This window comes from Narcine bancroftii, chromosome 4 (genome assembly GCF_036971445.1).
Source record: "Narcine bancroftii isolate sNarBan1 chromosome 4, sNarBan1.hap1, whole genome shotgun sequence".
In the NCBI taxonomy this organism is placed as follows: Eukaryota; Metazoa; Chordata; class Chondrichthyes; order Torpediniformes; family Narcinidae; genus Narcine; species Narcine bancroftii.
The window spans coordinates 71,723,583-71,931,989 of record NC_091472.1 but is presented as its reverse complement, the minus strand read 5'-3'; the positions used below and the strand labels follow the sequence as shown (position 1 = coordinate 71,931,989).

General features: G+C 40.4%; 1 protein-coding gene across 1 annotated transcript; it reads left to right on the top strand.

The window, feature by feature from the left end:
- Positions 1–12,311: 12,311 nt before the first annotated feature.
- On the top strand, positions 12,312–173,588 carry rps6ka2 (ribosomal protein S6 kinase, polypeptide 2). The gene is made up of 21 exons (XM_069931597.1): positions 12,312–12,898; positions 45,674–45,790; positions 60,488–60,569; positions 74,033–74,113; positions 82,008–82,087; positions 86,241–86,347; positions 90,381–90,418; positions 90,540–90,682; positions 113,668–113,738; positions 115,432–115,520; positions 116,525–116,589; positions 126,827–126,929; positions 139,046–139,176; positions 143,189–143,314; positions 145,153–145,242; positions 147,862–148,020; positions 150,379–150,540; positions 153,950–154,026; positions 156,504–156,621; positions 171,791–171,928; positions 173,174–173,588. The coding sequence occupies exons 1-21, from the start codon at positions 12,800–12,802 to the stop codon at positions 173,297–173,299; spliced, it is 2,202 nt and encodes a 733-aa protein (XP_069787698.1). The 5' UTR covers positions 12,312–12,799; the 3' UTR covers positions 173,300–173,588.
- Positions 173,589–208,407: the final 34,819 nt, after the last annotated feature.

The window sequence follows — 208,407 nt, the reverse complement described above, 5'->3', positions numbered from 1 at the left end:
ATGACCCCTGGTGACCTAGTGGTGTAATTACATATCACCACAATTGTATTTAGAGGGCTCACAAAATTAGTGAGGACCCTTACAACCTTGCAAACACCATCTTGCAGCTACTCCCTTCAGGAAAGAGAATCAGGAGTGACAGAGCCAGAACCACCAGGCTTGGAAGCAGCTTCTTCCCATAAGCAGAGAGACTGCTGAATGACTGATGAACTGCACATATAAACCTCCATGACTCAATTATTTATTTAACAATATCTATTTAATGTTTATCTATATGTGTGTTATCACTGTTTGCAGTGTGTTTCACTGAGGATTAGAGAATGTTGTTTTGTCTGATTGTCCTTGCACAATCGGATGATAAATAAACATGAATTTGAACTTCATCTTTATATACACAAAATCCACTGGTCTACCTTCATCAATCTTCTTTGTTGCATCCTCAAAGAATTCAATCAAGCTTCCCTTGATGAAGCTACAATGACTAACCCAAATCAGATTATACATCTTTAAATGCTTGTAAATCCTGTCTCTCAGGATCTGCTGCAACAGCTTGCCCTCCACTGAATTAAGACTCACTGGTCTATAATCAACAAGGAAGCTTTGAGAATATTCCTAAAGTATTTACTCTATTTTAGAAATTATGTGTGAAGGAGCATAGAAAAGGGTACTTATTTCGGGAGTCCTGAGTTAAGCATGTAAACATGTGGTTCATTACCAGAGCTGGTTGAGTGGTGAAAGCTTAATGTCAGGGCCATTGCCCTGGAAGAAGACATTGTTGTTGATCACTTATTCTGTAAATAGATGTAGATGATTTTCCAGAGATATCATCAGTGGTACCTCATCAGTACTTTGAGGAGCCTGGTGCTGCTTTCCTATGTCTCAGAAACATACAGGAGGTGGGAATTCTGCTGGTTGGTGGACAATAAACACCATGGGTGGGATTTCGTGTAGCCATCCTGAGCATGCTTTTCAAGGCAATGGTTGTATTCCCAAAACTAAGAAAATTAAGAATATACATAGTTTGTTAAGTAGTATCTGTAAAGAAGGAACATGTTTGTATGTGACTAACTCAGCTTGTTGACTAATACATGGGACTATGGTCGGCATCAGAACAAGTCTTAATGCGGGGCATTAGGGTAACAGCGGAAGGGTCACAATCTGACTCGTTTGGGGTGGTGGTGCCTACCTGCCTATCATGAACCTCCTCCGTGTACCGCCACCATCACACTTATGACACCAGTGATGCTAGTACTGCAGGTGGAGGGTCACGATACCTCATTTTGGGGGGGGGGGGTGGGGGAATGCCTGTGAATGCCCCCTGCCTTGGGGCTGGGACTTGACTAAACTATGGGATTTTCCTCATAATATCTCACTCTCTCAAATGAGTAATTTAAACTTCTTAGTTGCTTTATCGGGACTTGAAGTTGTCTCTCTGTAATGTTAGCAAGGACCTTGGATTATTAGTCCAGGCACAATAATCTCTGAAATGAGAAACTGTGAAGAAAGAAATTAAACAAAAGAGTAATCCACTAAGTTTGTCCTGAATCATCAAAGTTTTAGATCAGAAATCCTTATTTATAATGCTCAAACATTTTGACCATCTTTAAATTTGTGGGTGTGTGCAACAAAATTAAAGATGAACGCACAAAGTGACCACAAAATCTGAAAGTAATCCTTGACTGTTATTTAGGTCAGGGAATAAAATAAATATTCAAAAAGATGAAAGTTGCTACAGACTGCAAAGGTGTGGAAAAGACAAAGGGAAACACACATGACAATAATAATAAGTAACTTGAAAAATAGTTTTTAAAAAAACTGGTCAGCCACAAACGAGCCTGCAGCTGACGTGGACTTTTTACCCCCTCCATAAATCTTCGTCCGCGAAGCCAAGCCAAAGAAGATCTTGTAGTTTCTATAGCAAAGAGATGGATGCCAAATCTTGGAGATGCAGTGTATTTTGAGATGGAGAGAAACTGGTCGATATTTTGAAGGTGAATGCCTTTCTCTCTCAAATGGGAAACCAACTTTCATTCACCCTGAATGATATTCATATTCAAAATCCCCTTAAGATATGTAGACAAGGAGGCAAAAAGATTGATTGATGTCACACCCTTCAGAACTGCCAGTGTACTTTATTGGCAACAAAGTATGTTTAAGTCATTCTTGAAATGTGTGCAGCAAGTTTCCATAAATAATAACATGATAATTTCTTTAAAGATATTTATTGTGATTGGAATGTTATTGGAAATTGGCAAGATAAAGTGACAAGACACAGAGTGATAAAAATGGAATTGTCATGGGGGAGGAATGAGGTGGTATAATTGTGATGGAATAAAGTGACAAGCCAAATATGGGCCAGAATGTTCATTTGGGAAGCAGTGATGCAGGGAAAAATAACCCAGGATTGTGGGCTTGGGTTAATGTAGTCATGTATGAAGATATCAGTGCTGGTTGGAAATGGGAGTAAATGTAATGTAATCAGATTTAAAGGATGGATGAATGAATGTTAGAGGTCAGAACCACAGCAAATGCTTTTACAATATTGAATTTTGAGCTGCAGTAGGCTACATACAGCTGTGAGCAGATATAATTGGAATTAGTACACAAATAATTTAAAATTTAAAATTATTTGCCTTCTGTTACACTCATTTAGTATGCTCCATCTAGGACATCTTGTCAAGTAGATTGAATCTTGTGCTTAATTATTTAATGCTTCTCTCTGCAAAGGTATGGTGTTATAATCAATCTGTTAACATTTCACACTCCTGCAATTTTTTTTTCATATGCGGTTAGTGTTAAAACTGAAATCCATTTTCCTTTTGGGCCTTTTGCAGTATTGAAAATTTACCTGTTGTTGAACAAGTTAAGACCAGTGACTGTTAGTTTTAAAATTTAGTTTAAATTGTCTTTATACAATTTAATAAGTAGCAACAAAATTATGAGGTGACACACAGCAAAGATGGAGTCATATATCGAGTGGACAAAACATAAGAGAGAGTCTCATGGAGAATGAAAAACATTGAAAGAGAAAATTGCACTGATGATAAACCAGACTAAAAGGAGGAATTATACGGAGAATTAAACACACTGAGAATGAAATTATATTGAATGCCAAACCCACTAAGCAGATGCAGAATAATTTCCACTGGAAGAAGGAATCACAAAAGCAATAATGTATACTGTAAAGACATTTGCATTGAAAATAGTAAATAAATATAATCGATATTAACTGTCAATAATATGCTCAAAGTTTATTCCCTGAAGCTAGTGCAGTCCTGTCCCAGATTACAGACCAAGAACATTGAAAAGGAACTGAAATGAATAGTTATATAAGAAATGTGAGGATATTAATTTAGAAGGATGACATGCTCACCATTGTTTAGAAAGAAATCAGAGTATATCACAACTGATTGTGAAATCCATCCCCACGTACCTGTACTAGGTGAATCGGTACAATTTCAAAATATCAACCTCGTGCCTAAATTTATTAAAGTTGATTTAACTTGTGACATTATTTTGAAAATATCTAAAAAGCTAAGATCATTAAGAGGATCAGTTTCACTTACAAATACAAACAGTACCCAACTATTTATTAATTTATTATATTGTAATGTTGCTAGTTTGACTTGGCATCTGGCTCCCTGGGTGCTGATTTTCACATACACACTAGGACCCCAATTCCTACATTCACTTAAAAATAAACTTGTTTTTTTTTTAAATCTCATTCTCTTTCCTTTTTATGTAGACAGAGCAAAAACTATCTGGGAAAAGTTGCAAAGAAAGATTGCCTGAGATGAACACTTGAGAAATCTCTATTCAGTGAAACATTGTTACATCCAGAAAGTTTCAAGATGATAATTAAATAATCAAATAGAAATCAGGCATTAAATTGGGAACATTGAAGAAGCAACTTGAAGGAATTAGTTAGTGGTCATGTTTTTTGGCTGAGTAAGGTCTGAAAAGCAGGCATACAAGACTTTCCTTGCAAAGATCCATGAAACTTTACATTTTTTATGGAGCTGTAATGATCTGGAATTAGAACTGGTTAATTTAAGTTATTTCAAGGAATAGAGAAACAAATAAGATTGAGGCTTGCAACTAGAAGACTATTTTGTACCTAAACGTAGCTAACTCTCTTGACTCAATGAACATGTTGAACATTATTAGTTTTGTGACAGAGTTTATGTAGTGATAAAAGCAACAATGTGCTACGTGTATTGGAGAATAAGAAAGCATGATAACAGGAGATTATTTTATAAGCCACATCAAACCCCCACTAATGATATCTGGCTTCCAAAAATATTCCATAAATACTATGGCACAACTAGTAAGGCTGCTGCTTCACTGGGCCAGTGACCTGGGTTCATTCCTAATCATTTGAAGTTTGCACACTGACTAAGCAGGTTTCCTCCCAATTCCCAAAGGCATGCAATGACCAACCTGTCTAAATTGTCTCTTGTGCATAAGTAAATGTTAGGGGGATATGGTTGGAATGTGAAGGGTCGATTAAGGGAATGGGATTGCATTGTGAACCAGCGCAGACTTGATGGGTTATATGAATCTCCTATGGTGTAGGAAATGTAGAGATATAACCATATATCCATTTACGGAGTGAAAAGATACTTGAACATTTACCAGAAAATCAAATCAGTGGCTTCTGCTTGAACTTAGAGAAGCAAAAGTTACATAAACCATAGAAATACACTATTCAATCTATGTTGTCTATGCCAGCCTTTAAGTACCTGCCCATAGCAATCCTATTTTCCATCTCTGATACCATGACACTTCAGGACCTCATCCATGCATTTCTTCAATGTTGAGATGGTATCTGTCTCCTCAACCCCCTTAGAATGTGTATTCCACAATCCAGATTTAAGCAATCCTCTGGGCAAAAAAAGTCTTCCTCAAGGCCATTCAAAATCTTCTATGATTCACCTTAAACCAAGGCTCTCTGACTATAGACATCTGCTAAAGGGAAAGGTTTCTCACTATTTCCCCAATTTATGCACTTCATTCAGGTTCATTGTTCCCTGAAGGTAGAACCTCATGTGGATAGGGTGGTGAAGAAGGCTTTTAGTATGCTGGCCTTTATAAATTAAAGCATAGAATACAGGAGTTGGGAGGTGATGTTGAGACTGTTCAAGGAAAATTTGGAATACTGTGTGCAGTTCTGGTTACCAAATTATAGAAAGGATATCAACAAGGTAGAGAGAGTGCAGAGAAGATTTATGAAAATGTTACCTAGGTTTCAGAATCTAGATTACAAAGAAAGATCGAGCAAATTAGGTCTTTATTCCTTGGAGCGTGGAAGGTTGAGGGTGGATTTGATAGAGGTATTTAAGATTATGAGAGGGATAGACAGAGTTGATGTGGATAGGCTTTTTCCCTTCAGAGTAGGAGAGATTGAAACAAGAGGTCATGAGTTAATAGTTAAGAGGCAAAAGTTTAGAAGTAATATGAGGGGGAACTTATTCACTCAGAGAGTGGTGCCTGTATGGAATGAGTTTCCGGGAGAAGTAGTGGCAGCAGGGTCCATTTTGTCATTTAAGGAAAAATTGGATAGGTATATGGATGGGAGGGGAATGGAAGGCTATGGGCAAGGTGCAGGTAGATGGGACTAGAGGAGAGTACTTGGTTCGGTGCTGACTAGAAGGGCTAAGATGGCCTGTTTTCATGCTGTAATTGTTATATGGTTCCTTTGAGCATTCTCTGATCTAGAGTAAATAATCAAATTGTATCCTATCTCTAATTAAGGCTGAAATACTCTATCCTAGGCAATGTCTTTAATCAATCTCCTTTCATCCTCATAATTACACTCAAACCCTTCCCACTCTGTAGCAATTAGAAATGTGCACTGTGTCCTGACTAATTTTCTACAGAGTTGTACTGTAACGTCCTTGATCCTACATTCTATTGAAAGACTAATGAAGGCAAGTATCCTGCAGGTGCTGCTTTACTACTTTTATCTTTCAGTGCTACTGCCACAGGAATCCTTAGATATGTACACCAAGTTCCCTCTGTCCCTCAGTACTTTATTTTAACCATTCATTGTGCATGTCTCGTTGGTTCTCCCAAAATGCAGTTCCTCACATTTTTCAGGATTGAATTTCATTTGCAATTCTTTGCCTATCTTACTAACCCATCACAAATGATGGGTCCAATTACAAATCATTGACCATTACCTTCTGCCTCCAATCACCAAGCAATTTGCCGAATTGCCCTGGAGCTTGTGGGCTTTTACTATTTGTAATAATCTTGCTTGTGGCATCTTGCTGACTGCAGTCCTCACAGACTGCAGTGACCGTATCTCTCTCTCATTGACATGTTTCTTTAAAAAGTCAATCAAACTAATCAGGCAGAATTTTCCTTCAACAAAACCATGTTAATTATTTTTGATTAATTTCTGCCTCTTCAATGCAGAAAAATGATCTCCTGTGGCAGTGTGAGCAGTGGAAGAAACACAGCCACCACGTTGACGGTCGTTAACAACGGTTTTTGTTCAAATTCAGCGCGGCCCTTTAAGGGCAGCATGAGCTCAGTCACCTGGTGCATTGTGACATCATAATCGCTGCCCAGGGTGCGAGCTGGAAGGGACGCTGGAGTCAGAGAGAAACCTCTGACGACACCATTTCCCCGTGGCTGCCCCGCCACATGGCGATACAAGAGGGGCCGGTTCGCCATGAGGATGTGCGCCGCCACACTCCCTCAAATAAACCAATAATTTCCCGTCAATTGACAATAGACTTATTGATGGTGATGAAGATTTTCATCTCAAGACATTGATCATTAATTTTTTCCCTCACTGATGCTGCTTGCCCCACTGAGTTCCTCCAGCAGGTGGTGTTTGGATTCATGTTCCAGCATCTGCTCTCTTCTATGTGCCTCCAGTTAGACTTGCTGGCCTGTAATTACCTGGTATATTCTTTGAATAAAGATATATATTTGCTTCACATTCGTATCTTTGCTGTGGCCACAATATCATTTTCTCACGTGTTCACCAGAACTCTCACTTGTTGGACTCCTTGCCTTGAAATAGATGCAACACTGCTTTGCATTCCTCCCTTACTCCTTATGAAATGTATGCCAATGTCTATTTGGTTGTACCTACTCTGGATCCCACTTGATTGCCAAATTAGTTTAAACTCTCCCCAGACCATCCCAAAGGATGTTCAGGTGTGATCTGTCTGGCTAAAAACTGATTCTGCCTTCCTGAAGAATGTGCTTCAGAAATTAGAACCCTCCTTCTGTTCCATCTCTTCAGCCAACTATTTTTCTGATCGTTGCTTCTACTTCTATACTCCCTAGCACAAGGCATTGGAAGTGTCCATCTAGTTTCTGAAATTCAAGTTTCAGAACTTCATCACTGATTTCTCTAGTATGGTTAGTACCAACATGAACCATGCTTTCTATAGTTCCCAACCGCCCCCCCCCCCCACCCCCAAGAATTCCCTGCAACTGTTCTATTACATCAATGGCCCTGGTACCATGGAGGTAATACTCTATCCTGGATATGCACCTAAAGCTGCAAAAATGCCTGTCTATTGTCCTCGCTGTGAGCTTTCCACCATTAATGCCCTCAGATACTTGCTCCTTCAGTCTTGGGCAGATGAGCCACCCAACAAGCCGTGATCTTGGCCATGGTTACAAAGCACAGAGGAACCTTCTCTTTCACTGCTTTTCAACATGAATAAACCATTTTGGAGCGACTTGCATGCTGAGGCTTCCCTGACTACATATCTGCCTTCTGTCACCTTGGTCTTTTGTTCACCCATGGCTTTCTCACTGCATTTCCTTATGCTGTGGGGTAACTATCTTCAAGATCATGGTATCCATATATTTCCCAGCACAGATATTCCATAATGTCTTTCAAGCTGTAAGACCTGGTGCTCAGGCTAGTCATTTTGTGAGCTTGTTCTACATAAGACTAGGAACTTTCTCATAATATCGTCCACACAAGACAAACCCCTGCATATTTTCAATTGGAAAGAGAGCTCCTTTACTTAAAATGTTATTCAGGCTTCCACCTATCACTCACCTGCCTCCCAACTGTGCTCCTTGCCCTTCTCACCTGACTCTATCTGTCATCCTTCACTCCTTGGTTCATCTATCACCAACTGGCCCCTGTCCCAGCACTCTCTCTATCCTCTTTTATATTGGCTATGTTCTCTCTCCACTTTCAGTCCTAATGCATGATCTCAACCCAAAAGTGTCAATAATTCATTACCACAGGTACTGTTTAACCATCTAACAGTTGGATTTTTGTTCCAGATTGCAGAACCTGCAGTCCATTGTGTCCTCTGAGCCAAGGAAAGGTGGTTGGTGAAGACTTAAGATCCATGATACAGCAGGTTGCGTCTCATAGAAAATGTGTGTGTGTGTAATTAGGTGTTTGCAATGACACCTTTATTAATCTCTCAATTACAAAGTTGACCTACAGGGACAAGTGACCCTAATCCACGTTACACTGAGATAAAGTGAGGAACTGATAAAACAATGAATGCAGCAAGTCTTTTTTCAAATGTTAGGTGACTTTACCAGTTTCAATGAGTTCTGTTCAGCACTATTCTGCAATTCCCTATGATAAATCTCAAATGGGAAGAATTTGTTTGCTAGCAATCTGCTTGGCTTTCAATTTCTTGAGCTACCTTCCTGAAAAATAATTGTAAAATGTCAACAAAATGCAAGATTAAATACTTGAAAAATTGGAATGACCATTTATAGGTTTCTTCAGTATTAAAAGAAAGAACAAAAAAGTAGATTAAGTGAAAATTTCCATTGAGCAGAAGCTGAAGACACAGGAACTTTGCTGGGAGACATTTTTAAATATTAATTACAAAATTATATTACTGACATAATTTATTTCTTCTATAGAGGTGGAACCATACCAGGTCTAAAGATAACATCTCCAGGACAGAAATATTTAAATTGCTGTGTAAAAAGAACTGATTAAGTCCTCCAATTAATAATGATATATTGGCTGTAAATGTGGATTATTAATATGTTCACTAGTTATTTAATGTCAATTGTTGAGCACCTTCTATCTAATGGTAAGAAAGAAAAAAAAGGCTTGGTTTATAAGTATATTCCCTCATATTCACCAACTGGCCCCCATCCCAGCACTCTCCTTTCACATTCATATGTCATATTAATACCCAATTCAAATGTCATATGAACACCCCATTTATAATTAAAGCATTCACTGCCATTACCTGCATACAGCAGGTGCAGAGCCTACAGCAACTTTATCAAGGCTACTTTTTGCAAACGTTTGATCTCACTCATTAAAAATTACAACAGCAACTGTTGCATAGGAATGTTCAAATTTCATTTCAAGTTACAGACCCTCCTTTATCTGGACATTAATAGTATTGGTATCACCCCTAACTCAGCAATAAAGTGCATGTCCAAATCTATTCAGACAATTGCTTTCCTATCAACCTCCCTGTCTTGGGTAAACTTGTACCTCTCATTTTGTTTGTTTTAGATTGGTCACAGTGTTTGAGCTACCGAAAGAAAATAGACACACACACCGAGAGCAGTTCAGATTATACAAATGTTTATTACAAATTCAAAAGCTGATTTCACACTACAATATGCAAGCCCTTCCCAACTATACTTATCAATGCTTGGACTGGTCCCAACTGCCGAAGCGAGGCAACAACTGCACACTTGTAGTAGGTTGTCAGCTTCTCCACCTCCCCCGACCGGGACGTTGGCTGGACTCTAGAAGTTCTTCTTCTTGCTGAGAGATGTTGCCACCTCTCAGAGAGTCTCAAACTTCAGCAGCGGGACCATGGCTTATATTACCCAAAAACTGCTTACCCAAGCACCTATTCCCAGCACAGCAAGAAAGATAAGTGAGCAAGCTAGCATGTTAAGCTGAAAATTATGTTATTCGTTAGAAGCCTATCATTTTGAATATAATGGTTTATTTTGCATCTGTCAGTCTGTGACCAAAACAAGCAGGAAGATTAAATGTTCTTGGTACACAGATGTCCTTTTGTCAGATAACTGCATCTCTGGCCCCTCGGTGGAATTTAGCTTATATCTGCTGATTCTAAAAACAAGCAGGTTCTCAGCCTTGCAGAAGCAAGAGCTGCAAAAGTAAGAAACACAGTTAGAATCTTCCATTACACTCCCCTCGTTCATCAAGACTGTAATAGAAATAATTATTTATACTGTTATCAAGGACTGTTTATTCATCAATCACTCACAAATTAGTGTTTAGTTTGGGCTCTGCAAGGACCACTCAGTCTACACCATTTCACAGACTTGGTCCCAACATGAAAATATGAATCCTAAAAATGAGGTGACAATGACAGTAGTTAACAGCAAAAGTGGTTTGACTGATATAGGATCAAGTAGCCCTGGTGATGTTGATCAAAGGGGATCAAAAGAACCTATCACTGTCTAGATCAGGGGTGTCAAACTCAAATTCACAGAGGGCCAAAATTAAAAACTTGGACTAAGTTGTGGGCCAAACTAAATATTTATTGAAAATTTTCAACAACACCTGCATATTTTCTCTTCTTTCAACATATGTAATGTTAAACTTTTTCTTATTAAAGTAAATGTTTAATAATAGTTTTGGTTAAACTCTTTCCAGAAGAAGCATTAACAAATGAGAAATAAAATATTCAATAAATAATATTTCTCTATAGCCTTTAAGCTCTTTTTAAATGTATTTTTTTCACAAGCCAACAAGTAAAAAAAAACAACTTGCTCCAATCTTTCAACTATGAACAGTCCAAAGTTAACCAAAGAAAATATTAATCCAAGCTTAGCTTGCTACACTGTGATTTACTCTGATGCACCTGGATCTAAACCAGATACTTGGCATCTCTTCTTAGATGCAAGTTCATCAAACTCTAGGGTCAGAGTTTGCCTCCCACCTGTCTTGAAAGGTCCTGTTTTCTGTCTTTGGTTTGGCCATTTTTCGTAAGGGGTTTATTACATGTGAGTTAAGCGACAGGTCACAGATGGTAATGAAAGTAGAGGAGGTTGGGGCGATTAGCGGGCTGACGGGCCGGCGCCAATGCATTTGCAAAGCATTCTGGGATTTGTAGTATTAGCTGTGCATGCGCTATACTGGCGCGGCGGCCAGCAGGCCAGCTCTAATACATATTTGATATGATCTTGCGGGCCAAATATAATTATATCACGGGCCAAATTTGGCCCGCGGGCCTGAGTTTGACATGTGTGGTCTAGATGAACACTGAGCATAAATAGTGTTGATTGGAAGTTTTTCATCCCCAGGTAATCATTGTAGAGATTCCTTGGGGCAGTATCTTTCCTCTGCTCAGCTATTTTCAGCAGATTCATTATAAACCTACCCCCATTAGGTCAGAAATAGGATGTTCAATGCTGATCAAACAACCTTCATATTCAATTCCTTCTCATCCTGGTATGAGTGGAACCTAGGATCCTGGAACCACTCTCTCACACATACATAAATATATATATATATAAACATTGTGTCAAAATCCATGAGGAAAACATTTGGCTGCAGTGGGCCATTGCATGAATTAGCTAAAGGCAGATAGGTGCTGTGAGAGATGTTATTCAGATGAAATATTAAAATGAGACCTTGCCAGTTATCTCAAGTAAGTACAAAATCTTTCAAAGAGCAAAGGAGTTCTCCCTGATACCCAATAGTTATCCACCATTACAACAAGTTATTTAAGTAAAATACAATGCTGGAGAAACTCAGCAGGTCAAACAGTGCACTTTATTTAGCAAAGGTAAGAATACACAACCAATGGACTCAAGCCTGAAACGTTGGTTATTATCTTTGTTAAATAATGTACACTTATCTGCTAAGTTTCTCCAGCATTGTGCTTTATTGGGGGTTATCTTTGAGTTCATCTTGAAGTTGTCTATCATCACCCCTAATACCACTGTGGGTACATCCATACCTCAGGATTGCAGTGTTGGAGAAATAGCTCGACACCACCTTCTCAAAAGCAATTGGGGATTGGCAATTAAATGCTGGCTCAGCCTGTGAAGCTCACATCCCTCAAATGAATTGGAACATGTTTTGTTTTTGACACAGCAAATAGTACATTAAGCATTTTGTTTAGAGACCCATCTTTGATGGGTTCCAATTACCTGACTCTTTCGATGTATAATTGAATAGTGCATCTGTTTTGTGTGAGTTTAAATAGTCTTTTGTTATAGGGGAGGGAGTGAAATTACCGAAGGGTTGGCAGTGACAAAGTGAAGCGTGGTTTGATACCAGCAAGGGTGTAACAGTCGCCCCTTCAGCAGTCCTGCAAGGGCCGTTAGCTGTGCAGATGATGACACCCTCCCTCCGCCCGCTCGCCTCCTTCTCATCGAACATTGTCCACTTGGCCATGACTGAGGCTGGTGCACCCGGGGCTGGCGAAGGGTGTGTTTCTTTTTCTCGCTGCGTCTGAAGTTGAGGAATGTGGAGGGCAGCAGACCTCGACCACATCAACCGGGTGCCGGCTGGCGACCAGTTGGCGTCTGCTGTCCTTGAGGCGTTCGCTGAGGGGCTGAACGGGGGGAGCCGCGGACGAGAGGCAAGGGAAGGAGCGGCGGAGTGAAGCGACCGAGTTCAGCTGTGGCGGAGCGAGCCTGGTGCTGAAGACAACAGCTCCACTCAGCACGAACGTCTAGCAGTGGAGAGATGTGATGCTCTGCTGTTTCCATCCCCCGACGAGACATCCTTCCCCTCCCGGGGCGCATTGGTGACCGGATCTTTCTCGTTTCGACCTGTGTGGACGGTCCAAGCCGGACACTGACGGAGTTCGGGCCGCTTGTGACCCGAAAGGAGGCGATGGACATGAACGTGAAGAAATTCACGGTGCGGCGTTTCTTCTCCGTCTACCTCCGCAAGAAATCCCGATGCAAGACCTCCAGCTTAACCAAATACGAGGTTAGTGTTCACATTTCTCCTGATTATGAAGCAAATGACTTTGTGCTGAGCTGTTGTTTTTTGGGGGGGTCATTTCTAACAGCAACAAAGTTGGTTTGAATGAACAAAGAGAATGCGGAAAGAAATGATTGGCGTAGATAAAAGTAACAACTGAATGAAATCTACACAATAAGGACAATATGTAATTTATTACAAACATTACACGCAAGTGGGATTGGATTTGCAAAGCTATTGAACCAATAAGTCAATAGCGCAGTTTTCCACCATGTACCACCCTCGGATCTGCCATAGTTTGTCGAAGGCACCTCCTCACTATCGATGGTTCAGGGTTATTCATCTCAGTATGTGGTTGATCAACCAGTTAACAGCAAAGCTCTCAAATTCAAATTAAATTAAAATTTAAAAAGCAGGACGTAAGAGCACTGAAAACTGTTTGATGTATCGCATTTGTCAAGATTTTAACGTGACTTTTAGTCTCACCTCTGGTTCTGGGATGTAAACGACTGCGAAAACTACAGAGTTGGTTCGAACGGGTTATTAGTGCACTTGGGGTTGAGGAGTAAACGCACAATTGTTTCCATCTAGTGTGGTGTGGCAGATGGACAGAGACTGCAGAGTTGGATGCGCGGTGACCAGATTGGGTTGATTCAGAAAGAAACTCTAACAAAGACGAGCAATCCAGGCCAGGCCAATTCATCCCCCTTGTGTCCTTTGTAGATTTGAAATCAAATCTCCAGCAGCCGTCCCTTCTCGTGTTATCTCTTCCTGTGCATGACAACAGCTCGCTCATGCTTAAAATCTAAACAAAAACCTTTGTGTGGAGACAGGAAATATCTTCACCCCTCTTAAGAATTTGCCGGCAATGGCGTGAAATATGATATTCGACAAGCACACAAATCAAAATAATGCAAAAGCAGGTCACCGGTGTAGGTTTCATGTACTGCATGAAAGACCGCACGACTTTAAAATAAAATCCCTTTCAATTTTCCTTCTTTACCAAAAGTACTAGCGGTTTAGTGCCACCGGTACCAGTGCCCTCCCGAGTGAGGACTTCTCTATTCTCGACGTTCAGGTGGTTGTCAACTGGATATTGGACAGCGAGGAACATCTGAACCACACCTGATCCTGTTTCGAAACGACCTTGGAGCATTTCCTGTTTTCAAACGGTTATTGTCTCTGGAAATTATATCTCTGTTCTAATTATTTCTTCTCTCCCTCATCCCAATGACAATGAAGTAGAGACTTTAGTGAAGATACCTTCAAGTTCTTGGGAGTAAACATTTTCAGTGACCTGACCTGGACCAACCAGGTCCGGAAAGTGTTCCAAAGCTCAATCTCCCTAGAAGACTTAGGAAGTTCCACAGGACCCCCATGTCCCTTAACAACTTAACCAGGGCAGCGAGGTTGATGTAGCGGTTAGTGCCACGCTGTTACAGCACCAGCGATCAGGACTGAGGTTCAAATCCCACACTGTCTGTTAGGAGTTGGTACGTTCTCCCCGTGTCAGCTTGGGTTTTCTCTGGGGCTCTGGTTGCCTCCCACCATTACACCTGAGTACTGGGGTTGTACTCCGGAGTAATTGGGTGGCCTCGGCTTGTGGGATGAAATAGCCTGTTACCATGTTATATGTCTAAATCTAAAATCTGAACCTTCTATAGTTGCACCATCAAAAGCATACTTGGTGGAGGCATCATATCATGGTGTATGAGATCAGCTCTGCTCAAGATCGCAAACTGCAGAAAGTGGTGAATGCAGTTCCCTATAGCATGCAAACCTCCCCCTCTCCATTGAAATTATCTGCATCTCCTACTACTCAGGAAAGGCAGCCAATATTCTGAGTGACGTCCTACTCTGGAACAATGTCTTCTCGCTCTTCCTGTTGGGGAGATGGTTCAACATGCTCAAAGACAGTTTCTTCTCACAGCCATCAGGCTCTTGAATGAACCTAGCAACAATGATTCCATGTTCTGTTTGTAATGTACTCATTGATCTTTTCACTGTAACACTATATTCTGTGATTCTGCTCTGCTTCTACTTTGTATGGCTGTATGCACATTCGAGATGACTTGCTGGACTGCTCACAAAAGAAGTGTTCTCACCGTACCTATATAGTATTGATAACACCATCTCAACTGTCATGCAGCTACTTTGCAGTTCACCAGCCAGATTGCAGGATCTAAACGGTCACAGCATCTTGGTTCAGCTAACATTACAAAATGTGTTGAGTATAGAATTTAGAGATACTGGTATAGTTCTCCTTGGAGAGGACAGATCTGATAGAGATGTCACAGATTATAAAAGATTTAGATGGAGTAAATAGGAAAAGTCTCCATTTACAGATGTTTCAAGGACCAGGGGCATGGATTTAAGTGAAGAATGAAAGGTTCACAATGAACATGAAATATTTTTTTAAGTTATTTTGCACAGTAAGTAGTTATAGTCTGGAACTCACAGCCTTTTAGGGTAGTGGAAAAATAAGGAATTTAAAAAGGTAATTAGATGGCATTTGAGAGAAAGTATTTTCAGAGCTCCGGGGAAAGGATTGGTGGTGGTTGGAACTGACGTAGTGTTTTCAACTCTCCACACTATAGCCAAACATGTCTCATTGTTTTTTTCCTGTCAGTAAACTGTCTACATTCTAACCAAGGACAACAATTTGTTTGTGGCTGTTATTATAGTGATGAATTGAAAAAGAAGTGGATTTGCTGGATGGGAGCAAACTTATATTGTGAGCAGGCAATGTAAATAGCCAAATAAGTTAGAAATGTGTGAGAAACATTGAAGTTCTAACATCCAGATCAATTTGTAACAATAAGAATGTCCATGCCTTGTACATTCTCACCAATCAATGAACAATTCAGTATGAATAATTGGCTCTGTCATTAAACTGAAGCTTTAATGGTCTTGGTTCAGAGAATCTTTGGGTATATGATTCCCGTAGATGCATTGGAATTTACTTTCTGCATAATAAGTGCTGGCCCATTGTGATTTAAGATTGAAGGTTTCTGGAACAAATTGCCAGTACTATGAGGATGTTCCAACTGCAGCTTCTGCCAAAAACAAACCCGAAGAAATGCTGGCAAAAGTGCATCAAGCTAGGACAATGCAAGGCAACTAAGTAGGTAAGTCTGGCAGCTCTGTGGAACCCTTTGCTAAGAGAGCTGTTTTCAGGGAAAAACAAAATCCAGCTTCTGCCCATTCACTCTTAAACTATCAAATCCTTGTACTGGTCATGAATCAGAAGAGAACTTCACTTCCATCAGTATTGGACTGGTCTATCCATACTAATGTCATAATATCTTCTGTGGCCTGCAATAGTGGTACAATTCATACATGTACTTTCACAAAGGCACTTCCCTTTTGATATTGGGCTGTGGTAGAGTTAGGTAAAGGTTCTCTCTCCTTAAGTATATTTCTTTAACACCGTGACATCCATAGTCCATTTTATCAAAGTTTTGCTAGAGTTTGCAGTTGTTTAGTGTGCAAGCAGTTTCAGGTGCCTTGTATTTAGATACTCATGATCAACAACACTGCCCTAGAAATGCAATCACCCACTGTAAAAGGTAATGAAGTACATGCCAAATGTACTGAAATCATCATGGTCCCATAACTGATAAGATGTTTTGGTTAGAGTTTTATGGTATTGCATTGTTTAATTAAAAACAATTCACAGACTGATCACTGCAAATTTGGATTGCAAACATTTATTTTAGCTGATGTATTTTGTTATCAAGTTCCTAACTGTAAAGTATAGTTTTCAAACTGCCCCCCGCCCAACTCACATTCCACCGTAAGCAATTCCTATGCCATAAGTGGTCTGTGATTGGTAAGGGATTGCTTACGATGGTATGTGAGTGGGAAGGGAAGGTTGAGAATCACTGCTCTAGACCCAATTGTTGCTGAAATATTTTGCTTGAGAAAAATTGTTACTGGCCCATTTCCTTTGGAGTTATGAAACCTTGCACATAACAAGTCAATTAGGTATGATTAAAGCAGTGGTTTTCAACTTTTTTTCTTCCCACTCACATAACACCTTAAGCAATCCCTTACTAATCACCACTGCATAGCGGTTGCTTAAGGTGGAATGTGAATTTGAAAACCACTGAGGTAAAGGAAAGGGTTGTGTAGATACATGCTAAGGGTTCCTCACCCCTTTTTAGCATTGATTTGATATTTCATACAAGATCTTTGGGTGTGCTATTCAATTCCTTCTAGAATGTGGCACAAATGTAGGGTAGCCTTGGAATAAAGCCAGATAAAGTCTTCATTTTTTTCACAGTGAGTGGGTGACAGTTTTAGAGGTTAGCAGATGCAGACACTGAAGAATTTTTGTTTTCTCTCAGAATGGCAGATCAGTGAGGTAAGATAACAAGGTCTCAAGAGCGAACACTGTCTTTTCAGCTATAAAGCAGGAGAGACCTTCTGGCTGCTGTTTGTAATTATGTCATTTATTTACATTTCTGAAGCAGGACCAACTGTGCTTTATCTCATAATGTGAAAGTTGGAGGTGGGTTCATATAGTCAGAGTCAAAATTATAACAGATAGAGGATCTTTAGCCTCTCAATATGCAGTTATCAATTGACTGATGCACTGCAGGCCATTGACCATTCTTGATAGACCTGTATTGATCAATTACTAAAACATTAAACCTATAGTTTTCCATGTGTAGTTGCAATGTAAGCTTCAGTGAATGTGGAGCAAAGCTCTCTGTTTAAAAAAATTAACGTGGTATAAGACATGAATAGAATTGCTAAAAGTAAATTTAAAAAATTAGAGGCTCTGCTAAAATTGTTTGACTGTGAGATCTGAATTTTTTTTCCCCATTTGGGCAGTTTTTCAGGCCACCTAAATACCCCAATTAACCTTCAACCCCCATGCATTCTGAAGGATGAGAGAAAACTGAAACACCAGGAGGAAACCCATGCAGACATGGGGAGGATATGCATCTTTGAACTCAGATTACTGGTGTTGTAATGGCATTGCTCTAATCGCTACGCTAACCGTGCCATCCATTTAAATGATAGTTATGTGTCTTTAGTGGTGTACATCATTCAAAAAAAGGCAGTTCCCTGCCTTTTGCCTAATCCTTTTCTGAACAGTGGCATGACATTTGTCGACTTCTAATCTGCCAGGACCAGCACAGAGTCAGGAGAACTTTGGTGAATTATCACCAAAGTTACTATAAATTCTACCATTTCTTTTAGTACCCTGGGATGCATCCCAGAGGAGTTATCTATCTTTAGGCCCAGAAGTTTGCTCAGCACTACCTCTTTAGTGATAGCTATTGTAATCCAGGTCCTTGCTTCCTCTCTCATCCATTTCCTCTGTTTTTGACATGTTCGAAGTGTCCACCACCATGAAGACCAACACAAAATGGTAATTCAAAGCCTCAGCCTCATTCCCCAGTATCAATTCCTCCTTCTCATCTTCCAAAGGACCTACATTCATTTTAGCTACCCTTTTCTGCTTTATATAATTTTTAAAACTTTTACTGTCTGTTTTTATATTTTGTGCTAATTTTTTTTTTCATAATCTACCTTCCCATACTCTATTGCTCACTTCAAGGTTCTTTGTTGCTTTTTAAACTTTCCCATATCTTCTAGTTTCCCACTGCTCTTGGCGACTTTGTAGACATGAGCTTTTAGTTTGATTTCCTTTATTTCCCCGGTTATCCAAGCTGGATGTCTCCACCCTTCCCGTCCTTGCATTAAACTGGAATATACTTTTGTTGAGCACTGTGAAAAATCTCTTTGAAAGTCATCTACTGTTCCTCAACCATCTCACCTGCCATCTCACCTGCGCTCCCAGTATACACTGGCCAACTCCTCCCTCATTCCTTTGTAGTTTCCCTTCTTTGGGCATAATATACTGGATTTAGACTAAACTATTTGCATGGTTCATTTATATGAAAAACTCAACCATATTGTGATTAGGCTTTCCAATGTGATCCCTAACTACAAGATCACTAATTTTACCTGTTTCATTGCACAAGACCAGATCCAAGATAACATGTTCCCTTGTAAGTTCAGTCAAGGAACAATTCAAGAAAGCCATCATTGATGCATTCCATGAAGTCCTCCTCAAGGTTGCCTTGGCCAACCTAATTCACCCAGTTTATGTGCATATTAAAATTCCCCATGATAACTGCTGTTCTATCCTTACATGCCTCCGACATTTATTGGTTTATTGCCTGTGATACTGTAATGTTAATACTGGGTGGCTAATAGATGGAATCAACATTTTTCTTCTTGATTCAGTGGTTCTCAACCATTTTATTCCACTCACATACCACCTTAAGTAATCCCTTACTAACCATAGAGCACCTATGGCATCCTATAATAAAAGCCTTACTTCATGTCCCTTGCCTGATATTACCTGATATGTTGAGTTATTTAATTCCCAGTCCTCTCCACCTTTCAACCACATTTCTGTAATGGCCACTAAATTATGCCTCTTTGTACTGATTTGTGCCATGAGTTCGTTGACCTTGTTTTTGAATGCTATGGGCATTCAGATAAAGTGCCCTTATACTCATTGTGTTTTTAAAGTCTGCTAATCTTTGCCTCTATTGCATTTGACTTTTATACCCTCTTACTTTTCTCTTTTTTAACCTTGGCTTTTACTCTATCCACATTCTTTTACGTTATCCATCCTTCTCCAATCTGTGGAACCACCCCCTACAATTTAGTTTAATGGGTTATCCATAGTACCATTTATGCAATTCGCCAAGATTCAGGTCCCATCACAGTTCAAATGGAGCCCATTCCCTTTGAAAAGCTCCTTCCTTCCCCAATACTGGTGCCAATTTCCCTTGAATTGGAACCCACTTCTCCCACACCAATCCTTGAGCCATGCTTTTAAATCGAATCTTCTTGATCCTGAGCCAGTTCGCTCATGGCTCAGGTAGTAATCCAGAGATTTACCATCTTTATGGTTCTGATTTTTAATTTTATCTCTACCTCCTCAAATTCCCTCAGCAGAATTTCTTTCCTGGTTCTACCTACGTCATTGGATCCCAAGTTAAACAGGAACTGGTAAAAGTTAATTAGGAAAGGCTATTGTTAGACAAAAGGTTGTCTGACAAGTGGAAAGCTTTTAAGAGAGAAATTGATTTTTGTGTGTGTGTTTAGAGACAGCATGTGTCTGTCAGAGTGAAAGGCAAGGCTGGATGGATGAGGGAGCCTTGGATGACCAAAGGTATTAAGGGTCTGGTTAAGAAAAAGGAGACATATGTTAGGTGTAGGGAGATGAGTTCAAGTGAATCCTTTGAGTACTGGAATTTAAGAGGGAAGTCAGGAGGGCAAAGAGCAGATGTGGTTTAAGAAAAGAAATATCCACAGATATTTTACGTATATTATGAGGGAAAAGAATAATTAGTCATGAAAAAGGTCCCTTAAAGATGCCTGAGGTTATGTATTTGTGAAGTTGCAAGAAAAGGCTAATATCCTAAACAAGTCTTTCTCATCAATATTTACCATGAATAAAAACGTGGATACTAGGGATCTTGATGAAGCTAATAGTGACGTCTTTAAGAGCAGTCTTTAAGAGGAAATGCTGGTTGTCTTCAACCACATAAAGGTGGATAAATCCTTGGAGCCCAATTGTGTATCCTTGGATATTTTGTATCAGTTTCTATTTCAATTCAACCTTTTCCATACATGGAAATATAACAGTGTTTACTGACACATTGTCACAGTGAAGAACTCATGCTTGACTGCCAGTTAGAATGCTTAAAGTCTCTCCTTCCCTTTGAATTGAAGAATGGGGTCCCATTAGTCGAATCATTGTAGATAAATGTCAGATGTGCAGAGTCAAACAGAAAGACAAATTACAGATTATCTGTGGAGTTAGGGACAGGTTTTGGGAAGAGCATGGGAAGTACCTGAACAGGAGTGGCATGTCTGTTAACAGGTACCCTCTGACCTGCTTTTTGTTGCTGACATGGTTTCAGATTTTTAACATTTGGCTTTTTGAGTTCTGTTTTTTTTTCCTTTGACATTGCATTTGCAATATAACCAATTTTTTTAAATTAATAATTTTACATATCTGGAATGAAGGGAGCAATATCCTTCATTAGGATATTGAAGGATATTAGTTTAGGATATTAGTCTTAAATCTGAATTAATTCCCTATCTTTATTGTCTTTTGCTTCTCTTAGTGGGGTGCTGAACTAGAGGTGTCTCTTTTTGTGCCTTTACAGGCACACAAAACTAAACACATTTGTAGTAAAACATGAACATTTGCAGACACCGTGGTTGAAGTAAAAACACAATGCTGGAGAAACTCAGCAGGTCAAACAGTGTCCTTTATATAGCAAAGGTAAAAAATACCTAACCGACGTTTCAGGCTTGAGCCCTTCAGAGAGCAGCAAGAATTTACTTCGGAGAGCAAAGGAGAAATCCTTCAGGATAGGCATCCCTCAAAGAGATTTTAGAGTTTTGCAGTAAGGGCTCAAGCCCAAAATGTCCATTATGTTTTTTATTTTGCATCTTGCGGTTCAGAAAGCCCGTGTTGCTCAGAGCCCTATGATGGTTCAGGGCAGTAGGGTTTTCTTCAATGTGGATTTAAGTCAGGAGGTTATTCAGAGACGTAAGAAGTTTAATCCGGCTAAGGCAGTTTGGTGGAAGAAGGGGTATAAATTTGCTTTTCGATACCTGGCAGTATTGAAGGTGTTTTATGGGCAATACCAATCTTAATTTTTTGATAAGGCTCAGAATGTATTAACTTTTGCTAATTCTTTACCAGATTACAAGTTGAGTCAAGATTTGTCACTGAAACCTTCGATGAATGTAGTTCAGACCAAGAATGGGAACAGGAATGGAAGAAAAATGTTGGAAACTGTGCAACTGATTGATGTGGAGGAGGATAATCAAGTGCAGACTGGACTATAAGATGATTGAGTGTATTTTTTTTTCCGAGATTCAGTCAGGGGAGGTGGGTGACCCTGCTGTTTCCGAATAATCTTCCAGAGGAAATAGTTGAGGCAGAGTCAATTCTTTCATTTAAGAGGAGGCAGATATATACATGGATAGGAGGGGTTGGAGGGTTATGGGCAGAGAATAGGCGGGGGATCTAGTGGAGTTGTTTGATTGAACCGGCGTGGACTTGAAGGGCCAAGATGGCCTGTTTCCATGCCATAAACAGTATAAAGGAACTGCTTGACTTGCTGAGTTTCTCCAGCTTTGTTTTTAAACTCATTTGTATTTGGGGCAGCACAGGCTTTTGGGTCAGAAGGGTTTCTGTGCTGAATCTCTAAATTTAAATTTAATTTAAAAAAAATTGAAAATTTAAAAATTAATGTACAAGACAATAAGGAGCCTTGTGTTGACCTGAGGAGAACCTCACAACAGCCATATTGTTGCTGTTTTGGTATCCATAGAGTAGCTAGGTAAGAACCAGCGATGGAGGGGGGCAGCAAGTGCAAGGGAGAAGGGTACACATGATCACAGTGTTTGTAACCACCTCCTTGATGGAGATCTATGCCACAAATGTCCCCATGGATTGCAATATGCAGGATGATGAACAGACATCTCAACAAATTGAATATTACAGAAATTTTTTTTTAAATAACATGGTTGGTGAATTTGTGGATATTTTTCATTGAGAAATGGGGCTAGCAGATACTATATGTAATAGAATGGAACCTTATGAGTTAATTCTTGATGGAAATCTCAGTGCATTTATTATACAAGAGTAATGGTCAAATGACTGTTCACCTACCAATGAGGTCCAGTTTTGGGCCCCCAAATCTGTTACATAATCTCATGCTTGTCTGACATTCTTTGTGAGATTTATAGGAGATAAAGCTGTTGCACATTAGAGATTGTTTTTATCTGATGATGATTTTCTGTTGGAATGCTTTCAGCCTCTTAGGTGGAGGAACAACATATTATATTCTGCATTGGCAGTCTCCAGCCAGATGGTATTAACATCGACTTTTCCATTAACTCTCCCTCCCCCCCCACCCCATGTCTCGATTTTTCTCTATCCCTGTGTTTCCTTTCTTCCAGTTCCCCACCCCTTTCCCTTCTAGCTCCCCACCCCTTTCCCTTCTAGCTCCCCACCCCTTTCCCTTCCAGCTCCCCACCCCTTTCTCCTATCAGAAAGCTACCTTTCTTAGCCATCTCCCCTCTTAGAACATAAGAAATAAGAGCCCATCAAGCCTGCTTCGCTATTCAATTAGATAGTTTATCTGATGATAGGTACTTCTCCACTTACCTGACCCTTAATATCCATATCCCTTAATTCCCCCACTATGTCGAAATCTATCCAACTTTGTTTTAAGATTATTTACCGAGGTCACATCCACTACTTTAATGGACCATAAATTCCAGATTCATGCTCTTGGAAAATAAGCTTTTCTCCTATAATTTCTCAGCTATTTTTTTCATCTTCGACTCACCCACCTGTATCCACCTATTATCTCTTAGCTGATAGCCAGTGTTCCACTCCTTCCCCCTTCTCCCTCTTCTCTTCTCCTACCCCTCTCCAGTTTCTTATTCAGGCATCTACCTGTTTTTTTTTTAAATTCCTGAGAAAAGGCTCAGGCCCAAAACCTTGGTTACCATTTAATAGATGCTGCATGACCTGCTGAATAGCTCCAGCACATTTGTGCATTGCACTTGGCCCTAGTATCTGCAGACTTTATTGTTTAATAGCCACTTATCAACCTAAGTATTAATACCAACCATGAGGGGAGCCATTCAGTTAGTGTCAGTATTGTTATCTGTGGAGTTGCAAGAGATATTGATAACTTTTATAATTGAACATTAAATAAGCACTTACCTGTGCGAAGTTTGAGGATTATTATTCGAGCAATGGGAGTTGATGAGTCAACGTGAGATCCCATCCGAGCATGTGCAGCCATTCCTTTACAGTCCGGAGGGGAGAACCACTGAACTTAAGTGAGCTAAACTAGATGAACCAACCATAACACAAACCTGTGACTGAACATTATTTATTACAAACCAAACATCTTTATCCGTAAACAAGAAAAAAGGGAGAGGGAGAGGTGGGCACGTTGACTCACCAACTCCCATTGCTCGAATAATCATCATCAAACTGCACAGTTAAGTGCTCATTTAATATTCCATTATTCATCGTAATGTACATTGGTTTGCCAATGTGACAGTTTGTAGCTCAGTGGCTTATCCTCTTCGGGGAATCTGACAGATCAGTTCAACAGGTCCCCCTCCTGCAGCCTTATTCAATCTGCTGCGTGTTGGATGGAAGCAGTGAAACTCTTCCCCCCCAAATTTAAGTTTGTTGTAGAACCTATGAAAGGTTCTCTCATTACTCCATCCCTCCTGGCAGAGGATATCCCATATAGGAACCTCGGCCCTATTGGCTGCCGAGGTCACTGCTGCTCTCGTTGTATGGGACCCAAACTGAGAAATATCCACTCCAGCCACTCTCATGTCCTCCTGCAGCCATCTGACCAATGTCTGGGAGGTAGCCCACTGATGCGGTTTTTTATAACACATAAAGGGATATTTCTCATTTAGTCTAATTATAATGTTTTATACATACAACATATCTTTTTAAACAATCCAACACACATAATCTTTCAACTTCTCCGTATGCATACAAAGAAAATTCTGTCCCAATTTTTCCTTGCCTGTTACGTTTAAAAATATTTGTAACTTGAATGCTTACGCAGTCCTCCTCACAACGGATATAGTCCATATGAATGCAAGACAAAGTTTGTACCCTCTGGGCCGATATGAATAGCCACCAGCATTATCAGCTTATGGGACAGGCTATGTAAGTCCAAACTGGAAGTTGGTGACGATAGCCTTAAATAGTAAAAAAACAATCTTTACGTCCCAAATTTCATACTATCTGGGTACTGGTGAATGCAAGTGGAACACTCCTTTCATAAATGGTTTGATCAGGGGGTGGTTCATCATCTCATACTCTGCATCTTGGAGCATCAAGAAAGCAGCCAGTGCACTGTCTGCCATATTCACCTCCTGCACATAGAATATATTGGCTAGAAAACTCAGTATGCTTCCGATAGAGGCTGACTGTTCATTCAGTCTGAGTTAGGCACAGTACTTTTTCCATTTCCCCACATAGGAAGCATACTGTTTCTATATAGACTTTCTCCAAGATGCCCGCAGGATGTCCAGAGTTCTAGGCTGCTGAGCATTTATGTTGGGCTTCGGTCTCTGATCCTGCAACCTAACAGACTTAAGTGAGACAATGGATGAGATACCTTTGACACTGGTTGGATTAGCAGACCTTTGTTTTTCGTGAATACCAATGGACTCCCCACTTAAGGAGTACGGGGAACCAACATTGGGAAGGCCAATTTGGCACTACCAGCAATCCCGAGGCACTGTCTTTCTGCATCTTATTCAGGCACTTCGCCACCAAGACGAACGGGGGGAATGCATATAAGTTATATTTTGACCAGTCTAGGGTAAAGGCATCAATGGTCTCTGTCTGCTTGGGGATCCGATAGCCAGAACACGAACCTGGGCATTAAGCCTGGATGCAAACAAATCTATCTCCAGCATGCCAAAGGTCTCTGCTAGTAGTTAAAATATTACTTACCCAGAGTCCACTCAATGCTATCATTGAATTTTCTGGCCATCAGGTCTGTCTGTGTGGTAATGCAACCTGGCAGGTAGTGTTAGGTCTGCTTTGTTCATGAATGAGTGAGTCAGACACCAGACTGAGTCGAAATCAAGGTTCTTTGTTCTTTATTACCGGATTGTAACACTTGCAACTAACAGTGTTAGTTGGAGAAGGCGCATTCTGCCGTTATCAGCAAGTGGTGTTTTTTATATACCTTAGGATACGTACTTAGTAAATTATCATACGATGACATTGTCCAATGAATAAACTGTTGCTATTCTTCTCTGCTAGTTTCCTGCACATCAATTTGTCATCCCCACTCTTATCTTGAGAGTACAAGTCACAACTGCATCTTGTTACGGCCCAGCACTGGGTGACTCCTTCTACATTCCCAGCTCATGATGTTTTTACCTAACAGTAGGCAGCAGTAACCCAAATGTTTCTTTGAATGCATCAATGCCAACTCTCGATGGCTAACTTGTTACAGGAAGGAGATTTGAGACCTCCCATATTATTGAGGTAGGCCACTGCTAGTGTTATCCACCTCAGTAGTATATGAATGTCAGCATCCCTCGCACAGAAAGACTTTAGTGCTAAAAATTCTGCCAGCATTTCCATATAATTGATATCTGATTTTGAGGCCTCCCTGAGCTCTCTGTCCATCCCATCGGCCTCCATCAGGGACCTTTAGATTCGTGGATCCCCAAGCTTTGCCACTGCCATCTGACCTGATCCCAAGGTCCACCTTTCTGAGCTCGATCCTCGCATAAGCCAGCGAGATATAGTCGATCCAGTATTCCAGGTTGGATCTGGCCTCATTTGTTAGCCTCATTGGCCTGTCAAAATGTCCCCTAGCTGCCTTAAGAGTTGATATTTTGTCCCTTTCCAGAAACCTATAATTTAGCAGAACATATTGTACTGCAGAGAGAGCTGCCCCTTGTTTTCCAATCAACCTGGCCATCTTTTTTGTGGAGGGATGATACTCTGTCATGAGCCCTCTGCAGGCTGTCCTAATCTCTGCCACTTTATCCTCTGGCAGGGTAACTTCATGTCTTCTGTATCAATGATGAAGCCGAGGAATTTGAACCTCTTAGTAGGCACCAGCACTGATTTCGCGGGATGTATAAGAAAACCTAACTGGCCTAATAATCTCTAGGTGGCTGCTACTGCCCTTTCTGTTTCCTCGAACGATCTGCCCACGATAAGGGGATCATCTAGGTAACCCATTACCTTGTGCCCCTCTTTCCTGAGTCTTGCAAACACCAGCTTCAGTAACTTGGTAAATGCCTTGGGCACTGAGCTCAGCCAATTCAGCAAAACCTTGTACTGCCGTAGCTTTCCCTTCCAGGAAAATTTCAAGAATTTCCTGTATTGTGGGCAGATTGTGACCAAATAGTATGCATCTTGGAAATCTATCGAGGCCATGTAATAGCCCTTAAGTAACATCAGCATCACAGAATAGATGTTATCCATTTTAAAATGCCTGTACAAGATATATTCCTTTAGATCCAGTATCACTCTATTGCCGCCACTTCTTTTGGGTCACGTGAAGATGTTTGATACAAACTCATGTTTTTCATGGCTACAACGTTCAATAACATTTTTCTGTTTTAATGGCATGATCTCTGTATATATACCCTCCATCAGTTGCGGTCTGCATATATATGTATATAGACCCTTCTTCCTTAACAGAGGGGATTTCTGTGGATCAAATACTATTTTATACCCCTTCACTGACTGCCGAATAGAAGATCAGTGGTAATATTACACCATCTATCATAGAATAACGTTAATCGACCACCATCCGTTAAAGCCTTGTAATTATCAAGTGCACTCAACTGTAAATGCGTGTCGTTCACTTCCTTGACCTGCCTTGTCTGTGGGCTGGTGCATTCTGTGCCCTCCTCCGCAAAGCACTTTGAGCAGGAAAATTCTGCTGTCACTGTCTCCATGGAGGGTGTTGCCCTAAAAAAGACCTGCTGGCTGTCGCTGCTTGGAGCGGGAAACCACCTCAGATAACCCGCTTAAATTCCCCCGCATACCTGCGATAGGGGTGAAACATAACAGGTTCTCTTGCCTGTGCTCTCAGAGCTCTGACCATGCCAGCCACTGACTTCTGCTACTCAGTCAAATTTTTCACCTGTTTGCTGAGATCATCACCAAATAGAAATTTCGTTAGTCTGCACAAATGAGCATATTTTACATTTAGGTCAGGCTTAATCAGCTCCTTCCAGAAGGCATTCAGTTCATAGTTTGCATGGGATAACAGCCCCAGAGCGTCTTGTTGGATCTCCGATATATCGTGTGAGAACGTTTGTGCAAATGCAGTGATACCTTTAGTGACCCCTGTAGTCTTTGCAACTTCATCTTTTGCCCTTGTGGGAACCTTCAAATTGTCCCATATTTTCGGGTTATCTTAGTCGCCTCCAACAGAGGACAGTTAATAGGGCAGGGGTACTTCTGGATTCTTCTAGTCCCGTCTCCTGAAAAGCATTTGATACCATATGTTATTGACCTCACAATATCATCCTTTAAAGGCTGGCCGATATCCTTCAGTTCTGCAAACTTTGCGGCCATAGACAGTATATGGCTCTCATCCTGGCTGGCCTGAGCAGTGTATGGGGATTTGGGTAACTCGGCCTCCATTACCAGCCCTTCATCATCTTCCTAAGCATAATCATAAATGTCCTCCCCCTGCTCTGATGGTGTAGGAAATTTACTCACCATGGCCATCACCAGTTCCTCCAATTTGTCCAGACGACTTACGATTGTGCGGGTACCAGTTGTACAGATACCACGCCCTTCCTCGGTCTTTTCTGGTAATTATTCTCACCTGTCGAGTGGGCGGCTTCACTACGTGATATGTTAGGTCTGAATCAGGTCCTACCCGTTCTTGTGTGGGGTACCCCTTCACTGCCACTCGATGCATAATGGTATCACTGCTTGCTTTTTGAGACCTGACTTCCATGAAGCTAGGTCAGTGCAGCCAGCCTTGGGTCCCACCTTCAACGAAGATAGGCCACTGCCGCCTGATCTAACCCCCAACAGAGGTAGGCCTTGCTGCCTCTCAGCTGGGACACTGCACCCCGGCAGGCCCGCTGGATTTTTGGTGGTAACGAAGTGCTATGGATTTCTTCTTGGAGACCTTCTTCCTCGGACTCTTGCCACCCTGCCTCTGCCCCACCCCCAGCCCCTCACCAGGACCTGGGAACTTCCCGCTGGTTGTTCTGGACCTTTTCCAGTACACCACCACCTCCAGGGGACTACATTGGGGCCTCCCCTCATCAGGACCCGGGAACTTCTCACCAGTAGTCCTGGAACTTTTACCATTCACCTCCTTCTCCTGAGGGCACATTTGGGGGTTTGACTCCATTTTTGTGCATTGGTCTCCTGTGATCTCCCTCGGGGCTCTGCTCCTGCAGGCCTTAACTCTTTTAGAGCTTTTCAGGGGTCATTCTACTATGATTTCCCTCTGATTCAGTGCTTTTTTTACTCCCACGCTAAAATGCGTGCTGCTCCTCGCAAGTCAATGGATGTAATGACTGTGCATGCACGGATGGGATCTCACATTGGCGAACCAATGTACATTGCGAAGAATAATAGTTTAATGTTTCTACTCCTGGCCGTTACTTGGAGCACCTTAAAATGATTGGGTCTGTGACATTGCCGAAGGAAGTCATGGACTAATTGGGCTTGAAAAACCACAAATATCTTTGTTTGTGATAAATGCTACAGCTTATGGAAACACTGCTTTTAATTGATCTTCCACTTAGCTTTTGACATAAAGTCTGTTATTTGACTATGTTTGGATGAGATTGTACTTCTTAATTGAACTTATTTTTTTTAAATTGCACATTAAAAAAATTGTGTACATTACAATTTAAGGTAAGTGAATAAAAGTTTAGGGGAAGTATCTTTTACAGAGAGGTGGGTGCCTGGAATGCATTGCCAGGATGTTTGTGGACACTAGTACAATAAAGCTATAGTTTAGTGATTCTGCAGAATGCAAGTTGAGTATTGGCAAGCAGTTTATGGCAGAATAAATGGTACTTGAATACACATTTGCTTATACCATCTTTTATTTTGCTGATAGTTTTACATTCACTTCAAACCGGGAACCAACGAGGAAGCAGCATCCACATCAACTACTATAGGTGCTTCTGCACACATAGTCACTGCTACTAAAGTCAGGTTGGCCTTTGGCAGGTGAACCCGAGGAAAATGACTGGCCCAGACAGGCTGGAGATGTGTCCTGAGAGCCAGCACAGATCACCTGGCAGATGTATTTACAAATATTTTTAATATGTAGTTCCCACATGCTTCAAGAAGATCACCATCATATTGCCTCCCTCAATAGCCTGGCATTTGAAGACGTCCATTTTAATGCTTCTCTAAAGACCCAGCACAACCTCCTTGATCTCTAACACATTAGCATTGTCCTAACACATTAGCGTTACCCACAACTCACACTTACCTGAATTAAACTCCATTTGCTATTCCTATTAACTCTGTTGATGAAGATGCCATTTTAATCTCAGATATCCTTCCTCGCTGTCCACATACAACTAAGTTTAGTATCATACTAATTATGCCATGACATTTTCATTTATTATTTTAATTATTCTTTCAAAGTTTTGGAAAGTTGAACAAAGTGAGGTTAAGAAAGAGGAAGTGCCGGATCTACTGAAAAATAATTGGATAGCTAAGTTGCCAGGACCAAATGGGATATACCCCAGCCTAGCACATAAAGTGAGGGAAGAGATTGCTGAGGCTTGGCAATGATCTTTGCCTCCTCTCTGGATTACTGGAGGATGGGAGAATAGCAAATGTAGTCCCCTTCTTTAAGAAAGGTTAGAGGGAGAATCCTCTAACCTCTGTAGATTAGTGAGGCTTTTATCAGTGGTAGGGAAACTATTGGAGATGTTTCTTCAGTCTAGAATTTATGAGCATTTAAAGAAGCATAGATTTCTCAGGGTTGGTCAGAATGGCTTTGTGAGGGAAAGATTGTGCCTCATGAGCCGAATTGTGTTTTTTGAGGAGACAGAAGAAATTGATGAAGATAAGATGGTACATAAGGTGCTAATGGATTTCAATAAGTGTTTGACAAGGTCTCCCATGATAGGCTCATTCAGAAAGTCAATAGAGTAGGCCATTCAGCCCATCGAGCCAGCACCACCATTCATTAGATCATGGCTGATCTTCCACTATCAGTACCCTGTCTATACCTTCTCCCCATAACCCTTAATTCTCTTGTCCACAAGAACCTTATCTAATTCTCTCTTGAACTTATCCAGAGAACCTGCCTCTTCCACCCTCTGTGGCAGTGGGTAAAAAAATAATTTCTCATCTCTATCCTAAAGGGCCTTCCCTGTATTCTTAAATTATGGCCTCTAGTCCTAGTCTCCCCCAACATCAGGAACATGTAATCAGTTTCTATCGTGTCCAATCCCTTAATAATCTTGTATAACTCAATTTTATCTCTCCCCATCCTTCTAAATTCCAACATATACAACCCCAGTTTATCCAACCTTCCAGCATATGTCAATCCCAGGAACTAACCTTATGAATCTACACTGCACTCCCTTAATAGCGAGAATGTCCTTCCTCAAATTAGGAGACCAGATCTGAACACAATACTCCAGGTGTGGTTTCACCAGGGCCCTGTACAACTGCAGAAGGACATCTTTACTCCTATACTCTATTCCCCTTTTTATGAAAGCTAACATGCCATTTGCCTTTTTCACAGCTTGTTGAACTTGTATGCTAGCTTTTAGTGACTGATGTACAAGTACACCTAGATCACATTGCACTTCCCCACTCCCTAACTTGACTCCATTGACTAATCTGCCTTCCTGTTCCTGCCACCAAAGTGGATAACCTCTTATTTATCCATATTAAACGGCATCTTCCGTGTATCTTCCCACACACTTAATCTGTCCAAGTCCCCCTGCATCTTCTTAACATCCTCTCCACACATCACACTGCCACCCAGTTTTGTATCATCTGCAAATTTGCTAATATTATTTATAATCCCTTTATCTAAATCATTAATATATATGAAAAAAACAACTGAGGACCCAGCACTGAGCCCTGCGGGATCCCCATTTGTCAAATCCTGCCATCCCAAAAGTGACCTGTTAACCCCAACTCTGTTTCCTGTCTGTCAATCAATTTTCTATCCATGTCAACACCCTACCCTCAATACCAGGCTCTCTGATTTTGCCTACTACTCTCCTATGCAGGACCTTATTAAAAGCCTTCTGAAAGGCCTGTACACCACATCCACTGGTTCTGCCATGCCCACCCTCCTCGTCACATCCTCAAAATTTCAGAGATTAATCAAGTGTGATTTTCCCTTCAGAAATCTGTGCTGACTGGTAATCATACTATTATTTCTATCTAAATGTTCCATTATTTCTTCTTTTATACTATATTCCAATATCTTCCCCACTGACGTCAGGCTAACCGGTCTGTAATTTTCTCCCTCCCTCCCTCCCTTCTTGAAAAGCAGTACAACATTACCCCGGAACTTAACATCCCGGGGTATACGATATTTAGGAGGGATCAGCAAGAAAGAAAAGGGGGTGGGGTAGTATTGATGGTGAGAGAAGGGACTGACACAATTGACAGAAAGGATATCAACTCGGAAGATGCGGAATCTATATGGGTAGAACTGAGGAATAGCAAGGGGCGGAAAACGTTAGTGGGGGTGGTATATAGGCCTCCAAATAGTAGTGTAGAGGTGAGGGAAGGCATTAAAAGAGAAATTAGAAAAGAGTGCAATAAGGGAACAGCTGTCATCAAGTAGAGACTTTTATTTGCATATAGATTGGACTAGCCAAATTAGTTAAAATACTAAGGAGGATTCCTTGAATGTTTACAGGACGGTTATCTAGACCAATATGTCAAGGAACCAACTCGGGAGCAGGCCATTTTAGATTGGGTATTATGCAATGATAAGGAGCTAATCAACAATCTTGTTGTACGAGGCCCTTTGGGTAGGAGCGATCACAATATGATCGAATTCTCACTCGACATGGAGAGAGATGAAATTAAAATCGAGACTAAGGTCCTGAATTTAAATAAAGGGAATTATGATGGTATGAGACGGGAGTTGAGTGAGATTGATTGGGTGGTGTTTATGGGGGAGTTGACTGTGGATAGACAATGGAAAGCATTCACAGATCTAATGGAGAAATTGCAAAAATCGTTTATACCGGTTTGGCATAAAAATAAACCAAAAAAGGTGACTCAACCGTGGATAACAAGGGAAATTAGAGACAGCATTTGGTCCAAAGAGAGAGCATATCAATTGGCAAAAAAAAGTACCACAACCGAAGACTGGGAGCAGTTCAAGATGCACCAAAGGATGACAAAGGGATTAATCAAGAGAGCAAAAATAAATTACGAAAGTAAGCTTGTGGCAAATATAAAAACCGACTGCAAAAGCTTTTATAAATATGTCAAGAGGAAAAGATTGGTGAAATCCAGAGTAGGTCCTTTGCAGTTGGAATGGGGAATAAGGAAATGGCAGACCAATTAAATTCTTACTTTAGTTCTGTTTTTACAAGAGAGGATACAAATAACCTCCCAAGGATGTTGGGAAACATAGAGACTAATGCAAGGGAGGAACTGAAAGAAATCAGTATCTCTAAGGACATGGTCTTGGGGAAATTGATGGGATTGAAGGCAGATAAATCCCAAGGGCCTGATAATCTACATCCTAGGGTACTTAAGAAAGTGGCCATTCAGATAGCAGATGCTTTAAGAATTATTTTCCAGAACTCGATAGACTCAGGATCAGTACCCATGGATTGGAGGGTAGCTAATGTTACCCCACTATTTAAAAAGGGGGGTAGAGAAAAAGCGGGGAATTATAGGCCGGTGAGCCTTACATCAGTAGTGGGCAAAATGATGGAATCCATTATTAAGGATGTAATAGCGGAGCATATGACTAGCAGAGAAGGGATCGGACAGAGTCAACATGGATTTACAAAAGGTAAATCGTGCTTGACATATCTATTGAAATTCTTTGAGATGGTGACAGGTAAAATAGATGGGGGAGAGCCTGTGGATGTGGTGTACCTGGACTTCCAGAAGGCCTTCGATAAGGTCCCGCATAAACGACTGGCTTCCAAAATCAAGGCTCATGGGATTGGGGGAAAAGTATTGATGTGGACTGAGAACTGGCTGGCGGGTAGAAGACAGAGAGTTGGGATAAATGGCTCGTTTTCTGAGTGGCAGGAGGTGACCAGTGGGGTACCACAGGGATCTGTACTGGGACCCCAGCTGTTCACAATTGACATTTTCCAATGTTCTATAGATTCAGGAGAGGTGCCTGTGGATTGGAGGGTGGCTGTAGAAACATAGAAACATAGAATGATCTGGATGAGGGGATTGGATGTAATATCTCCAAATTTGCAGATGACACTAAGCTAGGAGGGGTTGTGTGCACGGAAGAGGGGGTCAGGAAGCTCCAGTGTGATTTGGATAAATTGAGGGACTGGGCAGATACATGGCAAATGCACTACAATGTGGATAAATGTGAGGTTATCCACTTTGGTAATACAAACCGGAGGGCAGATTACTATTTGAATGGCAATAGATTAAGAGATGGGGAAGTGCAGAGAGACCTAGGGGTACTTGTACACCAGTCTCTGAAGGCGAGCATGCAGGTACAGCAGGCGGTTAAAAAGGCAAATGGTATGTTGGCCTTCATATCAAGAGGGTTTGAGTATAGGAACAAGGATACCTTACTGCAGCTGTACAGGGCCTTGGTGAGACCCCACCTGGAGTATTGTGTGCAGTTTTGATCACCTTATCTAAGGAAGGATGTTCTTGCAATGGAGGGAGTGCAGAGGCGATTCACCAGGCTGATACCTGGAATGGCAGGAATGACTTATGAGGAAAGATTGCGCAAATTGGGATTGTACTCGCTGGAGTTTAGAAGTTTGAGAAGGGATCTCATAGAGACATATAAAATTCTGGCAGGACTGGTCAGAATGGATGCAGATGGGATGTTTCCAATGATGGGAAAATCCAGAACCCGGGGCCATGGTTTGAGGATAATAGGCAAACCATTTAGGACCGAGATGAGGAGGAATTTCTTTACCCAGAGAGTGGTGAATCTGTGAAATTAATTGCCACAGAGGGCAGTAGAGGCAGGTTCATTAAATATATTTAAGAGGGAATTAGATATATTTCTTCAGTATAAGGGTATTAAAGGTTACGGAGAGAAGGAGGGGACGGGGTACTGAACTTTAAGATCAGCCATGATCTCGTTGAATGGCGGAGCAGGCTCAAAGGGTTGAATGTCCTACTCCTGCTCTTATCTTCTATGTTTCTATGTTTCTACAGCCACCCTCCAATCCACAGGCACCTCTCCTGAATCTATAGAACATTGGAAAATGTCAACCAATGCATCCACAATTTCAAGAGCAACCTCCTTAAACACCCTAGGATGCAGTATATCAGTCCCTGGAGACTTATCAGCCTTTAGTCTATTCAATTTATTCAAGGCCACATAATTCCAAATCTGCCTTTCCATCAATTCCTCCATTGCCATTGGAATTTCTATCAATTCTTTCGATACCGCAGGACCTCTGCCCCCTATCTGACCTATACGTATATCTTCCCTGGTGAAGACAGATCCAAAGTATATGTTAAACCCGTCAGCCATTGCCTTGCTTCCCATAATAATTTCACCTGTTTCTGTTTTTAAGAGCTCAATTTTGGTCCTAACTAATATTTTCCTCTTTTCTTGTCTCCTTTTATATTATTGGCTAGTTTACTCTCATACCTCATTCTTTTCCCTCCTGTATAGCTTTCTTAGTTATCTTCTCTTGCTCTTTGAAGGTTTCCCAATCCTCTAGCTTCCCATTCCTCTTTGGTATATTATACTTCCTCTCCTTGGTCTTGATACTGTTCTTGACTTCCTTTGTCAGCCGTGGTTGCCCTTTCCTCACCTTTTTTAGGCATGGGATCCATGGATCCTTAGCTGCTTAGATTCTGAATTGGTTTACCTGCAGAAATAAAAGGAAGTAGTAGATAGAATGTATTCTGCCAGGAGATTGATGGCTAGTGGCATTCCACAAGGAACTGTGGTAGGATCCCTGTTCTTTATAATTTTTATAAATGATGGAGAAAGAAATGGAGGAGGAGGACAGTAAATTTGCAGCTGATATAAAGTTTGGAGGTGCTGTGGATACAGCTTTGGTGTCAGAACAAATGTTAGTGGGGGGCATTAGCGTATCAGGGAGTGGGGAGAACAGTGCAACACTCAAAAACTCACTCAGCGGGGTGGGGGGAGGGGGTGCTGCTACAATCTTCTGCCCCTCTGATGAAGTGGCACTTTTATGGCATAAAGTGTCATTTGTCACTTGTGACGCTTGACGCACGCTAGTTATGCAGCCTGGGGCCGGTGGAGAGCCGCTAGCGTGTCAAGCTATGCGCTAGTGAAGCTGGGGGGATTGGTGGGGGCAGGTCTGACAGCAAGCAATGGTCGCAACCATATTGGGGGGAGGACAGCACCTGCTTGGGGGGGAAATGCCCACGGATGCCTCCCCTTGGTCCCAGTCTTGTGTGGATAGTGTAGGTTACAACAGGATATAGAAAGGATGCAGAGTTGTGCAAAAAGTGGCAGAAAGACTTCATTTGGGAAAAGTGTGAAATGCACACTCGAAGGCAGATTTTGAGATCAATGGCAGAAATGTTAATACATGAGGGATTTTGGGGTTCAGGTCCTTTGGTCCCTCAAGGTTGCTCTGCAAGTTGATGGGTAGTTAAGAAGGCCTTATTCATCAGGGGATTGAGTTCAAGACACTGTGCTCTCCCGCAAGGTCCTTCTGGTCAGTCCTGCTATCAATGGCTCTGTACAGGCTTTAAATAGCCTGTTAAAAGAGCTGACGATATTTAGAATCCTGTGACTGCAGACTTTGGACCTAAAATGGTAGCACAGAAGCAGCCACAAAGGGGTTGCAAACTCCTGTTGCAGGGCACCAGTAATGGGGAGAATACCCCTGTTGAGAAGGAGAAGCGGGGAGACGACCCCAAGGATAGTGACCATGGGGCTCTGCGACTGAAGGATACAATCAAGCAGCGAGCTGTTGTCAACATGTGGGTGAGGAACTCACACAGGCTGCGGGTTGCTGGCAACTTGAGATCACTCAAACTAGACTGTGAACTGCTGGAGACTGGCTCATGAGAAACAGGTGGATCTGGGACTTGAGACGGTGCTGAGGGCAAGAAGGGCTCTGGGCACTGAAAGCTTTCTCATCATGTTGAAGATTTGGATTTGGGCTCGGATTTCCAATGATTTAAACTGGAGTCTTGTACGGCAGCAGAAGCTGGGGCAACGCTGGAAGTAAATTCGTGGACACTCAATGACTCTGGGGTGGACTCTTTTCCTTTCTTTCTCTGACTGTAAGGGGTGCTGAGCAATGCTAATGGTGAATCTTTGACTGCCTTATTAATTGATCTGAAGAGCCGTGTGGTAATGTTACCGTTACTTAAAACTCTGGATAGACCACACTTGGAATATTACTTTCAGTTCTGGTTGCTTCATTACAGGAAGGATGCAGATGCTTTAGAGAGTGTGTAGAGTAGATTTACTGGGATATTGGAGAATATATCTTATGAAGCAAGGTTGACAGAGCTTGGGCTTTTCTCTTGGGAGTGATGAAAGATGAGTGATGACTTAATAGAGGGATGTGTGATTATGAGGTGCATAGATAGAGTGAGAGCCAGCACTTTTTTTTCCTGCGGCGACAGTAGCAAACACCAGAGGACATCTGTTTAAGATGAGTAGAGGAAAGTTTAGGGGAGACATCAGAGATTTTTTTTTTAAACACAGAGAGTGGTGTGTGCCTGAAATGCATTGCTGAAGTTTTGATGGAGGCTTTTACAATAGGAATATTCGAAAGACTCTTAGATAGGTATATGGATTTGAGAGTTATGGAAGGTTATGTGTGTGAAGTGGGGAAGAATTACATTATTGTGGAGTAGCACAGCCATAGCCAAAAGATTCCTTGGGTTGGACTGTGCTTTAAAGTTCTATGATCTGTGTTTTGAAACATGACTGATGGAAAAGGGCATATATGCCGATTGAACACTGTGAAGAGAAGTAAAGTGCAAATTAAATTTCTATTAATTTTAGCAACAAAATTCTCCCTCAGTTCTGGAGCATCACAGGGCTGTGTACTTATCTCCCCACTCTACTCATTTTACACCAATGACTTGGTGGGAAATTGAAAACTTGGCTGAATGGTGCATCAACAACCACCTCTCTCTCAATGTCACCAAAACCAAGGAGCTGATTGTGGACCTTGGGCAGGGAAAACAGGTGTATGATCCAGAGATCATTAGGGAAATCAGAGGAGGAGAAAGTGAGAAAATTTAAATTCCTGGGCGTCACTATCTTGTAGGACTTATCCCGGACCCATGAAGAAAGCACGCCAGCTCTTCTACTTCTTCAGGAGTTTGCTGAGGTTTGGTATTACGTCAGAAACCTTGGAAACTTCTACAGATGCTTAGTGGAAAATGTGCTGACTGGCTGCATCTCGGCCTGTTATGGGGACATCAAAACTGAGAAGAAAGTCCTGCAAAAGGTAATGACATAGCCCAGTACATCATAGGCAAAATTCTCCCCGCCATCAAGGAAATCCACACGGAATGCTGCCATAGGAGAGCAGCAGCAATCATCAAGAATCGAGGCCAACTAGAACATGCTCTGTTCTCGCTGCTGCCACAAGATTTGTGGTACCAGGTTCAGGAACAATTGCTACCCCTCCACCATAAACAACAACTCAATCAGACATTCACTTAAGGACTCTTACTTTGTACATTATTTATTACTGAATATTTATAGTTTTTTTTCTGTATTGCACAGTGAGTTTGTTTATCTTTGTTTACATTTCTCTCTTTTGTATATGCATCCTTTTTTGAGTACTTTTTTACCGATTAATTGAAATTCTGCCTGATGGGCAGGAAAAGAATCTCAGGGTTGATTGTGATGACAAGACAATAAATCTGAACTTCAATATAATTCAAATTTTAAAATGCAACACTTTGGAGACATAATTTTCAATTTAAAAATGAAGTATTTTCTCCAGAGAGCAAGGGCTCTTTCCTTTAAAATTAATTGATGGAAACATCTTTTTTTTTTAAGGAGAATTGGAACTTTTCATTCTGTTGGTTAATTAACACCAGGCTGTTCAAACTAATTCTAGGGCTGCTTAACAGTGAATAATTATTAGAAAGCCAATCCACCATTCTTGTTAACACTCAGATATTAAATTTAACCATTATTCCTAAAAAAAAAAGTTTATTCTCAGGAACTGCAGGTACAATTGGTGACCCTGACAGTTTAGATAGTATCTAAACTCAGCGATGAGTGAACAGGCAGCAGTCAACACGGTCGCTCTCAAGCTGCCGACCTGCTGGACGAATCAACCACATATGTGGTTTGACCAGGCTGAGACACAGTTCCAGATCCGGCAGATCACAGCAGAATCCACCCGATGCTACCACGTGGTGAGTGCCCTGGACCAGGACACAGCAGGCCGGGTGGCCAACTTCATCCAGGAGCCCCCATCAGAAAGCACATGCACCACCATCAAGGACTTGTTGATCGAAACCTTCGGGCTCTCATGGCATGAGAGAGGGGCACATTTGCTCCACCTGGTTGGGCTAGGGGACAAGCCCCTGTCAGCATTCATGAACAAGATGCTGGCTCTCCTGGCAAGCACGTGCCCTGCATCATGCTTGAGCAGGCATTCCTGGAGCAACTGCTCCTGGCTAACGCCAATTTCAGTGACCCCTGCCGACCCCTGGACAGTCACAGCATAAGTGGACATTTTGTGAAAGCAGAAGAGAGAGGGCTTGGCATCCGTGGGGGTCATCACTAAACACCGCAGCCAGACCTGTGCAGAGCCACCAAGAGAACAGCAGTGCCCAGAGGGGTGATCTAGACAACCAGTGGTGTTTTTACATCCAGAGATGGGGCGCTAGAGCCCGCCAATGCAAGCCGGCATGCCAGTCTGGGCCAGTCATCAGTGAAATGCCTGGGCCAGTCGTCGCTAGTGGCCTCGATGGCTGGCCAATAAGACAGCCTCCTGTACTTTTGGGACTGCCAGTCTGGACGATGCTTCTTTGTGGACACAGGAGCAGAGGTCAATTTGGACCTACAGTACCCACAAGGTCTAACTGTAATTGGAAGGCAGCCTCTTGTGTGTGTTTGTGCTGGCCGCAGTGGATTAGCCGCTCCTGGGGGCAGACTTTCTGCGTTCCCAAAGCCCGCTAGTGGACCTCAAGGGAAGGAGATTGATCCATGCCAAGACTTTTCAAATCTTACCCCTCAAAGACACTAGGTTCCCAGCACTCCACCTGGACTCCATACAGAGATCTGACAAATACACCAGGCCTTGGGTAAGTTCCCTGCTGTGCTCACCCCCCAATTCACCATTGTGATGCCCTGACATGGAGTACAGCACCACATCCTGACCCAGGGCCAGCCACACCATGCAAGGGCAAGACACCTTCCTCCGGAGAAATTCCAGCTGATGAAGGAAGAATTCAAGAAGCTGGAGGAGCTCGGCATCGTACAGCGGTTGGACAGCCCATGGGCTTCTCCCCTACACATGGTACCCATAGCAACTGGAGGCTGGAGACTATGGGTGACTACCGCCAGCTCAACGAGGCCACAACACCAGATCAGTACCCTGTGCTGCACATCCAGGACTTTGCAGCTAACCTACACGGGCCAAGGATCTTCTCCAAGATGAACCTCGTGTGGGGATATCATCAGATCCCAGTACACCCCGATAATATTCCCAAGTCCACCATTATCACCCTGTTAAGCCTCTTCAAATTCCTCCAAATGCCATTTGAGCTAAAGAACGCTGCACAGATCTTCCAGCAACTCATGGATGCAATGGGCCGAGACCTGGTTGGCACCTTCGTGTACCATGGTGAATCCTGGTGGTGAACAGAAACCAACAACAGGAACATATGGCGCATCTCCATAATCTCTACACCCAACTGAGTGAGTTCGGCCTGGCGATCAACCCAGCCAAATGCTAGTTTGCATTGGAGACCATTGACTTCCTGGGCCACAGCATAACCAGGAATGTGGAGGCCATCTGGAAGTTCCCCAGACCCAACATAACCAAGGGACTACAGGAGTTCATGGGGATGATTAATTTTTATCACCGATTCATCCCTCAGCTGCCTGGATCATGCGGCCCTTGTTCGCCTGAATGACAGGCAAGGTGAAGGACATCATATGGGAAAAGAAGTCAGCCCAAGCCTTCATGAAGGTCAAGGAAGCCCTGGCAGACATTGATCTTCTGGCACATCCAAGGTCAGCTGCTCCAACAGCCCTGACGGTGGATCCCTCAGGATCAGTGGAGTTCTGGAGCAGCAGATTGAAGAAATTTGGCGGCTGGGCTTTCTTCAGGAAACATTTGGCAGCATCCAGAACTAAATTACTGCATTTTCAACAGAAAGCTACTGGCGCTGTACTTAGCCATCTACCACCAGATACTTCTTAGAGGGCAGGTCCTTCGCGGCTTTCACAGATCACAAATCCTTGACTTTTGCCTTGTTAAGATCTTGGACCCCTGGTCAGCCTGCCAGCAACACCTGTCTTACATCTTGGCATACACCATAGATGTAAGGCATGTCTCCGGCAAGGACAATGTGGTGGCCGATGCACTGTCTAGGCAAAGTATCCACGTGCCATCAAGGGGAGTGGACTTCATGGCACTGGCGGAGGGACAGCAGAAAGACGAGGAGATTCCCCAATACAAGACTGCAATATCAGGACTGCAGCTCCAGGACATCCCAGTTGCCATAGGTAACACCACCCTCCTGTGTGACGTGGCCACTGGTCAGGTCAGACCTATTGTCCCGGCGACTTGGAGACAATAGATTTTGGACTCCATCCACAGACTGGCTCACCCATCCATCAGGACCTTGTCCGGCTGGTGGCCAGCAAATACATGTGACATGGATTGTGGAAACAAGTCAGCGAGTGGGCGAAGGTGTGGATTCAGTGCCAAACAACCAAGGTACAGAAGCACACCAAGACCGCACCTCAGCATTTTGAGCCCACAGAACGAAGGTTTGATCACATCCACTTGAAAATAGTAGGACCATTGACAGTATCCCAAGGTTTCCACTATCTGTTCATGATGGTCGACCACTTTGCCAGGTGGCCAGAAGCAGACCTGCCAGCAGACACGTCCACAACCTCGTGAGCAGGGCCCTCATCTCGTCCTGGGTGGCACGGTTCGGATTACTGTCCCAGATTATATCCAACAGAGGGCTCCAGTTCACATCCAGTTTATGGTCTGACCTCGCCAGCCTGTGGGGTACCCAGCTGCATCACACAACAGTTTACCACCCACAGTCTAATGGGTTGGTGGAGCACTTCGACAGGGCACCTCAAAACCATGCTCACGACCAGACTCCAAGGACCCAACTGGGTAGACGAGCTACCATGGGTGGTGTTGGACATCCACACTGCACCCAAAGAGGACCTCAACACTTCTTCGGCCTAACTTGTCTATGGGGCTCCACTGGTGATCCCAGGAGAATTCGTACCATCCCCAGGCGGACACCAAGATGACTCTGCAGCGATCATCAGCAGGCTAAGGGAAAGACTCGGCAACCTGGCCCTGATTCCACCATCCAGGCACGGACACGTGAGGACCAACAAACCTAAAGACCTGCAGGACTGTGAGTTTGTTTTCATATGCAGGGTCCACATTGTCCACTGCTTCTGAGGCCATTCAAGGGTCCGTTCCATGTCATCCACAACAACAGGGCCATGTTCAAACTGGAAGTCGGAGGCAAGACAGAGGTCTTAACCACAACAGGCTGAAGCTGGGACACCTGGACCTGGTGCGCTCGATCGAGACACCAGCACCACACCAAAGAGGCAGGCCACTGAAGGCAGCAGAGACTTTGGCTCCTGGCACCAAAGACAATACTGCCAGTTCTGGGGGGTGGGGTGGGGGGGTGAGAGAGGCTCTGGGCCGTGAGTACAACCAAAGGCCAGCAGCCCATGCAGCAGCACTGGCCCGAACAAGCGAACTGGCAGGTGAACAGCAAGGGCAGCTTAAAGGCCAGTGACCCCATAATGGTGCTGGCCTTGCTGCGCAGCCAACAGACAGGGACAATGCACAGGGAAGAAGGACATTGTTATGCAGGAATGTACCTGTGCGCAGGAAACCCGCTTTTGTTATGCATATTGTGACGTCAGCCAAAGGAGGCCACGGCAGGAACAGTGCAAGTATAAAACTTGAGCCTGATCCCTAATAAAACTCAGAGCTTAACCTGACTACACTACGTGTGTGTGACTTCTTTCGAGTAGCGCACGGCTACACATTTGTCATTTTTTTACATTTCCCCATCTCTTTTTCCTCTGATATTGTATTTTCTCTCTCTGAAATCATTTATTATGGTGAACTCTTTCTGTGAAACAAATCCAGAATGTAACACTTGAATTATTAAATATCTCACACATGCCACAACCTAATTGCAATTATTTTTTTGTAATTAGCCAAAGAGAATAGATTATTGAGAGTTGTGAGGTATGTGTAATATGTCAGTCACAGAAACTAAGTAATATTCCTTTGGGTTCTCAAATCTTTTCCTATCTGTGAAGTAAATAAGGAACCACAGCCAAAAATCATCTCCCGCATTGTTAAAAGACATTGTATTATTAGTGACAACTTCACTTAAAGTAAATGAAGCATATTATATGAAATGACACATTGATCAAACTGTGAAATTCACTGCAAACTACGCATTACATACAATAAATCAATTTGATGCACGTGACTAGATCCTACACTCAACTTTTACCCTCTCCCCTCAACCATATTCCCGCAGTTGCATTTGTCTTATACAGCTCCATGGGAGCTTAGCTTGGGATTCGAGGATTAGCCTGTACAGTGGAATTGTGTATGAACATCAACTAGGACTTGGATGGTAGAGCTTTCAAAAACGCCTGTTAATGAATAATTCCAAGCTTTCAGAGGTGATAAATAAAACAACCTGAACCTGTGACAAATGTCCTATTAAGTCACCTTTATTGATGATAAATGGGTGAGCCAAGAATACAAATAGTCAGAGACATGTAAAAACAGTTCAAATAGTCTGAAATAATTTTTTTAAATGTTGTAGAAATTAAAATTCCTTAAATCATAAGAATGAAAAACATTAAGATTGAGAAAAATAAATAAACTATTCACTTATCTTTTTAATCATGATTAACAATTACTTAGCTACTTATGTCAGCCATGTTTGGCATAGAATATAGAACATTACCACACAATGTTGCGCCGACCCAAATATACCAATTTTTAAAAAAAACCAAAACCCTACCTCATAACCCTCTATTTTTCTTTCACCCATGTGCCTGTCTCTTAAATGCCTCTATTGTTCCAGCCTCAACTACCACCTGTGGCAATTCATTTCAGGCATCCACAATTCTCTGTTTTTTTTAAAATACCCGTGATGTCTTCCATAAACTATGCTTTATGTATAGATGTCCTCTGGTGTTTCCTACTTCTACTCTGGGGAAAAGGTGCTGGCTGTCTATCTTATCTATGCTCACAATCCTGAAGATCTATTATGTCAACTCTCATCCATCTTTTCTCCAAAAAGCAAAACCCTAGCTCTGCTAACCTTGACTCTTAAGACATATTTTTCAATCCAGGCAACATCCTGGTAAATCTCTTCTGCACCCTTTCCATGGCTTCCACATCCTTCCTATAATGAGGTGACCAGAACTGAACACAGTTCAGTGTGGGCTCAACAGAGATTTATAAAGCTGCAACATGACCTCACGACTCCTAAACTCGATTTCCATGACTAATGAAGCCCAGCATCCCATAAGTCTTCTTAACTGTCTGATCAACCTGCATGGCAATCTTAAGAGATCTGTGGATTTGGACCCACAGGTCTCTCTGATCATCCACTGTTAAGTATCATGAAGCCTAGTAGATGGGTGTAAAGTGCTTTTCCCCCTTAGGTCAGCACAATGGTGCTTCACCCCAAAATTAAATGGAAAGTCTAGCAACAGAGTGGGAGATCAAGCATGCTGGTATGATCTCCTGCTCAACTCTGACTTCTACATTCCAATGCACAGGGGAAGAAGTTGGAGATAAGGTGACAGGTGAGGAAGAGATAGCCAGTAGTTCCTAATGGAACCATTGACCTGAAGTAAGTATGATTCAATCCAATTAACTTTTAAAAATGATATAAATTCCTATAAAAGATTAGCAAATTGTGGCTGCACTGTGCAAATACATAAGGGGTCATGTTTATACCCCAAGAATATTGAAAATGGATGATAAATCTGACAGAAAAAAAAGATGGTTCTAATGACCATTTCCTTTCTAGCAGATATTGTGACATATTGTGACATCTCTAAAGTTCTGGTGTGTGGTGGAGAATAGTGCTGCATTAATGTCAAAGATGTTAATTTGAGAGTGTCTTCTTCGGTTGGATATAAAGGACTCCATGAATGTTTTGAAGAGGGGAAGGAAAATGTATTTGTCCAGCATAAATAAAAAAACTTAAATGTTCATCTGCACATTACTGTTTATGGGAGTTTTATTGTGAACCACTGTATTTTTATGGAAACTACTGAGATATGATCAGCTAAGGATGTGCAGGAGTTAAAGATATCTGCAAAACCTTTCAATAAATTTATAAAACTAGACCCCATCCTCCCACCAAAGATTTATTTTTCACTTCACCTCCTATTTATCAACTACATCCCACTCTTTGCTAAACTATTCCTCTTTACTCATTAAATGGACATTTGTCGCATGGTTTAGTCCATAGGTAATGAAAGGCTAGAGTTGCTTATTAGCATGGAAGTGCAAATGGGCAACGTATAATATTTACAAATACATGTAAACTTTTACGAACAAACAATATGGACATATTTAATCATTGCCTTTAAAATGAATGTTTATAACTCAGGACATTTTAAAATCTGGACAAATTTTCAATAGCATTTCAGAGTACAATGACAGAGAATGGTCTTTGTAAGAAGATTGCTCCAGTAGCCAAATGGACTAAAGCGAGTTTTAAAAAATTGTGCAGAATGTATGGTTCATTGCTGCTTTGCAGGGTTTCTGCCTCCTGTAATCTTCCATGTTAACATTTCCCCACAGGATGAAGGTATTGTGAAGGAAATAGACATCAGCACCCATGTGAAGGAAGGTTTTGAAAAAGCAGATCCCTCTCAGTTCGAATTACTCAAAGTCTTGGGGCAGGGATCCTATGGAAAAGTAAGTAAATAACTGGAATTTGTGCTATCAGCTATTTTAAAATTATATGGATCAAATATTTTTCATAACTATCATTTTTAAGCTACTCATTTGGCATTTGATTTAATTTTATCAAATTCCAATACTGCAGTACTAGGTCTTCCCCATGTTAGGTATCCAGCCATATTATCTTTCTTAAACGGGATGGGAGTGGCAGCAAATAGTGACGAAAATTAGCTTAGGGCTATAGAATCTGAATTTGCCGCCTCAGGTGGAGTAAATCATCCATGGAATTGTTTAATTCAATTAAAACCAATGCTAAATTTACAACCCAATTACATCCAATTAACCTACCAACCCAATGCATTTTTGGAGGGTGAAAGGAAACTAGAGCACCTGGAGAAAATCCACACAGGTCACGGGGAGAACGTAAAAACTTCTTGCATTAGTGAAAATGAAACCATTGATTGTTGTACAATGGACAGTCGAAATATAACTCCAGATCTACAACAATATGATTGCCCTTTGAAAAGGCTTAGCGGCCACTTAATTATATTATAATCACCTTGTTAAAATAGGGGAACAATAAAACTGATTTAGAAGTGAGAAAAGTCACTCTCAGTTCAGCTGACTTTGATAACTCCTTTTTACAGATATATTTTCTGGTGTTTGCAGTGAGAGAGCTGTCCCATTGACTAATCATATTGACATCTTGTCTCACTCTTATGACCAGTGCCATATTCAGTGCAAAAATCTGCTGAATGGTATGTGTATCAGAATAGGACACCCACTGCCACCTGTTCAAAACCCACTGACATAAGATGGTGTACCAAACACTTGGGGCAATATTGAGAAGACTACTCAGGAAAATTGTGTCTTCCACCTCGACATCTTGAACCTTACTACCTTTGCCTACAGCTACCTTATGATCAAATCTATACACCTCCAACCCTGGTTATCACAAGGAGCTTGCTCAAGGGAGAACTCTGCTGTACCCTACCCCTGGCTACCATTAAGCCTGGCTGTGGAATTTCCACAGTGGAGCAAATCTTTATTTTTCTGTTCCCCTTTTACAGTATCAGTAAAGCATAGAAAGAACACATCCACCACATTCTGGACTTGGAACAGCTAGCCAATGACACAGCTAATGGGTTCCCAGCCACAGGGGATATGATGAGGCAGCTGTCTGCTGAAATGTTTACCATGAGAACCGTGGCAATTCGGAATTGGTTGTCAGTGGACTTTCTGCTTGCTGACTGTAGGAGTACATGTGCTATTATAGGCCAAGAATATTGTACATATATCCCAGACAGCTCTGAGTATATTACCAGTTTAGCAGAGCACATAAAACTACATTTGGACAATTTAAAGAAAATGCTTGATTATTACACTGGTCTCATTGGGGAATGGTTTGGTACACATTGGTTACACTGGCTTGAAAAAGGATTTATCATTTTATTAGCTATTCTTGCAGTAATACTTCTTTGCTGCTTAGGTAAAGTTGCTTTTTGCCATTTCACTAACATTCAATTGTAAGTTATCATGGATTGATAAAAGGAGGGTGTAAGAATGTGAGTTTTAAAGTAGGAAAAAGTGTAGAAAAGGAGAGAACATTTCATGTGTTGATGATTCAACAAGATTAAAGTTGATTGTGAAGAACAACTACAACATATTTGGCAAAGACAGTGAAAGACCATTAACCATTGGGTAAGGGACAGACCTGGGATAACGGATCCTAATATTTTAAGAAAAATGTACAGTGAAAATCCCCATTTTCTGGCGGATGCTGGAAATATGAATTTTCTGGTTGACTGAGACTTACTTTCACAATTCCTAACTAATAGACCTGCATTAAGAATATTACTTATAACCTGCGAGATAAATATCATATTTTTAGGAAAATATGGAGCCCATATTTACAAAATTTTGGTTTGCGTGTCTGATTGGCTCTCAGAACCCCTCACTTCTTGATAACCTCCAATAGATTTTACTGTATATATGTTTTATTTTCTTGGCTTTTTCTGGTTTTTCTTTTCTTTTATTTCCTCCGGGTTGGTGGGGGGGGGGGTGGAAAGAGGGTGGGTTCGGGGGAATGGTAGGATATATACCACATATAATTTCTTTTGAAATAATTTACAATTGAATGTAATTATATTGTGGTTAAAATTAAATTTAAAAAAAAGATACCATTTAAAAGATAAAAGACTGCAAAATGTAAACTAATTTGCAACAAAAATCAGTCTTTAATTATTTAAAGTTCACTTTAATCAAGCAATTCCTGTAACTTACAAAATTTTAATTTTAGCCCAGTTTCTGGTACTGTAACTGTTGCACTAGCTGCCATGCTAACTGTGTCAGCATCATAATGAACTTCCCTCCCCCAAGTTTTCAGATAAAGCCTAAATTAATACTAACTAAGATATAGAATTTTACTAGGCAGGGGTAGGGAGACACTTTGGGAGAGTCACTCCAGCTGTGAGTGGCATCGACCGGATCTTCATCCTGGTGTCCTGGTAAGACCTTTGGTGCAACGCCACTTGCTTCCACACAAGTGTCCCTGTCAGGCCTTTGGCGTAACCTGACTCACCTTCACACCAGTGTGCTAGTTAAGCTCTCGGCACAACTTGACTCAGCTCCATGACAATGTCCCAGTTGCACCTTCCTTTAAATTCGAACCCCTTTCAAAGCACTATAAGAGAATTGCATTAGCTGTTATGCTAACCATGCTGCCATCATAATTAAAATCCCCTCCCCAGATTTACAGATAAAGCCTTACTAATAAACGTAAAGACTCTTACCAGGCAGGGGTAGGGAGACACTTTTGAAATATTGCCCCAGTGGCAAGCAGCACTGGCCAGCTCTTCATGCTGGGTGGCACCATTTTATTCAAACATCACTTTATTGAAAGTTTACTCAAACAGCTGCTGTGGGTGGGGCATGACCCGAGTGTTCCACTGGCTGAATGTTTACTCCCAAAGGGTTGTGTGTTGCTTCAACATTTAAGTTTACAATTTTGTTTACACTTTTATTTATAACATTATTTATTCTTATTTAGTGTCTGAACATATTTATTTATTTCCTCCTTTTTTTTTACTGTTTGTTTGAGTTTCTTGTTGATTGAATGCCGGATAATGAAGATTTTATTGTACTTGTATGGAGAAGTCTGTTCGAATGTTCTGGAAAATTGAAAATTTGGCTGTATTAATATACAATTTGTGATTTATGTTGCTGAGATTAGCTGCAAGTGGCTGTGCCTCTTGCTGTAACAGAGTTCTCATGCTTTGCAAAGCAACAATAAAGCACTTGGCAACTGTATTTGTGTCCATTTGTCAAGTGTTTGCAGGTCCACTTAAACACATGCAGCGAGGTATGAGGTTAAAAACAGAATCTAAAGATAATAATCTCAAGGTTTCTCTCAAAGCCACTTGCTAATAAGCACAGAATAATGGAAAAAGTGGAAATTAATGAGTAGCTGGAGAGGTGGTTTAGACTTTTGACTCCTGAGGCATTAAAACCACTTTGGGGGTGGGTGGGGCTTTTGCCAATTAGATGGGTTGTACCTCTGCAGGACTTTTGGGATTAGTTGTGAAAGGGTTTAACCTAGCTTGGTGGGGAGATGGGAACGTTCAAGGGAATTCAGGAAAACAAGCATTCAAAACATTCACAAGGTAAATGAACTAATGGCACAAATAGAAATGATCTCGTTGTCATTTTGGAAATGTGGTTGCAGGGTGCCCAAAGCTGGGAACTTGATGTTTAGGAATATTTGGCTTTGAGGAGGAACAGGTATAAAGGAAAACAAGATGGTATATAGTTTTAATAAGGGAGGAGATCTGTGTAGTGCTTACAGGTTATGATGCTCAATATTAATCACTTTAGATTAAACTCTGAAATAGCAGAAAACATTGGTAGGAGTTATTTATAGGCTATCAAATAGTACTGTAATATTAGACATGATATAAATCAGGAAATAGAGGCACATTGAACAGGGATAATGCATACTCTGGGGGGGCTTTTACCCACATACAGACTGGACAAATTTAATTTCCTGTAAAAATGTGAAAGATAAATTCAAGGAGTTAATATAGAAATTTTTTTCTTGAAAAATATATTGAGGAAGCAATTGAGGTATCCGTTATTATGGATCTAATTTTATGTAATAAGAAAGAGATAATAGATAATCTTGTTGGTAAAGAGTCTTTGAAGAAGAGGAACCATCATATGAAAGAATTTGATGTTGCATTTGTAAGTAATGATGTGAAATTTAGATAAAATAAGCATGAGGGAGATTAACTACAGCTCATGGAGAGCAGACATGAAAAAGGATCATGGTGGACTAGCACTGGTTATAAATTCAATGCAAATAAATAAATTTCAAAAAAAGTTCTTGTAGACCCAAGAACCCAAAAGTAAAATGATTTATCCATGAATCAAGGGAAATTAATGACTGAGTTAAATGTTTGGAAGGGATTTATAAAGTTGCCTGATGTAGGAATTGGCCTAAGGACTACAAACACTTTAGAACTTTGCAAAGATGGACCAAGAAATTGATGAAGAGCAGGAGGATAGAATTTGAAAGTAAACATAAAAATGACAGCAAGGGTTTTGTAGGTATGCATAGAAAATAATAAATATGTCTGTCCCTGAAGATGAAGGTGGGGAAATGGATAATGAGGAAAAAAGAAACGACAGAGGAATTAAACAGCTACTTTGTGTCTGCCTTCTTGAAAGATGACACACAAACACTGCCTGAGATATTAAAAATTCAAGGGTCTAATGAGAATGAAGAATTGAAGGAACTGAGTACAAGTCAAAAAATAGTATTGGAGCGACTGATGAGCTTGAAATCTGATAAAGTTGTAAGACTCAATGATCTACATCCCAAAGTTTTGCTGCAGAGATAATGGGTACTCTGATTTATTATCGTTCAAGTTCTGTAGATAATCCTGTGGATTTCAGGGTACCAAATTTGACATTGTTATTGATAAAAGGAGAAATAAAACAAGGAATTGCTGATTTGTTAACCAAATCCCAATGGCAGGGAAAGAGTTGGAATCAATAATAGCAGATATAATAATAGTTTACCTTGGAGGGAAAAATAAGATTGAAGAAAGTCAACATGGATTTATGAAAGGAAAATCATGTTTGATCCATCTGCTAGAATTCTCTGACCATGTGATTCAGTGAACACATTAAAAGGAACCATTAGATATAGTGTACATTAATTTTTAGAAAGCTTTCAGTGAGGAAAAACTTTGAAGGTTGGTCAACAAAGTTAGAGCTGGAATTGAGAATGATGTACTGACAGAACAATGGTTATTGGGCAGAAAGTTATCTCTCCAGTTCAAATCAGAATCATAATTTATTGTTATGAGCAAGTCAAAGTGCAAACATTCAAATAAACCACCTTATAAAAATAAATAAAAATAGTGCACGAAATGAGGCAGTGGGGAAGAAGTTGTCTTTGTGCAGCCGAGTCCTCGTTTTTAGGTTCCTCTACCTTTATCTGATGGTAGCAGAGTGAAGAGGGCATGGCCTATGTGGTGGGGGTCCTTTTGGATGGAGGCTGCTTTCTTAAGACACCATCTTTTGTAGCTGTCCTCGATGGAATTGTCTAGTGCCCATGATGTCATAGACTGAGTTAACAACCCTTTGGAGTTTTTTCTTGTCCTGACTTTTGGCACCTCCATACCAGCCAGCCAGAATGATGCAACCAGCCAGAATGCTCTTCACTGTCTACCTGTAGAAATTTTCAAGCATCTTCAGTGAAATACCAAATCACCTTAAGCACCTCACAAAGTATAGATGCTGGTGAGCTGCCTTCATGATTGCATCAACTTGGAGACTCCAGAACAAATCCTCGGAGATGTTGGCACCCAGTAATTTGAAGTTCTTGACCCTCTCCACTACTAAGCCCTCAATGAGGACTGGGTCATGTTCTCCTGACTTCCTCCTGAAGTCCACAATCATCTTCTTGGTTTTTGCTAATGTTGAGTGCAAGGTTGTTGATGTGACACCACTCAATGAGCTGATCTATCTCCCTCTTGTACATTTCCTCATTGCTGTTAGCAATTCTGCCAAAATCTGTTGTGTCATCAGCATATTTGTAGATAGCATTGGAATTGTGCCTGGCCACACAGTAAAGTGTGTATAGCGAGTAGAGCAGTGGGCTAAGCACACATGTGTGGGGTGCGCCTGTGTTGATAATCATTGAAGAGAAGATGTTGTATCCAGCTCTATCAGTCAGCTACAACTAGTGGAGTGGTGCAGTAATCAGTCCTTGGGTCCTGGCTATTTATGTATCATCTAAATCAATGAGTTGGCTGAGGGACAGAGTGTCATTATGACCATATTTTCTGACAGCACTAAACTAGATAGAACAGAAGGGGATGTAAAGAGGTTTCAAAGCAATTAGGGAGGCTGAGTGAGTGAGCACATTTTAAGTGAAGTATAATGTGGAAAATGTGAATGCATCCCTTTGGAGCACAATGAAATAGAAAAGAGTGTTTGTCAGTAGGGAGAGTTAATGTTGATGTTCTAAGAGGACCTGGGTGTGTTTATACACAAGACACTGAAAGCCAACATGTAGATAAAGGAGGCAATTTGGAATAGAAGTACATTACATTGAATAAACTCAGAGACTATATTCTCTGTTTAGAAGAATGAGAGAACTAGACAGTCTAAATGCGGAGAGGATGTTTCTGGTGGCTGATGAGCCAAAGGCTAGGGATACAGTTTCAGAATAAGCAGAAGACTCTTCAGGATTGAGATGAGGAACAATTTCTTAACCCAGAGAATAATTAACTTTTGGAATTTTCTAGTCCAGTAGGCTGTGGATGATCAGCCATTCTGTTCATGCAAATCACAGAGTGAAAGATTTCTGGACATTAAAGGAATCAAAGGAGCTGGAGGCAGGAAATTGCTTTATAGAATATCATCAATGATCTTGAATGGAAGTACAGGCTTGAAAGACCAGATGATCTACTCCTCCTCGTCTTCCTACATTCCTTTGTTCAGCAAGGCCATTTTACTCAGAAAACAACATGTTTCAAGACCAGAGAAAGGAAAAACTTGAGCAACTTATTTCAGTACAAATAATGTAATATTGTCCAAAAAAATGTATAATTTATATGTGACTCATATTCTGTATTGCATTATATAAAACTATATAATTAGTTAATAGCTATATAATATATATGTGATTTTTCTCTCTATCAAATTAATAAACTATTTTAAAAAAAGAAAGAAAAAATGGAGAGGAGAATAGTTACATGTGCATTCTGCATATAAAGTCAATTTCAACATTTCACAGCCCTGTGGTCACCAAGATTGATTGACAGGGATCTTACTACTGATCTCCACTCTGTTCTTAAATGTAGCTATTTTTATGCAGTCTTTTGTGTTTTGTTGAACAACATGGTTTGAGTCAAAAAAATGTTTGTAAATCTCAGAATAGTACATCATTTCACTATGTAGCATCAAGAAGAGATGAGATTATTCTGAATCATTTATTATTGTTACACAAGTAGTAAGTGTCATAAGGGTGAATCATATTCATTACTGCTGAATTCTGCTTGGGAAATATTACCATGACAATGTGAGATGATCCCGTACCTCTTAATTTCACTCCCACCATCACCCCCACATGAACATTTATTTGCTTAGTAAGAGGCCTGTCTCATAATCTCTTTCATTACTGTATATTTTGGTGTATAAAATTCCACTGGCAGATAAGTCAACCCCCTTTTTCAGCCTCATTTTAAGGGTTTTATCATATGTTGGGCAAATAAGTCTACCCCCCCAAAATTATGATGCCTGAGATGTTGGGTGTTTTTTGGTGTATAAGTCGACCCCCAAAAATCGTGAAGATTGATCTGCTGGGCATTGGCTGGAGGTGATTGTTATTACGAAGGATCCATCAAAACAACAAAAGTATGAACCAAGTTTTAAAGTAAAAGTGATAGAAATGGCCAAGAGAACAAACAACTTGTGCTGCTGCAAGAAAATTTGATGTATATGAGAAGTTGGTAAGAGATTGGAGGTAGAAAGAAGAGACTTTAAGAAAATCACCACCAAAAAGGCAATGTTCAATGAGAAGAGTTGGAAAATTATATTGCAGGATGGGTATGTGAACAGAGATAAGATTGCTACAAAGTCACTCGAAATAAAATAAGAACATTTGCACTGCAGTGGGCACAGTCCCACCCAGACTTCAGTAACGATTTTGAGGCTACCATTTTATGAACAGGAAAAATCTGGTATTATGCCAAAAAACAAAAATTGCAGAGAAACTACCAAAAGGTCTAGATCATAAAATTGTAAGTTTTCACCAGTTTATTATACGGAACCGGCAGAAACACCATTTTAAATTGGCAAATATTGGAAACATGGATGAAACCCCCATGAATTTCAATAAGAAAGGCAATAGAATAGTGGAATGTAAAGGTGTGAAAACTGCAAACCAGAAGTACAGGGCAAGAAAGGACCAGGTTAACGGTAGTGTTATTGTGCATGGCCAACGGGATGAAGTTAAGACCCATGGTAATCTTCAAACACAAAATTAAACCTAAAATAAAAGTCCCAGCAGGTATTTTTGTATATTTTCATGAAAAAGGATGGATGGTTGAAAATGGTGTAAAACTATGTGTGGAACAAATGGCCAGGGGGTTTATGCAAGGAATGTAGTTTGCTGGTTTGGAATGGAGGCTCCAGGACAGATCCTTGGAGATGTTGACACCCAGGAATTGAAGTTCTTGACTCTCTTCATTAATGAGCCCTCAATGAGGACTGGGTCATGTTCCCATGACACCCTCCTGAAGTCCATAATCATCTCTTTGCTTTTGTTAACATTCTTGTCGTTACACTGTTCAACAAGCTGATTTATTTCCCTCCTGTACGCTTCCTCATTGCCATTTGTGATTCTGCCAACAACTGTGGTATCATCAGAAAACTTGTAGATAGCATTGGAATTGTGCCTGGCCACACAGTCATGGGTATATAATGAGTGGAGCAGTGGGCTAAGCATGCATCCTTGGGGTGTGTTTGTGTTGATAATCAGCAAGGAGGAGATGTTGCTTCCAATTCGTACTGACTGTGGACTTCCGATGAGAAAGTCAAGGATCCAGTTGTAGAGTTTGTAACTTCTTGACCAGCACTGAGGGAATAGTGGTATTGAAGGCTGAGCTGTAGTCAATGAAGAATAGCCATATGTATAAATTGTTGTTTTTGAGGTGATCCAGAACTGAGTGGAGAGCCATCTGCTGTGGAGGGAATGTGACAATAGGAAAATTGCAGTGGATCTAGATCTTTGCTTAGGTATATGTTAATTCTGGCCATGACCAACCTCTCAAAGCATTTCATCACAGAAGAAGTTAGTGGTACTGGGCGGTAGTTGTTGAGGCAGCTCACATTGGATAACTGAGAGAAAACTCAGGAGTTCTCCCTGATAACACTTTTTATATTATTAAAACTTCAAAACCTGGGCCTCTGCACTTCCCTCTGCATTTGGATCCTTGGCTTCTTCAATGGAAGGCCACAGTCAATACGAATCGGAAACAACATCACCTCCTCACTATCAACACAGACACATCTCCTGGATGCGTGCTTAACTCACTGCTCAACTTGCTATACATCCAGGACTGTGTGACTAGGGATGATTCAAATGTCATCTACAAATCTGCCAAAGATGCCAAGATCATTTGCAGAATCACAGAAAGCAATGAGGGAGTGTACAGGAGGGAAATAGCAGTGGATCTAGATCTTTGCTTAGGTACATGTTAATTCTGGTTGCATGGTGTCACAATATCAACCTTACACTCAAGGTTAACACATCTAAGGAACTGGTTGTGGACTTGTGTAGGGGGACATCAGGAAAACCCAAACCATGGAGGAGTTAGCAGGGAGAGGGGTTAGCAATAGAAGGGGTTACGAACTTCAAATTAGTGGGTGTCTCCATCTCTGAAGATCTTCTCTGGGATCTCCATGTTGATGCAACCATAAAGAAAGTCACCGGCAGCTATACTTAGTGAGGATTTTGAAGAGATTTGGTATGTCACGAACGACACTTGCAAATTTCTACAGGTGTGCCATGGAGAGCATTCTGATTGGTTGAATCACTGTTTTGTATGAATGTGCCAATTCAAAGAACAGGAAAAGACTTCAGAGTATTGTGAACTCAGCCAGTGCCATCATGAACATCACTCCATTGAGGACATCTACAAGCAGTGGTGTCTCAAGAAAGCAGCCTCTATCCTCAAGGACCTTTACCTTTGAGATCTCTCACTGCTACCATCAGGAAAGAGGTACAGGAGCCTGAAGACGAATACCTTATGATTCAAAAATAGCCCTACTATCAAATTTATGAATGGACAATGAACCACGCCTTCTCATCTATTTGTAGTACAGGTCATTTATTTATTTCAAAAATTAAATTTATAGCAATGCTGCGGCAAAAAAAAATAATTTTCTGTCATACTCATAATAATAAATTCTGATTCTGTTCTATTCACTGGGTGTTTTTCTCCTTTCAGTAGTTCTCAACCTTTTTTTCCACTCTCATACCACTTTAAGTATTCCGTATGCCGTAGGTGCTCTGTGATTAGTAAGGGGTTACTTAAGATGGTATGTGGGTGGAAAGAAAAAGTTTGAAAACTACTGTTTTAATTGTACCTAATTGACTCGTTATGTGCACGGTTTCATTACTCCAAAGGAAATGGGGCAATGATGATTCTTCTCAAGCAAAATATTTCAGTAACAATTGGGTCTAGAGCAGTGATTCTCAACCTTCCCTTCCCACTCAGATGCCACCTTAAGCAATCCCTTACTAATCACAGAGCACCGATGACATAGGGATTACATAGGAAAGAAAAAGGTTGAGAACCACTGTTCTAATCATTGGTATTGATGTCTCCCATTAGCAAGCTAATACTGATGCTGCTTATGGATATAAAATGCTTTTCAAAATAGTTGCATGTTGTTATCAACAGTTACCACAACTATACTTTAATGAACCCCTGTAATTAAACCAAAAAGCGAAATTTGGAGTGGAAAGAAGCTCTTCAGAAGATTTCTTTCTCCATTAGTGTTCTGTCGGATGGAGTGCAAAAGGATCAGGTTTAGTTGAATACTTTAACAAAAATGAACTGTTGTACAGGTTAAAAAAAACATGAAATGTTCTAGTCTGAGATTTTTTGATATCTATAGCTATACAATAGTAGTAATGAGTTCAGCTACAGGCTAGCCACAATCTAGTTTAATCTATGAATAAGGTTGAGGGCTTGTGGTGGAACCACTGAGTAGCTGTTAGCACTGTTTGTATAAATGTGCTCTATGGGCTGGCCTGCCTCTGTACCTGTGACTCTTCCCCTCAGAATCCCCATAAAGGCTGTTGCGCTCAAACCCCTCCCTTAGTTTTGGCTGAGGGGATCATAGAACCCAGCATAAAGCCCTGGAGGACACAGGTGGTAGTGGTGAAGAGTGGAGTGAAACAGACCATAAACCGATTTACATAACTGAATGCTTACCCCGCATCGCCGACATGGTGTAGTACTGAGTCTTCTCAACCATCGACCTCAAGTCGGCATTTCATCAACTCCCAATCTGCCCAGAGGACAGCCAATGCACTGTGTTTGAGGCAGAACGCCACCTCCACCACTTCCTCCAGGTCCCCTTTGGGGTCACCAATGGGGTCTCCATCTTCCAGAGGGAGATGGACCAGATGGTGGACAACTGTGACCTAATGGCTACGTTTCCCTATATGGGACCATCTGTTACCATGACCAGCAGGACCGTGACGCTAATCTACAAAAATTTCTCCAGATGGCCAAAAGTCTCAACGTCGTGTACAACCAGAAGAAATATATGTTCAGCACTTCGTATCTGGCCATCCTCTATTACGCCCAGTGGGTCCCTAACTATGCAGACAAAGATCGACCCCTGGTGAAAACAACCACCTTCCCTCCATCTGCAGAAGCCCAAGCAGCCTTCACATGCATCAAGGACGATATTGCCAGGACAGCACTGCATGCTGTGGATGAATCTATCCCATTTCAGGTGGAGAGTGATACATCTGACTTTGCCTTGACTGCCATGGTCAACTAGGCAGGTCTGTGACTTTTTTTTTAACCATACCCTCCAGGGCCCCAAACTCCGGCACTCAGCCATTGAAAAGGAGGTCCAGGCCATAGTGGAAGCTGAGCGCTACTGGAGGCACTACCTGGCCGGCAAACTGTTCATCCTGTTGACTGACTGATGTGCAGTCGCTTTTATGTTCGATAACAAACAGCGGGGGGAAATTAACAACAAGATCCTGAGGTGGATAATTGAACTATCCACCTAAAACTATGAGATCTTGTACCAGCCTGGGAAGCTCAATGAGCCCCCTGATGCACTGTCCTAGACATGCACCAATGCACAGTTGGACTGCCTGCAAACCCTCCACAGCAGCCTCTGCCACCCACCACCCTGGGTCATTAGGTTCTTCCACTTCGCTAGAGCTTGCAACCTCCTTTACCTTGTCGAGGAATCAAGAAACTGACCCGGAGCTGCGTGGAATGCAAACAAATTCTACCGGCCAGAGAAAGCTACCCGCCCTTTCAAATGTCTGAGTATGGACCTTTTATTTTTGTATACTTTATTTAAAATTTTAAACCATACATTTAGATATGTTCAAGTATGATAATTCATCTACAAGAAAACATGTAGTATATATCTAACCCTCCCTCCCTGCTGACCCCAACCCCAAAGATAGAAGAAGGAAAGAAAGGAGATTCAACCATCAATAACATAACTAAATACCATAAATTAGGGTAACACCATCACAACGGGCCATAGAAAGTTCAAAACTTTAAACCCATATTGTCCAAATAGGGGCTCCATACTTTCCAGTAAAAAAGATAGTTATCATGTAAATTATACGTTATCTTTTCCAATGTAATGCATGATCTCAATTCCATATGCCATAGTTGCAAACTTAAATCAATCTCATTTTCCAAGTAATTGCTATACATTTTATCGCTACAGCCAATGCTAATCTTAAAAAACACTACTTTATACCTAGTTAATCTCAATTTCAAACCCAACATTTTAACATTACCTAATAAAAATAATGTTGGTTCCCTCGACAATTCAATCTCAAAAACTTTCTCTAAAAACTCCTTAAGTCATGTCCAAAATGGTTTAACAGTGTCACATAACCAAGTACAATGTAAAAAAAAGACCTAATTCTTTGACATCTAAAACATAAATCTGAAGAAATTAAATTATATCTCTAATTTTTCAGAGGTTAAATATAACTGGTGTATAAAATTATAATAAACTAATTGATATCTCATATTAACAATCTTAGTCATACTATCTTTACATAAATTTCTCCAATCTTCCTGATCAATTGCTATTCCCAAATCTTTTTCCCACTTTAATCTGGATTTGTGCAAATCTAACTTAGGTATTTTATTCTGTAATAACAAATGAAGTATGGACTTCAAGGGCCCCTCCCCTCCACCAGCTGAAACGTGTACTCACACTTCCCATTCATCATCCCCTGCCCAGACATGACCATGGCCACAGTCAATAAGTCACTGCTAAACCTTTTCACTCTGTTCAAGTAGCGACCAGGGATAATCTTTTATGAGTGAGGAGTTGCGGCAGTATCTGCTGGCCGACAATATAGCCTTGAGCAGGACCATTAGTTATAACACCCAAGGGAACAGACAGGTGGAAAAGGAGAACACCATTGTTTGGAAGGCAATCCTAGCCAAAAGATTGAAAGGCCTGCCCATTTTCCCTTGGCAAGAGGTCCTCTCTGAGACATTCCATGCTACCAGGTCCCTTCTCTGTACTGCTACTAATGCTACCCCACACGAAAGGCCATTTTCCTTCCCCAGGAAGTCGGTATCGGGAACCACACTGCCGTCCTGGCTGATGGCCCTTGGGCCTGTCCTGCTCTGGAGGCATACCAGGAGCCATAAGACATCCCCTGGTTGAGCAGGTCCACGCCCTCCATGCGAACTGCCGGTATACTTACATTGAGCACCAGGATGGGCGGAAAGACAATGTTTCAGTCTGGGACCTGGTGCATGCAGGATAGGGATCGACCAATTAGTACCCCCCCCCCCCCCCCACCATGACAACCAGCAATGCAACTAGGCATCTGGCCCCACTAATTGCACCTGGTGCCCCATCCCTACCACAGACCGAACAACCCACACTGCCCCTAACCCAATTAATCCCTGTCAGCCACCGGAGACCCAGCCTATCATACAAAACACCGCTCAAGAGCCAATAGGTGAATTACAGCTAGCTCTGCAATAGTCATAACAATAGGTGAGACCAACAGACAAGCTGAACTTGTAATGGACTTTGGTCCACTTCACCCCACTGGACTCTGTTTTAAAAAAGAGGTGAATGTGGTTGAACTACTGGATAGCTGTTAGCATTGACTGTATGAGCTGGCTCACCCCTGTACCTGTGACACCGCCCCTCAGAATCCCGAGAAAGGCTGTTACACCCAAATCCCTCTCTCAGTACCTTCTTTGGAATTGGGCGAGCAACATGTGAGATGTGCTGGGCACTTATGGTGATTAAAGCCTATTAATCACTACTTCTAGTCTAATATAGTTAATTGATAGTGGATCAGGGCTCAATATTATTTTTGTATAAGTTGAAAAATTCTCACAAATTGTCTACATTAACATTTTGTTTTTTTTTACTTCCTTTAAGGTATTTCTTGTTAAGAAAATTAAAGGGTCCGATGCAGGACAACTCTATGCTATGAAGGTACTAAAGAAGGCCACTCTGAAGGGTGAGTACTGATCTAGCAGGAAAGTGTTACACATTTCATGGTGTAAAATGTGTTATCATTGCTTTATGAGATAGATTTCCTTTTGTTATACTTATAACTACCACACATTTGATCGTTATTGACCTATTTTAGTGTTCAATGCTCAACCGTGGCAGCTTCAGTAATAATATTTAAATATTATAGCAAATATATATTAGAGAAGAAGATAAAATAAAGAATAAAAGGAAGCCAACTTGTTTCTTCCTTCTGGACACTATTTCCCTTGATGGAGGATGAGATTCAGCAAGGAGATTGTTGCCTGGGTCTCTGTTAGTTACCTTTGAACGGTTGGTGACCAGCAAGTGCACACTGCTCACTGGTGATAAATTATTCAGTGCTATTGACTCATTCTCACAAATGGTTAACTCCTTACTCCGACATTCTCTTGGAGTCCTGCTGACTACTGGCAAAAAAGGTAAAGCATGAGATTAAATTCACCAGTTCCACTCAATAATCAGTGCAATCACCTGAGGAGATAGATCAATTAGAGTGAATGGTAGTACTGAAGCAATTCCAGAGCAATTGAGGCATATAATCCACTGTTCCTTGACTACCTCTCCCAGTCTTCCTTTGCTCTGGTCTGCATCAGTTTAAAAGACATTGTTTATGACTGATTGAGAATACAGATTTGATTCAAGTTCTTTGATGATGTGCCAGATGCTCCTTAGTTGGAAAGTGAATTTAAACTGGAATGCACAAAAGTGCTACAGAAACTGGCATGTACATAGTTGGATAAAGATTTATTTTTTCTCTCTGTGGTATATTTAAGAATATACAGTGCCCTCCATAATGTTTGAGGCAAAGACATTTTTATTTGTCCCTTTGCTCCTCATTTTTCAATTTGTCATCAAATAATTCACATGTAATTAAAATGCACATTCCAGATTTTATTCAAGGTTATTTATATACATTTTTGTTGGACCATGTAGAAATTGCAGCACTTTTTATACATAGTCCCCTCATTTCAGGGCACTAAAATGTATTTGGCTTCACAGGTGTTAGTGACTACTCAGACATGTTTAATTGCTTCATTAGTGCAGGTACAAGAGAGCTAGGCTTGCTTCTAAGCTTTTGATCACCTTTGGAGTCAGTAGTTGTCATTTTTCATCATGAGGACCAGAGCTGTGCCAATGAAAGTTAAAGAAGCCATTTTGAGGCTGAAAAATGCAAGATCCACACCATGGCAAAGGTGGTATGCTCTGGGTCTTGGGCAGTTCCTTTACACCTCCACATTTTGCTCTTGCATCACCCTGATACTGGTTAATTTTGGTCTCATCTCTCCACAAGACTTCCAGAATTCTGCAGGCTCTTTTAAATACTTCTTGGCAAATTGTATTCTTGCCATCCTGATTCTGTAGCTAACTGGTGGTTTGCATCTTGCAGCGTAACTTCTGTATTTCTGTTCACGAAGTCTTCTGTAGACAGTTGTCATTCACGCCTGCCTCTTGGAGAGTGTTTTTGATCTGTCAGTCAGGCTTTTGTGGATTTATCTTCATTATCACGAACATTCTTATGTAATCAGCAGTGGAGATCTTCCTTGGAATACCGGACCCTTTGCGATTACTTAGCTCACCAATACGCTCTTTCTTCTTAATGATGTTCCATACTGTTTACTTTGATAATCCTAAGGTTTGGAAGATATTCATTCCTGTGTTATTCTTGTTTTTCAGCCTCATAATGTTTTTTTAACTTTCATTAGCCACACGGTTGGCATAGCACAGCGCCAGCGATCGGGACTGGAGTTCAAATCCTGTGCTGTCTGTAAGGAGTTTGTACGTTCTCCCCATATCTGCATGGGTTTTCCCCAAGGGTTCCAGTTTCCTCTAACCATTCAAAATGTACTGGGGAGGTACTTTAATTGATGTAAATTGGGCGTCATGGGCTTGAGGGCCAAAATGGCTTGTTACCGTGCTGTATGCCTAAATTTAAATTTTAACTCTGATCCTCGTGTTAAAAATTGGCAACTACAGACTCAAAAGGTGATCAAAAGGTTAGAAGCTCTCTTATACCTGTACTGATGAAACAATTAAAGATACCTGAGTGTTCACAAACACCTGTGAAGCCAAAGGTCCCAAACATTTTGGTGCCCTGGAATGAGGGGACTATGCATAAAAAGTGCTGGTCTACATGGTCCAACAAAAATGTATACAAATAACAGTGAATAAAATCTGGAATGTTCACTTTAATTACATGTGAATTCATTGATATGAATTAATTGATAACAAATTTTAAACTGTGGAATACGTTGGAAAATAAAGGAAAAAAAATGTGTCTTTGTCCCAAACACGATAGAGGGCATTGTATATCATTAGTCTTCAGCACAGGTTTGGAATCAAATCGTGGATCCTCCTGGAATAAATTTCTTCATAGCTCTAGTGATTGCATATTCATTACTTCAGCAAAGGTGTGTCAGCGTACTTGTTCATCGTGATAAACTTATTTTCCACTGTCAGAAAGAATGAAAAATGGGCTTGAATTGGTACATTCTCCCTCATGACCTCAGAACATCTGAAGATGCTTTAAAACTAATTAAATAATTTTGAAATATTGCTGTGGAAGAAATAATGCAAGCAGCTTTGATTCATAGAGTTTTACAGCACGGGAATAAGTTCTTCAGCCCTCCTTGTCTTAGCTGACCAATATGTCCACCGAAGCTAATTCTATTTGCCTGTGTTTGGCCCATATCACTCTCAATCTTTCTTATTCACATACCTGTCTAAATATATTTTAAATGTACCCACCTCTACCACTTCCTCTGGTAACTATTGTAGTTTCACATACCTACCTTGGTCAGTGTGAAAAACGTGTCCATCAGACCTCTTTTAAATCTTTCCCCTCTTGCCTTAAACTTATGCCCTCAAGTTTTAGACTCACCTACCCTGGAAAAGACAGTGACTATTCGCCTTATCTATGCCCCTCATTATTTCATTAATCTCTTAAAAAAAATCACTCCCCACCTCCTATGCTCCAGGAAGAAAAGACCCAGCCTATCAAGCCTTTCATTAGAAATCAAGTCCACCTGTCCTGGTAACATCTTTGTGATATTTTCAGCATTATATCCAACCTAACAACATCATTCCTCTAGCTGGGTGATCATTACTACACACAATATAAGTGTGGTCTCACCAATATCTTGTACAGTTAGTACATGAAGTACCTACTTCTGCACTTAACGCCATGACCAATGAACATAGGTGTGGCAAGTGCCTATTGGGGAGCTATATACTTGTAACCCTAGGTTTCTGTGTTCTATAACATTCTTGAGGGCCCTACCATTTACTGCACAAGTCCTACACAGGCTTAACATACTAAAATGCAATGCCTTGCAATTCCACTGGCCATTTGTTAGCCCACATTCTCAGTTTACTCAGATCCTTTTATAATATTCTTTTCTCTCTAACACCAATTTTGGTATCATCCTCCAACTTGCTAACTACATTGTCATCAAACCATTAATATACTAGATAAAAACAACAACAGTAGACACAGCACCGATCCCTGTGGAACACCACTGGTCACAGGTCCCCAATCTTAATAATAACCCTCCACTATCACCTTCCTCTCACTCCTACCATCAAGCTAATTCTGTACAAACTTGGCTAGATGACCCTGAATTTCATATCATGTGAACATCTGGTCCAGCCTGCCATGGGGACCCCGACAAAGGCCTTGCTAAAGCCAACGTAGACAACCTCCACTCCTCATCAATCCCCTTGGTCATCTGTTCAAAACACTCAGTCAAATTTGTGAGACACCATAATATCCCAGCAAACAACAACACAATCATACACAGATAAGTAACCCACCTTAATCTTGCTGGTTAAGGGATACTTTGCCAAGGAATCCAGAAGTGCTCCCCTGTTCTTAATTAATATGTTGAGACAAGATCATTTATGTCTAATTTAAGTACAAAATCTTGCTGAGATGGTGGAATATCTGACTGTGTAATAACTCAGAGTGAAACACAAAACCTCTACAATGAGTCTGACAGAATCTGCATCAGTGTCCATCCATGACATTCAAAGGGGTAAGTTGAGAAACAGATTTTTAACTCAATTATGTAGAATTCTGCAGGGATTCAGACATGGATTCAAAGTAAGGACCACAAAACTGCTTCATTACCAAATTTACTTCCAAGTATTAAGCTTTTTGATTATTGTTCCAGCATAAGTATCTCCAACCTTATCCCCATTCCTTAACTTAAATCAATTATAGATTTTCTCATAAATTTTTACTCTTTGAGAACACATCTCTTGATTTTGTCTAGTCTCATGAATTTTCATGCCCATCTTTCATTTCCTGAGCTCCAGGGACTACATTCTATTTTCTTCTTTTTAAATATGTATGTCATTTTATTTTATTTTTTTCGAGTAAATTTAAAAGGTTCCGAAATCAAGTCATTCGTCAATACTCTAGCTACCGGTTTACTATATAAATCCTTAATCCAACCATTAAAAAAAGGACCAAACTTAAATTTCTACAGAACTTTAAACAAAAAATTCCACTCAACTCTATCAATTGCTTTTTCTGCATCTAAAGATATCACCATCGGGTGGTCTGAAGATTGTCGAAATCTATTAATCAAGCTAATCATGTGCAAAATATTATCTGAAGCATATCTATTCTTTATAAAAACCTGTTTGATCCATATGAATCAACTTAGGTAAAAATTTAGCCAATCTATTCGCTAATATTTTAGGTATTATTTTATAATCTACATTTAACAACGAAATTGGTGTATATGAAGATATTTCCAAAGGATCTCTATCTTTCTTTGGAATTACTGTAATTAAAGCACTAGAACAAGACTCAGGTAATTCATAATGTTCTCCAACTTGACATAATACATCCCCAACACTGTAGAGAAATCATCATAAAAGATTTTATAAAATTCAACCGAAAATCCATCATCACCAGGCGATTTACCGTTCGGCATTTCCATCATAGCCATTTTAATCATATCAATTACAAAATAAGGAAAAGATGAGGCAATATATGGACCCAAACACCATTGGGGAAAATGATTTAAACATACAAATAAATAATGAAATTTGGAAGGAATTATGTACGGATACCATGACAAATACAATAAATGCTCGGTATTGAATGATACATTATAATTGGTTTCATAGACTATACATCACACCTCAAAAATTACAAGAATGGAACCCGACATCATCTGACAAATGCTTCTGCTGTAAATAAGAAATTGGTACAATAGTACATTCAATTTGGACATGTGCAAAAGTGAAACCCTTTTGGGAGGACTTAAATTCAATATTAAATTAAATTACAAAAAATAAGATATCAAAAGACCAAAAAAATTTTCTGTTAAGCAATATAAAAGATAGAGTTAAAGCTAAATTTAAATAGATTTCAAAAATGATTTATCAAGATTGCAGTAGGAACAGCAAAAAAAATGTATAATGATAACTTGGAAAATGGAAACAGCTCTGAGAATACAACGGTGGCACATAGAAATGAAGAAATGCATTCCATTAGAGAAAATTACATAAATAAAGGGATTATTATGCTGAATATGAATGAATTTGGGAACCATATATAAAGTATATTAGTTACCTCCAACTCTTAACGAGACATGGTATATGTAAGGAAAAAATTAATCACACAATATTTAGATGACACACTCCTTGTTTTATTTTTTCTTTTCTTTCTGTTCTTTCTATTTGGGAGGTGGAAGGGAGGGGGTTGGGGAGAAAATGGAAAATGTCACTGTGTATATATACGTATTGAGTTTGTGTACATATTCTTAGATTTGTAATATTGTGATGTATTAAATTAAAAACATTAAAAAAGAGAGGTGGAGTTGGGTTTTTTGAAAGCATTAAACGGGTCTGATCTCTTGAGCCTGATGGGAAATATCCCTGTTAATTGAAAAAAGCAAGTAAAGAGATTGTAAACTCCAAGACCTGGGACTTGTAGTTGGATCATTGATTTCCTCATCTCCAGACCATAATCAGTGAGGATGGTAAGAACATCTCCTCCTCAATCTCCATCAGTACCAGAGCACCACAGGGCTGCTTTTTTAGCCTCCTGCTCTACTCACTTTACACCTTGGACTGCGTGAATCAGTACGACAATGATGCCATCTACAAATTCAATGATGATACCACAGTAGTGGGTTGTGTGAAGAACCCACTGCAGAAGGGAGAGCGAAAACTTGGCTGAATGGTGCACCAACAACAACCTTGCACCCAATGTTACCAAAGCTAAGGAGCTGATGGTTGACTTGAGGAAGAAAAAAGCCAGAGGTATACAATCCATTGATCAATAGGGGATAAGAAATGGACATGGTGAGCAAATTTAAGTTCTTGGGAGTCACTATCTCAGAAAATCTTTCCTGGAGCCAATACACCAATGGCATTGTGAAGAAAGCACATCAGCGCCTCTACTTCCTGAAGAGTTTGTGGAGGTTTGGTATGTTGCCAGAAATCCTGGCAAATTTCTACAGATATGTGGTGGAAAATGTGCTAACCGGCTACATCGCGGCTTGGATATGGGGGCACCAATACCCCCCAAACATAAAGGCCTGCAAAAGGTAGACGACACAGGGCAGGACATCACAGGCAAAACCCTCCCCACCATCAAGAACATATATGAGAAACACTGCTGTTGGAGAGCAGCAGCAATCATCAAAGATCCACACCACCCAGCACATGCTCTGTTCTCCCTGCTACCATCAGGAAAGAGGTATAGGTGCCACAAGGCTCACACCACTAGGTTCAGGAACAGCTGCTACCCCTCCAGCATCAGACTCCTCGACAACAAACTCAATCAGAGACTCATTTAAGGACTTACTTGTGCACATTATTGATTTATTTTTATTCTCTCTGTATAGCACAGTTTGTTTACATTTGTTATCTTTTAACAGTTCTTCATTTGTTTACATGTATATGCTGCATACAATTTTTTTGGCACTACCAGAATTAGTGGTAATTCTGCACTGCATTTGGGTGCTGCTCCTCTTCTTCACAAGATGTTGTTCATTCATTGCCCCCTTGTTTAATTTTGTCATCTATTTACTGTGAAAGAACTCCTTTAATTATGTCATGCATCTTTAGAAGGCTACCGATATGCACCTTATCCATCCTTCTCAAGCTTTGGGGTTCTGCAAAGTCTGGTCAATATGATTAGTCCAAGTTATTTCTGTTAATGACCCATCTCTACCCATTGTTTCAGCAGTAGGAGTAAAACATAAATCTAAAATGTTTCACATTTCTGATCATATTGTTGAAATAAAGCTCTCTCATCTACAATCTAACCTCAGTGAAATTTAATATGATCATTTGGTAGTTGCTACTCCCACAAAATTACAAAATCAATACAGCTTCAAGTAATCAAGGCAATAACATTCAAACTCTTCTCTCTTGAACCTGTAGCTATTTTACCCTTTGCCTAATGCAATTGTTCTATTCAGTTGTTACTTTAAATGTTATGCACTTCCTGTCACAATCTCCATCAAATGTTCCTCTCTTGATTGGTATCTGTCATAATCACAAAATGTTATTGTAATTCAAACTCTTCCATGGAAACCTATTATGATACATCCTCTTAACAGGAAGTGTTTTTAGGACGATACTGGCACATGAATGGCATTGACAAGATATTGTTTTTTAATGCAGTGTGCAAATATGATTCTTAAAATTGAGGACACTATTAAAGATTCAACTGTAATTTTTACTATCTACACCACTTAAAATAATCAGTCTGGAAGTTTGATTATACGTCACAATGTAATTTCCAGTATCAACTCTGCATTAGTACACTGTTCAACTCTGAAATGTAATAATAATAATGTGGAAAATATGGGAATGGCCATCTATACAATCAATGAAGCCCTCTGGAGAAATTGATTATTCTAACATGAAAGTAGTAAAAGAATTCAGGGAAATAGAGAGAGGTTGGTGGAATAGATAGATATATGGCAGTTAAAATGTAATACCAAGTTCATTGAAATGTTCCATTTTGATTCGAAGGAAAACCAAATCTTACCTTTAATCTTGTCTGTAAGGGGTAGAAGAACCAAGAGATTAGTAAATATATGTGCATAGTACTGTGAAAGTGGCAAAGCAGGTTGAAAATGATTTTATAGTAAGACCATAAGCCCATAAGACATGGGAGCAGAAATAGGCCATTGAGTCTGCTCCACTATTCAATCATGAGCTGATACATTTGCTACTCAGCCCTACTGTCTGGCCTTCTCCCCATAACCTTTCATGCCCTGACTAATGAGGGACTTACCTATCTTTGTCTTAAATATACTCAATTACTTGGCCTCCACAACTGCCTGTGGTAACAAATTACACATAATTTTACAGGATCCTTGGGTTTTCATATACTGCACACATTACAAAAATAAGGAAGTTATTGTGAACCTTGATCAGACATTACCATGGCTCCAGTTAGTCTTTCTTCCACTTCTGGTTACAGCATATTTGAGATATGTAATGGCTTCTAGCATAATACAGAAGCAATTTACGAAAATACTTCAATGGGTGATTGAAATGCCAGTTAATGAAGTAGACAAAGATGACGTAGTCAAACAATAATCATGGCTTTTATTAGCAGAAACTAATGGTACAATAATGAAAGACAATGGGTGCATACACAGTTATTCCCAAGGGGAGTATCTTTAATGGTAGAGATAATAAACGGCCAATGTCAGTAAGGCAAGGCTAGGCGAAAGGGAGACTGACAGCTCAGCAGAGATTCACTACAGACTCCCACCCCCACCCCCCCCACCCCCCCCGGCAGAAGAAGGGTTAAAATCAAAGGGACAACTGCTAGGCAAAATTTAAGCAGGCAATTTAAAGCAACCAATACATTGATATCATAAATGGGATTGAGAACTCACTCACAGCCAAAACATGGCCAGTATCTAGCAGATCAATTGGAATATAATGAGATGTTTATGAATACAGAATCGTTTACAGATATGAGTGGATTTTCTAATTGGAACAGGTGCAGGCTTTGCAACCTTGGGTGCTGGTGGTGGTGATACAATTCCTGGGTCTGTAGTGTGAGAAGGTTGGACTTCTGGACCCACTCCAGAATCGCCAGCGTGAGGCAGTGGGGCATCAGCATGGCCATCTGAATGCTCACTAGGGGTCACAGGTGGGGGGGGTGAGTCCAACCTCTCAGGTCTGAGTAGGGGTGTGAGGAAGGGGCAAACTATGTGGGGCCAGATCTCTTAGGGGTACAGTGTTCGGGCTCCCGTCTGGGAATTTAACATGAGCATAATTGGGGTTAGTGTGCAGTAGCTGAACTGGTTGGACTAGAGGGTCCGTTTTACGCGTCCGAGCATGGGTCTTCAGCAGTACGGTTCGAGGCTCAGGTAAACAGGCTAGCCAGTCCATCACATTTCCTGATTTCCTAGGAAAAGCAAACATATGTTCATGAGGTGTTTGATTTGTTGCAGAACACAATAAAGACCGAATAGAATGTAATGCCTCAGGCAGCACCTCCTGCCACCGGGTAACAGTAACCATGTGTCTTTAACACAAGGTTAACAGTCTTCCAGACTGTTAGCCCTTTCGACCTGCCCATTGCCCTGTGTGTTGTAGCTTGTGGTGTGGCTGGTGGCAATCCCCTTTTGTAGCAGGGCTTGGCGCAGTTCAGCGCTCATGAATGCTGAGCCTCTGTCTGTATGAATGTAACTGGGAAAACCAAAAATACTGAATATTCTGTCAAGTTCCTTCATAACAGACACTGTCGAGATGTCAGGGGAGGGTATCGCAAAGGGAAACCTTGAATATTCGTCGATTACAGTAAGGAAATATACATTTTTGTTGTTGGAAGGTAACAGCCCTTTAAAATCTAAGCGGATCCTCTCAAAAGGTCAGGTTGCCTTGATTAGAGTGGCCTCCAAAGCTTTGAAGTATTGCTGGTTTGCATTCTGTGCAAACAGGACAGCTTTTAGTCAGTTTTCTGACTTCTTTCCAGGGAGTAAGGAAGGTTGTTAGCCCTTATATAGTGGAAGAATCTTGTGACCCCTGGGTGGCACAGCCTGCTGTGGATCTCCTTTAGTTCCTCAAGCTGAGCACCGGCAGCAGCTCATGACAATGTGTCAGGGGGATCATTTAACCTGCTAGGTCAGTACAGGATCTCATAACTGTAAGTTGACAGTTCTACTCGCCAGCGTGCCATCTTATCATTTTTGATTTTACTTTTGTGTTTAGTACTAAACATGTAGACTACAGATATCTGATCAGTGATCAGGGTAAATTTTCTGCCAGCTAGAAAGTGTCTCTAGTAGCGAACAGCTTCAGTGATAGCCTGGGCTTATTTTGGGGATTTGGTGGTAAGCTGCCTTGAGGTCAATAGTTGAGTACATCTTGTATTGTGCTATCTGATTAATCATTTCATTGATGCATGGCAGGGAGTAGTAAAATTGAAGTGCCAATTCATGAAGTAGACAAAGACGACGTAGTCAAACAATAATCATGGCTTTTATTAGCAGAAACTAATGGTACAATAATGAAAGACAGTGGGTGCATACACAGTTATATCCAAGGGGAGTGTCTTTAATGGTAGAGATAATAAACGGCCAATGTCAGTAAGGCAAGGCTAGGCGAAAGGGAGACTGTCAGCTCAGCAGAGATTCACCACAGTGACATGCGCATGATAGTGTGGATTATCAAGAAGGATGATACTTTTCTGAAAGGATGGAAATAAGAAATTATTAGAGAACTTACTTTGGAAGATTTGCAAACTGAAAAAGAAATGTTAATAGTAGGAATACTTTTCCAGCCGCTAATAGCGTAGCAGTTAGCGTAATGCCAATACAACACCAGCAATTGGAACCTGGGTTCGACTCCCACACTACCTGTCACGAATTTTTATGTCCTCCACATGTCTGTGTGGGTTTTCCCTGGGGGCCCTGGTTTCCTCCCACTGTTCAAAACAAAGGTTAATTTGGTGTAAATTGGACAGCACAGACTCGTGGGCTGAAATGGCCTGTTACTGTGCTGTCTCTAGATTAAAATTTATATTCCAGGTTGGAGGGACCTTATTTATGTAAATGAACTGGAGAAGCTGAGGTTGATTCTCTTGAAAAAGGGGAGGTTCTGTAAGTATCTAATAGAATTGTTTTAAATCATGACAAGTACAGACAAAAGGGATTGAGAGAGCCTGCTCACATAGTTGGAAAGGTTGGGAACTCGGGTACATAGAATAAAGGTGAGCCACAAATAAAGTAAAAATGACATTAAGAAGGGAACCTGATAAGTATTTGAAAGAATTTTTAGGGTAGTGAATGGGATTAACTGGAGTCCTTTTGCCTTGAACCAACGTGGGGTTGATGAGCTCTAGAATTTTACCATGCTGCGACCATTTTGTGATTCTTTGTGCTTGGGAAATGATTTAAATACCTTGCACTCAGCATCTGTGAGCGCTGCTGCATGAATAATTCTGAAACAAATTCCACAGACTGTAAACAGGCTTTAATTAGCTTAAACTTGTGCACACCAGGTCTCAGTATACTCCTGGCTCCACGTGTCTGACTGACCCCAAAGGGGCCGGCTCGAGTCTTTATACAGGCCGGTGATTGACAGCAGGCAGGTGCAGCCAGCCTCCCAGGTTGCCTTCCTGCAGGTACAGTGGTTGCCCCCTGCAGTAGACTGGTAGGAGTGTGGCCAGTGTAGTGTTATCAACACAGACACTTATTTTAGAATAAGTTGACATGCGCATGATAGTGTGGATTATCAAGAAGGATGATACTTTTCTGAAAGGATGGAAATAAGAAATTATTAGAGAACTTACTTTGGAAGATTTGCAAACTGAAAAAGAAATGTTAATAGTAGGAATACTTTTCCAGCCGCTAATAGACTGTCCTCCCGTGTTTGTGGGAGGGGGAGAGTATAAAATTGGAACAGAGGGGTCAGCTGGAATGGAAAAGTGAGTGTTCCTGACATCGTTTTGGCAATATGGTGCAGGTAATGCAATGATGTGAAAAGGTTGAGAATACTGTCACAGATGAAGCAGGTTGTATTCAACAGGGCAGATTTGGTATGGGAGATGGTGCATTCTGTCTGTTTTTTACAATGGATTTCCTACTTCCAGTCAAGTGATTTCAAGCTCTTTAGACCTTCCCAGATGAACCAACATAGGTTTCCATGCACTGGTGAAGATGCAACTGCTTTTTCAAGGAAGCTTTGAGAAAATCCACAAGTTTTTCTTCCTGTGTAGTGTAGTGACAGAATCAGTATCTAAAATCTGATAAGCTCATTGTTCACTCTAAGTATCTCAAATGTATCTGTGAAAGACTCTTTGCTAAATTAACACCGAGCTTTAATACACTTTAAGAGATCATTTTAATAGACTGATAAAATTGTTGAATAGGTGAACTGTTGTAGGTCAATATTAAAATTATATTTAAAAACCATGCCAAATTTAAAAATTGTTGTAATTCTTTTCTGAAAATTTTATTTATTATTTGTATCAATACAAAATATATAAATTCAATAACACAATAATTATAATGAGTCATACAAAATGATACAACTCTTTTATTTTTCTACCCAACCCCCCCCCAAGAAAGAAAAAAAGGAAGAAAAAAGAACACCTAGTTCTACATATATAATATTTTTAACATATGTAATATTTGTTGACTATTTCTTATAATTTCTAATTGAGAGGGGTGGATAAGGTGGAAGATGTGGATGAAATTTTATTCATAAAATCCAAATTTTATAAAAGTTTTCATTTTGATTCCTTAAACTATATGTAATTTTTTCTAAAGGTATACAATTTTGCATTTCAATATGCCATCTGTCTAATTTTCCACATTACTGCTATACATTTCTTTGCAGTCATTACTGCTATATTTAAACATTTTCTTGATATTTATCCAATTTCAGTTTCATATTTTTTTCATATATATTCCCAAGTAAAAATATTCTTGGATCTTTTTGTATCTTTATCTTCATAATTCGTTGTTGCAATTCTTGTTGAGAAATGTTACAGCAACCATTCTCAACATATTCCCCTAAGGTCACTGGTCAAAGTTTACGGGCATCCTTCCCTGTTAAGCAGTCTTGGTTTCTTCTGTTCTCTCAAACTGACTACATAAAAAACTTTTTTTTCAAAAATGTGATTTCAATCCATGGTCCTCCTAAATGTGCTGTGGACCCCCATGGATGCAAAACAGCCCCCACTGAGAATGGCTGCAATGAAGTATCTGAAGGAAACTTTGAAATTCTTTAAATGGACCAATGATTTCTCCTATTTGAGAGATTATTGGGCTGTGATGTATCATTTTTCAGAACAATATGACCCAACTTTTAATTTAATGAACTTATTTATAAGACATTTTAATGAGTTCAACCAGAAACGTACCATACAAATAAGAAGCAGAATTAAAACAGGTTTTATTATGTTAACTTTGTTCTCTTTTATCCCTTCAGTGCGTGATCGAGTCAGGTCAAAAATGGAACGAGATATTTTGGCTGAAGTCAATCACCCTTTTATAGTAAAGTTGCACTATGGTAAGCTTTGTGTTTATTGTTCAAACTTTTTATTGGTATTGATTGATATGAATAACACATAAACCATTTTGGATGCAGTTAGAACCATAGAACATTACAGCACAGAAACAGGCCACTTCAGCCTCTCTCGCATGTGCCGAACCACTTTTTTCTTGCTTAGTCCCACTGACCTGCACTCAGTCCATTAGCCCTCCATACCTCTCCCATCCATATACCTGTCAAAATTTTCCTTAAATGTTAGAATTGACTCCACATCTACCATTTCAGCTGGAAGCTTGTTCCACACTCCCACCACTCTTTGTGTGAAGAAGTTCCCCCTAAACTTTACCCCTTCAATTTCAATCCATGTCCTCTTGTTTGAATCTCACCCACCCTGAATGGAAAAAGCCTATCTACATTTATCTGTCTATCCCCCTCATAATCTTAAATACCTCTATTAAATCACCCCTCATTCTTCTACGCTCCAGGGAATAAAGTCCCTATAACTTAGTCCCTGAAGTCCAGGTAACATCCTAGTAAATCTTCTCTGCACTTTCTCTATCTTATTGAGATCCTTCCTGTTGTTCAGGGGAACGATATACTACGGACAAGCCGCGGCATTCAGGTCTCTGATGCAGAGTCTGGACCAGTGGCTTAGAAAAGGAGGGAGGACCAAAGGTGAGCTGTAGTGATAGGGGTTTCCAAAGTGAGGGGAACAGACAAGAGGTTTTGTGGAAGAGATCTAGAATCTGGATGGTATGTTGCTTCCCAGGTGCCAGTGTCCGAGATATCTCAGATAGAGTTCATGACATTCTCAAGAGGGAGGGTGATCAGCAAGATGTTGAGGTTCATGAAGGGTCCAATGACATGAGGACGAAAGGTGATGCGGTCCTGCAAGCAGAGTTCAGGGAGTTAGGTGAACAGGGTGAGTTAAATTCAACCGGGCTCTGACACAAGTGTCAGACTCCGGCCAAGTTTACTCACCCTAATCACTTTCTGGCGGAGTGAAAGCACAACCTGCTCTCACAGTGTCACTGCTGGAGACAGGACCACCCCCCCTTAAAATGCTGGGTTGCTGATTAATCAGGTAAATCATGGTGCAGTGGGAAGTTTCCCAAGTTCAGCCTGGTAAGTTTATCCACTTCCTAGGAGGGTTGGCAGTGTGAGAGGAGCTCTGCGTTTCACACCGCGTGATTACTGCATAAAGACTAGGTAAATTACCTGGTTTAACCGACGTAATCTGCAGTGTGAAAGGGACTAGTGAAGTTGAAGGACAGGATCTCCAGAGTCGTGATCTCAGAATTGCCACATGTTAATGAGGTTAGAAATAGGATAATGCAGCTCAACGTGGCTAAAGAGGGGTTGCCAGAGGGAGAGTTTCAGATTTCTGGATCATTGGGCTCTCTTCCATGGAAGATAAGACTTGTTCTGATGGGATGGTTTGAATCTGAACTGGAGTGGGGACGAATACCCTTGAGGGAAGGCTTGCTAGTGCTGTTCCAGGTGGTTTCAACTAGATTTGCAGGGGATGGGAACCAGAGCAGATAGTGGAGCAGAGGAGAAAAAATATGATAAGAATACATATAAAGCCAGAAATCCAAGGATTGTGTGTGGTGGAAACAATGTTCTCAGGTGCAAGGAGTATTGTATGAAAGGCAGACGAGCTTAAACCATAGATGGGCACATGGAATTATGGAACGTTGTGAAATTTGGTTGCAGGAGGAGCAGGATAGGCAGCTCAATGTCGCAGTTTTCCAATATTTTAGATGTGATAGAGTGGGAGGGATGAAAGGGGGAGGGAGTGGTATTGCTCATCAGGGAAAATATCAGAGCTGTGCTCAGTTAGGACAGACTAGAGGGCTCATCTACTGAGGCTAAGTGGGTGGAGCAGAGGACTGGGAAAGATATGACCATATTAATAGTCAGCGAGAATTGGAGGAGAAAATCCGCAGGGAGATAGCAGACAACTGCAGAAAACATAAAGTTATTATAGTAGTTGATTTTAACTTTCCACACATTGACTAGGACTCCCATACTGTAAAAGGCTGAATGGCTTAGATGCAGTGGTTCTCAACCTTTTTTGGCCTGAGGCCCACCTGGCTTCCAGTTTAACTTGCAATGGCCCACTAGTGACAATGACTGAGCAATATTTTCAAGTCAAAGGCAGCACTTATTTATCTAATTTAAAGTATTTTATTTAACATTTTTAAAGACCCACATGGAAACACATTGGGCCCACTGTTCACGAAACACTAGCTTAAAGTTTGTCAAATGTGTTCAGGATTTTTTTCTAAATCAATATATTGAGGTACCAACTAGAGAGAGTGCAATACAGGATCTCCTATTAGGGATCAAGACAGGACAGAAGACAGAAGTATACACTTTGTGTCCAGTGATCATAAAGACATAAGTTTCAAATTAATTTTGGATAAGGATAGTCTGGTCCTCTGGTTGAGATTCTAACTTGGCCGATTTTGAGAAAATGAGAAAGAATTTAGAAAGTGTGGATTGGGCTAGATTGTTTTTGAGCAAGGATGTGTTCAGTAAGTAGAAGGCCTTCAAAGACAAAATTCTAGAAGTTTGTGCATTCACATTAGAATTAAGTCAATGTTAACAGGCATAAGGAACCTTTGTTTTCAAGGGAAATTAGGGATCTGGTTAAGAAGAGGAGAAGTGAATAGCAGGTAGAAGCAACAGGAGCAAATCAGATACTTGAAGAGTATAAAATTGCAGCAAAATTCTTGAGAAGGAAATCAGGAGGGCTAAAAGATTATATGAGGTTGCTTTGACAGATAAGATGAAGGAAATCTGAAGGGCTTCCAAAGGTATATTAAGAGCAAATGAATAGTAATGGACAAAATTGGTCCTCTTGAAGATCAGAGTGGTTAGCTTTGAATGGAGGCAGAAGGGATGGGAGAAATCTTAGATGGGTTTTTTGCATCTGCATTTACTGAGGAAACTGGCACAGAGTCTGGGGAAGTGAGGCAAACAAGCAGTGAGGTCATGGAATATATACAGATTAAAGAGGAGGAGGTGTTTTCTGTCTTAAAACAAATATAGGTGGATAAATTCCCATGGCCTGACAAGGTATTCCCTCAATCCTTGAGGGAGGCAGGTGAGAAATTGCAGGGGCATTGGCAGATAACTTTAACGTATTCTCAATTGCAGGAGAGGTAGATGCCGGATGATTGAAAGGTAGCTCATATTGTTCCTTTGTTTAAAAAAGGCTCCAAGAATAACCCAGGAAATAATAGGCTGGTGAGCCTGATGTCAGTAGTAGGTAATTTATAGGAAGGTGTTCTAAGAGATCAGATATTCAAGTATTTGGATAATCAGGGACTGATTAGGGATAATCAATGTGGTTTTGTAAATGGTAAGTCATGTTTAACAAATCTAATAGAGGAGGTTACCAGAAAAATTGATGAAGAAAGACTGTGGATATTGTCTACATGGACTTTAGTAAGACCCTTGACAAGATCCCACTTGTGAGGGTAGTCAGAAAGATTCAGTCACTCAGTTTTCATGGTGAGGTAGTGAACTGGATTTGACATAGGATTTTATGGGAGAAACTAGAGAGTGTTAGTCGATTATTGCCTCACTGACTGGAGACCTGTGACTAGTGTGCCTCAGGGATCATTGCTGGGTCCTTTGTTGTTTTATCATTTATATCAATAATCTGGATAATAATGTGGTAAATTGGATCAGCAAATTTGCAGATGACGCAAATATTGGAAGTGTAGTAGACTGCGAGGAAGACTTTTAAAGCTTGCAGAGAGATCTGGACCAGTTGTAAAAATGAGCAGCAAAATGGCAGATGAAATTTCATGCAGACAAGTGTGAGATGTTGCAGTTTGGAAGGACAAAGAAAGGTAGCACAATCACAGTAGAAGGTGGCGTTTTAAGGAGAGCGGTAGAACAGAGGGATGTGGGAATACGGTAACATAATTCCTTGAAAGTGGAATAATAGGTAGATAGGGTCATAAAGAGAACTTCTGGCACATTGGCCTTCATAAATCAGAGAAATGAGTATAGGAGTTGGGATGTTATGGTAAAGTTGTATAAGAAATTGGTGAGGCCAAATTTGGATTATTGTGTGAAGTTTAAGTCATGTAACAATTGGAAAAAAAAAAATCTCAATATTTTTGAAAGAGTGCAGAAAAATTTATTCTTGAGAATAAATTCATCAAACTTGAGGAACAGAGTTACAGGGAAGGATAAAGCAGGTTAGGACTTTATTCCCTGGAGCATAGAAGAATAAGGAGAGATTTGATAGAGGTATACAAAATTATGTTGAGTATAGATAGAGTAAATGCAAGTAGGGTTTATTTCCACTGAAAATGGGTGAGATACAAAGCAGAGGACATGAGTTAAGGGTGAAAAGGCAAAAAATATTAGGGGGAACATTAGATGTAATTTCATCCCACAGAGAGTATGGAATGAACTGCCAGTGTAAGTGGTGAATGTGGACTCAATTTTAAATTTTAAGCAAAATTTGGACAGGTGCCTGGATGGGAGGGATATGGGATGGGTGCCGGTCAGTGGGACAGGCAGAATAATAGTTCGGCACAGACTAGAAGAGCTGAAGGGCCTATTTTCTCTGCTGTAATGTTCTCTGATTCAGTGGTTCTAAATCAACACCATCAATTAAAGGGAAAGGCATGTAAAATAAATGTTATTTTAGACAAAATGGGTTTCCTTTAAGATTTTAAACTCTAAATATTTTACTCTTGGAATACCCACATATGCTGGAGAAACTCATCAGGTCATGCAGAAGAAGTAAAAGGTAACCATTGTTTTGGGCCTGGGCCCTTCATAGGGTGTATGAGTTTTAAAATAGGTTATTTAGATCCAGTTACAATAAAATTGTCAGGTATTCTGGTGTGGTTACTTTCCTTCCTCCAACTTTGACCAGTTGAGAACCTCCAGCTTTGATTACTGCTCCATTACTAGGCCAAACTGCAGCAAAGTTTTGAAGCTTTGAATTTTTTTCCCTAAACTTTTCAATGTGTACTCCTTTAAGGCAAACTAATCAGCATCTGCTTATGTGGGTTGGCATCAAGTTTTGGCAAAAATGCTCTTTAAAAAATGATGAGATGTTTGATAATGTCAGTTGTAGAATACGAACATAATTTGGCCTTGATGAAAATTTAAAACAAAGCGTTACAAAGAAGAGACCATTAAATTTGCTTCATTTTCATCAATGACCTCAACAAGGTTCAAAATTCAAATGTATTGTCAGAGTACATGCATGACATCATATACAACCCTGAGATTCTTTATCCTGTGGGCCAGATGGAATTTCTACTTATTAGTAACTACAAACTGTACTCAAGAAAAAAAGATTCATATACAAAAGAGAGAAATGGAAACCAATTGTGCAATACAGAAAATGTAAATGTTCAGTAAAAATAATGTGAAAATTAAGAGTCTTTAAATGAGTTTCTGAGTTTGTTGTTTAGGAGGGATAGCAGCTGTTTCTGAACCTGATGCTACGAGTTTTGTGGCACCCATACATCCTTTCTGATGGCAGCAGCAACACAGAGCATGTCCTGGTTGGTGTGGATCCTTGGTGATTGCTGCTACTCTCTGACAGCAGCATTCCAAATAGATTTTCTCAATGGTGAGAGAGTTTTGCCTGTTATGCCCTAGATTATGTTCACTACCTTTTGCAGGGCTTTCCACTCAGTGGTATTGGTGCCCCTAAACCAGGCCATGATGCAGCCAGACAGCTCACTTTTCACTACGTTTTCCAAGGTTTCAGATGTTATCTCAAACTCCTGAGGAAGAAGCTTGAGCATGCTTTCTTTACAGACCATCTAATTTTTCAAGGCCTTTATTTCTTAAAATCAATTTTTTATCTGATTTAATTGAGAGTTTATTTCCTCTCTCTGCCATTAACACCTTCACATGTATGGTCACTTTGCAGGGGTTGTAGCAAGTGTTGTGCTTGATCCAAATTGCTGGCCCCTCAGCCATGAGCTGCACTTTCTAGCTCTGAGATCCCGCATTACTCTTGTGTGCAGGTGGACATTCTCGGGGTTATCCCCCAAAAGCATCTGTGGATACTTCCCTGGAACCCTCCTGGAGCTGCCTTCCTTCTCCATCTCCGGGTACTTGCCAATGCTCCCTAATAATTTCCTGATCTGGTAACCTTGGAACAAATCCTGGATCTTCGCCGCAGACTGCGACTGGTCGGCAATTTCTTGCCGACCTTGGTGACCTTTCCAAGCCTCTTGGATGATGGTGGCAGCTCTGGTTCTCTCCTGATGCTGTCAATTGATTCGTTGGCAGCATCGTGTCCAGTGGTCAATATGCTTTGAACAACCATCCCTGCAGGGGTTCTGGAGACTGCTGGCCCGTGCATCGAGATCCCATGGCTGCAGGGTTGCGCAAGGACAGGCGCCTCCTGTTTGTATACTCCTGTAGCAGGTGGAACCTGGTCAATATTACCCATGCTCTCCCCTTGCCTCAGCACTGTGACACCCTTAGGACTGGGTGAAGAGGCATGGAGCTTTTCTGGTGCAGAGGTATTGTAATCCCCCGCCTTGTCCACCGATGTTGCCGTCTTCGGAGGCATGGAACCAGACATCACGGAAAGCTCCGCATCCATCTCTGCCATCCGGTTCCCATGAACTGGCATCGCTACTGCTTGTCGCAGCGCCACTCAATGCAGGATGAATGGGAAAAATGGCTGTCTTCATCTTCCTTACGCATAATCCCCTTGCAGCTGGAACTATTCCAGCTGTGTGGGAATTATGGGTAAGGAAAATGAAGACAGCCATTTTGCCCATTCAACCTGCATTGAGTGAGGTGCTGACCACCGGAGTGGCCCGATGATATACCAGCCCGGAGTGGCATTCCAGGGTGCACAAATGAGCCCTGGCAGCACAGCACTGCACCCCTGGGATAGAGATTATTGGGCTAGGGGCTCTGATATTGGGGGGTAAGGTGAGGACAGAGATGATCCCGTGCAAGTGGTGCCCCTGTTCTCTTCCCCACCTGCCATACCCTAGATAGGCCTATGGCAAGATGTGTGGATTGGAGGACAGTTAGATTTCTGAGCAGATTTGGATAGGCTAGGTTTATTTTCCCTGGAATGAAAGAGACTGAGAAGTGAACTGATGTATGAAATTATAAAGACATCAGGTAGATAGTCAGAATTTTTTCTGATTGTCAGGGTATCAAAAAAAGAGGAGCTGAGATGAAAAAAATTATGGGGGTCTAAAGTTTTTCATGCTTACACTTGTACACTATGGCATGAAGAAATTGGGCCATAGAGTCTGTTTTCATGTCGATGAGACAGTTCAATTGATGTCTGGAACATTCTGTCAGAGGAGGTTGTGTAATTTATAGAATTACTATATTTAAGAGATATTTAAAGGGATGCTTAAATAGTCAAGGCATAGAAGGATACCGACTTAATGTGGGCAGACGTGATGCGTGTAGAGTGTCAAAAGTCAGCAGGGATTTGCAGGGCTTACAGGCTGTTTTTTGAGCTATTGAACCTCTATGACAAACGTGATGTTGTCAGAGATTACATACAGGACCTGGACCGTTTCTGTTTGAATTTTATCATCTCTAGAAACAGACATTTCAACTTCATTCTTCTCCTGCTTTTCTTTTTCAATTATGGTTCATTGAATACTCTCTGATTACTAATTTTATTCTCTTTATTACATCCTATATCTCTCAACCAAAATTAATTTCCAGCCAAAGCCTCTCCTTACTTTCAGCCTTGTTCTGTTTTATTTTGTCCCTTATTAAATCATGATTTTTTTCTGCTTTCTTTGATTCACTCTGGTTTTATCACTTAACTTCCTGTTAACTTCTCTTACAATTCTTTCCGTAATCAAATATTTATGAACCAAATAAGTAAATCAATTATTGTTAGTCTTTCTTTTTGTCTCTTCTGCAGCATTTCAGACTGAAGGAAAATTGTACCTGATTTTAGATTTTCTAAGAGGTGGTGACCTATTTACTCGATTATCCAAAGAGGTAAGTTGGCTGAAATTTAATTGTTCCCTGTTATATTTAAGATGCTCAAAACAAATTGTGCCTTCAGGGTCAGAAGGATCAGTATCTGAGGATGATTTAGAGAGATTTATATCCTACCAAAGACCCAGTATTATTCACAGATATGTTAGCTCAGTGTCTTTGATTACAATTTATCATTTTATTTGGGATGTTTTGTACAATTTCTATGTTAAAATTTGCTGCATATCCTTTGCAATTTATACTTTTATTGCAATCTTATATCCGAGTTTCACAGCTGTTCATGAACAAATAAGGACACAGATGTCTTGCTGACCTTAAGATGAGCTGTTCCTGAATCACACTGCTTCTTCTAGCTTGGTCACAGGTGCAGTTTTCCACCAGAGGTTTCCTTCCAGCTCATCAGCACATTGCAGTGATGATCAGGAATTCTCAGTTTGTACGTAGTGCATTGTGCTTCCCAGACTTCAGGTTCAAGCTGTCATTCAAATTCATTTCCAGCCAGAGCCTATCCTTGCTTGATTCTTTTTTTTTAATTTTTAGACATACAGCATGGTAACAGGCCATTTCAACCCATAAGCCCATTCCACATCTACAGCCACCAGTACATTTCAGACAGTGGGAGGAAACCGGAGCCCCGGAGGAACCCACATGGGCATGGGGGGAGCATACAAACTCTTTACAGACAGCGCGAGATTTGAACCCGGGTCTCGATCACTGACACTGTAACAACGTTACGCTAACCACTACACCAACCTTGCCTTGCACTCAGCCATTCCAAGTGACTGTCAATTATATTTACAACTATTCATATACACCAAGATAATATTAAAACACTGAAATTATTATTATTATTCAAAAATAAACTGCTTAAGATACTCTTGCATGTATTAGTATTAAATTGTTTCTTTCCATTGATTTCAACTGTTGTGATGCCAGTTGCTCAACTGATATAGAGTCGAAAAATATGAAACTGCATTTGTTCAAGATTCAAGATTCCTTTATTATCACATAATAGTCAAAAACATGTAATATTAAGATTCACCTTTAGTATCTTCTGGCACAATTTACAGTATGAGAGAAAGAGCAGAAAAAGAGAATCCCTTCAGAGACACTAGTCATTTTCATGGAGCGACTCCTCATTGAAGCCGGCTCAATTAGGGAAAAAAAAGGTGGACTTCCCTTTTATGGAGAAGGCCTATAAACCTGATCCAGTGTTGATTTTATAGAGAGTGGTGTCGGGAATCCTATTCCGGAGCTGAGGGAGGTGTGGCGAGTGCTGTAGTAATGTCGCCTGACACCATGATGTCAAACATATGCGCTGAGTAATGGCTGTCTTCATTACCCACAATCCCCCATGCAGCTGGAACTGCTCTGCATTTCCCAGAATGATTACAGCTGCACAGGTGATCATGAGTAATGAAGACGGCCATTGATCCCACATTAAAACAAGAAGAGGTTCTCATTATAAAACCTGAGGCTCCTTCTTCCAGCTGCCCAGCACTGCCCCTCCACCATGCCTAGTGCAGCTCTTCGCTCCCCTCACTTGTCTATCAAAGTCTCTAGCTCTGCTTCTCTGTGTCCTCTCCTCAGCATCCATCCTCATTCCTCCCAGACCATGGAGTTCAGCACCTGGGTCCCTTTGCTCTCTGGCCCGGCGGCTTGGCGGGCTCCAAATCTCCTTGTCCCTGCTAGGCCTCCATGCTCTTCAGGCCCTCTACTCTCCTTCAACGTTGCCCTCCTGCTCCTAGGTCTTGGTGAAGGAGCGAGGGGCAGAGGGGGAACGTGAAGAGGACATTTCCGGGTGGCAGGAGGGAACCCTAACCCCAGCACCAACCACCTTGGGAGCCCTGGTGGTAGCTCCTGGGTCGTGGGCTGATGGCATAATTGCAGCATTATCAACCCATCCTGAAGCAGGCACATTCAGCGGCATTGCCTTTATGAAGCGAGGTGGAGCGACTCGCTCTACCTGTGAGACTACTTCCCAGGATGGATCGGAGTCTGCATCCAGCATCCGCCATCAGTATTTCTATAAAGGCTGCCTTTACATTCTTTTTTTTCCACTATAAAAATTCCAAGTGTCCATGGATTCACTTCCAGCTCTCCTGCAGCCTCTGCAGGCCACACAGACTCCTGTTTGATCCATAGGCAATACGAGCTTTAGATCCAAATCTCTGACAGAATCAGAAAGGCTTCAACATCTGAGGGCCTTTGAGAGCCCTTCTTGCCCTCAGTACCTTCTCCAATTCAGATTCTGATACATGGTTCCCATGATCCAGTGTCCAGCAGCCCAATGCCCATGTGGATCCCCTGACCAAAGTCGCCCGCAGCCTTTGTGGATCCTCAGGCTCTAAGCCCCTCATTGGTCTGATGTCATGGTCACCGCTCTGCAGGGTTGTATCCTCTGCTCTTTCTCAATGGTGAAGTTCTTCCCATTTCTGGTGCCCTGCTCCCCAGAGTCTGCAACCCCTCAAAGCCTCCAACGAGCACTGGCGCCACATTCTTGGGCATAGACCTGTGATTGCAGAATTTTAGTTAAAAAAATCGCCGTCAGCTCATTTAACAGGTTGTTTCAAGCCTGTATGAAGCTGCCAGCATTAGGAAGGGGTAGTTCAACCTTCAGAACGGCATCGTGTCTCCCCTCTCCCGGGACCACACCAGCAGCAGTGCTGCTGTTCCAGCAGTTCCAGCAATACTTCCATTTTTTAAATTGCCCCTTAATTTCCTTGAGGAGTCTATTGCCATAATATTCTGCATGAAAAAGCAACAGATTTGAGTCCATTTGCTTATTTTTACCAGCTTAACTGGGTGCAGGCTGAAATCATTCTTTCTGCTTCATCTCTTTATGAAGTCCACCTAGGGGCTGAATACATTCTCGGGTTTCTAACACTTCTCCTGGGAAATCTGTCTGTGGAGTATATTCCACTGTCATCTTACTGCTGGCCCATTGTTTTCAAAAGAAGAAACAGCTGTGAGGAGAACAGCAAGTGCAAGATACTTTCTTATTACAAAGCAAAAACTGCTGATGTTTTATAACTAAAATAAAACAGAAAATGTTAGAAATATCCAGCAGAGCATGTAGTCTGTGGAGGAAGAAAAACAGTTAACATTTCAGGTCAATGACTGCTCATGAGAATTGACAATATTTAGACAACGGAGAAGGGAAAGAGTGGGGAGAACATCGGAGACATCTGTGATAGGGCGGTGTCTGAGGAAATGGATGAAATAGGTGGGTGTCTTCTGAGAACGGATCAGGAAGGCTTATTAATGGCAGCCAAATGGAAAGCATGTAAGTAGAGGGAGAAGAAGGGAGTGAAACAAAAAAAAGATGCTGGAACTGAGATAGATATTACAGCTGTTGCAAGAAAAGTAAAATGAAGGACAAGTCTGGGAAAGCCCAGAAGGTCAATATCAGAATGGAGTTCACTGGAGTTTAAGGTCAACTGTGCCATGACAAGAATCCACTGACTATTTCCAAAATTGTCTGTTTCTACCTCATGTTTCCAAAATCTGCAATTTTCAGACCCCATCCAGTTTTGACAAAACTCAAAGATGAAGGTTTCCCCAATCTTTTTTTTTATTTGATAAATCTGTTAGTATTTTATATGCTTGTAAGCCAATGGAATAAGTAGATGGACACCAGTTTAACATTTTAACTGGAACGTTACAGTGATAGCAAGAAAACAAATAATATTTGTTGTCATGAAATGAATGGAAGCCTTGGGATTTAATGCATACTTGGCTTAATCTGGAATTCTTGATTGCCTTCAGTGATTCATTGCTCCACAGGTGCACACTTTCAGCTATCTCCCACAGAGTCAAGGGAATTATTGTTAACTTGTAATAATTATGGATTAATCTCAGTATGAAATATTTGGAGGATATTAAGTTTTTTTCATGTTGTCCTCATTGTCTAATTACTACTCAACAAGCTTTCTGATCCTAAGAAAACTAATTTTATTATATCCATTTCAATTCCCCGAGAGAAATATTTAAAATTATGATGGTGTTTAAAATAAAAATTTAGTTAGTGGACTGTAAAATTCAGCAATTAATTAAAATGTGTACATTTTTTTTTCCAACTTTGATGAGCGTGTGGCTTGATGACATTACTGCTTAAAAATATTAAATGAATTTGGCAACTTTCTCCCTGCAGGTGATGTTTACAGAAGAAGATGTCAAATTCTATCTAGCTGAACTTGCCTTGGCATTAGATCATCTCCATGGCCTTGGGATAATTTATAGGGACTTAAAGCCAGAAAAGTAAGAGATTTTTTTTTCGCACAATGACAAGATTAAATGCCGTGAGTTGTACAAATTTTTCCTCCACTCCTGCCTTAAATTAACACGTGACGTTCAAATGCATTGTTTTGTTTCAAAGAAAGCCTGTGAAGAACCTTCTTGCTCATGCATAAAAGTAAAAGATCTGAATACACATATTATACACACACACACACACACACACATATACACACTCTCTGCAAATATTATATATAAATTACACTCATCCATGGCACATACAGTAATTGTCACAAAACCACTTGATACCAGTTATTAATTCTCAAGTTCAATTGACTATAGGAGGGCAATTATTTGCAATCACTGATTCTATACCAATGTAAAAGCACTTCTGTGGTTTGCTTCTCAACCTCCTGACGCAGGTTCTAATCAGCCTGTAAAAGTGGGATGCGCTACCTGTTCCATTGCTCTCTAAAAATAAAAGCAAGAGAGCTGAGCGATTTCTCCATCATGAAGCCATTGATATTTCAGATTTCAGATTTATTGTCAGAGTACACACATGGCATCACATATAACCCTGAGATTCTTTTTCATGCAGGCCAGGTAGAATTACTACTGGCAAGGCAAAAAAAAACTGTACATATGTAAGCAAATAAACAAATGTAAACAACTGACTCTTCAATACAGAGAGGAGAAAAAGAAACAACAAAGTACAAAATCAAGAGTCCTTAAATGAGTCCCTGATTGAGTTTATTGTTGAGGAATCTGATGCTGGAGGGGTAGCAGCTGTTCCTGAACCTGGTGATGCCAGTCCTGTCGCAATTATACCTCTTTCCTGATGGCAGCAGCAAGAACAGAGCATGTGCTGGGTGATATGGGTTTTCGATGATTTAACACAAATCTTAAAGAATGAGGAAAATGTTTTTGTGGTGTGGATCCTTGATATTTAACATAAATATTAAAGAATGAGGAATTTTTGTTGGATGGTATTAACTGCTCAAACAGCATGATATTTCATTTTCAAAGACAAATCCGTCCAGTGAACCATTAGTTTACATGAAAGACGTTCCTTTTTAAATTACCCTCCTTTTGTGAAATATGATTTTTCTGTCACATCTCTTGCTGTCGTTTCACCAGCTTCACAACAATGATGAGGTAGTTCAAACTTTCTTTGGCCACGACAATGCAGGTGGAGTTGTCTCTTGTAGAGTCAAATGATGCTACTTTCCAAATATGCTATACCTGATTTTCAGGCAATTGGTCGTATATTTAAGTGCAAACAAAAATGAATAGCTTTTTAAAAGCACAGAAATGCTGGAGGAACTCAGCAAAGTCTTGCAGCATCCATAGGAGGTAAAGGTGTAACCGATGTTTTGAGCCTGAGGGTTTCTTCAAGCCTTGAATAAGGGCTCAGGCCCAAAACGTCGGGTTCTGTATCTTTACATCCTCCAGCATCTCTGTGCTTTTACTATAATCACAGTGTCTGCAGACACTACTCAAGAAAAGCTTTTTATATGTGAATTGCTGTAATGTTAGATTTTGCACACTCTCTGCAAATATTAGATCATTGAAGTATTGAAGCTTTGTCACTGTTATTATGTGATCATCAATAAATGTTGGACACAAACAATAGGTTTTGTGAAGACTCAAGTATACATATCTGAAGTATGTCTCTTTTCAGATGTTGATGGACTTGCCATATTTATACTTCTTACTGTGTACTTTCAATCTTTGTCATATTTATTTCATGCAATTATTTTTGTAAATTTTTCTTCCACTTTTTAAATATGAATTGAAGTAAGTACCTAGTAAAATGGAAAATGGACATATTTCAGAAGTTTTAAGAGCAATTTCTAAAGTCAGTAATTTTTCGGTTGCTTTATCAATAACATTTTTTATATCATATCAGAAGTAAAAATGTTCACTGATGATTATCCAGGATAGCCCAAATTGCAATTCAAATAGAGAAGCAGTCCATTCCTGCACAGAGCATGATCTGGACAACCTTCAGGGTTAGACTATCACCTCATTCCAACCTCCAATGCGTTTGATGTTAAAAGGCATTGTGACTTGCTGAATTTCACGCTATCAACACTCTGGATTGTAAATTGACCAGAAAAGTATAGTGACTATGGTAGGGCATGCATGCTATCATGAAATACCAAGAGCACACAATAGGGCAACACTTTCCTACCAACTGATTATGTTTTATGCTCACTTCAAGCTGGGAGCAAGTGGAGAGATGACATCAACATCAACTACTACAAACACATCTCAGCCATGGTCACTGAGCTGAAATCAGGGTAATCTTCCAGTAGATGAACCCACGTAAAGTGACAGGCCCAGCTGGAGTGCCAGGACATGTCCTTGGAGGCTGCATAAATCAAATGAGGGCGTATTCACAGATGTCTTTAATCTCTCCCTACAACAGACACAGTTCCCACTCACTTAAAGAAGGCCACCATCATATCAGTATTGAAGAAAAGCCAACAGGCTTAAATGAGTCTTGACTGGTGGCTGTGATTTTACCATCATGAAGTGCTTTGAGAGGCTGGTCATCATTCACATCACCTTTAGCATCCCAGCCAGTCTTGACCCACTTCAATTTGCCTACCAGCCAAACAGGGAGAAGGTTCAAGAGTGTAACATCATGCATCAATTGGCTTAAATACAATTTCTTCCCCGCTGCCATCAGGCTCCCGAACAAACCCCAATGCAGTGCTATCATGCTGCTTTTGCTTAGTACTGAGTGATTTGATTTCATTGGATTTCTATACTTTGTAATTGTGCTCTGATTCTACCACTTTATGCAGATGTATGAATATTAAAGTTAACTAGTTCCATCCATTTGTTTCTTTATTTTTGTAATTTTATGTATATGAGATGACGTTGTGTTTCCTTCAAATGTAGTATGCAAGTTTATATATAAAATGCAACAAAATATTTAAAAAAGAAAAGAATATTAGAGTTAACCTGTTAGACCGCTCACAGAAGAATCCTTCTCACTGTGGTATAATATGAGAAATAAACTAATTATTAAATTACCTTAGAGTAGGACAGAAGCTGGGTGTTTCATTTCAATTGATCCTCCTTCAAACTTCTTGAAGCCATCCAATGATCTACAAACTACAAATAAGAAATATAATGGAATACTCCCCACACTCTGGATGAGTGCAGCTCTAACCAACACTCATGGAATTCAACTTTATCCTAAACAAAGCAGCCTGCTCAATTGTCTTTGCACTCTTCCCTAAACTTTGACTAACATTGGTTACAATGTTTACCATCACTTCATTGGTGAATATCACCTCAGCAACTTTCTAAGTCTTTAAAATAACTTCAGCCAATTCATGATGTATTGCTTATTCTTAAAACCCTTATTTCTGGCACCAGAAAAATGATGTCTTTATGTACATGACTTTGCTCAGTCAAAAATCAGACAGTCCCTACCCATCACTCTAAAGAAGTTCCTTGAACACAAAGAATGAATGGCTCAGACATTTGACTGAAGAGCATTTTGGATGGGCTCTAAACATTGGCTTTGTCAGCAAAACCTGGACTCATCTAAGAAAAAATGAAAATAAATTCAACAATCTTTCATGCTTTGGAGGGTTTTGTGAGAATTGGATGAGGCAATGCCAGTTAATCATTCTACACAGTCTAAGTTTATGACCCACAATCTACTTGTTACAACTCAATAGTTAATTACCTCTGATAGCAACATGACTGTTGCTGAAGATACAGTCTCTGAACTGATCAAAAGCTTCAATGCCATCTTGTCCATCATTTGTACCAGAAAAATCAATACGGTATAAGTGCATTTCTCTCTGCTGTCTATTATGGATCCGGCCCGACAAACATTTGCCTTTCACTTAATTAGATAGTTTACAGAAAATCTCAACTGGAAAATAATTAGATTCTGTGCTTCTTAATGAGATATAGTTCCCACGTCTGTTTGCAATGGAAAATGGCTGATACTTCTGAGTTTTATATAGGCTTAAGTACATTTCTTCATGGAACACTATCTCAGGATGTTTTTATGCTGTTTAAATTTCAGTGTACTTCTAGATGAAGATGGCCACATTAAAATAACAGGTGGGTACAGGCTAGATTGGTTAAGCTGAGCGGCACTGAAATTGAACTTTCAGGTTGTATGCATCATTACCGACAGCCTGGCAAGGTTTCAGTTATATTAACAGCTATTCTTACTGCTCAGACTTTGGGCTCAGCAAGGAAGCTGTCGACCATGACAAGAGAGCCTATTCCTTCTGTGGGACAATAGAGTACATGGCTCCTGAGGTAGTCAACCGCCGTGGTCATACGCAAAGTGCAGATTGGTGGTCCTTTGGAGTTTTAATGGTAAGTGAAGTCTACTAGTGATAACGGATTGTGTTTTTTTTTGTCAGCTTTTATTTTACTTTCCAAGAGACCATTCGAAGGTGGAGAGCATTTGATTTTTATTGATGATAGTTAAATTTCTTTTCTGTTGAGAGTAGTTAGATTAGTGAATATTAGGTCGAGAGGAAAAGATGCACACATCACTTACTTGTGAGATTGGAAATAATTTTACAAGCCAGAGGCACTGCAACTTATCATGATATTTGTTAAATTTAATATCAGTATCAAAGCTCATTTTTTCCCTGCTTATCGTATATTTCACCTTCTTCATAAGGTAGGGATTTATTTAACAAGTATTAGAAACTCTTGATTTGTCTGTTTTTTGAAATAATCTGACAGATCCACAAAATGATTAGCGGAATAAATGCATCTGCAAAGGTATATTTGCTTGTCTTCATGATCCCCTGAATACCTATGAAGAAATAATAATGTCAATTATGTCAGTATTTTGACAAGGAATTGCTGATTTGTTAAAGAAATTGAAATAAAAATTGCTACCAGTGCAACAACCATTTCAATTACAGATGTTGTAAGTTATCAAAAATGTGTCATATCCTGGCCATGAATTTCTCATTTGCCATCTCATTTGAAAGACCTCGCAAATAGTCAAAAAGAAAATTGAGAAGAAATCAATCAGGGAATGAGGAAGGCCCAAAGGGTCCATGAAATGTCCTTGGCAAGTAGAATTAAAGAAAATGTCAAGACATTTTGTGCACACGTTAAAAACAAGAAGGTAGCCAAGGAGAGGTTAGGAGCATTCGAGGACAAAAGAGGAAATTTATGGCTGGAGCCAAAGGAAGGACACAAGGTATTAAATGAGTGCTTTGCATTGGTGTTCTCCAAGGAGAAGAGCATAGAGCTGTGTAAGAACACTGTGGATATGTTAATATTCAGTGGGATCATTATATAAAGAGAGAGGAGCTGTTGGGTCTATTGAAGAAATTCAAGGAGTTATGTCCTCAGGGCCAGGTAAGATATATCCCAGATTATTGAGAGAGGCAAGAGAATATAGTACAGTGTTGGGTCTGCAAACGCTGTGATTGTAGTACTATGGGAAGCTTGTGTCCCTGGAGACCACTGCCTCGGTGACCTCCCATGTGGGTCTCTACTCTGGCCCTGGTGATTTACAGGACCAAGCACCTGACATGGGTCTCCACCTTGGCCCTGGTGACCTAAAAGACAGAGCTCCTGATGTGAGTCTCCATCTTGGCCTTGCCAACATACAGAATCGTGCCTCTGACATGAACTTTCACCCTGAGCCCACTGACCCACAGGACGGGGCTTCACACACGGGTCTCTGTCTCAGCCCTGGCAGCCTACAGGATAACGCCTCCAACATGAACCTTCAACCTGACCTACAGAACTGAGCTATGGACGTGGGTTTCCACCTTGGTCCTTGCGACCTACAGGACTGAGCCTCATTTTGAACTCCTACCCTGGTTCTCAGGAATGCACTAGCCTCTGTCCCTCCATCCTCTCACATTCCCAACCCTCCCCACCACCCCTTGGACCCTTCCTACCATCCACCTCCTGATCCACCCCATTCTCCTTCCCTCCTTGACACCCTCCACCCCAATGAACCTCCCCCTAACCTCTGCTTGGTCTTCACCATCCCCTCCGACCTTCCCATCTCAGAGACTGAATGCTCTGTCCTCAGTAGAGGCCTTACCTTCATCCCCCTTTGCCAACACCTCAACAGGTTCTGCACATAGCATGATGTTGAACTCTTCTTATGTTGGCTCTGCCTCCATACCTAGTTCCACAACCACTATTCTCCACCCCTCCACTACAGAGGCCTTCTCCCACTTTAAAATGTCTTCCTTCTCCTTACACCTCATTTCTGTCTTCTGCCTGCTCTGGACTTTTATATTTCCAGCTGCTGCCATGACATCAACTCTACTGACTTCACTACTCCCTTCACTCATTCCAATCACACCCTCTCAGAATGCCTAACCCTCCATTCTCTCTGTACCAATCTGCACATCACCATCAAACCCACACATAAGGGTGGCTCTGATGTGGACTGGCATACTGACCTCTATCTGGCCAAAACCAGATGACAATTCTCAGACACCTTCTCTTACTTACCCTTCCAACAGGACCCCATCAAAACTCATCAAACCACTCTATCATGCACCATCTCTGAACTTATCACTTTCAGTCAGCTCCTGGCACGGCTCCAACCTTATCATTACCTTGTATGGCCCATTTCTACCTTCTACCCAAAATCCACAAACCCAATTGTCCCAGCAGATCCATTGTGTCTGCATGCACCTGCCCCATCGAATTGTTCTCCGCTTACCTTGACTCTGTTTTGTCCCCCTTGGTCTAGTCCCTCCCCACCTACATCTGGGACACTTCACATGCACTCCATCACTTTAACAACTTCCAGTTCACTGAACTCGATCACCTCATGTTTACCATTGATATACAATCCCGGCACCACCTACGGCTCCTAGAACGCTTCCACCAGCGTTGTCTCCGCTCCATCCTCAACATCCATTGGAGCGCTCACACCCCTAACGTCGAGGTACTCGAGATGGCAGAGGTCGACAGCATCGAGTCCACGCTGCTGAAGATCCAGCTGCGCTGGATGGGTCACGTCTCCAGAATGGAGGACCATCGCCTTCCCAAGATCGTATTATATGGCGAGCTCTCCACTGGCCACCGTGACAGAGGTGCACCAAAGAAAAGGTACAAGGACTGCCTAAAGAAATCTCTTGGTGCCTGCCACATTGACCACCGCCAGTGGGCTGATAACGCCTCAAACCGTGCATCTTGGCGCCTCACAGTTTGGCGGGCAGCAGCCTCCTTTGAAGAAGACCGCAGAGCCCACCTCACTGACAAAAGGCAAAGGAGGAAAAACCCAACACCCAACCCCAACCAACCAATTTTCCCTTGCAACCGCTGCAATCGTGTCTGCCTGTCCCGCATCGGACTGGTCAGCCACAAACGAGCCTGCAGCTGACGTGGACTTTTTACCCCCTCCATAAATCTTCGTCCGCGAAGCCAAGCCAAAGAAAAAAAAAAAAAAAACAATCCCTATACAGTTCCATTCCCCATACTGATGGTCTCAAACCCCTTCATTTCTTTCTGGACAATAGAACCAACCCATCCCCCTTCATCACCACCCTCCTCCGGCCGGCAGAACTTGTCCTCACCTTCAATAATTTCTCTTTTGACTCATCGCACTTTCTCTTTTATTTTTGAATATTTTATTTTGAGAATTTTCAATTCAACATGCAGTCAAAATGAAGAATAATCAAAAAGAAAAACATTAATATCCATTAATATTAACAAAATAATACAAATATCGGCCCGCATGTCGATATTAAAGAAAGTGAGAAAAAAGAAGAGTTAACGTGTGATTCAATTATAAAGAAAAATAATTACAATAACACTACAAAGGTGCAAATTCAATGTCCATATTGAACCAAAAGGATAAAAAGATAATAGAGAGATAATAGAGAGAAAGAAGAACAAAATAAGAGGAACCCTCCCACCGCCCCCCCACCCTCCCCCCACCCACCCTCCCCCCTCCACCCTCCCCCCCCCCCGCAAGAAACAAGAAGAAAGAAAAGAGGAAAAAGTAAGAAAAGGAAAGAATAAGAAAAGATTAGCTTCACCTAGGATAAATCCCACTCCTCTCAAGGGACAAATAACCTGACTTATCTTGGGTCTTCGGTGCTGCGAGCACCAGGGAGAAGAGACAGGAGGGGGAAATCATTAAAGATTTACCCTGATATACCTTAGGTTTGAATTCCATATTCGTGAAAGTACATCTTACCTGTTGCTGAGGTTATAGATGATCTTCTCCAAGAGAACACAATTATGCATTTCTATTTTCTAGCAGGCTAAACCTAGTTGGGAATCAGATTTTCAAGTAACTGTTATGCATTTCCTGACCACTGTTAAAGCAAGCTTAACAATTTTATTATCAATCGTTAATGGAATTAACATATTTTGAGCCAGGGGTGTTTTAGGTGAAAGACCCTTAATTTTATTCCATATTGTAATTATATGCTTTAATAGGGGGGGCTTCATTAGGGTCAGGTAATAATTTAGAATTCCACACAGATAAATAGTTTTCTGCTATCCTCTCATCAACCATCGCACTTTCTTCATGTTAAAGTGGGTAGTCATGGGTACTCACATGGGCCCAGCTATGCCTGCCTTTTTGTTGGCTATGTGAAGCAATCCATGCTACAAGCCTACAGAGGCAAGGCCCCTCAACTCTTCCACCGCTTCATCAGTGACTACTTTGGTGCACCCGTAATTAGATTGTTGACATCATCCACTTTGTGCTGCCTACTTCCATCCTGACCTCAAATTCACTTGGAGCATCTGTGGCAACAATCTCCCTTTCCTCAATCTCTCTGACTCCATCTCAGGAGACAAACTCTCAACGGACATCTTCTATAAACCCACCAACTCCCTCGACCACACCTCTTTCCACCCTGTTCACTGTAAGGATTCCATTCCATTCTCAATTCCTCTGTCACTATTGCATCTGCACCAAGGATGAGGACTTCTTCAAACAACATGGTTTTCCCTATACCACCATCAACTCGGCGCTCACCTGCATATTCTCCATTACCTGCACATCTGTCCTGGCCCCCTCTACCCCCATATGCAACAAGAACAGGATTTCTCTTGTCCTCGCCTACCACCACACCAGCTTCCACATCCAACACATCCTCCTCTACCATTTCCTCCACCTACTACGTGATCCCACCTCTATGCACGAACTCCCCTCTCCACCTTCCTCATGGACCACTCCCCCCATGAATCTTTTGTCCACTCCTTCCTCCCCACCAATTATCCCCTTGGCACCTACCCCTCTGACCGCAGGAAATGCTCCATTTGCACCCACATATCCTCTCTCACCAACATTTGGGGCCTCAAAGAGTCATTCCAAGTGAAGCAACATTTCTCTTGTGAATCTCATGTGTTATCTTCTGCATCTGGTGCTCCCGTTGTGGTCTCCTCTACATCAGAGAGACTGGATGCAGACTAGGAGATCACTTTGTTGAGCACCTCAACTCTGTCTGCCCCAATAGCATGGATCTCCCAGTGGCCACCCATTTTAATTCGCTGACCTATTTGTCCATGGTCTCATGCACTAGCAGACTGAGACCACCCATAACTTGGAGGAATAACACCTCATCTTCCATCTGGGCATCCTTCAACCAGATGACATTAATATTGCCTTCTCTGGCTTTCATTTAAACCCCCCTCCTTCCTCCATCTCCTTTCTCTAGCTCTGTCTCTCCATTTGCACAAACATGATAAATTCTTACCTTGTCCCTTATCATATCGAATTAGCACCTTTTGTTGGTCTGGATTCCTCCTCCACAGTTTGAATTCTGAGACATTGTGAAGAAGGGCTCAGGCCCAAAATGTCAGCAATAACTCTTTCTCTCCTATAGATGCTGAAAAGACCGGCTGAGTTCCTCCAGCATCTTGGTATTTTTAATACGTGGTTGGGACCTTAAAAAGAAATATTCAGTGTTCAATATTCCTTGTTTAATAAGATTTTTATATAGAAGAGGACTGGAGAGTTTCCAGTGTTGTTGCTCTGTTTAATAAGGGCAACAGGGATAATTCAGCAAATTATAGATTAGTGAACCTTGCGTCAGTTGTAAAGATAGGATTTCCCGCATTGGGAAATTCTTGGGTTTATAGAGACAGTTGTCATGGCCTTGTGTAGGGCAGGTGTTATGATTGTAAGATTATCAGGTTCAGTGGGTTAACAGAGAGATGTGTCTTGACAAAAGTGTTACAATCAAAGGTAACTTTATTGAACACATGGGAGACAGAAAGGGGAAGACGTCAAACGATACTTAATTAACAACTTAACAACTTTGCAGATACTCCTCTACTTAACAATGGCTTGACTTACGATTTTTTAAAATTATGATGGTATGAAAGTGATACACATTCAAATAAAAATACTGTACCTGTATGTAGTCATTTGGTACTGTAGTTTCACAATTCACCTCATTATGGTATGGTGTGACTGTCATTATTGGTTATCGCACAACAGCTGGGGCTATATTTTATAATTAAAAATTGTTTCTTTCAGTGTGGAATAAAAGGTATTCAACATTTAATTATAAAATAGGCTTTGTTTTAGTTAAATTTGCTCAGCTGTAGGCTATGGTAAATGGTCTGAGCATATTTAAGATAGGCTAGGCTATGATGTTCGGTAGGTGCGGTGGTCTTTTTAGACTTACGATTTTTCCATTTACAATGCGTTTATTGGAACAAAACCCCATCATAAATCGAGGAACACCTGTAGATATTCACATTGAACCAAGTTTGGACTCCGATAACAGTATCTTCTACACTCTCACGCATGTGCACACACTTCACAGACAGGGACCTTTAAACACACACCCAATTCCCTGTGCGGTTCTCTGCAAGCACTGATCTATTGCAGGACTATGGCTCAGCTTAAGTGTAGTGCACACCATCCCCACGACTCCTCCAGCAACGTCCACTGTAGCAATCTAGTGTGGAGTGATGTCCAGGGCTTGGACCATGAGATAGAGAGAGAAAATGTGCTACGTTTTGATATTATAAACAGTTCTGATCTGGGTGCCTAGCCAATATTGACCCTAGGTAATTTAAATGAGCCAACAGCAAGGTCTGCACTAATGGGAGGATGGAGTCCAACCTTGATTGGGAGGTGATGCAACTTCCGAATAAGTTTCAGACAGGGAGGACATGTGACCACCTGCAATATACAATGTTCCAGACAGAGAGGCCATGTGTTCTTCCACAATCCACATATAACAGCAGGCCATGTCTTACCAACTGGATTTTTGAGGAGTTGATGAAGAGAATTGATGAGGATAGGGCTGAAGACGTTGTCTTCATGGATTTTAGTATGACATTTTACAAGGTCCCCCATGGTACGCTGATCCAGAAAATTAAGGCACTTGGAATCTGCAGTGACTTGACAGACTCAAGGCAAAATTGGCTTTGCCATAGAAGACAGAGGGGATTTTTGGAGAGGTTTTTTCTCTGAGGTCTGGGACTTGTGGTGCCCTGCAGGGTGCTGTGCAAGGATCTTTGATATTTGTGATATGTACATATATATGCAGATAGGCTGATTAGTAAATTTCCAGACAGGATGGAAATTAATGGAGATATGGACACTAAAGTGGGTAGAGAAATCACAGATCAAATTTAATCTGGACAAGAGTGAGCTGATGCACTTTGAGTGGGCAAAAGTAAGGATAAAGAATACAATGAATGGCAGGACCTTTAGGAGCACTAATGCACAGCGAATCTTGGGATGCACGTCGACTGCTCCCTGAGAGTAACATAGAGTAAAGAGGGCATGCAGAGTGATTGATCATGGCCTGAGTATAAAAGTCAGGAAGTCATTTTACAACTGAATAAAACATTAGTTAGACTACATCTGGAGTATTGTATGCAGTTGTGGTCACCATTGAAAGAAGGCTGTGAATGTTTTGGAGAGGGTTCGGAAGAGGATCACCAGGATGTTGCCTGGATTGGAGAGTATTACCTGTAAGGAAAGGTTGGACAAATTTAGATGGTTTTCTTTGAGCATCAGAGGCTGTGGGGGGATCTGATAGAATTAAGAGGCATAGATTGTCACAGTCATTTTCACAGGGTAGACATTTCAAATACTGGAAGGCCATAGGTTTTGCTTTTCTTTTGTTTCTCTTTCTCCTATGGTTAGGGGCACTGGGCGATACTCATGGCAACTCTTTGTTTCCCTTGCAGTAGACAAAGTTGAAGTATATCATGTATACAGTATTACATTGTCAATGTATTATTACAGTACATGACAATAAAATAAACCTTTGAAAAGTGAAGGTGAGAGGAGAAAGTTTAAAGGAGATTTGCAAGGTTCCAGGAATGTATTTCTGGGGGTTCTGGTAGAAGCAGGTAGTGACATTTGAGAGTCATTTAGATGGCACATAAACATGTAGGATCATACGCAGGCAAATAGGATTGGTTTAATTTGACATAATGGGCAGAGCAGACCGTTCTTTGTCCCAAATCATAAAAATACAGGAGGACTCAGGCCCAAAACATTAGTAATATATCTTTACCTCCTATGGACAATGCGGGACCAGCTGAGTTCCTCCAGCATTTCTGTTTTTTACTATAATCACAAGGTCCACATTTTCGTGTTTCATTCTATGTCCTATATAGCGTCAACCCATGGAACTTGTTGAACTGATACTGGAACATTACATCCAATCTCCTCCAGCATATGCTTCAACTGCCACTGTCTGCATGAGGATGAGCTTTAATGCACATTTGGAGAGAGTTTAAATTGATCAAAATGTTAAATCTTGAATAAAGATAATATTACCAATATTTCCTGCTTCTAAAAGACTTCCACCTAAAACTAACAACATTATACATTCCTAATTTCGACATAGGCTTTACAAAGTCAGGAAAGGTGAAGATAGGTGAACAGTGGAAGATGGAATAGATGACTGTCCATCTACCTGGCCTAATATTCAAGTGTAGCAAGAAATCACTTCCACTCTCTTCCTGCTTCACTACAGGATTCTGTGATTGGTTCAGGGCAGAGCGTTTTGAAGGACACAGCAACAACTTTAAGAAAATTTGACTTTGCGTAAAATCAAGACGTGAAATTCCTGTATTTAGGTATGAAATTGCTTTTACTTGTAAGTTCCCAGCTAATGCATTTTAGTCCAATGCACAATATTCTCCCACCCTGAATATCCATGCTCAATGCACTAAATCCATCTCCTGTCCTTGATGCCCAGTTTCCCAATACATGAACTCTCATTCTAGCTACAGTCTTCAGGATTCTCTGCTCTGAATTACCACACTATAACACATGCTTACAGCTTTCTGAACCTCATTCACTCAACATCCACAGCTCACCACCCTCCATCCCATTGACTTGATGGATTTTCAACCCTCTATCAGCATCTCCAGTATACTCTAACCTACAGAATCTAATAGCTTTGATCACCTCCCATCACTCCATATAACTTCCAAGAACTTCATCCTTCAACCTCCCCCCACATCCCCCCCACATTCCGTATCGACTCCAAGATCATAATACTTTGATCTCCTAATACACTCCACACTGTCTCCAGGAAACTCCTCCATCAATGTTATTATCAAAGTGTCAACACAAATGCAAGGGCCTAATTGCCTTCTTAATTACTGAAATTGGAGAGAATGGCGGCACTGCTGTAACTGCTGTACCCACAGTGCTGCAGCTGGTGAGGACCCACGAAAAGTGGAGACACAGTACTCCCGCAGGGTCCAACCACCCAGTCCAACTTCCGTCAGTCCCGTAGAGGGTTTAAGCAGCTTGATAAAGGAACCAACAGTGGTATTATTTAAAATCCAAGGAGCATGGGATCTGCACCCAAGATGGTGGCACCTATGATCGACAGCAGCCACGAGGGGTTGCAAACTCTGGGGAAGTGGAGGATTGGTGCAGGGCACCAGAAAAACAGGGAGACCACCATCCCCCACCCCCACCCCTCCCCACCGCCATGGGACACGGTGACCATGGCAGCGGACACTGAGGGGTTCTGCAGCTGAGGAACACACTGACGGCAGCCTATTGATGACTTGAGAAGAGGAACCTACACAGGTTGTGGACTCCTGGAGACTCAGACAAGGGACTCATGCTGCAGACTGCTGGAGACAGGTTCGAGACTGGCTGAAGGGATACCAGGTATCGGATCCAAGGTGTGAGAGGGTGCCAAAGGTGCTGAAGAGTTCCTAATTGTGTCGGAGGTTCAGATCTAAAGCTAGTGTTGCTGATGGTTTGGACTGGACGGTGTGTGGCTGCAGAGGCTGTAGGAATGCTGGAGACAAATCCACAGACACTCGTAGATTCTCTTTTGCTTCTCTTTCTCTGACAGTAAGAGGCGCTTCAGACAATTTCTGTCTGAAGGTGAAGATGATAATATTCTGTGTGAAAGTGGTACCTGGGTGTCCTTTCCCCTTGACATCTTCCACTTCAGCTTCCTGATTCCACTGCCTTCTCAATATTTTCCTAAATGATCTCATGCCACTTGTTTTCCTTTCTACCTCCTCTACCACAACCTTCAGTGACCACTCTCTCCCACCCTGTGCCTTTCTTCACTGTTTCCCACCCAGAGGCACTTCCCACAAAACTGTCATGACATGATCGTTTCCCTTTAAGAAACATTGTTTAGCTTAAATTGAACTTGTGACTCAGAATATTGGTTGCAAGTTGTTTGTTGGTCTGGACCACAACTGCTTAACAGTACTTACCAATTTCTCACTCACCATCTTTTGATTAGAGGGGAATTGGTAAATATTTGTGTGCTAATTGATAAAATCCTGCATATTAACATGCAAACAACTGGGAAGGCCAGAGCAGAAAAGATCTAATCAGGGAGGGGAGGGGGCATTAGGGTAACCATGGTGGGGAGGGACACAAACTGCAGGGTGAGGATGGGGAGCAGGTGCCATACCTGCCATGGACATCTTCCATCCGCCACACCTTGCACTTCCCCCTCCCTCTGGCATTTCAGACAAACGTGCGTGCTTATAGCATGTGGAGATGAAACAATGTGATTTATTTTGGTGACCTGGAGCAGTCCGCAACCCCCTAGTGATGCCTGTGGGTGGGGGGGGGGGGGGGGGGGGTGACACAATAACTCATTGGGATGTTACAAGCCCAGAGGTCCCCAAAACACAGCAGCAATAAAAATTCACCAAGACAAATGGTTGCTTTTAATTTTCGTTAAACATAAAAACAGGATCAAACTTTAATTTATTACTATTAACTTAACCTAATTTACCTCTAATTCTAAGCACATGTGTATGTAATGTGTATATGTTCAGGAAAGTTCTTTGCTTTAATAGACCAATCATTCACTTCTCACTTTTCCAAGTTCACACATACTCTTTTTTTTATTTTTATTTTTTATTTTCCATCAATAAAAAAGAAACAACATCACTCATTTCTTCAATATATACAAATGTCCACCATCTAGTTACAAACATGTGATGTTTCCCCCCTCTCCCACCACCCCTCCCCCATAAAGAAAAATCCCTGAAAGGAAAAGTTTTAACCAACCACAGACCAGACCCTATAGGATCAGACCGGCCACAACATTTAGAAAAAACAACTAAGCGTGGCGTCAGTGCTTACAATGGACATCCGGTGAAGTAGTGGAGCCACTGCCTTATATAATTTCTTTATTAATCCACCTATTGGTATTGATATTTTCATCGGGGTGTGGCTACAATTGTGTTCCCATGTGCGTCATATATGGTTGCCATATTCTAACGAAGGTGCTGTGTCGGTTTCTAAGATTATACGTGATTTGTTTCCTTTGGAAATACAGCTGTACATCTCAATAGTCCACCTATTGATAAGGAAAGGGGAGTCAAAGCAACTAATATAAATTGAATTTGGAATTTAGATAGTTTATAGCTTATGTCCATAAGGTTTCCCAGAAGATAAAGCTTCAGGTCCAGTGGAGAAGGCTATTCCTGTTATCTTGGTTAACATATTAGCTAGATGCTGCCAAAAGAGCCCCACCTTTAAACAGGACCAAGTTGCATGAACAAACATTTCCACCTCCATCCCATACCTAAAGCACATCTCTGACACCTCCAATTTCACTTTCTGGATCTTTTGGAGTGTGAGGTAGAACTGGTGTAAGAGGTTGTATTGAACCAATCTGTATCTAGAATTAATCATTGCTGTCACACTGTTTCTACATCAGTCTGACCAGCATCTCTCACTAAATTTGATGCCCAAGTCTGACTCCCATCTTTCTCTTGATTTGTGTAGCCCCTGCTTGGGACTCTCACCTTGGGTACATTCTTAAAATAAATTTAGGTGCACTTCCCAGTTCCAGCATCCCTTCTGCCTCATTAGGTGTAGGCAGGGTCATTGAGGGACCCCACCTATCCCTTAGGAATGACCTTAATTGGAGATAACAATGAAAAATCCCATAAGACAAATCGTATTCACCTTTTAGCTGCTCGAAGGACATAAGCTGTCTCCTTTCATAGCAATCCTCAATGTATTGGATCCCCTGCCGATGCCAGATCTCCAAGATTTTATTGCCTAAATTCATGGGCATTATTTAATTGGGGTCATTGGCACCTTTGGCGATATTCTCACTTTCTCTCCAACACACTCATTGACCTCATGCCAAGTTTTAATCAAATGCCTTAATATGGGGTTGTCCATATCTTATGCTATTAACTTGGTATCCAATTGTATATAAAATCCTTCACTGTCCTCTTCCCTCATTGTATGCAATCCCATTTGCACTCAAGTGGGTGGTTTCCCCCTCCTCAAAGAAGGATGAGTTGCTAGATAGTACTTTTTAAAATCGGGTAACCTTAAACACCCCCCCAGCCAATGTCAATTTTTCTAAAGATATCCTGGGTACTTGCCTATTATAAATAAATGTCCTTATATGAGTGTTTAGAGTTTTGAAGAAAGACCATATTAATGGAATGGGTAGAGATTGGAAGGGTATTGGAGTCTTGGCATCACCTTCATTTTTATACAGTCAGGGATCTGCCGATCACTATGGTGATGGATAAGTCCCTCCATCTTATTAAATCACCTTCAATCTTTTCCAGCATAGGGAGGTAGTTAAATTTGAATAAATTCTTTAGGTTAATGTCAATCTTGATTCCTAGGTATTTAACAATATCACCTTCCATCTGCAATCTGAATTTACTATTTTTTTTGGTATTCTTTATAGTCAAATTTATTCAGTGTCATGATCTTACTTTTTTCTATACCAACTTTGTAGCTCGATATCATACCATAATCTTCCAGTGTGGTTCATAGTCCTGACAGAGACCCAACTGGATCCATAGATACAGCAACACACCAGCTACCATTAAATTTATTTATGCTCTAGCTGGCCCTCTCTGAAAATCTTTATCTTTGGATCTTTCCTAATGGCTTCTGCTGATGGCTCAATTGCTAGGGTGAAAAGCCCTGGAGACGAAGGACAGCTCTGCCTGCTGAACCTACTAAGGGGAAATATTGATGAAATTTGTCCATTTGCAATAATTTTTGCCCAAGGTGTGTCATAATGTGTTCTTACCTATTAATAAATGTTTGTTCCAGTCTGAATTTTTCCAACACTTTAAACTAAAATGGCCATTATAGCCAATCAAAGGCGTTCTCAACATCCAACAAGACTATTATACTCAGGTCTTGTTTTGATTGTGCCAAATGTATAATATTAAACTGTTTACTCAGGTTGTTAGCAGAGTACTTTTTCTTAATTAAGCCCACTTGATCTGGATTTATCAATTTGGGAATGTACTGACCAAGCCTGTTGGCCAGTGCGTATCCTATTATTTCATAATCTGCATTTAGCAGTGAGATAGGTCTGTATGAAGATGGTTTCAATGGGTCGCTATTCTTTTTTGGTATCACTGTAATAATAGCTGTTGTAAAAGATTCTGGGAGAGTCTGCGACTTTGCCTGTTGGTTCACTACATCCATTATCAAGGCCATTAATAGGTCTTTGAATTCCTTATAGAACTCAGGGGGAAAGGTATCTTCTCCTAGAGACTTATTTATTTGTAACCACCCCAAGGCCTGCTCTATTTCCACACTGGAGAAGGGGCCATCTAATTCCATCCAGTCCTCTTGGACAAACTCCGGCAACTCAATCCCAGAAAGGAATTCATTAACTTTATCCAAGTCCCTTGGTGCTTTAGCTTTATACAGATCCTCATAATCAAGTTTAAAGGTATCATTAATTTCTTTTGGATTATATGATATCAAGTCTGGACTTGATTGAATTGCATTGATCTTCTTTGAGGTTTCCTCTGCTTTCAATTGCTAAACCAAAACGTTATTCATTTTTTCACCTAATTTTTATTATTTTTGCTTGGATTGCAAAATGTTTTTTTTTTCTCCACTCCTAATGTTTGCAGAGTGTTGTATTTAAGTTGTTTTAAATTCTCTAACTCCTGATATTTATCTTTCAATCCCGAGTTTTAATGTTCTTTATCAAATTTTGTGATCTCTCATTCCAGTGTCTCCACCTCAGCCAGGTTTTTTTTAATATACCTTTGGTATTCGAAATTATTTGCCCCCTTAGATAGGCCTTTAGCATGTCACAGATTTAAAAACTATTATTAGTAGAGGGGCAACTTGTTTCACAAAATAAAGCTATTTGGCCCTCAGAAGTCTAAGTTTTTCAACAGCATAGCATTAAAGTGCCATCTATAAGCATTTGCCTGTTTTCCAGGCATTGCAATCAGCAGGGTCAATGGTGAGTGATCTGACAATAGCCTTGCCAGATATTCTGCCTTCCAACTGAGTTGACATCAGAAAGTAATCAATTCTGGTATGGGAGTCGTGGGGCTTCAAATAAAAGGAGTTCTGTCATCTCCATGCTTCTATCAAATTGAGGTCTTTTATAAAGACCAGGGTGGTTTTTACCGCCCTGGACCTTGTCAGCATTTTCATCATCTTATCTAGAACAGGATCCAGACAAAAATTTAGATCTCCTCCAAATAATATATTTTGTTTTCCTTCTCCAGCTTTTAAGAAGGCATTTTGGATAAACCTTTCATAGTTGAAATTTGGAGCATAGAGATTCAGCAGCGACCATGTTTCTGAATATATTTGGCAGTGTGCCATTACAAATCTCATGACTGGGTCTGTAGCTCCACCACTCACTATCACTGGAACATTCTTGTGTATTAAAATGGCTACTGATAGGTTAGAGTAGAGCTTTCTATTTAAAGTATTGGAAAAAATTAGGTTTGGACCAATATTTATTGTATTGAATCTTTATATAAAAATATCATAATTTCTTTTATTAGAAAGATCTACTGGACAATGTTTCCCTTTGTCTCTAGCATTGTTTGCATTAGCTATTGAACCTTTTGGCTCAATTGATAAGACAATTAAAGGTTTTAAAGTGAAATCTGAGGAATTTAAGATTAATTTATTTGCTGATGATGTCTTGATTTTTCTAACAGAACCTCAAAATTCTTTAAAATCATTATATGAAAGGTTTTAACAATATGGAGAAATACCTTATTATAAAATTAATTGGGAGAAAAGTGAGATTATGCCGTTGATTGAAGCTGATTATATTTATTGTAAAGGTATTGTTCAATTTAAATGGTCAAGGAAAATTAAATATTTAGGTATTAGGACAAGAATTTAGATCATTTGTGTAAGTTAAATTATTTACTTTTACTTCATAAAATTAAAAATGACTTAAGTCAATGGAAAGATTTACCTATAAAATTAATACATAGAATTAATTGCATTAAGAAGAATATTTTCCATAGAATACAATATCTTTTTCAATCTATTCCTTGTAAAGTTCCTCAAACTTTTAAAGATTTGAATTTTATAGTTTGGAAATTTTTATGTAAAGACAAAATGGTTAGGGTATCTTTTAAAAAATTAACTTGGAGATATGATTTGGGAGGTCTACAGCTTCCAAATTTTCAAATTTATAAAGTTTATTAATAGAATGCTTGATTTGGAAAATCCATTGGTATGGGCTAACATTGAGTTAACTAAAATTCATGAGAAGAAACTAGAGCAATTTATTTATAAATGGAATTTCAAGTTACTATGTATTCATAATTTACCTATTTTTATACATTTAATTGAACTATGGAATATGATAAATGAAGAAATAGGTAGACAGGGGAAATTTTTAGGTAGGACTCCTTTATATCAGAATAAACTTTTTCCTTTCATATTTAATAACCAATTTTTGAAAATATTGGATCAGAAAGGAATTAAAACTGTACAAGATTGTTATGAATATGGTTATTTTTTTCAAAGATTGAAAGAAAAATACAAAATTCCACAAAATACTCCTTTTTTTGTTATTATCAATTTAAAGCTTTATGACTGGATAATTTTGGAAGTACTTGTACGGTTGCCAAGATGATCTAAATTTGAAATTTTGCTTATGGAAGATGGGAAAAAAAGTTGTGTCTGAAATGTATTTGTTATTACAGAATAAAATGCCTAAGTTAGATTTACATAAGTCTAGATTAAAATGGGAAAAAGATTTGAGGATAGTAATTAACGAGGAAAATTGGAGAAATTTTATGTATAGCATAACCAAATTGTTAATGTGAGATATAGGTTAGTTCATTATGATTTTATACATCAGTTATATTTAACTCCTGAAAAATTAAAGATATATAATTTAATTTCTTCAGATTTCTTTTAGATGTTATAAGGAAGTAGGTTCTTTTTTTTTTACATTCTACTTGCTTATGTGATATTGTTGAACCTTTTCGGGTAAGACTTAAGGAATTCATAGAGAAAGTTTTTAAGATTAAATTCCCGATGGATCCAACAATATTTTTATGAGATAATATTAAAATGCTGAATTTGAAATTGAGATTAACTAGGTACCAAATTGTGTTTTTGAGATTAGTTTTGGCTATAGTGAAAAAATGTGGAAAAATAAAATTGATTTGAGTTTGCAAAGATGGCATATGGAATTGAGATCATGTATTCCATTGGAAAAAAAAATGTATAATTTATGTGATAATTATCTTTTTTATCAAAAAGTCTGGAGCCCTTATTTAAACTATATGGGTTTAATATTTTGAGTTTTCTATCCATGTTGTGGTGGTGTTTCTCTAATCCATGGCATTTAGTTATATTAGTGATGGTTTGTATCTCCTTCTTTCTTCTTTATTTGGGGTTTGGTTTAGTAAGGAAGGTGGGGTGGGGAGGTTTGGGGAGGGATTTTATATATATAAATATATATCTATATAGATATACATATATTTATATATATGTTTTCTTTTAAAAAAATGGCTACCCACTGGCCTTAGAGTTGAAAGAGGAAAAGAACACCTGCCCCACACAATCCCCTTTAGTTTACCGTGCTCCTTTTTCATTAAATGGGTCTCTTGTAAAATCATTATATTTGCTCTCAGTTTTTTTCAGGTTAGCCAAAACTCTCTTCCTCTGTTTAGGCTGTTTAAGCCATTTACATTAAAACTAATAAATGTAATAGTCTTATTCATTTGTATTTCTGTGTCTTATCTTTTTGCCTCCACCGCATCCCTGCTCATTTATCCTGTATAGCGTCTCTTTCATGCTTCTCTGCTATCCATGATCTCTCCATGTCGATGCCACACCAACCAAGAAAAGAAAATCCTCCACATCTCCAGATAAACAAACCTAAAAAGAATAGAATAAGCCATAAAAAAACCCAAATATATCACAATTAACAAACAAAATATTCAAAGCATTCCCGTCCTCTATTTTGGCGCTCCTCTCTCCTCCCATATGATCTTCCATCCAATTTTGAGTCTCCTCATGTGCCATCTTTTCCCACACCCAGTCTGCTTCACAACCTTTCATGGCCCCTTCCACCTCCCATTGTCTTTTTCCTTTATACATATATTTATTTTTAAACAAGAAAAAATAATATAACCCCACCCTCCTTCCAGTTATTATCTAACTGTTTCAATACCCCTAAAACTATATACAACAACAATACCTATAATTTAATTTGCTTCCATAAATTGATATCATAAAACCCGCAGCATCCTCCCTTCCGTTTGGTAACTTCTTAAGTATTCCATCCGTAATTCTTTGCAGTTCAAATCTGCATCCTTGCAGATTTTATGCCTTTCCTGAAAGTTCCCAGGTGCATATCATGGCCTCTCATGGCTCCCCTCCTGGTTGTATAATTCTCAGGGAGGCTGGGTACAGCATTGCATAATCTTTTTTTAAATGTTGTAATATTTTCTTAACCTGCTTGAATTCTTTTTGCTGTTTGAGCAGCATTGTGCTCAATTCAGGGAAGAACATCAATCTTATCCCCTACTTCACCCCCCCCCCCCCCCCCAAATTCCACCAATCCCTCTGTCTCTCTTGTGAGTGCCATTGCTACCCTCAACACTGCCTCCCAATCCCGGATGTTAACAAATCAGTTCAGAACTGGCCTCAGGTGTTGATGCGGGGTGAGGCATGGTCCCAATGTCTATTGGGCCCTCTCTACTGCCAGAGGGGCCCTAAACAGTGCCTACATTCTCATTTTCATGGGGCATTGCTCACAACGGTGAATAGAAAGGGCAACGTTAAAGGATGGCAGAGAGTAGGCAGGAATTTCCTTTATTGTTAATGGTTACTTCCAACAAGAAAGCATCTAGCCATCTAACATCACAACTACTTTTTTTAGTTTAGCTGATGTTAGCGGCTATGGCAGATTGATTATGATAATACTTAATGACGGAAAAGAGAAATCTTTTGATGAAAAGGAGTAAAAAAACAACCCTGGACATGAAAGAATAAATTATCATATGATCAAGGATTTCCTGATCTCTTTGAACACTGCAACAAGTTCAGCAAGATAGCAAATGTTACTCATTGACAATATGGAGTGATACATTCTTTGATAAATCAGGACTTATCTGTCACCATTCATACATTGCGAAAGATTCTCTAAATTTAGATACAACTTCGCCATAAACAATTAAATAGGCGAAGACATAATCACTTGGTCATGCTGATTTTTTAAAAATATTCCCAACAGACCTTGGAAATGTTAATCCAAGAACTAAATATTCCAACATAGTTCCTGAAGCCAGATGGAGATGTGATTCTTTGTGCTCAGCTGGAATAGACACATTTTAGCTATTAATTTAGTATTATAGTTTATTCAGAGTGATTTTAGTACACAGTCAATGTAGACGTTTCCCAAATAATGAATCAAGTAAATGCACACAGAAAATCAGGTTGGAATTGTTTCAAGGGAGCAATTTGAAGTAATGTTTTTGAAATGTAATCTGTGAAACTCAAACAGTAGTTTATTAGATAAAGCTCCAAATTTTATTTCAGGAGATAAAACTTTCCATTGGTGCTTGAAATTAGCAGCCACCCAGTCCCACAAAGGAAAATGATGAACTTAAAAGATGAGAAAGATCACAATTTGGTTGTGGCTGCATGTGCTTTTATACCAATTTTATTGTGTTTTCTCACACAATAGTTAGTAGTTTTGAATGAAGAAAATATGTTCTTTTCAGATTTATTTTGGCACCCATATGATAATTCTACATTAATAAAATCACTCCTTCTCATTATTCCTATATTTAGTTATTGCCTTTACACTTGCCTCTTTCCTTTGCACTTTTTGCCCAGGGTATATGGTGCCTACTTGCAATTTCTGAGAAATTTACTGCAGCCATTAATTTGAAGGCTATCAGCACCATGTCAAGAAATATTTGGCATTTTTCACCTCCTTCACCCAAAGATTGTCCTGGGTCAAACCCAGAATAGATGTTTCTTAAAGTATTCTCCACCAATGTATAAACCCATTTCAGCATATCAAAATAATTTCCAGAGTTAATTTTAATTTGCTCTTCATGTCTGTGGAAAGTAAAATCATACACCAGTTGACCAATGAAATTCTGCTGGCTTAATATTTTCGCCGATCCATTGTCACCTCTGAGCGAGGCTTTGAGTGTATAGTGAATATTATGCAATACCCATTCCTAAGGAGCCAGTCACTAAATGATCTGATGTAACAAGATGATTGGAAGTCCATTAGCTGGCTGTAACATATTCAAAGGCTTGTGACGCTATAGTAAATTGAAGGATTGACACCGATCAAGGATAGCATAGGTTTGTGTGTGGAAAATCATATCTCAGGATTTTGAGTTTTTTGAAGAGGTAACCAAAAAGATTGATTAGACTAAAGTGGTAGACATTGTCTACAGGAACCTTGGCAAGATCTTTGACAAGAATCCACGTAGTAGGCTGGTCTACAAGGTCACATTGCAATGGGATCCACAGTGAGCTGGCCTATTGAAATCAGAATTGGCTTCTTATTAGGACATTGGTGATAGTGGAGTATTGCTACTCAGATTGAAAGTCATTGACTAGTGGCGTGTGTGATAGTACAGACCTATCACCAATGTATATAGTTACAGTATCTAGAGTATGTAATGACGGTGCTTACAGCGATTGGCTGAGAGCTTAGCCACGCCTACTGTCTGGGCCTTAAAGGGTTGTGTCCCTAGCCAGGTCGGATCATTCCGGACTGGTCGGCCACCTGTGAAGAGCTCCTGTCTTTTGCTAATAAAAGCCTTGGTTTGGATCAACAAGTCTTTGGTTCTTTCGATGAGCTCTACAAGCAGCCTCACTTCGTTCAATCAGAGACCGGCCACATAAGCATCCCGGACGAGATCGTTTGTGACCTCGGCAGCAGTTTTGCCACACTGTTACAGTCCTTGCCCAACGCCTTTACTACTTGTAAATATGCCCTGCTGGACTCGCCGGGCTGTGGCTTCCTCGACGCAAGCACGAGCCGGGCATGAACTCTTTTCATTGGTTGATCGTACAGTTCTTTCAATACCTTTATGGCTGCGGTGTAAGTGGTCTCATCCTGGATGTTCTCGTAGACTCTCAAGGACACCATAGACAGCAATGCTGTTAGAGGCTGGTTATCCTCCTCCACCTCAATGAGCCTTAGGAAGTTTTCAAAGTTCAACAGCCAGAACGTAAAGGCTTTGAAGGCTGTAGCTGACTGTGGGTCGATGTCAAGTTTTTCTGGCCGAGTCAGACACTCCATCCCTTTTTAAAAAAATTATTTTTGCTAATAAAATTGTAGAGCTCGTCGAAAGAACCAAAGACTTGTTGATCCAAACCAAGGCTTTTATTAGCAAAAGACAGGAGCTCTTCACAGGTGGCTGACCAGTCCGGAATGATCTGACCTGGCTAGGGACACAACCCTTTAAGGCCCAGACAGTAGGCATGGCTAAGCTCTCAGCCAATCGCTGTAAGCACAGTCATTACACTCTACATACTGTAACTATATACATTGGTGATAGGTCTGGACTATCACAGCGTGATATAATGTTTGGCACTGGGTCCACTGTTGTTTGTCATCAATATTAATGACTTGGATGATGATGTTGTTAGCATGTTTAGTAAGTTTTCGAAAGACACCAAAATTGGTTAATTAGTTGATAGTAAAGAATGTTATCATAGATTACAACAGGATCTAGATGAGCTGAAAGTAGACCAAGGAATGGCAGATGAAATATAATTCAGACAAGCATAAGGTGTTGCATTTTGGTAGTTAAACCAGGACAGAACAGGCACAGTGGGGAGTGCTGTAGAACAAAGAGATTTTGGGGTACAGGGACATTAGTTCCATGAAAATGGTGGCACAGGTAGAGAGGGTGGTGAGGAAGGTGAATTACATGATTGTTTATATTGGTCAAGTCATTGAGTGCAGGAGGAGAGACATCAGGTTACAACTGTGAAAGAAGTTTGTGTGTATGTGTGTGTATTTATATACATATATATATATATATATATATATATATACACACACACTCCTCTCTCTCTCTCACACACACAGTCCTCTCTCTCACACACACACACTTTTATGATTTGGGCAAAGATGTAGATGGATTGCTTAGTACATTTGCAGATGATACAAAAATTGGATGGAGAAGAAAGTTGTCTAAAGATGCAGCAGAATAGAGATCTGGGTGAAGAAATTGCAGTTGGATCTTATTTTGGAAAAGGATGTAGTGTTGCACTTGTGGTGTCAAAGATAAGGAGAAAGTAAATGGGGAACGGCAGATCCATAGAAGCAGTGAAGTGCATAGGGATCTTGGGACCATAGATCCTAAAAAGTGGCACCACAGGTAGAGATAGTGGTAAAGAAGGCATACTGCATGTTTTCCTTCATTGGTCAAAACACTAAGTATAAAACTTTAGTTACACCATAAGTATTGAGTTTTGATTACCGCTTTACAGGAAGAATATGGAGGCTTTGGAAAAGGTGAAGAGGTTCATCAGGAAGTCTTCCAGATTAAGGAGTACTTGCTAGAGGAAGAAGTCAGATTGTTTTCTCTAAAGCACAAAGCTAAAGGGTGACTTGATAGAAGTAATACAATTATCGCAGCTGGAGTTAAACTAAATATTCATGCGTCATTTTCCCAGCGTGGAAATGTAAATAAGAGAGGATATAGTCTTCAGGTGAGAGAAGAAAAGTTTAAAGGTGATCTGTAAGGCAGGTTTTTTCTCCAGGGGGTGGTAGACACTGAGCCTACACTTCCATGGGAGGTGATAGAAGTAGAAACAATAGTGCCATTTAAGAGGCATTTAAACAGGCACAGGAACCTGTGTTATGGATATGGATCATGTGCAGGCAGATGGGATTTATTTGGCTTGACAGCCATCACTGATACTGTGGGTGGAAAATAAACTTTCTGAAAAGAGAAAATGCTGCAAACACTGGGCAGGTCAGGCAGCAACAGTGGAAAGTCCTTAACCTTGAAACATTAATGGACTTTGTTTCTCTTTCCAAAGATACTGCTAACTTGATGAGTGTTTCTAAAATTTCCTATTTTTAATTTCAGAATTCCACCATCTGCCATTTTATTTTGATTTCCTTTGAGCTTGTTACCTGACAAAAAATTAATTGAAAGAAAGGAAATGTGATCAGGAACCTTCCTTTTCTCCCTATTGACATTTAATTTTTAATTCAATTTAGACATAAAGTACAGGCCCTTTCGGCACTCGAGCCCATGCCAACCAATTACATCCAAATGACCTACAACCCAGTTCATTTTGAAGGGTGGGTGGAAACCGGAGTATCTGGAGGAAACCAAGGGTGAACGTACAAACTCTTTACAGGCATTCGATTCAAACCCCAGTCACTGGTTCTGTAACAGTGTTGCGCTAACCGCTAGGCTAACCCTGCCACATGAGACAGGTAGAGGGGATGGGGGTTGGGGGGGGGTAGAGATAGAGAAGAATCGATGTTTATGATAGTACAACAGTTTATGTCTTTGGTAAATTTCTTCCCATTTTCACTGATCATTGATTTGAGTGGCCAAATGAAACACAGTTTATGCTGAAAGATTTTTTTAGAACCTGGTGATGTCTTTAACATATTTATTTTAATTTTATTGCCTAGTTTGAAATGTTGACGGGGTCATTACCTTTCCAAGGCAAGGACAGAAAGGAAACTATGGCACTTATCCTCAAGTAAGTTACTTATCCTCAAATAGTTATTTTTTTTCACTGCTTAGGCTCTTGGCCCCAGTGCATTTTGTGGGAGAAAATCTCCTGATATTTTTAGAGAAAAGAAAAACTTAACTAGTCCACCAATTACATGGGATTATATCTGAACCAATATTATATATTCTCTGTTGAAGCATGCTAAGAAGCCACAGAGCTTTTAACCAAGTAATGCTGTAGATTTGTAGTAATCCAAGTGCTTAATGGGGTTGGGTCACATGATTAGTTTACTCCTGCCTTTGAATATTTTATGTGTGTATGAAAACTTGCTTTTCCAGGTGTCCTCCTTCTCACTGCCAATACCAGTCACAAAGTAAAAAAGGATATGTGCATGGCTAGTGTGGACCTTCTGTTAAGATTACCTCTGATTTTACCTGGTATTCCCTGCAAAAGTTTGATTTTCCTGCACTGGAGTTGGTCGAAATCAGCATGTTTCCCAGCTCAAAGGGTTGGTGTAAGCTCAATGGTCCCTGTTCATGACTGGGATAAATCAGCTGCTTGGAGAAAGATAATTTCTCCACTATTCAAATGAATGAGTTTTGATGCTTTCAATTGACTTTCAGTCTATGAAAGTGTTTCCTTGTATTGTACATGAAAATAAACTTCTTCCAGCTGTTCATTTATGCATGTCAGAAACTTTACTTTCAGTGGCCCTGATAATGATGAAAGCTTTGATAGGTGTGAGCCTGATGCAGCCACCATCAGCCATTGCAGCTGATCTGCGAGTATAACAGTCTGCCTCCTGAACAAGCTGGTACAGACTCCCAGTTGAAAACTGGGTCAGAGACCACACTGGACCAGACAGCATGGCAGAAGTGCAAGGGTCCAGCATTTTCAGAGTCCTGGAAAAGTTATCAAGTTATCAGAAGAATGAATCCCTCAAATTTATGTTGAAAAGAGGCATTAAGTATAGATTCAGCATTAAATTATTTATAAAAATTATTTTAAGAGTTTCCAATTCTCTATTCGTGTCATACAGAGATAAAAGATTATCAAACCATAACTCTTTAATATTTTGATAGTTCGCCTCTTTCTTTAGAATCACATTTAAGCATTCTTGTCTTGTCATGTATTTTGCTGTTTATGTCTTAGATTGTCAGACAAAGTTGTTTGTATAACAAGATTCTCTGAGATGGATGCTTCTAAGGCAAATAAAAATGGTGTATTATGGCATACAAAGTGAATGACAGTAATATTCAGTCTGATTTTGGGTGAATAGCTCAGTTATTTGTGAACACGAACTTGAGTAATGACCTAAATTTGAAACCTTCAGACAGTCAATTTTGGCCTGGGTATAGATATGACAATTCGATTTAACATTCTTTTCCTGAAAAGAAAGTCAGAGCTCCTGGTCCTGTTTACTCATTGGGAACCCCTCCTGAAAAGAGCTTATGCACAAATTAATGGAACAGAATATTGTTCAATTGGATTAGCCACTTTGATTCACAAAATTGTTATCAGTTTCTCTCTTGTCAAATGGTTGTGTTACAGAAGTATAAATAGAGATAATAAATTGAGCAAACTGTTCTCAGAAGAGGAATTAAACAATAAGAAACATAAGGGAAATCAAAGGAGGGAAGAAATGTATATCCCAACACTGCTTTAAAATAATTCTGTTTGCTTTAATAACTGAAAAAATATTTGTTGTGTTTTTCTCTAGAGCCAAACTGGGAATGCCACAATTCTTAAGTCCAGAAGCCCAAAGCCTTTTACGAGCACTTTTCAAGCGGAATCCTTGCAACAGACTAGGTAGATATGGTTTACATCTTCCTTGAAAAGACAAGATATTAAAGAGTACTAAATTACTAAATTACTAAATATACTAAATTTGGCCATCTGTGTGTGTTTCCTCAGGAACTCTGCTAGTTGTTTGAGATAATAAAGGATAATTTGGGACATTTGGAGCCCGTGAAAGGAATCAATTAGTATATTTTGTTAGCTGTGATTCTTAGCTCTTTTCATTTGAAAGGTCTTTTCCTGCTGCCATTGAGAACAAAGAAATCACCAGCATCTGCCACTGTTTTATTCTTCTTTGTAAATGAACATATATTTTGAAGCCTGGTTGATATGTTTCACCTCTCAAGGAAACTTTCTGTACTATTTTATAGTAACTATTTCTTCAGCTTTATCTTCACAATGTTATGCAAAGAAATCAAGGTAGCCATCAGGTAAAGAAAAGGCATTATCGGAACAAAAGTCATACAATACAGCAATCAAAATTAATTTCAAAGAATGGAAAACAATTGAAATTAAAATTTGCCCCTTAAAATCACAAAGATTTGAGGGATAAAACTGTTTTTTAAAACTCTTATTTTAATGTCTTTTAATAATTTTGTACAGCGAAGATATTTGAATTTACAGGGGAGCTTTATGTTCCATTCAAACCATGCTCAAAGAAGTATGCAGGCTTTGACATTGCATAGCACAAACAAAAAATAATTAAGTACTTGATATTAGTTTTCAGTTCCATCACTCCACACACCAGTGGTTGAAATTAATAGAGGCAGTACTTACACAGCATTTTGAGAAGTATTTCAATGAGAGCTTGAAATCCCATGACCTCGAAGTCCATGTGTCACAAACTGGGAAACAGGATTACATAAGTAGGCTCTTGACCATAGGCATGCATATGGACTAGTCCCAAAGATGAAAATTCCAATTTGTGTCATATATAGACCAGAATGCTACACTTTATGAAACAGACATTTTAGAAGCATTGATTCCTTCATATGAATTTTTATATCGGTTTTAAGGTGCCGGACCTGATGGAGTTGAGGAGATCAAACGACACTGTTTCTTTGGAACTGTGGACTGGAATGTAAGTGCATCACTATCATTCTGAACTACAGGTTCGAATTTTTCTACAGTTAATGAAGTTCAATGTGAATGAAGGAGATGTATTATTCCTTATCAGCTTCTTCAACATCAGTATTGTTTAAAATAAAAAAAAATGTTTATGCTGGGCTGACACTCAGTAATCTGAAAGAGCTTTCTTTTTGTTATTTAAATCTTCCTTTTTTTTTACTGTGTGTTTCATCAAATGCTGGAATAATTAGGTTTCTGTAATACAAAATGGTGCGAATATAAAATCTTTTACTTCTGCCATTCCTAGGTGTGAGAATGACTTATTTCCACTTCAGATAATTTGGTGACTGATGGGGCTGATGTGGAAGGCTGCTGCAGGAATGAGTGGTAGTCAAGGCCATATTTTTTGTTTATGCAGCGTTTGCTTTTGCTCCCATTGAATGTATTTTTGATTCTCAATACCACTTTGAATGCTCCTTTTCCATTTGGGCAGACGTTGTCTAGGGATGCCCACCTATCATTGCAAATGTTGCATTTCTTCAAGGAAGCTTCGAGGGCATTTTTTCCTGTTGGTGGAATGGAGTTTACATCGAGTGTCAATTTGGGAATCGTTTGATGGGCATGGAGGGTAATTCAGGACCCAATGATGTGGATTTTGGCCTAGAGAAAGATACTGACGCTAGTTTGCTTCTCCAGCACAGAGTCTTTTCAGTGCTTTGTGTGACCTGCTGTATGTCGACAATCATTCATAAGTGCATAAGAGGGGAGGGATTGTTGTAGCCCAGTTTGCCTTGGGTTTCAACCTTTGATCTTCTTGTATTCTTTTCTTCAGGAGGCTAAAGGTTTTGGAGGCATTGTAGCCTCCAAATGTACACAAAAGCATTATCAATGTGCTGTGGCTTAAATATTGAATTGAAAACTAAAAATGATAGAAGCACACTGGACTGAGAAATAAGGCTACATTTCAGGTCCAAACCCCTTGTCTGCTTTTGACAAGAACAAAGTTGTCTTTGTTCTGAAATGGGAGTAACATGGGTTGAATAGTTTCCCATTTGTCCTGTAAATTAAGTTCACTACTGCAGGAGGCATCCTTGAGGTAAACTGCAGCATTGCTGCAAGAAAAGTGATGACTCAGCCTTGGTTGACACCACTGTGCACTGAAATGGGTTTGTTCTGGGTCCATTGTTTAAACCTGGAGGAGAAATGGCAAAGCCATTCATTTAAATGGAGAGTGGCTCTGAGAGATGGATGATTTTGATTTATCGAGTTAAGTATACTGAATAGTTTTGGATGATCATTTTGCTGCTGAAATGTTTAAATAATTTGAATGTTTAATTATGATTTGATCTCCAATCTATTTCAATGTTAGTGGAAGTAGGAACCATTCACAAAAGTTAAAACTCTTCAACTGATGGGACAGTCGGTTTAGCATGTGGGGAATGTCTTAGCAAGCACTTGAAATGTTTTAGCGGTGATTTATGACCAAAAGTACAATGCAGAAGTTAGAACCATAAAACCATAGAACAATGCAGCTCAGAAAAGGCCCTTCAGCCCTTCTAGTCAATGTCAAATTATTATTCTCCCTAGACCCACTGATCTGCAGCCTGACCATACCCTCCATATCTCTCCAATCCATGTACTTGTCCAAATTCTTCTTAAAAAATAAAATTCAGCCTGCATTCACCACAACAGAACAACATGAGCTACCTGTGGCTAAGAACATTTTAATTATTTCTGCCATGGCCCCTGCAATTTCTACACTAATCTTCCTCAAGATCCAAGGAAATGGCAAAGCCATTCATTTAAATGGAGAGTGGCTCTGAGAGATGGATCCCAAAGGGGATTTATCCACCCTTATTTGTTTTAAGACAGCAAGCACCTCCTCCTCTTTAATCTGTATAGGTTCCATGACCTCACTACTTAGTTTCCTTACTTCCCACAACTCTGAGTCAGTTTCCTTGAATAAATACTGATACGAAAAAACCCATTTTATATCTCCCCCATTTCCTCTGGCTCCATACATAGCCAACCACTCTGATCTTCAAGGGGTCAAATTTTGTCCCTTATTATCCTTTTGCCCTTAATATACCTCTAGAAACCCTTAGGATTTTAATTTACTTTGTCTGCCAAAGCAATCTCCCATCTTCTTTTAACACCCCCCGATTTCCTTCTTAAGTTTTATCTTGCATGCTTTCCTCCACAAGTACCTCATTTGCTCAGTGCTGTCTATATCTTCTAAACATCTTTCTTCTTCCAAACTAGATCCCCAATATCCCTTGAACACCAAGGCTCCCTATGCCTGCTAACCTTGCCTTTAATCCTGACAGGATCATACAAATTCTGTTCTCTCAAAATTTCACTTTTGAAGATTCTCCACTTACCTTGTACATCCTTGCCTGAAAACAACTTATCCAATCCATGCATTCTATGTCCTTTCTAATTTCCTCAAATTTGGCCTTTCTCCAAATTAGAATCTCAACCAGAGGCCCAGACCTATCGTTAACTCCATAATTAACTTGAAACTAATGGTATTATAATCACTGGACCCAAAATGTTCCCCTGCACATACTTCTGTCACTCATTCCCTAATAGGAGATCCAGTATTGCACACTCTCTAGTTGGTTCTTCTATATATTGATTTAGAAAACTTTCCTGAATACATTTGACAAATTCTAAGCCATCCAGCCCTTTTACAGTATGGAAGTTCCAGTCAATATTCAGAAAGTTAAAATCTCCTACTATCACAACTTATGTTTCCTGCATCTGTCTTCTATCTCTCTACAGATTTGTTTCTCCAATTCTCATTGACTATTGGGTGGTCTATAAAACAATCCCATGAGTATGGTCATACATTTCATGCTCCTCAGTTTCACCCATATAACCTCAGTATACGAGCCCTCTGGTTTGTCCTGCCTGAGCATAGCTCTGATATTTTCCCTGATGGGCAATGCCACTCCTCTCCCTTTGATTCTCCCTGTTATATCGCATTTGAAACAATAGATCCCAAGAACATTGAGCTGCCCATCCTGCCCCTCCTGCAATTAAGTTTTATTGATGGCCACAATGTCATAATTCCATTTGCCAATTCATGCTCTAAGCTTGTCTGCCTTTCCTACAACACTTCTTGCATTGAAATAGATGCATCTAAGAAAATTGCCATCATGTACAACCCTTTGACTTCTGACAATACCAGCAATTTTCACTTCATCTTTTCCCCCCTCCACTCTCCTTTCTACTCTAGCACTGTGGTTCCTATTCCCCTGCAAATTTAGTTTAAGCACTCCCGGAGCAGCACTTGCAAACCTTCCTGCAAGGATATTCGACCCCCTCTAGTTCAGTTGCAAATCGGCCCATCAGAGCAGGTCCCATCTTCCCTGTGATCTAGAAGCCTGAAGCCCTCCCTTCTGCACCATTTCTTTATTCATGTGTTAAGTTGCATTATCCTCCTATTTCTAACCTCACTAGCATGTGGCACAGTTAGCAATCCTGAGATCACACCCTGGAGGTCCTGTCCTTCAACCTAGAGCCTAACTCCCTGAACTCTCTTTCCTACCCACATCATTGGTCCCTACATGGACTATGATATCTGGCTGCTCACCCTCCCTCCTGAGAATGCCGTGAACTCTATATGAGATATCTCGCACCCTGGCACTAGGGAGGCAACATTCCATCCAGGATACTCGATCTCTTCCATAGAACTTTTTATCTGTCCCCCTAACTATGGAATCACCTCTCCCTTCAGCTCACCTCTTTTCCTCCCTTCCCTTTTTCACCACAAGGCCAGACTCCATGTCACAGACCTGACCACTGTGATTGTGCCTGGTAGGTCACCACTCACCCCCAACAGTATCTAAAATGCTACACTTGTTATTGAGGGGAATGGCCATAGGGGTGCCCTGCACTGACTGTCAGTTTCCTTTCCCTCTCCTGGCTGTCACCCACCTACCTTCCTCCTGCCTTCTAGGTGTGTTTGCATCCTTATAACTCCTGTCTATCATCCTCTCTGCCAGCCAGATAATCCTGAGTTCATTCAACTCCAGATCCAATTTCCTAACTTATTTTGTAAGGAGCTGCATTTGAATGCTCTTCTTGCAGATGAAGTCATTGGGAATACTGTTGGCTTTCTTAACAATCCACATCCTGCAAGGGTAGCATGTTTCTGCCCTGACTACCACTCCCATTATCTAAGAAAAAGGAAAAAAATGTTAGAAAAACCTTTCCTTACCTTGTGTCAACTCCTGCGCCTTCTCCTCGGCCTCTGTTCACCAAAGCCTCTCGAGCCAAAGCCTCAAAGTCCCGCTCCTACACTGAGCCTCTCACACATTGGTTGCTCCACTTGTGATTCCCCAATTTTTATTGGCTAGAACTAATTGGCCAATGGAGAAATCCAAAAGAACACTTACTGATACTGCTGCCGATTTATCTGCTTGGAACCTGCTTGCTCTGCCTCCTCACTCGAAGCTTGTTCCCACAGACCCATGTCATGTTTCAAAAGTTAATGGGATGAAAGTTGAGAACCCGGAGATAACTTTGCACCAATCCCAATCTCATCATCAAACTTACAAATAAGTGTGTTGGCATTGAGGATTGTGCACTGATCTCTAACTTGTAGGCAGTAGCTCCCAAACACTTCTTGTACCTCCTTTACCATGATCTCACTGTTAAATATCATATCACTATCTCTCCAAATTTTGCAGGTCTTATCGTAACTGGTGACTTTCCCTGTAGTCTCCAAGCCAAAAGAGATTTACCAGGATGCTTCTTGGATTAGAGGGTATGAGCCACAAAGAGAGATTAGACAAACTTGTGTAATTTTGCATGGAGTTTCAGAGGATGAGATGTGCTCTAATAGAAGTTTATACAACTATCAGAAGCAGATAGTATAAACAGTCCGAATCTTATCCCCAGGGTAAAAATATCAAATACGAGAGGACATGCATTTAAGATGAGAGGAGGAAGTTTAGAGGAAATGTGCAGAGCAAGTTTTTCTACACAGAGCACGGAGGGAGCCTGGAACAGGCTACCAAGGATCATGGAAGCGGATACAACAGTTGCATTTAGCTTCTAGAAGGAAATCCAGATGAACATATAAATCAAGTGCAAGCAGCAGAGTTTTAGTTGAATTTGGTATCACGTTCAGTGAAGACATCATGGGCCAAAGCACCTGTTCCTGTGCTATACTGTTCTATGTTCCATCATAATGCTGGAATCATGCACTGCCTGCTGTCTCCTAGCTAATATCCACAAACAGGACTGCCCTAGTAAGTCCTATTGTTTCAGATTACTCTTTCCCTACCAAACTTATCTCTTCATGCTTTGATGTGATCTTATCTTTCTTATGCTGTCCCTTCCACCGATGTCTGGGACACCTCTCATGCCCTCACTACTTTTATAGCATCCAATTCCCTGGACCCATCTGTCTCAAGTTTACATCTCTATACACCTCTATTCACCTCTTTCTCTTCAGGAACACTGACTCAAATAGTTCCCCTCCAACAGCGCACTCATTTGCTTGAATCTGTTCTTTCCCTGAATTCTTCTAGTTCTTCCCACTTTGTATGAGCCATGGACACTCACATGGAACCCAGCAACACCTGTATGTTTGTTGGCTACATGGAACAGGACTTGTTCCAAACCTAATCAGGCACACGATGTAATCTCCTCTACATTGGCAAGACCATGTGTAGGCTAGGCAAATGATTTGTAGCCTGTCTGCCTCTATCTACAACAGCTGTCTTGACCTTAAAGTTTTCAGCTGTCTTCTTATTCCCACACCAACCTATCGGTCATCGGTATTCTCCATTGAATGGTGAGCCAAACAAAAACTAGAAGAATAGCACTTCATATTCTTCTTGGATAGCCCATATTATGAACATTGAGTTTTCCAATTTCAAGTACCTCTCTCCTGCTGTGTTCCTTTCCCACTCCTACCATTCCACTCAGAGTCTTTCTCCCATTGTTCACCATTTCCACCCCTCCACCATTCATTACCTGCACATCAACTTTCCTCACCTGTTTCCATCTGGCCACCACCATTACCTATCCACTTGAGTTTCTTCTCCTTTGGTTCACCTTTTCTATCTTCTGCCCTACTTAGTTTCATCTGCCTATCATTCCTTCTCTACTTGCTGAGGAGATTTGGCATGTCATCACAATCTTTATCAAAGTAAACTGACTAGTTACATCACAACTTGATTTGAGAATTTGAGTGCCTGGGAATGCAAAAGGCTGCTGAAAGCATTAACTATATCCAAGTCCGTCAAGAGCTCCCATCATTAAGGACACTCATGAGAGATGCTGCCTCAAGAAGGCAGCCACTACCTTGCTCACAACCTCTTCTTGCTGCTTCCTTCAGGAAGAAGGTACAGAAGCCTGAAGTCCAGCACCTAATCGGTTCAAGAACAGTTTTTCGTCCAGTGTCTATCAGCCTTTTGAACCTCCACTTACTTCCCTAACCATAAATTGGCACTACAAAAGACCTGTCTACACTATTGTACTATTTCATTCACTGAACTTTTTTTTTGCACTGACTTTAACTGTGAATATTTATTATATCTCTTTTGTATTTATTTTCTCTTTCTGTTCTGGGATCATTTAATGTTATACTATTTGTAGTGTTTATTTTTCCAAAGAATTACTTGTTTGGCTGCAGCAAGTTAGATATTTTTGTGTATAGTTGTACCTATCACTTATCATGTCTGCTTCAATGCTTCCCCCTCCCCTCTTCACCTGACTCCATCTTCTCACCTTCTTTCTCTCATCTGGTTCCACCTCTCACCTTCCAACCTCTGCCTTACCCCTTCCTGTCATTCCATACGCTGGCTATCTTCACTTTGTACTCCTAGTCAAATTTCAAAATTTAAGTTTATTGTCAGAGTACACATGTGACATCGCCTACAACCCTGAGATTCTTTTTCCTGCAGGCCAGGCAGAATTTTGACTTATCAGTAATGTAAACTGTACTCTAGATATACAAAAGAGGGAAATGTAAATGAAGAAAGAAATCTAAATAAATGATGCAAATACAGAAATAATAAATATTGAGTAATAAATAATGTGCATTGGAAGAGTCCTTAAGTGAGTCCCTGATTGAGTTTCTCATTGAGGAGTCTGATGGTGGAGGGATACCAACTGTTCCTGAACCTGGTGGTGCGAGTCTTGTGGCACCTATACCTCTTTCCTGATGGCAGCAGCGAGAACAGAACATGTACTAGGTGCTGTGGATCTTTGATGATTGATGTTGCTCCCCGAAAGCAGCATTCCATGTAGATGTTCTCAATGATGGGGAGAATTTGCTTGTGATGTACTGGGTGATATCCACTACCTTTTGCAGGACTTTCCACTCAGAGGTTTTGTGCCCCCATACCAGGACGTGATGTAGCCAGTCACTACATATTAATAGAAGTTTGCCACAGTATCCAATAATTTACCAAATCTCTGCAAACTCCTGAGGCACTGATATGCTTACTTCACAATGAGATTGGTATGATGGGTTAAGGAAAAGTCCACCGAGATAGTGACTCCCAGGAATTTAAATTTACTCACCCTCTTGATCTCTGGTTCCCCCAGTGATCACTGGATCATGGAGCTCTGGTTTTCCTTTTTCTAAAGTCTACAATCAGCTCCTTGGTCTTGGTGACATTGATTGAGAGGTTGTTGTTGGTGCACCATTCAGCCAGCTTTTCTATCTCCCTCTTGTATGCTGACTCGTCACCCATTTTTATACAGCCCACTACCGTGGTATCGTCAGCAAATTTGTAAATGATCCTGATGCAGGGTCTTAGCCTGAAAAGTTAGGCCTTTGTCTCCACACATGCTTCTAAACTTGCTGAATTCTTCCAATAGTTTTTTTTTTGTTGCTCCAGATTACAACTCTTGCAGTTTTTTGTGACTCCAAGTATTAAGTAGATGCTAGATATGTTCCAACTCAGCAGAAAATTCAGGCTATTTATTTTCACATAAATATTCTGTGGCTTTTCCAGAAAAGTGAAGTACATATTTATATTTCTGCACATTAGTGGATTCATAATGCTCTCAGTTCAGTACAATTATATTTGAGTTAGGGAAGAAATTGATTCACACTCATTCTCAGGATATCAATTTGGAATTTGGACTGATGCCCAGTAGCAAAACAAAAGATTTCCATGGCATTTAGCTTTGTCTTATTGCCTATAGGATCGACAATGAGATAGACAACAGACTCGCCAAGGCAAATAGCGCCTTTGGAAGACTACACAAAAGAGTCTGGAAAAACAACCAACTGAAAAACCTCACAAAGATAAGCGTATACAGAGCCGTTGTCATACCCACACTCCTGTTCGGCTCCGAATCATGGGTCCTCTACCGGCACCACCTACGGCTCCTAGAACGCTTCCACCAGCGTTGTCTCCGCTCCATCCTCAACATCCATTGGAGCGCTCACACCCCTAACGTCGAGGTACTCGAGATGGCAGAGGTCGACAGCATCGAGTCCACGCTGCTGAAGATCCAGCTGCGCTGGATGGGTCACGTCTCCAGAATGGAGGACCATCGCCTTCCCAAGATCGTATTATATGGCAAGCTCTCCACTGGCCACCGTGACAGAGGTGCACCAAAGAAAAGGTACAAGGACTGCCTAAAGAAATCTCTTGGTGCCTGCCACATTGACCACCGCCAGTGGGCTGATAACGCCTCAAACCGTGCATCTTGGCGCCTCACAGTTTGGCGGGCAGCAGCCTCCTTTGAAGAAGACCGCAGAGCCCACCTCACTGACAAAAGGCAAAGGAGGAAAAACCCAACACCCAACCCCAACCAACCAATTTTCCCTTGCAACCGCTGCAATCGTGTCTGCCTGTCCCGCATCGGACTGGTCAGCCACAAACGAGCCTGCAGCTGACGTGGACTTTTTACCCCCTCCATAAATCTTCGTCCGCGAAGCCAAGCCAAAGAAAGAAAGAAAGATTGCCTATATAATTGCTAGTCTAAAAATGAGAGAAAGAGAACTTGCAGTGTTAAAATGGTAAATAGAGAAGGAAATGGCCCACAGGGATTGTCAATATAGATATAGTCTAGCATGTCTTGTATTGTAGCTCAGTGCTGCTAATCTCTCTCCAATTATATCCAAGTTCTTATTAGAGGCCAAATTAAAGGATGAAAGGAAACAGTGTTATATAGGCATGGTGCCAGCAAATGCACAACAACTTCTGGGAAAGGAGCTTAGTTTTGATAATCAGATATATAAGTAAATGCCTTTGTTTTGATCAGGTTCAGAACACCATGTATACTCAGTAATGGTCAAGTTTTGGGGACCAAATTTCAGGTCAAATTTGGGGTGGTGGGACCATGCATGGATGGCCAGGACTTGGTGGTAAGTCCACTTTTGGGGAGTCAGGAGATTGGATGTGTGGGGGGCTGGGGCCTAGGAGAGAGTCTATGGCTGGGGCAAGGGTCCTCAGTCAGTGCATCAGGAGCTCCAGTGAGGTGGGCAGCCGGGCAAGGATCTGCGGTTGGGTCATTGGGAGCTCAGATGGGCAGGTGGCCAGGGTCTAGGAAAGTGATTGTGGCCAGGGTGTCGGGTGCTTTGGCGTTCAGGTGGCCGGGGTGAGGGTCTGTGGCTGGGGCTTCGGGAACTCAGATGGGCAGGTGGCTGAGCTACCGTGGCTGAGGTGAGAGTTCTCAGTCTGGGCATCGAGAGCTCCAGTAGGTGGGTGGCCAGAACCAAGGGGAGGGAGGGACTATTACATAAGTATATACAACATTATCGATTTATTTATCAAGATGCCAGAGTTAATTAAATGCCAACAATCACAAGAACCAACTGTAACCCCCATATTCCTCAGTTCAGCCACTTCCTGATAGCAGGAATTTGACACTTGGAATGTGGCTCAAGAGGAATAAAACAGGCAGAATAAAAACACCCGAAGACTCTTCATTGACTGGCCTTCAACACCTTTCTGGTCTTTCATTTATCTGAAAGTTACAATGTTCCCTTTCAAGTGTTCTTTTGCATATGGAGACAATAGAATGACCACGGTGAAATAGTTGAAATCAAAACAAGAGTTTTGTTGGATTTGGCAATATTTGACTCAAAAGTAAAATTCTTAATCAGCATTCTAGTACTGAACAAAGCATATTTACAGATCATTTACTATGTTACAAAAGCATGTACTGAAAATTAATGAAAAAGAATTAATTATTCAACCCAAGAACATTTGAAACTAAAGTTTATCCTATTTAGTCATTTGTGACCAAAATATATTATTTATCAACAGAAATTATACAGGAAAGAAATTAAACCACCTTTTAAACCAGCTGTAGGAAGACCAGAGGATACATTCCATTTTGATCCTGAATTTACTTCACGGACACCAACAGGTGAGTGTTTTTTTGTAGACCTCTGAATTGCACGGTCAAACTTTACCCATTAAACTCAAGGAAAGTGACTTGATTTGACTCACATGAACTATGACCAAAACCATTATTGTGAACTAGTGAAGAATATTTGTCTTAGATCATAAATAAAATATTAGTTCAACATCAAAGGTGAAACAAATAAAATTGGACATGACTGAAAGCAAAATATTAATTCAACTAAAAGGTAAATTCAAGAAAAAGGATCAGATATAGCCTCAAAAATTGATGAATGCTTTAGTGATAAATATGTAAAAATGTATTTATGGCCTCTTAAGACCTGTAATAATCTATAAATATAAATATTACAGGATCCCAATATATGAGCCAATCCTTTGTGCAATCTAGAAAAACATTATCTTTTTCTTTCTTCTTTATCCTTTAAATTTTTTCATATAACTATTTATTATATGTATTTCTCTTATATGGTGCTTAGTGGGAAGGGGATGTAAGAGGGAGGGAGGGGAGGGTAATCATTGTAATTTTAAATTTAATCAAATTTTGCTCATGCAAAAGTATATATTTGCATGGATGGAAATTTTTTAAATAAAATATTTTTTAAAAATTGATGAATGCATATTCATAAATTGGATGCCCAATTGTCCTGGGTGCAGTTTTTATTTGGCTGACTAAATATTTGAGCAGCACTGAAGGAACTGGACAAATGCTCAATAGAATCAGTGGATAATTCCAATATTATAAACAAACTGGTGAAGGCATCTTGTATCAGCACAAATCTTAACTTGACCATTGAATCAGTGTAGAAAGTTAACCATATGAGCAGACTTCTGTTCCTGTTTCCAAACAAGTATATTGTTTTTACCTTCTTTTAAACAATTAGATAATTTATCTGATGTTATCAGGAACTCTAGTACGTATTTATAGATCTTTATAAAATTAATGATACTGCAAGAAAAGATGACTTTGATCCTTTTGCAAAGTAAATCAGATGTGTTTTGATTCAGTATTATTCAATGTCTGCATTAAATGCAGTCAGAACGCACAGGCTTAATGGCCATAAAATATCTTCATTTACTCATACACTTTCACACCCTATTTTCTGCCCTTTATTTGTTTGCTCATAGCTGTGGCAAAGAGAACATTAATGGTCCACTCACAAGCCTTTAACACCGTCCTGCACAACCATTCAGTGTACATTGGTGACCCTTGTTATATGTTCCACCTGGATGAGGGGTAAACTCCAGTATACTGTAGCAAGTATTATGTATTAATCTTTGTAAGATGATGCATTGAGGAATTTCCGTCAACGCATCAATTCAACAAAATAAAGACAGTTCAATACACAAAAGGCTGGACAAACTCAGCAAGTCACACAGTGTTCCTTGTGTATCAAAGATATATAAAGAATGTTTTGGCCTAAGCCCTTCATTAAGGGTTTCTCCAGTACATTTGTGTATTGAACCACAATTTTAGTTTCTATAGTCTTTCTTGTTTAACACTATAATAAGGATAGAATAAGGATACAGAGAGCTTTTGGATACGTCTAATTTGCACTGTTTGCTGACTTCACGGAGGACATTGACGGAAATGTCACCAAGCAACACTAGTTATTTTCCTCAGTTCGAGAAGAAATTGACTATATGTCGAAGTTGTTAAGGGAACATGATTGTTGGTATACTGCATCTCAAAGTAACCTAGGTTATTTTAATTATATCAAACACTGCACAAAATTAAAAATACTCCTGGATGATTAGAAGGGTGATCTCACTCAAGAGTTTTGTTGTTTCTTTGCATCCTTTCATTGTCAGGAAATGATTTAAAGCAATAAATATTTATATATATATATGTGTGTGTGTGTGTGTATATATATATGTGTGTGTGTGTGTGTATGTTCAATTTAATTATTAACTGACTGAACATATACAACCAGACAAAAGTATTTCTCTGGACCATAGTGTGCACACATACATGCACAATAATTAGCACATAATAATCACATATGTGCATAAATATAATTTAAAATAAATATATATATAAATATTTTGGGATGTTTACTCAGTTAATACTGTTCATTAATCTCACAGCCTGCAGAAATAAACTATTTCCCAGCCTGGCAAACCTAATTTTGATGCTCTTGTACCACTTGATTAATTATGGGTCAAAGAAACTTTGTGCTGGATGGAAAGGGTCATCAATAATTCTTTGAACCCATTTAAGCAACTGGTGCTGGTAAATGTCATCAATAGAGGAAAGGGAGACCCCAGTGATCTTCTCGGCCATTTTGATGATCCTCTGTATTGACTTCTGGTCCAATGCTTTGCAGTTATTGTACGACACAGTGATGCAGTCAGACAGGACATTCTCACATACTCCTGTAAATTGTCAAGAATGCCCCCCTCAACCTCCTGATGTCCTTGATGATTTCCTTTGTCTTGCAAGTCATTGCTTTTAAATCCATGGAACAGAACTAAAAGAAAGCAACAATATTTGCAAGATATGAAAGCAGAAATTTTTCAGTGAAGCACCCCTCTGCATTATTCCTTCTCTTTAGAATGCTGGTCTGTGAAAAACAGTCCAAGCTAAAATAATGATCATTAACAGCTCGATAGATGTGGAAAAAATCTGTCCAGGGACAGCACTGTGCTGTGTGGAACATGATGGGGTTTTAAAAAATATTTTATTTAGATTTTCCATCCATGTAGTTAGTAATTAGTTAATACAACAATAATAAAATTCATGATATTTATAAACTCTCCTCTTCCCTAACTCTCCTGCCCACGACCCCCTCCCCAAAAAGAAAATATTTAAAAGTACAATAATATAGTAATGTAAAATTTTTAAAGAATAAAGGAAAGAAAATCTTCAAGGATTGTACTGAGATGTACAATCAAACACACAGGACATTAACCAAGCTACTAAATAGTCAGTTTAGAGAGGATAAATACAGAACTCAAGGAAAAGGAAGAAGACTATTACATATTTATACCTAAAGTTTGTAAATATGGTCACCAAATTTGCACAAATATACTGTATTTATTTCTCAACTTGTATGCAATTTTCTCTAAAAGTATACAACTCTGAATTTATGTATTCTGTCTTTCCATACCCAAATGTGAGTCTGATTTCCAGGTAATTGTAATACATTTTCTTGCCACTGCTAGTGCAATTTTAACAAATTCCACTTGATATACCGATAATTTTAATTTAGGTCTTGTCCCCTATATATTCCCCAATAGAATACATCTGGATTTTGTGGAAATAGAACCTGCCCTAAAAGTTCCTTAAATCCACCCAAAATTGCCTTAGTTTGGAACATGACCATGTTGAGTGCAAGAAAGTTCCCACCTCTAAACCGCATCTAAAACACTTAAGTTGATAAATATGATAAAATCATTCTATTCAATTTTTGTGGAGTAAAACATGAGTTCTTGAACTCATAAGACAAAGTGAATGTCAACAAGGAATAATTGCAAGTGTGTGTGTGTTTTAATGTCCTAATAGTTGATCTTTACTGTTGAGTTGTTCTGATTTGGATTTGTTCTGTGTAGAAACATGTCATACAGTCCCCAGGTTAGGAAGAAGAAAACTAACTGATCACTATAGATCTTCTTTGAGATCCCTATGGTTGTGAACATTCTGAAGGTAGAATTTAGTTTAATTGTGAAGTCTCCAGTAACATGGTTCAGCACAGTTAGCGCAACTCTGTTATAGTGCCAACAACCCAGTTTTGAATCTGGCTCATTCAGTAATTAGTTTGTATGTTCCCCCTGTGTCTGTGTGGGTTCTTTGGGGTGCTCCAGTTTCCTCCCACCCTTCAAAAATTTTCTGGGGTTGTAGGTCAATTGGGTGTATTTGGGCGGCATGGGCTCGTGAGCTGAAAGGGCCTGTTGCCATGCTGTATGTCTGTATGTCTCCCACTCTTCAGAAGTTTGTCAACATTTCCCATCAAGCTATTCATCGCCATTTAAATTAGATAAAAAGAACAAGTTGCGACCTTCCATCAACCAGCTCCTCATCCTGGGCAATCCCATTGTTGTTTCACACGACTTTATTCAGACAGCTGCTCTCTTGGTGCCTGCCACATTGACCACCGCCAGTGGGCTGATAACGCCTCAAACCGTGCATCTTGGCGCCTCACAGTTTGGCGGGCAGCAACCTCCTTTGAAGAAGACCGCAGAGCCCACCTCACTGACAAAAGGCAAAGGAGGAAAAACCCAACACCCAACCCCAACCAACCAATTTTCCCTTGCAACCGCTGCAATCGTGTCTGCCTGTCCCGCATCGGACTTGTCAGCCACAAACGAGCCTGCAGCTGACGTGGACTTTTTACCCCCTCCATAAATCTTCGTCCGCGAAGCCAAGCCAAAGATTCAGACAGCTGCTACGAGCAAAGCATGACCAAGGCATTCCGCTGGCTGAATATTTGCTCCCATCTTCACTAAGGGTTTATGTGTTTCTTCAGAGAACATTTACTTTTATAATTTTAAACTTGCATATATTTTACCTTTTATTCTATTATTTATTCTCATCTATTTTAATTTTTAAAATTTAATTTGCTCTATGTTTTTGCCAGATACCAGGGGTTTTACAGTACAACCTCATGACAACCAGAAGATAGCAACACTCCAATTTCCATAGAGGAGGTAGGGGATGTAGAAAAAGAGATAGAACATCCCTCAAAGGGATTGGTCAAGTAGATACAAGCTAGTAGGGAGATACCCTACATCAGGGAACTAGGAGAAGAGCCTTTCAGAGGAGACCTCATTTCTCCTCTTCAAGGTTGAAAAACCCCAATCAATGAGAAGAGATATTTCACATCCTCTCAGGAAGCATAATGATGATCTGCATACCACAATGTACACCTGCAAAGTGCCAATCCTCATAAGAAAATGTACTTTATTTAGAGGTCTGAGTCCTTTAGCAAGACTTCACTCATCAGAAAAGAGAGAGAAGAAGCAAGCCACCAAACTAACCAGAGCAGAATATTTTCATTCATTTATTGAATTCATTTTCTCTCAGAATACGAGGGGATTTTGTGCCATTAGGGAGAACCTGGCTGATTATTGGTGTATAATGTAGAGTGAAGGATTGGAGCATGGAGAGCACTCATGAAACTTACTTTATGCTACCAATGTTTGCCTTGCTCGCTCAGCTGGGAGTTGAGCTTTGGGCGCTGAGCAGGAACATGCTCCTTGGAGCCTTCATATAATATAAAAAAATTTTAAAATATCTGGTAGTGTTTGGGAGGCAGTGATTTCAGACTGCCCTTGCTCTTTCTTTTGCTCTGGGTTCACTAAGGGAATGTGAGATCTTTCAGCAGCTCTTAGAACGTGCTTCCTACTTAATATCCACTCCAGCAATCTAAAATATTGACAACTTCTCAAGGTTTATTTATGACATTAGCATGTAATCCCTTTTAAACTAGATATGTACACTCAAGAATGGTTTTGGAGTTCATTTAGACAGTGGCCAAAAGCATGCAGGCAGCTTGATTCACTGTGAATCCCTTTGGCCCAGTGGAGGCAATCCACTGAATTGCATTGCTGTTTATTGCAATAATTCCAATGATTAACCAGTCTTACCTGTTGCTTCCCTAGTTTGTCAGCAGGGATGCAATTATAATAAAGACTAGTATCAGTTCAAGCTAGCCTGAATTGTTCAAAGCTTGTCTGTTAAAGAGGACGTGCATTAGGGCTGCAGTACATGGTGGAAGTATGATGGCTTGGTGGAAGAATGATGGCCAACACACCAATGTATAGAATCTATTGGCTGCACTGGCAAATTGGGGGAAGGAATAAAGAGAATTTCATGCATTGGTACCTCATTCACTAGTCACGAGAGAGCGCAGTGGACTCAGCACTAAAAGGATCAGCTTAGTACAGTGAAACCTCGTTAGAATGCGATTCGTTATCCACAGAATCACTTATAGTGCGGGTGTGTGTGGACCCCAAACATCGATTTTTGGATGCCAGGCTAACAGCCACAAACTCAAAAATGGATTCTTATAACTCATTTACAAGATGTGTATGTTAATATGTGGAGTTTAAAGGTCTTATTATAGGGTTTGAGTCACAGTTTTCTGTTTTCCTGCTCCCTGAATCATGACACATATCCATCTGTTCCTCAACTCGGCTGTAACGCGGGATGAAATCTTGGACCCAAACTACCGTGTTCTAATGAGGTTTTACTGTGTATATGTGTGTGTATGTAGATATATATATAAGAGAGAGAGAGAGAGTCATGCATAATTGGCCGGGTGCCTGTATCATGCATTTGTTGTGATCCTCAGTCCTCTTTGCTGTTCTGTCGGAAACTTCCTGTGAGCTCCTGCCCTGCCTACTGCTTTGTAATACTATCCAGAAACCTGGTTTGGAGTGGCAATGAATGAATTGTGCAGAGGTTGCTTGTTGGGGTGGTGTAGGGCAGGCTGGGGTGAACAGAGTTGAGATTTGTGGCTCAGTGCTGCACTCTGGCTGGCAAAGTAAGAGCAGGCTAATGCTGGAGACAGCCAGATCTACTATAAACCTCACACCCATATTCTGCTGCTCACGAACAGTCTTATGGCATCCACATTTTCCATGCACATGAATAATACTCACTGGCGCACTTCTCTTCCTCATGCTTGACAAGACACAATCAAGTGCCTAAGCAGCTAACCAATTTGTTAGTGAGTTGAGACTGTTGAAGATAATTGTATGTACATCTTGGGATTTGCAGGCTGAAATTTTGTGTAAACATGAAGTTTCTTCCTTTCTTCACTACTGTGCCCACTTGCATATGGAGTCACAGTTTTACATCACAGAAACAAGCACTTCACCTAATCTTGTCCATGTAAATCAACACCTACTGAAACTAGACCCATTTGCCTGCATTTGGCCATAATCCTTCCAAAACATTCTGTGTACAACTTCTTTGGGAGGCTCATTCATTCACATACCTACCAACTTTTGTGTGAAAACATTGCCCCTCAGGTCCCTTTAAAATCTTTCCCTCTCATCTTAAATCTATGCCATCAAGTTTTAGGCTCCTATACAGTAAAGAAGGACTATGACTGTTTACCTTATCCATGTCCCTCATAAACGTATAAGGTCACCATTCAGCCTTCTCCGCACTGGTGGAAACAGTCTGAGCCCATCCAGTTTCTTCTTATAACTCAAGCTGCCCAGTCTCAGTAACATCCTTATACATCTTTTCTGCACTCTTTCAAACTTAATGACATCTTTCCTATACAGGCAATCCCTGGGTTAAAAACAAGTCCCATTACCTAGGTATATCTTTAGCTTGAATTTGTATTTAAGTCGGAACAAGTACACATGTTCCTTATTTAGTGTCAGTCAGTAAAATGTTTATCTTAGTATGTAGTATATATTTTAACTTTCTAGACATGTAAAATGTTTAAGAAACACTTCCAAATACACTACAACATCTTAAACATAATAATACAGTAGATAATTGGATGATATAGGAGAAAATGATGGAGAGATGGGCTACTGTTGGAGAGGATGCACCTGGTGCTGGAGAGTCAGGGTTTCATTCTGCTGCTGGTGGGGGGAGGTTTACTCCTGGAGTCAATTTCTTGAAGTAGGCATCAAGGGAGGTTTGTACAGAGCTTTTCTTTTTCTCATCATAAATGGCTAAATGGCCTTAAATCCCTTGGTAGATTTGGTACAGTACAAATACAGTACCTCCGTACTCTCCTGTGAAAAATGAGCTGTGTTTTCCCTCTGTGTTAGAACACTGACATGTAGCAAATCATTCCATTTATTCCAGAATGATGTGCAGCAGTACAAACCATTGCAGTTATTTACAAGGTCAGAGAGATGCTCCTTCAGCAAGTGAATGAGAAGAGAGGTGAACGTAACCATTCCTTATGACACAGCCAACCCAAATATCCTCACACCAATTGCATTCTCATTAGTCTCGATCTGCTGTTGACATCTGCAAAGAAAGTCAGGTGAAGATCATATAACCTCTCCTGTCTTTCCATTCACTGGCACAGGTGGCATAGCAGTTAGTGCGGCCCCTTTACAGCACCAGTGATCAGAACTGGACCAGGGTTCGAATCCCGCGCTGTCTATAAGGAGTTTATTAGTTTTCCCTGTGTCTTCATGGATTTTCCCCTCCCACCATTCAAAACATACGAGGTGTAGGTTAATGGGGTATAAACTGGGCAGCACAGACTCGTGGCCTGAAATGACTTGTTACTATGCCATATATCTAAATATAAATTAAAACATTATCAAGCAGAAATGAGCAAGATAGGAGGGTGATGAAAGGGATAATATAACATCTATAAAGCTGAAACATAACATTTGAAACCAATTCTCAGCATATTTTACTCATGTATCTGCATTATGAAGTGAAAAATCTTATCAGACTTCCTTCACTTTTGGCCCAGCCATCCCTCTTTCTCTGCATTGCGCGAGAGTATCATACAGCATATTCTCTTGCAATGCTGACTCAACCAAGCACTCTACTTCCGGCCGGCTTGTCGGTTCGTAAGTACGTGTTGTTCGTAAATCGGACGTTTTTAACCCGGGGTGATCAGAATTGCATGCAATCTTCTTTTAGAAATCCAGGAAATGAAAACTGGCCAATTAGAGAAGAATAATTGAAAAGAATAATCCAGAATGTCAAAATCGTACACATGAACACATTGTGAGAGCTGTTATTTATGTTGCATCAAATTGACTTTATTCCATTAGAAAAAATAACATATAGTTTAAGAAATAATATTGAAATATTCGAACAAGTATGGGAGCCTTACATTAAATACAATAGCGAAAACCTACCGGGGACAAACATTACCTAAGTTGATGGAAGGAGAAGGAAAGAAAAGAATGGACTCAGTAGAATTTCTGGTGTATTTTTGTTGAATGACAACATTGTCTGACTGGCTTAATGCAACCTAGATTGTATACCTAAAATGGATGAGGGGGGGGGGTTGGGGGGGTGGCTTGGGAGGAGGGAGGGGGGGGAGAAAAAGTCACTGTATATGTGTGAAAAAGAAAAAGTGTATATCATGGCTAATGTGATTTATGGTGTGAAAAATAAAAAATTAAAGAAAAAAAAAAATTGACTTTAACCAGATTCTATTTCAAACTACAGTTCTCTTTCTACTCAGAACCCAGTCACAATGAAGAAGAAAGTTGAGGAATAGGAAGAGGAGCCATGTCACCATCTGCTAGTGGATGGAGGCTGCAAAAGAGGAACTGGAGAAATGTTCTGTTCGCCAAGATTTTGCTATTCTGAGGATAAAAAGAAAGGCCGGGGAATGATCAGCCACATGTGGCGCAAAAGGCAGGGCAGCTAAAGAAAGAAAAGAGGGAATTTTGTAAGCAGATGATAGACAAAATATGGTTTTAGAAGGTGTGAAGATGCTGGAGTCCAGTACATTCCACAAGAGTGCTAGAAAAATTCAACAGGTCAGGCAGCTTCCAGACCTGGGCTCTTAGTCAGGCTTTTATTTACAGACAAAATACTTTGCCTGTCATGTGAGAGTAGTGAAGAATCTTTTGCCTGTCCATTGTTTGAGTAAGGAATATTATGAAGTGGCTGGACTAGAGGCACTAGCCAAAGTGTGCCAGGAGCACAAGCTGCAGTGTGCCGGGAGGGTTGGCCAGAGAATGGGGGGGAGCGTTAACCGAAGAATGGGGGGGATTGCTAGCTGGAAAGCGGGGGGAGCATCAACCAGAGAATGAGGGGAGCACTGGTTGGAGATTGTGGGGAGCACTAGCTAGAGAGTGGGGTGAGAATTTTCAAAGGTCTAAGTTGGCAGAAATAAAGTTTAATAGTATAGTAATATAAGAAAAGAGTTGGGATTGAAATCCAGATCAATTAAATACAGTGTGAATGTTTGAGGTAGAGCATGTAAAGCTGGATGAACTCAACAGGTCTCGCAACATCCCTGGAAAGTAAATTATAAACAATGTTATATAAGGTTAATGTAGCAGTTAGCGCATGCTGTTACAGCAGCAGCAATCGGGACAGGTGTTCGAATCCCGCTCTGTCTGTAAGGAGATTGTAAATTCTACAACCTATATGTCTGGGTTTTCCCCGGGGGCTCCAGTTTCTCCCACCATTCAAAATGTGCCAGGGGTTGTAGGTTAAATGAATGTAATTGGAAGGCATGGGTTTGTAGGCCGAAAGGGCCTGTTACCGTTCTGTACGTCTAAATAAATAAAACGTTTCAAGGCCTGAGTCCATTGTTAAGGTATGAGCAAAAAAGCAGACAGGCTCCTGAATAAAAAAGCTAAGGGAGGAGGAGCACAGGCCAATAGGCAAAGGGCAATAATCGGACATGGATAGGAGGACAGGAGAGGAAAGGTGAGAATTGATCGGGAGATGGGGTGACTGTGAATCTAGGACTGGAGGAAGGGAGACTGTGAAAGATATAGGGATCGGGAAAGAGAGAGACGGGAGTTGGGGTGTTGGTGAGCTAATGGAAACCAGAGAAGTTGATGTTAATGTCATCAGGTGAGAGGGTGCCAGACAGAATACGAGGTGTTGTTTATCAATTTATAGGTAGTCTCAGTCTGGCAGTGCTTAAGACCATGGACAGAGATGTTGGCATGGGCACAGGAATGAAATGGGTGGCCACTGGGAGATTACCGCTATTGTGGCGAAGGTGCTCTGCATCCAGTCTCACTGATATAGGGACGTCCACAATGGGAGCACAGGATGACCCCTGCAGATTCACAGGAAAAGTGTTGCTTCACTTTGAAGGTCTTTTTGGAGCCCCGAATTATGGCGACGAAGGAGGTGTGGGCATAAGTGTTGCATTTCTTGCAACCACAGGGAAAGATACCAAGGTGGTGATTGGTGGGAATGGAGTAGATGAGGGAGTCACAGAAGGAGAGGTCCCTGCAGAAACTGAGAGGTGAGAGGATAGCTTGTCTGGCAGCGGGACCATGTAGTAGGTGGTGGAAATGGTGGAGGATGATATGTTGCATGTGGAGACTGCTTGGGAGGTGGGCGAGGGCAAAAGGAATCCTGTCCTTGCTGCATGTGTGAGTGGAGGGGGGCAGGTTAATGGAGGATATGGGGGTGAGGGCCGAGTTGATGGCAGTGGAGGAGAAGCCACATTTTTTTTGAAGGACATCTCAATTTTTTTTGCATGGAAGACCTCATCCTGGGACCAGATGAAGATAAAGGAATTGTGGATAGGGTGTGTAGAGGTGTAGTTGAGGTAGCTGTGGGAGTTGGTGGGTTTATAGAAAATGTCTGATGAGGGTTTGTCTCCCAAGATGGAGGCAGAGGGATCGAGAAAGGGCAATATGTTGCTTGAGATGGACCAAGTGAATTTGAGGTCTGGGTGGAAGTTGGCAGCAAAGTGGATAAAGTCAACAAGCTCATCATTGCTGCATGAGGCAGCACCAAATAGACATCAATGAAGAGGAGGAAGAGTTGAGGAGCCTTGCCTGTGTACCCTTGTAGAACACAGGAAATAATAGCACAATAACTGATTTAAAAAATACTATGAGAGTTGCATTAAACAAAGTGAGCAATAGGTTGAGAAGCTGATGACAAGCAATCTCTTGGCTAAATGACAGGTGATTATAAAGATCTGTTGTTCAAATTAGAGTTTGATAAACTAATGTATGTGACACAATACATAGCGCAAGACATTCTTTGAGTTATGCTGTAATGTCCATCACTGAGACCTAGCCACCAACTGGGCTAGACTAGGAGATAAGCATTCACGGTAAATCGTTTGTTGGAAAAGGAAAATATTACATCATTTGAATAAGGGACAAGCAGACAATAGAATCACAATTTTTTTTAGTTTTATATGAATTTAATGGAAATAACGTTGGCCTTGTCTGATATCGATCCACATCAAAAGTATAATTTCAATGATAATATTGCCAGAGGAATTGCTCCAGCCATTTGAATGTGTCTAAAATGGTTATGGTCATTTCACAGGAAACTTGAAAAAGTTGAAAATTTGCATTCAAAACTTTTATAATCAGTCTGCAATATATGTAGACTTTCTTTGTGATTACAACATTAATCAACCATTAGCTCTTTGGGGAACAGTACCTGTGTCCAGATGATCACAGCTATATTTTATATTCTGTATCAACTGCCAATTTGATCTCATGGTTTTCTCTTTACAGACTCACCTGGTGTCCCTCCAAGTGCCAATGCACATCAACTTTTCCGAGGTTTCAGTTTTGTTGCCACCAACCTTGGCCAAGAGCAGCCTCAATCTGATTCTCAGCAGCTGGTTGACCATTCAATGGTGCAGGTCAGACAGTTCTCAATGAAAATCTTAAAGCCACATTCATTCTTTGATGTGAACACAACATTTTTGTCAGAATGTCAGATCAAACAGCAACAGGATAGTACCTGAGGCCCAATGGTTGGGATGATGGATCTTTTACAAAGCTTTGATCCTCTATCTTGTGAATAAATAAAATAAATAAATATACGCAATTATTCCAAAACATTCTTGTCCATATTATGCAGATTGCCATTTTGTTTCCAGATATGTTACCTAGCCTTTTACATGCTGTTATCAGGTTTCTTTTTCTTTGGCTTGGCTTCGTGGATGAAGATTTATGGAGGGGTAATGTCAACGTCAGCTGCAGGCTCGTTTGTGGCTGACAAGTCCGATGCGGGACAGGCAGGCACGATTGCAGCAGTTGCAGGGGAAAATTGGTGGGTTGGGGTTGGGTGTTGGGTTTTTCCTCCTTTGCCTTTTGTCAGTGAGGTGGGCTCTGCGGTCTTCTTCACAGGAGGTTGCTGCCCACCGAACTCTGAGGCGCCAAGATGCACGGTTTGAGGCGAGATCAGCCCACTGGCAGTGGTCAATGTGGCAGGCACCAAGAGATTTCTTTAGGCAATCCTTATACCTCTTCTTTGGTGCACCTCTGTCATGGTGGCCAGTGGAGAGCTCGCCATAGAACATGATCTTGGGAAGGCGATGGTCCTCCATTCTGGAGACGTGACCTACCCAGCCCAGTTGGATCTTCAGCAGCGTGGATTCGATGCTGTCGCCCTCTGCCATCTCGAGTAATTCGATGTTAGGGATGAAGTCGCTCCAATGACTGTTGAGGATGGAGCGGAGACAACGCTGGTGGAAGCGTTCTAGGAGCCGTAGGTGATGCCAGTAGAGGACCCATGATTCGGAGCCGAACAGGAGTGTGGGTATGACAACGGCTCTGTATACGCTAATCTTTGTGAGGTTTTTCAGTTGGTTGTTTTTCTTTGGAAATCTCAGCCAAATATTGGCAGAGGCTATAGATAGGATTTTGTACAAGGGGAGGCAGACAAGTAGGGCCATGTTCTCTTTCCCCATCATAATCATTTAAAAATATATGCTTAATGTGAGTTTATAGTTTGCTTAATAACGTGAATGATGTTAACCCACTTCCAAAAACTGCCAGAGTTCTGATTTCAAGTGGATCTTGATTACAAAATTCACATTTTGAAAACTTCATTACTCATTTTATTAATCCTAAAATTAGTCACAAAACTATCAGAAAAGGAATAAAATTGGTTCTAACATATCAAATGGTGGCATCTTCAACAATAATACTAATTAAACTGTTCACCAGCAAAACCACAGACAAAACATCTTGCGATCATTGCATTCAGTGGTTTTCTAATGATTTAATAATGTTGAATACTTCGTGGTAAGTTTTAAATTGCTTCATACAAATGAAAAACTATAGCAGTGATGTCTTGTTTGCTAAGATTCCCTTTTAATAGAGCTACAGGTTGCATATCAAATATAGTCCGGCCAGTTCTGACTGTTTGATACTCTGGCTAGAAAGCAAAGATAACTCAGTTATCTTAAGCTATGGCCTTATCTTCAAATCACTATATTTAGTATTCATCCTTCAAAATTCAGATGCAGAGGTCCTCTAATTCAAAGCATTGGCTATATATTTCCTTTGTTCAGATTTAGAAACAGACTTGAAATTGGCAATATCTTTTCCCCTAAAAAAAATCTTCTGTCATTAAACCGAAAGCATAACTTTAATTTTAAATCATAACCATTCATACACATAATCACCAAAACTCCATAATGTTAAATTATGTTTCTCATATATAAAAATGTCTTTGTAAAGAGACAAAGGGATCAGATCAGTTTGGAGAGTACAGAAGTCAAAACCCTGTGACACTGTTTGAAATGTTGTGAAAGACAAGGTTGAGTTACAGTAACCAGAATTGGTGCTATTGTGTGTTACTCTTGGGGAAAGGGGAACATAGAATCAGTGGTTTTTGAAATAAAGATGACTACTTCACTGTCTCTTTGGAAAAGAGGACAGATCTCTACTGGGTCTATTTTTGTATGGCCACTTGTCTGGTTTGTGACTTCATCATGGAAGAGGATAGCCACTTTGTTTAACCCTTGTCTAGGTCTGTGAATTCATTGTGAAAGAAAATAGCCACATTGTGAGTAGAGGCCTGAAGATATAATGTTTAATAGCACTTTATAATTATTTGTGAACTGAGAGTTTAAGACCTTCAAGCAAGACTAAAATGATGCTGATATTTTAAAGATTAACTCTTCAGAGTGGGATTTTAATTATATACACACACACAAGCATTTATACATGTGCATAGTGGGGTTAAGTTTAGAGTTAAGTAATTTTAGAGATAAGTAAGAAATGTTATGTTGTTAATAGTTTAATTAAAAATCTATTATTTTGAATTTTCCATTGTCTGGTGAATTTTCCATTGCTGTTCCTGTGTAAGGTTAACAAAGTCCTTTAGTCCAAAACATAATTAAAAGGATTATTCGTTCATAACTCTATCAATTAATGTTTTGATCTTTACTGCAATTTTTCAATAATTTTACTATGGGGTGGAATTGGGAAATTATATAATAGCAAAATGTTATCATATTCAAGTACACTCATCCAACTCATCCAAGTATCACCCAACGATATGTGATGTGTACTTTGATTACTGGGGCTTGAAAGTCGAAGGAGAATGAATGGTGTTCTTCAATTCTATTTGATAAATATTTTTCCTATTGTACCTGTTATTACAACAACATATGTCCTCTGTGTGTATCCCAAACTATTATCAGACAATTCAGGAATAAAATATATTTTTTTTAACAAAGAGAAAATGCTGCAAGCAGTCAGCTATTTGACCAATATCAAGAAGAGAAAAACAAAGTTGGTCCTTCAGGTGGATAATCTTTTAATGGGAAGTATGAAAATCCATTGAAAAGTTGTATATTCCAAATTAGATGAGAAGTGAAGTCAGTGACCAGAAACCACTGAGTGAACTTAACATTCAGTTGCATTAAGTCCACAACGCAATGGTGACTGTTCTTTCTGCTCCACTTCCAAAATTTGTGCCAAATTAAACCAGTTTGGATACATTGTAAAATTCCAAGAAACTGTCATACTCTCTGGGATGGATTTCTGTGATTCTGTCTCCTGAATAACTGAGCATTTTCTCTTCTAATTTTATTGTCTTAATTCTGTGGAATGACTCTTTTTATTCATGTGTGGTTGCATTTATATCTATTTATTTATGTTTTTTCAGGAATAACATTCAAATCATCCAAAACATTACTTTCTTAACATTATACCTTTTTTTATATACAGTTCTTTATTTCAATCCACGTTTGGACTCCCTTCCACGTCTCTGAGTAAACTAATCATTGCAACAGTAAACAATAATACTAAATTAACAAATTGAAGATTGCCCAAGGCCAGTCTTGTCTGATGGTTTTGTGTTTGCCCCTCTCTTGAGTGGATCTGCCTTGGGTCACATGCTCACATGAGTTAAAATTTAGGTCTGGACCAGATGAATGAACTTCTAGATGGAATAGTCAACAGGAAAACTTCCCAATGGATGTTGCAGTACTGAGACTTGTGCTTTTCTAAGATGGATCACCCAGCTGTGCATTGCACATTGAAAGTGATCTTGGTGATGGTGACTCTTCGGTGCCAATGTTGAAGGTTGCAAATGGGATTAATTAATTCATAGGGAAGCTCTGAGCATCTGCAACCCAAGGCACTCAATTAACAATGATTCTCTCATGCCCTTTGGTATAAGATTGGTGAATACTCAGAAGAATGTATCAGGAGTCACTCATCACCAAGTAGCTTTACTGCATTTATATAAACAGTACACAATGCACATCAATATAGAAATAATGTTATTGTATCTACTATTTGAAATATATTCATTTATATTAAAGGCTTGGATGAATTATGAACTTTTAAATACATCATTATTATTATCATTCTATAACTACTTCCCATTTTTCACATACAATTCTGTTCCAGCAGTTACACGGGAATAATATTCACTTCACTGATGGTTATGAGTTGAAAGAAGATATTGGTGTTGGATCATATTCAGTGTGCAAGCGATGTGTCCACAAAATCACATCTGTGGAATACGCTGTGAAGGTAAGCATTCACCTGATAACAGGGTTTTATCCCTTTTGAGTGTTCCCCTGCTGTTAAGAACATCCTGGCATTTACATTTGGAAATGTTTGCACAATACTGGCTGCCCACAGTAGGGCTGCAAAGCTCACTTTATTTGTGCATGAGCCTGATGAATATTGGCCAATAACTGGCACTCATCTAACGCCATCATTAGTCAGAGGTTTTAAAAAGGCATCCACTTTCAGTCCGCATTTCAGAAGAAGAGACATTATTACATACTTTGGTTGATTGTATTCTCACATAATTTAGTGATGCTATTATAGCTCCTGCTTTGAATTTAGCCGCGTTGCACTAATCCACCATGGAAATTATGTTGTTCTGCTTCATTTTGTTTTAATTCTAGCCACTCCCTGTCCGTGTTCCTTTCTGGCCAATCCGTCGTAGTATCTTGGCCAGCTTTCGTGAGAGATGTTATTTTCCATAGATAGGGATGAATTTCACTGTAATCATGTAATTTTTTTTTTCTTTCATTTTGGTGCTCCTTTTGTAGTGATGTCAAGGAAACGTGTTTTGATCGGCCCAACGCTTTTTTTTTAAAAAAAGGTGATTTAGAATGCATGCACAGATTGCTGTCACTGGGGAGGGAGGGAGAGAGATTGAAGAGGGAGAGAGAGCGACGGCTATCTGTGCATGCATTTCAAATCACAATGTAGGATGTAAGGTGACGCCACTGCCCCTAGTTACCCGTTGCCACTTCAGGCTCCTGGCAGGAGTGGGGACGTCAGCCTCCAGGCAGGGACAAGGGAGAATACTACCTGTAAACTATTTAAAAAATTTCAGTCATATGTACGGATGGACGTAAGTCGCATAGGTCGTAGGTCGGGGAGTACCTGTATACTGAAATGTAATGAGAGAACCTTTCTATCCAAAGGACACTTTTGAGGATTTGTCCAGCTGGTCACCAGAAACTTTCCAGCAGATGTGGTGCCTGTTGCCTTTTACAGATCCTTGCAAAAATCCTGACAAGTCATAGGAAACCTTCTAATTGATGAGAATGCCATCATCTGCTGCAGATGGTGCTTTCTGTATCTAATTAATGCAAATCTATTGAAAGAAGAAAAGTGCTTAGATTTGCTAAGTTGTATCTACAGTTCCCAGTCCATTTTGTGGCTTCTTTTATACAAATAATTTTCCAGGTGATCTAATGCGATTATATAGCAGGATTGTCATTTTAAGGATTCATTATGGGTGGATCCTCCCTGAGAAAGTGATGGTGTAGGGCATAACTGGTACATAACACAAGTGTAGGACTGGAATGTGTCGTAAATATTTAATATTGTTGAACATATTTTCCTTTAATTTCAGTGGAATTGATGCAATGCACATCCAAAAAGAATTTCAGGGTTTATTTCGATCACATTTGCCTTTGATCACTTTCAGTTCATTTAATTTTTTTTTTCAAAACTGAGATCTGAGCCAAAGTAGGTTGTGTAAAATTTCCAATGTGTATATTTTCTGGATTAAACTGAGTCGATTGGAATTAAGAAGAATTTTTTGGGCCATTATTAAACTTCCACGCCTCCAGTTTCTGAAGAAGTGACGGTGGGGACTCAGCAGGTTTTCTTTATTCTCATTCAAGGAAATGCAGGAATCTTATTGCCATGGATACCAGGTGGATTTGCTACAAAGCTTGCACTGAAGCCTTTTCTCAATGCCACTGGTCTCCAGGGTACCACAGTATAAGGAGATCAACATTAGAAATGAAAGAATCCCAAGAGCATATTGCTCATATCCAATATTTTTCTCAATTTTTAAGTGAATACAATTAATAATGCTGCTTTCACTGTGTTACTTCTAGATTATTGATAAAGGGCAAAGAAATCCATCAGAGGAAATTGAAATTTTGCTCCGATATGGACAGCATCCAAATATTATCACCTTGAAGGATGTGAGTAGATTAGTCACTTTGATTCTTCACAGCCTAACACTTTCTTCGAAATGACAGACTGATGTAGGCATTTGTTACATTTTAAGCAAGAGGTGAGACCAAGTATATTTTTCTCTTGGATCCTTCCTCATAAGGATTCATAAAAATACCTAGAAAAGGATCTGACAGAGGATTTTGGTCAGTTCTTGGACACCTCTTTAGACATGTCCATCTACAAACTCATATGTTTTGAGGATGCTTGCTGACAACCTCAATCTCTTCCAAGCACCCAGATGATGACCCCTCGAAATACTGAAATCCCTGTCAGACCCATTGCAGCCTGCTCAATATTGGTTATTAATTGCTGAAGAGCAAAAACTGTGGATGTGGGAAAGGATCTCAACAAAGTGTGTTGTTCTGATGAAACGTTCTCGACCTGAAAGGTTAACTCTGTTTCTCCCACCAAAGATGGTCCTTATACATTTTTTTTTTTACCTTTTATTTCATTTACTCCTGGCCTTGTCAACAGTTACAATATTTCAGGTGTCAACATCTGAGCTCCATATAACTGCATGAGACAATAAAGAGAAATGCAGTACATAATTCTTATTCCACTGTATTTACCATATTTCCTCATAATAGGAGGTAGTTTCAATCCAATTAGTCTATGCCAACTCACCAAGCAATCCCATTATCCACTAATTTTCTGTCAGAGTTTTCATGTTTTGACTGTTCCTGCAGCATTTGCTTGATCACCATTCACGAACATAAGATCAACATGTTATCATACCCAAGCATATTTATGTGTCCACTCAAGGACAGAGCAAGATTATTAATCACCCACTCCTGCCTTTGCCTGTCCCTTACCAGACAGACGGTGACAAGTTATGTGTAACAGGATGACTGTGTAGTTAAGCTGGATGAGTGGGAAAAGGTCTGGCAGATGGAGTACAATGTTAGTAAGTGTGAGGTTATCCACTTTGGCAAGAAAAATAAAAGAGCTGAATATTATTTAAAGGGTGAAAAACTACAGCATGCTGTTGTGCAGAGGGACTTGGGAGTGCTTGTGTATGAATCGCAAAAAGTTAGGTTGCAGGTGCAGCAGGTTATTAAGAAGGCAAATGGAATGTTGGCCTTCATCGCTAGAGGAATTGAATTCAGGAGTAGGGAGGTAATGTTGCAGTTGTAGAAGGTACTGGTGAGACGGCACCTGGAGTACTGTGTCCAGTTCTGGTCTCCATATTTGAGGAAGGATATACTGGCTTTGGAGACGGTCCAGGGGAGGTTTACTAGGTTGATCCCTGGGATGAAGGGGTTGACTTATGATGAAAGATTAAATCGTCTAGGATTGTATTTGCTCAAATTCAGAAGAATGAGAGGAGATCTTAAAGAAACATATAGGATTATGAAGGGTATGGATAGAATAGATGTAGAAAGGTTTTTTGAGCTGGCCGGGGAAACTAAAACGAGAGGAGACAGTCTCAAGATTTGGGGGAGTAAATTTAGGACAGAGATGAGGAAAAATAGTTTTTCCCAGAGAGTAGTGAATGTTTGGAATTCTCTAACCAGGGAAGTGGCTGAGGCTCCTTCATTAAACATATTTAAAATGCGGTTAGATAATTTTTTACATGATAGAGGAATTAGGGGATATGGGGAGAAGGCAGTTAGGTGGAGTTAAGTCATAAATTAAATCAGTCATGATCGTATTGAATGGCGGAGCAGGCTCGATGGGCCATTTTTGGCCTACTCCTGTTCCTACTTCCTATGTTCCTATGATAAGGAAAGATTCCTAGGATGGTAGTTGGAGTTTCTTCCATGAAAAGAGATTAAGCAGAAAGTTAAAAAAAATAAGAGATGATCTCATGGAAGCATCCGGGTGTCATACAGTTTGACAGGGTAAGTGGAAGGATAGTGTTTTCCCTGGTTGAGGTGTCTATAACTGGAGTATCAATATAAGGAACATAGGTTAGAGGAAATTCCTTGACATAAAGGGTAGTGATCCTTCAGAATTCTCTATCCAGATGGTTGTGGAGACTCAGTTACTGAATACACTCAAGTCAGAATGAGATTGTTTGATATTAAAGGAATCAAGAAATATACATTCAGGATTGAAGAGAATCCACTTAGAACAGAATTGCAAAGACAATTCTTTAGCCAGAGGACAGTAAATCTGTGGAATTTCTGCCACAGATCTTTATGGAGGCCAGGTCATTGGGTTTATTTAAGGCAGAGATTAGTAGCTTCTGGATTAGCCAGGACATCAAAGGTTTTAGGGGGAATGCAGGGCAGTGGGGCTGAGTGGAAAAATGGATCAGCTCGCAATTAAGTGGTGGGGCTGACTTGATGGACTGAATAGCCTATTTCTGATCCTGGTCTTATTGTGGGAAAGGACACTGTGGTAAAATATAATTCATGAACTTTTGGAAGAGTGAACCAGGTATGAGTGTTTGAATGACCTACTCCTGCTACCACTTTTCATATTGTTTTTCTAGTGCAGTGGTTCTCAACCTTTTTTCACTACTCATATGCCACCTTAAATAATCCCGGACTAATCACAGAGCATAGGATGTCCCAGTGCATTTCCTTTTTTTAGCAAATGCATTTTTCCTGGTTTTGATTTTGTTTGTTTTGATTTTTCAGGTTTATGAAGATGGGAAATATTTGTACCTTGTTATGGAACTAATGAGAGGAGGGGAGCTACTTGATCGGATTCTACGGCAAAAATTTTTCTCAGAAAGGGAGGCCAGTGCAGTACTCTACACTATCACCAAGACTGTGGAATACTTGCATTCCCAAGGAGTAAGTGCTTTGTTTTTCTGGGAGATTTTAATTCCATAGCAGTTCAGTAACTATTGTGAGAGACACTTACATAAGCCCCTTTCACACTCGCCAGTGATCCCAGGAATCGAACACCAATCGACCTTTAAAGTGGCAAGTGTGAAAGCAAAATTTGCTCAATGCCGGCATCAGATGACATCACCTCATGCCGGAGATTGCCGGCCTTGACCCCTAGTACAATCAACGGCATCTGCAGACGTCGGCATTGAGATCAGGCAAGTGTGAAATGGGCAATTGCATTGTAGGTACTTCCTATTAAAGGTCGAACAGACAAATGCCGGGGATAAAACCTTGCAAGTGTGAAAGTGTTCAGTGTCCCAGTTAGGAGTGGTCTAGTGTGAAACACCAAACCCCCATTCCTATCCTGGGACACAGGAGTGTGAAAGGGGCTATAAACGCACGAACAAATAGATGAGTGAGAGATGGAGTTGTTTCCCTGCTTTAACATTGTTCTGACTTTGTGACACCCACATTTTCAAGGCACATTATCAGATAATTGTGTGATTCTCCCACAAATGTCCAACAAACATGAAGCTGAACATTCGTGTCTGCTGTTGCTACTGCCAGACAGGTTGAGTTGGAGCACCTGAAGAAGAGGTTATGGTTATAATGTGGGGTAGCGGCTATAAGCATTTTGTCACCCAATTGTTAAGAAGCTACAGTAAATAGACCAACCCAGACCTTTTTACATGCTTGCCCTATTCTAATTGAAGACACAGATTGACCTCATCCCTTTGGGTTCTTTAAATATCCAAGGTGCATGAAAACTTATGCATATTCCCATTTAATTTTCATGCTTTTTCTCAAGGACTGTATTTTATAAAGCTTTCAAGGTCCTGAATAAACCCCATAACAGTGCTATCGTGCTGCCCTTGCTTGGTGCTAATTGATCTTCCTTTCATTATACTCTGTAAATTATGCTCTTTATACAGTTGTATGAATGTTGGAGGCAATGTTCCCTCTAATTTTAAGAAAGGCACTTTCAAGCAGGGAAAACACCTGTCTGTAAAGGCGGAGGTTCTTCGCCCTACGCCTAAAGATGTACCTCTCTGAATGCGCCATGGCCAACTCTGATGTGTCGATTCCAACCCTTCTCGGGGGAGGACTTCTGCTGCCTGACCTGAATGTACAGCCCACTCACCCCTCTTCCTGCATGACCCCCTCAAGGCAGGGGCAGTGGGCAGGAGCTGTCAGGCAGTGGGGGTAGCAGGAGCTGTCAGGGCAGTAAGTGCTGGCAGGGGCCATCAGGGGGTGGTCGGTGTGGGCTGTGACAGCCTCACTAGGCTGCTCTCTGCGGCTCAAAATGCAGCAGAGCAATGGCTGTCTTTCCTACCCTTAATCCCCCATACAGCTGGAACTATTCTGGGAAACACAGAGCACCAGTTGTTCCAGAGGGCACTACAAGGTGCTTCCCGATATGAATGCAACACTGGAGCAGCCTTTCAGGGCTTTGACTGAAAGGTACGTTTTAAGTTTTCGATCCGCTCTTGAGGGCGGCCTCCAAGTGGAGGCCTGACATGAAATGGCCTGTAGTCAGTGTGTGCAAAAATCTCATTTTTCTTTCCTGTTACAGAAGTATGTGTGCACTGAAGGCTCATGCAAATGTAAACTTAAAATTGTTTCAAGATAATTTTGGCGCAGCCTATTTCTCATGGCTAATAAAACTGTATTGGCATGTTTTAATATAATACAAGTATGATTGGATTCTACAAAATAACATATTTCGTAAGGATTTTATTTTGGGTAACTAACTGTTTCTGTGCACATTAATTTCCTTTGTGTGCTGGTTGCAAAACGTGTGTGTGTGTGTACCCAAGCACACAGTTTAGAGGGAACAGTGGTTAGAGGTAACCTGTTAGTCTGCTTGCAGAAGAAACTTTCTCATGGCATTACACATTTTTTGGCAAAAAAACAAATTTTTTGAACATTAGCACTAATATGTTTTGTGTAACTTTCACCATTCATTGTCTGGACTGCTAACTGAGTAATTTCTATTGGTGGAGGTAGGAGTCAGTGGCAGTGAGGGAAGTGGGTGGATCAGGCAGTCTGCCCTGGCAAATTGCTGTTCAGATAGCTAACAAGACTGACCAGCACTAGAAAGTTCTATTTTAGAGGAAACATTGAGATGTGGGTCAGACAGCTTCGGTGGGTAGAAATGGTTCAGGGTCAGGTCTCTTTATTGAGACTGCATATGCAGTTTTTGTAGTACTCCCATTTTAGAGCAAGACTTTCAGAGAACACACATTGGAAAATCACCGTGTGAAGTTTGAACCTCTGTAATTTATAGTTTGTGATTCACTGTGTTCTCATTTGTGTTAGGTTGTTCATCGAGACCTGAAACCAAGTAACATTCTGTATGTGGATGAGTCAGGAAACCCAGAATCCATTAGAATCTGTGACTTTGGTTTTGCAAAGCAGCTCCGAGCTGAAAATGGTCTCCTCATGACTCCATGCTACACTGCTAATTTTGTCGCCCCTGAGGTAAAGAGCTTCACATTTTTGTATGTTGATCTTTCGGCAAGTGTGACAGGAACCCATTTATACTGTACATTGATGCATACAGTATTTGCAATGTCAGTTTGTCTAATCCTGTTCAATCCAGAATTATCTTTTGTGATTTTAAAAAAAGAATTCATAGAGTTGACTGAAATGCATCCAAATAAAAATAATGTTTTTTATTGAAATCCTTTTAAAAAAAAGTATACTTTCAGATGCCTTTACTAGAATACACTGCTCATTATTCTGTTGAAGCTGGCTGACTAAATGATCAAGATAATGGGTCTGATTTATAACATTTCTATTGTAACAAAAATGGATATCTTGTGGGCTTTAGTGAAAAATAGAAATGATTACTGTACTTTTCAAATATTGTGCTCTGGAAAAAGAGGGGACTTTCAAACAATCTTTTATGAAGCAATTTGGATAGGAGCATTATCAACATCAGACTTAATTCAAAATGGGTTACAATCCATCCATGATTTTCACTCACATGATAGAATGAAAGGAACAAATAGGGGTGGTATGTTGATATACAACAAAAAATATTCAGTATAAGGATCTGGAATCTAAGTGTTTTCATCATCTCACTTTCGTTGCTTCTTGTGGGTACTTATAATTAAGAACCTAGCCTGTAATTAGATAGGGGGACAATACCTACAGTGACATTTTTACAATGATGAAACCCACAGTTATCATCTTTCCATCAGATTATGAGGTGTGATGGAAAATCACAGAAGTTGCATCCTGATGTCACTTCCTGCAAATGAATGCCACTGTCCATGTCGGGCAACCTCCATATGTTAGCAGACTGAACACACATTTATGTTTTAGCCTTTGCATGATTTTACTGTTCTGAAGAACATCTCAGTGTAGAGTGCGTCGAAAGAACCAAAGGCTTGTTGATCCAAACCAAGGCTTTTTTTTAACTAAAAGACTGGAGCATATCGACAAGTAGGTCGACCAGTCCGGAATGACCTGGTCTGGCTAGGAGCAATCCTTTAAGACCTGCCAGTAGGTGTGGCTATGCTCTCAGCCAATCACAGTCATCCTACACTACAATCTGTACATATCCACATTGGTGATAGAATTTGTACTATCACACTCAGCCTTGGCCATTCACACACAAACCTTTAAGACCTGCCAGTGGGTGTGGCTACGCTCTCAGCCAATCACAGTCATCATTCAATACAATCTGTACATATCCACATTGGTGATAGAATCTGTACTATCACACTCAGCCTTGGCCATTCACACACAAACCTTTAAGACCTGCCAGTGGGTGTGGCTACGCTCTCAGCCAATCACAGTCATCATTCAATACAATCTGTACATATCCACATTGGTGATAGAATCTGTACTATCACACTCAGCCTTGGCCATTCACACACAAACCTTTGCAGTTGCACACAGCAAACCATCAAGTCAGTTGTTTGGCCTGAATCACTCAGCTGACCACTTATATTCATTGCACTGTTGCAAACTGCTGAGAAGCACTTGGACTTTTCCAGAGTCATTGATTCTATGGAGGTGAATGTAGGTGTGATTGAGGCTGTTGCCACTGTACAACATTTGTTACAACAAAATATTCAGAGCACAAGTTTAAGATAAGTTCTTTTACTTGCAGAAAATACAATGATATGCTTAGTTTGTGTAATCACAGACAGATCATTACTAAGGTGCTTTGGAAGTTTGGAGTCTGCAGAGGGATTTGGACAGGCTGGGAGAATGGGAAAAGAAGTAGCAAATGGAATCCAAGAAATATATGGTCATGCTCTTTGGTTGAAGGAATAAAAAAGTAGACTATTTTCTAAGTGGGGCAAGAATTCAGAAAGCAGAGGTCCAAAAGGATTTGGGAGTCCTAGTGCAGGATCAGAACAGAGATTAGGAGAAATTTCTTCAGCCAGAGGTTGGTGAATCTGTGGAACTCCTGTGGAGGCCAATTTATTGTGTACATTTAAAGCAGAATAGGTTCTTGATTAGTAAAAGTTATAGGGAGAAGGCAGGAAACTAGGATTGAAGGATGGAATGGTGGTGTAGATCCAATGGGTTGAATAGCATAATATTTCTCCCAAATCTAATGGTCTTATTGCAGAGAAAACAGCATAATGAATTATCAGTTGTCTGAAACAGGCCCTTCCCTCTTTTTTTTTGTCCAATTTCCAAAGCACTGTAAGCCTAGAGCAACTTTGCCTTCATCTGTTCACCTCCAGACTGACTGTTATCATATCCATTTGTGCTATTTTGGTGAACACAGTACCTTTCCCTCTGGGATATCATAGAGATTGTTAAGACTGAAAAGAGGCTTATACAATTTATCTTTGAATCTACTAAACCAAAAGTTGATGGCTACCGAAGATTCATCTCAAACAGTTTTGTCAAAGGCAAACACAGCTTCATTAAGGGACATTAATTTCAAGATTCAATTTATTGTCATAGAAATAAAACATGAAATTCTTTTTTTGCCAGCTGCAAGGCAGACGGATTCACCACTGGTAGAAATTGATTAAGTGCCTCTTTCAGTTCTTACAGTCAGACCTACAGTCAGAGAAAGAGAAGCAAAGGAGAGTAGCCCCAGAGTCACTGAGTGTCCATAGATTTGCCTCCAGTGCTTCCGCAGTCACCCTGAGTCCAGTCCAAACCATTGGCGACCTGAGCTCCAAATATGAACCTCCGACACAGTCAGAGACCCTTCGGCACCCTCAGCACCTCCTCACATCCCAGTTCTGATACCTGGACAGTTCGAACCAATCTCCAGCAGTCTGCAACCTGACGCAAGTCACCTGACAGCAGTCCCCAGCAGCCTACAGTTTCCATGGGTTCTTCCCCTCGAGTCACCAGCAGCCTGCCGCTTGCACTGGTCCCTCAGCCGCAGGGCCCCCTCACCGGTCCACTTCCGTGGTCACAGTCCTATGGATCGTCTCTTCTGCTTCTCCTTCTCAGACAGGGGATGATCTTCCCAACCTGTGGTGCCCTGTCCAGTCGACTGCTTCCCCGGAGTCTGCAGCCCCTTATGGCTGCTGCCGATTAATAGGCTCCGCCACCTTTGACACAGACCCCGAGGTCCCAGGATCTCAAATAAAACCACCGCCGGCTCCCTAAATGGGCCATTGCAAGCCTGTGTGGAGCCGCAGCAGTCGACTGGGTGGCTGGACCCTGTGGGAGCGCTGCTTCTCCGCTTCCTCGTTCCCCATGGGTCCGCACCAGCAGGAATTTTGAGCATTACAATGCATTTAGACACTGATTAATGAAATCTACCACATACGTGACTGAGTCAGGAGAGATTTTAAAGTCCTTGCATGCATCAAGGTTTCACTTAAATAAATGAATTTTTGTGAATGATCTGTCATGTTGCTTCAAGATGTGTGATAATAACACCTTATTTCTTTGATAGGTACTCAAGAGGCAGGGATACGATGCAGCCTGTGACATGTGGAGTTTAGGAATTCTGCTGTACACAATGCTAGCAGGGTAAGGAAGCTACAGAAAAACGTATGATAGGTCTCCTAGGGGGTATGACCTTGCTCCCTCCTTATGTTTATCCATTGTGTGTGGCTTCATCTTCAAAAGTGGCTGCTATTGGGCAATATTGGGCAGGTATGGATCTAATGCTGGCAAGTAGGACACAGGAGGGCCTTCTGTTTGGCATGGATAAAATGGGCCTGTGGGTTTGTTTCCATGTTGTAGGACTAAATCTAAGCCTCATTTCCCTCAAATGAAGCTCAGGTAGTGGTTCTTATCAAGATGCAGCAGGATTTTTTTAATTTTAATTTTAATTTAGAGGTAGCACACAGTAATAGGCCCTTCTGCCCCATGAGCCCATGCTAACTAAATGCACCAATTAACTTTTCAACCCTGTACGTTGTTGAGGGTGAGAGAAATGAGAGGAAGCACACGTAGATCAAAGGGAGGATGTACAAACTCCACACAGACAGTCCAGATTCAAACCTAGGTGGCTAGTGCTGTAACAGTTTTGCACTAATGTTTCACTACGATAACGGTGCCGCCTTTTATGAAAATGTAGCTCGGCTCCTTGAACACGCCGCCCATTGGGGAAATGTAAATTTTTTCAAACGATACAAAGAAAAGTTACATTATATTCACTTTCATGAATAAAAGGTTGGGGAACGGGCCAACGAGGTAGGCATTTCCCTTTTCACAGAGCCACTTTATCTGAAGCAACTCCTCACTCAATTCACACTGACACTGTGTCTTATCCCTCTTACAGAGCAAATTCCTTACTAATTTCTTTCTTTTCATAAAGACAAATACAGTACTTGGCTTCCTCCTTTTCAGGACTCTGTAACACTTTTCTCCTATCTCCCAGCGGCTGCTCATTTCAATTCCCCACCTTTATCACTTGCCCACAAGTCTATCCATGGTCTTCATGGACTGCCAGACTGAGACCTTTCACGTTAGAGGATCAACACCTCATATTCCACTTGGGCACTCTCCAACTGGATGGCATTAAAATCGATTTCTACGGATTCCATTAGCCATGCACCCACTCACCTAAATTTACCTATGTCTCCTTACCTCCAGCAGAGGATCTATGTCTGTGTGTGTGTGTGTGTGTGTGTGTGTGTGTGTGTCTGTGTCTGTGTCTCTCTCTCTCTCTCTCTCTCTCTCTCTCTCTCTCTCTCTCTCTCTCTCTCTCTCTCTTGACCATTTCATGCCAAGCCTCTGCCTGGAGGCTGGCTACAAGTGCAGAGGCAAAACATAAAACTTACCTTTCAGACAGCAGCCCTAAAAGACTGCTCCAGCGTCGCATTCATGTCGAGTGATGCCTCTTAGTGCCCTCTGAATCTGATGGAGGCTGGAGCAACAGGTGCCGTAGTGCCACCTATCATAAATATGTGACAAAGCAATGCCTGTCTTCCCTACCCATAATCCCCACACAGCTGGAACCATCTGTGTTTCCCAGAATAGTTCCAGTAGCATGGGGAATTATGCATAGGGAAGACAGCCATTGATCTGCCATGTTTTGAGCCGCAGAGAGCAGCCCTGAAGGCCAAAGCGGCCCGGTGAGGATGTCACATCCCACACTGGCCTCCCCCTGACAGCTACCACTGCCTGTCGGCTCCCGCCAGACCCCATTGCCTGACACACCCGCCCGCCGCTCCTGCCTTGAAGGGGTCATGGAGGGAGAAGGGTGAATGGGGAGATTGGTTGCAGGCTGATGGCTGTACATTCACATGGGGATTATCCTTCCTTGAGAATGGTTGCATTCGGCATCTCTGAGCCAGCTACAGTGCATTCAGAAAGTTGTCTCTAGGCATAAGGGCAGAGAACCTTCGCCTTTGCAGTCGGGCATTTTCCTTGCTTGAAAGGATCTTCTCTCACTCTCTCTTTTTCCCTCTGTCTCCTTTCACAGAGTCAAAAACTGCCCCCTACCACAATTAATTCTCATCTTTCCTCTCTCCTGTCCTCTCATCATATCCAATTAACACCTTCTGTCTCTAGGTCTGTACTCCTCCCCTTCCCATTTCACCAGCTTTTAATATAGGCCTCTGCCTGTTTTAACTCATACCTTGAGGAAGGACTTATGCCTGAAATGTCAGTAATATATCTTTACTTCCTGTGGACACTGTGAGACCTGATAAGTTCCTCCAGCATTTCAATATTTTTACTACATTCACAGCATCTGCAGACTTTTGTGTTTTACTCTCCCTCTCCGTAATATTCAGGTACCTTGTGTGAATCCTCTCACAAAATCACTTGAGGTTGCATCCATTAATGCCAGTAGGTTATCTAGTAATTCCAGCAACTAGTCCCACATCAGGCTGAGAAAATAGTGGTTCAGAAATCAAAATGATATAATATTAAGAAAAGTGTAATAAAATGCTATTCCTTAGCTCAAAAAAAATTAGATAACATTAATTCTGTGATTTTCTCCATTGTCTGTGAAATGAAATTAGTCAAGTGACTTTTTTTTAACTTTTAATTAGATTCACACCATTTGCAAATGGGCCTGATGATACACCAGACGAAATCTTAGCGCGCATTGGAAGTGGGAAGTATGCCCTCACAGGAGGAAACTGGGACACCATTTCTGATGCTGCTAAGGTGAGTATACAGGTATCGTAAAATAAAGATGCCAATAATTATTGTTTCTCAAACACAATGGAACAAATATTGTTAAAGTTTAATAGCACTAGATGGAATTCTAAATTATTATCTGGCCCTAAAGAAGGCGGGGGGCCATTACAATATGGAATAAAGTTAATGGTCAAATTGAGGGCAGAGGGGGTCTTTCACTTAAAACACCCCTGGCTCAAAAATTGTTAATTCCATTAACGATTGATAATAAAATCTTGGACACTTGGTTCCAAAGAGGGGTCAAATGTCTTGAGGATTGATATAAGCAGGGACAATTTATGACATTTGAGCAAATTAGAAATAAATATGAAGTTTTAAGTACATATTTTTTTCTGCAATCTTCAGTTATGATCTTATTTAAGGAACAAATTAGGTCCAGCACTAACCTTACCACAGTGCAGTGAAATAGAGACTCTGGTTCAAAAGGGAAGCACAAAAATATTTATTTCAAAATGTATTCCTTACTTCAGACGGGAACCCTTAAACAAAGGCTTGATAAATCAAGACAAAGGTGGGAATCAGATTTGGGTATAGAAATTGATCCATTTTGCTGGTCCGACTTATTGGCTGGTACAGTACAACTTCTTGCATCAGCTATACCTTACTCTACAAAAGTTGCTTAAATTCAAATTGGAAATATCAGACCAATGTTTTCAATGTGGTCAAAAAACAGATACTTTCTTGCATTCAACCTGGTCATGTCCTAAAGTGAGGCCTTTCTGGGAAGATTTGGGTAATCTCCTGGGGAGAAAAAAAAATACTGGAATTCAATACCCTCAGATATCTAAATTATTTTTATTGGGGAATTTAGAAAACATAAGACCTAAAATGAGACTGTTGAAATATCAATTCAAATTTGTTAAGCTCGCTTTAGCAGTGGCCAGGAAAGGCATAGCAATTACTTGGAAATCTGATTCCCAACTAGGTTTAGCCCACTGGAAGATAGAAATGCATAATTGTTTTCCCTGGAGAAGATTACCTGTTACCTCAGAAACAGGTAAGATGGATTTTCAAGAATATGGAGCTCATACCTAAGGTACATCAAGGTAAATCTTTTACAACTTCCCCTCCTGTCTCTTCTCACAGCACCGAGCATCCCAGATAAGTCAGATTATTTGTCCCTTGATAGAAGTCAGGTTTATCCTAGGTGAAGCTAATCTTTTCTTATTCTTTCCCTTTTCTTACTTTTTCTTCTTTCTTCTTGTTTCTTGGGGTGGGGATGGGAGGGTTCCTTTTATTTTGTTCTTTTTTCTCTCTGTTATCTTTTTCTCCCTTTGGATCAATATGGAGTGAATTTGCATTTTTGTAGGATTATTTTAATTTTTCTTTCTTTGTAATGATATCAACATGTGAATTGATTTTTGTATTATTAAATATTACTGGGTTTTCTTTTCGATTATTTTTCATTTTGACTGCATGTTGATTGAAAATTCTCAAAATAAAATATTTTTTAAAAAGATTAATAGCACTCTTGATGTGCAAGTTGATGAGGGCTTTTCATGAAGAAAGGAAATGTTCCATGATTTGTGAATGGTCACAGTTTTCCTGGCAAGTTGTGCTCTGCTGCAATGCCATTAGGGCCTCCGCATTTTTAAAAAATGTCTTTGTGGACAATAATTCAAAGAGAATAATGTTAAATAATCAGACAAGAAATTAAATGATTTGTGTATTGGGAAGCCTGTCAGAAAAACTGTACTCATTGTCAGGAAATAAGGATAACTCTGAAAAAGTAACACTCAAGATGTAAAGATAAGTCTGGCATCAACCTGACATGGAGATTGACATAGAGGCTATACATGGAACACGCAGTTCATTCAATAGCTTTGTAGAGCAAACCATAATACAATGTTTTGGAGAAAATACACCAGGGAAAATGTTGATTCAAGATTTCTTTATTGTCATGTAATATTACGCAGAATTTGTTTACGTCTGCCATATGCAGACAGATTCGCCATCAGCAGAAATTGCCTGAAATGCCTCTTTCAGCCAGAGAAAGAGAAGCAAAAGAGAGACCCCTCAGAGACACCGAATGTCCATGGACTTGACCCAGCTCTGCTGCAGCTGTAGGGAGACCAGTCCAAATCATCAGGAGCCCTGAGCTCCAGATCCAAACCTCCTACATGATCAGGAAACCTTCAGCATCCTCAGCCCCCTCTTGCATTCTTGCTCCAACATTTGGCTCCCCTTCAGCCAGTCTTGAACCAGTCATCAACAGCGTGCCATCTGGCGTGAATCCCTCGATCCAGTCACCAGCAGCTTGCAGCTATTGGAAGCTATTTTTAAAAATATTATATCAAGTCACTAAGGAAAATCCAAAGCAACCAGGTGAAGTCAACATGGTTTTGTGAAACATATTTAACCAATTTACTGGGGTTTTTTAAAGCAATAGTACAACACCAATTATCTGAAATGGTCAGGATTGGACCTATTTCAGGATGACTGAATTTTTCGGATAACTGATCATTTTTTTAAAAACTGCCCAGTAGTAACAGCAAACCACTTGTATCAATATTCAAACAATGACAAACAACAAGGGAAGGCTTTTTAAGCATTAAAATAATGTTTAATTCTCACCAAAAAAATGCTGGCTACAATCAATTCCCAAGACAACACCAATGCCACTGCGGATCATCGAGACCTCCCAACCGCCACAGCCAATCCTTGGCACCTCCCCACCTCTGCCGCTGATTCTTGTGGAGGCTCCCTGGGGCAGGGAACACACTCTGGTGAGTTGGCGGGCTCCTGTCTCCCCGTGGGCTCATTCTGGCAGGGGCTGTTCCAGCATCGTGTCCTGGTTCTCGATATTGGAGCCTGACACCGACCCAGTCTTCACCTGCACACACTCCCCCTCCCAATCGCCACTGATGATCACCAACACCTCCCCACCGAGTGGGGGTCTCGGGTTCCTGCCCAGGAGTCCAATGTCCAAAATCCTGCCCGGGAGCCCAAGGTCCCACTCCTGCCCGGGAGCCTGAGGTCCCACTCCTGCCCGGGAGCCTGAGGTCCCACTCCTGCCTGGGAGCCTGAGGTCCCACTCCTGCCCGGGAGGCTGAGGTTCCTCTCCTGCCTGGGAGACCGTTCTCCTTGATGATGCCTGGACAAGGGATTCATCCAACCGCTTGTGGTTGGGAGACAGTGGCACACAGTTTGAGAGGGAGAGTTGGAATGAAAATTCAATACGGGTAGGTCATGAAGAAATGGAAAGAGAGAGGGGAGGACAATCATCGTTCTAATTTCATGTTGGGTAAACTTTTTTTCAACCTGTAAGATCAGTTCAACTCCAAAAAAATTTTGGATAAATAAGGATTTTGGATAATCAGAGTTGTATTATAAATGCTGTGGATGAAAGGGAACCAGTGGATGTACTAAGATTTCTAGAATGCAATTGATATGATAACACATCAAAAGTGATTGCAGTAAATAAAAGTTGATGTAGGTGTTGAATAGATTAACCAGATGAAAGGAGGAACAAATGAGTTTTTTTAGTTGGTGAGATATAAAATGTGTATAACAGGAATCAATGCTGCGGCCTATTGTTTTTCAAAACTACTTAGATGAAGCAACCAATAAAATCTTAATGTAGGCAAGAAGCAAGTTGTGAAGAGAAGACTACGAAGGGGTATTTTAAGTGTGTGGGCAAAGATCTGACAAATTGAGTATAATGTGGGGACATGTAAAATGCTTCATTTTGGTAGGAGATGTTAAGAAGCCTATTATCCTAATGAGATGAGATTGTAGAGCTTAGATATAATATGACCTATTCCTGCTCCTAACTTGTAGGTTCATATGTATGCTTATTTTTATGCCATTATTTGCTATTTTTCTACCATTATGGCTGTGAATGCAGTTCAAAGAGACTTAGGAAGTGTAATAGTCATATAGTTATATTCGCTTCAGCAGGTTGCCAGCAATGATGAGTAGACTCTCCATGGTTCCATGGACTGCCAGTTTGCTGTCCCTTCTCAGGGTACAGTGGCTTTAGATGCAGAAAAAGCATTTAATAGATTAGAATGGGATTTTCTTTTTAAAATCTTAGACGAATTTGGGTTATGGACAATATTTATTGATTGGATTAAAATAATATACAAGAACCTTACTGAGAAAGAACTAAATTTCAACAACTTTTTGATTGACTAGATCAAGTAAACAAGGATGGCCACTGTCACCTGCTTTACATGTTTTAGCAATTGAACCCTTTGCTGAATTAATAAGATAGAATTCAAAAATAAAGAGTATAAAGGGAATCAGGAAGAACATAAAATAAGTTTGTTTGCGGATGGTGTTTTGATTTATTTATCAGACCCATTAAATTTATTGTGTCAACATACATTAAAAGAATATGGAGAAGTATCTGGTTATAAAATTAATTAGGGAAAAAAGTGAAATTATGCCTTTATAAAAAGGAATTATATAAATTGTAAGAATGGAATTAATTTTAAGTGGCCAGATGTGGGAATAAAATATTTAGGTATTCGGGTGGAAGCTGAATTAGGACATTTATTTAAATTAAATTATTCCCAATTATTAAAAAGAATGAAGGAAGATTTAGAAAGATGGAATATGTTACCTAAAACTTTAATAGGTAGGGTAAATTGTGTAAAGATGAAAGTTTTTCCTGGAATACAATACATTTTTCAATTGATTCCTATTAAATTTCCTCAAAAATATTTTGAAGAATTAAATGTTTGTGTTAGGAGATTTAATGGAAGAGAAGATGGCAAGAGTTTCTTTGGAAAAATTAACTTGGAATTATGATTTAGGAGGTTTTCAGTTCCCTAATTTTAGGAATGATTATAAAGTTGTGTTTTGTTAATGTAGTGGATGATTTAAATAAAATTCCAACTTGGATATATAGATAGAACTTAGTAAAATAGGGGAACCAAACCCACAATATTTTATTTATAAATGGAATTTAAGGTTGTTAACAATTAATATAGAAACTCCTATTTTGAAGTACTTAATTGAATTTTGGAATCAGGTTGATAAAAAAAATTGGAGAAGTAGGATTATTATCTGGAAAATTCCATTATTTCAGATTGATACCATTTTTCTGTGGGAATTTTTTTTTTAAATTTGACAGTGTCAGGAATTAAGAAGATAGAAGATGTTTCTGAAGCAGGGAAATTTATTTCTTTTAATAGAATGAAGAAGTTCAAAATACCTGAAAATACTAGATTTTGTTATTATAAAGGTATGATAATAGAGACAGAATTAGAATTATTATTACATAGTGGAAATATAAAGAAATTTATCTTGATGATATATAGATTAATAAAAAAGAAAGCCAGAATAATATGGCTTTATAATTCGAGACAAAGATGGGAAGTAGATTTGAATAAATAAATAGATGAATGAGATTGGATTGGGATATGTAGAGAAAATATGAAAAGTACAATAAATTTGAGATATAGAATGGTACAATATAATTTTATTCATCTGTTATATTTAACATAATATAATTTTTTTTTAAATTCAATCAGACTCTTTTGAATTTATGTTTTAGATGTCGACATGAAATTAGTACGTTTTTGCATTCTACTTGGCAGTGTCCTAAAGTAAAACCTTTTTGGTTAGAAATAGGTAAATTATTGGTACGAATAATGGGGATTAATTTCTTACAGGATCCAAAGTTATTTTTATTGTGTGTTATTAAGAATATTGAACCTAAGTTGAAATTGAATATGTTTCAAAAGAAGTTTGTTCAAATTGCTTTATCAATAGCAAGAAAATATATTGACATAACTTGGATTTGGGTATGGAATGATGATATGCAGAAATCCGGAGTTGTATACCACTTGAGAAATTAAGCATAATTTATGAGATAAATATTATATATTTTGGAAGATATGGAGCCCTTATTTACAAAATATGAGTGTTAATATTTAAATGAATCTCTGACATTTCCTTCTCCTTAAGGTTTCAGTATATTACAAAAGACTTTAAAGTAATAGGCACCCCTGTTGAGGGTCTCTTGTCATATTCTTACTCTTTTTCTCTTTTTCCTCTTTGTAGGGAGATAGAGGGGGAAGTGGTGGTATATGGGGAGGGGTCATATTTTTCTTTTTCTTTTATATATCACATGTATTTGTATTGTTTTGAACTGTTGTTTTACAAAGCATAGATTTGAGAAATTGTGCAACTTGCATGTAAATTACACAGGAAGGTTGCTCAGCTCCCTCAGCAGACTCATTAAAACAAACTGCTGGTCAGGCAGCATCTGTGAAGGAACAGTCATGGTTAGGTGTGGGTGAAGACCCTGCATCATGGTGGCGTCTCAACCCAAAGCGCCATCACAGATGCTGGCTGACTTGCGAAATTCCTCCCACAGTTCTTTTCCTCCAGATTCCAGCACCTGCAGCTTTGTGACTGACTGATGACACACATTTCTGGCTCAATATTGCTGACCTATTTTCCTGTGAACTAAGTCCACAGATTTCTCATAGAGTGCGTTATTCCTACAAACCTCAGTATAAAGCCTGAGGAAAAATCTGTGAACAAGTGGACTCACAGCCAATGGCTGACTTCACTTGCTTGTACCTTGATTTTTCCTCAGGAGTTTGCGGAGGAGCTAGTGGAGTTGTTCAAGTGAACCGGTATGGACTTGAAGGGCCGACACGGCCTGTTTCCATGCTGTAAACAGTTATATGGTTATATGGTTATATGGTGTGGTTTTGAACTAATTAAAAAAAATTTAAAAGGTAAGATTTCTAAATCAATATATAGAGGTACCAACTAGAAATAATGCAATACTGGATCTCCTATTAGAGATAGGATAGGTGACAAAAGTGTGTGATGGGGAATATTTTGGGTCCAGTGATCATAATGTTATTAGTTTCAAGTTAATTATGGAGAAGGATAGGACTGGGACTTGGGTTGAGATTTTAAATTGGAGAAAGGCTCATTTTGAGGAAATCATAATCAAAAGTTATTGTTATGAACAAGTCATGAAATTCTGTGTTTTGCAGCAGCATCTTAGTGTAAACATTCAGATAAACCACTTTTACTACAATAAATAGAATAAAAAACAAAAAAGTGCATGAAAAGTAAGGTAGTGTCTTTGGTTCATTGATTATTGAGGAATCTGATGGCAGCGGAAAAGTTTGTGCTTGATTAAGGCTCCTGTACCTTTTTCCATATGATAGCAGTGTGAAGAGGGCATAGCGGGTGGTGGGGTCTTTGAGGATGGAGACTGCTTTATCAAGACACTGCCTCTTGTAGATGTCCTAGATGGAGTGAAGCCTGGCACCTGTGATGTTTCAGGATGAGTTAACAACCCTCTGGAGTATTTTCTTATACTGAGAAAGGATCTAGAATTTGTGAATTGGCATAAGTTGTTTTAAGGCAAGGATGGGCAAGGTAAGAGGAGGACCTTCAAAGGTGAAATTTTTAGAATACAGAGTTTGTAAGTTCCTGTCAGATTAAAGGCAAAGTTAGTAGGCATACAGAACTTTGGTTTTTAAGGGATATTGGGGTTCTGGTTCAAAAGAAGTGATGGTGTACAGCAGGTATCGGCAACATGGAGCAAATGAGGTACTAGAGGAGTATAAAAAATGCAAGAAAAACCTGAAAAAAGAAATCAAAAAGCCAAAAAAAGACGTGATTGCTTTGGCAGACAATGTGAAAGATAATCCTAAGGTTTTCTACAGGTATATTAAGAGCAAAAGGATAGTAAGGAACAAAATTGGTCCCCTTAAAGATCAGAGTGGTTGGCTTTGTCTGGAACCATAAGTGATTGGGGAGATTTTAAATGTGTTTTTTTTTTCATCAGTATGCACCCAGAAAACAGGCACAGAGTTGTGGGAAGTAAGGGAAAATGAGCAGTGAGGTCATTGAACCTATACAGATTAAAGAGGAAGAAGTGTTTGCTGTCTTACAGCAAATAAGGGATAAATCCCCAGAGCCTGACAAGATATTCCCTTGGGCCTTGAGGGAGGAGGGAGATTAGTGTCGGGGTTCTGGAAGAAATATTTAAGATGTCCTTAGCCACGAGTGTGGTGCTAGAGGATTCGAGGGTATTATTTGAGATGTGTTAGAAACTTATTTAAGAGGACAAATGATAAGTTATAGTTCAAAACTTAAAAAGGAATATACAAAAGAAATAGATAAATTAGAAAAGGAAATAACAATATTGGAAAAAGACATTCAAAACTCATCTTCAGAGAATAAATATAGAAGTTTAATTAATAAGAAATTACAAAATAATAATACAATGTAACATATAGAACAGAGAAAATGATGTTATGGTCTAAGCATAAATATTATGAATCATTACATTTAGGAGGCTATAGATGAATATTTGTCACAAATGGTATTACCAAGTTTAACTGAAGTAGGTAAAGATAGTTCTTCTACTGAACAAAAGGTTCATTATGCACTTAATTGTTTACAAAATAATAAATATCTCGGAAAGGATTGGTTTCCAGTTGAATTCTATAAAGAATTTTTAAAATTAAAATTATTGATTCCTTTATTTATGAAGGTAATAGAACAAGCTTTTAAACTGCATTATCTTCCAGAAACCTTTTACACAGTGATAATTACAGTTATTCCTAAAAAAGATAGAGTTCCATTAAAACCAGCTTTATATAGACCCATATCTTATCCTCTCCTTTTACATGAACCACAAGGGCTTTGACCAGACTGAACCAAGCACTCACAACCTATCTTCCAAATGGGGTTTCCCACAAGCTTCCCAGCTTGTCCTGTTCCAGTTCCAGCTGCTGGTGGTGACTGTAAAACTGCAGAACTGATCTCTCTCTCTCTCTCTCTCTCTCTCTCTCTCTCTCTCAAGCCTGTTTTCCTCTCTCTGCTTGAAAAACCACATGACCCTCTTAGAACAGCAAGTTCCTCTCCAGACAATCTGTGGCTCCAACAAGTTATTTCATCTGCTGCCTTTTTGGTAAACAACAATCCATTACTGAAGTCACTTGGGCACTCTCCAAAGCTTTTGCAAAGGCTCTGAGGCCCCAACATGTCTAGCATAAGCAGAGCTCCAGTATTTTAAATAAGATCTGTTTTAAAGTGTTTGTATGTGACCTACACTAAAAATTCTGCCTCAATTTATCTCCCAAAAACATGTCTATATACAATACAAACATAACATAATCTGTCACAAGTTAGAAATTGATGGAAATCTTTTATAATTAAAAACATCATTAATTAATCCTCTTTAATTTTTTTCAAAAGATAACTTCTTTGTAAATATTTGGAATAATAAAGGAATTTCAAAATTGAGAGATTGTTATGATAATAATAGTTTGATGTCATTTGATCAATTTAAAATTAAATATGATATTCCTCATAATACGCTATATTGTTATTTTCAATTAAGAGCCTTTTTAAGAGAGAAATTAGGATCTGATATGATTCTAAAAAAATCTTAAAGATTTAGAACAAATTATAGTTGATGGAATGACTAAAAATTTTTTTTCAATACCATATATGTTGTTACAAGAACAAACACCTAAAGTAGACTTGTTTAATTCAAAAGAAAAATGGGAACAAGATTTAAATATAACAATAGATCAGCAGGCCTGGCAAGATTTATGTAAAGAAGTTAAGTCAATATAAGATATAGATTACTTCATTATAATTTTTTACATCAATTGTATATAACACCTCAGAAATTGAGTAGATAGAGATTGAGCCGGAGACCTGGTTCGGCCAAGCAGAGGCTCAGTTTCACCTCCACCAGATTTTATCCGATACGACCAAATTCTACCATGTGTTCACCGCCCTGGACCAAGCCACCACCAAACATGTGCTGCACCCGCCGAAGACAAATACGAGACCATCAAGCGAGTGCTCACCGGATCCCTCGGACTATCCAGGCACCAGCGGGCCGCTCTGGGGCACAGGTCTCCGATGGAGCTGATGGATGAGCTGCTCACACCAACTGCCCACTCTTCGAACGTATTTTCCTTGACCATCTGACCGAGGACTTCCGGTCGTTACTGGCCCAAGAGAGCTTTACCGACCCAAGGTAGGTCACTCAGATGGCCCAAGAGCTGATTCCCGGAGGGCTCAGCTGTCCAACAGGTCATAAAGCATGAGCATGACCACACCAAGTCCACCCCTAGCGCGGTGGTAGAACATCCAGCCCCTGCAGGGGCCACCAAGAGCATAACCAGGGGCACGGCATCCGCTCCAGGCCTCTGCTTCTACCACCAGCCCTGGGGAGCCAAGGCTTGGAAGTGTCATCAGCCCTGCTCGTTCCAGGTAAACGAGCAGGCTGGTTGCTGTTAATGGCTGTGGCGGCTGGCCAAGGACACAGCCTCCTTTACCTGTGGGACTTAGTCAGCGGCCGGCAGTTCCTCGTCGACACTGGGGCCCAGATCAGCGTCATTCCGGCGACAGCCATTGAGTCCAGGAACCGACCTGAGGACACAGAGATCCAGACATATGGAGACAAGACAGTCCACTTCCAGTTCGGTTGATAAAAGTTCTCGTAGAAGTTCATCTTCTTGTCCCTTCTGACAACCATCCTGGGTGCCGACTTCCTCCTCGCCCACGGGCTTCTGGTGAACATTCGGGGTAGGCGCCTGGTGGATGCCCGTACTTTCCAGGCCATTCGCCTTGATGCCTCCTGCACAGAGCAGCCACAGATGGCCTCAATCAGCACACCCAGAGATGAGTTTCAACGTATTCTGGATGAGTTTCCGACCCTCCTCAAGCCACAGTTCTCTGCTGCCTCGCCGTGCCATGGGGTGTTCCACCACATCCCCACCCAGGGCCCACCGGTTCACGCCAAGGCATGCCGGCTCCCGCTTGACAAGCTCTAGATGGCAAACGAGGAGTTTACGCATCTGTTGAATCTGGGGATCATTCGGCAGTCTGACAGCCTGTGGGCCTCACCGCTCCACCTGGCCCCAAAAGCCTCCGGCGGCTGGTGCCCCTGCGGAGACTATCGACGACTCAACGAGGTGACAGTTCCTGACCGTTACCCCATCCCTCACATCCAGGACTTTACGGCCAACCTGCATGGTGCGAGGGTTTTCTCCAAGGTTGACCTGGTGTGTGGGTATCACCAAATCCCGGTGCACCCTGAGGACATACCCAAGACGGCCATCATCACTCCTTTCGGCTTGTTCGAATTCCGTCGCATGCCGTTTGGGCTCAAGAACGCCGCTCAGACCTTCCAGTGCCTCATGGACTCAGTGGGCAGGGACCTGGATTTCGTCTTCATTTACTTAGATGACATCCTCATTGCCAGCAGGGATCGGGCGCAACACAAGGCCCATCTGCGCACCCTCTTCTCCTGGTTAGCCAACTTTGGCCAACCCAGCCAAGTGCCAGTTTGGGAAAGAGTCCATTCAGTTCCTGGGCCATACCATCACGACCAAGGGAATCACGCCTGCCGCTATGAAGGTCACTGCTATCAAGGAGTTCCCACATCCGGACAATCTCAAGGGGCTGCAGGAGTTCATAGGTATGGTCAACTTCTACAACCGATTCATCCCAGGAGCTGCACGCATCATGCAGCTGCTATTCGCCCTCATCGCAGCCGAGCACAAATCGCTCACCTGGACCCCAGAGGCCTGCAGTGGATTCAAGGCCACCAAGAATGCCCTCGTGAAGGCTACCATGCTCGCCCACCCACACACTGACCTGCATATGGCGCTCTCCGTCGATGCCTCTGCCACAGCCATTGGCGCCATCCTGGAGCAGCAGGTGAACGGACATAGGAAGCCGCTGGCATTCTTCAATCAGCTTCTCTGCCCACCAGAGCGCAAGTATAGCGCTTTGACCATGAATTACTGGGCATGTACCTGGCGGTGCGGTATTTCCGCTATTTCTTGGAGGGGACTTCTTTTACCATCTTCACTGACCACAAACCCCTCACTCATGATGGCGAAGGACCCCTGGTCGGCCCGCCAGCAGCGTCACCTCTCCATCGTGTCAGAGTTTACCACCGACATTTGGCATAAGGCGGAGAAGGACAACGTGGTCGCCAATGCACTCTCACGACCAGTCATCTGTGCGCTGATGCCCGGCCTCAACTTCGACCAGCTCGCTTGGGACCAGAAGTCCGATGAGGAGATGCGAGCTTTCAGGACTGCCATCATGGACTTGCGGTTCCAAGACCTTCTGACTCCGAGCGGCGGAAGCACCATCCTGTGCGATGTCTCCATGGACACCCCGCAGCCAGTGGTTCTCCAGCAGTGGCGCAGGCAAGTCTTCCATCACATCCATGAGCTTTTGCACCCATCCATCAGGTCCACGGTCCGGATGGTGGCAGAGTGGTTCATCTGGCACGGGTTGCGGAAGCAGATCGCGGGCTGGACCAGAACATGCACCCATTGCCAAATGTCCAAGGTACATAGGCACACCAAGGCGCCCATGCAAGAGTTCGAGCATGTCCAGGAATGGTTCATCCACATTCACGTGGACATAGTCAGGCCCTTACCCGTTTCCCATGGCAACCATTACCTGTTCACGGTGGTGGACTGCACCACTCATTGGCCCGAGGCGATCCCGATGCCAGATGCCTCCATAGACTCCTGCTCCTGAGCACTGTTGCATGGTTGGGTAGCCCTGTTCGGCGTTCCGAATCACCTCACCAGCAATCGGGGCACCCAGTTCACCTCTGCACTCTGGGCACAGCTTGCCAACAGGTTGGGGATCGAGCTACACCACGCCACAGCCTATCACCCGCAGGACAATGTGCTGGTCAAGCGTCTGCACCATCACCTTAAGTCAGCACTTATGGCCCACCTCTCTGGTCTCGACTGGGTGGACGAACTACCTTGGGTGCTCCTGGACATCCGCTCCACACCCAAGGAGGATCTGCAGGCGTCATCAGCTGAGCTGGTCTATGACACACCGCTGGAACTTCCTGGTGAGTTCATCAATGCGCCTCAACCCCCAGCAGTCGCCACACGAACTGCTTCCCCACCTCCGGGTCCGCTTGGACTCCTTCGCATCCCCACCATTGCCCAGACATGGCACATGGCCATCTCACATCCCCAGCGAGCTGCTTTCTGTAGAGTACATTTTTATTCGGCGGGGCCCACCCACGGCACCTCTGCAGAGACCTTACAAGGGGCCGTACAAGGTTGTCCAGCATTCAGGGTCTATGTTCACACTGGACATCGGCGGCAGGTGGGAACTGTTTAATGTGGACAGGCTGCAGCCAGCGCACCTCGACCCCAGTGATTGTGGCCCAGCCCAAGATGCGAGGCTGCCCAGCTAAAAAGGACATTGGCGCTGGTTCTGGTGGGGGGGGGGGTGTGTGTGGCGGCACACCACTAGGGAGGCAAACTGGCCCTGCTTGTAATCCACGCGGCGGGGCAGCTGGCCAAAATGGCATTATCAGGGGTTTCCCCTTCTTCTCAACGCAGGGCTTAGATGCCCGCGCTGGAGGACCACGTGAGGCCTGGGTGACGTCAGTGCTCCCCCCCCCCCCCCACCCCAGCATGGTTCTCAGCTAGGTCCTGGTTGGGAGTATAAGTCCAAACCAGCAGCCTGCATTAAATCAGTTCTACTCACTGAGCTCAACCCATCTGGTTGTGTGTTCTTTCAGTAGCATTGTAGCTGCCGCTACAATCTCATCATTTATCTGAATGCCATTTGTAATGGTGAAAAAACTAAACTGATGCCAGTTTAAATGTTGACTCCGTACCTCACTCTTGGATTCCATTTCTAAATATGTCACAGTTCTCATTGTTTCTTTCAGGGTCCCTCAAATTGGATGAAGTGCCTTGATCACTATGTTATTGTCAATATATATTTCCAAAATTTGTTTGCCATAGTCTAAAGATATTGAAATGATGCAGGGTTTTTTTTAAAATTAGGTAGTTAATAGAAAAAGGGCAAATGAAGTCATTGCATAAATTAATTTGTACATTTGTTTTTAAATCTTGCCTACTATAATTTTACCAGTAGTACCAATTTGTTCCATAAATATAGTGAACCATTGCAGGGTCCTTCACACTCAAAAAACATTGGACAACAGATTAGCTTCCTGAAAAATAATTGGGAATTATGATAGAGAACTTAACACAAATATAGTTTCAGATCTGCAGTATCACATAGGTAGTTGGAGAAACATTAAATTAACTTTTATTTAATTTAGCATGTTTAATCGCATTACAATGTTGACACATTTCATTAGTTCAACTGACCTAAAAATGTTTTGCCACTGATTTTTGATTGTATTCAGCATCTGATGTCTCTCATGTCAGTGTCCAACAATAGTCAGCCAGCGTCGATGGATTCCAGTTGCTCTGATTCTCCTTTTCCATGGTGTCGCAGTCCCAGATTAAGGTATTGCAGGGCCTGTAGCAAATATTTTAAAGGGGCCCTAAATGGTGCCAGCTGGCACATGCGCAGTGAGGGGGAAGCACCTACACTGAAATTACACTTAAACTGAAATTGTGCCCCTCCCCTCTACTGCCATGTTAAAACTTACTTACACATTTTGTTTAAAGCAGCAAGATCAATGGCCATTTTCATTACCCATAATCTCCTATGCAGCTGTAACTGCTCTGCGTTTCCCTGGCGCTAATACTGACAGACTGGATCCAGCTGCATGGGGGATTATGGGTAACCAAAATTACCATTGCTCCCACATTGAGCCATCGCTATGAGTTGCCTGAGATAGTCTGTGTTAATAACCTCAATTAAATTTAAGGTTAGCAATTTTAGCCAATTATCACCTTTAATCAGGGTTATTAATATAGACTATCAGTGGAATCTGATAGCTGCTGCACAGAGATCCGCATGGGCCCTTGAAATTATTTGCTACTCTCGCTACCACGTTAATTCGGCCCTGATCTCAATGTCCTAGTGAAACCTTTCACCATGTTTGTCACTGACTGAACCAAGATCAGCAGGGAAGAAATCCAAGTGTGAATGTAGAAAATGAATTTTCAATTACATGTTGACTTCATGGTTTCATATGCTTGAAGCATGATAAAAATTGCAAAGATCAAAAAAATAGAATGTGATAGAAATATTTTAAGGTGATTTTCATGATCAGCAGCCAAAAATCAAAAAAAAATGCACCCAAAAGTGTTTAGGAAGTACAATCTTCATTGTCAGTGTAACATGAAGCTCGACACTGAACCCAAGTTATAGTTAATGTAAATCAGAATATTTGAAAGGACTGTCTAGTCTTTTGTGGTTTTCTCCATAGGATATGGTATCTAAAATGCTACATGTAGATCCTCATCAAAGGCAGACAGCAGTTCAAGTTCTTCGACATCCCTGGGTAGTGAACCGAGAATACCTGTCACAGAATCAACTCAGTAGGCATGACGCCCATTTAGTCAAGGCAAGTTCTAAATAACCTCTTTAAATCTGAACCTTGGTTTATGATCATGCCTTTCAGAGTGGCCAGGATGGCCTTTCCAGCCACTTTTGATCTGGATTTTTTTTTGTGATGTGTGATACTATGTGAAAATTTATTTCATGTATGTTATTGCAGTCCACTGCTCCATATATAGATGTGGATAGACTTTTTCCATTGAGAATAGGTGAGATTCAAACTAGAGGACATGAACTGAGAATTAGGGGGCAAAAGTTTAGGTGTAACACATGAGGGAATTTCTTGACTCAGGGAGTGGTGTCTGTATGAAGCAAGCTTCCAGTGCAAGTAGTGGAGGCAGGTACAATATTATCTTTTAAGGAAAAATTGGATAGCTATATGGATGGAAAGGGTATGGAGGGTTATGGGCAGAGTGCAGACCAGTGGAACTAGGAGAGTGCAAGAGACTCGGCAGACTAGAAGGGCCATAATAGCCTGCTTCCGTGCTGTAAATGATTATATGATTACATATCTGCCCTTCAGAAGAACACAATATTACTATTTAATAAAACCTACCAAAAATGAGCTCTTGTCAGCAGGAGGTGTGTTTTCAGAAAGAGTTGGCCTCTGTACTTTAGTTATTTCCAGACACAGGAAAAAATAATCTCTTGAAATTTCTGATACTTTGGTCTTATTTCCTCTGAGGTGCTTTAACACCAGTGCAAGTTTAACAATACTGCTGCTTTTTAGTGACTGTTTCAATAGTGTTGCTCTTATATTTACAAAACTGGAATAGATTGAGTTTCTAAAACAGTAATTTCATGCCATAAATTGAGATATTGTGTAAATGACAGCTGTCACCCTTAACAGAAGTACAGTTTATCAAAAATTTCCACTGCTTTTATGTTTAATCTAATTTACTTATGATACAAGCCATGAAGGGGTGATCAGCAGCCAGTTTGGTGGCGCGGTTGGTAGGAAAATGGATTGAGAAACAATGATTAACCCAGGTAATGTGATAAATAGCAAGAAAAGAAATAGTCAAAGCTGTGGTTAATCCATTAAATGGGCCTATCTGTGATGTCTCCCATAGTTAATTCATGTCTAGCCCTATGCACATAGAACGGTCATTTAGAGATGATACCAAAAGCCTGACCATAACAAGAGAAAGAAAAGTGAGGAGATTGGTGACAGGGGATGTCATCATTTGTGCATTAAGTTTATTCATTTCTATAGAAAATGTGACAAGTTTTGTGATACATCTTATTACAGGGTGCAATGGCTGCCACCTATTTTGCTTTAAATCGTACACCTCAGGCTCCAAGATTAGAAGCTGTATTGGCCTCAAACCTGGCTCAGCGAAGAGGAATGAAAAGACTGACTTCTACAAGACTATAACAGCTATTGTATGCCACATGCAAGGAGTTGCCATTACATGTAAAAATACTTGAACTTCTCTTAGCCCAGTTCAAGAGACCTGAAAAGATCCAAAGTACAAGGAGGTTGGGCCTAGTTTTAGCCTCTGTCATGAAGTATTTGCTGAACAGACAAATGATCATTTACCCAATTTGATGCACTGCAAAGGACAAAAGGAGGTGAACACAATGAAATTCCTTTTCTAAATTAGCATGTGTTTTTGCATTTTGCTTGATGATCATCGAAAAGGATAGACATACTCTGGCTGTGAAAGATGGACTTACCCCCTTCAATAGAAACAAATAACTCTAAAAATGTTTTGAGAAAACACTTGTAATCAACACTCTATAAACTGAAATAATGCACTTCCCTCTTTGTTGTTTAAGGTCTCTGTACAACCCATTCAATTTGACAAGGTCTTTAGAACTAAACTGTTTATTTTGCTTTACCTTTTTTAAAGCAGAAATTCACTGTTAAGAAAACTTCTGGAAGCCAATTGATCATATTGTGTAATTGCAATACTTTTAAATATTCTGCAGTAATGTGAAATAGAACAAAACCATGCAAGCTATGGAGAGGTCAAGACTTATGAGCACTGTCTTTTCAGTGGTCGGTGCATTTGGAGTTCATAGAGAGGCAAACTGAATGTGAACTTCTTAGTTTGGTTTCCAAGCATTAGATTTAGCTTTAGCTTGAGTACTTTATCATGTCCATTGAAAGGGATTGCACGTCTTTAAATGCCATTGGTTATAAAGTCAGTGATGTAATGATTCCACTAATAACAATCAAATACTATGATCAGGTTTTTTTTCCTCCAATTGCACTTCTTTCCGACTGCACCTTGCCTGAACATGTTAACAAATAGGGTCCAAAAGTTACCTTTCATGATTTACTACTCAACCTCTAGCAATTATGAAAATGTCATATTCCTGAGAAGTTCTGCTTTCAAATGTTGTAGATGCTGTGAAGCAGCTGGTTATAATCTAGCGTTACTCAAGAGTTTTAGAGCCTGGCCATAATACCTTAAATTGTTCATCCAGATCTCATATACCCTGTAGAAGGCCCCACGCTGATTCCATCTTGCCTTTCCAGCAACTTGCAGTGGGGACCAAAATGTTGGCATTATCTTGAGCCGAGATTCATGCAACATCTGTTAATATTAAGTCTATTTAAATACCCATGTGATTATTCTAGCTTTAAATGATTTTACAAGTGCATTCTTGGGGAGATGAAATCTCCCTGACCATAATAGTCAAATGAAGCGCATCAGAACTCTCAGTGGGCTATTTTATTAATTCATTTGGCCAGTTAAAGGTTTAAAAGCAGCACTGGAATTTAGTTTCACTAAATGCCACACTCTCACTCGCTGATTTATTGCTCACCACTGTTCCAAGGAGAGAATTGAAAATATAAACAGGAAATGCTCCCGGTTTACTTCATTCCTCCAGTGAAGCAGTGCTGACAAAGAGGAAGCTGCCTTGAAGTTTTCTCAGCCTACATATTGCCAGTGGTTGGAGCTCTTTACAAACTCTCAGTCAGGAAATTCCATGGAGACAAAAACCAAAAGGAAAATTTCAATCAAGCTCTTGCTCCTTGTTGCGCGCCAGATAGAGGGATTTCTGTTGACTAAGCTCTTTTAAGATTCACTCGAGGTTGTGAAGAATAACCCCTTCACTCTGCTCATGCAGGAAATCTCTCTGCAGCATTCAAATTCTCATTTAACAAATTGGCAGCAAAGGGATTCACATTTATACATGGCTGCATCTTGTTCCGTACTGTGTTCACTATCATTTTGATGGGTGAGGCTCACTTGATTTGTGACCTGTGGAGAGACATCTTTGTCAAATGATCTGCCAGAAAGAGCTTACCTCTGACTCTGAGACAAAGGTATGACTATTTCCTAGTGCTATGGAATGACCTGGAAATCAACTCATCTCAAAAAAAATCCAAGAGATGCTACTTTGTAGGACTATCCTGAGTGATCCCTCGGAATTGAGGATGACTTGTTTCCACTCCAGTTCTGTGGATTCTAAGATTGCTAATGAAGCCAGTAGAAGAACCATAGACTCTTCCACAGATGGAGTTAAGAGCTATTGGGTTGACTGCTGAATGCTTTGTCTTGAGGATTCCTATCACAGTTTTCTGCCATTGAAAACACACAGGGCAATGTTCCCATGATAGATTTACAATTGCATATTGGACTAAGAATGAAAGCACTCTCACTAAAGGCAAACTATAGATTGTACTATTTGTCAAGGATAAGCTCTTTAAAAAACCATGAAAGTCTGTTATCAAAATTCACCCACTTTCCGTTGTAAATAACAATCAACCCTCTCTAAATGACCTTGACCTTTTCCCATCCCCTGCAGCCACCACTGTTAAATATCAGATCAACTGGTAATCAATGTAATCAAACTTCTAATTATCTCCACTGAGCTGGTTCAAATAGGGATCACTCCTTGTCTGTTAACCTATTTTGTGTAACATGAGACTTCTATTTTAGTTGTTGTATTTTTGTGCAGGATAACTAGTCAACATCATAACCTTACTCCCATCATGCTGAGTTTCTCCAGCAATTGTAGACTGTTGCTCACAACCCAAAAAGCCCACTTTTGCCAACACTCTAATGTAATAAGTGCAGTTCTGGATCACAATGACCAGAAATGGGCAGTTGGCATGGGAAAAAAAAAGGTTAAAGGTTCCAGTATTGTCACATTATTGTTACATTTAGAATGTAACATACATAAAATTCTTTAACTTTTGTCTATTGTAAGGCAGATATAGCATTGTCATTTGGTTCAGTACCCCTCACAGAAACCTACTGATCAATCCTGTGACCTGCTTAGCTTCCATGATCTGACAATCCCAGGCATATTCAGAAGTTTTCCTGAAAGCATTTCCTTCATAAGTTGAGCAAATTTAAATTTGGAATTAGAAAATCTAATACTTTCAATTGGCTTGGTTAGTTGAAAATCTCACACCAGTCTGCTGCACCCCTGTGGCCACTGCTGAACACAAGCACCACCATCTTGGGCCCAGTTTGGTGGTTACATTAAAATGCAGATCAGCTATGTTCTAATTGAATGCAGAACAGTCTCAAGAGCTGAAAGGCTTACTCTCAGTAATAATATGAATTGTCTTGTTCAATTAAGTTTGTGCATGTAAAGTTTGGAATCCTGAATTTGTTTGTCTCTTAGAACTGTTTTTATTGTGTGTTTAAAGGGAGAGGTGTGTGGTGCAGAGATGGAAATCTTTGCCTAAAGTGGTTCTAGTGACTAGTCACGGCTGGTGGTGTAAAAGCAGTGTGTGCAGCCTTTTAACGAGTATGTGAATAGTCATTGCCTGTTGATAGTTCGAGCTAATGAACAGAATTGAAGTTGTGTATGCAAATATTTTGTCATGTTGAGATGTTTTATTATTTTACAGATTTTTAAAGTGATTTCTTTTACTGGATCAAAAAATAACTTATTCAAGATTTTTTTTTAAATAGGGAAAACTGCAAAGGCTAGTGTAAAATGTCAAATCAGAAAATCCTGGGAATGCATTGCAGTCCATCAGTGCCTGGAAAAAAGGCTGCTATTTGAGCTGCTTTTTACTAAATGTCTTATTTGCAGTTGCCAGTTATATTAATATTTAATACATTTATTATTTGCTATATTTTGTACATAAAGAATAAATGGACCTACTGCTCATTATTTATGTTCCTAACAATCATCAAGAATTAAAACATTTACTGTACCTTAAATGTCCTGGCGCAATTAATTCAATGTACCTTTGGTTACAAATTAATGTGAGTTTTGCAATGTGTCTGGGTGATGCTTGTGTTGTTTTGTTGTCCTTTCACAGGACCATTGATTCCTAAAGGAACATTATTTTGTACAATCTATATCTTGCTTATTTGTTGTAATTAGCAGCTGCAAGACTGAAATACTGAATGTGAGCACATTTGTAATTTGAGGTACGAAATTAATTCTCTTTGTACTCTAAAATCTGTAGTTTAGTCAATCTGGGACAATTTTCTTGCACTGAATTCAAATGTTAAGGATTTGTTGAATGAATTTTTATCCTTCAATTGGCTTCCAGCAATACACTTCATTAAATAAATTATTCCGTTCTATTCTCTGCTGTGGGAAGTCCTCAGGGGCACTTCATCACATGGTGTCATGTAGCTACCAGTTGTTTTGTGACTTGGTTCCAGAATTCACATGAGCTCCAGAATGAAGCTGAGTAGAATAAAAATAACAATTTTATCTGAAGATGTGTTGCCTGTAACAAAATATTGTTCATATAAAATACCTGTAGATTCTTCCTCTCTGTTCCCTTTCAAATCTCAAATAGAAGTTCGGGAGGTAAAATTATCATAGATGAAAATGCATGTAAATTGGAGCCAAATATTTAAGCCTGTAAATACAGCAAATTAGTAAAATCAGATCCATTCTCTAGCATAGTTGAGAATGTTAGGGGTGTCATCAGCTTTCTCATTTCATTTTTTTTTGTCTCCTCTGAGCAATTTCAGATAGGTTGGCAATTGAGTGCAATTAATGACGAGGGTTGAGGGGATGGAATTTGGCCAGGATTTCTAAAGTAGATTCCGATGGATTCTGTGGAAAATTCTCCTTGTGTGGGCCTGCCTTGCATCACAAGATGCAAAGTGACCAGATTGTCAGTCAGAATTCCAGCAGCAGCTGCTGTGGTCTCCTGCAGGTTTCAGATGAGATATTATTTATTGTCATGTAATAAAACATTGCACAAAATTGCCTCCAATCTGCAATAAGGTAGGTAAAGATTCATCGTTAGTATTATCTGGCGCCCTTTACAGTTAGAGAATGAGAAGCAAAAGAGAATTTCCTCAGAGTCACTGAATGTCTGTGATTTCGCCGCTAGCACTCTCGCAACCTCCGCAGCTGAACTTTTGTTCCATTCAAACCATCTACAACCCAAGCCCAGATCCAAACTTGCAATACGATGAGGATGCCCTTCTTGCCCTCTCGAATGCTGGTTCCAATCCCTGGTTCTCATGACCCAGTCTCCAGCAGTCCACAGCCTGATATGATTCCTTTGACCTTAAGTTGCCAACAGCCTGTGTGGGTTCCTCACCCACAAGCTGCCAACAGCTCCCCATCTGTTTGTGTCCTTCAGTCGCAGAGCCCCTAGCTGGTCCACCATCTTGGTTACCATCCTTAATGTTGTCTCCTCTGCTTCCTCTCTGCGGGGAAGTGCTCTCCCTGTTATTAGTGCCCTGCACCAGTCTGCTGCACCCCTAGAATCCTCAACCCCTTGTGGCCGCTGCTGAACACAGGCACCGCCATCTTGGGCCTAGATCGCAGGATTTTAAATAATACACATTTGGCTCCTTTGACAGGCCAGTTAGAGCCAGTACAGAGCCGTCAGCAGTCAGACTGGCTAATATAACCTCCCCACCACCTGGTAAACTTACCAGTTGAATATTATTTGTATTTGGGGAAAATTGATCAGCTCAGTGTATGGGTTAAAGTAATTCAAATTAAGGTCATGCCAGTGGATACCAGCAGATAATTATTCCACTCAATCAAAAACAACTCCATCTGAAAATAGGAGTTGCTAATAATCCTTGCATGTGAATACAGTCATCAATGAAAGGAGTTTAAAATAATTATCTTGTGTAGAGCAGAATATATGATATCGCAGATAGTTTTCAGATGCTGTTTTCCATTTCTGTCCCTTGGGCCTGCTAGTTCAGGAATGTACACTTAATGTTATGGTTAAATACATACACTTTGATTTTAAAGAAAGATCATTAGATTGAATCTGCTCTGGAAGGAAGTCAATATTTCAAAAGAATTAAGCCGTGATGACTTTTATTATTGCCAGTTGTTAAAGCAGCCCCTAAAGTAACATTAAATAAGACACACCAAATAAGTTGCCTTCAACTAGGTTTTTGGTGCATTACTGAGATCTAGAGCAGACATTCTCAATGGGGTCCATACAGGCCACCCAGGGACATTTAAGGGAGGCCACAAACTGAAATCATAAAATATTTTTATGTAGGAGAGAGTACGGAAAATTTTAATTAAACTCGACTGCTTCGCAGGGAAGGGGGCTAGTAAACGTTGAGCAGAGAGAGTCCTAAGGAGGCCATAGCCAAAAGGACGGTTGAGAATGGCTGATCTAGAGAAATGAATGAATAAGCAGCATACCTGAATGATGAACTCCTGGTGAATGAACTGTGATGCTAATTAAGAATTCAACTCTCCTGCTTCTATGTCTTACGATCAGGAAGTGCAAAGCTGTCTAATGAATTCATCCCTTTTCTGTTGCACCTTAAATTTGCATTTTTGAAAAAGAAATGTTATAAAGCATACTTATGATTTGTAATCTGTTTATTTTTGAATCTGCTGCTGGTAGGTTTATGTTTGATATATGGTATTTTTGCCACATTAGTAAGTAGAGATAAATCCCTTAAATTTGTTTATTTAATTACTTGGCTCAAAAAGCACATTTTGTAATGAAAATGGGTTTTATGAAATGTAATATTTTTATAGTGCTGTGTAACTATAGGATTTTGTATATTAAAAAGGAACTGCTCCAAAAGTCGTGTTTGTGCGCTGATTTTCCTTTTTATTTCAGTCGAGACGGCACTTGCCTAAATAATCATTTAAGTCATTCCCTCTGATCGGACCAGCTCTACTAGCGCACGTCAGCCAGTAGCTTGTGCTGCTCCCTGTTAGGTCTGTGTGAGGGGATCCTAAGTCAAAGATATATGCTCGATAATTGTGAGCTGAGCTTTCCCTGCAGATTGAAAAATAATTTCTTTAAGGTCACTCATTTCATTTTCAAATGGGAGGACATTGTTACAATAGAAGATGTGGATAATCATTTGTTCTCTGTCATGGGTTTGCACACAAATTCACACAATGTATTGGTACAGAAAAAAAATAAAGAATTCTGGAAATGAGAAAATTCTGGGGTTTTTTTGTATCTTTTGAGATATAATTGCCACAGAAAATTGTAATGAATCAGTCAATATCTAGAATTAATGAAGGTAGTCATACTATCTACACATAAATCTGACCAGCTTTGTAGATCGACTTCAATGGCCAAATTTGATTCCCATCTCTCCCTCGATCTATGTGGTCCAGATTTTGGGCTTTGATCTTGGACACCTCACAAAGAACATAAGTTAGAGATAAATTAGGTTCCATTCTCCTTTCGAATTAAAATTTCCATGTCTGAGCCCATTGGTAGGACCATTAATGGCCCCCAGTTTTCCCTCAAAAATGATTGCAATTGGAGATTGCAGAAGAATGTGCTGTTGGGTAAATTATGTTTATTTTCAAGTCCCTCAAAAGACTAAATTTCCTCTGTTGATCATAACAATCTTCAATGCATCTGATACCTGAAATTTAATACTTTTAAAATGACGTGACTCTGAGATGTCGAACCTTGCTCCTGTGGCTTTTTCTTTTCTATTTTCTTTTTATCTTCCTCTATTCCTGCTGTCTGACCCCTTTTCTTTCAAATCTGGGGAGGGGGTGCTGGGAGAAGAGGGACTCTCCTCTCCTTTCTATTTGTTCAGACCTTATGAATGTTTTCTACAATTTTATATTCAATATATTATTTGTTATTATATTAATTATATCCTATATTTTGTATTTTCTTAAAACTTAAGTAAAATATTCAACAACAAAAAAATCTGGAAATTTTTCTCAGTTTTAGTTTGAAATGTACTGTATCTTTCGAGCCTACATTTGCCAAAGTGATGATGATGCTGTTAAAATGGTGTTTATTTTGTTGGCGGATCATCCCTCTGCAAGTGTGGCCTTTTCAGGAAGACCGTAATAGAACTGATGGAACAGATCTCTGAGAGTTAGTGCCTGGGGTAACTAATCATTTGCTGGTGAAATCTCTCGGCAGTCTGGTGTCTGTGATGTCACAGACTGAGTTAACAGCCCCCTGTTCTTGTCCTGAGAGTCAGTGTCTCCATACCAGGCAATGATGCAACCAGCCAGAATGCTCTCCACTGTACACCTGTAGAAGTTTACGAGAGTCTTCGGTGGCATACCAAATCTTCTCAGACACCTCACAAAGGATAGGCACTGGCGAGCCTTCTTTGTGATTGCATGGAGGGTCCTGGACAGATCCTTGAAGAATATGAAAAGAGAATTTTAAAAGAGCTCAAAATGACAAAGCATGGTGTGACTGTGGTGCAGCAAGAAGAACTGCTGCCTCAGTGCCTGCAACCTGGGTTCAACTCTGACCTTGGCTGCTGTCTGTGTGAATTTTTCACGTTCTCCCTGTGACTTTATGGATTTCCTCCCACATACCATAGAGTAGCACATTAGACAGAGATTAATGATTAATAGGCTTTAATCATCTTAAGACAGCAACACATCTCTCATGTTGCTGGCTTGGTTCCAAGGCAGATACTGAGGGAGAAGTTTGGGCATAACAGCCTTTATAGGAATTTTGGGGAGGGAGGAATCACTGGTTCAGAGGCGGGCCAGTTCATACAATGCAACATTCAGTGGTTTCACCACACTCACCCCTTCTGTTGAAACACTGTCCGGCAGGGTGAAGTGATTTAATGTTCGTTACAGGTTCAGTCTGTCCAGTGGTCTCATCTGTCGCTGCGACTGTTGTAAGGTGTGCTGTTGTTCAGCTGCTGTTTCCCAAGCAGAGTCTTGTGTGACAGGCTGTGCCTCCGGGGGATTAGTAGGGCCGTGGGGTTGCTCGGTCTGGGGTTGGGGCGCTGTGCAGGTGCAATTAGTGGGGCCGGTTGGCTTGGGTTACCATGAGGGGATGTTGATTTTTTTTTTGAAAACTTTATTTAAAAGAATTTAAACAACTTACAATCAAACATAACAGAAAAAAAAACAATTTTTTGTATATATATATATAAAACCAAAAAAACAAAAGCCACACCCACCCTCCCACCCCTTCAGTCAGCCCCCTTAAGGGGAGCCAAATATAAAGATAATAAAATGATTATAAAGAATATTTCAAAGTATTTCTAAATTCATATACTCCAAATAAGAAGACCACATTTTAAGAAAAAATGAATAATTATCGTGCAGATTACATGTAATTTTTTCCATAATCGTACAATTTCTCAAATCATTATGCCAATGTGTTATATTAATCTCCACATTATCCTTCCAAGCACTAGCTACACATTTTCATGCTATAGATAACACTAGACGTACAAATCCAATTTGAAATTTATCCAACTCTAGTCCTTTCAAAGAAACCATATATCCCAACAAAAAGATTGATGGGTCTAATGGTAATTTAATCTTAAATAATTTTTCCAAAACCTATCTAATTCCTTCCCAAAATGGTTGTACTTTAAAACAAGACCAAACAGCATGTAAAAAAGTTCCAGTGCATAATCCACATCTAAAACAAAATCCAAATTACTAAATCCATATTTTTTCAATTTCTCTGGCGTCAAATATAACTGATGTAAAAAATTATAATTAACCATTCCATAACGTACATTTGTCACTTTAGCTATCAGAACACATAACCTCCCAATTATCTTCCAGAAAAATATAGGTTAAATCACTTTCCCATTTAAACCTAGATTTATCCCATCCCATACTATCCTGTAATAAATTGGTACATATCTGAAATATAACCTTTCTTAGGTACAGAAGAAATCAAAGACTCAAATTTCATCAACATGGGTAAATTCATCTCTTTACCATAATTATCTTTTATCAAAGCTTTGAGTTGATAATACACAAACAGAGAATTTACAGATATATCAAGTTTCTCCCTCAATTGAATAAAAGAAAGGAATTGGCCTTCTTCAAAACAATCCTGAATTATCTTTATACCCTTAGAATTCCATCTCTTTAAATGATTATTAAACATTGAAAAAGGAATAAGCTGGTTATGATATAATGGGGTTTGAATTGGTAATTTACCCTTTGATCCTAAAACCCTTTTTCTTTTAACCCATATCCTTAACAAATGTTTTAATACTGGCATATTACATTCCCGTAATAAATCCACATTCCAGTTAAATATAAACTGATGTATCTCAACTTCAGATAAACAAGCCATTTCTGCCTTTGCCCAACTCGGAGATTGGTCCACATCCATCAATCTGCTAACAAATTTAAAATGAGCTGCATCATAATAATTTTGAAAGTGAGGTAACTGCAATCCACTTAAAGCATATTTCCATGATTTTATGTAAATTATGATTTTATGAGTTTCTGTAAAGCTACTCAGGCTAATTTTCCTTTCCATAAAAATTCCCGCACTGCCCTATTCAGGTCCTGAAAAAAAACCCTTTGAAAGTAAACATGATATAGACTGAAACAAATATTGAATTTGAGGAAAAATATTCATTTTAACATAATTTACTCAACCAATTAATGTTAACAGCAAATCTTTCCATTGAATCAAATCCATTTTAATCCTTTTTAATAAAGGGACATAATTCAATTTATATAAAGACTGGTAGTCTGCATTTACTACCACCCCCAAATATTTAATTCTATCTGACCACTTCAATTTTATAATACTTTTATATTCTGAATAATCTCCATCCCCAACTGGCAATATTTCACTCTTATCCCAATTTACTTTATATCCAGATCACTCTCCAAATTTTAACAAACAATCTTGTAAATATTTCAAAGGTTGTTCCGGTTCTGTCAAATATACCAGCATATCGTCCGCAAATAAATTAATCTTATATTCATCCTCTCCAATTTTCATTCCTTGAATCTTATCATTCCGTCTTATTGTCTGAGCTAATGGTTCAATAGCCAATGCCAATAAGGCTGATGACAATGGACAACCTTGTTGATTCGAGCACGTTAAGTTAAATGATAAGGAAATTTGACCATTTGTCACCACCCTAGCAGTTGAGTTTGCATATAAATCCTTAACCCAGCCTATAAAATAAGGGCCAAAATTAAACTTCTCTAACACCTGAAACAAAAAATTCCACTCGACCCTATCAAAGGCTTTTTCTGCATCCAGCGCAACCATGCTGGTTGGGTTGCTGTCTAAATGCATTGACTAATGTTATCAATCTAGGAATATTATCAGATGCATTTCTATTTTTAATAAAACCTGTTTGATTGAGGTAAATATTTAGCAAGTCCATTCGCTAATACCTTCACTACAATTTTATAATCTACATTGAATAAAGAAATAGGTCTATATGAAGATACTTTCAATGGATCTCTATCTTTCTTAGGAATCACAGTAATTATAGCACTTGAACAAGATTCCAGTAACAACTGCTCCTTTGTAACTTGTTGCAACACATCTCCAAATATAGAGGATAAATCTTCATAAAATACTTTATAAAATTCAACAGAAAATCCATCATCTCCTGGTGACTTTCCATTTGGCATCTCTTGTATAGCCTCTTTAATCTCAAATTCTGTAAATGGAGCTTCCAATTCTTTAACCTCATCCTCCCCGAAAACAGGTAAGTTTAATTTAGATAAATAGGATTCGATAGAACCAGTGTCCTGCTTTCCCTCAGAAGTATATAATTTTTGATAAAATGAATAAAACTGATCATCAATTTCCTGAGGTTTATAGGTAACTATTGAATTCTTTTTCACAGCATTAATAATTCGTGATGTCTGTTCTGTTTTTAATTGCCTCGCTAATATCTTATGAGCTCACTCATTCAATTTGCAATAACATTGCTTAGATTGATAAAGTAGACACTAATACTGATAAGTTTGTAGTATTATAATGTAATTTAAACTTCATGAAAGCAGCTTTTTTTGTCTTCTGTAGCATCTTTCTGAAATTCCTTTTCCAACTCAGCAATTTGTTTCTCTAACATTAAGCTTTCTGCCACAGAATTGCTTTTTAACTTTCGTAGTATAACTAATAATCTGCCCTCATAAATATGCTTTCAAAGCATCCCACAATACAAAATTACTGTATATTGAATTGACATTCTCAGCCAAAAACAGGGTAATCTGCTCCTTAACAAAAATAATAAATTCCAGTTTCTTCAATAGCATTGTATTAAACCTCCATAAGATGATTGTACTACTTCTGAACCTACACAGGTTCAAAAATAACATAGAATGATCCAATATAACCTGACTTTTATACTCAACCTGTAATACTCTACCTTGCAGATGTGCCGAAACCAAAAAATTCTATTCTAGAAAAGGAATCATGCCTAGAGGAATGAAAGGAAAAGTCTTTCTCTGTAGGGTTTACTCTCCTCCAAACATCAACTAAATTCAAATCCTTCATCAAAGCTCCAATTTGTGTTGCCATCTTTGATTTCCTTATATTTTTCAGAGATCTATCCAAAAAAGGATCCAAAACGCAATTAAAATCTCCCCTGATCAAAATATTATTATTGGCCTGATTAAGCAATGAAAAAGCCTCCGACATAAACCATTCATCATCTACATTAGGTGCATAAATATTTAACAAAGTCCACAATTCAGCAAAGATTTTACAATTAACCATTAAAACCCTCCCAGCATTTCCTTCAAACGATTCCAATTCAAATGGCAATTTTTTATGAATTAAAATCACTGCACCCTTTGCTTTAGAATTAAAAGAAGAAGAAAATACATGACCAACCCACTCTCTCTTCAATTTCAAATGTTCTTTTACAGTCAAATGTGTTTCTTGCAAAAAAGCAATATCAACTTGCATTTTTCTTACATAAGCCAAAACTCGTTTACGCTTAATTGGGTTATTCAAAAGTTGCAAAATTCAAATTAGACAATTCTTAATCTAATAATATATTCCCACTACAATAAAATAATGCTCCCCTTCTAATTGCCTTAATAGTCTAACCCTCCCTTATGTAAATATTCCAAAAAAATGGAAAAAAAACTAACAGTCCCCAAAACAAACTACTAAAAAAGTAATAGTCTGGGTAAAATTCTGGGTGTGGTAAATGGCAGATGACTGAAGGTCCCAGTGTCATCCACCCCCCCCCCCCCCACAGTCAGACTTTCACAAAGTACTGAAACAAAAATAATCAACCCAGTGATTCCAGTCCCAATTATTGTTCCGGATCTTCAATATCAAGAAGACTTTGTGTCAATTCAACTTTTTCCCATCATGTTTTCCATTCTTCCCATTTCCATTGCCATTTACCCTCCTCTTAGGTGACAATGGTGATGATCGTTCATTTCCTCATAAATCTGGCAATGAAGTAGCAAAGATTAATGCATCATGATCATTTTCAAATAATTGAAATTGAAAGTTCCCATAAAAAACTTTCAACACGGCCAGATAACGAAAGCCAAATTTATATCCCTTTCGCCACAATACTTCTTTAGCTGAAATAAGTTCTCGGTGCCCTCTAATAATTTCTTGACTCAAATCCACATTAAGAAAAACACCCTTTTATTCTGGACCATCATTGGAGCCTAATTCTGTCGTGCTTTCTGCACCGCCATTTGTAGTATCATTTCTCTGTCCTGGTATTTCAAACAGCGAATCAAAACTGTTCATGGTGGTTGGCCTGGAAATGGTTTCTTCCTTAGTGCTCCATGTGCTCGATCTAACTCCAGACCATCCGGAATAAATTCCTTGCCCAACACCTCAGGAATCCATTTCTTAAAAAAACTTTACCAGATCATAACCTTCTATATCTTCTGAAATACCTACTATTTTTACGTTATTTCTTCGACCCTGATTTTCTAATGAATCAATCTTCTTCAATAATTCCTTCTTCTGGATCCCCCAATCCACGAACGAATCCTCCACTTTTTCCATTTTTTCTCTATTACGCTCCACTTGGTTCTTACATTAAAAAAAGCTTCTTCAATCTTTTTTAAGTTATCTTTTACAGTGTCCACTGAATTTATACATCTACTAACATCACTTTTAACTACATTAATATCTTGCTTCATATAAGTCATTTCTTTACACATAATATTCATTTTAGTTTTCACTTCCATAAATCCTTGAGTCATCTGAGTAGACATCTGTATTGACATATTTTCCATTTGATGAGCAATCCCTTCCAAATTTGTGAACACAAAATCCAGTCCAGGTTTCATCACCTCCCTTCGAGGCCTATCTTCTCTAGTCTCAGTCCCCATTTCTTCCTGTGTAAGTTCCCGTAATGTTGATCTTTCTTCCTCCTCTAACATCATAGGTCCTCTTCCAGTGCGACTGCGGGCCTGGACACCTGTCGACAGAGTGCCGACCTCATCAGCCCACCGCTGTTCAGGCTCCCCCACAGCCCACACCTTGTCCAGTAGTTCCTGGACCCACAACACTCCACGCAAAGTCACCGACCGCACAGGTGCATCTTCCGATGCTACACTGCACGCTGCTGGACTGCCAAACAGTATTGCGGGCTCGCGGGTCTGCCTTCGCTTGGCCAATCTGCCCATGCCCCCGGACTCATGGGGATGTGAATCAGGGCTGGCTGAGCCCGTCATTGAGCCGGCGCCATCTTGTGATGTGCAATCGGCACTGGCGTAATACTTAACCGAGCAGGAGTCCTCTGAGGCTTGGGGACTCCAGTCAACGACTCTATGGCTTCAGCTTGGTAAGTAGGCCTCAGTTCTTCAACACTTTTGTAAGGTGATTTCTTTTGTAATTGAGTTTTTAATTTTTTCACGTTTGCAGCCATTGTGATCCTCCAATATTCCAAAGTCTGTAAATATTATTTTTAACCACTTTTACAAATTTTAAATTCGGGTATTTAAAAGTCTAACTGGTGGAAGGTGGAACCACACATCTTCCCACTAAGCCATCTTGCCACTCCCCGAGGGGATGTTGATTGATTGGTCAAGGGGTCCCCTGTATGCGCCAAGTCTCAGATGGAAACTGTGTCCTGCCGCCCATCCTGGGGTACTCCACATAAGCATACTGGGGATTCACGTGGAGAAGGTGGACCTTGTCGACCAGAGGGTCAGTCTTTTGGCATTTGGTATGCCTCTGGAGCAGTACGGGCCCAGGGGTCATCATCCAGGATGGCAGTGTGGTTCCCAACGCCGACTTCCTGGGGAAGAAAAAGAGCCTTTCATGCGGTGTCACGTTAGTAGCAGTACAGAAGAGGGTCCTGGTGGCACAGAGCATCTCAGAGTGGACATCTTGCCACCAGAAGAAGGGTAGGTCTCACAACCCAAGGGCTAGGAGGACTGCCTTCCAGTGGCTGCTCCCCCAGACGTGTGGTCCTGCTCATGGCTATGCCCTTGGCCATACTGGCTCAAATGAGGATCCCTGGTCACTATGGATATAGCAGGGGTATCCGAACAGAGCAAATATGATATGCAATGCCTTTATTAGTGTAGCTGTGGTCATGTCCAGATAGGGGAAGGTGAAGGGGAAGCAGGAATATTCGTCAATGATATTCAGCAAGTATGCATTGCTGTTGGTGGACGGAAGGGGGGGGGGGCCTTGAAGTCCAAACTCAGCTGCTCAAAGCGGTGAGTGGCTTTGATGAGGTGGGTTTTGTCCAGCTGGTAGAACTGGTGTTTACACAGCACGGATCGGGTAGCTCTGTGTCATCTCTCTGATATCTTCAACTGAGTAAGGGAGGTTACGGGCTCTGATGAAGTGGTAGAGCCTGGTGACCCTGGAACAGCAGACATTGTTGTGGAGGACTTGGAGGTAGTCCAACTGCTGTTGGTGCATGTTGCCTGGTACAGGGCATCAGGAGGCTCGTTGAGCTTCCTGGGCCTCTACAAGATCTTGTAGTTGTGTAATTCTCCACCTTAAGATTTTGTCATTCTTAATGTTTCCCCATTGTTTGTTATTGAACATAAAGGCAACTGCTCGTTGGTCAGTCAGCAGGATGAACGGTTTACAGCCAGGTAGTGTCTCCAGTGATGCACAGCTTCCACTGCGGCCTGGGCCTCCTTTTCAATGGCTAAGTGCCAAAGTTCGGTCACTGGATGGTTCGGGAAAAGAAAGTCACTGGCCTGCCTGCCTGGTTGAGCGTGGCAGCCAGAGCAAAGTCGGACGTATTGCTCTCCACCTGGAAGGAGATGGATTCATCCACAGCACGCATCACCACCTTGACGATTTCGCCCTTGATGCATGAATGCTGCTTTGACTTCTGCCGACGGGGAAAAATGGAAGATTTCGCCAGGGGGCGGCTTTGTCCGCGTAATTCGGGTCCCATTGGGCATAATATGAAAAGAAGGCCAAGTATCTTTTCAGGGCCTTGAGGGTCTGGGGCAATGGGAGTTCCAACAGGGGGTTACACCATTCTCCACCATGCAACTGAGGATGGCCAGCCGTCAAGTGCTGAACATACACTTCTGGTTGCAATGTTAGGTTGAGGCTTTTGGCCGTCTGGAGAAATTTCTGCAGGTTAACATTATGATCCTGCTGGTCATGGCCCGCAGATTGTCCAGGTAAGGAAATGTGGCTTTGAGTCTTTAGTCATCTTCTATTCGATCCATCACTCTCTGGAAGACAGAGACCACATTGGTGATCCTAAAAGGGACTCAGAGGAAATGGTAGAGGTGGCTGCTTGCCTTAAATGCATTGTACAGGCTGCCCTCCGGATGGATCGGTAGTTGGTAGTAGGCCGACTTGAGATAAATGGTTGAGAAGACCTGGAACTGGGTGATCTCATTTACCATGATGGTGATGTGGGGGAGTGGGTAGGTGTCCAGCTCGATGACCACGTAGTGTTTCTCTCGGTTCTTAACAAACACCACCTGTGCCCTCCATGGGCTGGTGCTAGGTTCTATGATCCCCTCTGCCAGAAGCTGTTTGACCTGTTTTGATGAAGGCTCTGTCCTCGGGACTGTATCGCCTGCTCTTGGTGGTGACAGGCTTGCAGTTGGGGTTGAGGTTCTCGAACAGGGGCAACGGTGGGACCTGGAAGGTAGAAAGACAACAGGAAGTGTTCAGGGTGGTGGGAGGGGGTGGAAATCAGGTGATTAAGAATTTGCAGTTGCAGACTGGTGTGGGGTATGGACCATCAAACTGCATTTGGACGCTCTTTAGCTGGCACTGGAAGTCCAGTCCCAGTATGATGGGTATGCAGAGCTGTGGCATGATAAGGAGTCTGAAGTTCTTATACTTTGTGCCATGTAGTCAGTGTCATGGTGCTGCAGCCATGGATCTCAGCTGAGTGAGATTTGGAGGCCAGGAAGACTTTATATTGTGCCAGGGTTACCGCGGAGGGATAGTGGTGCATTGTGCCTGGATGAATGAAGCTCTCAGTGCTTCCTGTATCAAATAAGCAGTTTGTGATGCAACCATTTACCTCGATGTTCAACATGGCCCTTGCCAGTTGATGTGGGCTGTCCTGATCCAAGGTCATCAAGGCCAATGTCAGGTTGATGTCTGAGTCGCTGTTGTAGAGTTCCTTTGGGGGCGCTCGCCAAGATGGCTGCCCCATGTCATGCACACAGTGCTGTTCCTCACCGCTGGAAGTGGTGCCATCCTGTTTTGCCTCTCCCTTGGTCCTGCCGAGCCATTTCCCGCAAATGGAAGTGATGCCGGAGATGAAGCCAGAAATGGTCCAGTCTAAGGTGGTGACGGCTGCTGGCCACAGGTAGCACTGCTGGAAGGGGTTGGGACCTACATACCTTCCAGTAGTGTCCCTTCTTCCCACAGCTGGAGCATGCAGCGTTTTGAGGCGAGCAGCTCTTCCGGGGATGCTTCACATGTCAACAGTAGTTGCACTTTGGGTGCTTGATGGTGGTGGCAGTGTCTTGGGACCCTGTGTTCCAAGATGGCAGCACCCAAGCTTCCCACGTGTTGGCTGTGTTCCCCAAAGGGAAGACCTCTGCATTCAGCTGTGCTGTCTCAAGTGTTTTTGCCAGGTCGACTATTTCTTGCAGGCTTCGATCGCCCTTTTCCAGGAGTCTCTCTCGGATTGATCAGACTTGAATCTAGCCACACATGCATCTCATTTCAGGCCTTCTAGATGGGCAGTTGCAGGCCTGCCCCAGCTCCCATAGGACCTGCATGTACTTGTCAATTGACTCACCAGGCGCTTTTCTGCGACTGCCCAGGAGGAATCTGGTTTAGATGATGTTCATCAGGGTCCAATACTGTTTCTACAGGAGCTCAATTACGGCTGAGTAAGTAGTGCAGTCCCTTATCATCTGGAAGACTCGGTAGAGAGTAGATCTTGTTTATCTTCCTCCCTCTGCATTTCATTGCATCTTATGAAAGTGTTGAGGCAGTGCAACCATTGATCAAATTTGACTGAGGCCAAATATCACTACCAAGACTTTATAGTCAATTTCAGGATATAAGATAAATTGGGATAAAAATGAGGTACTGGAACTTGTGAAAGGAGATTATTCATAATGTAGACAAGTGGTTCATTTTAAATGGACAGATAAGATTAAATATTTAGGTATACATATTGATACTAATTTGAAAAATTTATATAAATTAAATTATATTTAAAAAGATAGAGGAAGACTTAAAGAAATAGGTAAGTTTACTGATTACATTAATTGGGAGAGTTAATTGTATTAAGATGAACGTTTTTTCAAGGCTTCAATATTTAATTTTAAACTTTACCTATACCTTTACCTCAAAAAGTTTTTCAAGATTTAAATAAACAAGTTAGGAAATTTCTTTGGAAAGGGAAGATGGCAAGAAAGTCATTAGAAAAATTAACATGGAAATGCGAACAAGGAGGATTACAACTTTCCAATTTTAAAAATTATTACAGAGCAGCACAATTAAGGTTTTTAGTTTTTATGTTCATTAAAATTAGACCATCATGGGTGGATATTGAACTAAATAAGATAGGAGAAGTTAGACCAGATGAGCTTATTCATAAATGGGATTTTAAATCTAGTGTAATAGATAAGGAAGCTCCAAAACTAAAACATTTGTTGAATATTTGGAATAAAGTTAAATTAGAAACTGATGGAAATAATCTTTCATTAATTAATCCCTTATTGACTTTTTTAAAAGATAATCTTTTTTAAAATATATGGTATTATAAGGGAATCTCTAAATTGGGGGATTGTTATGATAATAATAGATTGATATCTTTTGATCAATTAATGATTAAATATGATATACCTCATAATACATTATTTTGTTATTTTCAATTGAGGGCTTTTTTTAAGAGAGAAACTAGGATTTTTCAAATCTTTCAAATATGGAACAAATTATGGTTGATGGCTTGTTTAAATCAAAAGAAAGATGGGAACATGATTTGGTCACAATAATAAATCAACAAGATTGGCAAAATTTGTGTAAAGTGGTTATGACAAGTACTATTAATGTACGATATAGATTCATTTATAATTTTTTACATCATTTGCATATTACTTCTCAGAAACTGAGTAGATAGAGATTGGATTTATCGGATCAATGTTTTAGATGTGGAACAGAAATTGGAACATTTTTTCATTCTACGTGGTCCTGTTCAAAGGTTAACCCTTTTTGGGTTTCTATTAGTAAATGCACCTTTACGGATGGCTATGGAAAGATTTCAATGTGGACCATGTTAGTCTTAGCAAGAGGATTGGAGTACTGCAGTTATATTTTCTCTGGCAGGGACTTGGCATTAGGAAGACTTGCTTCCACTCTGTTTTGCAGATTTCTCAGGTGAACAGTGATGGGCAGAGGATCCTGACAGAGTAAATGCCCAAGTGAGTTATCAGGTAGTTTGCTCCTGCCATTTACTTTGGACTTCCATATGTTCCTGATGAATAGCCTCAAGGTGTTCACCTTGAATGTTACTTCTCCCATTTGTCGAGCCAGGAGTGGAGTGAAGTGGAGAATCTGTGGAGATTTATTGAGGAGGGTTGAGCATATTGTTGAATCAGTCGTGAGAGGGGTCTGAGCAGATAGCACAGGGCACATCCCATTTGATTTGAGGAAGAGTTCAAATCTGTGTGCAACAGTCTAAGGATGTTTATCTGAGTCCAGCTGTCATGGCCATCCATAATTTGGAAAGAGAAGTCTCAGAAGATTCCTGGTGCCATCAGCAATGATCAGTTGTGTGGGAAGTACTTTCAGCCATTTCAAGTGGATGAACAAGTATCAACAAGCAGAAGGTGTGGTTTGACCAATTTAGTCCATGTGCACAGTGCAGTGGTCCAGGGCCATGAATGCAGAGGGGCAGGGACTGGTGGATTTTGAACAGCCTTGCAGACACAGAATGTTTGACAAGATTGTTCATGTCCTCCTAAGCACCAATTTGTCAATCTCTCGCAACAATCTCCCTTGCCTGGTCTGCTATTACTATACTTATAACGGCAGCATCTGATGAGTCAGGCTGAGCAGAGGTTTAGGAATACGAGTTAGGTAACATGGTGAGCTAAAACCTCAGATCATCGTTGCCCGTAACATTGGAGTCCTCCTTTCTGCACAGGTTGAATGTGCAGGGAGTAGTTGAAGGAGAGTTGGTATAAGGGAATTACACGTGGAGGAAAGAGGGGCACTTTGGTTGTTACATCCAGTTATTTTGTAGACTTTATGAGTGAAATAGTGAAAACTGATATGTGAGTCCTTGCAGCAGATGGGTCGGGTACTGAAAGACCATGGCTTCACAGATATGCCACCAGAGTTTATGGAGGAGCAGCTGAAGAGACTCGTCCTGTGTCTGTGGGACACAGGAGGAGATGAATGTGGGGAGGGTTCCACCTCACTGTCTCTCCTGAAGCAATCCTTGGGATTCCTGTTCTAGAGGTTCCAGACAGCAGTTTGAGTCATGACTCTGGACCCAAACTTGGTATCACCACCGTCTTTGTGTTTTCCTGTTTTTTCGAGTTTGTGAATTCTCCCAATTTTGATTTTAACTGCTGAAGAGCAGCTGCCCCAGTAGATGGCGCCATTGCATGCTTGATTGGGACAGGCTTTGGTGCAGGAAACCTTCAGCAATATCAGAGAATTATCCACTCACATTTACTGGTCAGGTTCCTGGTAGAGGTCTGACATTCTCTACAGGCCAGAGGTTATTTTCTTGCCATATGCCAGAAGGATGTGTAAATGCCCTCATCAATTCACTCAAGTATGTTACAAAGAGTAAAAGAATATAATAGCTTAGTTGCGGATTGTATTAAAATTCTTGAATCAAAATTCAGTGTTTTGCGACAGCATCATAGTGGAGACATTCATATTATATCTATTTTATGACATTACTATAAAAAAATTAAAATAATAATGCATGAAATGTAAGGCAGTGTCTGGTTCATTGATAATTCAGGAATCTGATGGCAGTGGGGAAGAAGCTGTCCTTGAGCCGTTGAGTGCTCGTCTTTTGGCTCCTGTACCTTTTTCCCGATGGTAGCAGAGTGAAGAGGGTATGGCCTGGGTGGTGGAGGTCTTTGAGCATAGAAGTTGCTTTTTTAAGACACCACCTCGATGGAGTGAAGTGTGGTGCCTGTGATGTCACAGGCCAAGTTGCCAACCCTCTGGAGTTTATTCTTATTCTGAGAGTTGGTGCCTCCATACCAATCAGTGATGGAACCAGCCAAAATGCTCTCCACAACACACCTGAAAAAGTTTACAAGAGTCTTTGGTGACATAGCAAATCACCTCAGACACCCCACAAAGTATAACTGCAGGCAAGCTGCCTTTGTAATTGCATCAATGTGGAAGCTCCAGAAGAGGTCCTCGGAGATGTTGACACCCAGGAATTTGAAGTTCTTGACCCTCTCCACCTCTGAGCCCTGGGTTGTGTTCCCCTGACTTCCTCCGTAAGTCCACATTGAGCACAAGGTTGTTGTCAATACATCATTCAATGAGCTGATCTATCTCCCTCCTGTACACTTCCTCATTGTTGTTTGTGATTCTGTCAACAACTGTAGTGTCATCGGCAAACTTGTAGATGATATTAGAATTGTGCCTGGCCACACAGTCATAGGTGTATAACGAGTAGAGCAGTGGGCTAAGTACACTTCCTTGGGGTGTGCCTGTGTTGATAATTAGTGTGGAGGAAATGTTGTTTCCAATTTGAACTGACTGTGGTCTTCCGATGAGAAAGTCAAGTATCCAGTTATGGGGGGGGGGGAGGTGTTAGGGTTAGGGTTAGGCCTTGAGGGGATAATGGTATTGAAGGTCAACCTTTGGTCATTGAAGAGCCGCTGTATGTATGAATTCTGTTTTTGTGGTGATCTAGAGCTGAGTGGAGAGCCAGCAATCTTGCATCTGCTGTGGAGCGATTGTGACGATAGGTGAATTGCAGTATGTCCAGATCTTTATACAGGTATGTGCTCATTCTGGCCATGACCAGCCTCTCAAAGCATTTCATCACAATAGAAGTTAATGATACTGGGTGTTAGTCGTTGAGGCAGCTCACTTTTGCTTTTCTTGGGTACCCTTCTTGATGCTGCCATTATAACATTAGTAAGAAATGTTTTGTAACTTTTCAGAAAAAATCTAATAATAAAAACACTTCATAACAGTTTCCTAATTAGTAAACACTTCAACACTTACTTTCAACTTCCAATTAAATATCTAATTTGTTGTTTATAGTGCTCCAGCACAAGTTCCATGGTGATGACTGTAAAGGTTAAAACCTTGTGTTTTTGATTTTGAGCCTATCCCTTTAAGAAAAAAGTATTGTTTGTAGTGTTCCCATAGTGATTATGATGTCATATGTCATAATATTCAAGCGGATTAAGAGCTTGCATCTCATTCTTCGACGAACTATGAAGGGGATGTGAGCTCGAGATATTTTTCTTTGAATTCATCTTATTTTGTTTTAATTTGTCTTAATTTCATCTATTTCTTCTTATATCTGTTTAAAGTTGAATATTGTTATATCATCATAGTGTGCTTTGTTTATTCATCATTATGAAAAGCTTAATGCAAAGTTATGCAAAATGTTTATCTGTTTATCAATGAATTCAAGCTACTTAAAGCTGCATCTACAAAGTTTGGTTTATTGGAGTAATAAGATAGTAATTCAGAATATGTCTCTGAAGGTGACATGTTTTGAAATTGGGAAATACTAGAATTTGAAAGTGTCGGTCTATAATGACTGCATTATAAATGTTTAATTGGGGAAAAGGAGAGAAAGCTTCTTACCGTTGTAATCATAACTCACCAATGAATCCACCTGCTACTCATTGCTTTGGACTATAGACGACCAGGTAAGCAGAAGGACGGCCACCCAAGCAGCTTCAGTGGATCTTCCAGTGCACTAATTTGACAAGCATCTCACTTGTCTGGTTAAGGCACTATCCTTTGGGAGGGCGCCATGACTTCCAGCACTGGTGGGTGACTACTACAATGTATTCCAACTCTCTGGAAAGTCAAAGCCTGGTTTTATTCAGTCTAGCTATACTGCTGAAACAATGCTCCTCCAAATTGAACAAAAGGAATGTGGGACATTGCAGGACACAGAATGCATGCAGGGTGAGGGCATTCAACATCCATTGCCAAGTGTGGCTTGTTGGCACATCTATCCAACGAGTTGCTGCCAATTGCCAGTAGCACAATGGAAAGCAATGCAGTTACAAAGGTGATCAATGATATGCTCAACACTGTCCATTTTGGGCTTCACCAGGTTGATTCTGCTCCAGACTCATCACAGCCTTTGTCTAAACATGAAGCAGAGGGGAAGAGAAGGTGACTGCCCTGGATGAGCAGCATTTGACTGAAAATCTGGGCAGCAACAGGAAAACATTTTTAATGCTGAGGGTTGAACCTTGTACATTGAAAACGGGTTGTTTTTGCTGGAGGAGAATCGTAACAATCCCAGGACAATGACTCTGGTCCAATCATCATTAGCCACTTCATCAACAACCCTCCTTTCATCATACTGTGGGAGATTCAATGATTAACCGGTTGTAACACAATCTGTCACGGTACAAGTTGATGAATAGTGAGACACAAACAGAAATGAGGGCTTGCATTGTATTAAAACTGCCACAGAACTGGTACAGTTTTTTTTAAACTTTATTTATTTAAAAGATCATTAAGAAAAAAACAGTGTACAATCTAATAAGAACAATTTTGTATAAGTATACATATAAAAGAAAACACAAACCCCCCACCCTCCCACCCCATCAGCCACTCTCTTAAGGAGAGCCAAAAATATAAACAAAAAAATACTAAAAGTATTTAATAAATCAAAGTATATCCAAATGCATGTATTCCAAATAAGTAGCCACTTATTAACAAAAAAAGAATAATTATCATGCAGATTATATGTAATTTTTTCCATAATAATACAAGCTTTCAATTCATTATCCCAACGTATTTATTATACTAATCGCTATATTCTTTTTCCATGTACTAGCTACACATTTTTGTGCCACAGACAAATGCAATTTGAAACTTATCCAACCCTAATCCCCTTAAAGGAGCCATGTAGCCCATTAGAAAAATAGATGGGTCTAATGGTAACTTAATATTGAATAATTTTTCCAAAACTAACTTAATTTCTTCCCAAAATGATTGCTCTTTAACACAAGACCAAATAGCATGTAAAAAAAGTTCCAGTACATAAACCACATCTAAAACAAGAATCCGAATTACTAAAACCATATTTTTTCAATTTCTTCAGAGTTAAATATAACTGAAGTTAAAAAAATTATAATTAACCATTCCATATCGTATATTCATCAATTTCGTTACACTATCATTACATATCTGCCCAATTATCTTCCGGAAAAATAAAGGTTAAATCATTTTCCCATTTAAGCTTAGACTTCTCCCATTTCGGTTTATCCACACTATCTTGTAACACTTGATACATAACTGAAATATAACCTTTTTTGATATAGAGGAAATCAAAGATTCAAATTTCATCAATACAGGTAGAATCATTTCTTTACCATAGATATATTTTACCAAAGCTCTGTTGGTAATAAACAAAGAATTTTCAGAGATATCAAATCATTCCCTCAATTGATTAAAAGAAAGAAGTTGTCCTTCCTCAAAACAATCCTGCAATATCTTTATACTCTTAGAATCCCAACTCTTTAAATGATTAATAAACATTGAAAAAGGAAGAAGCTGATTATTACATAATGGGATTAAAATTGATAATTTACCTTTTGATCCTAAAACCTTATTTCTTCTAGTCCATACTTTTAACAAATGTTTTAATACCGGCATATTATATTCCCACAACAAATTCATATTCCATGGAAATATAAATTGATGCACCTCAATTTCAGAAATACAAGCCATTTCCACTTTCGCCCAACTTGGAGGGTGGTCCAACTCCATCAATCTACTAATAAATTTCAACTGAGCTGCTTCATAATAATTTTGAAAATGAGGTAACTGAAGTCCACCAAATGCATATTTCCATGTAAATTTATAAAATGCTACCCACCGCCAGTGGGCTGATAACGCCTCAAACCGTGCATCTTGGCGCCTCACAGTTTGGCGGGCAGCAACCTCCTTTGAAGAAGACCGCAGAGCCCACCTCACTGACAAAAGGCAAAGGAGGAAAAACCCAACACCCAACCCCAACCAACCAATTTTCCCCTGCAACCGCTGCAATCGTGTCTGCCTGTCCCGCATCGGACTTGTCAGCCACAAACGAGCCTGCAGCTGACGTGGACTTTTTACCCCCTCCATAAATCTTCGTCCGCGAAGCCAAGCCAAAGAAAGAAGAAAGACCCACAGTAATTTACCTTTCCATAAGAATTCCCTCACAACTTTATTTAAATCCTGGAAAAAAAACCCTTTGAAAGGGAACATGGTATCGATTGAAATAAATATTGGATTCAAGGAAAAATTTTCTTCTTAATACAATTTACTCGACCAATTAAAGTTAACGGAAGTTCTTTCCATTTAATGAAATCTGCTTTAATAGTTTTTAATAAAGAAACATAATTTAACTTATATAATGATTGATAATCAGCATTTACAGTTATTCTTAAATATTTAATTTTATCAGATCATTTCAATTTTATAATATTTTTATACTCTGAAAAATCACCCTCTCCAACTGGCAAAATTTCACTCTTATCCCAATTAATCTTATATTCAGATAATTTTCCAAATTGCAATAAACATTCCTGCAAATGTAACAATGACTGTTTTGGTTCTGTCAAGTATATCAAAACATCATCTGCAAATAGATTAATCTTATATTCCTCATCCATAACTCTCATCCCTCTTATCTTTTCACTCTGTCTTATTGTCTGAGCTAATGGTTCAATAGCCAATGCAAACAAGGCTGGTGACAATGGACAGCCTTGCGAGGTCAAACGTGTCAATTTAAATGGTAAGGAAACTTGACCATTTGTCACCACCCTAGCAATTGTGTTTGTATATAAACCTTTAACCCAACCAATAAAAAAGGGCCAAATTTAAACTTCTCTAACACCTTAAATAAAAAAATCCCATTCAACCCTATCAAAGACTGTTTCCGCATCTAGCGCAACCACCATTGGGGTGGTTGGGCTACTTTCGATATGCATTGACCAAAGTTATCAATCAAAGAATATTAACTGATGCATTCCTATTCTTAATAAAACCTGTTTGATCAATATGTATCAACTTAGGTAAGTACTTGGCAACCCGGTTTGCTAACACTTTTGCTATAATTTTATAATCAACATTCAATAAAGAAATAGATCTATACAAAGACACTTTCAAAGGATCTCTATCTTTTTTCAGAATTACAGTAATTAATGCACTTGAACAAGATTCCAGTAGCACCTGTTCTTCAGTTACATGTTGTCTCTTTCTCTTTGGCTTGGCTTCGCAGATGAAGATTTATGGAGGGGTAATGTCCACGTCAGCTGCAGGCTCATTTGTGGCTGACAAGTCCGATGCGGGACAGGCAGACACGGTTGCAGTGGTTGCAAGGGAACATGTTGTAATACATCCCCAAACACAGATGATAAGTCTTCATAAATTTTTTTATAAAATTCCACAGAGAATCCATCATCCCCTGGTGACTTTCCATTTGGCATCTCCTGTATAGCCTCCTTAATCTCAAAATCTGTAAACAGAGATTCCAATTCCATAACATCTTCCTCCCCTAATACCAGTAACATTAATTTAGATAAATAAGATTCAATAGAACCATTATCCTGTTTCCCCTCAGAAGTATACAATTTTTGATAAAATGAATAAAACTGGTCATTAATTTCCTGAGGTTTATAGGTAACTATTGAATTCTTTTTAACAGCATTAATAGTCCATGAAACCTGTTCCATTTTTAATTGCCATGCAAGTACCTTATGTGCCCTCTCGCCCAATTCATACTAATGCTTAGATCGATTAATTAAATGCTCAAATTGATAAGTTTGCAATGTATTATAACATAATTTCAAGTTTGCCAGAGCTGCTTTTTTATCTTGTCACATCTTTCTGAAATTCCTTCTCTAACTCAGCAATTTGTTTCTTCAACTCTAACTCTCTGCCATATATTGTTTCTTAACTCTCGTAGTAAAACTAAAAATCTGCCCTCTTAAATAAGCTTTCAATGCATCCCATAAAACAAAATGACTATCTACAGAATTAACATTCTCAGCCAAAAACAGTGATCTGTTCTTTAACAAAAGTAACAAACTCTGTTTTTTTTTAACATTGTGTTGAACCTTCATCTATAAAATGAACATACCACTTCAGAACTTACACAAGAAAAAAAATTTATCCAATATAACCCTACTTTTATACTCAACCTGTAATACTCTACCCTGTAAATGTGCCGATACCAAAAAAACCTATTCTGGAAAATGAATCATGCCGATATGAATAAAAAGAAAAATCTTTTTCTGTAGGATTAACTCTTCTCCAAATATCCACCAAATTTAAATCTTTCATCAAAGCCCCAATTTGTATCACCATCTTTGAATTCCTTATACTTTTCGGAGATCTATCCAATAAAGGGCCCAAAACACAGTTAAAGTCTTCCCCAACTAAGATATTTGCATTAGCCTGATTTAACAGCAAAAAAGCTTCTAAAATAAAATGTTCATTATCTATATTAGGTGCATAAACATTAAGTAAAGTCCAAGATTCAGTAAAAATTTTACAATTCACCCTCAAAACTCTTCCAGCATTTCCCTCCAAAGATTGTTACACCCCTCACCTTAGAATTAAAAGAAGAAGAAAACACATGACCAACCCAATCTCTCTTCAATTTCAAGTGTTCTTTTTCAGTCAAGTGTGTTTCTTGCAAAAAAGCAATGTCAACTTTCATTTTTTTAATATAGGCCAAAACTCATTTCTGCTTAATTGGATTATTCAATCCCTGAACATTAAAAGTTGCAAGTTTCAAATTAGACATTTCTACAAAGTAACAACATAATCACATATAACTAAATATCGCTCCCCTTATAAATCCTTAAAAACACAATCCCTCCCCTATAAAATGTCAAGAAAAAAATTTTTTAGAAAAAAATCACCCCTCAAAAAAAAACACCCAAAGCTAGTAACGCCCAAAAAATCTGGGTGTGGTAAAATCCACTTGCAGCAGATGACTGTCAAAGATTTCAATGCCATCCACCCCTCCCCCAGCCAGACATACATACATTATTCAATTAAACATAATCAAATACAGTAAATATATTCAACCCAGTGATTCTAGTCCCAATGATTGTTTCGGGTCTTCAATATCAAGAAGACTTTGTGTCAGCTCTTCTTTCTTACCATTCCCACGCCTATTTCCATTTGTCCTTCTTTTGGGTAACAACAATGGAGATCGACCATTTCCTCGCAAATCTGGCAATTAATTGGCAAAAATTAATGCATCATGGTCATTTTCAAAAGTTTGAGATTGAAAATTACTGATACAGTTAATGCTTTATTCAACACCAAGTTAACCTGAGAGAACCCTTACTTCATTTAACCTCAAAACAATCTCTGAGGCTCTCCATCCAACAAAGCGATGCATCAACTTTTATACACCCAAGTAAACAAGTTGAACTAGAAGATGCATCATTATTCTACATACAAGGTAGATTGGGTGAGGGACCGTGAGTAGCCGATGAATTTTACAACCATCACGGACGGGTTGTTTGTGAAGCAAACTGGAGGCCATTACAGGAAAGATGTGAAGCTTTGGAGAGGGTTCAGAGAATATTTACCAGGATGCTGCCTGGATTAGAGAACGTGTCTTATGAGGCAAAGTTAACAGACCTCAGGTTTTTCTCTTGGGAGCAAAGAGAGAAGAGCAGTTCCTTAACAGATGTGTACAAGATTAAGAGAGTCCTAGAAAGGGTGGACAGCCAGCTCTTCTTACCTGGGGCTACAGTAGAACAGTGCCAAGAACATCTGCGAGATCAGAGGTAAGTTTTTTTTACACAGTGAGTGCTTGGAATGCATTACCAAGGTGGTGGTGGAGGCTGGTACAATGAAGACATTTAAAAGACTCTTAGATTGGCAAATGGGTGCAGGAAAAATCAAGGATTATGGGTGTGAAGTCGAGAAGGTTTAAATGGTGTAGGTTTGTACAAGTCGCCATAACATCGTGAGCAGAAGGACTGCACTGTGTTGTAATGTTGCACGTTCTAATCGTGGACTTGCTGGGAAATTGACAGGGTGTACAAGTGAATGGATGATGCCACAGAATCAGATTTATGGAGAGTGTGATATTGGGTGTCACAAAGAGATATTAATAAATTAAACAAATGAATAAAACTGTGATAAACAGACTGGTTTTTATTGATTGTTAAAAATTATCCAATATAACCCTACTTTTATACTCAACCTGTTATACTCTACCCTGTAAATGTGCCATGGACAGTTAAAAATGCCATGGACAGCTTAAGAGTGAAAAAATTGAGTGTGTGTAAAGGGCTGGGATTAAACAGGGTGGAGGTTACTCTAAAATTATACCTCCCCTGATTAAACTGCACCACGCCAACCATGACCAGTTCTGAGTACCACACCCTAAGAAAGTGCATTGAAGGTATATTGACAACAAATAAACCTGAAATCCTGAGACTGAATTCACAAATGGTCAGCCTAAGAATTCCTTGAGAGAAAGGAATTTATAAGGCTTTTCTGGGCTAATGTGTCAAAATTTGCAAGATACATGCATGACCATTGCTTCAAGGTAAAGGTATTATTGTCACGTAACACTACATTTAGAATGTAACATACATGAAATTCTTCAACTTTGTCTATCATAAGGCAGAGAGTTGCCACTTTGTCCAGCGCCCCTCACAGAAGCCTACAGCACTGGGTGTTCCTCGGTTGTCTCCCCTCCAAGTTTTGACCAGTCCTGAACCTGCTCAGCTTCCGAGATCAGACAATCTCAGGTGTATTCTGGCGATTAGAAGCCATTACTTCTAGGATGCCCTAATCAGAGTGACCCACAGACGCCAGGAGTGGGTGTTACCACTCACGAGTCTTTCTTGTGCCTTGAACTCAAGCTTGTGTAAATTTCTATAAGTAGCTCACTCCATTTTTGGAAAAAAAGACAAGTAAAGATGTGGTGTGGTGAAACTCTGAGTCTGTCGTTAATTCTCTGAGTAAACTCAAAGTGGGAGTTAGATTCCTCAGCTACGCGTGCAGCCCAAACATTTTGGGCACAGTTACAACATATTTTGGTGGCAAGGCTGAAGAAAAATGGCAGTAAAATAGGAACACCTCAAGGTTGTCCTCTAACAACACCAAAAGAGTTTTGAACTGATACAAGCAAAGCTAATGGACCAGTTGGCAGCAAAAATGTCTTTTTGGGCTTCAATCATTGAGGAAGGTGAGCCTGCAAGTTGAAACAAATTCTACAGACACATTAATGAATTGAGTTTAATTATGTCTCAGACTCATGCATTTTTGAAACTTGGTACAAAAAGTATGAAGACATTTTCAGTAGACTTTTCCAAGTTTAGTGAGGCATAGAAGATCAGGCTGTCGTTGAGGAAGTTAGGCACTTGAGAAGACGTAATTTTATTCTGCCAAAAGTTCCCCGGGAGCCCAGTTTCAGTGAAACACTTGATGTAATGGCAGAAATATTCGGTGAACAAACATCACTGTTCAACATTTGGTATCAGTGTTTAAAAATGATCAAGAGAGATACTGAAGATTTTGTGGCATGTGCGAGTAGGGTAAATCGACAGTGCGGGTGGTTTAAACTCTCTACGCTGACTGAAGACCAGTTCAAATGACTAGTCTTCGTAGTCGGAATGCAGTCGCACCAGGATGCAAATTTCAGAACGTGGTTGCTGGCAAAGATTGAGCAGGAGTGTGACGTGACCCTTTGAAAATTAGCCACCGATTAATTTAAAACATGACGGCAAAATGGTGGAAGCGGCACACCCGTCTTCAAGCGGTGTCCAGACAGTCAAGTCAGCAGACCCCGCTAAACCAAATAAAAGTGTGACCCGCCCAGCCAAACTGCCCAGCGCCTGTGGGGACTACGTAAAGTCGGCAGCGCTGCAGTAAATGCAAACGTCGGGGACATAAAGCAGAATGCTGTAGAACTGGCAAATGGAAAACACCTGATCAGTTAGCTTCAAACACAAAAGTGAAACCAATTAAATCGACTTTCAAGGTGGAAAATGCCAAATGCAGGAAATATGTGAAATTGCACATTAACAACATCCCAGTGAGACTTCAAATTGATACAGGGCCTGACATTACCCTAATACCAAAGAAAACATGACTCCAACCAAATATACAGCATGGAACATTTCCGGGGGGGGGGGGGGGTGGGGGGGAGGGATTCTAGAGTTGCTAGACAAAGTTGGCTGTTCCATCAGCTTAAACAGCGCAGAGGGAAATGGATCATGTTATCTGGTAAAATGTCCTAACCTCGATCTCATAGTTCTTGACTGGATTGAAAGGTCAAACCTACTGGACCTACTTAATGATATTTGTCAAAAGTTGGAGGTGGCACATACTCCAACAGTGGCAAATACAGCTGTTAGAGTTAAAGTAACGCCATGCAGTGGTATTTTCCGAACGCCTCGAACGGTGCACTAAAACGAAGGCGATATTCTGTCTTCAAACCGACTTTCAAGCCAAAATGACTTGTCCCATAAGCAGCATTGCAAGAAGAGGAACAAGAATTGAAATGGCTGCAATATGAAGGAGTGATTGAACAGGTCAACGACTCATAATGGGCTACATTTATTGTGGTGGTGAAGGAATTGAATGGATCCATACGTCTGTGTGTTGATTTTTCAATTAGTCTGAATGCAGCATTGGATGACCATCAATACCCACCGCTATTGCCTGATGAACTTTTCATGAAGCTGAATTGTGGCAAATGCATTGTGAAGATCAACTAAGCAGAGGCATATCTACAGGTGGAGGTTTATGCTGAATCCAGAGAATTGCTAACCATCAACACTCCACAAAACACTGATGCTTATCAGGTGCTTGCCTGCACCCACAGATCTGATCACGCAATGTTCATTCTTGGGTCCTTATGAGTCCATCATAATTCATTTCTGCTGGAGATGGATCCACTCAACAAGCTCCTTACACAGGGTAGCAAATGGAATTGGACTTCAAAATGGCAAGAGTCGCTTAATGGAGTTACGTCAATGCTAAATTCTAACCTTCTTTTGACACACTATGATCCAAATTTGGAGATTGTTGTAGCTTCAGATGCATCACAGTCTGAGGTGGTGCAGTCATTCCACACATATTCCCAGATGGGAATTAAAAGACCATAGCACATACAGCACGCTCTCTAACAGCAGCAGAGCGTAACTATGGACAAATTGAAAACGAACCTCTAGCAATCATTTTTGTGGTGAAGAAATTCCATAAAATGCTCTATGGACAGCAATTTACTCTTCTGACAGATCACAAGCCGCTTTTAGCAGTATTTGGTTCAAAGAAAGGAATTCCAATGAACACTGCAAACCAACTACAAAGATGGACAACCATGCTTTCTGGGTATGATTTCAAAATTACATACCAGCCGACCACAAGTATCGGACAAGCTGATGCATTGTCACGACTCATTAGTGAACAGGAAACAGAGCCGGATGATATTCTTGTCGCGGAACTCTCTGTAGATGCAGAGGTCAACCAGGTATTCAGAGATGTTATTAACTCACTGCCAGTTACGCAGAAAGAGTCAGGTAAGCATCAAGTGAAGATGACATTCTTCAAGAGATAATGTGTTGCCATCATACAGGATGGCCAAAAACTTGTCCAAGAATGCAAATTCAGCCATTTTTTAAAAGATAAGGATCATTAACAATCTCTAATGGCTGTCTTTTGTTTGCAGAAAGATGTGTGATACCAAAAACTCCGCAATCAGCAATCCTAAAACAGTTTCATGGAGGACATCCTGGAACAAATCATGGAAAAGCACTTGCACAAAGCTATGTTTTAATGGCCTATGATGAATGACCAGATTGAACTACTAACACAGTCAAATAATTGGTGTGCCTTGGATATGAAATTCCCTGTCAAGACAAATCTACATTCCTGGCCACAAGCAAGCGAACCATGGAATCATCTTCATATAGACTATGCAGGACCAATTAAATGGGGAGTACTACCTATTCATAGTGGATGCATAGTCTAAATGGGCAGAGATCATCAAATTAACCTAACTACAATTATGGAACTCAAGTCCCTGTTCAATCATTTTGGTACTCCTGCAACATTAGTTTTGGACAATGGGATGCAATTCACGGCAGCCATCTTCAATTTATTCTGCAAACAATATGGCATCACTCATATTTGCTCACCTCCATATCATCCACAGTCCAATGGTCAGGCAGAACAGTTTTTGGATACGTTCAAACGGGGTCTACACAAAGCCAAGGGGGAGGGTCCAAAAGAAGAGTTCCTGCAGACATTCCTTTTAAATTACAGGATCACTCCAAACCCACAAACTCCTGTCGGCACTTTGCCTGCTGAAATTATCTGAGTACTATTTGACGTTGTTTTCCCACCAAAGACAGAACCTGAATATGGATATGGAAAGATAGTTCAATAGCTGGTGTGGATCAAAACAAAGAACGTTTCGGAATGGACAACATGTGCCAGTGTGAGACTCCAGGGTTGCATCAGATGAGTGGCAGCTGAGGAGAATCCTGAGGACGATCTGGGAGGTTCTCTATCATGTGCAGATTGGACCGGACAGATGAACTAGACATGCCAACCAGTTGTGACCAATGTAACCTTGCTGAGACACCTGAGCAACTCATCTTGGATGCTCTGCTGGAGACTTTTGAACTCCAGAAACCAGTGACCCACCAAGCACAACCCTCACAAGAAAACGAGATTTTACCCGCTGCCCCAAGGGAATCTGCATAAACTTCTCAAATAATTCGCAAACAAGTAAAGCCATTCCAAGCGAACCCAAGTCTCCACTCGTATGAGTAAAACAGCTCAAAAGGGAGAGATGCTAGGACGCTCTAATCAGAGCGACCCACAGTCGCCAGGAGTGGGTGTTACCACTGGAGCAATAATCAACTGAATGGCTCACAAGACTGTCTTGTGCCTTGAACTCAAGCTTGTGTAAATTTCTATAAATAGCTCACTCCATTTTTTGAAAAAAAAGTTTGGGTGTGGTTTGGTGAAACTGTGTTTCTCGTTAATTCTCTGAGTAAACTCAAAGTGGGAGTTAGATTCCTCAGCTATGCCTGCAGCCCAAACATTTTGGCACAGTTATAATTACAAATTCTGTTGAAAATGGAGGAAATGAAAAACTTGACAGTTTCTGCAATAAATTAGAGGTTGTGATGGACTTCCAAGTAATGTTAATATTTGTGTGAAATTGTTGGACAGCAGTAACCATGCTCTTTAACCAAGGCTTACTCTAAGGTGTACCTGTCAATCTGTTGGAAAGATCGTTAATAATAACCTCCCCAAGTCAGGTCTGGCTCATCCTTTCATTTTCCTTTAAAGATCAATCCACTGGGATTACATTTGTTTTTGCATTTTTTTGGCTTGCATTATAGTCACCAACCTCTGACATTCCAGTGAACAGTGAAGGCAACATGAGGGTTAGTGAGAACCACTGATAACATCTTTTAATGTCCAGCTTCAGAGCAGAGTGGGCCATTGAATTATTCATCCCAATTTAAGAACAATATTGTCAGTTTGAGATCAGGATTTGTAATTCTGCTTTTGACCTTGTGTTCCTTAACTGTGGACCACCAAGACTTAAAAGAATACTCAGTAGAAGACCTTACCTGACCTTCAGAGCGCTTCCAATATGTGAAGTCCCATCTCCTGCACCATCAGGTCTACAGTTGCCCTGTGTTCCTGACAGTGATGATCCACACACATCCACTTTGATCACATTGTAGATGCTTCACTGCAGTCATGGACTTTGTCGTCCATTAGGGACGCTGCCC

Excerpts from the sequence above, each read along its gene's own strand:
- rps6ka2 (XM_069931597.1), top strand. The coding sequence starts at position 12,800 with ATGGACATGAACGTGAAGAAATTCACGGTGCGGCGTTTCTTCTCCGTC. Across the intron at positions 90,683-113,667 it reads GGTCCTTTGGAGTTTTAATG|TTTGAAATGTTGACGGGGTC; the intron begins GTAAGTGAAGTC and ends TTTATTGCCTAG. Across the intron at positions 113,739-115,431 it reads ACTATGGCACTTATCCTCAA|AGCCAAACTGGGAATGCCAC; the intron begins GTAAGTTACTTA and ends GTTTTTCTCTAG.